The sequence below is a fragment of the Phaenicophaeus curvirostris genome, chromosome 3 (genome assembly GCF_032191515.1).
Source record: "Phaenicophaeus curvirostris isolate KB17595 chromosome 3, BPBGC_Pcur_1.0, whole genome shotgun sequence".
NCBI lineage: Eukaryota > Metazoa > Chordata > Aves > Cuculiformes > Cuculidae > Phaenicophaeus > Phaenicophaeus curvirostris.
In genome coordinates this window covers 49,190,551-49,455,021 of record NC_091394.1, presented here as the reverse complement: position 1 = coordinate 49,455,021, position 264,471 = coordinate 49,190,551, and the positions used below count along the sequence as shown (strand labels likewise).

General features: G+C 40.9%; 3 protein-coding genes across 6 annotated transcripts; 2 read left to right on the top strand and 1 right to left on the bottom strand.

Annotated features, from left to right (window-relative positions):
- Positions 1 to 98,443: 98,443 nt before the first annotated feature.
- On the top strand, positions 98,444 to 194,694 carry ROCK1 (Rho associated coiled-coil containing protein kinase 1). Of its 3 annotated transcripts, XM_069853953.1 has the most exons (34): positions 98,464 to 99,315; positions 132,023 to 132,104; positions 135,867 to 135,967; positions 136,777 to 136,914; positions 138,116 to 138,291; positions 140,617 to 140,701; positions 142,452 to 142,596; positions 142,889 to 143,027; positions 143,903 to 143,994; positions 144,224 to 144,383; positions 146,898 to 146,964; positions 150,961 to 151,049; positions 152,636 to 152,684; positions 153,250 to 153,385; positions 153,743 to 153,834; positions 153,957 to 154,203; positions 156,235 to 156,341; positions 157,482 to 157,632; positions 158,537 to 158,697; positions 159,506 to 159,690; positions 160,342 to 160,411; positions 161,745 to 161,839; positions 162,258 to 162,423; positions 164,360 to 164,453; positions 165,935 to 166,023; positions 166,345 to 166,533; positions 167,066 to 167,231; positions 175,072 to 175,142; positions 181,346 to 181,434; positions 182,845 to 182,923; positions 183,043 to 183,304; positions 184,472 to 184,679; positions 190,754 to 194,117; positions 194,372 to 194,694. In XM_069853953.1, exons 1-33 carry the CDS (start codon positions 99,223 to 99,225, stop codon positions 190,755 to 190,757), a joined length of 4,077 nt encoding a protein of 1,358 aa, XP_069710054.1. In that variant the 5' UTR covers positions 98,464 to 99,222; the 3' UTR covers positions 190,758 to 194,117; positions 194,372 to 194,694. The 3 variants fall into 3 exon arrangements, with proteins under 3 accessions (XP_069710055.1, XP_069710056.1, XP_069710054.1); XM_069853955.1 differs by lacking the exons at positions 190,754 to 194,117; positions 194,372 to 194,694 and adding an exon at positions 188,846 to 189,071 and having other exon boundaries at positions 98,460 to 99,315; XM_069853954.1 differs by lacking the exons at positions 182,845 to 182,923; positions 183,043 to 183,304; positions 184,472 to 184,679; positions 190,754 to 194,117; positions 194,372 to 194,694 and adding an exon at positions 174,512 to 174,560 and having other exon boundaries at positions 98,444 to 99,315.
- Positions 194,695 to 198,847: 4,153 nt separating this feature from the next.
- On the top strand, positions 198,848 to 220,416 carry USP14 (ubiquitin specific peptidase 14). The gene is made up of 16 exons (XM_069853942.1): positions 198,848 to 198,987; positions 202,066 to 202,211; positions 202,868 to 202,900; positions 204,710 to 204,814; positions 206,476 to 206,579; positions 210,153 to 210,211; positions 212,123 to 212,253; positions 212,535 to 212,615; positions 213,366 to 213,445; positions 215,362 to 215,476; positions 216,782 to 216,847; positions 217,148 to 217,240; positions 218,202 to 218,330; positions 218,595 to 218,655; positions 219,454 to 219,561; positions 219,683 to 220,416. Exons 1-16 carry the CDS (start codon positions 198,972 to 198,974, stop codon positions 219,832 to 219,834), a joined length of 1,479 nt encoding a protein of 492 aa, XP_069710043.1. The 5' UTR covers positions 198,848 to 198,971; the 3' UTR covers positions 219,835 to 220,416.
- Positions 220,417 to 222,016: 1,600 nt separating this feature from the next.
- THOC1 (THO complex subunit 1) lies at positions 222,017 to 244,360 on the bottom strand. Of its 2 annotated transcripts, XM_069853940.1 has the most exons (22): positions 244,270 to 244,360; positions 242,873 to 242,946; positions 242,705 to 242,765; positions 241,916 to 241,982; positions 240,745 to 240,863; positions 239,432 to 239,480; positions 238,836 to 238,931; positions 238,471 to 238,553; positions 237,563 to 237,636; positions 236,870 to 236,978; positions 235,561 to 235,692; positions 234,094 to 234,194; positions 232,200 to 232,266; positions 231,977 to 232,027; positions 230,931 to 231,001; positions 230,055 to 230,078; positions 229,571 to 229,666; positions 228,615 to 228,680; positions 225,201 to 225,284; positions 224,829 to 224,976; positions 223,306 to 223,384; positions 222,017 to 222,454 (listed from the first exon to the last, which is right to left on the bottom strand). In XM_069853940.1, exons 1-22 carry the CDS (start codon positions 244,315 to 244,317, stop codon positions 222,159 to 222,161), a joined length of 1,995 nt encoding a protein of 664 aa, XP_069710041.1. In that variant the 5' UTR covers positions 244,318 to 244,360; the 3' UTR covers positions 222,017 to 222,158. The 2 variants fall into 2 exon arrangements, with proteins under 2 accessions (XP_069710041.1, XP_069710042.1); XM_069853941.1 differs by lacking the exon at positions 230,055 to 230,078.
- Positions 244,361 to 264,471: the final 20,111 nt, after the last annotated feature.

Genomic DNA, 264,471 nt, shown 5'->3' with positions numbered 1-264,471 from the left:
TGATGAGTGTAACCAGAGTAAGATTAGTTTAATGTTGTGGCTGCTTGATAAATCTGTAATTTGCAAGTAACAGCCCCCAAGTGCTTTGACACTTGAGCACACATCATTTAAAAAAATATATTACATTAGAATTAGAGATTTTTCAGCCAACGCCCACACACCCATCTACAGGATGATGTCTCTAAACAAAGATTTGCACTCTATGCCTAATAAGACTGAAGCAAAAACTGCTGACTTGAAATATCCAAAAATTCTCTATCCAGTCAGTGGAGCAGGACTTGTTGAAGAGAGAGGAGCCTTAGGTGGTGCCAGAAATCTCTTCCTTAACAAAGGAAAATTCATATTAGCATCTCCCAGTGACACACTTGCAAAAGCGATGCCACAGATGCTGGGGAATCCTTTCCTGCAGTGAGATGCAAAGAATTCCCTTCTCTAGCAGTAAAGCTTTAAACAGCATCTCATGTTCAGTTTTCAATCTCTACAGGAAATAACCATCATTATAGTACAGTGATTGGCAACATCTAAGTTTAATGAACATAAAAGCTAGAGTTGTAAAACGAAGACCAAGATAAGGGGGGAAGCTGTTAACCAAATGTCTTCTGCTCAGTGTAAAGTCAGGGAAAAATCACAATACCTACTTCTTTAGCCTTATTTATTAATTTGTGATAAGTTATAATTTTAGGTCCTTATCCTGATCTGGAATCTTTCTGTTGTGCTCTCATATCACGGTCAACATTAAACCACCAGACTGTAAAACCTTGGTAAGGTATAAATACAGCATTTTTTAATATAGGTGATTTTCCAATAGTATGCCATGTAGTAGCATTCTGAACACATAGTATACGGGAATTATACTAACAACCAGTCAAGTTTGGTCCTTACTAAAGGGACCCACAACTCTGGACCCCACACCACCTCTAGAGTACTTCTACCATTCTAAGCCACCAAGTGATCTGGCAGTAAATTTTTTTTTTAAAACACCACGCAGCTGGGGAAAACAGACACATAGGAAACTCTACAAAGGGTGATTATTGGTACATGATTGAAAGAGTCGTGTGCGAGACTCTGCTTTTCACCTCAGATCCCAGCCCACTCAGCCCACGTCGCTCTGGATCCCCAGTCCCTGGCAAGAGGCAGGGCTCAAAGCATGCCATGACTACCAGGAAGAAAAGCAATGAGAAAACTGAGTTTGGGAGATTTACATGCACATTCTGGCATGGTATCTGAATACAGTTTTTGCCACTGACTCTATTGTATCTTGAGTGTCACCATGTCTGGGACAACTTTTGGAAACTCCTTGCAACCCAATCAAATCTAAGAAGCAAATAACAAGGTGTGCAGTTCACATCCTCACAAGAAAAATCTTGAAAACATGTATTGTTTTCATGTGAAATACTTAGAGATCCTGGCATCAGATACAGACCAAAAAGTAGTAAATTGTATCTTGGTTTATAAAAACCCATACTCTGCGCTCAAATGGGCATCTTATCATACAGACAACCCTTACATGTTGTATCTCCAAATATTTATCACAGTAGAGAGGAGTGTTTATAGTTAATATGCAATCCATCTTCTTCACCCTGCTGCTTTTAAACAAGACAAAGTGTGAGGCAAAAGGTCAGAACTACTAGGAAGAGCCCTACATAAAAAAGTCCGACATTACAACCATTTTTCTACAAGAGACAAGGTGTAAAAAACGGTTTCTGGAGACAAACTCCCTATGCAATGGGGCAGGCCCAGAGTACTGATCCAAACAGTCGTGAATAATAACACAACTGTTGGTGTTAATGTGTTTAGTAACACGAGACTGCTTTGAAAACCTCTCGGTAAATGAAAGCAACATTTTCTTCTGTTGAAACTGAACATTTTTATATGCACATATGTAAAATTAGTTCAATTTTAACATGGAAAAAATGAAATATTGACACTAAATTCACAGGTAACTTCTGTCATTACCATTAAGTTATTGACACTGAAACATGACCTTGAAATGACAGCTCCATTAATGCAAGTCTTACCAGGGATGGTTTCAAAAAGACCCGATTAAATTAAGTACTTTTAAACACAATAGGATCAATATGTATGCAGACAATGTACACCCCCATGGCAAGTTCTGCTTGCTTGATTGATCAAAAACAAAAAAATCCTGTGGCCTTCCAGATCTCAGCTGGTGCCAGAAATCCACATAGAGAAAAAAAAAATCCATCTAAATGAAACTCTGAAAAGGTTTACCCTTCACCAGTCTATTTGCACTTCAAAAACTCCTTAAGTCCTTCAGCTAAACCCCAGGGTTGAACCATTTCAAAAATGAGAGGGGGATGCCCATGATTTATCTTCCTTCTGTGCTCTGGACAGAGCTGTAAAATCTGCCTGCTGGTGTGTGTATGTGTTACAGGCTTGTTTTCAGGAACCTTGCTTATTTACCATTTTTAGAAATAATTCCACCCAATTCCTCACCACCATTTATCTCCTTTGATCAGATGCAAGTACCATTTATAAGGCAAATTTTTTATTCTTGCTCACTGGCATCCAGGCTGATGAAGCTCAATCAACAAAACAGCCAAGCATCTGAAATCAGCATTTTAAAAGAAAAATATAGCAGATCTTATTCGTATCTGTAAGTATCAGCTGTTGCCTTAGTCAATCTGTGCTGAGGGAACATGTGTTTAAGAATATAATTTAAGCCTGTCTCTTATATTTACCAGTATCAAACACATTTCTAGCAACAACCCCCAAATAATTTTCCATTTGTAGATAATCAATGAGTTAGGTCACCCAGGATGCATTTTTCAGTCCTCTGTAATTCAAGATACATTACCAACAGAAGGAAAAGGGAGATTTCATGGGTCACAAACTTCTGGGTCACAAGGACCTTCAGTGCTGCTGTCAGCCTAGTAAAACTCAATCAATATACTCTTGCTTTATATGTCCCCTGTTAAAAACCTTGCACCTGAATTTCTACATGATTTTTCCTGAAGTAGAAACAGCAACCCAACAACTTTACCAACATTCCTTGAACAGAAATTAATGCTCTGATATCTAGTTAACATATTAAAAGTATAAACACATGCATATATAAATGAAACATACACGTCCTCCAGATATCACAAATAAATCCTACAGGGTCAACATCACAGAACGGCAAAGTGAGGACACTGAAACATGTCTATGCACTTCAGATTTTATTCAGCTTCCTCCTTACTCTTCAGACCCAACCCTATAAACCACATATTGGTGACACAAATCTTATCAGTCTAAATTCTTCAGTCTTGGATAAACAGATAGACTTGCTCGCAAGGTAAATAACAATAAGAATAGACACAATATTATCTTTTTTTGCATGGAAAGGGCCCATTTATTTCCAAATTCCTTTTCAGATTTTGATTTTATCACAGGTTTGGTATCTTCCATTCTAAAACAACAGAAATGGATGAAAAATATTTTATGATAAGACAAAAACATGCAGATCCTGCCACTGTAGGTCAAATCTTAATTAGACTAGTGGGAAGCTTTAAGAACACTGACATTGTGCTTGTTTTTGTGCAAGACAAATACATGCCCTAACAAAACTGAAGGGCTAATCTGGAAAAAAAACCCTAATCACTCTATTAGTCCCCACTCAAATCCACAAGAACACTTAAGTAAGAGGTTGTGGATATAAGAAGGAATGGCATCTTACTCAACATCTGACATTCTACTCAACTCAACTCGTCAGAGTCTGAAACTCTTTCAGAAAAAGAGTACAAGACATTTTGAGCACATATTCTCTTTTGAGGATATTCTTTTCATATTAAAAACACCAAACCCAGTATAACTACAGATCTGTGTGCTCTCACAAAAGCTGTAATAGAATATTTACTTGATTATGTCCTTCACTGGCTCAAAATTACAAGCCTCTGCTGAGGGTCCTTCTAAACTTGCATTTGCTTCTGGTGTGCTTGTAAAATTTTAATAATTTAGGCTTTAATAATTTAATAATGAGGCTGCAGCCTCATTAGAAAAACACATTTCCCTACATCTACCAACATTTGCGATTTTAATAGAAAGAATATTCACAAAGGTGTGAGTTTGGCTCTCTCTACTTCATCCAGTAGTACCAGGAACAACTTTTGTATACTATTTATTGTAGTAAAGAGGTTTTGAGTATTTGTGTAGGCATCCATTTTCTGTGTTTACTTACTAAACCTGAGAAAATGCCAAATGCACATTCTGATCAATGTGATTTGGTACTTCTATTTAAAGCAAAATGAGTGTCACCACAGCCAGGTAAACCAATTTTAGGAACCAAAGTCCAAGCAGAGTGGAGAAAAGTTCTATAAAACTGCAAACAGATCATGGTCTGCTTGCTTAAAAAAAAAAAAAAAAGAAAAAGCTGGAAAAACAAAACAGAAACAAGAAATACCCTGTTGATTCATTAGCAACTAGGGTGGCAGGCCTTCCTCTAATTCCCTTATAAAAGCTCATGACTACCTGCAGAGCCTGGGAGTGCAAATCACATTAGTGGAGCCACCAGATGACCAAAGAAAGCATTGGAGGCCTGGTGAAACCAGTAAACAAAAGGCAGCATTCCAGCTGAATGCCACTGCTAGAGTCAGCATTGTAAGATGCTTGGATCTGATAACCCAAAAAGCAGATTAGCTGCAGGCAACAAAGGGGTAAAATGAGAAACAAAGGGGTCATTTTGACACATGAAGAAATAATTTCCATTAAGCTATCTTGCGTTTACTGTGCAGTTATAAAAACTGCTCCTTCTGCAAGTGACATTTGAAGCAATGAAGCTGTGATGGTGCAGCGACTTGGAAAAGCTCCTGAAATAACACATTCCTAAATGCAATATAATTTAGAGAGGTGAGCTGGCTTCTTTGCTGTTGAATCATTGAGACATCTTAAAGGCCTAATGATTTTTAAATCTGCTGTACAAATTTCACTTAGAAGACTTAATAGGCACTGCTAGGCCTGACAAACAGAAGATTCATTAGTTTTATCTGTATTTAAAAGTCTCCTGCAGAGAACGCGCATACCACAAATATTCTCATGCAATTCCATGAGAAGGTTGCTTTCTTTCCCCAGTCCCCATCTCCTCCCATGCATGTGTCCCTCCCTCCCTCTCAACACAGCAAAGAGTGATGTTGTATTCCTTACCAGAAGCTTAACAAAGGATTTTTATCCTGAAACAGGTCTGGTCATACTTTAATTATGAGGACCAAACTGTAAAATTGAGGCACAGAAGTCTTAAGAATATGCAGATACTAGAGAGAGAGAGAAGTCAAAACTTTCCAGGTTAAAATTGGAAACTTTGCCATGATTTTGTCTTACATAATAAAGAATTCATTATATTCTAAGCCCAAATGGGTCTTTTTCTCTATTTCAGCTTGCCAGCTGTGCTGTGTGCATCTCCCATTGGTAGCGCGAAGTACAGAAACCTGACATACAATAAGGAAACAGGCTTTCCTTTAACACAACATCCCTTACCACGTTTTTGCACATATATAGCAACTAAACTGGTTAATTACAGTAGGGATAGGATTTGACAAGCATATGTCTCCACAGCTAACCGATTCTTCTCAGTGACAAGGCAGTGAAAATATATCCAAAAATACAGCTCAGTCAAGACTAAGAGGGACAGCATAAAAGCCCAACTGATGACTGTGTCCAGATACAAATACATAGTACGCATCAACACGGAGATGCTGCTATCAAGGCTCAGTGAAAGACTTGTAATAGTAAGTTCCGTGAACGCATTCTACTAGCTGATGACTTGCAAAAATACAAAGCTATTAAGCATATCTGAAAGGGGGGAGACATAATGCAGACATCTAGTTATCCAACATAGACAACCTCCAAGGACATCTGGACCAACACACTGACACCAGGACAAACCGAAAAGCAAAAGGGGTCCAATGGTATAGAGTAGATGATGTGCACATGTGTGTTTTCCGCTGGTTCCAAAGTGTTCTGTGCTCTGGAGTATCACCATGGTATCCCTGCTGCTCCTAGTATTTTTGCTGTATACATGACCTGGGAAACAAAGAAGGTGGATTGGCAGAAGGTTGACAGAGTGGAAGTTCCTCTTCTGTTGTTGTGCTTTTAAAGATATTTTCTTATCCAAAATAGCACACAAGCATAAGCATACACTCATAATTTCACGGAAGAGAAATGCAGTGAAAGGTGTAAGGAACATAATCATGAAGGAAGTAGATTTTAAAAAGACAAATTACTTGTGACCATACTGTGCACATTTATGTGCTGTCCACATGTACATGGAGGGGAAGCATGAGGTACTGTCATACATGAAGCCCATCCTGAACCTTTACACTGAGCTGAAGGAAAAACAAAATTGAAGTTCACAGATTCAACCTGTTGCAATTCAGAGAAACACTTAAGTGTTTCAGCTGGATACACCTAAGTCCATGAGGCCCAATGGCATTCATCCCAGGGTACTGAAAAGGGATGGCCAATGTCATCGTGGGGCCTCTGTCCACCATTTTCCAATGATCTGGGGAGTCTGGAGAAGTCCCAGTCAACTGGAAATATCCCAGTATTCAAGAAGGTTAAGAAGGAAGACCCTGGTAATTACAAACCTGTCAGTCTCACTTCAGTGCCAGCAAAATGATGGGGAAGGTCATTCTGGGAGTTATTAAAAAACACTTGAAAGACAACTCAGCCATTGGTCATAGCCAGCGCAGGTTCATGAAGGCCTTAACTAACTTAATTTCCTTTCATGACAAGGTCACCCTTCTAGATGACCAAAGGAAGCCAGTAGATGTGGTGTTTTATGGATTTTAGCAAAGCTTTTGCTGTGTCTCACAGTATCCTTCTGGACAAAATGTTCAGCACACAGCTAGACAAGTCCATAATACATCTGATGCACAATGGACTGGTGAGTCAGCCTCAAAAAGTTACAGTAAACGGGATTACATCAGGCTGGCAGCCAGTCACCAGTGGGATTCCCTAGGACTGAATTTTAGGACCAGTGCTCTTCAACGTTTTTATAAATGATTTGGATGCAGGAATCAAACGTACACTATGTAAGGTCACCAAGTATATGAAATTATGAGGAGCTTTGGACTTCCTTGAGGGCAGAGGCCTCACAGAGAGACCTGGATAGACTAGATAACTGAGTAGTCACAAACTGTATGAAATTTAACAAGAGCAAGTGCCAGATTCTCCACCCGAGATGAGGTTATCCTGGTTATACAAACAAATTGGAGGATGAGAGGCTGGAGAGGAGCCTCATGCAAAGGTATCTGGATTGATAGCAAGTTCAGTACAAGCCAGCAGTGTGCCCTGGCAGCCAAAAGGTCCAACCATGTCCTGAGGTGCATCAAGCACAGCATAACTCCCCAGTGGAGAGAGGTGACTCTTCCACTCTATACTGCACTGGTGTGGCCCCATCCAGAGCGCTGTGTGCTGTTTTGGGCACCTCAGTGTAAGAAAGACATCGAACTATTGGAGTGAGTCCAGAGAAGGATGACCAAGATGGTGAAAGGCCTCAAGAATAAGCCATATAAGAAGCAGCTGAAGTCACTTGGTTTGTTCAGCTTGGAGAAGGCTGAGGGGTGATCTCATCACAGTCTACAACTTTCTCAAGGGGGGCAGTGCAGAAAGAAGTGCTGATCTCCCCTCTCTGGTGACATGCAATGGGACACAAGGAAATGGAATGAAACTGCATCAGGAAGAAGTTCTTATTGGGCATTAGGAAAAGGGTTTCCACTGAAAAAGTCAGTCACCAGAACAGGCTCCCCAGGGGAGTGGTCATGGTACCAAGACTGTCAAGAATTCAAGGAGCACTGGAAAACAGGCATATGGTTTAATTTCAGGTAGTCGTGAGAAGAGCATGAGTTGGGACTCAATGATCCTTACGGGTCCCTTCTAACTTGAGATATTCAGCGTTTGCATTTATAGCCATTGACTAGTCTGAATATGAAGACTAGTAATCACATAAAACAATCCAGTTCATTGCAGCTGGCCTTTTTACTGCAAAGAGCAAACATGATCTTTGCTTGGTAGTCACAGAGAGTAAATCACCATTAGTGGTTTTTTCACACCATCTTCTAATAAAGATGTCAGAACACTTTAGATGAAAGGGTAAGTGATCAGATCAGAATATTAAAAAAAACCTTTAGTTGTTCATCCAAACTGACCTCATATTTCATTTACAAAGGGCTCTTCCAAGCCAGGCTATTCCGATTTCTGTTGCCCTGAGTTCCCTCATCACTAAGATATTCCAGCAAAACAGAAACCCTGTCAGGACTTGCAGTTTAACCATTCTTGCTTGTGCAGAAAGACACAGCGGGGCCAGACCTTCCTAAAAATGCTAATGTTAAAAGCCTTTATCTGCTTGAGGAATTCTAGTTATTTTTACATAGAGGCAAGTTTTCCCTCAGCTGGGAATGCCATGGACCCAGTTCTGGGCAACTGAACACACGGGAGGTAGAGGAAACTGGTTTCTTGTTCCTAAGGTAACTCAGCAGAGCTGGCAGAAGGTCCCTGGAGTGAACAATTCCCTCATACACTGAAAAATCAACAGGTTCGTTGTAGACCTGACAGGAAAACCACAAACAGATCAAGGCATCTTCACTACTCATGCTGACCTACATCCTCTATGACTGTGGTTTGGGTCTACACACTCTCTCACATTTTTTTGTTGAAAAGCCTCCCCCAAATAAAAGAGTTCCACAATGTCCACAGAACTCCCTAAAGTAATAGACTTCAGCAAAATTTGGGCCACAAATACCAGACATTAAAATAGTTATCCCAGTAAAGTAGAAACCATCCATACAGAAATGACGCCTAATCCTAGCACTACTTGACACACTAAAAGTCCAGGAGCATTTCTGAGAGTGAATATTGAAGCATTTTACTTTAAGGTTAGCGGAGAGACCAAAGTGCTCTTCGAACAACTGAAAAGAAATGTAGCATAGACAAAGGGCCAGGTAAAAGACACAGGACTGGGAAAACAGAACATTGAGGTTTCACAAGGACCAGAGAGTTGTTACTGCTTTTTATCAGTTCTCCCAAATATGGCATGGAGAGAAAAAAAAAATCAGCCAAGGAAAGAAAAAGTCTTTCAGAAATAAGAATTGGTTAAGAAAAGCCAATATGAAGAGAACACCTTGTTCTCTTTCGCATACACTGAAATATAGAACAGATCTCATGAAGACTCAAGAATAGGGAAACGATTGTTCTACTCCTGAAGTACAGGAGGGGGCAACAGATGTAAACACTGATAAGGAGCATTTTCTGTTTGTGAGTACAGTCCTGAGAGAGTCTGAAAAAACCATGCAGAGAGATACTAGAAAACAAAAGGCATTCATATTCCCAGCTGTTAATTAGAATGTAAGAGTCAGGAGTGTATACAAAGCCAGATATGAAAATAACCTCATCCCTTCTACATGTCTTAAGTCTGACTTGGTCTGAAATGGAAGTCCTCCATTCACCGTCCCCTCCCTCCCAGGGAAAAGTCTCTGTTGCTGGTAAATGTATCATCTTTCAAGGCCATACCTCTACACTGCTCTATAAAGAAAACAACGCACCCTGAAGGAGCGGGAACCTTCCCACAGAATTCAAAAGGAAGACAATTTTTTGTTCTCCACTTCAGTCTATTCTTACTGTAACGGCAGTTTCAGAGGAGGGGTTGTGTAAAAGCTAAATAGGGAAAAAGAAATACTGGCTTCACCGCCTGTCACCCTTGAAATCCCTAGCGTGACAATAAGCAGCGCTTCCCCGCCATATGCCACATGCTTCTGGTGCCTTCCAGAAAGCCCTTTTATCTGATGATAGGAACAGACTCCTGCTGCAGATCTGAATGCAGAGGACCGAAAGTACTGCACAAAGGAGAGATGGAGTAGGGGAAAAATGAGTGGTTGAGTATAGAAAGAAACAGGAAATCAGTTCTCAGAGATGTTATCTTTGCTTCTTCTGCCTATCTCCTCCCCTCCTCCCATGCTGGCTCTCTGCTCCCCGCTTCCTACTGTACCTGCTCTTTTCCTAGCTACCTGCTAGCAAAGGAAGGAAACTTTACCAAGATCACCTTTCCTCTGCTGGTGCAGTATGTCTCTGTCTTAAGGATAGTATCTTCTTTACCCTCGCCTATTTTTGGCTGTGATCTAAAAAAGCAGCAACACTCTTTCTTCCAGCCTTTTCTGCTTCTCCAAGTATCAATCCAGATCCCACCTAATGACACAATTTGAGATCAACAGAAAGATAATTCTTCATACAGTGTAATTTTCAACAGCTTTTTTTTTTTTTTTTGAAAAGCAGGGGCCAGCAGGATAACAATTCCAGATAAGATTTAAATAAACATATGTGGGAGGTAGCAGGAAAGGCAGTTGGTTCCTCACGCTCAGACGCACACAGGTAATGACCTCTGTCTCTTGCTCTCCCAAAGCTAACAATGCTGGTTATTGCACTCCTCCAGTGTGATCTGGAAAGGATCCAGCACTACTGATTACATTTCATCCACAGTTAGTTTAACCTTTGAAACATGACAGTCAGAGGCAGGGAACAGGCCAGCACATAAGGTCAGCTCAACCTTGTTGGTCCCAGCATTCTCCCAGTGTTTGCACAGAAAACAACCCTCAGCTCAGGGATTTCTCCCCCCTGTAAACGCAAAAGACCCAACAGGCACAGCACCAAAATGCTGATTCAATTGCAAGGCAACATTTGCAGCTGCTCATTGGCCAAAACAGAAAAATACTGCTTCTCCTTTTTCCAAAAACTGTAAGAAATATCATTATAAGGAAATAGTCTCATTTAAGAAGGCGGAGATGTGGCTGCTTGATCCAATGTCAGGTATCAGGCAAATGTTGAGCATTATTCCTTCTCCCAGAAAACAGGAAGAAATAGTCAAAGAGAAAGTTAAGTAACTGCAGTAGCAGTGAAGCAATTGGGTCAGCAAGTGTAACAGGAATGCCTTGTGTTAAAAGGACGGCAAAAAAAATTTCCTGTTAAGTTGCCCATTTTTCTCCAAGTTCACTCCCTTTCCAGAACAGCCTCATTTGAAGCTCACATTTTATCTGTTGCACATGCAATCTTAAAGTGAAAGACCAGTATCTTCAATTACCTTGTATTTCTGCAGAAAAGTAGAAGGATATAGCAAGATGAGATACTTTATCTCTTCCTAAATATTATTTTTAAGTTTCAAAAAATCCATAGTCATAGAAAAGCATATGCAAAAGGAGAGCAACAGAGATGTTCCTTGCTTCAAAAAGTTTCTGGTTTGTTATTTGGGACTTATCAAATTTCCTTTCTGGATAGATTGACAGCATTTTGAAGTTACTAAAATGGAAAAAAGAAATATCCATTTTCCTTAGGAACCACTGCCTTTTAACATAATAGCAGCAATGAGAACTTTTTTAGTGATGCTTAACTATCCCTTGGCGCATGTGCACTTGGATTTTTCATTATTTGGGTGAGTGTTTGTGTGGATGGCTCAGGGAACACAGGCTTTTCAAGAGCAAGTAAGAAGTGAAAAAGAGGTCACTTCAGCAGAAGTAATTTTCTCTGAAATTCTCAGAGGAATGCTGCTAAAAAGTGGCAACAACAAATCTTTCATCTTTTCCTCTTGCTATTAACATTTCCTAAGGTTCCTTCAGTTATAACACAATAATATCTTTGGTTATAACCCATTGGCTTTTTTTCTTCCTTCTCTAACACAAATTTTAACACGAATGCTGGCAAGTCAGAGCAGGAGCCAGACTAGACCTCCTGGGGCCCCTTAAACCAACACTTCAGCTCTGCCATGATCAATCCACTCACCCACGAGCCGCATCTGCTGCTGCTCCAGAGGGAAGGCTCCCCTCTCTTCAACTCACTCCACTGCAAATCCCCACGATTAGGCACCAGCTGGAAACCTTGCCTCTAGACTTCCCTGGAAGCAAACCCAGGGTCTTTTGAAGCAGGCTGAAAGCAATGTGGGCTCGCATGAAAAAACAACTGTGCTTCAAGATTTACTGTGCTGAAGTAATATTAAGTCTTGCAGTTAGAGCAGGAAGAAGATGCTGCTTTAAAAACTCACAAGCACACGACCAAACAAAACAAAGCCTTTGGGAAATCCAGAGACTTCTCACTCTGAAGTTGCTCACTCCCAACTCTTCACAATTCCCTGCTTCCCTAAGGCTCAAACATGGTTAAATGTCAGTACCAAAGTATGTATGTAAAGCACAATATACTTTTTTAATGCTTTGTATTACCTTGGGTCTGGCAGTATATATACTAAGAAAGATGCTACCCCGACTTACAGAATGTCCCCTTCCCAAAGCATCAACACAAGACAACACGACACCCAGAGAAGTGGATGCTGGAATATACCACATAGCAGAAAAAACCAACTCTGGAGAGCAAGTCTACAGAGCAGAGACATTTAAGCAGCTCCTTCTGAAAGCAGCAAAGCCAGGGTGAAAAAAAAAGACCACCCAGAGCAGGGCTGGTGGCTGCAGAGGCACTGGCTGCCTCTTACTATGGGAAGGCTCACACACCCTGGCTCAGCAGCGGGCTGGGATGGCTCCTTGCTGTCACACCCTGCAGCCAAAATGCCTGGTCAGGAGCAAGAGATCTGGGACCAGTCAGAGCTCACTGGTGTTGTTGGCCTGACCCTCCATCAAAGTCCAGCCACCTCTGCCCCATGAGGCATCGCTGAGTGAATGGGTCCTGGGGCTGACATCTCAATAACAAGGAGAAACAGGGGGCAGATAATGGAGAGAAAAAACCCTCAGGGATTTGAGGGCCTTGAAAGAGATGATCAAGAGCTTAGGTCTGATGCTATAAAGATAAGAAAACTCTGACAGAGGAATGCAAGAAGAAAGGTGACACGATCAAGGTGACAGGCACTGAAACAGTTTTCACATAGACAAGGCACAAGGCTATGCTTTTCCAGACCAGCAAACAGGGTCTTGATGTAGCAAATATGGAAGGTGAAAGCCCAGCAGTGATTTTTCCCACTACGAATAAAAGCACAAACCCACCAGGTCAAGGATGTGACACAGGAAGGACCCACAAGGCACAGCTCTGGCTCAGGCAGGAGAGGCAAGAAGGGATGCAGGAGGGAGGACGAGGAGCTAAGCATCCCAGGAGGAGACGTCAGGGAGGCAGGCTGAGGTTTCAACTCCAGCCCAGGGAGATGGATGATTCACTTTATGGCCTGCAAGCACTTCCCACCAAAGTTCACACAGGAAGATCATGCCCCCTTCAAATGAATTTATGCAGACGGTGGTTCATTTGCCAGAGGACAAAAAGACACGCTTTCATTTTAAAATGAAAACACTCGAGGTCCTCAGTGGACAAGGAGAAGAAAAAGCCAGTATCTGTCTATAAGCAGCTTCCACACATGCCTCTTGTCTGATTTCAGTGGGAGTTTACACCACCAGATGATTTACTTCGGCCCACCAACCCATGTAAAGGCACACGATCATGTCCTGCTAAATGCCATTAGATATCCATACTTCTCAAAAGAAGTAGTGAAAAAAACCCAAACCCATGGATTGCACAGACAGATGCTCCTGCAGTGTGACTTCTGGATTTAAAACCAACACAAAACAGTACTGAGCGTGCTCCAAAATGGGCAACTGCTAAAATAATATGAAACTGGATGCTTCAAGGAAAAAGTATTCATGAGGCAAACAACATTTTTTCTCTTAATTCAGATGAAAACTCCATCTTTGCTGATGCTAATCCTCAATGAGATTTTAAAAGAAAATAACTCCTTCAGAAAGCTATTCCTTGTCCAGTCTGTTAACCAGTTTCCTTTGCCTTTCTCACATGAACTTGTAATCCTTGACAAGGTTTACACGTGAGAAAATAAAGTTTCAAGCTGAAAAATCAGCATTACCTCTACGCTAAAACACTTTAATATCAAGCATTAGATACAGCAGGCAAAATGCAGTGGCAGAGCAAGAGAAAACATTTCATTACCTCACTCAATACATTGAAACCTGTCCATTGATTTTCCTTCATTAAAAAATAACTGATTGTAAAAGAAGTGTTGCTTAGTAGGATCAAAGCCTATCCTGCAGGAAATGCACACACAAAGCATTTGGAAATGCGGGTTAATTTGGCATGCAATTTAACAGCATTAGCTTTTATCAGTAGCGTTTCAAGGTCAGGCACATCCACATTTAAAATGTTTGGATTTGTTAGGAGTTCAACTATCGTGTGTTAGGGTTCAACAAATCTTGAAGTAATAATAATGTGAAGAAAGGCTGTACAGAATGCCCTCCCACCCTCCGAAAAAAAAAAACCCAAAACCAAACCAACTAAAAAAGGGACGTGACTCTTTAAGTCTCCAATTTCCTTTTATTAATTCAACACTTCACCTTCCCAAGAAAAAAAAAATGTATGAAATCAACAGATTGCAAAAAAATGCTCTCCTTCATCCTCTCCCTTACTAAGTCACAGATCAAGCCAGAAGGAAAGAGAATTTAACTGACAAAAGCTTGTGAAAGATTTAAAGACCTTTTGAAGAGACTCACTTCATATCTCAAATAACACAGTCAAAATGTTAAGAAACATATTTGTCTCCAGATTTTGAATATTTTTTTTTTTAATTAAAGCTATTATGCTCAGAATTCAAGTTAGCTCGTTTTATTTATTTCTCACAAGATGAAGTCAAAATGTAAGAGCATTCATTTTTTATTATACTTTACACATAGTTTATTCAGAAAACATATAAAAGAACAATGGATAAAACAAAATATTAAGCAGAGTTGTTCAACTCCAGTAAAAAAAATACTCCACAAACACTTACTGGAGATTTTCCCTTTTACTGATTCAAACTTAAAAGACTAATGCATAGTTACATGTTTTCATGTTCACGGTTATGCTACACAAAGGTTTTCTGCATCTCTTTTCATTGAAAGCTTGATCTTTGCATACTCCAGAAACCCACAGTGCTGACAGACTTGGACAGCAGTTGCCACCAAACATTTCACAGGATCAAGTCCACATGCACTTGAAAGAAATACTTTGATTAATCAACTACTGTCAGAACCTCACAGTATCATGGATGTATGCCTAGGACCTTTACAAACACTTACAGGACAGTGATGTTAGGGGACTGAAATCTCTTAAGCCTCTTTCTTTGCAATTCTCTGCCACAGTTCAGAAGAATGCCACCCTATTACACCAAAACCAGGGGGGGAACAGTTGTTCTTGCCTCTTGTGTGAGCATAATTAATCTTCTGACACCTTGACAAAGCGGCTTGTTGATAGGCAAAGAAAGGATTTTTCTGATTTCCTCTCAAGACAGGAGATGGTCTTTATCCATCATCCCTTCTTCCTGATCTCTTCTTCCAGAGTCCCCACATCAGCAGAACTGTCTATCAGAGCAGCCAGCAGGAGGCAAAGGTCTGACTGATTGATAGGGCACCAGTGCACAACAGCGCTATTTAAGTGTAGGAACCTATTGTTAGAAACTTACTTTACAGCAGTTAAACAAATATAATGGCAACCATTTCAACCATTGTACCACTAGAGTCAGCTCAAGCTAATAAGTAAAGTTAGCTAATTACGCTGATCTGATTCAAAATCCAGACAAATTGTAGAGACTGTTAACGTTACTGTGCACTGAAAGAGTAGAAATTTTAAAGGAAAAATTTTTGCACATACTATGCTTTCTGAACTCAATCATGATTGCTTCAATTTTCACCCTCCTTTTTCAGCAGGATCAGACACTCAGGTCTCCTTTTCTTCTCTCCCAATCATGGGCCTCCTAGGTATTCCTAATTAATCAAAATAAAATTAATTTTCTTATAATGAAGCTGAGATTTCCCCCTCTTACCCTACCATCACCAAGTTTTAACATATTTAGTTGTGAAGACTGTAAGGAATTTCAGTTGTTAAGGGGAAAACATTACGGAATGCTTTCTAAAAGGAAAATACTATCTGCTACAAACCAAACCAAACTTCACTCTAGTAACATATATTTGAGGATACTGATTTCGTGTAAGCCAGGATAGACATCCTGATGTAAACAAGAAGATTCTGTACACTTCTCAGGAACAGGCATTTAATACACAAAATGCTGTTTTCCTATACAGATACATATTTTTATTATATACGCATTATATATTTTTATTTGTATCTTGTGGCTCCTCCCATTCACCTCAGTTGCCTTTTCAAAAAAAAAAAAAGGAAAAATATTTGGGCATAATTATATGTCTATTTAATTGTTTTCTGCACTCACAGAAAGAGGTAGAAATTGTTAAGCGCTTCTTTTAAAGCTGTAATTCTTTTATAGCTGCTGGACACAGAGGAAAGCAGACCAGGTCAGAGAGGACCAGGGCACGGCGCTCTGGGAACTGCTCTCACCCAGGACAAGTCTGGCTCATTTTGTGGTGGCTTATTTCAAATATAAATCAGTCCACAATCTGTACAGACCTCTGTCTCATCAATGAAACAACCGAAGCAAAAGCACACAAGAGTCTGTGTGTTTTCTTACTGAAGTTGCCAAGAAAGGCAGCTCCATCCAAGTCACGGGCACTCCATTAACTCCTGGGTTTGGCTACACCACTCTGATCTTGACTGTTTCGTTCAGGACTTAGCCCTCCCTAAAAACAACTGCCCATGCTATCTGGCCCAGACCAGTTCTCCAAGCAGCCTTCTTTCATTCAGTTACACCAGAAAATCTAGCAGTACTTACTTCTATGATGTATAAAATCAATTCAGTAAAAGCAACCATTCAAAAAGTGAGCACTGTTCTTTCCATAAATTGCGTGAAATTTCAAGGGATACCAATGAGGTTGGAGTAGTCAAAGTTAAATACTGTTTATGTGAGAGCAAAAGCAAAAAACCACATGTTCTTTCTGCAAAGCAAACTGCAGGCCACAGCCTGGAGAAAGATCTCCCCGTCTCTTTACTGGCATTTGATGCTTGCAGATGTCAAGGCAGCAATAGGAACAGCCACCTGCAGATTCCAACTTTTCCTCAAGCAGTTTACCAAGCTAGCTAAGGGGACAGGCTGCAGGAACTAATAGGGGAAGAGGCCAACAGGCAGGACGGGGAACACTGGCACAGGTGAATACAGCATCCAAATGCAATGACCTGCAGCTAAGAGCAGAGAGGCTGCCGGTCGGGAGGTGAAAGGGGCACACAGGTGGGATAAGAGAGGGGGGCTCTGCTGGATGTTGCTAAAGAGGAAAGGAGACTTTCTAAGCTGGGAGGGACCAGAACAGGTTGATGGGACACAGGACAGTAAGGTCTGGAGGAAAGGTGAGCATGAAAAAAGGGCTCTGGAACACAAGGATATGGGAAAAGGAAGGAATATAGGGACCTCAGGGTGTAAAATTTGAGGTTATTTTCCAATCTCAATATCAAGCACCCCTAATGCAGATCTTGGTTTAAGGGATGAGAAAATAAATGAAAGACAGCCACATCCTTCCTTCACCTTTCCCCCAGTATGGGATATCAAAAATGCTGCCTTCCTTCACACCCAAGCCATCTCATTTGCTGTCAGAAATAATGGCACTTTTTTCTGGATTGCAATCCCACACTGTTGGGATGACGTTTGCTTGAAACTGGGAATGCAGAGTCAAAACTAGGGGGAAAAAAAAGCAGATCAATAAATGGTAAGCAGTAACCTTACAAATGCCCAGGCCAGCTAAAGGTGAGTTCCCCAGAGTAGAAAAGATCACAGAGCTTTCTGTCCATTAAAGCTCTCTACTCCTCAGTTGAGCACTCCCTTTCTCTGTGGTCAAGTCAGTGGCAAGCATTTATCAAGTGCTTACCGCCACAATACAGAGTATTACTGGAGCACAGGGACAGGACAAACGCTTTAAAGATCACTGGAAAACAGTAAAGGATTATTTCCAGTTAGCCTTCAACCATGCAAGAATCACTAGCACTGTTAACCTGAAAGGTCTGTATTCCCCTTCCTGTTTGAGAAGGCCAAAAGCAAGCTAGAGGTCTTTCAGCCAGAGGTGAATCTTAACAACAAACAAGACAATTTCAGTATGCAACTGCTGAATTCTCTATTACACCCCTGAAGGCAAAGGAGCACTTCCCTGCCCTCGGTAGAATGGAAGAGCATTGGGACCTGCAGCAGCTCGTGCAAAGATAAGACGTGCCCTTGAAACTGTTTCTGTTGTTAACTTCGCATGCAGCTGACATGCAGCTGATGTGCAGCTGGAAGTAGGTTATATCTTACCAGCACAGGCAGACCAAAGCTATCTGAGGTACGAGGCAGCTGGAGAACCAGAAAGAGCCCCCCCACGCACAGCTGCAGGCAGCATATTCTTGGCAGTGGGCTGGAGAGTTCACATGGAGCTTCTTACTGTCTCCAGTCAGTGTCTTTCAAAGTCCAACCTTTCTCTAAACAGTCAGACTTGGGTACCTTTGCACCACACTGCAGAAGAGACATAAGAAATACCATAGTGGTGCTCTTTCTAGTTGATGATAGGATGGGTCAGTACATTAAATTTGTTACAGTAAACTGCTACTTTAAAAGAAGGCAGTACATTTTGTTACCAGCGGTTTTCCCCTGTATATATTATACAGAGGACTGTTAGTCTAAGCACATTCATCCAGAGCAAATTCATGGAGTACAGAACTATGGATGTTTTTTTGCTGGCAATAATTGTCACAACAACAAGTACAAAACATTTTCATCTCCACGCTAAGTACCTCTTGGGCACATACTCATCAGCTAGCAGAGTTTGGGTGCAAGGTGTTCTTCACGAAGAATCTCTTTGGGAAGATGAAGCGCACTTAGCTCGTAAACAAATGCAATGGTACTTGATATAATAATAATTTCAGGGCCGTGCCAGGCATGCATGCAGAGTAGCTCACCTCTGCGACTCACAGAAAAGTATTCCATAGTGAATAGAATATAATTTGCTAATCTGATCCTTGTGCTAGAAAACATGTAACACGGCTAACACCAATGATCCCAGTCTACGCTGGCTCAGCAGCAGTCAGACTTCCTTAGAAGGGGCTCATCCAAGGTACAATACAATAATTTTTAATCAGCAGAAGCACTTAGATACAGCATGAGGTGTGCCTATACACCTGCTAAATGAATGATAGCTGCTACCAACTGAAGAAATCTACACTGAACATGAGAAGAACAGACTTCGGGCTGCTGGAGGAACTAGTTCATAAACTACTATTGAAGGTATTAGGGTCTATGAATGCTGGTCACTTTTTAAGAGCCAGTGCTTAAGAGGGCAGGAGCAGGCATTTCCAAAGTGTGGCAAGTGAGGCAAGCAGGGCAGAAGGCCAGCTTGGCTGAGCAGGACCTTCTACAACTTAGGTGCAAGTGTACAGACGTTGGACGCAAGGAAAGGCAACAGGGGAGGACAAGAGAGACACCGTTTGCCACAGCAGAGAGAAAATTCATGCAGCCAAGGCTCAATTAGAGTTCAAGCTTGCCAATATTGTGAAGGGCAACATAAAAGGCTTTTTAAAATATGTTAAGAGCAAAAGGAGGGTCAGGGATAACATCAATCCCTTGCTTGATGAGGTTGGTCACCTCACAAATAGGGGTGTAGACAAAGCAGATACAGTTAATGACGTCTTTAATGCCGATGACGGGCCCTGGGACCCCAGAATGCTGTGTCGGAAGATCACGACTCAGGGGGGTGATAAACTTCCAGCTGACTCTGAACTTGTTCGAGACTTGTTGCTCCAGCTGAATATACCCATATCTATGGGTGGCAGGAGGAGCGAGCGCCAGGAAAGGGACCTTCCACTGCTGCGACCCACCTCCTTCTCCACATCATGTGAGGCGCCTCATACGGATCGCAGAATCCTTCCTTTGAAAGTAACTGCAGCAGGATGGGAGAAAGCACATGGAATAAAGTACGATACACTTGATAATTCTAATTTCAGAAAGGACAGCAGGAAGTGATGGTTTTACAGAAGGGTGCTTTTTCATTTAGAAAGAATTTATGCTTTTTATGAAGCCCATTTCAAAGCAAATACAAGCAGAGAGATATGATAGTATTTGCTTTTTTTCACATGACAACCAGGATGTTTACACTAGAGGTATGTGAAGACCAATTCTATAATGCTTAGCAATGGAAGTGGACAATATGAATTTTTTTTTTCCAGTCTATATGCAGCCTGACAGATTCTTCATAGATTTATTCAAAATCGTTTTCAGAAAAAGAGAAAGAAAACTGCACAGACTTGAAAGTCTGCTGACTTTACTCTTCACTTGCATTATTTGCACCATGGCTTCAAACTAAAAAAAAAAATTATCTGTAAGAACATGCCAATAAGAGGGAAAAGCAGTAAAGCTATAATCACAAATCACACAAAGCAATAAACAACAGAAGAAAACGATTGTAAGCTATGCTGTTACAAAGTGAAAATTATTACTACAAGTTCTCTAGAATAGGCATCTTTCACCTCAATAGTTTCACTTAGTGCATTTTTTCAAAGATCAGTTTGTGTCCATGTGAAAGCAGACGTAATTGCAGTACTAGCCAGTGATTCTTGAAACGCCACACTTTTTCTAACCTACATAGCCTCATTTTTGCTTGCAATTTAGCTAATATTGAATCTGTGTGAAAAGGAAGAATGCAAACAAGTTTGAACACTAACATTTAAAGATGATCAAGCGATTTTATTTATTGCAGAACTACAACTGTTTGGAACAGTTAAAGACTGTCAAGTTAATGAAAGTTAAGCCAATCTTTTAAGAACAGCAAAACTGCATTGTCCTTCTAAACTGAAAGAAGCTAAGCTGTTTTTTTAAGGGAATGCTTCAATTTTCTGCTCAAGTCAATTTTAAAACAACTAAATTTTGAGGGATTATTTGTGCCCCTTATCTACCTTGCTTATATGTGGTCATGCCCAGTAATCCACATGTCAACACAGGGATAAAAAGACCCTATGGACACTGCAGAAACTAAAGGGACAGTTTCCATTTTATAGTCAATCCAAGCCTAACCAGAGAAATTGAGCAGGTTTAGAGGGATTCTTCTAATTCTTCATCTACTGCCATGTAGCCAAATAAAGCAACACCACAGAAATACGATTATTTCACAGTCACTTGCTAAATATCATATGGAATTTACATGCATACAGATTTTTTTTCTGTGAATGAAATGTAAATATCCCAAAAACTTGATAACATAGACCAAGTTACTAACAACAGATAAAGTTGTTCCAAATGACGTGATGAAAATCCTACACAGAGTAAGCCCTTCACTCTCCCTACCAAAGAACAGGAGAGCAAGCTAATAGAGCGCAACAAAAAGTGGGTTTAGAGATACTTAATTCAAACAGCAATTTAAAGAACTGACTTCATATCTTTTGCTTCCCTCCTACAGCAAATGCTATATTGACATGAATTCACACTGTAGTGAAAAGATGCCATCCTCAAAATCAACTTCATGTTTAAATGCTGTTCTTCCTGCTCTGTCGTTTCTAGTGATAAATAGTAGGAAATCAATGAGGAAACATCATTTGAAGTGAGCCATTCATCATGTACCAAAAAGGGTAAGTACCCCATAAATTGCAGTGATCCGTTTCCTATTAGAATCACACAACAGAAGGCAACAGCATTTGCATTAGCAATTTTTATGACCTCCGTATGTAGAGGATAAGGTTAGGAAATGGCTTATTTTTGTCAGCTATAAAGCAGTTGCTGGGTGGGGGAGGAAGAAAATTGTCAAGAGAATCAAGAGTTACTGGTAAACCAAAGTGGAAGGGGAGGAGGGGAGAAAACAGTCCTGCAATTGCATGTCTTCATACTTAAATTTGTGGATTGACAGTTCTCCTAAGTAATGTTGAATATTTCAGTAAATTTTACAGTCGGTGGAACCTTATCATACTTTGGCATGGGTGGAAGTTCAAAAACCCAGCACTTTTCTACAATCTAGAAAACAGAACAACACTCAAGAAAAAGGAGAAACCAAATCCTATGTTATACAAAACATGAAGTAAAAATTCAGGCTTTGAAATGAAAAAGCAAATTTTTAAAGTCAGGTGCTGCATTTTCCCTTGGCCACATTTCCCTCCCCCATCCCCATCCTGCACAACACCCTGTGCTCTCTCCACCAAAAATCAGGCAGGATGAACACAGTGGATAGAACAATGATAAATAAAACCAGTAATTTTTTCATATGTCCTTTCACAGCTTGCCAACATCATACACAAGCATATGACTAAACACCAGTCCCGAAAGGAGAATTACGCTTTATATATGAATAAGCTACTCCTAGCTTGTTGGAGGCGGGGTGAAGGTAGGAGAAGAGAAAGGAAGAAACATTTTTTTTTTCAAAACTTTAAAATCCATGCACCAAAACATCATCTAGTCTCATGACTAGGTGATTGTAGGAAAGTACCTCATATGTGTCTCAAAAGAAAACAGGCAAACACGCACTCAGTGGCAGTAATTAAGTTTAAAGGATGGAAACCTAAATTAAATCACATGAAATTATTATGCATCCCCTGTGACCCAAGCTCTAGTGTGGAAACCACTGGGAAAATCCTCTGACCTCTGTTATACATTAGGACAGCCTAAAGGAATGTTGAGTCACTTCTGTTCCTGCTTCATCCCCTTCCATACACCCACCACAAATTAACATTGAATATTTCAACAGAATCCACCACAGCTCAAAAACTGTAAATCAGTACTTATTTATACAAGTCGTTGAGCTTACTTTTTCCTGTGTTTCCTCCTTACACAAGACAGCACAAGTCACTTCACTTGTTGGAACTAAAGTCCATGTAAATCCAGGTTCAAAATCCTACGCTCATTCCATCACGGCTAAACTGGAGCCACAAGTGCATCTACAAGCCAAGACTCTGTCCCACTGACTGTGCCCGCAGTGGCAAAAATATGACAGCCTAGATACCCAGATATGAATTTTCCCTTCCATGATACCTGGTATCACCTTACATGCCACCCACAGATGAGCCCATCCCACACAAATTAAGCTACTTTCTGATGCCAGCAGCTAGAATCACAAATGAATGTTACTACAGTCATGAAAGTGAGGGGCTAGTTAACACTCATAAGTAAGACTGGTTTCACCTACATGAAAGCTTACTAATTACATTTTTTTTTAACATTTCAGACCAGCTTTCACACACACTTTCTTCTTTTCTCACTTAAAAGTTAAAAATTCTCATTTCGTGAAATAGTTGAGTGCATCATGGTAATCTTTTAGGACCTTAGCTGTCTCCCAGAGAACTGATTTTACTCTCACAATAGTGCTAGCAGGACCTTCTTCATTAAACTTTGCAAAATCACAGCTCAGAATAAAAACATTTTCCTTCCCTCTGTGCCAGCATATCTGCCATATCCAGGACAACACAAGGGTGCTATCACACAGTATGAACACATTTGGAGCACCCTCCCCTTACAAAGCGAAACCTAGGCAGCAGCAATAAATTAGGAAAAAAACACTAACAGTTATCTCCACTGATGTGACTATGCTTTGATTCAAACTTTTTTCCCACTAGACTGAGTCTCCCACTCTGCTGCCCAACCAGGCAGCCCCAAATTCAGCCATACAAACAGAAAGTCGTACGTACATCTTTATGTAAAAAGATGTATGGTTTTCTGAAGGCTTGCCAGTTTTCCTAAACCCTTGTGTTATGCCACAAGTTCTAGCTTTAATCCCTGATCCTGTTTTCTGACACCTGGGGATTCATTCCCACCATCCCACTTCACCAGGCTCCTTTCCCGTCACTCCTGCTTTCTCTGCCTCAGCCCAGACTATGGGCCTTGATGCTTAACCTAGCATGCCGACACTTCCCATGGTCTGTATCACAGCCTGGCATGCACACCCCCTCGTTGCCCTCAAAATTAATGCATTTGTACTTCTTAGGTCCCTGACCTTGGGTTTTCCTGACCCTGACCCTGACCTGCCTCTATCCCAGCAGCAGCCTGACCCAGCCACTAAGCCAAACAGTGGTTACAGAGTACCTGTGGGGATATTTAAGCCCCAAACAGGGGAAGAGGGGGAGCTGGTTGATGTGGTTTTTTTCATGAAGACAAGCAGCACTGCCAGTGAAAGCTCTGTCGATGTTCAGTTCTTCGCAAATGGAAGTGGCAAAGGTCTTTGGAGTTCCCTCCCTCAGGTCATGGTGCTCCACGCGGACCACTAGCAACGAACTAGACACTATCAATCAGTAGATTTAAGAGATTTACTGACAGTAGAAGTCCAACGAGGTTAAAAACCCTTCCGATTCTGTTTTAGGCATTACAATGGATGGACTGCCGTGGAAACGTATTATTCTGATCTAACACTCTTGCCTCCTCCCCCAGCTTGTTTGTCCAACTCCGGTCCAGTTTCTTCGATTGGCCTGTCCCAGCCATCGTGTAGGAACCTCACCCCAGTCCTAAGTTTTATCCCAGCCCAACAGGTCTCTCCCATCATCCAAAGGCTCTTTACAAACCAGTCAGCACGTTTGTATTCGAGTTTGTCAGAAGCACTTGGTTTCATCACATCTTTTCTCCCCTCACCTCAGCAGCACTCAGGCTCCTTGCCAACATATTCGCAGTGTCATTGTCCAGCTTTGCCTTCAACAACTCATTTACTTCCATATCTTATTTTAATTCCCATACCCTTCCTCCCCATAAAGCCAATTTTGATTTCTTCTAGCATGTGCTTCCCCTTTAGTTTCCAAGCCCTCACATCCCTGGATGACCAGCCCATCTCCTTTCTCTAGTGTTTTCAACAGCCTTCACTTAAAGCTCTCCCATCTTCCTTAGCTTCCTTGTTTACTCTCCCGTGATTATCTCCATTTCCTCACCATCTAAGCCAAGTAGCTTCCACCTTCACATTGCTTAAATTCAACCAGTAAAGTCACACAGCCATGTAAATACAAACCCAACCCTACAGACCTCAGTTTCAGTGCCCGACTTTCGGACAGCTTCTAAGGGCCAGGGGTACAATTAAAGATTGTCCAGCTGTGGGCTGTGATGGAGTCCCAGGGGAGGCAGAATTTCAGCAGCATAGCACTAGCAAGTTTCTGAGCATGCATAAACGAGAAATTTTTTTTTTACCTTTAACTCACATAACTCTGGCTGACTTCTGAAGGGCCAGTAAAGATGTACACTCAAGATTAAATCTACTCCTGCCAAGCAAAAAGCAATTACAGCACAAGGATGTTAAAAAAAAAATAAAGCAGGCAAGCAAGAACAGTGTTTTTCTAATATTTTCCCTTCTGCAAACAAAGCAATTGCTTCATCTGTATGCCTGACGCCAAAAACTGCCAACGACTTTGACTGAAATAGGAAGACAGAGAAGTCTGCAGCAGCTGTTCAGCAAGCCCAAGTTTCACACAAATGACCAAAGTCTGGTAAAGCACTGGACCACTAAATTGTACCTGCAAATCTCAGCAGATTACATTACCAGTTTATTCTATAATTACTTTAAAAAAATAATAAATCTTCGTCCAAAGCATTTGCTGATCCTCTCCTTCATTTCTCACAGTCATTCGTCCTTCATTGCCAATTTAAACCTCAGTAAGATTTTAACCTTCATCTTGCCACCACTCCCCCAAGCTCCCAAGGCGACTCAAAGAAGAACTTTTAAGAACACTTGTACAACTGGCTTTAGACTGACTCCTTTAACTTAAGATAAAGTTCACATTAATTTGCTATTACCAAACAAAGTAATTTACTACATAATTTCCAGTCCCTTTTGAAATAAAGATTCTCATCATAAAGAAAGTTCATCTTTTCAGTAATAAACAGACAGTTCGGACAGCTGATAAATTTTAATTCTATCTGCCATACCTGCACGAGAAGACCATAGGCTCAGGCAGCTTCAAACTAACCAGTTCTACACCGATGAAGCTTTCCTGCATGAAAGAAAATAAAAAGATGGCCTCCACACTTAGCCTCAGCAACTAGGAAAACAAAGTCACAAGAGCAAAAATTAGGTCATCTAATGCCTCTCGTCTTCTCAGGCTATTAAGAAAGATATTTCCTAGTGCTGTATCCACTCCAACTGTGACTCAGCTTCCTGATATGAGACCTGCACTCCCTCTCTCAAAGTACTAGTCTAATATTTTACTACTCCGGAAAACACACAATGCACTAATTGGATACTAATATTTCTAAAGAGCCGAATAATGGCTTTCTCTTCTCCATTTCTAATTTTTAGTTTTATATGGGGATGGCTAAAACACATCCCATTCTGATCAGCACAAACACTTATAAACAGTTGTAAGATAACTGTACCACAGAGAAGCTGGTCCAGAATCAATTCAAGGTTCACGGATGTGCAATTCTGAACACCAGAGTTAAGAAAGAGAAGCCACAGGCTGTGGCCACGCTTCCTACAGCTGCAGTAACCTCCAAACACATTATGCCTGAATGAAAACCAAAACATACATTCACATATTGTCAGCCAAAGGTAAATAAAGACCTTTGTTTGAATGGCCTAGGCTTAACTCAAGAGATCTTTATTCAAATTTGATTAAAAATTTATTTTTCAAAAATATGCTACTGGCACCATTCACACCTATGGTCTGGAAAACAATCAGGTTTTTTTTCCACTAAATTTTAAACTACAAGCTAGAAAAAGGAGTAGGAAAGAAGTAGGAAAAGCAAGCTATCCCGAAAGCACAAAATGTGTTTAAAAGAAGCTGGCTTTCTTTTCTCTTTTAAAGACCGTAATAATATTGCTAACTGAATAGCACCACACAGAAAAACAAAGTTTGTGAACCAGGTGCTCCGATTTTTCTAAGAAATATGAAGGAAAACGATCCGAGGCCAAACTCACTTAAACTGGCAGAACACAGAAGTCAGATGGTTGCATTGACTCTATCACCATTCACAAAGCAGGGAAGGCAAGTCAATAAACTGACCCTTGAAGATCTGTCTAGTTCAGTAATTGTCATCGGTATCCAGTTGGCATTAAAAAAAGCAGTCATGATCATGACCTTTGCATTTCTACAAACATTAGCCATTGTCATGAGGAAGACCTCCTTGGCCTCATAATTCACATGCTGTTAACAACCAGCAAGAACACAGCATGTGTGTGAGTTACTAAATAATGTAAGAAAAATTGGATGTCACACTCATACCCCACTGTTCCTGTGCACAGCCATAAGCATTGAAGCTAAGCTGTATAACACTTAAAACTTTAGAAAGATCAAAATAAAACTTTATTTTTAATATTCATGGGACTTTCTTTCGACTGTATTATTACTACTTTTGGGCAAGACAAAGGACGGTTTCATTTATTTGCGTTTATTTCATACTACATCTTTTTGCCTGGTTTCCAAGGGAAATGTGGCTCATGTTACCATGTTTTCTGTCAAGCACCTCTTAGACCCATAATTTCATACAAATGGAACAGAGGCAGAGAGGTCTGAAAGGTATTTCATCCCCCTCAGTATTCATGAGGAAACCTAGACAGTCAGGCAGGACGGTTGCCTGTGTCTAGGCTGATCCTAACTACATCCTAAATACAGAAAACATTTTATATCAGAGTTTATCAAACAAGAAACCCAAATCTTTAGGAAACCAGGCTTCTTTCTGATACTCCCAGAATTGTTTGCAATGCTTAGGTTTATTACCTGTAAAACCAACATGGTGTGGAAAAGAAAATTGTATGCCGCTCTCATCTGGCTCACCGCCTGCAGAAAACACACTGCAAGCAGAGAAGAGACCTGGAACATTTTCTGCAGCCCACCTCGCCTCAGCCAGTGACCCACACGGTCAAGGAAAAATGATAGGTGGTTGGAACAATCTAAAACCAGACATGGCATATCAGACCACAAGCCTCCTTCCCTAAGTCACACAGTAGCCAACAGCAGATACTCAGAGAAGAACACAAACCCCGTCACATTCTTGTAGAAGTAATTATCCAAAATATTCTCCCAGCCTCCACTGATCCACAGCTCAAGGCTCATTTAACAGCAACCATAAATTTATCCAGCTGCTTTAGAAACCACCTAAGCTTTCAGTGTGCCTGGTCCTGAGAAAGGAGTGCCACAACCGACCTCACACTCGCAGTTATCACCTTTTGTTTGCATTCAGCATGGCCTCTGCTAATTTCATTTAATGCTCCTCGGTCCCTTTTCCACAGAAGACGTGAGCAGCTATAACCTTCTGCTCCATGGTATTTTATGGACCTCAGCTGTCTTACTCCCAGGCTGAAGTCTTGTCAGTTGCTCCTTATTTAACAGTAGTTGTTCTACACCTTTGGTCAACCTTATTGCTTCCTCTGAGTTTTTTCCAATTTTAATATCTATTACTGCAGGAAAGAAAGGAAGGAGACAAACTGCACATGACCTTCAAGATGTAGATACACTAAAGGTCCATACACATAGCAGAATCATGGTTTTTTGTTTTGGTTTCCTTTTATTCCCCCTAATGGCTCTTGAACATTTGCTTTTTTTGGTCTTTTTACCCCACCGTTACGGACCATTAAGCTAGCATGTTAATAGCACTCCCCATTATGACCTTAAGACATTGTTTCTGAGCAATAGCCCATGTTCAGAGCATCTGTACAAAACTGGCACACATGCACGTGCCTTCCAAGATATATACTGAGGAATTTCTGAAAGAGAATATTGTATATTCCCTGTACTGCTATCCCAGTCCCTCATCAGGATGGAAAAGAAGTAGGACAATCAGAATTCAGCTCTATCCTTCCTCTACTGTTATTATGGTATGTGAGTAATTCTATTCCAGTGCTTTGTAATGATAAGGAAGATACTGCATATGAGAGAGTGATAATAAATCATAGATCAACTAAAGCTGACTAGAAATTCTGTATATGGTAGTCAAACAGCCCCAGAATGCTGAGAAACCTTCTTGTGAACCCAGCCTAAGATTTATTACAAGCCAATGTTATACTACAATGTTTTATGTATACACATACACACACACACACACAGAGTACATAATGTCTTCATTCCATACTAGTAAATGTATACTAGGTAGTAGGTTTCATCAGAGAAATTTCAGTACAAAATAGAGTTAGGTCATCAAAATATAAACACAGATTTAGATAGAGATTATCTGCGTAAAGAATTAAGTAACTGAGTGCTAACCCTTTTTCAGGAAGAACAAATTACAAGCAATTACAAAGATGATGTGAATATAATTTATCTGCCTGCAAAGCCCGTGAGATCCTCAGCAGCAAGAAACTGAGGTAAAAAACAAGATCTGGTCTAATGAGTTGTGAGCAATCTGAAAGTAAACAACACTTTTTGTATGCAGATAATCACATTGGCACATGTTGCTCCATACTGACCAGTCATAAAAGATCACAGAAGCAGCAGAGCACACACCGTGTGAAAACCAGAAGATAAGGTGGATTTTTCCTCTCTCTCCTCCTGAAGGCGGGCAAAGATCAGTGAAATTAAACACTGCCCAAGGCAATTGTTAAAAGCAGTTTGGCCATTAAAGTCATGTCATCTGGTGACCCAACTGACCTACATTAAACCCAGGCTAAAGGGCAATGTCATCTTTCCTTCCCTCCAGATAGCATGACTTTGCATCTTCAGCACAGATGGAAGACAACCCCTTTGGCCTTCTGGTTTCCACTGTATCCCTCACTACAAACCAAAGTGAGCTGCTGCAACCAATCCTTCATACTTGTTTGGTCTTTGTTCAACACTGCTCCAGTACTCTTGAAAAACAGCCAATTTTCACCCTCAACCAATACTATCTAACCAGATATAGTACTCCATGTACTTTATGACAAGAAGGAACCATAGCCTAACAGAAACATTACAAAACTTGCCTACTTAATTAGCATTTGATACACATTGTCTGGATAGTTTCAATAAATGAGACGTTATAACCACTTTTCTATTAAAGCACTAAATGTGAAAGAGGAGGAATAATCCTTTGATCTGCTGCACGTCCTACAGTTTCTCCACCCAGATTTGAGAGCTGCCATGTCAATAACAGACATCCTTTAAGAATTTCTCTAAAACTCTAATACTTCACAAAGATCATTCAGAATCCACAGAAATGCTCTTCCATAGGCTGGGTCATTCCAACTCTCTACTCCACTTCAACATTACTGTGCTGAAAATCCAAGGCTACTGCTTGCAAAACTGCAACAGAAGCTACATCCTCCAAGCATAATTTACCTTGCAGCTCTCATATACATTTTATAGATAAATCAAGAGCATAAGTGGCTCAAATAGGAGCACATACACTAATTGTTCCATTGAAGACAAATACAACGGAACATGATTTTGCTCTTGTTGAACCCATATGGAAAATTACCCTCTATATGGAATTAGGTCAAACAGATTTAACTGCTTATTCTTGGAATTACAGGATAATTCAGGTAGAGAGGAGAGCTGGACGGTCTCTATTCCAAACTCCTACTAGTGGCAGGGTCAGCCATGAGAGCGAATCTGGCTGCTCAAGGCTTTTGTCCAGTCAAGCCTTGAAAACCTCCAAGAGGCAGACTGCACAGCCACCCTGGGCAACCCACACCTCTACTTGATTGTCCTCCAGGTAAAAAGGAAAGCTGCACACCATCTCATTGCAGGGGCTGTGTGTGGAAATTCCAGAAGTCAGTTTATAGGAAGGAAAAAGGAAAGGAAACAAAAGAACAGGTTTATACCATTTATTATCAATCCTTCATTTATGTACTATTATTAAGGAGAAAACACCATCTTATTCAATCCCTGTCTCCAAGAGCAAATGGTCTTCAGCACAGGCTGCTTTAAAAAGACATCAAGCGGATAAAATCTTGCATCCTCAAAAGTGTTTTCGAATAATTTCTGCATTTCGATCTCCCAGAGAATACGACTTCATCAAAACCAAAGAATATTCTTATTCTCATTCCGTCTTTGTTCAATGTGCCCTGCAAGACACAACACTTCTTTACATTGCAAGAACTTTCTTGTTTGTCAACAAATAACCCTTTGAAGAGATGCAAGTGTGTCAGGGATGCAGGCTGATCCTGCAATGTCTCTGCCTCTTCATTAACCATCTTCGTCAATGAGAATAAATTGCTAGACTGCCTAGTGGCTCAGGCAAGCAGCTTTTTCTCATGTGAGTAGTTCTTTTGAACAATCACAAACAGGAACTTACTAGAATTTACATCTTCAGTTTCAGATTATGCAAATTTAAGAATTACGTATCTTTCATGGTGTGCTGCTTCTCTAGAAATTATACAACTACTAAAGCATTAGGTTGTTTTTACTCACAAAGAATTTAAGTAATTCCCTTGTTAGGAGCATGCTAAACATTCCAGCAATTAAATTATATGGTTGGTTTTACCCATCCTTTCAGCCTTCAAAATCTTTAAGAACTGCAGAAATGTACGCAGTGTGTAAGAATGCAAACAGCTAAGACAAATCAAAGTTTAACTTCAATTTGTTTTTAACAGCCAAACTATGTGGGGGATAAAAGAAAAAGGTCATAAACAATTCAAGAGCACTGGTATTTGAACTACAACTGTTTTCTATGGTGCTCAACCACACCAGGATATTACTGGGTAAATACCCTGTGCCCCACTGAAGGTTAGTATCTTACTGCTGAAAGATCTGGAAAGGTATGTAATAACTAATCCTTCTGACTGCTAATTAAAAGTAAGGGCATTCAAACATCTTCCATTTAAGAAATAATCCATACTAACGTTTAACAGCAACAAAAAATTAAAAGTTGTAAAATTCTGTTTTCAAATTGACTGTCAAGGTTACGCACTACTTGTGTAGTTCTAGGTAGATAAATACAGAAACATAAACACACATGAAGCAAGTAGATATCCTACAATCTAATCATTGGGGATGAAGGGAAGAACATGTTCTTAATGCCTGGTGAAAGTTTAACTTTCTTATGATTGCATTTACATATTTCAGTTTGTCCTTAACACTTATTTTTAAGAGAGAGGTTTCCATTAGATAGACTCCTTTCTTAAAGAGAATCATGAAAGAGAAGTTTTCAGAAGGAATTTAAAACAGAATCTAGATTGACAGAAAAGCAGTATTCCATGTGGGCTGGTCAAGTAATTCACTTATGGAAAGAAGAACAGAACAAGCTCTTCAGCTAGCATGCTTAGACTCTGTGTTAGATATGCTGGTATACGGTTTATTGCAACTTTCGTAAATATAAATGGACATGGTGTCTTTTAAGTGCCATGTCTGGAATACTTGGGGGCACTACCCAGCCCATTAATCTAAAATGGAATGAAATCAAAAGCTGGAGCTTAGCAAAGCAAAATCTCAAACAGAAATAAGTAGCTTTTTGTTTATTTGTTATTTAAACAGCCATTTTCAGCATAACTGTCCTTTCTCATTCTTTTTCCAAAGGCAACTGGCTGAAGCGCCAGTTATTGTGTGTAATTGCTTAGAAACTAGGCGTGAGAATCTTAACAGAAGGTACTGGCACCATTTTAAAACATGAGAGAGATGCAGCCTGAGTACAGAACAGGGCAGCGTGGAGAATTCTGTCATCAGGATATCTCAGTCCAAAATACTTCATGTCAAATTCAGTGTCAAGTCCTGATGAAGCATCTATTTCTGCAGCTTATCTGATACCTACTATTAAAAGCTGCTTACCATGTATGTAATATTTGCCTTTTGTAACACACAGATTCTCCTTGCATCTTGTTGAGATTAAATACCGTATTTGTTAGGATGGCAAGGTCACGCTTGCTTTAAACACCAGCCACAGATTACTAGACAAAGGAACACTCTTCTGTTTAACCACATATAACATTTGCTGTCAATTTATGCTAAGCCAAATAGGGTTTTAATTATTGTTTGGGTTTTTTTATTCGGACTGTTTATTCTATGATTCCATGATTCCACATAATGAATGAACGTTTTTTGTCCTGTGTTTGAGAAGTGTTTGCTTACAAGGCCCAAGGCAACACTGCCAACTACCCTAAGAAAATGTGTAGGTTCTGGCTCTGGACAAACAGATTTTCTCCAAAAAGCAAAGCCATGCACTTTTCATAGAAACTAGCAAAACCTTCTCAGTCAACTCTTTAATTTATGTATTTGGCAGAATCAAGTGAAATCCTTAGTCTAGACCTAGCTCCCTATCCCAAACAGAAGAGTAGGGACAGCAAGGGAAGATCCTACCTCGCCCAGAGGCTCCCTGGCTGCCGGCACAGTACGACAGCAGTAAAAGTGTGCTGGGCACCCTCAAACAGGGGCCAGCAGCAGCGTATCCATCTGCTGCAGGGAGGTCTGGTTTAACTCAGCCTCGGCCATGGGATTCTCCTCTACCTTCCACCTACCAACCTCTTAGAACAGCTCAAAACAGGGTAATACATACAAAAACAAAAATTCAGAGTGATGGAGTAAGGAATAAGGACTTTCAACTGCTCAGACTCTCTTTACATATTTTCAAGAAGTATTTTATTAATAAATCATCTTCTTTTTCCCTAATCCTTGTTATTATTTTTTCCCAGAAATTAACCAAGCATTTTTGACAGCCTAGTTTAAATTGCACACACTACTCTTACTTGCTTAAACACGGGTTCTCTATAATCACTGATTTTATGAAGATCAGTTTCTCTCTCTTAATAGACATTTTCTCTTTTTTATTCCTATTACAAACCGTCAGGTAAGCTTGTATTTCCCCATTGTGCGACTAACAATATCTGTCTCCACCGGACACATTGATCTAAGCCTGTGAGCCTGAAGTACCCCCTAAGGTACAGCAAAAACCAGCTCCTGATTCTGATTCTATTACAGTTTAGCGGTTCCACTTCTGCAGTTCTCATTTATTTACTCTGCCTGATAAGCAATTACAATGTAGCTTAATTAGAACATAAAGTTACTGTTAAACAAACAAAAAAGGTAAATTAAGCCTACTGTTAAATACAATAAACATGCCCCAGAAGAAAAAAAATGGATTTAAAAAAAATCCATTTAAAAATCCATTTAAATCTAGTTTTGCTTAAGACGTGCTCTTGTCTTTTGGATGGGGGAGCATTAGAGAGAAGAAGGAAGGTTGTTTTTTATTCACAAAGCACAAGGATCCCTTGAGGGTGCCTACAAATGCTTTTATATTATATTTGGTTATATCTGGAACACCAGAGCATACAAAAAGCACCCAGACGTGCTCCTCCCTCCCTGTGGTGGAGGCCCCCTCCAGTCTCCCCTGAGGGGCTCTCTAGACTGGAGATGGGGTGAATGTTCATCCCTCCTCCAGCAGGTAAGGAAGGTACTTCCTGCAGAATGGAAAAAATCTGCCGGGGGTTTTATTATCACCTCCTGACACATTAACTTTCAATGGTTATTACAAGTTTGTAAAACTGCAAAATGAATTTTCTATTATGATAAAAAAAAAGCAAGTTCTTGTAGACCCTTCTGCATTCAAGTCCATCCTTACAACCACAACACTTCGGTGAGTTGGGGGTTTTTTTGTTTAAACTAAGGAATTTACGGGCTCTCCTAGTAAGCTGACAACTGCAACATATTGAATACCAGTAGCACTGGATCTCAAAAGCTGCACAAGGTATACAGAAATCTTCTTCCCCTCTCTTTGTCTCTCCTCTTTTTATAAAAAAAAAAAATCAGGGAATTTAAATAAAAGAAGCTCTACAAATGTGACAATAGGTTTAAACAAATTAAGATATCACGAACACAAAAATTTAAATTTTAATAAACACTTCTAATTGTGTGGTACATAAAGTATATTATCTTTTAAGATGCATACCTTATTTCTGTTATGCACTATACACACCTTTAAGTGAGACGGAAAAAAAAATTGCTGTTCCTTCTGGAATTGCACAGAAGCATATGTATTTTCCATATTCACATTCCTACAATCAGCTTTTTGTTATTTACCAAAAAGATTTAATTCTTGTTATCAATAGCTTATAAGAAAGCTAAACATTCACAGACATTTTGATGTCAAATCATAATTTTGCCCACAGCAATGTACCAACCACACATGTAGAACTATTAAGGAAATTACCTAATCAAATTAAAGGCTTCCCTACCAACATGTCAAAATGATAATTTGTGAGAGATGCTTGCCAAGCACCTTCTGTCCTTCGTCACAGGGAATAATTCAGTTTGCATTTGGCTTCACCCTTCTGGTGCCAGCCACCCCCATCTGTCACCAGCCTTCTTCTGGTATAATCTGCTCTGTACTTAAGAGCATCCGCACACCAGCCTCCTAATCTCACCTACCTCAAGAAAGTTACCTCTTGCTGATACTGGGGCTACAGCAGGAACTACTTGAGGAGCTGCTTGCCTAGCTAAGCACAAACCACCGTCAGCAGCATCTGCAAAACTGTAATAATATAGCACTCAACAAGGTCTCTTCAGCTGATGCTTCCGAAGAAACTATATTTAGCCGCAAATAGGCAGGAAGAATGCTGTTTTATATAACCCACCCTTATAAAAAGTGTTATCTAACAGCATACTCTCAGAGTGAGAGCCTTGCCTAGGTGAAGACAGTGGGCGAGGGGGCTGTGATTTATTTCAGCAGCGCAGGAGTATCACCTGCAGTTAGTGCCACTGGATGGTTTTGTCCAATGAAGGGCTCTGGAACGTACAGCAAAGGACTCAAGTCAAGGAAACACAGAGGAAACAACACCTGTACCTTTCCCAGTCCGGAAGGACTCTTCTCAACTAGAAACATTTCATTTCTGCCAGGTAAAAAGAACTCATTATATACCGTACCTTGGCAGCACACGTTCTGCTCCAGACCACGGACAACAGTCAGCATTGAAACAGCTGCGACGTCTGAGACTGTATCTCAAACTGGATCCTAAGCCCCCTTCCCACATTCAGTCTCACAGAAACTCTAATCTTTAAGGTGATTACTCTGACACAGCTTTATTACAAAGGCACAAGAGACACAAATGAAAAACACTCTGTTCAATCACAGGAAAAAAGTTGCTTGTTCCTGGAAAATTACTTTGTAAGATTACTTATTCTGAAACCCTGAAAGGTGGAACATAGAGATTAAAAGGAGATTTTGTTTTAATGAAACATAGTTTAAACAAGGGCTTTTATGCAGAGTCAGAAATGCTACTCCTAGCCGCAGAATTAGAGATGAGCACAGGTTGCACACGTGAATACATAGTAAGCAGTTTCAACAAATTCAGTGACCAGCAATGAGGAAAAGCAGAAATGTGAATGATTTAACATGCATGAAGCCATACTTTTTAATCTGAAAGAGCTTTAACAACAGTTTTAGAGTTTCCTCTGCCTCTTCCAACTCTGTTCACACTATCTTTCTTGCAACATCAACCATGGGCAGCTCTTTGTGTTAACAAACTCTGCTGCTTTGCAGCTTTTAAAATGCAGCAGGCAAAAAGCAAAAAAAAAAGTTTAGGAGGCAAAGGGAGTGGATGGTTGTAAAAAAGAAATCACATTGAAAAACACTGGTGAAACAAGATTTAAACGTCATTATTTCTACAAAAATAGCCATTATTTAAACTATGTTATGAATATACAATCATAGCACTAGTTAGCTACATGAGTGCAATAAATGATGAGTTTTTCAAATTCAAATGCATACATAATTAAAATTATTTTAAAATTATTATTAAAGTATTAAATCATATAATTAACTGCACCTTAACTAAAACATGAGGAAATTACTCATAGGAAGAGTTCCAACCTTACATTTTGCATGCCACGATTTGAGCATGTAATCTTATTTATACAGCATCAAAATGTCCCATAGCACTTTCTATGCAACATACTAAGATCTACAGTCTTCCTTCCAAACTCATGTGGTCATTATCTGTATTTCACAGAAGAAAAACTATGACCCAACAAGTCTAAAACACTCAGTCAGTCCATAAATCAGCTTAATGTAAATTCCTCACTAGTTTTGAGTCAACATTTGCACCATAAAATAAAGCTTTCCTACCACAGATGCAGAAGCCTGCTGCAGCAAAGCAAGCAGAAACTAAATCAATTGAAGAAGTTGTCATCTTGGTCAGATTTGTAAACGTATCTCTGTCTCCTCTGCAATCCAGTTTTCCAGAGAAGATGTGAACAAGTGTATTTCTGCTTGAGCTAAGTGGACACAGAGGAGCATCAATAATACATGTTTGCCTACAGAGTTCTGCACATAGTTATGGGGTTTTTTTAGAAAAAGTATTTTCCTGTTTCTTCCTGGTTGCTTGATTCATAAAGTATGATCTTACAGATGCATGAATGCAAAATTAACACAGATTGCAAGATTCAGGTAACTGTCTGAGATGTATTATAAGTGGGGAAGCAAAACCCTGATGCAAATACAAACTTAAAGTTTCATCACAACAATTCTGTTGGTTGGAAAAGGCACCAAGTCACATGTGGTACTCTTCACATCTGTGTTCAAAGAGTCCTGTAATGAACACAGCTTAAAAAAAACCAAAACAACAAAACATTTCTCCATACCCCAAATCCCTATACTAAAACGGTGTGACATTTTGTACGTAGCTTCTGAGAAGCAGCACTGAAAATTTAAACAAGAGAGGGTAATTGATTCATTACATCTATTTCTACTATATTTCTTTTTGTATTTTTTGGTCCCCATTTCAAAAGGCATTGTTTAAATTGCCCTAATCTGCAAACAGCAACAATAAGTGTAGCAAATACTTGACAATGAAGATGTAAAGCCTCTAAAAACCTGTTACCGTAGTAACCATGGGAATGCAGGAGAATAAGAATACATGGAGTGTAAGGACATCATTTTGGATTCCACAGGGTTTGGGTTGAAATACAGTCAGCTTTCATTAGCTTTTTGTTTTTCCCAGTAGGTCCTTGGACTTTGAAACAAAACCTGAATGACAGCTATGAGCAATTCCAGCCTCACTCCTGATTAGCCACACCAAACAAAACAGCTCTCTTCACTGAGTCCCCCCCTGCAACCAACAAGCCTCGAAACAAACATTATTTATGTGCTGACCCCTCTGTACATCACTAATAAACCACATTCCAAAAAGAAGAGTAAGACCAAGGGACTTAATAGATAATTCACTTTAAACAAACGCACTGCAAGAAAACTAAAAAGTCAGCATCCCCACCCAGGACATTTCTGCAACCCCACAGTTAATTTACAGGCTTTATGGGGTATGCTAATCCAACACCAAGAAGAATTTAGTTGCTTATTTAAATAACACTGTATTCCCATTTTACTCATGGAGGGGGGGAAAAGAAAAAAAAGAAGATAAAGAATTGAGATCCGTACCCCCACCCCCACGGAGGTCTGTTGGGAAGCTTGTGGTCAAGACAGAACAGAACAAAGATCTCCCAACTGCTGGCTTTAGCCGGCTTAATTCCAGGTCCATCCCCTTTCTCTGCTGCTATCTAGTCACTTGGGAAAACACTCTTGAAAAAAAGCTTCAGGCAAAACCATTGGAAAAACGAGCAGAAACTCAACTATCTGGATTATGTTACACCCAGCCCCTAGAACACCTAAATGCTCCTTGAACTTTACACACACAGCTTTATGTCCACAGCATCCTCCCCCTGAGTACCAACCTGGCCTGTTCAGAAAGCCAGAGAAAGTCTGCTGCTCTCCTCACCTGTGAATTTCACAGTCAACTACAAATTACAAATACACAGCAATAGAGCCAATCAAAATATCTACTCATAAATCCAAACTAAGTTTTCTCTACTTGATCAGCTTTCTAAATACACAGCGGCGTTAGAGAGTGAGAAAAAAGAGAGGGGAAAGGAAGAAAGATATTTTTGCTTAGTGAGAGGAAAAAAATCCTGGGAATAATGGCCTACTTGGTCATCATATGATGACAAAACTCTTTGCATTAAAAAGTCTGGAAGGTAACAGTAGTTCATAGACACTGGTCTTACCTTGCCTTACATGCACTAACTTCTCTTCCAACTGATAAGATATTTCTTTTCCATTCACAGAAACTGCCATTTCAGGACAGCCTTGACAAGAGCTACTGCCTCCATTTATTTGTGGCCTTTAGCAGTCATTTACACACATATATAATGCAGTACCACGCAGTGGAAACACCCATTTTACACACAATAGTCCAGATTCCTCTTTATTCCACTCTGTATTAATGTCTGAGTCACATTAAACATCATCAATAAACACCAAAATCATACCCTCAAAGCACTGCTCACAGGGCAAACCAGCACTGTATTTCCAGGCAACTGCCAAATTAAATAAAAGATAATACCTAGATTAAATCAAATTAGACATTCTGTACGAAAGAACACTTCTCACATGATCCATTCACATGTTTTTGTAGATATAGATAGAAAGGAGTTGCTATTTCCCACTCTTGAGGGCAATCAGGTATCTAGAAACAGGCTCCTCTCTACAATGGTTAAAGACATCCACAAACAGAAATGAGCCAGTAGGTGAGAAAAGAGCACTTTTTATCCAGTCATATGCAGGAGGAAGGCAGCCTCAGGTTTTGAGGTTTAGGTTTTAGTTTAGGTCTAGGTTTTCAAGTCTGTCAGTCCCTTCTTTTTTTGATCACTCAAGCTCTCTGAGGCAATGAGAAAAAATAAGCACAATGGCAAAATATTTTTTTAGGAGAAAAGGATGTCAGAGGAAACTACAAGTTTTAAGAAATCAAAAAAAGCTTCCAGGAAGATTTATTTAAACTAATTTCTTTAGCATACAAACCATCCTCAGAATCATATTATTAAAACCAGGTATGAGTTTGCATAAATCACCAGAAATTCTATTTCTTTACAAGCTTCAGTCTAATCTAATCACATGTTGCTTCCTATCTTTAGACTGGTTTCACTCAAGAGTTTTTGCATGGTCTGGCACAGCCTTGACTCCCACTCTGAGCGGAGTGGGCATGCTTGCCACTGCTTGGCCAGCTCTTGAAAAGGTTCCTCCAGCAAGGAAAAAGGCAGATGCTGCCCCAGCAGTATGTAGACTCAGAGTGACTTTACTGTGAAGAAGCAGAAGTGCAACCAAAGTTAAATACGTTGACTTTATCTAACCCCTATGAAGCTTCTCCATGGATCTCCATCACTTTAAAAGGTGAGAAACCACCTAAAGGAGCAGTTACAAACAGCACCTGAAATTTCATTCTCTTAATAGAGACTGCTGCCAACTACTAAGCAGTCCCACCACCCACAGCTACCACCCAAGCAGCATGTTAGATGACCAGAAGACTATAGGGCAAAACTTCTCATAATGACTGTTCTCCTGCAATGCACTTTTGGACAGCTAAAAAAAAACTCAGATAAAGCTGCCAGAAGTAGTCTAAATGGAGCAGCTCAGTTAGCAGCCAAGCCAACACAAAGCAGAGAGGTTAAGCTCAGTCCAGTATGCCCAAATCCTCGTGCTCTCCCCCCAAAAAAAAGCATTTATTTGGGGAATAGCTTCTAAAATAGACGAGGACTGTGATGGATGACTATGAAGTGGTTGGCCACATATCTCCATTGAGAACGTGGTTTTTTCTGTAAAGAAAAGAGTTAGGCTTCAACTTAAGGTTTCAGAAAGCCACTTGTTGGAAACAAAAGGCTCCCGAAAGACTTTTGGTTTGTTGCTTCCTCTCTGGAAAGCCTGTCAGCGGGTACCGATGGCCACACTGATGGCCAGACGTTCCTAGAAGGGAAGCTTAGCACTTTCACCTTTAATGCATATGGGTTTGGAGTTGGGGATGTGGACTGGGGAGGAAAGGACAGCATCATTCTTCCTACAGAAGAAAGTAATTGACCATACTCTCTCCTGCGAACCACAAACAGGCCTTTTTATCACAGGAGAGGAAGATTTCTTAAACTTGTATTAAGGACCACACCACTATCAGCTCTGTAAACTGGGGCTGAGTCAGGGCTGCAATAGGAGCATTTTAACAACAATATGCGTGAGGAGCGCACATGAACTCACCCAGTATGGAAAAGCAGCTGATCACGACCCTACCTCTGCACTCCCCCTCCCAAAAGAAAAGCCCTGCAGAACACCCTGGCACTGAATAACATTGCTTAGACTATGGATGACTGCATTCAGGAGAAGGCAAAAATATACATAAATAATTCCATCCTTGCAACAGCAACATGAGAAGGTGAACGCGAGCAGAAGCTAGTCCTCTACCTACTTCTCTTTCTAGAACTACTGCCCTCCTGCATGTAAGGTAAACCACAGGTGCTGTGCCTTCTGACTGGCAGATCTGTAGCTGCTTTTATCTGAGAACAAAGGACACATCAGATCGGTTTTAATGGGAGAAGTGCAGTACAACCTGACCTGAGAAAGCATGAAGATAAGTGCAGGCCTGTATTCTAACTGCTCTGTCATCTGCACAGCCTGTGGACTCAACCGCTCACCCCAGATGCTGGGAGAACTGGACTTGGGAGGTACTCAGAGAATGATTTTTCTGACAATTAAGCAAGAACAATAGCAAATATTCCATTTGCAATGAAGAATCTAGGGTTTTGTTTTCTCAGAAACAGTGGGGATTTCTTTAACAGTGACTTCAATTAACTTCTGTCCCATTCCCCCCACGAAAAAGCTTAACCTGCCCAAAGCCAGGGCTGCTTTTTCCCAATGATTTCAGACTAAAAAAAAAGGACATTACTACATCATCTTTAAATAATGTTTCAGGTCCATTTATTATCCTTGCCTACTGTACTGATCGGCACTGCCCAAGTGGGGAAAAAAAAACCCAAACAAAACCACAACACAGATAAATAAACCCCAGCAAACCCACAGTTAGTGACCTGGGAAGAAACAAAATCCCTTAAACACTAAGAATATACATATTTAAATTAATAGGTCTGTTTCATGGTTGCCACAAGCCAACTTGCTGATTCAGGGCAATGTCACCAACAGTATTCTTATCTGTAAAGGGTAACAATCAATTGTTTGACAGAAACAAAGGAGAGCTCAACAGGAAATCAACCAGCTCGGGACAGATGGTCACTGAATCAAGTTTCACCCCTCCCCTCTCCAAAAATAGGCTTAAGAGGCATTTTCTGTTACCAAGCAACAGCCGAAAGGAAGGCATAAATCTTTTCCTACGTGTTATTCCCCTCCTCCCTGACATACACACATTTCAATCTACTAGGGCGGTATGTTTGTGGGTTTGTTTATTTTTTAAATAACAGGTACAAGGGTTTATTACGTGCGACAATGCATTTCTGTGTGTCCACTACCCACTTTTCCTTTTTTTTTAGGTAAGAAGGTGGCTCAGGCTATGACAGCCACCATGAAGGTGGGTTACAAGTAGAGGTTCAATGCTTAGTTAGTAACCCCTTCCTGCTTGGCCAAGGTTCACTGGAGACCTGAGAAATTACCACGCCAAGGAGGACTATTCCTGATGATTGTTTTGGGGGCTGGAACTAGATGATCTTTGAAGTCCCTTCCAAGCCCAACTATTCTATGATTCTACATAAAATGAATGTGATCACACCCTGACAAGAGAGGTGACCCTTTAAAAAACTCATTATAAAACAGCGTATCTGCTTTAACATGTAAAAATCCATAAAATTGAATCCCCCGAAAGCACCACAGTGTCTTCGATGCAATGTACAGACCAGCACACTTAGAAATCAGAGCTTTAATTCAGAATATTCAGAGCTTTAATTGTCCACTACATCAACCACGCTAAGTGAGAACCAGCTATTCAGGGTATGGGATGAGCAGGAAAAGATAATCGGCATTTACTTTTCTGCTGAGGAAAGAAGGAGAAGGGGGTGGAGAAGAGAAAGAGACCTGATGTGGAGAGGAAGGCGGAGGGGGAGGGGAGCAGGGAACCAGGGGGTAAAGGACAGTGGCTCTGAAATTCAGATTAGCACCCATGGTACAAACCAGTTTGTTTGACCCCCACCTCCATCATACTGACTGGTAACAGGCCAGCAGGCCACAAAAAGAGATGTAGTTAAATTTAGTCATATAGAGAATAACCTGCAATAAAATTAATTTTTTTTTTTTACAAAAAAAGGTTTATAATCATGACCCTCACAAAAATTAAATGATGAAGAGGAAGTCCCACTTCGGCAACAAACTGGGTAATCATCCTTTAAAAGCACAGAGCCTGGATTACCACTGACACATACTTAGACTGTGAAAACATATGGCCAAATGAAAAAAAAAAAAAAAGAAAAAAAAAAGGGGTATGGGAGGAGGGAAAAAGTTGTGACAGCATGTGGCCAGAGCCAGGGCTTTATTTACTCCCTCCTCAACTACTGCAGCTGAACACCTGTGAGACACAGCCCAGCCTGTTTTCACGGGGTATTTCATGCAGCCCTTCATCACCAACACAGATACCGGTGAGAACCTCTACCGGGTAAACAAATCCCTGGCTGTGGGCTGCTTCGCAGACGAGGGACCTTGGACTTTCGAATCCATCTCACTGCAAAGCCGGCTCGGTGGAGACACTGCCCTGGCTCTCCGCACATGGCAACCAGATCTCACAGGGAAACTGGAAACCGAGATATTTAAATTCAATTAATTAAAGTTGATTGAAATTAAACAGAAGGTTTGAACACAAGAGTCAAATTAATAACTGTTTCTACGTATGCCAAGAACACAATTTGGTCTACTATGTCTAAAGCTTCCTGACAGAAGCATGATGCTCCGCAGGCCAAGGTCCTGACAGAAGACTTGAGCTAAGTCTCCAGGCTCACAGGAGACTATAAAGGCTAATCGTTACTGTAATACAGTGTCTAAAAAACTCCCAGGACTACTATCGTTATTGTTTTAGAGATAGGGAAAGTGAGGTGAGGAGAAGCTATGCGTCTTCTCTCGGTGGCAGGATTTGGAAGTAAAACGAGTCTTCCACAGAGCCAAGTCCACATTGTAATATCACCCCAAGCATTCAAAGGAAAGCAAGTTGTAATTTATGCAAATTCATGGCCAACTTCAACATTTTTACAGCTGTTTTTCCTTGCCTCCTACACAGCTTAGCGTGATCCCTGTAGCTGAGATCCACCTCTTTACTAAGGCTCCCTGATTGGGCAGGCAATGATAGCTATCCCAGAGTAATTAATGAATAATTATTTCTCTTAACACATTCAGAATTTGGCAAAATATGACATAAAACCCCTACAATTTTTCTGTAATGCATGTTATTAATTTGGCTATAGCATATTAAATTAAATATTAAGTGCGGTGCTTTTGTTTCCTTGGAACATCAGTGTAAATGTTGTGAAACATACACTGGCAACAGATGCCCCGTATTCTTCACATACTAGTGCATAATCCATCATATGTGAAAAAAACCTATATTGTTGTTTTGCATAAGCATTTTTCATACATGTAGAAGAGGGGTTTTGTCTTACATTCACAAATATTTGTACTTCACATCACTCTGCCATGACAAGACAGCAATAACCACATAAGAGGGGAAAGAAAGATTATTTCCTTTTCCCCTCTTAAGTATGCTATTGTGGTTTTCCTCAGTGACCGAAGAAACTTCTGTATTCCTTGACCAAGGTGGAATCCCTAGTGACACTGCCTGGTTTTTTTTGGTCGAAATGTAAAAGGACGCAAGTTTACCTCAAATCTCCCTCAGTAATTCCATAATTCTGTGAAGTGAGGTCTGAGGTGCCTGCTTTCCACTATCTTATTGTTAAAAAAATTAAAACAGATTTTCTTTGGATTCTCTAGCTCTCAAACTGGTAGTTTAGAACTCTAGGTCTTCCAACTCAAACTATTAAGTTTAACTTGACTTTCTATCTCAAACTAAGCCATTGTCCAGTAATAAAGTTTCTATCTGGAAATGATCCAAACCAATCCCCCATCTTTTTTTGCTATGAAACAAAATAGCAATCGGCTATGTTTGGAACACAACAACAGCCCTCAGTTACCTCTGACCTGCTCCAATCAGATGTAATAAGCTTAAGCTAAAACTACAAAATCATGTTTTCTCAATAGCAAGTAATTCAGTAGTACCAGAAGTGGAACCCAAAGATCAACTGAACACAAAAACCTACTTAAAATCTTAATAGTGCTTCCCTCCAATAAAGGATGGGAAGAGGAATATAATGTTAAGTAACAGTGACCATCAGTTAAAACCTCTGTTAAGTAGGTCTAGCAGTAGAAACAGAAAAGGAATTACAAAACACCAGGGATAGGTAAGCCAGTAATGACTGAGACTGATCACTGCCTCATTTCCAAACCAACGAGAATCATAACCAGAATATTATCCTTCATACAGCTATATGGTGACACTGCTTTTAACTGTTTACTCACCAGTTTGACATTAGCCCATTTCAAAAAGAGGTTGCTACTCTTAAACTACCTTATCCTTATGTATTCACAGTTCGGGGATATTTTTCCTGGCACACACAATGACAGTAAGACACAAGAAGATTGATGAGCATATTCTCTGATGTCTGCAAGCTGGCTGCAAGAAACAGTTTATGTGATTTATTCCAGACAAGAAAGGCACTGTGACAACTCACAGAACAGACCTAATTTTCAACAAGCATTTTTTAATGAGAAGTGTATCAGTCCCTCTCAGCATGAACTGCACTTGGGAACAGGGAGGACAGAATTGTTTTAATGCATTCATCCTGAGGCCAGCCTCCTTCCAGGCACTGGCCTTGAATACACTCATTTTCTGTCCTTGGGGCAAAGGATTAGTTATGAATAACAAAACAGTTCTGGTCTCTGGACCTTGTTAACTTGCCAGTCACCTTCTTCCTAAAACATAGCACATCTGGTCTCAAGTTGCCAATTTCTAGTTCTTCTTTCCCTCTTGCTGTGTTTTTTTTTATGTAATAAAACTCATCTTCCCATGGTTTATTCAGATAATCATTTGGACCAGGAAAAAGGATGTTGCTGTCTGGCCTCCACCCCTCCTTTTGTAACTGGAATTAAAAAGCACAACCCTTTTATTTCTACACTTGGCTTTTTTCCCCCTACATACGGAGAATGTTCAGTTAGAATATAGCAGCTAGGGAGACTCTGTAACCCACGTACTGAATCATCACGTAACCATCAATATACCCATCAAAATAAAACAGGCAGACACACATGCAACTCAGTTATCAGAAAGACACACAAGGACACGTAACTGAGAACAGGAGTTCCCAAATCTCACCAATTAACAAGTTGGTAAGTAGAAGTGATCGATTGAAATAGCACAATATCTCCTTTTTATGCATGTTTTTTTTTAGTCCTGAAAAGGTTTAAAATTAACAGTACTGGGCTTATTTTAAGTTTCCTTAGAGGCAAATGTTTGATTATGACCATTAATCTGGAATGACTGATTTTAGACAACACATCGAAGTCAGGTATCATTATTACCCTTTAATGATCAGACCTCCATCCTGCACATGGCAAACAACCTCTTATGGAGTCACTTATGCTTTGCAGCCTTCCTATTAACATACACCCAGTGATGCCTCAATCACCAGAGCATTTCTGTGTTGCCAGCTGGTAACAGGACAAGACCTGCAGGCAGCTGCCAGTAACAGAACTCGCTGTGCCTCTCCGTTGATCTCTGTGACTGGATGCGCCATCGGCACATAATTCTGATGAGGTACAGAAAGCACATCTAGCACACAGCAGAAAAACAGCCAGAAAGAAGTCAGAGTAAAGCAGGTTACCAGAACAGTTCCTGCTGCCAGTAGCCTATTCTTTTCCTTTGCAAAACCCTCAGGCTAGATGAATTGTTCAAGGAAGCTGTATCGACAGGTAATACTGCCTACTTTTACGGGGTTCGTAGTACCCTATTTTACAGCACACAATAGAATCACAGAATAATTTGAGTTGGAAGAGACCTCTGAAGGTCAACCAGTTCAACCTCACACTCAAGGCAGGGCCACATTGGAAATCCCATGAAAGTAAAATGCTTCTTTGGTTCATGGTTGACCCTCATCAATAGTTTTGACTTATTAACTTGTCAAGTTTAAATGCGAGGTTCTCTGTTGTTTTCTACCTGGAGGGCAATGAAACAAGAACTGGAGGTCTGTTTCTTAAAAAGTCTGAGGCACAAAATATGTATTTTCTCAACAAAATGAAATGCAAATACTTTATCTGTTTCCCCAATCCGTTTCCAGTTTTTGCAATTTGGACAAACTACTAATGAACTCAAAACAAAGATCCAGTCATGTGTCAAGGTTATACATTGAGGTTCATGGTGTACTTGTTTATACAGTGAATCAGAGTAAAGAACACAAGCTTAGAGGTATCAGTACCATCAGACATTGGAAGTATCAAAACTATGCAGCATCTGTTGCATTCCTCTCTCTTTTTCAGCCTCAAGACCCAGAACTGCATGTTACTGAATTCAAAGTTGAGACCATTTCCACAGGGCAACTCAATTAAAAAAGCATCTGGAGGGATACTGTCTTTTACTAAAACTAAGTCTGAAATCCAATTCTTATTTATTACACTGCTGGCACAGCATCCTTTAAACACGGTGATCAAAAGCAAACCTTTTTTTTTTCCCTTTAAGCAGACATCAAAGCAACAATGTTAGGATGAATTTTCAACTGTTATGAACCTACAGATCACACAGATCTGCCTTTTTCAGCAGGAGGAACTCTGGCAGCACACACACATGTAACTTCACAAGTTCAACTCAGCAGTTAATCTGTCTGGCCTTAGCACATAATCAGAAATGGATTTACTACAGTGACAGAAAATGTAGCTGAAAACCTACACTGCACTGCGGAGGGAGTGTTTAACCCCTGTTACAAGCACAGCCTCCCTCTTTCTACAGCAAATATGAATCACAACTGCAATCACCCCAAAGCCAGGCCTGACAGAAAGCCGGCCAGATGTGATGCAGATGAAAATTGAGCATCCATCTGCACAGCCATCAGGCACAAGGCATTTCTCCATAAAACCACCAGGCTGGACAGTCAACAGCCAACACTGTTTCATTATGAGAGCTCAGAGCAGTCAGGAGAATGCTCTTTTTTTTTCCTCAGGCTTTTCTGCCACAAGGTCACATCTGCTGTTCAAAATTAAAGTGGATTTTGGTGGTGGGTTTTGTTTAAGAGCTTTCGAGGCATACTGTTTTGAATAACATTACTTGTGGCACATCAACTACACGCTCAGAACTCCTGGTCTAGTCATATACACATAGAAAGGCAAACTGTGAACACAGTGTTAGAGTTCAGACTAGCATAAGCCATCTCAACAATCATTAAAGAATCCTATGATCCATTAAGACAATGGACCACTATGACAGTAGACTCCAGAATTTCTAATCCCCGTCCTTCCTCTTTCATTCATTCATATATATATATATGTACTTGTACATACATATATAAATTAACTTAGAGGACTTCCGGAGGAGGCAAATACCTACGTATTTTCCATGCAGCAGCCCAAACACTCTCAAGCACGCAGTAAGCGAGAATTACTAAAGAGAATTACACTATAGAATAACAAAATCTACATTTAGACATACTGCTTTTTCATTACGAAAGATCCCATAGCTCTCGACACAAAAGCTTGCAATAGTTAATGCTTTTATCTCGGTGCCCTTGAAACCCAGCTTGTCTCCCACATCTGCCAAAATCATGATTGTAGACGTAGAGGAAGAACGGGAAATAAGTCTGGCAGGCAGGTCATCTTTCCTGTCTTTAGAGGCTTGGAAACTGAGAGCTGACTCTCTTAATAAAAAAAAATCAGCCAAAGCTAATATTTAAAATTTGCTGAAACTGCTGCAATTGGGACTGTGAGGATATGCGTATTTTTTACTCTTAATTTCTGGTTTTAAATACGTCCTAGGTAGTTCTGAGTGCCTCTATCCAAGGCATTAAAGTCTTCTTAGATGCCTCTGCCATTGCCCTTCTCTCCCTTTAGATTTTCTTCAAAATTGTTCCTCTATGAGCCGGTACTTATCACTGGTTTCTCATTGTTTACACAGCCAGAATTTTCCCTCTAAAAGATTAAGATTAGAAAGACTAACAACAATGTCTTAAATGTTTCAGCTATACAAATAAATTTTTGAAACCATTTTTTACAAGACTAGGAAACGACCATGCTCTTAAAGGCCACATATAACATGACTGGCAGGAAGCTGTTTCCCTTTTCTTGATGCAGTGAAGAGCACTGTAGTTGTAAAAATCACGACCCAATGCCCACCCTTCTCAAAGGAATCACCTAGTTTCAATAAGAACTTGATTCTATATAAGTGGTTTAAATAAATTACAAGATTAAGCTTCCTTTATGAAATAGCTGCTCTCAAAATGGACTGCAAGTGTGAAAGGACAGCAGAATAAAGGCACCTAAAGCTCTAAAGGACCACTGAATTTGGGGCCTTTCTGACAAGCCATAGGGAGATGGTCAGTAAGGCAGGAACAAAAGGAGTAAAGGTAGATGGCATGATCTCCTGAACCGCAAGACTGAGATGCAACTGTACTCTGTGAAATAACATTTTAAAACAAACACCTTATCGCTAAGGAGAAAGTAAGCTGAGAACTAATAGCAATGAAGAAAAATGGGCAGTGGAGGGCACAAGGCTTAAGACTGGGAACTGAACACTTGGCTCTCTGCATATCCCAAACCACCAGCTCCTGACGCAAGGTTTTGCCACATATGCTTTCCATCCTGAGACATCAGTGACGTGGGTAGGCAACAGTAATGCTTAGAAAACTCTGCTGTGTACACCCTTATTTCACCAGTGACTCCAGCGTGAAGAGGCAGTTGCCCTGATTCCCTACAATATTGGAAGCAGTTGGACTCAGCTCCTGGCAGCTGCTCTTCCTTACCACTGCAACACCTCTCTGAAGCGGGTACGATGGAAGAAGCTCTGAAGAGCTCAGATCTCACTAAGCCAAGGTTGCTGTGCCACATTACAGTTTTTAAAAAGCAATCATTTCCTCTTTACTACCAAGACTGTGGAGGATTTGGCATGCAATAATTTCCAAACACTCCACTAATGACACTCAACTGATAACACAACGAGAAAGAGACCATATAACTCCGAATATACATAGTCTCACTAAACATTGGCATTAAAACTACATATGAACCATCTCTATCTTTTAAAAAAACAGCCAGAATTAAGGGGAGAACACCACCAAATTAAAAGCATAATTTAACTATCAAATTCCTGTCAAAGGTCTCCTTAGGTTTCCTCATGTCTAGAAATCAAAGTCTACAAGAAAGCAAGTTTCATAGCTGGAAGTAGAACTACGAAAGAAAAAGAAGTGGAGGCCTAGTATCTCTCAAGTATGTAGAACATTAGCAGGAAAACGTTTCATATGCAGATTCATACTTCTTTATGAAGACAAACTTAAATGCTGTATAGTTTTAGCAAAAACTGGCTGCCTCTTCTTCACTTGGCTCAATGTGCTCTGCTTAGATCACATCAACGGTATCGACAAAAGCTAATTACAGACTATAATGGAGATAGGAGAAAGAACAGGAGGATCTCTGCACAGCATTTTATAAAGCAGTTGCTCTAGGCTTGTTCATGGAACCGCTAGAACAGAAGTCCGGTAATCTCTTAAGTAACAGTACCTTAAGTCTGCCCACACTGTTTTGCTGTTCATAGACCCATCAGTTTTAAAAACTACCTCAAAATAACCTCTCTAAAATCTTACATAGGAAATATTGTTTCTATCAGATCTTGCCATACTGACTCAGGCTGCTCCCTGCCATCTTACTCTTTTGGTCATTTTATGTCACAACATACAGTTCTTGTGGCAGATAGGAATGGTTGGACTCGATGATGTAAGAGGTCTTTTCCAACCTAGTGATTCTATGATTCTTTCCACCTTTTACATTTTCTGAATATTTTATTAGTTAACTGCAGCATAACTGCAATTAAAAAAAAATTAAGTATTGATTAACTGCAAATTAACCAAAGCATTTGACAGTATGTGCTGTAAAATCTTCAGATTAGGTATATGGGGGGGGATGGGTTTATTAAACCTTTGACGTGCTATGGGACTTAAAGTGTTAGACCAATGAGAATTACATGAAATACACTTCCATGAAAGTAGTCACTTCTATAACTCTCTCTAGCCTCTCATGTCGCAGAAGAATTTCACAGAAGCGGTGTCATTACTCTGTAAGACAATAGAAATCAGCTGACGTGGCTTCAGGAGTCACTCAAACTAAAAATCATTACGTTTTAGCAACCTTTCTATGAAGGACTCCATACTTGTATTTGATACTATCAAATCAACCAGGACAGTACAGAATTTGGCTACACCATTGTGAATGAACACTATTCCAAATTTCTGTCATCCACAAGCTCTTCCAGCAGATATTCTGAGGTTTATTTGCATTATAAAAAATTCTAATTATTCTATTAAAACATTAAGAGCCTAATGCTACCAAATAGCTCACCACTAGAAGCACCATCACGGCACAGCTTCTTTTTTTTGGGCCATTTTCACTACCTGCCTGCAAGCTGGACTCCATTAACAGGGGCTTTACTAGCCAAACTCAAGAGTTGCAAATGAGCTTCTGTAATGACTCACTCAGAATTCATTTACTAGTTCTCATTATATGAGGATATTTCCAAGAACTCTGAAAATAAGATGCGTGTGGGATATTAAAGATATAAAATTGGTCCATGAATATATCTCCAGATAGAATACGCCATGAAAGAAAATGATCGGGTTTGGAATTTTTAAAAAATGAAACAATTTAAGCAAGAGTTGTCTAAACAAATGTTCTTGCAGGCAACACTTTTCGCAACACTTTAAGGAACATCATGACAAGACAGGACTTGAGTGATGCTTAAAGAAAACAAAAACAACATGTTAATTATAAAAATTTTGTGTTCTTTTATGACTACCACCATAATATTAGAGATATCTTAATCACTTACAATATCTAATGAACTCTAGTTCGCGGGACTAATTCTTTAAAAAACACCATTGTCAAAATGTCAAGGCTTATTACTCCTTCATTTGTCAGTCTTCTCAACAGTCCTCCTTTGCACGATCCCGTTTCAGGAGCAAAGGAAAATGTGTCTTCTGCATTATGTGCAAGAAATGATTATGCAAGAGCAGGGTAAACACATATATCTCAAAGAGGTAATCCATCTGAGGTATAAAACCAAATATCTAACATGTTTGTTACATTAATTACTTTTCCAGCCATTTTACATGAGTAAAGATGTGATGCCTTAATATCACGTCCAAGCTCCAGGTTTTGTTAATTACATCCTACCTACCTAAGTGCCCCCTGTAGTTTCAATTAGACATGGTATTCTTCTTCACTTCCCGTCTTGATTATTGTGCACTGTTGCTAAGCGCTAGTTAACAGTTGCCACATTCACCCCAAGTTGGCTGCACTTCAGTGGTCATTCAAAGAATTAAACACAAAACATATGGTACAGCACCAGACAAAGCATAAAAGCACTTTTAAAAAACACTCTAAAATGCTTAATATGAAAGATACTACAAGAGGTTACACTGCTGAAAGTATAATCCTTACAGTTCTAAGCCTACTTAAAATTTCCTAGAAACATTGAGAATTATAAAGAAATGCATTCAATCCTCTTTTTTTCAGCTACAGGACTACCTAGAGTATATTTTTTAACATTACACTGAGTCTAATTTTTCAATGAATGAACAGCCTAGCATTCATAACATGATAACCTTCACAGTACGGACACTTTTTTTCCAGATTTCCCTTAAAAATAGTTTAATTCCTTATATCCCATAGTGTAATTTAGGAGATTCAAATTAATCACTTTCTTCTTCCTCATATCTGCAAGATACTTTGGACATGACTTGCTGAACATCCAAATATCAATGCCAATAGTTGTGTGTTTAAGAAGACCTTGAACCAAACTTGCTTTCTGAATTCTAGACAAACTTTTCACACAGTCAGATCACCCCTCCTTTCATCTGTGATGTGCTCATGAGATGTTAAAGAGACTTCAGATATTTTAATTATCCCAGTAAAAGCTGAGTAATCAGGGTGCCTAATACTGCTTGTTTCCTTTAGTATTACATCCTGGGCTTCAAAACTGCCTTACCAAAAAATCATCATTATTTCTTACTGTTACATTATCTACAGCCAAACTCAACCAATAAAAATTCATGGTATGCATGTGTTGGTTTTTAAAACTAAATTCTTTTCCTGTTTAACGTCTTAGCCAAAGATTTGTTTTGCACAAACACTACCAATTACAAACAGAAACACACACTGTATTTGTTATCTGTATTATCAGTTGTTTAATTAAACCTTCAGGGTCCAGAGCCCAACTCTTTAAACAAGTAAGCACATATTAAACATTACTCATTGACTTTCTGGAGCATTTTTTTGTTGGAAATACTTGAGAATCCACAAGAAAAAGTATGCAAGCATTTGAAATCCACAAGTGTTAAAACAAGGAATAAATAAACACTTCTCAGCAGCTCTGAGTATTGCCACACAATCCTTACTTCTTTGCGAAAAGGTATTTAAAAAGTTAATCCACCAGCTGTGTAAGTGCTTTCGTCCTACTCACAAGCAAATTCTTTGGGATAATGTTTAATGTTTTTGAAGAATCTTTTTTTTAACACCACTAGTGGTTACGTTATAAGCTTTGCAAACAACAGAAGACTTGCCGTTGTTTTAACTTAGAGGGCATATCCCAAACCCTTCAACAAAACCCAAAGTTAAGTGTGCATTACAGTATTTAGCAGAGCAGAAAGCTTTTACCCGTCCTCTCAGGGGTTATATAATATAGAACTGTACCTACAACTGCAATATGCACCTACTCGCTTCGCTCTGAGCTCTAAACAACAGCAAGAACTGTAATAAAACGTTACGCCTCAGTTATTCCTAAATTCAGGAAATAAAAGGCAGCACTTTCCTCTTCAGCAGCCTTTCATTTCTGTCTTTCACAAAGCTCTTTGTAACGAGGTTATCGATGAAGGATGAAGAACGTGAAATGTTATTTAGATAATACTTAGAATATCACTCAGTGGAAAAGTCTTAAGAATCACCAAATTGAAAAAAAGCCAAATGAAGTTATGGAAAATAAGGCCACATCTTCACCGTATTTAAAGCAAAGGGATGGACAAGCAGTGCACACACACAAACCATTTTTCCATCAGGGGACTTAAAGCACTTTAAGCACATCTGACCATTGATAAATTTCAGAACACGGACAAATCTTTGCAGGTTTGGGGACTAAACCAACAGCAACGGGGCTGGCCAAAACCCTACCGTTTAAAGGAAGTTTAGGTGTTTTGGAGACGCCGGGGGAGCCCAGGAAGGAGACCCCAAAGAATCGGTGACACGAGGGGACCCACAGCAACCGCGGAGCCCAGCTCCTGCCCGTGCACGGGTCACCCCAGCGCTCACGCTGGCCGTCCGGCTGCTTCAATTTTGGTGACCAAGCGCCCTGCCTTCCCTCCTGAAAACCAGCCTGCGCACCCCCAGACCCCCCAGCACCACGCCCCTCCCCTCCGCCGGCGATGCCACCCCCTCCTCAGGACTGTGCTACCCCTCCCAGGGTGATGACACCCCCTCCTAGGGCAATGTCACCCCCCAAAGCAATGTCACCCCCCAAAGCAATGTCAACCTCCCAGGGCGATGCGCCCCGCCAAAACGATACCCCCCCCCCCGGGACTCGGTTACTGCCCCCCAGGGCGATGCCAAACTCAAAGCGATGTGTGTGTCCCGTCCCCTCCCGCACAAGCGCTGCCCCCGCCACGGCGAGGCCGCCGAGCCCCCTGCCGGCGGCGCGGGGACAGCGGGGATAACGGGGGTAATAGGGGGGATGTTGGGGGGATGCCGGGGGACATAAGGGGGGAAAAAGGGGAGGGATAATGGGGGGGGGGGAAGGGGAGGGATGCTGGGGGGTTGCTGGGGGTTAAGGGGGGGATAAGGGAGTGATGATGGGGGGGGATAATAGGGGGAATAATAGGGGGGATAACAGGGGGGATAAGGGGGGGATGTTAGGGTGATGTTGGGGGATGCTGGGGGATAGAGGGGGGATAGAGGGGGTTGCTGGGGGGGATGTAGGGGGGATGCGGGGGGAGTTAAGGGGGGATGTTGGGGGAATGCGGGGGGATGCGGAGGGGATAACAGGGCGGGATAATAGGGGGGATAAGGGGGGTTGCTGGGGGGATAAGAAGGGGGATGCGGGGGGATATGGGAGGGATGCTGGGGGGATGCGGGGGGTCTGGAGGGATAAGGGGGGATGCTGGGGGTGCGGGGGGGCATGCCGAAAGGGTGCTGGGGGGATAAGGGGGGGATGCTGAGGGGGGATGCGGGGGGGACGTTGGGGGGGTGCGGGAGGGATGCGGGGGAATATGCCAGGGATGGGATGCTCGCCGCCCGCTTCCCCGCTCGGCCACCTGCGCCCGGGGGCTGTGCCGCGAGTCCCCCCGCCCCGCTCCGCCGCGGCGCTGTCATGTCCCCCCGGACCGCGGCGACAAAGGGGGCCGGAGCCCGGCCGAGGTCGGGCAGGGCAGCCGGGACCCCCGGGCGCGACCCCCGGCGGCTCCGAGCGCCCGGGAGCGGCGAGCCCCGCGCTGCCTTACCTTGCGGGCGGGGAGAGGAGAGGAGGAGGAGAAGTTGAGGCGCTCTCCTTGCGCCCCCCTCCCCTCGCTTTTTGTTTTGATGGAAATGTGGGTTTGCTTTTTTTTTTTTTTAATTATTATGATTAATCATCCGTTGGACTGGCAGCGAGTGGCCGGCAGCCCCGCCCGGTGCCGGTGCCTCCTCTGCCCCTCAGCCCCCCGGGCGGGGGAGGGACCCGGGGCGGGGACGGGGCGGGACCCTCGGCGGGGAGCGGGGCGGGAACGAGAGGGGCCAGCGGCACGGGGAGGGGAACCCACCCCTTCCCCCGGGAGATCACAGAACCCTGGAATGGGTTGGGTTGGAAGGGACCTTAAAGACCATCCAGTTCTGACCCCCCTGCCGTGGGCAGGGGCATGTCCCACCAGCCCAGGCTGCGCAAAGCCCCAGCCAACCTGGCCTCGGGCACTTTTCATGCAGCAGGCACCCCCAACTTCCCTGTGCCAGTGCCTCGCCCCTCTCATCGTGAATAATTTCTTCCTAATGTCTAGTCTAAGTCTTCCCCCTTCCAATTTAAACCCATTCCCCTCATCCTATCACTCCATGCCCTTTTAAATAAAAGTCCCTCCCCAGCTTTCCTGTAGCCCCTTCAGGTACTGGAAGCTGCTCTGAGGTCTCCCCAGAGCCTTCTCCAGGCTGAACAACCCCAACTCTCTCAACCTGTCCTCACAGCAGAGGTGCTCCAGCCCTCTGATCGTCTTTGTGGCCTCCTCTGGACCCATTCTAACAATTCCATGTCCTTCTTATGTTGCAGATTCCAGAACTGCTCATAATATTCCAATAGAGGTGTCATGAGAGCAGAGCAGAGGCACAGAATCCCCTCCCTCACCCTGCTGGCCACGCTTCTTTTGATGCAGCCCAGGACAAAGTTGCCCTGGGCTGCAAGCACACGTTGCCAGCTCATGCCAAGCTTCTCATCAACCAGCACCCCCATGTCCTTCTCCATTCTCAATCACATCATCCCCCATCCTGTACTGAAATAGTGGATAACAGATAGCCAAAAATTTAGCTGAAGGGGAAGTTCAGAGACTTTCCCAAGTCAGATCAGGCTTTACGGTCAAGACCTAAAGCTTTTCCACTTTGTCTGTTCTAAGTTAAACACTTCATTTTTTCTGGAAACTTGGAAGTAGGTAGCTGCAAAAGAGTTTAAACTGCCATTCTAATATGTCAGCTTGTGCGCTGTATGTATCAACTGTGCTGTTGACACTCTGCAAAATATAATGGAATTAAGCAGTATCAGTGTCAGTCCCGTGAGATAATGTTGCCACGTAACCCTGGACAGATTTAGACAGGGGCTTTATTATGACTATTAAAAGGTTGTGAGAGCTTTGAAAGCGTATCAAGGTGCCTGTAGAATTCCTGCTATAGTGTGTGATCATTCTAACTTAGATTACTTAATTATAACTAAACTGATCCCAGTAATTGCAGTCCACATTTCCCTTGACATTTCAAACTGTCTAATTTTACTTAGAGGTATCAACTGAATGCGTCAGAATTATTCTTTAATGCAGTAACTCTTTTCTTCTTTCGACTTAATTTGTTTTGCTTTTTTTGAAAAGGAAGAAACATTCATTATATGTTTTGTTCTAACTTTCTATTTTGACTATCAACATTTACAGCTTGAGAGGGGGTTTCATCTGTGCCATCTGTGGGCCATATTGCACATCAGATGGTAGGATAAAATCTATAACAAGAATGTTTGGGGCCAGAAAAATATTTCAGAGTTTGAAGCCATGATACTCACAACACAAATGTGCAGAGCCACTTGTGTATCTGAAACAGAAGATGCAGAATGCCAAAGCAGCTGCTGGAGGGAAATAAAGGAGAGACCACACAGTTTGGGGAGCATACAGGCATCGAGAACAAAAGGATGTTTGAGGGAACAACAAAGTGCAGTTTCAAGCAGTAAGAAATTGGAGTCAATCTGTAGGAATTATTGACAGCAGACATGTAGTCACACAACAATTAGAGGCTCGCTTTGGGAAGCAAGGTCAATTGATACTGAGGTAAAGAGGCAGCAGCAAATGAAGCACCTGGTTTAGCAAGCAGCATTTTCTGATCCCTGACTAGGCAAAATAGAAGAAAATTGTCATTCATGGGTTAGGGTTTGGCCATTTTCATATTCACAAGGCAAGATACCATCATCTATAGTACCTCTTGTTACAAAGGACTGTGTAAGAACATAATGTGACACTACAGTTTGTGCCCAGATTGGTGGGCTCTCAGTGGAACTACAGAGATGAGGGGTATCCTTCAGTCCTGAGCTTTCATAATGGACTGAAGTTCCCTCTGCCTTTAGATATCTTCACTTTCTTCATATTTTCTGGTTTTGAGGGGAGCAGGAATAAGATTTTGGATATTGTGTTCTAAATACTGTGGATAGTAGGAATGGTCAATTCCCTCCTTCCTAGTCATGAGAGTAAACTTTCCAACAGACTTCAACCATTTTTTTTCTGAAGGTCATCAGTTCATCTTAGCTCATTCTCTGATCTAGAGCTTGTATTTCTATATCATGCCTGTTATATTTAAATATTCATTGATAATTTGGTGTATCCAACCTCAGAAATTAGGTGTCAGGAAACATGAACAAATAAATAAATAAATAAACAGACACACAAAAGAACACTCTAATTTCTTGTTACTCATGAACCATCAATTTTGTACATGCTAAACCCAGTATTTTCTGCCCTAGAAACATTAGAATGAATGTTTGATTTGATCCAACCTACCAAACATTAAATTTTGCCTAACTGAAGTGTCTGAATTGCACACGGCTTTGCCATGGCTAAAAGCTGATTGCAAACTCTGCTTTGACTTCCTTTGTCAAGGCTAAAGTGAATCCCACTGTGCTGATGGGTGTTTCCGTTATGAGCCTTCTAAATAACTTTTGTATTTCTGCATGAATCAGTAATGGTCTTTTATGATTCATTATACCTTTATCCCTTTGTCATTATGATGTGAACTATTATTTCCCTACTTTGTTGTACTACAAAGTTGTATTGGGTCTGTTTAACATCGAGGTATCTGTGAAATGCACACTAGCCAAATACTTAAGAGCTATTCTCTAAAACAACATTTATTCCAAATATATGAAACAGGTGGATAGGATGAAACAGGATGCAGTGCTGGAGATGGGGAGCTGAAGTATGTAAAATTATATGTTTTTCATGCAAACACTCTGAGGGCAGAGCTAGGAACTGAGTTCAGATCTTATGATACTCAGACACTGCTGTAATTACAATGTCATCATACCTAAACTTTCTTATCTCTGTTCTTTTACTGAAATGTCCTTAAAGTGCATATTTTGGCATCAATGCTTTTAGCATTAATATTTAGTATACCTCTTCCAAAAAAATTGGTAGTGCGCAGTAAGATGAAAGAGACAGAGTGTTTCTTAGGAATAATAAGAACACACTTTCTTTATCTTTCTATTATCCACTCTGTGGAAATTGAGTGACTAGTTAGCAGGCTTTCCTGGAAGTTCAGCAGTAGCACATAGTGGCACACATATATTTTCTATTCCTTCTTGATTTTGATTGGATTTTGCAGAATGACCACTGTTATGAGTTAATCATTTCACAAAAAGAAACAGACAATTGTATAAAAGTCCTGGAGCTAATTACTAAAATCTTAGTCTGATTGCTTTAAATGATTCAAAAAGGGTCTTCTGATTACAGTTGGATTTGTTCTCTTTAACTAGATTATAAAGAATTCCATGTATCTTTGAAAGGATGGGTAGAACAATCGTGATGTCCACAGATCTGAGGACTTGCCCCCTCAAATCTCAGGGTATCTAGATATGGGTTAGTCTTTTGTTCATTAGGAGATACTATAAAAAAAAAAAGAGTTTTGCCATGGCTGCTCAGATAATTGTGTGCAGTTAAAAGCAATACTGCCTTCTGTTTAAATGTTTTCAAAATGCAAGACCACATGAAAAGACATCTCAACAAAATGGAAAAGTATGCATAATACTGACTATGCTGTAAAATAGCTCAGCTCTACTCTGGCTCTTTCACCATCCCCTGGGTTGCATCCTCAGAGACATCACTGAAACTTAGATCCAATACCCCTAAATAATATGTCTCCATTGTCAAACACATAATGTAATCAAACCATTTTATAGCCTAGAGTGAAATAGAGCTTACTTACAGAGGATGTAGTCTTGCCTAGCATTAAGCTGTCTAAAACATGAGCTCTAATCTATCTTTATTTATAGACAGTGACAATAACCTGGCAGTTCCAATAGGCGGTTTCATCCTGTCGTTAAATGAACACCTCCAAAAGGCAACTTTTGAAAGAGCTTAGAGACCTGGATTAGAGTGCACACCTAGACACAACCAATACTGTGTGAATGCAATCCCTCTCCTTGTGATCAACTGATCATTTATCATAGGGTTGTAAAAGAATTCCCCCTACTATTCCCCATTTGACAAGCGCAATAGAACCATTCACGGGGATTTTAAGTCCCCTGGAAAAGGACAAGTGCCAGTTTCATATAAGTAATTAAATGTAGAGCTTACAAAAGCATTTTTTGTTTGTTTGTTTGTTTTTTTCATGGCACTGACATGGTTTGACGAATGAAGCTCAACAGTAAAGGATTTATTTAAATTCCAAATTTGCGACATTTCCTGTAGCTGCTGTCAGTGAGAGCACAGAATCTCATCAAAGTCAACATGTCAGTGCTGGCTGATGTTTGTTAGGATATTTATTCTGCACTCAGCTGGGGAATGGCAGCAAGCTCACATGCTACTTTATATTTGCTGCCTTTTTATTCAATAGTTATTTGCTCTTCGTTAGAGGTTTTGCTCATGAACTAATAAGAATGTTCACAATAGCTGATAAAATGGCCCTGAATCCGTACTGGAGTCAAACCATGGAAGCTGAGCATTTTAAAGGTGAAAAACAGACATCTCAGAATTACAGTACCCATTGCCTTAGTGTAGTGTTTGTAGTGCAAGGAGTTTTCAGTGTTTCAAATACTTCAAATATTACATTTTTCACTACCTAGAATCAATGGAGGTTTATCTATCTAGGGTATCAAACTTCCATCTTGATTTGTGATTTTGTTTTGCCAGAAAGTCATAGATGTGTTTGAGCTTTTGGGGTTTTTACAGACGGAAAACATTTTTGAGGCGAGGTGAATAAGACTGCACAAGCCCTAAGCATTCTTGGTTTTGTCACCGTTTCCTGTACACAGACAAAATGCCTACTTATAGCAGCTTGCAGTAAATTCCCCAGGTGTGTTTAGCTGCTGGAACTAACAGTCACTCCCCTCCCAGTTTTTCTATCAGGTTCTTACACATCACAGTAGACCAGACTTTATTCTTAAGAAAGTCTTAGCTGCTAAGTGAAGTTAGTCCAGCATTCATTATATCTTAACAGGCTCAAGTACTGTCAGCAGCAGATCTTTCTCTTAGTCTTACAGAGGCAAATCCCTGAGCCTACAGAGCTGTCTGCTCCCATGGTTATAAATTTCCCATCTTCTCCAAGGGGATTTACCGACGTATGTGAATGCAGAGATGGCTTGGCTCAGTTCTCTCGAAGCATAGAGAGGAAGGTAGGAGTGTGCTGTGGGGTGTGACCTGCCAGCTGGCTGTTCCACGATGGAGGTTTCCCACACAGCTTCAGGAACATGTCTAACAGCTGCCACACCTCTCTCAGGCAGCTTCTAGGGTCTTTGCATTGAGCTGTCTTAACCTGTACTCCACAGGTGTGTAGACACAGTATTTCAGCTACTCATCTCCCAGCTGTTTCTCTTGTTTCTCAAAGAAAAGGGGGGAAAAAAGAACCCAACAAGTTAAGTGTTGCAGTATCTATATGCTTACAAACCTTCTTGCAAAAGTAAATTTGTCTATGAATTATAATGTATTAATTACAAGCACCTTTGTCTAACTACCCCTGTTCTTTTTCTTTCTCTATGTGTAACTTTCCTGGGAGATTAATTTAGGTTAATGTCTTGTAAACCTACTGGTTTTAATACAGAGTTACATTCATCAGAGGGTCAGGGAGGTTGGTTGTTTTGTCCAGATTAGTATCATCTGCTGTCTTTCACTATATTACTGTCTCTCAATCATATGGCACTACCAAACGCACAGTGAGTTATGTTTGCTAGCACCTTGCTAAACAGCTTTTGCGCTTCTAAGGGTCTTCTGGTGGCATCAATGACATGGAATCAGTGGAAGGTCCCTACTTGCATTTTGAAAGCAATCTGGGCTGGGATTTGGACTAGGGTTGGTCAGCAGGGAAGGCTGCTGCTGCACAAACTCCCTGCATTGCTTCATCTTGGAACCCACAACAGCCAATATGTAGCCCCCAAGTCCCAGCTCAGACAGGATTAAATCCTCAGGACTGCAAGATGGGATTGCAGGTCATGTTTTATTTACATATTGTTTTTCTCATACAGGTTTCTCAATACCTCCTGCCAGTTAAACAGACAGGATCACGATAGCTGCCAGGAGTGAAGGAAACCTGCCTGCTTCACTGCTGGTTAGAAACAGTTCCAAAACCAGATGCTGTCCAGTCAGCCAGAAGAGGAAGAAAAATCCCAAGGGCTACAAAAACTGGACTTATTAATGCTGTGGGTTATTTTTAACATAAAACCAGTTAATCTCTGTTCATTTCCATTATTATGTGTTTATTGTCTAGAATGGTCCATGTGCCAGCAGCTCCACAGAAAGACTAAGTCCAGGTTATGCAAAACAAATCCCTCTGGGGATTTATTTACAATGGGTTTTGTTCATCCAAAGAGACAAAAAGACAGCTAAGTCTGTTACTGTGTTCACTCATGACACTTAGCAATCTATGAACTTGACTTAAAATATTAGACCACATAAGATGGACTTCTGCTTCCAGAGCTGTAGATTTTTCAGATCAGCAATGTATGGTATGCATGGTATCTCTGCCCTCCTTTGCTTTCTTTTTTGTTTGTTTTGTTTTCCTTTAGCCCTCAGGGAATGATTTTCATTATAGGTAAATTCAGTCTCACATAACATTTTGTAGTTGAAAATCAGAAGATTGCTCTTGGGTTTAGGCACCTCAAATTAAGATAAGGCAGCTGTCTACCTCAGCAGGAACCTCTTCAAGAGACCACCCGTGAGTAACGCTTTTCCTAATGTACCAAATGTGCTGTGTGGTGTCTCACAGATGGTGGCTCCAGCTGTCATGGGAACTTTTAGTATTGCCAGACATCTGTATTCTTGGTGTTTGGGTCCTGTCTACATCTGCTGTGATCATCAGCACCAGGAACTTGAACATTATGCAAAAGTAAACTTGAAAATCACAAGCCTTTGACCTTTTCCATTCCAAGTGAAGTTGAGGGTAGGAGGAAAAGTGTATCACTTGTGAGTGGAAGACTTGAGGAAGGAGTCCAGTGCTATCAGCAAGTCAGAGCTGAAAGCAGACAGATATTAGGAATGGTTTATAAAATCCTTCAAGATTAGAGGGATACTACTAGAGGGGGTACCAGAAATTGCTAAAACTGGCATGAGAAGATGGACATGAAATGGAGACAGGTGAAAACAATGGTCGTTAAAGTACTGGTTGAAACAGAGTCAACTTTGCCTTCATCAAACACTTTGGTCATCTACCTGGTCACTTAACTGCCCGCTGACTGGGAGAACAATGTTGATACTCAAATCTTATCTGGTTTCACTGGAGACGAGTTGCTGAGCAACCAGTTAGACCAAGAGTGTGTTGAAGAATGTAAATGCCACCTCCCTGCAAAGAAGGTTGTCCTTCATCACATCGCCATCAAGCATACTGCCTTCGCCTGTAAACACCAGTTGACACTTTCCTATCAGGGAATAAGAAGGGAAATTCCACCATGAAATTAGGGGGGAAAAAAAGCCTTTCAAGCACTGGTTGCCCAGAGGGACCAAGGAATTTCCATCCTTGGACATATTTACAACTTGACTGGAAAAGACCCTGAGCAGCATGTGCTAACTTGGTCCCATTCTGAGCAGGGGGCTGGAGAAGATTCTCTCCAGTGGCCCTTTTTTTCTGTCATCAGCAAGCAACTGTGTTCTGGCTCAGTAAAACAGAATGGTCATTTTTAGGTACTTTTAACCCTCCAGTAATGTAGGCTGTGCTGCTGTAGCTCAAATGAAAATGAAATGATACAGTGGTGAGGTGTTAAGATGCTTGTAGCTTGTATACACGTAAACCCACACACAGGGACACATGCAGGCATTGATGTTCACTGCTCCGCAGGAAAGCAATCCAACAGCAAAACATGAGCCTGGAGGGAGAGGTACTTGAGATTGAAGAAACTCTTGGAAAAAAACATGATTTCTCGTTCTTGCCAGATTTTGTTTCCAAGAATTTTGAATTGAGCCCTTGTAGCAAACTGAGTAAGAGCTCTGAATTAATGGAAGGTAATGTAACCGGCACTGAGAGCTGGTTGCACAACTCATGTACATCCTAAACCCTTTCTTTCTGCACCTCCTTTCCAAGAAGTGCCAGAGGGATGAAATAAATTCTCTCTCCTGAAGGGGGAAATGCCATCAAGTCATTTAATCTGGTATTTTTGTAAGTCCGGTGAAAGAAAAGGTTTCACATTTATCCTCAGAAACTATGATAATTATTTAGATAATTGTAACATAGTAGATAACTACGCTAGGGGACATAATTTTGTCCTCATTCACAGGGCAGAAATGCACAAACCTTGACCTCAAGTTACTTACTTCCATCTATGAGAAAAATTCAGTTATATTGAATGGTTTCAGTTCCAGGAAAGCAATCCCTCGGAACTATCAGAGATCAATCTTTAGATACAGAAAGCTCTGCTTTCACTAATTTTAGCATTCTGGTTGCTGTGTTGCACCATTTTCTTGTTTGTAAGTGAAGTCTTGGGAGAATTATGAGCTCCTTCTCAAGTGCTCTCAGTCTAACACAGCTAAATGGCACCGACCTTTCCCATCGCTGATGTGGCAACAATCTCCTGGGCCCGAGCCTAAGAGAACAAGACCCAGCATTTCAGCATCATGGCAAGGTTCCTGCCAAATCCCAGAATACTGTAACTTTGTCAGCCCGACTCAAGACCTCCCTGCCTGTTCATCCGAAGATTACATTGCCCCTTTAGGTCTTCTTCCTGTTCAACTGCTGTAACCCTCTTTTCTGAGTCTTTTTCAGAAGCACTGCTTCAAAGTCTAGTCTTCCATCTTACTACGGTGGTCTTCATTCTCTGCTCTTAGATATATGCCTTCATGCTGTAATAAAGTAATACATTATATGCTTGCTTTCTGTTTACCACCTGATTACATCAATGACCTATTTTCATATCTGTTTCTCTGGTCTGTTGCAATACGAGTTTATGTTTTCTTCTGTATCACAAATCGAAATGGAAAATGGCCTGGAGACAATCCAGGTGGGGCTCCACTAGTTAACACCCCTGAACAATGCATGATACTGAGCAATGATTCATTGCTTAGTGTTGGGATCAACAATTGAGTTAACCACTGGATTTTGAACTGTTTGGTATATTAATTTGCTGTAACATCTCTGTCAAAGAACAGTACAAAACTAAAGTCTCGTGCTTTGTGGTAGTTTTATATGAAAATAACTCTCTTTATTAAATCAGGTTTTACTCTTGAGAAAGGTAAAATATTATCTCAGGAAAATCTCCCTTCTGTGATTCCGTATCTGTTGGCACAAAGAACTTACTTCCTTTTATTCTGGTATTTATTAACATTGTCATTTTGGGCAGCATGCACTTCAGACTGATCAAAGTCCATCAGACCCATAGCCAGAAGAACCCAGGTGATTTCAGGCTAGGAGATGGACAGAAATTCACAGCCTGAATTGACCAGGCTATTCTGCATATCTTTTAAAACACTGTTCTAGCGTGAACTTCTTTCCTGCCCTGTGGAGATCCCTTGGACTTAAGAGTTCTTCTGAAAGTAAGTTTTAGTGACTCCAAGCATTTGTCTGTCAGCTCTTCAAAAGTTCTGTGATGCTAACGATACACATTTTCTGATTTTAAGCTGTCAGCAGCTGTTGTTCAGAACCTTTTGAAGCACCTACTGTTTCCTCCACAGCAGTGACACCATGTGTAGTTTTTCCCCAAATGCAGAACTGGGGTATTTATTGAAATTCCCGAAGTCCACTGCCAACCTTTGTCCACCTTATGGTTTATACTGTGCATTGGCAAGAATCCCATGCAACCTCAGTCAAAGGTCAGAGAGTCTTAAATCCCTTTGAAGTGTTTCCTACTAAAAGCACCCTTACGTTCGTTGAAGCTTTTCACCTGCCTACATCACTGACGGCATTTCTGCCATTCCTATAGAATCATAGAATCACTAGGTTGGAAAAGACCTACTGGATCATCGAGTCCAACCATTCCTATCAAACACTAAACCATGCCCCTCAGCATCTCATCCACCCGTCTTTTAAACACCTCCAGGGATGGTGACTCAACCACCTCCCTGGGCAGCCTGTTCCAGTGACCAATGACCCTTTCTGTAAAACTTTTTTCCTGATGTCCAGCCTAAACCTCCCCTGGCAGAGCTTGAGGCCATTCCCTCTTGCCCTGTCCCCTGTCACTTGAGAGAAGAGGCCAGCTCCCTCCTCTCTACAACCTCCTTTCAGGTAGTTGTAGAGAGCAATAAGGTCTCCCCTCAGCCAACTAATAAATTATTAAAAACTCTTTGTTCCTATAATTTTAGAACTGCATTCTTCTGAAACATTTATTATCCATATTTCTGCTGTTCTTCATCTCTGCAGTGTCCTTACACTGAAGATCATAGAATAAAATGGAAAAAACCTCTAAGATCATCCAGGCCAACCAGTAGGCCAACACCACTGTGCCTACCGAATCACGTCCCAAAGCGCCCCACCTACATGTTTTCTGAATGCCTCCAGGGATGGAGACTCCACCACTTCCCTGCGCAGCCCATTCCAGTGCTTTACCACTCTTTCAGTAAAGAAATTTTTCCTGATATGCAAACTAAACCTTCCCTGGCACAACTTGAGGCCATTTCCCCTTCTCCTATCACTTCTTACTTGGGAGAAGAGACCAGCACCCACCTCGCTACAGCCTCCTTTCAGGTAATTGTGGAGGGTGATAAGGTCTCCAGCTTTCTCTTCTCCAGACTGAACAGCCCCAGTTCCCTCAGCTGCTCCTTGTAAGAATTGTGCTCCAGTGCCTTCACCCTCCTCTGGACACCCTCCAGCACCTCAGTGTCCTTCTTACACTGAGGGGCCCAAAACTGAACACACTATTCGAGGTTCTACGTCCCAGCACCTCCTGGCTGCCTGCAAGCCAGCCCTTCTCCCACGCAGTGCCCGTCCTTCTCTCCTTTGGGATTCGATCGGCGCTGTGTCGGTGCGGAGAGGCACAAAAGTGCCATTTAATATCTCTTTAATACCTTCAAGGCCTGGAGCCGGGGGAGGGGGGGGGGCGGGGTGTCACCATCCCCGCTGCCCGTGGCCCAGGGGAGAGGGGCAGCATCATCCTCCCACCGAACCTTTCCTCTGCGAATAAAAAAGCGGGGTGGTTTTTATTTGGCTTGGTTTGTTTTTGGTTTTGTTTTTGGTTTGGTTTGGTTTGGTTTTAAATAGATCCTGCTCGTTCTCAGAGCGTCGCGGCCTCCGCAGCCCCCACGGGAGGGGACGCCGGGACCTGCGCGGCCCCAGCGCCGCCTAGCGGTGACCGCGGGGGACACACGGGACTCAGGGCAGAGAGTCCCCCCCGGCCCCGGTCCCCAAGCCGTGCCCCGTGGTCCTCGCATCCCAGAACGCCTTGGGCTGGAAGGGACCCTAAAGATCATCCAGTTCTACACCCCCAGAACACCCCCCCACCGCCATGGGTCATCGAATCATAGAATCGTGGATCCTACAACGGTTTGGGTTGGAAGGGACCTTAAAGATCACCCATTTCCAACCCCTCCGCCGTGGATCGTCGGATCGTAGGTGCCTCTGGGTCATGAAATCATAGAATCATAGAACGGTTTGAGTTGGAAGGGTCCATAAAGCCCCGTAAGCCCCTTGAAGGGACACGATAACTTTGGCGTTAGGACTTAAAGGATCAGATCAGCAGTTCCACATTGTAAAACATTTTGGTAAAAATATATATTACTTTAGCTGAATTCTGTTTGAAGCAATGTTGACTTTGTGCAGGTGGGTCTTGGGCTTGTTCTGATGCTGTCAGAACAAGTTTCATCAGCCAGTTCTCGACTTCATAGACTCATAGATGCATAGAATGGGTTGGGTTGGAAGGACCTTGAAGATCATCCAGTTCCAATCCCCCTGCCATGGGCAGGGACACCTCCCACCAGACCAGGCTGCTCAAAGTCCCATCCAACCTGGCCTTGAACACCTCCAGGGATGGGGCAGCCACAGCTTCCCTGGGCAACCTGTGCCAGTGCCTCACCACCCTCACAGGAAAAATATTCTTCTGAATGCCTGTGCCGCATTGGAGCTCTCACTGGGCTGCTGCCTGGCACAGAAGGTATCCCTTTTGCTGGGGATGAGGAGACCCATGGCGTTAATGGGATGGAGTTCCCTTCCCCTAAATAACTTGGCTGCGCTTAGCTCCCTGGGGTGCAGGAGCGACCTGGCCACTACTTATGGCCATCCTGGCACAGACCTTTGCTCTGGGGAGCACCCATGCACTGCGTTGAGTCCTCCCTTTTGCCCCAGCTGCCTTTTCCTTCTCCCTGGCTCTCACTTTTGCGAGTCTATGATCATTCCTCTGAATTATACATCCCTGTCCTCGGGCACTGTCGTAAAATTTAAGCACTTCTTATTTTCTCCTCTACTACATAGGTTAAGTAACCCTTTTTCTTTTCATTTAGACCCTTACATCACAAGTTCATTGAATCATAGAATCATAGAGTGGTTCGAGTCAGATGGGACCTCAAAGATCAACCAGTTCCACCCCCCCTGCCATGAGCAGGGACACCTCCTACTAGGTCAAGTTGCTCAAAGCCTCGTCTAACCTGGTCTTGAATACCTCCAGGGATGGGATGTTGTTTCCTTCCTCATCCAGCCCAGCCCTGGTGACAGTAAATGCCTGTCCATGGGTGAAATCCCTGCCTTGCTGGGGAACGTGACAGCGATCCACGTCATTTCAAACTTGTGGAACTGCCTTGTCATTCAAGTCAAGTCCACCACAACACAGCATCAGCAAATGATGCCTGAGGAGATACTGTGAACCTGACCATGGAAAGAGCCTGTGCACATTATGAGGAGCATCTGTTCTTCTGGGATCTCTCCAAAGGTTATAACGCTGCTATGTCAACCTACAGTTCATTTTTATAGTTGCCGATATGCTAAGATCAGTTCATGGGAGAAACGCAGGTCTCACCTAACTTCACATCTCTCCGTCCAAAATAAAGTGTGCTTGACAGTACATGCATATGTGTAAGCACGCCCCGTTCAGGATAGGGTGGAACCAGGATGTTGGCTGCCCAAGAATGCAAGGCTGCCACTTGGCAAAGCACACAGCCCCTGGCAGTGTGCCCAGAAAACCAGAGCACCCCACAAAAGAAGTCAAACAAACAAACAAACAAAAAATGCAAGCAGAAAAGCCCTCTCAGACAAGCTTCCTTACTTGGGCTTGAGGCAGGTTATTTAATTTATTTTTACCTTGAAGTCCTCCAGTAAGCAACACCCAGGGACAGAGAAGGCATTGCCTGCCTACCCTGCTTCTCTGTGGCTGCGTCTCCTAGGACAGGCCACTCACTGCCCATGAATCCTCCTTTTTTTCATGAGAGATTGTTTGGGCTCAAATGAAGAGAAGTCCATCCTCAGGTTGCCAGTGTGTACCTGCTTTGGATAAGCCTGTCTCTTCAGGAACAAGCAGCACACTATTGCATCAGGCCATTCATTCCAGTCACTAGGCTTCTTGCAGTCACACTTCAAAGCTTTGTCCCTGCACTGCTCCAGTCTCTTTGGTGTCCACCTTGCGATATCCACGTGGAAATGGCATTGTAAACTCCATTATGATGTACGCTGCCAACAGGAGTCCAGCTCCTCAGCTGGGTCCAGGCTGGATTTTGCCAGACAGGGTGAGGGAAATACAAAGGGTGCATGACTTGTAGCTTGTGTGTTTATTGATGGAAACCCGCCTCTGGCTCTGTGATCATCTCATATTGCTCATAGTGCTCATATTGCCCCTATCTTCAGCATATGAGGATGGAGGCAAAAGGGTGGATGCAACAAAGAGGTTGACAGCAGAGTGTGTGAGATAATCTGAGGCAAAGTGAGGTAGGTAGATGGGAATGGCTGCCATACAGAGATTAGAGAGGTTCTGACTTCAATCCCTAGTTAAGGACAGTAGCAACTGGCAAGAGCAACCTAGAGAAGAAAACGTGACAAGCAGGGACATGAAGATGATCAGAGGGCTGGAGCACCTCCTGTTTGAGGACAGCTGGGGTTGTTCAGCCTGGAGAAGAGAAGGCTCTGGGGAGACCTTATAGCAGCCTTCCAGTACTTGAAGGGGGCCTACAGGAAAGCTAGGGAGGGGCTCTTTATCAGGGAGGGCAGTGACAGGAGGAGGGGTAATGGTTTCAGGCTGAAAGAGTGGAGATTTAGATTAAATATTAGGGAGAAATCTTTCCTGTGAGGGTGGTGAGGCACTGGAACAGGTTGCCCAGAGAAGTTGTGGATGCCCCCTCGCTGGAGGTGCTCAAGGCCAGTTTGGATGGGGCTTTGAGCAGCCTGATCCAGTGAGAGGTGTCCCTGCCCATGGCAGGGGGGTTGGAACTAGATGATCTTTAAGGTCCCTTCCAACCCGAATCATTCTATGCATCTATGAGTCTATGGAGTCAAGAACTGGCTCATGAAACTTGTTCTGACAGTATCGGACACGGGCTGACCCACCTGCACAGAATTAACCCACCTGCACAAAGTCAACATTGCTTCAAACAGAATTCAGCTAAAGTAATGATTTTTTTAACCAAAATGTTATACAATTTGGAACAGCAAAGTTCTGATCTGATCCTTTAAGTCCTAAAGCCAAAGTTACTGTGTCCCCAAACTACAGCTCCTTAAAATATCTTCTTTTTTTTCCTCTGCATATTTGTCATCTGACTGATGGTCTGGTTCTATTTAGGTTATAAAATTTAAAAGAGCCATTGCCTGAGATGACTTGATTTTAGAGAGTTTCATATAGGATATAGGTCTAGTCTTTGAACATGACAATTTGCATTGAGCTACCTGATCATACCAGTTAGGGTCACTCACAAGTGTAATTATGGCAGAATATTTAAGCTGTTTTTTTAGAAACAAATGAAAAAACCAAAAATTTATAAATACTTGAAAAGTTAAAAAGGACGAAAAAAGACTGAAGGTGAAAAAAATGCTCTCTATGCACTTTAGATCCTAGTAGGGGTCAGAACATATTACTGCATTAATCAAACAGCACTGCATAAATCAAATGCACTGTTCTTTTTTAAAAGTTATCATCTTTAGCATATTTAAACCATGCATTACATTTATATTTGACTTAGCCTTGAAAAAATACTCTTTATAATCGTTTATATGCTGCAGACATTTGTTTATAAAGTAAAAGAAGAGATTTTTGCGTAAAGGGTCTGCATGTCCCAGTCAATTTGTGGAAATCTTGGGAACACTGGACAAGGCTCGCTTTGGTTTTGTCAAAGCCAGCATGAGAGGCTACTCTAAGTTGCAGCTACAAGATACTCTGTCCTGGTATACGATTCTGAACCACCAAGGTTTCTTTACTCCCAATCATTACATTTATGCTTTTTCCTAGGAAAAAAAAAATGTGTACCTACTGCTGTGTAAGTTAAAATACCATTACATGTTTATGGGATTTAGTAAGACGACACATTTCCTGACAGCTGAGGACCCATGGATGTTTCAGAGGGCACTGTTGGACTATTTGGAAGGCCTGAGACTAACAATTTATTGGTGCCCAGTCTTTCCATTGATTGTACTTTGCAATTATGGCATTAAGAAACTAATTTCTCAAGAAAGATTCCGCACCGTGATTGCTGTGTACTAAAGTAAATTCTATTCCATGATCAATGGGACAAAACTGCTCTAACTAGGAAATGTTTGCAACATTTCACAGCGTCTAATCCAAATAGCAAGTCTCTGAAGTGTCAAGCTGGCTTAGTTGGAAGACATTTAAGCCTCAGGACTCGGTCTTCAGTCCGCTGTTGATACTAGCAAATGCTTTGAAGGTAGGGAAAGGAGTGCCTTATTGTTATAATTGCTGTCCTTTGGCTGAAATACTTAAATGAATTGCATTTTCTTCTGCTGAGAGCTGTTTATCCAAACGTAAATGTAGATACAAACAAACAGTAGATAGCTGATGTTTTCAAAGCCTGAATGTCTATCCCACCTTCCCCAGTATGGCTCTCAGACTACAGAGGCTAAGCCTTTCCAGTCCCAAACTATCATTACTTCACCCAGTTGGAAGACACTTGGGATTTGTTTGTAGTTTTTTAATGCCATTCCCATACTCAAAAAGTAATGAAAAAAATTCATCTACCCTATGACTTACCAGGCGGATGGACAATAACTTTTAGATAAATGCGAGATGAATCCCTGTTGAAACCAGCAAACTTGAGCTGCACCTGATAAGTCAAGTAAGGACAGAGTTTCATGCCAAGGGACTTTATCTGTAGGATGGCAAATGTTCAAAGGAGTGACTTCAGGCTGGGAGTCCATCCTTCAGCTAAACACATCCTTATGGCCTACCTACCTATGCTTTGGGGTTTCAGTGTTTTGGGGTTATTTGAACATTGACATAAAATGTATGATCTAAAAATCACCTAACACACTAGCTCATAAAATGTTTGCTATATGAAGCATGTTTAGCAGTCCAATACAGAGCAGTCATGAAACAAAGATCTTTCTATTCCTTTAAGTATTCAAGGGGATCATGCTACTGGAATGTGATTTTCCCACGAATCTGAAGGCTTTCAGCTATATGTTATTAGGGAAAGGCTTTGGAGTTCTCAGCATTGATGCTAATGTAAGGAAAACCTCCATATACTGTGTGGCTCATAGCCTCTTGCCACTGAAAGGTGTTTGTAGCTCGTGGCAGTCTCTTTTTGATACCAGCTATCTACTGACAGTCATTATTTAGCAAAACTTCGTCCTGCACTGTTGATAGGTACCAAGCAAATGCAGAGCTGAATTTCCCTTTGTGATTCTCTTCCCTCAATAATGTTCTCCTGCACCTCTGAGACTGCTACTGCTACGTATTTTTATCCTGGGCTGCATCAAAAGAAGTGTGGCCAGTGTGGCAAGAGAGGAAATTCTGCCCCTCTGCTCTGCTCTCAGGACACCTCACCTGATGTGCTGAGTCCATTTCTGGGGCCCTCAGCTCAGGAAGGACATGGAGGAGTTGGAATGGGTCCAGAGGAGGCCACAAAAATGATCCAACGGCTGGAGCACCTCACTGACAAGGACAGGCTGAGAGAGTTGGAATTATTCAGCCTGGAGAAGAGAAGGCTGTGGGGAGACCTTATAGCGACCTTACAGCTACAGGAAAGCTGGGGAGGGACTTTTTAGCAAGGCTTGTTGTGACAGGACAAGGGGTAATGGTTTTAAACTAGAAGAAGGTAGATTTAGACTGAATATCAGGCAGAAATTTTTTACAGTGAGGGTGGTGAAACACAGCAACAGGTTGTCCAGGGAGATAGTGGAGGCCTTATCCCTGGAAATATTCAAGGTCAGGTTGGACGGGGCTCTGAGCAACTTGATCTCGTTAAAGACATTCCTGCTTCTGCAGGGAGGTTGGACTAGATTCCCTGTAAAGGTCTATTCCAACCCAAAGTATTCTATCATTCTATGATTCTATGAAAAGTTTACCTTTTCATTTATAACCCAACTCTTTTCAACAATGATAACAAGAGGAAAGCTTTTACTGGAAAAGAACAAAGAGTTATTTTTTTTGCTGGCTGGCCCCAAGTGACCCCTTGTTCCCACTGCCTTTGAAATTACTGGAGTTTGCTTAGCCTGAAAAATTACAGCTATAGGAAAAATTATGCTTCAGTGTTCTATTTTAAAAAGGAACAGCAGAATTTTAAAAATAGTATCCCCATTTTTTTTTTCTGACTGTGGCATCTCCAACCCAAGTATGTTGATGCAATTTCCAAAGCACTAAGAAATGTCTTAGGTCACATTTAAATCAGGTCAGCCAAATCCAGGATCAGTGAAAAAATGAATTGTTCATCTGGTCTGGAATGAGGTCTTTCTTCCCATCATTCTTAGTTATAAAGATATCTTTTGTGTGGTTGAAGCTAAATTTAAGCCCTGGCTGAATTTATTTGTGTACTATCTATGTGTGTTTTATGCATCAGCAGCACACTGCATTACTAGTGGGCTGCATACACAATTAGGGTTTTATGATCTTTGAAGTCAGTTAATACAAAGATTTATATATTTGCAGCAATAAAAGTCTGGGAAGTTATGGGGATAGATGTTTCTTAGAGCTATAGTTTGATTCTCCATTGGCTTGTGTTGGTTTGGCTCCATTGTTTTCAGTGGAGTTAATCCTCATCCTGATTTGAGCACCAGAAGAGCAGAAGAAGAAACTCCATCCCTTACCGTATGCCTAGGGAGGTTTGCTTTTATAGAGATTACTTCTCTTTCAGACTGCGCAGGGGAAAGCACTGAAAGAGATTATGCAGCAAGAATTAAGCCATGCAGTGTGTTTCTTCTACTGAACACTTCACAGCAGCACCTTCAAAACTGGGAGTGAGCCTGGCTCCAGTGACCAATGCCAAAGGGGCGAGCCTGGTCCTGATGTGCACCTCCCAAAGGGGCCCGTTTGCTCAGTGTCTGCACACTGGTGATGCTTCACTAGCAAGCAGCTGAGAGGTCACGACTGGGTGCAGAAGTGAATGCCATGGTCAGAGAAGTGTGAACTGAATGAAGGAAACGGTAAGGTGAAAACACGCTCATTTAATATGTGCATTACTATTTTGTAAAGAACTGTCTTATAGGCAGTTTCTGTCTTTGCCAAAGCATTCAGCTACTGCAACAGGATTTAAAAGTAAAATGAGTTGAACTTTAACAGATCATAGTAGCAGTTAACTAGCAAAGGAAAGTCCATGTCCAGCTATTTCCTGGTGCTATAATGTTTTGATAACAATGGTACACAAAGACTTGTTTTGTTTAGCATGCTCCATATTATTGCATTTCAGACAAAGTCTCGATTCTTTAAGTCCAAGACAAAGTCTCCATTCTCTCCATTTAAGACAAAGCCACAAGGATGAAAAATATGGATTTGAAATGTCCCAAACTACAGAGGAGTAAGGAATCAGCTTAGCATCAATTTCTGCTTCTAGCTACAATGAAAACAAAGATAAGGCAAATATCTATTTTCTAATTGGAGGGACAAATTTAGGAAAGACTTTGTTCCTTGTCATGCCCTGTCTAAAGTATGAAATTAGAAAAATGAAAATATTCTTCCCATTCTCATCCCACACACCCTACCCCAGGCAGACCTGTCCTTTCTGGGCTGAGTTTTGCTTTCACACAGCAGCAGAGCCTCCCTTCAAGAGCTCACAGGCATGGAGAGCAGCTTTGTTTACCACCCCCAGGTGCAAACCTCATTAAATAATGTTTACTTCTTTTGTGTTTTCAGCTTTCAGTAATGAGCTGGGTTAATGGATAGTGAAGATGGTGGTGAGAACAGCAGGGAAATTTCAGGAGTTGGTTTTACATCTTTCAGTTTTAAGGTATTATAGGCAAAATGTCTATCAGCCATTTAGTCATACCTCCCCCTAAAAAACCCTGGACCTTGGAGATGATGAACCTTCAACATAGGTTTTAAGTTGTTTGTTTTTTTCAGGATGGTGGGAAACAAAGCACAGCCAAACTCCTGACTTCTTTGCAAGTTATAAATACTGTACAAAATTCTACTTCAGACACCGGAAAATGCTTTCTCCTGTTGTTCAAAGTGCCTCCAGATGCTGATGTCCTTAGTATACCACACAAATAACCCAACTGTAATGAAAAGGCAAGGTAATTGAGTTTACATTCATCTGTCAGTATTCCTAAGGGAAAGGCTGTTCAACCTGCCAAGTTTGCTGCTCTTATGCATGCACAAATAGAGTGTGAACTTAAACCGGCTGGAGATTCCCATAGTAAATTCTCCCTGGTGAACAGGGGATCTCTGCTGCTGTAATCTGGAGGAGGCCATATGATCACTCCTACCCTAGTCATTCCCCCATGTCCCACAATATCAGGACTTGGGCTGAAAGTTTGGCAGGAAAAGAAAGAAAAGGTTGTGGTAGAACTGAGTTTTTCTGCATCAGATTTTCCCCTGACCCAAGCCCTATTTTCAGAGTATAAAGTATTAGCTTCTTCCTAGGCTTTTCTATGCCTCTATTATAATAGCTGGGAGCATCTAGATTTAGACTAGACATAAGAAGGAATTTCTTCACAATGAGAGTGGTGAGGCACTGGCACAGGTTGCCCAGGGAAGATGCCCCATCCCTGGAAGTGCCCAAGGAGAGGTGGGATGGGGCCTTGGGCAACCTGATCTAATGGGAGGTGTCCCTGCCCATGGCAGGGGGGTCAAAACTAGGTGATCTTTAAGGTACTTTCCAACCCAAGCCGTTCTATGATTTTATGATTCTGTGATCACATACACATATATTTTTCTTTCTAATATACTGAAGGATTGTCATCCCTATATATAAAGTAGAACAGGGGGATCAAAGTAAGACATTTCTTTCAACTTTGCATGAGCAGTCTTGGACAGTTAGGTGCTGACTTCTTCAAAGTACTTGGGTATTTTATACTTTAAACAGTTGCATATTCGACTAACCGCCTTCCCTCGTTTAAGATAGTTCCATGAAAGGGGACCTCTGTGTAGCTAGACTATGCAATCAGTAGCAATCTCCATCCCAAACAGAGGAGCAAGTCAGTGTCCATAGCAGAAGAGACATACATGACAAGTGTGAAAGAAGAAGCAGCTGCGGCCAATGTTCAAGCATATGTTGGAAATACATGAAAGGAAAGAAAAAAAGATGGGATAATCTGCGAGATTAAGCAACAAGGGAATATTTGATCCTGTGCTCTGGGAGAAAACCAGGGAATGTGCTCTGAGAAAAACTGAAAGAAAGGGCCCCTTCAGGTGAGCTCTGTGTGACAGAAGCTGGTGGGGACGAGAGAAGGAACTGCCCCCTGCTGCTTCGCTTCTGCTGCGTCTGAGGAAAGAGTTGTAACGAACTCGGGGGAACAGTGGCTCCACCACAAATTTCTTCTTGCAATATAAACAACCCTCAGCACACCAGCTCCGGTGCCACAAGTCCTTGGACATTGGCATCCAGCTCCTAGGTGGAAAGGCAAGCCCCAACAGCAGCTGCCAGTGCACAACAGGTCTGATTGCTAGGTGGGTTGGATCCGCTGGGTATAGGCTGTGAAGCTGGCATAGACAGGTCCAGCAAATCTTATACATCAGATTTAAACCTGGGACATCTCAGAAACATGAGCATGGGGAATTGAAATCCTTTGTGCACACAGGTCAGAGTCACCTCCACTCACTGCCCATGGGTGCTTATGTGGGCTTCCCTTCCTGAGCTCTCCTGCTCTTGCTGGCATTGAGCATCTCACTGAGGAATCTGGCCTAGCTGGTGGCAAGTTGTAGTTTCCCTCATGGTCCACTGTGAAGAGCTGGGGTTTCACCATCAGGGGTGGTGTCTGTGATGAGTAAGGAACCTTGCAGATACACAGAAACCAGTCCTGATGAACCAAGCCCAAGCCACTTCACCCAGTGTAAGCAGGACTAGTTGGCCCATGCCTCCTGGTCTCCCCTGCAAAGAAGACAGGCAAGACTGAAAAAGACCTGTGGGCAAGCAAGAGGCAGCCAGAGAAAAGCAGGTCTCAGTGCCAACAGTTGAGGCCCTGAGACTTTCGGGGTAGAGGTAGCTACAGGTCTAGTTGCTGAGCTTCTTCCTTCTCTGCTTCCCAAGAATGAAAGACATTTGTGCAGACCCCAGCACAGCTACAATCAGAAACCGCAACCAGAGACCTCCATCTGCAGGTGTCCATGTGCTCCTGTCTCAAAGCAATGACACAGCGGTTGTAAGAAGGGGGTCAGCTCTGGCTTTGCATAAGCGTGCGATGCATCAGCACCTAAAAAGTAGATGGCAGAGTGCCCTAGTCAGAGCAGGATTTGTGTATGAAGGTCAGACCACGTAGCGGCACCTCCGTGTGTGTGAGGGGCTCTGGGTAGGAGTACTTTGGGCATAGGAACAGGACCATGTAGCAAAGAGAGCAGATTTCTGAGGGTCCTGGGGTGTGTGGTGGCTGCTCTGTAGGGCTCGGTGTGCCCTTCCCAGTCCAACAGCCCTGGCAGCTGCAGGATCTGCTGATACTCCCATGCCTCAGGCAGCCATTGCCTCCAGTGAGATACAGGGAAATGGGAGAGGTGAGCGAGTGAGAAAGGGGTAAACAGTATTTTGCTCAAACTTAAGTGGTGATTGTTCTTGCTCAGCATTTGTTTTCATCTGGCCCTGTGTACCAGATAAGCTCCCTCCAGGAAAAGCTTATATACACAGAAACTGGCCCAAGCCAAGATCTTATGTGAGTGAGAGCAAAGAGGCAACCAGGATGGGAGAGCAGGCAAATTCGCCCCTTTTCAGGCTGTTTTCCTCAGATTTTATTGCTCAACCTTAGTTCAGTCCAAGGGACTAATCACCAATGACCTTCTCCTCGCTTTGTACAGCGCAGGAGGACAGTATCTGAGTCTCAAGCCTTTGGTGATACCTCTGAGTGTAGATATATACTTTCCCAAAATAAGGATTTTTCCTCCCTAGGAAAACAAAGCCAGCAGTAGAAATGGGAGTTAGAGAATAAAATATATTCACATAAAGTACATAACACTTTATAATAACAAAATAAATAAGGAATACCGTTTATGATTGGGTAAATTATAATAATAAAATACAAACTATTTATGCAAAACAAAATTCTTCAGCTCTCAGAGGCAAGTATTCAGAGCATGGAGAAACTCTTTCGAGGTGCACGGCGTGGCTGCCAGCAAGCAGCGGCTCCACACCTTTACCCAGGAGGGTGTAAGAGGAGGACAGGCCAGCAAACCTGGAAGCACATCAAATAGTTTTTCCAGCTGCTAGTGCAGGTTACCATGCCCTGGCTATTATCCCTGGCTCCTGGTGGAGTTGCTGGTCGCCGTGCCCCACTATGCAAGTTATTGTTTCCAGTTTCTGTTAAGCGCTGCCATGCTTTGGTGCTGCAGTTACTTCTTCCCCGTCCCACATGAATTGCTGCAGAGTAAGGAGAAAGGCAGCAGCCCAGAAGTGGGCAAAATAAAAGGTAGCAAGGAGCCTTGTGGCCTACCTGCTTTTTTTTCCTCTCTCCAACGTAGAATGTTCCTCAGCATGAGCAAGCCAAAATGTAACTTGGCACCAGTACCAAAGATAAATGTCAGTATTTTCCCTGTCAGTTAGTAATAAAATGCTTCCGAGTGTCCAAGATGATTTTTCTCTTAGAGGATGACCTCCTCCCTGTGTAAGTTCCTCACCGATCATCCTTTCTGCCAGCCCTAGGGGTGTGGATGAGTGGGGGTTTCCTCCCTTGCCTTTGCAGCAGGGGAGCCCTAAGAGCTGTCCTGGTGCTGGGGGCAAAGCTGCTGCCTGGTCTGTGCTCGCCAAGGGCTGCTACAAACAGGACTGTGTGTGCATGTGGGGAAGGGCAAATGCAGCAACGTTGCCTGCCCACTAAAGCCACTCCAAGCTCCTTGGTCACTATGGGGGACTCTTACATAAAATATAGCCGGCGAACACGATTCAGAGAAGACAATTTACGGTCCTGCCTCTTTGGAATGCTACAGAAAGAAAGAAAAGCCTTATGGCAAGTTGGAGCAGCCTGGGAAGTGTAGCAGGATAAATACCTCCTTGCAAGCAGCAGTCGAAACAAAACCAGGATCAGACGCTGCTCTCCCCACCTCACAACTAATCACGCCGACTCCAGGTAGAGCTCGAGGCTGCTGCCAGGTTCTCTTGCTTTGGAGGAAAGTGCTTAATCGTTTGATCGACTGAGAGCACTAGACATCATCCTTTGGAGATACCCAAGGATTTCAGGAACTGGTAGCAATTATGGAAGGGCCATGCCATTACTGTTACTGCTCATCATCTATACATCATCTATACACAGAGAGCTATGAAGCACACTCTATTTTTAGACGTCTGGATGTATTCCTGATGAAGTTTCAGCTTTCAACTGCTTTAGTTCAGTAATTCTTCTGTTTTGATATCTTTATTTTCTCTCATCATTATTTATTGTTATTTGATTTTATATTTGTTTCCAAGAACTCTGTCTAGGAATATCACAGCCAAGGGAACAGTGTCTTCAGCAAAGAAAGTAATGCATGTATCTCATCCTGGATCATTTTTTTCCATGTAGATTTATACAGAGAGGAAACTGAAACAAACAGATATAGGCTGTGGATGGACATTAGCTACCAGGTTTTCACAGGAAAAGGACTTGACTTTGTACTGGTGTCTGTAGGAAATGCTGATCACATATATGCTTCAGTAATCTAGTGTATGTGTGATAACTATTGGATAATTCTGAGTGTTCCCTCTGCTGTCTAACCTTCTTCACCCAAAAGCCCATGTGTACCATTTCCACAATAACATTTACAACAAATCAGATATTTTATCGTATGTTTCTTGGTCTGGTGGAAAGGAGACATGTCAGAGAGAAAGGCCGTATCATTGACCAACTGGACAATATTTCTTTGGCTAATATGAGGGTATTGCTCCCTCCATGAGCAGCGGACAGCACTTAGTGTGGTCAGTTTTCTTAATATCTGGGATGAATTACTAGCTATCAAAGTGAGGAATTTTTCTGTCCTACATGGACAAATACTTATTCTCTTCATGTATGCTGCGTATCACTGGGGTGATGAATAGCAGGCTTGCTTAGCACAAGTCAGATTAGAAGAGTCTTCTGTGCTTAGGAATATTTCATTCACCATAAGTCTTTTCAATGGGCTGTTGACTAACCTCTTTCTTTGCTTCAGAAAACATTTGTTGCCTGTTATGTCTGGAGATCACAGAATCACTAGGTTGGAAAAGACCCACTGGATCATCAAGGCCAACCATTGCCATCAATCACTAAACCATGCCCCTCAGCACCTCGTCCACCCATCCTTTAAACACCACCAGGGAAGGAGACTCAACCACCTCCCTGGGCAGCCTGTTCCAGCGCCCGATGACCCTTTCTGTGTAAAATTTTTTCCTGACGTCTAGCCTGAACCTCCCCTGGTGGAGCTTGAGGTCATTCCCTCTTGTCCTGTCCCCTGTCACCTGGGAGAAGAGGCCAGCATCCTCCTCTCCACAACCTCCTTTCAGGTAGTTGTAGAGAGCAATAAGGTCTCCCCTCAGCCTCCTCTTCTCCAGGCTAAACAACCCCAGCTCTCTCAGCCGCTCCTCATAAGGCCTGTTCTCCAGCCCCTTCACCAGCTTTGTTGCTCTTCTCTGGACTCGCTCCAGAGCCTCAACATCCTTCTTGTGGTGAGGGGCCCAGAACCGAACACAGTATTCGAGATGGGGTCTCACCAGTAACAATGAGAGGTGATAAATGGCATCTTGCAGCTTGCAAGATGTAAAGTTTGCAACTTGCAGAATTCCAGTGCAAAGACTGTGAAATGCAGCTTTGAGTGGTTTAACATAGCAAGAACATCACTGTGCTATGTGAGGCTGTCTCTAAGATACAACCTGGCATTATCAAAGGTGGAAAGAGCTATGGACATTTACATGCTCCTCTAGAGTCTGAGTTAATTTGAAGCCACAGAGTTAACCCTGGAGCCTCATACTGACTCCACATACTGAAGCTATGGAGTTACACTTCCTGTCTCTGCAGTAACCCTGCAGAAACCCACCAGAAGCTACTATTTGCAAACACAGATTTTCATTTAAGATCAGGTTTTCTCTCAACGTTACTCACTATTGCACATTCAACCAAGGCAAGCAGTCTTTGCAGCTGTCATAACTTTCATTCTGCCACGAAACTGAGGAGATGTTTGTTAGGCATTGAACTTGAGTCCTTGGGATAATTAACATCTTGGCCAGTCTCCTACTGCGGTATCTGGTGGACAGTCATTAGTACATCAAATTATGCATGCTTGCAATTTGATCTCAACCAACGCAATTTCCTTCCCTTCTTTAGGAATTCTTTTACTGCCTTTATCCCCAAGGGACAGATGGAGAAGATAGCTGTACATGAACTGCTTCAGCTGTGGAGCTAATACTGAAAAGATATTCTACTTCTGTTTATAGCAATATCCTGCTCTACAAAGCCTATTGCAACAAACTGTAAAATTAAGCATAAAAAAGCCCAAAGGAATATATATTTCTATTTATCCAAAGTGGCCCTCTTTATAATTTATTAAGGACACAGGTTTGGCCTATATGAGAGACAATAGATTATCTACAGCAGAGAGGCAAAATGACACGCAGAGAGCTGGTTTTTTGGTAGGACTTGCATCTTATAAATTAGTACTATTTCAGCATTTAAGAAAGCAGATTTGAATTAGCTGGCTGTGGAAATAATCTTAACTGTGTACTCAGTGTCCAAGGGCACGAGAACATATGGACAGGTTTGCCTCTGCCCCAAGTTAACAGAGCACTTCACAGTTCACATCATACAGGACAGGGTGATTTTATTAAATCAAAAAAGGAAACTTGTAAGGAAGCAAAGAGAGTTCTATGTTCAATAAAAACATTCTGGTTTAGGTCACTATTTATTCTCATATGATATCTAAAGACTTCTTTTAAGTATTTGGGAAGTTTAATATCTTCTGGGAAGCGTAACATTTTTATTGCTTTCGGCAGGCCTTTGGAAGTCAAACTCATTCATCTCAGAGACAAAAATTTTCCTGTGTTCTCTGAATTTCTATGTGAGATTCATTGAAGTGGCAACTGTTGGGAACTATCACTGCTTTTCTCTTGTTGATTTCCCCAGGAAAGGTCAAGGCAGTCTGCCAGTAGAGTAACTGGACAACATCATGGTTTCAAAGACCTGAGTCCTCACTGACACTAAAACAGCAAGAGGCAGTGAAGCATTAGGAGGAACTGTATTGCAAAAGCAAGATGAAATTTCTGGACTGGATTGAATAGTGAAGAGGGTTAGGAAGGTTTAGTTAGGTAGAGGAAACAAAACTTGAAGTCTACTAACTGGTCTTTCAGCTCCAGGATCTGGACCAAATGACTCCTGCTTCCAAAGCAGACAAAATAAATGCCTGCAATGACAGCTTGTGTTACTGATAAGTGGCAAAAATTCATATTTCTCCATCTATGTTGCAAGGGGCTGCCCTCCTCTAGCATTTTTCTCCCTGGAAACCAAGCTAGGACATCCAATTCCCTATGCCCCAGTCATTAAATAGTTTAAGCCATTAATAATTTAAGCTACAGCATCAGTTCCTTATACATTAGAAAATGGCAGATTTAAGGCTCCCTGTAATTTTTCTGTCCCTCTTCATGTGCATATGTTTTCTTATAAACCCTTCCATGACACAGTCATATTTTAGACTTTCCCACAGGATGCATGCCTCATTCTGTACAACACAGGATAATCACACCCAGTGGCAGAAATAAATTAGCATAGCAATCTTAATCTGGTATTTCCTAATTTTCCTAATTTCCTTAGCCATCAATGTTCAGCTGCACTAATCTAAACAATATTCTTTTAACATAATTTGTTAATGTTATCATTTAAATGTATGTATGCACGTTTGTGTATCTCTCCATCTATCTGGATCTGTTAATGTATTGGTAAACACAAAAGAAAAAGATAAAAGCTGTTTGTTTTTAATTCTTTCAGAACCGTTTGATCTCTCCTCGCTTGTTTTAGCAGCTGCCTGACTGTTTTTCCTCATATGTAAACTTCAAAGTCAATTGGAGGTCAAAACTCCGGACGAAGACAGAATAATGAAAACAACGGTGACTGGCGTATGTGATGGGAAGAAGCAGAGGAGCTGGGTTGTAGAATGTTGCTTGTCTCTCAGCACAGCAGGGGGGGGAATTATCTACCTCTTGGACATAACCTTTCTTGCTCTGCGCATCTGATAGAGTTGATGAGGACTGTATACTTGCCTAGAAATGTATCTCACAGAGCAAGGAAGGGTGCAGCCACGTACTAGAGGACTTGACATTCTCTGGCTATTCTTGGTTCGAGCAATCTAGAAATAGCCTAACAGGCTAGCGTAAAAATGCTGGAGAAAAACAGCCTTTTACTGCTGTTTGTTGGATGCAGAGGGCTTCAGGGGTGGGTACAGGTTTTGTTTCCCAATTTGCTATTTGCTTTGTCTGGTTTTAGGAAAATCAAAGGAAAAGCAAGCCCCAGAGAGGCAGCTTCTGTAGCAGAGTAACATGGAACATTTTCTGTAGGCATGTGTGGTCATGGTACAGGATGTGTCTCCAGTTCGCACTTCGTTTTTTTTTTTCCTTTGGGAGAACATCTGCCTTTCTCTCCTTCATCCCTCTGAGGAATCAGGCCCCTGCTTGTGCAGAGCCCAGCAGAGGGCCACAAGCAAGAGCAAGTCCCCGAGGCAGGTGGAAAGCAGCAGAGCAACTCGCCCGCCAGCTGGTAAAACAGCCTGCAGAACCTGGGAACACCTTAGTGATTCACAAGTCCCTGCAGCAGCTCCTGCCAGCGGAGCCGCGGGAGGAGCCCCAGCAGAGCCTGGGGTGGATTCCACCCTGCATATATACAAAATAGCATATATAAAATATAATATATAATAATAACATAACAAAATATAACTATTTTATCTATTTTTGTATATATGTAGGGCCACATCAACTCTTCAGATTTTGTGCAGAGACTGTGGGAATTTGTGTAACTTACATATGAGCATAATCTGTTCTGAAAAATATAGTCTTTTTCCAATCTAACAAGCAGGGAGGATGGAAATAGGACCAGTGCCTGTGGAGCGCATCTGCTCCTATCTTCCTCGCTTTCCTAAGCTGTAGGGTCCAGAACCAGGGATCCCACGAGCCACAAATTTAGGAGGCCCTCTGCCAGTGTAAAATTGTGAGCAATATTACAGGGGCTCAGAAAATGCCACAGCAAAAGTGATGATCTTCTGCAGGGTACTGGTGGAAAAAACATCAGTTACAATAAAATTTAAATTATCTCAAGTATTTCCCTCATGTTAGCTTGTTTTGTTGCTTCTTCCACTTCCACAAGAAATTTTAAAAAAGAAAAAAATGCCCAGGTTCTAGTTAAGCTAAAAGCCAGGCTGTGAATATTTGGGCTGAAAGCAGTGCCGAGAAACATTGCTCTAGAAGACACAAGAAAGACACTTTTTTTTCCTCAGGGAAGCAGGCAAACTTTCCCCAGCTGCAGGAATAGCAGGGAGAACTGTAACCCACTGCTGGGTGTGAAGGAAGCTGTGATGGGGCTTTCTTGCAACTCATGGGATGGTAAATGACGAAGAAAGTAAGAGGAGGAAATGTCACGGGCCTGGCTGGCCAGTGCGATAGGAAGAACACACCTTTCTTCTACTGTTGGCCTCCTTGCTAGGGTTAAGAGGAATGTCAAACCTGAAACTGCTCCTATTTTCAGGAATATATTTAATGTGTGGCTTACTGTCCCTTGTTAACATGACCAGAACTGACATCATTCACTGTAGCTTCTTATTCAGTGACCTTTTTCTGCACAGGTCAAGGCCAATGAAAATCATGCTTTCCTCTTAACTGGCTTTCTCCCAGTTTTTCTTTTAGCTGAGTGTTCATTTTCAAATGAGATTCTATGAGTTTTGCAAGAATTAAAATTTCACTCACTTTTTCTGTAGTGCCTATTCATCACAAATCCACCTCCTCTCTGCTGTTAACAAGTAAAAAAAAAAAAACAGCAGTAAGTCAGTCTCAGAAAAGAAAGAAAAAGTGTGAAGTACCTCTGTGAACAGTCACGCAGGAAAGGGATATAAGTGGTGTAAAGAGAGCTAACGGGATGCAGGAGAGGGCAGCTGGGAAACAAAAGCAGAGAGGTTGCTGGAGGAAAGGAGGCTGTGGGCAGCCCTGCTGGGAGGAAGGGGAAGTGGGAGCAGAAATTGGAGCAGGAAGATTATGTTTGGTCTTTAAGCAGAGGGTAAGAAGCCTGAAGTGAGGAGTTCAGAGACAGGAAGAAAGCCAGTGAAGGCAAATAAGAGCGGAGGGTGACATAGTTTATGTAGTGAGGAAAAGATTACTTGAGCAGTAGGATTGGGCATCATGTGCTGGTGGACTGCATAATGTATAACTAACTTGAAGCTGGGGGTCTTGATTCTTCAGGAGGTGACCTCGAAGAGAATACTGTGGCTTAATTTGAATTCTTTTTTAAGCCAGAGTCTCTCCATATAAAGGATGAGCATTGTGTTGTGCAGAGCTAAGTGGAGTGTGTTGTGTTTTGTGCATTGTCATTGGTTCTAACTGCCTTTTGTGTTTCAGGGCTCTGAAAACAAAGGTCAAGTACTAGCAAATTCTGTTTTCTGTGAGAGATTTAATTAAATCCTAAGGACAAAGGCAGAGTACTAGAAACAGATACTGAATGTGAAAGATGTGTAAATTTGCATTACCATTTCTCCATATCAGTTTGTACATAGTTTTGTACAAAGTTATTATGAGCAATGACAGGAGAATAAACATTTTTAAAAATCAAGGTAAGTATTACAGATGTTATTTTCTCCATGCAAGGTAGTTATCCAGTACAGGCTTGGAAAGAGATGCTAGGAAACAGAATGAGGAAGCATAGGGAGTAGAATGCAACAGTTTCTGAGTGTAGATTTGCTCCTAGCAATTTAGTGAGTGTAAATTGTAGGGCTTGAAGTGGACTTAGATGCCCAGGGTTTCTTTTATCCTTTATGGACAACATCAGCAAACCAGAGGTTTGCAGGTTTTAGCAATTAATGCCACACTGCTAATCACAACTTTCTCATGAATAACTTGTGTTAACTGCCCAGTTAACTGTGCTGTGGAAGGCTCTGGAGTCATTGAGTGGAAAACATTTTTCACTTGTTTGGTATTGAGACACTCCTGTATTAGCCTGCGATGCTTTAGAGGGCTTGAATTTTGATACCACCAACCCCCCTCTTTTTCTTTCCCACTTATTTCAAAAACAAGAAGTGAAATAACATATTAAAGAAAAGCCTAGTTATTGAAACTGAATGCAGTTACTTTACTGACAGGTAGAAACCAAGAGATCCCACACAGCTGCTCCACTTCAACACACACTGATCCTTCCACTTAGCAGGTGATAAGGAAAGAATTCTTGTTCAGCTGGTGATAAGGCAGCCTTTGAAGCAAAGAGGATCATCTTATAAACCTAGCCATGCTAGCTCATGAAGTTGGGAAGATAGAAAGGATGAAGTCATACGTCTGTGGGGGCAAGGAACCATCCAGTTTTGAAAACCCACAGTCTTGAAACTATGTATGAGTAATGCAGCTCCTTCTTCCACTGTAGGATTTGATATACAAGAAAAGTCTTACAGACTTTACAGCAGGTCAAAAACCAGACAAATCAGAATATGAAAGTTGGGGATGTGGAAGTGTGGAGCAGATCACATTCCAGCACCCCAAGTCCCTCTAGGGGATCACCATTCCAGTGCACAGCTTCAAGCTCTTTGCAGATGCAAGAGTGGATGTATTTCATATGGCACAGGTACTCCTGGCAGGCAAGCTGGCACATAAGGCTTTGGGGGTCACAATGAACTCCCAAACATTTTACCTGGCAGCTAATCGACAGCTGGTGCAGACCTGCTAGCTCCTCTCTGTTCCACTAAGGCATTCTCTCTAACAAATAAGCTGTTGTGATCTGCCAGAGTGGTCTTATCCCACACTTCCCACACAGTTCTGCATCTCTATGCAGAGAGAGGTGGCTTGCAGACATCCACCCCGTCAGACATGACTCATTTTTGAGAAGCCTGCATACAGGCTTTTGCAGTAGTCTGATCAGGACATGACAAAGACAGAAGCAAAGCGTGTGCTTAGGAGTACAAGGCACCCCACCATGTTCACACAGATGCTATAAAGATATCTGCTGTGAAGTGATCTGCCAGCTGCCAGGCGTGGAGGGATTAAAACCTCCACCCAGCTGAGAAGAACAGTGGGTCATAACCGATCATCTCCCCCTCTGCACAAGGCTGATATTTCTTCCCTTGTTTTCCCGTGGTGTGGCATTACCTCCAGTGCAGATGGCTCTCCTCAGGATGGGTCCAATCCCTGAATGAAAGGCTGGACTGCATGGCTCACATCAAAAGAAGGGGGGCAATTGCAAGTTGACAAGACGCAAAGCGCAGACCCTTCTGGTAGGAGATGCTCTGTATGCGAGTTTGCAAAACTGATACAAAAATGGTTGCAGTAACTGCTGTCTGAGTGATAAGACTATGATGTTTCAGTGTCTTTAGGAATGAGTCAAGAAGGAAATAGTAACGGCTAACCAAAAATAATCATGTGGTCATCAAATAGTAGAAATATTGGCCACAAGACATTCTTGTCATATTTACCCACAGTGCAGATAAAATCAATGACCACTGACTGTTATAACTGCATGACTTTTTTATAAGTGGGTGGATTTCTATTTGCAACTCCTACGTTCAAAGTACTGAAACTGCAAGTACCGTATCCAAAATCTTACGGAGTCCGGATGTCTTTCAGCGAAGGAAGTCTTGTGTTTATCCAATCTGAAGTAGTTCCCAGCACTCCTTTGCAGTGGCTGTGCCATCATTTGTTACAAATACAAAAGTAGCAGCATTACGCTGCCTGCACCCTAAAACGCCCACAGCAATTCAGACAACGTCCACGCCGAGCTCAGCAGATGTGATGGTGTAATCCAGCTGGCTAAAGAACAGCTGCAAGAAGCTGCAGCAACACGGGCTTCGGGGCCTGGGCAAGCAACATACAAACACGATGGTTTGTGCAGGTCAGTTTGGCCACTGTGGGTACCTGAGCTGGCTGGCTAGAAACAAGTTCAGGTAAGTCTGGAGGTGCAGAGTGGTATGTCCCTTTTCTGCAGGCGCATTTGCAGGCAAAAGGACAAACTTCTGGTCTTAGAGCCTGGGGCTAGCAGGCAACTTAAGCTTGGAGTAAGAGGATGCAACCCCTGCAACTTCAGCAGCAACATAAAATCAGGTAAACAAAAGACATTTTAATTAATACAAAGCCCAAATCCATAATAATGGAGATAACACTTGTAGTTTCAGTAACTTGTTTAAAAACACTTTCATTCTGAACTATTCTTCCTCCACCTTCTCACCAAAGTTTGGCACATGAAGAGGGGTGATTCCAGAGGTATGATAACGTAACTCTTTACAAGCACTCTTTTGCATATACATTTTCACTGCTATATTTTCATTTTATTGAACTCTTGAGGGACAGCTTTACTTCCTATTTTACTTTTGTTTCTACGATAAAGGTGCTGAAACATCATCCAGAAGCAACTTTGCAAACATTCATAGAGTCACAGGCCCTGAATGAGTCAATCGCCTTGTATTTTTTCTAATCCAGTGCTTTACAGAGCAGCCTCATTTATTCTTATGGCACACTATGATATGTTAGGAGTGTCATTATAAATCCATTGTGAAGAAAAAGGCAAAAAGGAATTTTCAGGAGATTGCAACGCAGGGTTTGGATTTTAACCATAATCTGCTCTTTAAAAAAAAAATTCTCTCTGCCACAGAGAGTCCAGAAAGGAGAAGAGATTACAGATTAAATGTAAGACACAAAAGAACAAGCTTGTATAGATATTTCAGAGGGTTTCTAAGCAATTTTTTTTCTTTCTACTTGTTTCCTTCATATTTCCAAGCTCATAATAATGCCTTCTACCCACACACTCATCCACCTCACGTGCTCGACTCACATTTAGAGGGAAATACCACAATTCATCATCAGGTCTAGTAACAACCCTAGCAGAGTTTGTAGAGGATTTTGCATTATGTGCAGACTGTTCTGGCTTTGCAGGGCTGGATTCTCGGCTGGGCTGAAATCCTTCTTGATGCCGTAGAAAGAGTTTCTGACATTGTCAGCTAGGCTGGAAGCTCTCCTAATCTGAGCCAGGCACCAGTGCTTGCTCAGAGCCAGTTTAGAATGATTCTGCCGTTCTCCAGTCCTCGTGGATGGGCTACATTTGACTCATTAGGTCAGTAGACCGAGTTGGCTCTTTATTCCCTTCTGTCTAAAAGCTTATATTCAAGAAGGTATAACTTTGGGTCTAGCACACTTTTGAAATGGATCTCAGCAAAAGGCCTGCTCCCGGCCTTTAATTTGTCCCTTTGTCAGGTTATTTTTGCTCCCATCAAATTAAGAGTCTATGGGCCCGCTTCTCCATTTCAAACCAGCACCATTGACTTGAACTAATCAGCAGAATAGCAAAGCAGATATAAAATTGCCACCTTCTGAGTATTAAGAGTTGAATTACCCAACAGACCCACACGGCATTTTGCAATAAGGAGTAGGAAGTTTGGTGGCTTTTATCTTTGAGGAGGGCAGAGAAAAAGAAAGAGATTAACCCTTTGATTCTAGACCTGAGAAGGAGCTTGCTCACACTTTCTTTCTGTGATCACACCTGTAAAACCTCCATTTGTCAGTTTTGGGTTGTTGTGGCTCAATGAAAACAGAACTATAATAGAAATCAAATTTAAATCCTCTCTGTCCTCTAAAAACAGATTCTCCCAAAGCATACAGGTATGCTCTAAGCATGGTAGAGTTCTACAAACATAACAACAGTGATAGCATTAGTGTAAAATAACTGTTAGTCGATTGTCTACTGGCATGGGATTAATAGAAGAATTCGAAAATGTCCCAAGTGTGAACAAAATCAATAATTCAGCTTCTGTGATTTGGTTATTAAAAGCCACCAAATATTACTTAGTTGAGTCGCTTATAAATCCTGCAGTTGCAATGAACTTGAATTTTTTGTTGCTGACCAAACTTTTTAAAATATTTTTTCTTAATTTCTGGAAGATAGTCATATGAAACACATGGGTTTTTAAAAACTGCATATTTAGTGCCACTTGAGTGCCTTAAATTTAAGACACAAGTCATATAGCTTCATGAAGTGTCATGGTATAAAAAAATTTGTCTATTAACTTGTATTGCAAAACTTTACACTGTGTCAAGAACTGCAACTTCCACTGTTCTGCCCAAAGAAGAATCATATGGAGCCCACTCCATTTGTTCCAGGAAAGGTATGAAATGTGTCATTTAAAAGTTAATTATCCGTTAAAGTCTGAAACTGTTAAATATTTCCCAGGCTCAAGATAAAAACATAGCTTTTATGGATTTGACATAGTCTTCAGCAGAGCAAAGCATTTACAAGAAGTGTAGACATTTAGGACAATGTACATAAAACCAAATCGAGGAGAATCAAAACTGATTTATTTTTAAACTCAGACCAGTTTGTTTTCAGAAGAACAACTGTTTAAGTAAGGACTGCAAAACTGATCCAACCATAGGAAATGTGATAGATGTACGTAGGGAAGTAGGAGCAAGGTGGGGTGGGAGAAATTTGTTCTGGGAGAGAGTGCTCCAGGTTAAGAACCGGCAAAATAAGAGAAAATCTGACCCTTGTAGGTGATTCACAGCTAACAAATTAATAGCAGAGCAGAAAGTCAGATTCATAGCAGCTTAATCTGCGAAGAGGTCTATAATGATGATAATCACTCTACTTAGAATAGAAGTAAAATGATACAAAGGATATATTTTAAATGTTTTATACCCTGACAGATGACACCACCAGGAGATTAATTTTTAGCCCCTGTTTTAATATACTCCTAATTTTCTGAAACCTTAATTTTTCAGGCTAATTTTTTCCACAGGTTTTCTTTGACTTACAAGTTGGGTTTGTTTGGGTTTTTGAAGATTTCGAGCAAGAAGTACTACACTAATTTTTAATCGCTGGGATAGTGAAAATAAAAAGCTTTTTCCCAGGGTAAAAGAAGAATTTCTGGCATCTTAACGTTTTCTGTATCGACTGAGTGGCTTCAGTGGGAAAATACTATTTGCCACAGAAATTGTCCTTACTGAGGTATGAAGCTTTCAGCATTCAAGTGGAATTTTGTTTTGATTTGATTTAAGATGACTTTGTGAGCTTTTGCCGTACATTGGTCACAGGCTTTTTTTCTGCACTTTTAAAGCATTAAAGCAAAGACAGCCTGCACTGTGCATCCAATCGTGGTTGATACTGGCCTAAGCCATATGGTGACTGTGGACTGCTATCTACCTCTGGGCTCACAGCTCCCCTCCTTTGCAGATGCAGCAAAAATTTCATTGCAAATGCCTATACTGCCTTGTTTGTATAACTATGCCCTTCTCTGCTGTCAGCAAATGCATCTGTGTTTGCATTGAAGCAGACAATGCCATCTCATTTACTCACTTGCAACAGTTTGTTTCCAGACCTGACCCTCTCCATCAAATTGGGCCACTGCAAAAGTTCAAAAAGATGATTATTTTGCCTATTTCTAGCTCTTTCAAGAAAATGAAGCAAAGATCCGAGTGTCCCATTTCTTATTCATCATTTACCTTATGCAGGCGGTAGGAAGAGTTTCTCCCCAGAGTTCCATCACTAGATGCAAAAAAGTACTACAGTGCCTGAAACTGCACTGCTCTGTAAGAGGCAACAGCAACTGCCCTTTGCCAAGAAGATGGGATACACTGGAATATGCAAGGTCACGTGCCAGGAGCCTCACAACTTCATTAAAGCTAGCGACAAGCAGGAGAACCAGACATATTTGTACATATAAATGTATACGTTGCACTGTTTCATCATCTACAGATGTTTGAAAGATACTTTTGTGGAGTATATCCATGCCAAATGTTCTTTTGATCTATTATATCCAAATTTATCTTCTCATGCTAGCAATTATTTATTGCCTAGGTAATTCCTGTTCTGTCCTTGTTCCTACATTTTGACTCATCCTGGAAGAACCAACATGCCTTTTCTTGGTGTACTAAATGTATCTGTCACGTTTCTCTGCTTCCTCTTTCCTGTTGGTAGAGGAATTTAATGCGTTCACTACTCAAGCACCTTGCACCTCGAGCTTACAGTCTGTAATACCTTGGGGAGTTTTGTCAGTGAGCAGCTGAGCCTTCAAGGGAGGTGAGGGGGCTGCACTACAGTCAACACTGTAACTGCAGCTTTAAATCAGCTACTTCCAGCCACCACCTAATGCAGCCTTTTTTTTCAGATTTCAAAAGCACACCGAGATCGATGTTGGTGTGACTTTATCATTACCTAAAGTCAAGTCAGAAATGTCTGCGTGAGCAGACATCACTCCTTGCCTAAAGAAGGGAGCTCCTGCAAAAGGCCCTTCTGCGGCACAGATGAGCTTTAGCAACGGTAAAGTGTTCTGCCCACGGACTGGATTTGTTGACCACAGCTCTTCATCTGGAAGCTTTAAGAATTACTGTCCTGCGCTATTAAGTGTTTGGAGGACTAGAACTGAGGCATACCTGAGCCAGTTTTGTACAGAAAACAAGAGGGTGGTGGACCAAAGGCAGGCTTAGCGTAATGTAATTTGACTGCTGCAAGTTTCATGTTGACTAAATAGGAAGTTGAATATGAAGGTAGATCATGCATTACTAACTTGGCCTAATATGGTGAGCAGGATATAGTCTCATTTCTGTCTTGTGTAACTCTTCTGAAGTCAGTAGTTACATCAGAAACTCCTGTGTCATAGCCTTTTTACTCTGAGGATACATGCCTTCCAAAGACACACACGGAGTGACCAAAAAAATCTAGATGGTCCTTGACTTTATTATAAGCTCTTACACTTAATCTTTCTTAGCTTTTCCATGAGAAGATGGGGGCAACAGCACCTGCTCAGAGAGGGCCCAGCTCCCCCTTGCCAAGTATGCCACTGCTCCTGTCTTCTTGCTGTTTCCTCATTTCCTGAGACAGGCACTACTGAAACCCCTTAAAATGCATGGTCTTATTACTTTAATTTGCAAGGATGTTATTTCCATGATAAACACACTACATGTAGTTTTTATAGGTATGGTACAATATTTAAGGGGAAACCAGTATAGTAATTCACTGATTTTCTGTATTTAATAGGGAATCACAATCTGCCAACAGTCAGCTTTTAAGTCAGTGCCCATTTGTCATATTTGCATCACACTAAAAAGCAAGAGCATTTAAATATTTTATACAACAGGTAAGACAATATGAAGGCGAGGATTAACAGTTTGCTTGCTTACTAAGAATGGACACAAGCTTACATAGAGATACTGTCAAGAACTAGAGACTGCATGCTTTTGAAAAGAGAAAAAAATAACTTTCAGGCTTGCATGCTTCATCAGTTCAGTGTTACCCAGGTCATACATATGCTGAGTAATTCCCATTTCACTCAACAAAAGCTAGCTCGGTTCCAAAACATGTCAGAACAAACGCAGGAAGAAGTTACTTATTTTTAGTTTGTTTGCTATCAGGAAAACAAACCAAACTAAAACAGTGTGTTCAATGCACTATAATTGGTTAGATAGGATGGAATCTACTTAAGGTATGACTTCTAAGTGGCCAATGCTAGAAACATGCAGGGTCCTATTAATATAGATAGAAATAGTCTGACTGAAGTTCATGGAAATGTTCTTCAAGATCCAAGCACGTGAATGAGCATTCACTGGATTGGAAACTATTACATTACACTCTCAAGTTACAACATGAGCACTCTTTCACACCAGACATTTAACTCATACCTGCTTTTAAAGTTAGAATTTATTTTCCTTTTTGCTCTTTGTAGCCAAAGCCTCCCTTTTACATTTTCAAAGCAGTGCTCAGAGTTTCCTAGAGAGATGCCGGGTGAAATACCTCCCACACAAATTCTACTCAATTTGAGACAGACAGACAAGCACTTTTACTCCACTGTAATCGTGAGAAAAGCCTGGACTGATAGAAGTGTTTGAAACACACAGAGTTTGCACGCAGCTGAACACAAACATGGGAGCTTCCCTCACCACACATCGTGGAAGTGGTACTTGGTTGAACTGTTTCAGTGGTAAAATCTTTCACTAGCAAATAAATGTGTGAATCTGGGCCTGCCCAATGCCCAGCTTTTGTATCTCTATGAATTCTCCAAGCTGCCAAGCTTAAAGGATGCCATTTCTCTCCACTTACTTGTGTTGAAGTTGGGCCACTGTCAAAAAAAGAGTAATGCAAAGATGCAAAAGGCAAGTGAAAGTAAGCTTTGTTGCAGGGAGGCCCACAGAAGATGGAAGAAGTTTTCCATTTTGAAGGCTACCTATATGTTTTCCTATAGTTGTTGGTTATAAAACATAAGTAGCATCTGGTGTATGGATGGCTCAGGATGGTGTCACTTCAGGCTTCCTTCCTTCCTCTATTACAGGCCTCATGAATTTTGCATTCTTTACTGCTAGGTGTTTCATATCACCCTGCTGAGGCCTGGCATCATCCCTGTACGTGTTTTAATGCCTAAAAGTGCTGCAAATTAGGCTCCGCATCTCTAATGATGATTTTCATCTTGTTTAATATGAGGACTGTAAGAAATATTTTCTTTGTATTCTAAGAATTACTTGCTGCATCACATATGAAATGATCCCAGGCCTACACCCTGTAGCTGGCGGAGTACATGAGATGTTCTCTTTGGACTGTGGTTGTTGAAATGGAACATCTGCATTTCCAAGAGCGATCAAACCCTCCAAATCAAAGGGCTGTGGTAATAGCCAGCACAAAACAAGTGAAAGTAAACATGAGCACAACATTGTTGTAGCATGTATTTTTGCTTTAACCATGCATAGTTCTCATCAAAAAAAAAAACCAAAAAAACAAAACCCCAAACAAAAACAAAGATGCAGGCAGCTGTGGACGAGAAAAAGCAAAATGTAAAATACTGGGTTTTTTTCTCTGAATAAAGCAAGATAGCAGGTAGTGAACATCCAAGGCTGAGCAGCTCAAATTGCCCTAGCACTTGGCTACAGATTGTTTTTAACCATGACTTTGAAAATTACTCATAGCCTCAGTGATTCAGGTTTGCTACTGGCAACTGTTCAATGCCAAGATATTAATAATATCTTGGCATTCCCTACATAATTTTTAGTGATCACTGTAAAAATGCCATTACCATTTCTGGAACTGCAGTGGAAGTCAAAGAACTAAACCAGTACAGTGACCTCTATCCGATATTGTTTGAAATCCTTAACTTTCCTGGAGTTTCCTTATTTGAAGAAACAGTCCCTGCTGGAGTCTGAGATTAGCTTCAAGCTGGAAACACTAAGACATTCTGCAGGGGTTACATGTTTAATGCCCTGTCTCTCTACTCTTTCCAAGGTAGGTGTGCTACCTTCCACACAGCTCTTGTCAGGACATAAACTGGAATGCTTTGGACTTCTGGTGTTGGAGAAGGTGGCCTCTCCTTGTCCAGGCACATAGGACTGCAGGGCTGCTGTGGCTGGAAGGGACTGCAGTTCAACTTCTCCAGCCCTTCCTGGTCAAGCAGAGCCACCTGTAGCCAGCTTCCCGGGGCCGTGTCCAGATGGCTTTTGAAGATTCTAGAATCATAGAATAGGTTGGGTTGGAAGGGACATTAAAGATCATATAGCTGCTGCCACAGGCATGGACACCTCACACCAGACCAGGCTGCTCAAGGCCCCATCCCACCTGGCCTTGAACACTTTCATGGAGGGGTCATCCACAACCCCCCAGGGCAACCTGTGCCAGCACCTCACCACCCTCATTGTGAAGAATTTCTTCCTAATGTCTGATCTAAATCTTCTCCCTTCCAATTTAAAGCCATTCCTCCTTGCCCTATCACTCCATGCCCTTGTCAAAAGTCTCTCCCCAGCTTTCCTGTAGACCCTTCAGGTACTGGAAGGTCACCAGAAGGTCTCCTTGGAGCCTTCTCCAGGCTGAACAACCCCAACTCTCCCAGCCTGTCCTCATTGCAGAGGCGCTCCAGCCCTGGGATTAACTTCATGGCCCTCCTCTGGATCTGTTCCAACAGCTCCATGTCCTTTTATGCTGGGGATTCCAGAGCTGGATGCAATACTCCAGGTGGTGTCTCTTCAAGGTCGGAGACGCCAGAAGCACCCTGGACACCCTGAGCTGAGTGACCCTCACTGGCACCTCCCCCCTCCCAGCAGCCAGCAGGGGCCACGTTCATAGAATCACAGAATGTCCCGAGCAGGAAGGGACCCACAAGGATCATTGAGTCCATCTCCTGTCCTTGTAGAGGACAATCACAATGCTTGTTACCATGTGCTGCTTGGCTCCCTGGCAGCAGGAGCCCAGAACAACTGTGCACAGTGAGGACAACTCTAGAAACATTTGGCCAATGCCTTTAGCCACATGGTGTGAATGTTGTGGTTGTCCTGTGCAGGGACAGGAGCTGGACTTAACGATCGCTGTGGCTCCCTTCCAACTCAGGACATTCCAGGATGCTACGATTCTACCTCTAAGCTTCACCCGAGCCCTGACCCTAAGCCTGAGCGTGGATGGCACACAGAGGGACAAGAGGGATGAGGGCATAGCTGGTCCCCAGGCTGTCAAACCTGCCGCTGTCCCTCGCAGCGGCAGGAGGAGGAGGAGGGCTGTGCACCCCTTGTGAGCATTGAATCATAGACTTGTCAGGTTGGAAAAGACCTCTTGGTCCAACCATTCTTGGTCTTGGTCCAACCTATCTGCCACTAAACCATGTCCCTGAGCACTTCATCTACCTGTATTTTAAATACCTCCAGGGGTGGTGACTCAACCACCTCCCTGGGCAGCCTGTTCCAGCGCCCGATGACCCTTTCTGTGAGAATTTTTTTCCTATGTCCAATCTGAACCTCCCCTGGCCTTTGACACAGTTTCTCACAGCATTCTGCTTGAGAAACTGTCAGCCTCTGGCCTGGACAGGCGCACACTCTCCTGGGTGGAAAACTGGTTGGATGGCCGGGCCCAGAGAGTGGTGGGAAACGGTGTGAAATCCAGCTGGAGGCCAGTGACAAGTGGGGTTCCCCAGGGCTCAGTGCTGGGTCCAGCCCTGTTCAATGTCTTCATCAATGACCTGGATGAAGGCATTGAGTGCACCCTTAGCAAGTTTGCGGATGACACTAAGCTGGGTGGAAGTGTTGATCTTCTGGAGGGTCGGGAGGCTCTGCAAAGGGATCTGAACAGGCTGGACTGCTGGGCTGAGTCCAATGGCATGAGGTTTAACAAGGCCAAATGCCGGGTCCTGCACTTGGGGCACAACAACCCTGTGCAGTGCTACAGACTAGGAGAAGTCTGTCTAGAAAGCTACTCAGAGAAGAACCTGGGGGTGTTGGTTGACAGCAACTGAACATGAGTCAGCAGCGTGCTCAGGTGGCCAAGAAGGCCAGTGGCATCTTGGCTTGTATCAGAAACGGCGTGACCAGCAGGTCTAGGGAGGTTATTCTCCCTCTGTACTCGGCAGAGGTGAGACGGCTCCTCGAATCCTGTGTTCAGTTCTGGGCCCCTCACCACAAGAAGGATGTTGAGGCTCTGGAGGGAGTCCAGAGAAGAGCAATGAAGCTGCTGAAAGGTCTGGAGAACAGGCCTTATGAGGAGTTGGGCTTGTTTAGCTTTGAGGAGGCTGAGGGGAGACCTCATTGTTCTCTACAACTACCTGAAAGGAGGTTGTGGAGAGGAGGGAGCTGGCCTCTTCTCCCAAGTGACAGGGGACAGGACAAGAGGGAATGGCCTCAAGCTCCACCAGGGGAGATTCAAGCTGGACATTAGGAAATTTTTTTTCATGGAAAGGGTCATTGGGCACTGTTAGAGGCTGCCCAGGGAGGTGGTTGATTCACCTTCCCTGGGGGTGTTTAAGGCACGGGTGGATGAGGTGCTGAGGGGCATGGTTTAGTGTTTGATAGGAAGGGTTGGACTCGATGATCCCATGGGCCTTTTTCAACCTGGTGACTCTGTGATTTTCTGTGCGATTCTGGCGCGCGCCCGCAGTGACCGTTGAAGCGGGGGGGAGGCCGTGACGCGGGGGCGCGCGCCCCGCGCGGCGGGCTCGCGTCACAGCTCCCCGCCCCCGCGCGCCCTTCCCCGCCGCGCACGCGCCGTTCGCGCCTGCGTCCCGGCCGCCTCCCCCCGCCGAGCTGTTCAAACAGGAAGGCGGACATGTTGGTGCCTCTCGCAGGTTCCCTCACAGCCGGACCGTGCGCTTTCCCCTCCCCTTGAGCCGCTCCCCCTCCCGCCGCCGCGGCCTCGGGCCGGTCCCATCCCGAAGCGCGTTCCGGGCTGCCGGGTCTCCAGCCGGGGGAGGGGACAGGGAAGGGAGAAGCGGAGCCGGCGGCGGGGAGGAGGGAGGAAGAAAGGATGATGCTGCGGCCGTCGCTCGGCCGGTGAAGCCGCTTTCAGCCCGGATCCTTCGGCAGAAGCGCAGCCTCTCCCTCGGGGATCCCTCGTCCAGAGGAGCCGCCGCTGCCCCGGGATCTTGTTTTCCAGAGGAGCTGCTGCCCCGGATCCCTCTCGCGTCAGAAGCGCAGCCTCTCCCGGGATCCCTTCGCCAGAGCTGCAGCCGCTCCCCCAAGGATCCCTCGCCCTCTGCTCATGGAAGCACCGACCCCGCGGCGCTGAGACACGAGTTTCCTACGTTTTTGGGGTTTTTTTTCCCTTATATTTTTTGGTGTGCCTGCAGACTGGGTGGTTTGTTTTTATTTTCTGTTGGTTTCTCTTTTCTCTCCCGGTTTCCCCTTCGGAACCCGGCACCGACCCGCTCCGTGCGGGGCGAGGACGAACCGCTACTCTGGCTCACAGGGCGGCTTCCCCGGCTGGGAAAATGAGGTTGCTGAGACGCCGGGGCCCGAGCCGAGGAGGGAGGGAGAGGAAACCTGCAGCTGCGGCGCTGTGAGAGCCCGGGAGGTGCCTGCGTGGAGCAGGGGGAGAAGCGGCAGCCTCCGTCCCCGGCGGGGGGAGCCTCCGCCGCCCGGGATCGCAGGGATTTCGCAGGAAGCGCTTCCCCAGCCCGGTGCGGGCTCTGCGGTTTCTCTTTTGTGCTCGCTCGTTCCTGTTTGTTTGGGGTTCCCACCTCACCCCACCCCGTTATTTTTAACCTTGCTTTGCTCTGGAATAAGGGAAACTCTCTTGAATTTCCTGGAAACATGTCGACAGGAGAAAGTTTTGAGTCTCGGTTTGAAAAAATCGACGTGACTTTAAAGGACCCCAAATCCGAAGTGAACGTGGACTGTTTGCTGGTGAGTAGGGAGCCCGGTCCCGTCTCCCGAATTCCTTACCCTGTGGGACCGAATCTCGCACTCCCGGCTGAGTCACCCCGCACGCTTCTCCGCGCTGGCATTTGTTTACTCGGCGCCTGTGAGCGAGGAGAGCGGCTCGGGCCGAGCCCGCCCGGTCCTGCCCTGGGCTCGGCAGCGTCGTTCCCTGCCTGCGCCGACTGTCACAGGGGCGAGTTCCTCAGTGCCAGCCCCGGCTATGAATAGCTGGGATGTGCCGCTGCCGTCTTCAGCAGCCATGGGGGTTCTGAAGAGTGAAGTCCTCTTATGTTGTGGTTGAGCGCCGCAGCGCTGACTTCAGCCAGTGCAGAGGTTTGCAAATTGTAGAATCCTAGCATAGTTTGAGTTGGAAGGGACCTTAGAGATCACACAGTTTCAACCCACTGCCATGGGTAGGGACACGTCCCACCAGACCAGGCTGCTCAAGGCCCATCCCACCTGGCCTCAAACACCTCCAGGGATGGGGCAACTTCCCTGGGCAACCTGTTCCAGTGCCTCACCACCCTCATTGTAAAGAATTTGTTCCTAGTATGTGATCTAAATCTTGCCCCTTCCAATTTAAAGCCATTCCCCCTCCTCCTATCACTCCATACTCTTGTCAAAAGTACCTCCCCAGCTTTCCTGTAGCCCCTTCAGGTACTGGAAGGCTGCCCTAAGGTCTCCCCGGAGCCTTCTCCTCTCTCCCAGCCTGTCCTCAGCAGAGGTGCCCCAGCCGTCTGATCATCTTCGTGGTCTTTCTCTGGGCCCGTTCCAAGAGTTCCGTATTCTTATGTTGGGGATTGATATGTAAAACACAGCTTTAAGATTAATACGCCCTTACCAGTGGGGAAGGGGCCATGGTAGAGGCTTAAATGCATTTTCAAGTGATCAGTGTGCCAGGCCTGGGATAGAGGGCTGCTTGCTTATTGTTCCCTATTTGATCGTACCTGGCAGTTCAGTGGGTCTCTCCAGTGCTGTCAGTGTTACAAACGCGTCATAAGAAAGCAAACCATAACACTTCCTGACACAAACCTAACCTCATTTGGTAGTTGCTTGGCAAAGTGGATGATATTTCAGTTCTGATTGTAAAAGGTACCCCAACAAAGTGTATGCCAAATCCAGCCGGTTTGTTTGGGATGTAGCTGAGTGCTTAGATATGCTGAGAAATGCCCTTCAGTAGCAGCAAATTGTAATCTGTGCTTTTATGCTGATGTAGAGAGCTGCTTTTCTTTGTGGCAAGAGATAAAAGTTCTTTAGTGTAATTTTTGTCTGGCTTTCTGTTGTTGGAGGAGAACACAAGTAAATTGAATTCGTTCCTAGTATGAACTCTGACATTTGGGTTTGGGGGAGGGGGGAAGGGAGGCGTGGGTGTGGAGATAGCTCTTAGTAGTCATTCTTCATCTTCTGCTGCATGGCTTTTAGAAGAGAGTTTGTTTGAGCATAAGCCAGCGGAGAGGTGAAAAGAATCTAATGAAAGAATCTGTAAGAGTTCATGATATTGTGCTCTCTGTTTAGCTTATTACTGATCTGTGAGTTTCTGAAGTGTTGACAGGTCGCAGCTCCATCCCTGGGTAAAAGCTGGGCCCTGTAGATGTTGCTGCCACAAGGGAAAATAGCACTGTATCTTCCAGTTAACTTGCTTCTTTTGATTTAGTTTATGTATCTGTCATCTTGGAAACACAGCTAGTAAGAGCTCTGATGCTTAGGATATACTGTGTCAGTTTTGATAACTCAAGACTGCTGTCAAATCTGACACTTCACCTAGCTTCTGTTGCTAGATGTCAAGATTATAGATTGAAGTAGAAGTCCAGACTTTTACGTTAACCATGACTCAATTTGCTGGCATGTGCTTTAATGCTGGGCGTACAGTAGGAATCTTCTTACAGTGATATTGAGGAGGTTACATGTTTTCCTTCACCTTTTAATCAGTTTAAAGATTTGTCGCTTGTCAGTTGTCTTGACTGCAATTTGGAGCTAAGCTGTAGTCAGTTTGGGATTCTTCCTGTCATGCTTGTATGCAGTTTCAGAACGCGTGTTTGCATCTTGTATCTTAAAAGTGCCCTTTAAAGTGACAGTCTTATGAGATTTTTTGAGCAGACTTGTGCATATTCTTTTAAAGGTGGCTTCTTGAGCTATATTCATGAAAATTATGTTGGGTTTTTCTTGTTAGTTTTTTTGGGGGTTGTTTATTTTTTTCTTTCTACTCCTAGTTTCAGATGCTGTTCTAACACTAATTAAAAAAGAAAGTGTTGTTTCTGAAGAAATCAGCTGGCAGTATAACTTTTTATGGTCACTATTTTATGGTCACTATTTTATGGTCATTATTATCAGTCTGTCTGCTGGCTGGGCTTTCGCTTTTTTTCATATCTCACTCTGAGTTGGTTCCTGGAGTCTTTTCTGTATCATTTAAGTATCCTAACACTTTCTCAAGAGTTCAGATTTTATATACCAGTTCTTAGTGTGATGGTTCACACTGCAAGCATAATTCTTGGCCCAAGGTACTCTTATGTATCAAATCCTTTGTAATCTATATGGATATGTTTTTAAGGAAGAGATGCTTTGGAGTATGTGTGATTGATCTGTACTTTAAATATTTTCTAAGGTGAATGCTGCATTCCCCTCCCTTCAGGCCCTGGTTGAAGAGGGAGAGTAGTCAGGCTCTAGTCTGGGAACACTTAAATAGTGTTTTTATGATCGGACTACATTTGAAAAAATCCTTTTTTTGTAAAACCTTTAAATCTAAATACCTTTTTCCATTTGGTTGAAGTTGTGAATTGATGTTATTTATAATTACTTTTGCTGTTCTTAGTAAAGTTGCTAACTAACTTTGTATCTGAGTGGTAATATATAAGTAACTGACGCACAGATGCTTTGAATTTCAGCATCTGATATTCTGTGCATCTAGGCTTAAAATGCTGGAGTTCCTTTAGATTGAGGAAACACACTTTATTTGGTTGCATGAAGAGAGGTCTCAGCAATGTCCTTAGCTTATTTTAGGATTGTTTTATCCTCTTTAGCTTTACTTTGTTTTGCTTTTATTCTTGATTTCCTTCCCCATCGGTTTTTATAGGCCCTGTAGACTAAAAGGCAGTATGGGGTATCCTTTAAATTAGTTTTGTGACCATTTTGGTTTTTGTAAATGTCATAAGGTTCTGTATGGTTCTAAATGCATGAGAAGTATTATGAGAACACTAAAGAAAGAAGATGGTGGGGGGGAGGGCTGTTACAAAGGAAGGCGTGTTACCATTTCAGGAAGGTGTGGGAGAAGAGTGCTGACAACAGAGCAGGCGGAAAAGTTACAATGAGGACTATGTAATTTTGATTTACATGCTGCAGGAAGGAAATTCATGAAGCTGAGGTGCAGGAGAGAGATGTGTTTATTTTTCCTGTTTTCTCTAATGCAGCTATAATAAAATCAGACTAAGAAAACAGACAAAGTTGCAAATGTCTATAAATTTGTTTTTCTTTGGTGCTTCCATACATTTGATTTAGTACTAGTCTGGGAGATCATAAATGGGTTGTCTTGATTGGTGAACCATGAGGAGGCCAAAGCCATGGCATCATGTACTGCTTTCCCTCCCCCCCCATAATATTGGGTAGTAGGAATCCTACAGTTCTAAAAAGGTCTAGTAGCCCTGTGAAGGCTGCGGTAGTTGGATTGTCACGCTCTAGGGTGTGCAGTGATCAAATATTGGTGAATACCATAGGTGTGCTAAGTAGAGCCAAAGGCAATGTAAGTGACTAGCTATTAACTTGGGCTTAGTGTCTCATTAATGATATTAAGGACTGGAATGAGCATACTTCTGCAAGAGTTTTGGAATAAAAACAGATTTGTCATTCCTCTATGTTTCTTACGAAATCTTTGAAGTTTGCGAAGCTTCGGATTTTGGTGAGTGTGGAAAGAGGGGTGTAACAAGTGAATGGATAGAGGACATCTTGACCTGAAGCTGCCTATGCTTTTGATTCAAAAATAATTAGTAAATTTTCATGAAAATACTTTTCAATGTTCTCTCTGCTCGGAGACAAAGACAAAGAGTCTTTTTGTGTTTTATGTAGATGCTTGAGTGACTCTGTTATTCAAGAACTTAGTAAATTACTCGAGTAGTTGATTTTGAAACTTCAGACTTTTGATGGCCTTTATCTTGAAAGATGTGAAATGTTTCACTTGTTCAGCAGTTTGGCTTCAAATTAACTGACAACAGTAAACACCGCATATGACAAACTTGTTTTATCTAGTCTCAAGAGGTTTCCATTTTTGTTGCACCAAAAATATACAGGTACAGTGTGTGATTCACCTGTTTTTCCCAGGTGTGTTTCATGTTCATCTGTCTTGCACTGGAAAAGGCAAGATGATCTCATCATCTTTGGGATTGAGTTCTAAATCTGTATTTTCACCGGACCCTTTTTTCCCCCTTGTGCTTAACTTATTGGAAAGCACTTTTGAAGATATTATAGTTAGGAATTTGGTAAATAGATAAATAAAGAGTTAAGAATGTAATTTTGAAATACCTTTACTTCAGAAGTTCCTATTTATCAAAATAACTGTTGAAAATTGTCGTCACTGAAACCACAGTAACTGTGCTGTTAGAATCTGAGTGATAAAATGCTAGAGAAACTTGGTATCTGAGAAGATTACTCATTTGCTAATGAGGCTCATGCATAGAAAAAGCAGAATCTGAACATTTGTGGATTGTCAGCTTCAGAATGCTGCAAGTTGTCTGGAGGTAGTTCAAAGTAAGGGGAAATGTCATGATTGACCTAAATCTCCTTGGACTCAGTTCTGTCATTCTTTTGAACCAAGTGCAAGATCCTGCGCTTTGGGTTGGGGGAGTCACCAGCATCAGTACAGACCTGGTATTGAATGGATTGAGAGCAGGCCTACAGAGAAGGAGGATCCTCTACTTGAGGATCTTTGGAGGCAATATCTGACTGTCTCTCTCACAGAGAAAGACTTTTTACTAGGCCCTGTAGAGACAGGACAAGGACCAGTGGTTTTAAATTGAAAGAGGATAGATCTAGGTTGGACATAAGGAGGAGGTTTTTTTTGCTATGAAGGTGATGAGACACTGTAGCAGGTCGCCCAGAGGAGTTTGAATGCCCCATCCTTGTGGGTGTTCAAGGTCAGGTTGGATGGGGCTTTGAGCAACCTGGTCGATGAAAGATGCCCTTGCCTGTAGCCACAGGGGTTGGAACTAGATTATCTTTGGAGGTCCCTTCTGATGAGAATGATCCTGTGGTTAGATCTAAAATAAGACTTCTCAGTGACCTGGAAATACAGTTCTTTGTCTTTCAGGTGACCATATCTGAGCTTTATATGCAAAAATACTATTGCAGGTTACTATTACCTGTACATTACTAATAGTTATGAAGTGTATAGGTTGATAAAATATTTAATGTGCTATGTTAATCAAAGGTAAAATGCAGCTGTAAGGTGGCATTGGCAGTGCAGTGACTTGGTGGTCTCTTGGGTTGCATCTCTTGGAAGACTTTTTTTAATATGTAAGCCTTTAGAAAGTTAAAAGTAGAGATGGTGGGACTGTGAAAATATTAGTATTTGATTCACAGTGTGTGGTAGGTTTTATACAGGAAAAACAATTCACTTAGCCAATTCTGCTGCTCATTAAACTAGAGGCTGTAGGAATGTAGTTATTTTTCCTATAAAAAGTTTTAATCAAGAACAGTAATAGAAAGTTCATGTTAAGATGTGTTTCAGCAAGAGGAATAAAAAACCCCAACCAAAACCCTGTAGTAGATTATAAATGCTCTTATCAAGTAAAAATATTAGTAAACAATGGCCTTGTCCGTAGCAACCGTGGAATGTTTTAGTTTCCTGATGGTGGTGGGAAGGAAGTGGGAAACACCTGGAATTTGTTCGTTGGACAAATTGAAAATCAACCTGTTCATCTGTAGATCTTTGAGGACAATGACAGCTTCAGGAGCCCCTTATTGAGAACTTTATAAATACTTAAAATCTCTCTGAGCAAATGATATTGGTAGCCTCACAGTTGCTGTTAGCAAAATTCCCTGGGATGTATTTTAATACCTAAAAATAAAAAGCTTTTGTAGGTCTCTTACTGAGGAATATTGAGAAATTTGTCTCCATACAGGATGTTTATCTTTAATTTGAGAGGTCTCAAAACATGTAATTTTCTTTTTTTTTTTGGTGGATGCTGCTTGATGCTATTTATTGAAACTCCTTTGTCATCAAGAAATGGCAGTTAAGAGATACTGAAAAACTGAACTACCTTCTTTGAGAACAAAATTAGAGAATGTTTGAAAACTATTCTGCCTCTGCCTTAATTTTTCCAGTCATTCAAGAAGCAATAAAGCCAGGATGATGAGACAGTGTTGGTAAAACAGTAAATGTTATGCAGACAACACCCATTTATAGCTCATTTAAAAGAAATGCAAATAATACCATCTTTTAGCTTTCTCGGTAGCCTGCCAGAATAAACCCCCTGATTAACAGTCGTTGAAGAAGAGCTGAAACTTGATGTTTGTGAAGAAGAAAAGTGGTTTGGAGCACTTTTGTGTCCATCGTGGTTTTCTCTGCTGAGATGATTGGATCTCCTGTAGTGTAATCTCTAGTCAGGTTTCTTCTTGCACTTTTCAGTATTGATGGATATCCAGACAACATCAGCAGAGTATAACATGCTGTGGTGCATCTTTCGTTACAGCAGCCTAGAGACTGTCTAGACAAGCAGTGGTTGCTTGGTGCGGTCAGCTACCCGTGTTGCTAGGAGAGAACCAGCACAGGGTCAGTACCAGTTTCTAACTGGAGCACAGGTCAAAGTCTGTTCTGATACTCAAAATCTTGTGAAGGATTGGCTTTAACTAACTGAAAGATTGCCACTCCCTGTCAATATTTATACAATACAGACTATCATGGGGACAGTACTAATTTAAATTCAACTGCTGATTTCTTTATTTCAGCTTTCTATCTTAAATTTCTAATATGCATTCATGTTTCTGTTTCTTTTATAGAGTTGAGAATTATGTGAATGTTTTCTTGGGCTTTTTTTTTTCAGTTGCATGGTCTGAGATCATGCAAAGACCTGATGCTTGGAAACCCCTGTAGAAAATACTATACAAACTCAGGCTTTCTTTAGGCTGTAGGTTGGAACTACATAAATGTGTTTCTAGCTTGGATGTATGTGAGCTACAGAACTTATAACTGATCTGGAAACACAAGAGAAATATGTACCTGTTTTTTTCTTACATGAGTCACAATATTCACTTCAAAAAATATTGTTACAAGATCTCTGAGTTCTGATAGTTATGCAAATATTGAGTAATTATGCCTTTATCCTCTTTCTCTTAAGAGCTGCATAGTATTCAGATGGTGCCGCATTAAAATTCGGGTGTATTAAGGAGTATATTTGGAGGAAAACTGATACTTCTTGATAAAGTCTATTGATGTTAGATATCCACATATAAATCCATTAATACAAGATGGCTGTTTTCCTGTGTAGACCCTGAGTACTATGAAAATACTGTTTCTATGGAGACTGGACTTCTTTTTTAGCAAATAAATAATGGCCAAAAAAAATGCCCTAACTACACAAAACTAGCTATGTCATCTGGAATGTACTTTCCAAAGAAGAGGCCAGAAGTATTTTCTAACATAAGGAGATTTCAACTAGGAAATTTGCCCTTTTTGTGGTTTGGCAAGTTATATTTTTCAGAAGGCATTTAGTAGGATTTGTATCATAGCTGTAATGGTTATTTCAAATGGGGAGATGTGAAAAAAGGATGGTCAGAGCATTCATCTCATCCTGGCCACTAATAGATAATACTGTGCTTACTATTACAAGAAAATGGAGATCTTGAGATAAAAACCAAGTTATTTATTTTATGTTCATATTTTGGTTAGAAGCTTCTAAAGAAAAGTCAAGTCTTTTCTGTCTAAATAAAATAGTTTGGAAGATGATTTGAGAGTCTCATGCCTTAATATTTAATACCATGTGCACAGTGAAAGTAGTATCTTGTTGAGTACAAGTGTTCATCATTTCACAGCATGATTGAGGCTGGAAGTGACCTCTGTATGTCGTCTTGTCTACCCTGCTGTGCTCTGGCAAGGCCACCTAGAGCAATTAGCCTAGGATGGCTTTTGGATATTTCAGAGGAGGTAGACTCCCCAGCCTCTTTGGGCTACACATAGTTTTCACTTCTCAGCAGTACATTTACTTGGTTGATGCTTCATAGAGGAGAATACAATTCACCAAAACTAAGCAGAAGTTGCCAGTGCTCATTTTGCATTTATTTGCAGAGTTTGCTAAATGTTTTGGCCTTCTTAACTTGGTCAGTAAACCATTTTTGTAGCTCAAATAATTTTCTTCTGAAAGGCATCTGCCACAGAAGACCAGAAGGAACTTTCTGCGTGGAGGCAGTCACAGATTTGTAGATCTGAAGCATAAGGGTTCATCTCTGAGGGAAAAGTTGCTGTGAACTGGTAAACTCATTAAATGTAATTTGTGACTGCAGTTGAAACTGATTAGACGTAGAATTTTTCTGTTGGAGGGAAAGAGTTAAATATGCCTTCCTCTGTCCAGTTTACACTCCTGTGGTGCCACTTCAATTTTTTATGATTCTGAATCTTGGTAGCATTGTGTTTTCTGTATCTGTGTGTGTACTTCACTCTCCTTCTGGAAAGCAGTGAGGAAGGCTGGGTAGGAATTACTTATTGGCATGGGAATGTAGAAGACTTAGATACTGACAGGACAGGAACCTGTCCCTGGGGAACAGCAGGAGAAGAGAGAGGAGAGGATGCCTGTGATAGAAGCTGGGGCGCAAGCTGTCAGTACAACAAGCAGCATCTTCCTAGAGTGTGGATGACAGTCCAGCATGTTACTTCCACCATTGAGATCCACAAGCCCCTTTGACTACACATGTGGAGTGACTCTGTGTTAGGTACTTAGGAGAGAAGAAAGCCTTTCCAGCCAGGAGGTGGTAGAGTAGGAGCATGTGTGTAAAAACCTTTAGGGAGGAGTGAGACTGAAGGTAGGACAATAAGTTTGTGCAGGTTATACTTGCACCATGCTCTTTTGCAGATGCCAGGTTGTGCAGAACAATACCAGACACAACATACACTGTAATTGAAAAAAAGAGGTAATACTGATGCTTTACATCTTTGAATTGATGTTATACACTGCTTTCTTATAGAGGTGGAATCGCAGAATTTCCTCATGAGCCCTTTTATGTTATGAAGCCTTATATGACAATGTATAATAATCTCCTCTTATAAAGTAGCCCAATTGTAGGTGTGGAAAGAATCCTGCAAGTATTAAGCTGAGAGAATTTATTCTCCCCTTATGAAGGGGAAAGGTTCTTCTGCCTCTTCAGTCTACCAAACAATTCGTTTATTGCTCTAATACATCTTCTGTGAGCTGCTGTCCTCCTTCTTAAACTGTATTTACTACCAAGTTTACTGGCAAACCAACAATTGCCGACATACCAATGATATGGTTTGTGGTGGTCTTGGAATCATTCAAACCTGCTATTAGGTGCTATATATCCTCTTTTGTAGGAGTATAAGGCTAAAAATTATGCCAGCCAAATGGTGGGCTTATTAGAACTTGGAAGTTTTTACTGTGCTCACATTGGCAACAACTGTCATGACTTTTGAAATAGAATTATAGAATCGTTTAGCTTGGAATGGACCTTAAAGATCATCTAGTTCTAACCCCGCTGCCATGGACAGGGACATCTCACTAGATCAGGCTGCCCAAGGCCCCATCTCATTTGGCCTCGAACACCTCCAGGGATGGGGCATCCACAGCTTCCCCCGGGCAACCTGTGCCAGTGTCTCACCACTCCCACAGTGAAGAAATTCTTCCTTACATCAAGCCTAAATCTGCCTCTCTCCAGTTTATACCCATTCCCCCTCATCCTATCGCCACAAGCCTTTATGAATAATCCCTCTCAAGCTTTTCTATAGCCCCCTTTAAGTACTGGAAGGTCACTATAAGCTCTCCTTGGAGTCTTCTCCAGGCTGTACAAGCCCAACTCTCTCAGCCTGTCCTTGTATCAAAAGTGATCCAGCCCTCTGATCATCCTTGTAGCCCTCCTCTGGACTCGTTCCAACAGTTCCATGGCCTTCATGTGTTGAGGATTCCAGAACTGGGCACAGTACTCCAGATGGGGTCTCACAAGAGAGGAATAGAAGGGCAGAATCGCCTCCCTTGCCCTGCTGGTCACGCTTCTTTTGAAGCAGCCCAGGACACGGTTGGCCTTCTGGGCTGTGAGTGCACGTTGCCAGCTTGTGTTGAGCTTCTCATCGACTAGCATGCCAAGTCCTTCTCTGCAGGGCAGCTCTCAATCGCGTCATCCCCCATCGTGTACTGAAATCAGGAATTGCCCCAACCCAGGTGTAGGACACCTTGCACTTGGCCTTACTGAACCTCATGAGGTTCTCACAGGCCCACTTCTCCAGCCTGTCAAGGTCCCTCTGGATGACATCCTGTCCTTCTGATATGGCGACTACGCTCAATCTCGCTGTCGGTATCATTGATGAAGATATTAAACAGCACTGGTCCCAGTATAGACCCCTGAGGGACACCACTAGTCACGGATCTTCATCTGGACTTTGAGCCGTTGACCACTACTCTTTGAATGTGACCATCCAACTACTTTCTTATGCACCAAATAGTCCCCCCATCAGATCCATATCTCTCCAATTTAGAGAGAAGGATGTTGTGAGGGACTGTGTCAAAGGCTTTACAGAAGTCCAGATAGATCACATCCGTCAGTTTACCCACGTCCACTGCTGCAGTTACCCCATCACAGAAAGCCATTAAGTTGGTCATACAGGATTTGCCCCTGGTGAAGCTGTGCTGGCTGCCTTCCATTAATCACCTCCAAGTCCTCTACGTGCTTTAGCATAGCTTCTGAGAGGGCCTGTTCCATGATCTTCCCAGGCACAGAGGTGAGGCTGACAGGTCGGTAGTTCCCAGGATCGTCTTTTCTGCCCTTTTTAAAAATGGGCACAACATTACCCTTCTTCCAGTCACCAGGGACTTCTGATTGCTATGACTTTTCAAATACCATGGAGAGTGACTTGGCAACCACATCTGCCAGTTCCCTCAGGACTCTGGGATGTATCTCATCAGGTCCCATAGACTTATAAATGTTCAGGTTCCTCAGGTGTTCACGAACCTGATCCTTGTCTACTGTGGGAGGGGGCTTACCCCCCTGGTCACCATCTTGCTGTCCCATGATCCAGGAGGGGTGAGGAGAGTGGTTATCAGTGAAGACTGAGGCAAAAAATGTGTTAAGTACCTCAGCCTCCTCCACCACTCCCAGCCATCAGTGGGGGTACATTTTCTTTGGCCTTCCTCTTCTGACTGACGTACCTGTAGAAGCCTTTCTGGTTAGTCTTTACTTCCCTTCGCCTGAATATAAAGAATAGTTTCTATCATAATTCTTTCTACATTCATGTGGAAGAGAGTCTGAGAACCACAGATTCGAGGGGAAAGAAAAAAGGAATTTTTTGGTATACCTTTTTTCATTGCAGTTTGACAAATTCATAGGCATAGAATCAAAGTCAGATCTTAACGCATAATTTTAAAAGAAATTGTCTTACAGAGTGATAGGTTATCAGAAGTGAGGAAAAAATGGAATATGACTATGATTTTTTTAAGAATTACTTTCAGAAGTAAACTGATGATTTCACAAAATATATTTATTTTCTCAGAGGAGTAGGAATCAACGTAACTTTTTCAGAACAGTGGGAAAAGACAGCCTTTAGTTAGCTTGCAACTTGAAGCTAAAGCTCATACTTAAGATTAGACAATCTCTTGTAGGTCTTGCTTACTTTGGAGTTGCATAATGATGAACAAATGGTTTTCAGGTATAATGAAGTGCAGCTTATCCATCCTAGAGCTGTAGAAATGAGCTGATTTGTTGATAAAGCCTCCTTTCCTCATCTGGAAGGGAGTGGAAGCAGTGTTAACCAAAAGAGCTGATGCTTAAGCTGGGTGAGATACCTGTATCTTCAGCTCTACAACACAAGAATCACTTAATTTTGTTTTAATACGGAAGGGGAATGCCTGTTACTAAGATTGCATGTTCTTCACTGTTTAGATCAGTTAATTTCTGTTTCGCTTATATCATGGAAGAAGTAATCAAGTTGCAATGTGAAAACGAAGAGCAACTAATTAGGTAGATGACAAAAAAAAGTAATTTTCTCAGTATTGCCAGTCTTGTCTAATTGTAGGCTCTTGTGTTAATTCTTAAACTCATGCAGTGGGTATTTGCCTTCCAGAAATCACATCATTCTTAATAGCTTTTTAAAAAAGCCCTGTTTGTCCATTTGACTTTGAGATTGTTGAAAGTAAATAATTCCATTTAAATACTTTCTCTTGTTTAAGCAGTTGAAATCAAAGTTTGTGTGCCCTGTTATCTTCTTTTCTCCTAAATGAAATATCAACAAATAGGAAGCATCAGTGCGGTATCAGACAGTTATGTTGTCCTTTGGTACTTCTAAATATTCCTAACTGCAGAACACAAAACATATTTTGCTTACAGGGTGGTAGTAGGGTGCAAGAACCAAAAAAAAAGCTTTTTGTGTAGAAGGGAGTCTTGTCTGTCTGTAAGATGTAAATACAAATATGAGCCTTGGAAAAGTTAGGAAGATGATAATTAAAGATGATTTTGGGATTGAAATTGTTTGTTTGGCCTATGGTGGCTTAAGTCAGGGCTTCCTGATTTCTTCAGGCGGTTTGTGAGAGTGTTTTGAATTTCTATTTCCTGCATCTAGAATAAGGAAGTGCTGTCCTCCTGCCCCTCCTTACTTGTGGGTTTGATGGTGTGGAGGCAAGCTACTGTTGGTACTCAAATTTTAAGAGGTAGGGAAATTTCGCTGGTAGTACCATAATGTATTTGAAAAACAGACATCTGGCTTCAAGCCACACAAATTCAATGACCAAAAAAATCTCCGTAAGAAGACTTTTTAAACTAAGTTTAAAGGAAGGTGTTGAGTCTGTTTGTAAACATGCCAACAAAGATGCTGTGTTAAACTGCTGTTATAATATAAGCCATTGCTTTCAGATTCTCAAGTATTTTGAGCTAGAGTTTTATTTTCTTTATTTACAGATGTTCCCACAGATAAATAGGGGAAACTAATTTATCTGAACATAAATTTAGGATTGCAAGATACTGTGTTTAAGTGTAGAAGATTAGTTTGTATGTTAGTGTATACTGGTACGTGATCCTAAAAATTCCTTTGCTTTCAATATAGTAAGCAAATTTTTACAATGCCTTAACCTTTTTAGTAGCATGAAAACTTTAATGTTCATGGTGTTCGTTGACTTTGCATAGACTGTGTGGTAGAGATTTATTTTATTTTCTATAGAGGAAAATTTGAGACAAGAAGAGCTGAATGAAATTTGATGCTTTTTAAGGAGAATTTCAGTACTGCTTGACTGAGCTCTGATGTACCTATATATGAAGGTGTTAAAATAAAGATCATGTATTTTAATCTGCAGCTAAACTTATGAGCTACAGCATTCAGTGCTGTGCAGATAATATGCAGTAGTGTAACAGAAGGCTGTTTCTGTTTGCCATAGTTTCCAGTAGTGCAGTCACTAGAGTAAAGAGGGAAAGATCACCAAAATGTTTCATTGACCTAAATAGTTTGAAAGCTGTTATGGATAAATTTCATTAGTTCTCTGAAACAATTCTCCTTGTTAGCCCACATAATGAGTAGGTAGGTTTTTTTTCTGTCTTAACAAATTCATGTGCAACTGTTGCTTGCCTTTTACTTCTGAAGGTGTGCTTCATAGGTGTCCCAGAAAGCCTGCCTGTGAAAAGCCTCATTAATCACTTGAGATCATCATGCAATGAGTTGGTTAGAAATAAGATTTCTGTTTGGTACGTTCGTGATAATTTTGTACACACACACACGTGTGTGTGTATATATATATGATGAAAACCATGAACTCCTGCCATGCATTTTCCTTTAAAATAAAAGCACATCAAATTCAATTTAAACTTCAGAATTATTGATAGGAGTTTTTGTTTTCAATACTGTGAAATTACAGTTTCCTACTTGAGATTTTGTTAGAAGGAACTACGAGTATATTTCTGTATCCTGTGTGATGACATGAAAATGGCACAAGGAATTATCTGTATAAAGTTTGCTAATATGTAGTTGAATTAAAGTTAACTTTGAGACATTAGAGATATTTTTAAAACAGTATATTTAAAGATCACTTGGTAGTCAGTGGTTTTTATTCACATAATCTGAATAGGCTTCCTCTCCCATTGATCGTTGGACCAAGGCAGTCTTTCAAGATCCCTTCCAATCTGGGCTGTTCTATTGTTCATTGATTCTCAAGCTTTTGAGAAAATAACTGTACAGTGTATCATTGGTTGTTTTTCCATTTGTCTTTTTCTAGCTTTGGTTTCAAAACATCAGTGAAGTTCTTGAATCAGTACAACAGATATGTTTGCAGCAGAGCTTGTTAAGCACTTAATTACCTATACATACAACATGTACAAATTGCTTTCTCAGCCATTGTACCAAGGCCCCATTTTCTGAGGTGACTCTACAGAATATGGGGTCTGTGCTGAGGAGCACAATGTTCATGTCATTTGTCTTGTAACATCGGATCTGATCGGAATAAAACCAAAAAGACCTCAGGAGAAAAATCTTTAAGTTTAGTCACTTGAAGAGATGAAAGAAATTCAATCACAGAATGCATACTCAATAAATCTAGTTTCTAAATGGACAAGAAGAAAAACTACTGTTAGATATTTTGTTAAATATGTTTCATCTTAAATGGCAACTATAAATTGCAATTGTATCTGAATTTAAAATTCGGAGAATGGATTGAGAGTAGCCCTGATGAGAAGAATGTGGGTTTCTGATGAATGAGAAGCCCAACATAAGCCACCAACGTGAGTTTGTAGCCCAGAAGGCAAACTGTATGTTGGGCTGCAACCTGTGGCCTACAGGTTGAGAGAGGTAATTCTCCCCCTCTACTCCATTCTCATGAATCATAGAATCATAGAATAACCAGACTGGAAGAGACCCACTGGATCATCGAGTCCAACCATTCCCATCAAACACTAAACCATGCCCCTTAGCACCTCGTCCACCCGTGCCTTAAACACCTCCAGGGAAGGTGAATCAACCACCTCCCTGGGCAGCCTGTTCCAGTGCCCAATGACCCTTGCTGTGAAGAATTTTTTCCTAATGTTCAGCCTAAATCTCCCCTGGCGGAGCTTGAAGCTATTCCCTCTTGTCCTGTCCCGTGTCACTTTGGAGAAGAGGCCTTTCAGGTAGTTGTAGAGAACAATGAGGTCTCCCCTCAGCCTTCTCTTCTCCAGGCTTAACAACCCCAGCTCTCTCACCCGTTCCTCATAAGGCCTGTTCTCCAGCCCCTTCACCAGCTTTGTTGCTCTTCTCTGGACTCGCTCCAGAGCCTCAACATCCTTCTTGTGGTGAGGGGCCCAGAACTGAACACAGGATTCAAGGAGTGGTCTCACCAGTGCCGAGTACAGAGGGAGAATAACCTCCCTGGACCTGCTGGTCAAACCGTTTCTGATACAATTCAAGATGCCATTGGCCTTCTTGGCCACCTGGGCACACTGCTGGCTCATATTCAGTCGCTGTCAACCAACACCCCCAGGTTCCTCTCCTCCAGGCAGCTTTCTAGACAGACTTCTCCTAGTCTGTAGCACTGCACAGGGTTGTTGTGCCCCAAGTGCAGGACCCGGCATTTGGCCTTGATAAACCTCATGCCACTGGTCTCAGCCCAGTGGTCCAGCCTGTTCATATCCCTTTCCAGAGCCTCCCGACCCTCCAGCAGATTGACACTTCCACCCCGCTTAGTGTCGTCTGCAAACTTGCTAAGGGTGCACTCAATGCCTTCATCCAGGTCATTGATGAAGACATTGAACAGGGCTGGACCCAGCACTGAGCCCTGGGGAACCCCACTTGTCACTGGCCTCCAGCTGGATTTCACACCATTTCCCACCACTCTCTGGGCCCGGCCATCCAACCAGTTTTCCACCCAGGAGAGTGTCCGCCTGTCCAGGCCAGAGGCTGACAGTTTCCGAAGCAGAATGCTGTGAGAAACTGTGTCAAAGGCTTCACTGAAGTCCAGGAAGACCACATCCACAGCCTTTCCCTCATCCAGCAGCCGAGTCACTTTGTGATAGAAGGCGATCAGGTTAGTTTGGCAAGACCTGCCTTTTGTGAACCTGTGTTGACTGGTCCAGATCACCTGGTTCTCTTGCATGTGCTTCATGATAGCACTCAAGATCACCTGCTCCATTACTTTCCCATGAGACCCCTGCATTCAGTTCTGGAGTCCTCAGCATAGGAAGGACATGGAACAGTTGGAGCACCTCCCAAAGGAGGACAGGCTGAGAGAGCTGGGGTTGGTCAGGCTGGAGAAAAGGCTCCAGGGAGACCTTACAGCAGCCTTATAGTCTCCAGTACTTAAAGGGGACCTACAGGAAAGCTGGGGAGGGGCTCTTGATCAGAGAGTGCAGGGATAGGACAAGAGGTAATGGTTTTAAGATGAAAGGGTGGAGATTTACATGTGGCTTTTTATTGTGAGGATGATGAGGCATTGGAAGCAGTTGCTCAGGGAAGCTGTAGCTGCCCCATCCCTGGAGATGTTCAAGGCCAGATTGGATGGGGCTTTGAGCAACTTGATCTAGTGGGAGGTGTCCCTGCCTGTGGCAGGGGTGTTAGAACGGGACAATCTTTTAGTTCCCTTCCCACCCAAACCAGTCTAGGAGTCTGTGATTGTCCCTTAAATCCAAATTGGAAGGAGCAAGAAAGAAAGCTCTAAACATTTGCATGTGATATGATCCTAAAGTTGGTCTACAGTGATTCTAAACCGAGACAAAATTCAGGTTTTTTTTATTCACTCTGTCTCAAACAGTGCGATATCTTGACTGAAGCAAATAAGGAGTTGTTTTGAGTGTGTTTTATGTGACACTATGAGATGAAATGCTGCATTGCTTGTCTTTTCTGAAGACTTAAAGTATAGAGCTTTGCATCACACATTGCTTGTAGTTTTTCAAGTGCAAAGTGTGTTGCTGGGTTTGGTCCTTCTTATCTCTCCTGCCAAGCAAACAATTTTTAAATTGTCTATCAAAATGGAAGTAATAGATCAGGGTTTTTTGATTATTTTTATGGGTTGGTTGTTTGGGATGTGTACACGCACACATTCTTCTGCTTTTCGATCTTTTCTAATGCCAAATGGTTGGGTTTTTCTTATTCTAAATCAAGTTGCCTCTGAGTAACTCAGATTCCAGTTACAGAGTTTACTTCAATGGCAGTGTGTTTTTCTTGAATACCAGAAAATATGTAACCGTTTTCTTAATTTCCTCTTTATTTCTGAGGATAGATAAGTATGTTCAGTTTTAAAATGACCATGGGTGGTAACAAGCATCTGTTTCCAAAATGACTGTTTACATATGTGTACTTACGTAGTTCTTTAGAAATTGGCTCTGCTGTCCAGTAGGGACTTCTGGTAGGTGAAGTGAAGGACGAAAGTCTAACTCTGAATTGGAGGTGCTTCAGCTACTCTTTAATTACGTTCTGGAAGATCCCTTATTAATTTTTTTGTAGTATTTAGAAGTTGGGAGCCTGCTTTACTAAGTGTCTACAGGTATACAGTTTGTATGAACGGGAAGCAGCAGATGCTACCTGACCTGACTGACTATGGGTTTTGAACTACTGGTTACATATATGTATTTGTACATACATACTAGGTATCACTAGTCCCTTAGTTCATGTAGAATTCCAAGAAAACACTGCTGCTTTTTTTTTTGTTTTTTAATCGGGTGCTCGAAAAATGCTTTCGTAAAAGCTGGGAAAAACACATAGAAGTTGGATGCAAGCCAAACAGCCGTTCGTTAGCTTTTGTGTATTTTTTAGGAAACATGTTTTCATCTGTTTTGCTCTCTGCTTAATGAGAAACTAAATGACAGCTACTCAAAATGGTCTGCGGGACAGAGGAACAGAAAATGTCATGTCAGTGTGCTCTGATTTGTTTCATGGCAGGCTTTTATGCTGTGACAAAAATCTTGCTCACCCTCATCTCCTGTAGAGATTAAGTTAATCAGCCCAAGCTCAGCCTTGCTCCCTTGTAAGGACAGGCAGGAGAGACTTTGACAAGTTTCCATGGTAGTGGCAATCGTCCAGACATCCCTGGCGCTCTTTCCTCTTGGGCTAAGATTTGTTTTCTCCCCTCTTCTAAATCCAAAAGAAAATCATGCCTTTGGAGGACATATGTCAATCTACCGTATCCTATTTGGGCAGGGGGTGGGAGTGAGCGGATTGTTTTTCCCCAGTTCTGAAGTGTCATGTAGGAAGAATATTGTTAGGAAAGAGTTGGCTTACTCTCTCATATCAGTGTAGCCGTAAAAGTTGCTGCAAGAGTTGTTTTTCAGCTGTTTCTTAGCATTTTAGTATTTTTTGTCCCTACAGTAGCAGTACATACACGTGGTGAAAATACCTGGTGTTCTGAAAGTTGAAACCACTTTTTTACGAAGCTCTGTTGTCTGTCTCATGCTTGAGCAATTTTATTGGAAACGTTGGAACATATTTGTTTCTTGGTGTATGAAGTTAATGGCTTTAGTTTTTCTCAAGCATGAGGCTCAAAGCATGAAAGGAACATAGAAAAACTTTTTTGCATTTCCCTAAACAAACTTGCAAACCTAATAAATTACATAATCTCTAGGCTTTTTTTGAAATTCAAAATGTTGTATCCTACTAATGAATTCATCATACTCCATCTCTTCCTCTGGTCTTGAAACGCTGTACTTGAAAATCCCAGGTAAGCTGGCTTGCATTGTTGCAGTGTTAGATATAATTAAATCCTTACTGGTTATCATGTGAGAAACTTGCAATTGGAAAAAGCCACCCTGAGTTTCCATGGACAGCTATGCAGCTATGGTTCTGTTCTGTCATTGCAATACTTGAACATGGGAACATGTTTTCATGTAGGTTTTTGATTGGGTAGTTACAAGTCTCATTTTTCGCCTGCAGTCTAACGTATTCAGGATTTTAGTCATGACTGTACTGCGGTGTCAGAAAGGGGAAAAGAAGAACCTAGAAGATAATTGCTTTAAATACTGTCAAAGTATTTCTTGACCTGAAAGTGGTCACTATTAGTGCCTTGAAAATATACTTAAATATCCAGTATTAATTAAAAATTGTGTTACGGGTGGCATTGTTTGTAGGCATTATCATTTTGTCTTCCGGTGTATTTTGAAAAAGAGAGTGTGTCTGTCTATCACACCTTTTGAAAATTGCTTAAATGTAGTGGGTAAAAGCATTTTGTTTTAAGTCAGTTTATAAATCTAGTGCATAGGATTCTGGAATCTGGAAACAATTTGTTAGCAGAAGTGCTTTGTTCCATATTAGCAGTGCAAATCTCTGAAAAATGTGAAAAAATTGCTCATTTTTTACTGTTAGTAAGAATATTTTGTCAGTTCTGAAGAATCTTAGTACTTGGCGGTAGAAGTAACTTGTCTGTATCTAAAATTCTCATGGAATCTTTATTTCCTTTTAAAAAGTCCCATTACTTTAAAATCGTTTTTGTGGCTGTATTCATCATGGAAAAAAAATATAGAAAAATGTAGTTTTTATGTGTACATAAATCTTCTGTTGTATTGAAAGTGACATTTTTCATTTAGTCAATGTGGGAAAAAGTCCATGGGCTTTGCTAGGGTTTGCGTTTTGAAACTGCACAAGTTCTTAGTAGTTTTACGTTCTTGTTTAGTGGAATATTTCAAATATCTGTTTGACGTGTGATTGCTTGTGATGGAATGTTTATTGCAGAAATGTAGCTAGGGCTCTGACAGGAGATTGCACAATCCAAGAAGTTTCTCAGAGTTGATAATCTGCTTGGGTTGTGCTCAACTTCCCATATTTTTTTTCAGGGTGGGTTGCATGTGACACTAAAGAAAGGCATGTAGCTTTACAAATTTCTATTTCAGTTTTAGTATGATTATTTCATAACCTTCATTTTTGGGCTTCTGTCACAGCTATTCACCTGTAATTGAAAAAGTGTTTTGACTTGTTCTGGAGTTTTAGGGAAGAATTTCCCTTTTGGGGTAGGGGGTGGTAGGGGAGATTTTTCTGCAGTTTTTCTATGCTTCTGTAGAAATTAAGCTGTTCTCACTTTTTCTTGGACCATTATTCAAATAATTGTCTGCCCTCTGTTTAAAAAATTAAGTACTTTTTTTGTCTTTCTCTCAGTTTGTCTAGCTTCTGTTTCCAGTCACTGTGGCATTACTAAAAAGACAGGTTTTTTTTTATTTGATGTAACTTTTTGGGGAGTCTTTTCTAAAGCGTAGTTATTGAACTAACATAATCTCCAGAAACCGAGTTGTCAAGGTGAAAGATAGAATTTGCCTTTTTATTGTTTTATAGCTTATTGTTTATATCTGTAGTTACCACACATTTTTGTGTGCTGCAAACATAATCCAGGTGACAGCAGATACTGTATGGCTGATGAGGTATTGCTACTTGATAGAGATATTAGTTACCTTTCCACTGACGACTTATATTGCAAACTTTGCTGGAAATGTTTAATTTTTGTTGTTTGGGTTTTGGGGTTTTTTTTCCAAAGCAGAAGTAACAATTTTCAGACAAAGGTGTAGTGGGGCAGCTAGAAGCAGCAATTTAAGCTCCTGGTGGCAGAACTTACTCTACTTTTACCATAACATGTTAAGCTAAGAGACCTAAATTTGCTTTGCGTATTAAACAGCTTTTACAAGAACTAGTGCACTTCTATGTTTTTGCAATAATATGTTATGTTTCTTCTTACGAACGTGTTGGTATCTTGCTAATTCCCATCTTGTCCAGCCGACTGAAGCTGACTTCCTGAAGTCTGGTTTCATGGATACCTGCCTGGAAAAAAATCTGAGAGGCAGACAGCAATTTTGTGCGCAACAGATGTGGAGGGAGTTCTTTTTCCTTTGCCTAAATACCATGTTTCTTAATGGAGTTGTGCAGGTCCTTCCCTTTCATTGAAGGCTTTACTTGATTTCTTACAGGCTATGGCTCAAAGAAGCCTAAGATTTTTGAATGGGAACAGTTTGCCTTCATTCTTATGTATCTCTGGTCTTCTATACCATTTTATTGAAGGGAAGGAAGTATTTGCACCTGTAATGTTAATTTGTATCCACCTTCTGCTTTATTGGGAATGTTCCTTATAGCGTTGGCTCCTGTTGATCTAAATTGGTAGTTATAAGTATGTCTTTAAGATGTTAGTGCTTCCAAATGAGAAGCAGTGGATCTATATGTGCTGCCTGTGGAAGATCGCAGGGTAACCAAGAAAGCTGGGGGGACCTCAGAGGACTTTTACAGATGTAATTTGCAAGTGAGATTTGACTTTCATTTGTTTTGGGTGAGGATTTTTTATTTGTGATTTTTTTTTTTTTTAAATTTTTTCTCAAGTAGGTACTTGACATTTTGGGGGAGTAGGGCTTGCCTTGTATTTTTGGTAAATATGAGAAGTTTGAGAAGTCTAATGATGTGAGGTCGCTTCCCCCATGAGGTATTTCTTGGGGTAGGGTTATCCTGCTGCTTGTCAGGTTGGCTGCTCATCTCCACTTGCAGTTGTTACAGTAGCTGGGAACTCTAGACCTGTGAGGCACTTTCTAATGCCAAGTGCTGCAGTCGCTGTGGAATGCTGCTTCCATGGTGATAAACATCAGTCAGTTCTTTAACTATATGCTTTAAGTGTACTTGCATTCAACACATTTAATGCAGTTTTATTGAAAATGATGGTTTTAGGAAACTGTACTTAAGCTTTATTTAATCCTAGTGTGAGACACAATTGCTTGATTAATCCTTTAAACCTAAAGTATGCCATCTATTTTCTTATTTTCTACACATGAAAATATCAAGAATCTTCGTAACTCTTCAGATAGTTATACAATTTTTTAGTCTTTTTATGTAGGGTGTTCTGTTGTTGGCAGAATATGCCACTTGATATAGAAGCTTTGTAGTTCATAAAACTTGCCTACAGAGCATATTTTGCCCATTCATGCAGACGAACTTTTTTAATGAAAATAAGCTGCAAATATCCAGAGATCTCACTTGCTGTGAAATTAAATTATTTAATTTGACTTAGTAGCAGTTAACTCTTGCTACTGTTAAACATCTCTCTGGACTATTGTCAAATAGTACCTGTTTATGTGTAAATTTTATGGAAATACATTGTTGGTGATATTTTGGTCTATATTCTTCATCTTCCTTGAAGATGCTGCTCTCTAGTCTGATAGCTGTTCTTAAAGATCTAATATTAAATGGATACTAAATTGAAATAATAAACCCTTAATGTAATAAATTGAATATTGGATGTAAAGACTATTAACTGCAATAAATATCCTAGTGTAGTGAAATTAGTGTTGCAGTACGATGTTAGAAGTTTCAGTTTGGAGGAGAAGAAGGACCTCACTGAAACACGTGGTCTGGAAGGCATCTTCAATGTGAACTTTACATAATTTTAGGCATAAAATAGTGCCTTGAACAGATGTAATCCAGAACAGATCTGTGGATCCAACGCTCCTGCATCTAGTCAGTGGACAGAGAGGAGCTCTGATGTGAAGCTATGACTTGCCCTCAGTTTTAGGGAAGCCTGAGACTTGTAGATTCTTTGAATTACATGTGTACTGGATACTGACACTGCTCCTGCATGCTTATTGTCTATGAGTTGATTCCACAGATTTGCACTGCATTTTATTTTAGTTCAGTTTAGGAGATGTTTGAGGTGGTAAGGTTCGTTGCTGCAGTGGAAAAACAACACCTGGAAAAACTACTTGCCTGTGAAAACCCATTACTACTGTAATGCTACAGATTTGCACCTGGGGCTTCCTTCAGTGCTTATATAGATTTTAACAATATTGAGATGTCTGTGGGCTCTTGTATTGGTCATAGTGTGTTTTGAGATACATATATATATATATATATATATATATAAATGTGTGTATCAATATATATTGAGATACCAATAGTAAGTCAATTCAGTGACGTAAGTGCTTACTCTAGAAATTTGTCAGTAACAATGTTGAACAGCTGATGTTTGGAAAGAATGCAAGTATATGTACTTAACATCTGTAACCACACAGAATGTGATATGGGTGAAGTTTGCAGCTATATGTGAAATAACTCTTAAAAAGTCTGAAATGAAAGCAATAATCTGTAATGCCTTCAATAATCTGCCTTGAAGTTTCAAGATTTCCTTATTGAGATTTAAAATCTTTACTGAGCTAACTCAGTAGAAAGCTAAGAGTTTAAAAACATTTACTTTGTGAAAGACTGTGTACTTAACCTAAATTTGCAAAAGCTTTTTTGAGTATTGCAAGATACTGTGAAATAACGAGCTCTGTAGAATTGTATCATGCTGGCAGCAAGAACGCGTGATGAATAAAATGCTTTGTACTCAGGCTCATATGTCAGTTTGTATACTTTTCCTAGTCTAACAGTGTAATGAAAGTTCTTAAGTGAAGTGTCTTAATTCTGTCTACATTGACTTCTCTGCTTTAAACTTGAAGTACTGAACTGCAGTTTTCTGTTCTCTGGACTGCAAAACAAATGAACGTGATTAACTTAAAACTAGGTAGAGGGATCTTTTGTATACTTAAATTAAGAGCTAGATAAGTGTAGCACTATTGGCATTGGCCTGAAAGTTAGTTGTCAGTGTTCTTGCCTGAAACTAGTGAGTCGTATAGATCTGTTTGGCACTTCTTTCTCAGGTAAGCTTACAATTGTTCACCTACTTCTAAAAAAAAATTAATGTTGGGCCACAGGGGAAGGTCCTGTGTGTGTGTTTTTCCTTACTAATGAAGTGTGTTCTTGTCACAAAGCAGTAAAGGCTGCTGTGGGCCTACTTGGAGGGCTGAAAGGTGTGAATCATGCAAAGATAAGCCTTGTAATGAAGTTCTCTTGTTTATCACTTGCCTCGCTGGTACGGAGTTAAAGGCTATTTTTGATAGGATAATTCATTCCAGGAGCTAGCTTTATGCAAACCAAAAGCATAACTTTGTGGCTTCTACAAAAATGTTTACATTGGAAGGGAGCTGTTAAGATCATCTATTCTAACACCTTTGCTCAAGCAGAGTCACCTAGAGCAGGTCGCCCAGGACCATGTTCAGTCAGATTCTGAATATCTCCACAGATGGAGACTCTGCAACCTTTCTAAGCAACCTGTATTAGACCACCTTCACAGTAAAAACAGTGTTTTCTTGCATTCAGATGGAATCTCATGTTTTTAATTTCTGCCCATTGCCTCTTGTCCTGTCAGTAAACACCTTTGAGAAATGTCTGGCTCAATTTTCTTCGTTCCCTCTCATTTTATACATATGGCTAAGATTCTCCCCTCCAGCCTTCTCTTCCCCAGCCTGAACAATTCCAGCTTCCTCATCCTCATAGTATGAGATGCTTCAGTCTCTTAATCATTTTTATGGCCCTTTTCTGAATGCATTCCAGTACGCCCATGTTCATCTTGTCCTGGGGAGGCCAGAACTGGACACAGTACTGCAGGTGTGGACTCAGCAATAGAAGTAGAAGAGAACAATCACCTCCCTTGACCTGTCAGCAATCCTCTGCCTAACACAGCCCAAGATGCTGTTCACTGCCTTTGCTGTGAGGGCACGTTGCTGGCTCATGGTCAGTTGTTGTCTACCAGGACCCAAGTTTCTTCTTGGCAGAGCTGCTTTCCAGCTGGTGACACCCCTCTGCCTCGCCCCAGGTATATTTGTGCTTGGGTTGTTCCTCCCCATGTGCAATCTCCATGAGATTCTTCCCTGCCATTTTTTCCAGCCGCTTTAGGTCCCTCTGACAATTCAAAGATCTGATAATTTGAAAAGGAATTTCTAATTTTTTTTAATTGATGAGTGAGTTGATCTATTTCTTTTTATGCATGTTTGAAAATGGAAGATAAAAGGTAGCTTCTCCCTTGTGGCACTTAAATAGGCTCTCTCAATATTGATTGTTCACCACAGAGATCACTTACGTATGACAGAGCATTATGACAAATTACGATGAAAAGCAAGAGCAATGAGGTTTGTTGATTTAAAGTATGGAGGGGAGCTTTAGCACTGTAGAAACAATTAGGGAAATGGCTACAATGCAAGGAACTAAAATATGGATAGGTAGAGTTATAGATCTTAAGACCCGCTTTGGTCTCTCCAAAAAAGGAGAAGTAGCAACGACTAAACTTGGAAAACTGCCAGCTGGTCCAAGGAATGCAAATTTTGTATTCTGGTAATACCCATTAAGTTCTATTTTAGTTCTTTGAGAGCTAGTTAAATGGTAAAATAAACAAGTGTCTCAATAACAAAGTGTCAGGTTCATTTATTACATGTTATATATAATATACTTCTAGTAGGTGATACTATGTCATAATGTAATATACATGAAGTAAAAAAATCAAAATATAAAGATGCTGTAACTGTACCCTGACAACGTAGATCATAAATGAAGTAAAAAAATACAGTATCACTTATAAATATTGAGAGAATGTTTGTTTTACTCAATTGAATTTGCTTGTTGAGATTGTATTTTGAAATATTCTACCAGTCAAACTTTCTATAAAGTTGCATTAATATAAACTCATACATCTGAATAAAACCAGCATTATGTAATTATAGTGAGGTTAGAGATTAAGTAATGTAGTTAGAGTGAAGCAGTCCAGTACAGTCATGATAGGACTGACAGTTTGATGCACCAGAACTTAGAAATTGGTATAGACAGAAATACGGGAAAAAAAAATTAATGCGTGACTGCTTATGTCAAACTGAAGAAAACCAGAGCATTTTAGAGGAATCTAATGAAAAAAAGATAGCATAACAGCCTGAGAAATAGGGTGTGAATGGGTTGTGTAGTGAATGTGTATGTTAGTGATAAATTTTATGTTACCCCATTCTATATTTTTTTAAAAACTGAAGGGAAGGTAAAGGAAGAGGGTGTTGCAAAAATCTTTCAGTACATTGTTCATTAAGAAACTTAAAGGATTTTCAATACTGAAATCCTTCTTTGCAGCGCTCATGCTGAAGGTTTCTCTCAAGCTAAAGTGGTATTAGAAAAGTTTTTTGGACAGAATTACTCAGTAAGATTCCTGAGACTGCTTGATAATTTATACATCTGTTTTGTACCTGACTGTGTCTCATTAAGGCATGTAAGACTGTCTCTAAGCTTAGTTAACTACATTAGTGCTTAAAACTGTTTTGATCACAGTAGTAAGGAAGATGGTAAATATATAGCTGTATGCTGGACTTGCTCATATCGTCTTTCCTGAACACCCTTATTGTCATCTATGGAGGCAGTTTATGAGTCCAGACTGACCTCTGATTTCACTCCATGTATCTATTCTTTCGAAAATGTGGTGTAGAAGTGAATGAAACCAAACCAATGGATTATGTGGAAATGTTGATTTCATGTGGAAGAACTCCCTGCGCATTGCAATGGCTCCCTAGTATGCCTCTTCTTAATTTCAGGATAAAATGAGGTATTATAAATAGATTATGAAACTATTTATGATTTCATTGAAAGGACGTGATATAGAAAAAACTATATCAGATCATCAAACTGTGTGAAGGATGTTAGAATGGAAGTTTTTTTCCCTGTTTTTTTTAATCACTTTTGAAATACAGTTAGCATATAAGATGCAAGTGGAAGTCATATGTTTGCATTTATAACCAAATTTATTTTAGTGATCTAATTTAACTAATAACATAAAAGGAAAATATCTGTGTAGCCCTCAAAGCTAAGCAGAAAAATTGTTTTGTGGTGACAGAATATGGTAGAACTTAGCATTTGCTGAAAATACCTCTAAGCTACAATACGTGTTTCTAAGGAGTACAGGATGTGCTGTATTTAAAGAAGGTACAGAATAAAAATGTATGGAACCCATCCAAGTGGGGGAAAAAATCAATCACTGATTCATAGAAATGTTTAGGTTGGAAAAAGTCCTTTAAGATCATCAAGTCCAACCCGTAACCTGACACTGCCAAGTCCATCACTAAACCATGTCCCTAAGCACCCCATCTACATGTCTTTCTAGATCTCCAGGGATGGTGACTCAACCACTTCTCTGGGCAGCCTGTTCCAGTGCTTGACAACCCTTTGGGTGAAGTAGTATTTCCTGATGTCCAGCCTAAACCTCCTCTGGTGTAAGTTGAGGCCATTTCCTCTCATCCTATCACTTGTTACTTGGGAAAAGAGACCAATACCCACCTTGCTACAACCTCTTTTCAGGTGGTTGCAGGGGGTGATAAGGTCTCCCCTCAGCCTCCTTTTCTCCAGACTAAGCAGCCCTAGTTCCCTCAGCTGCCTGTCACGAGTCTCTGGACTTGTGCTCCAGACCATTCACCTTGATGTCTTTCTTGTAGGGAATGGCTCAAAACAGCATAGTATTCAAGGTGCAGCCTCACTAGTGCTGAGTACAGGGGGACAATCGCTTCCCTACTCCTGCTGGTCACGCTACTTCTTATACAAACTGGGATGATATTGGCCTCCATGGCCATGCTTGCTCATATTCAGCCAGCTATCGACCACCACCCTGAGGTCCTTATTTGCTAGGAAGCTTTCCAGCAACACTTCCCTAAGCCTAAACCCATGGTGACTGGACCTGATCACCTGGTTGTCTTGTATGTGCCGCATGATGACACTCAAGATGTCACACTTAGAGGCTTAATAGTTCCCCAGATCCATCTTCTGGCCCTTCTTGTAGATAGGTATCACATTTTCTGACTTCCAGTTGGTTGACACCTCCCCAGTTAGCCAGGACTGCTGATAAATGATCAAAAGTGGCTTGGTGACCACTTCCACCAGCTCCCTCAGTGCCCTTGAGTGGATTTCATCCAGCCCTACATACTTACCTGTGTCTTGGTGGTGTAGCAGGTTGCTAACCATTTCCCCTTGAATTATGGCGGCTTCATTCCACTCCCCATCCCTGTAAGGTGACTGTGTACCCAGAGAACAACTGGTTTTCCTGTTAAAGACTGAGGCAAGAAGACACTGGGTACCTCACACTTTTACTCGTTCTTTGTCACCGTGTTTCCCCCCACGTCCAATATCACAGAATCACCAGGGTGGAAAAGACCCACCGGATCATCGAGTCCAACCATTCCCATCAAACACTAAACCATGCCCCTCAGCACCTCCTCCACCCGTCCCTTAAACAACCCCAGGGAAGGTGACTCCACCACCTCCCTGGGCAGCCTGTTCCAGTGCCCAGTGACCCTTTTGGTGAAAAATTTTTTCCTAATGTCTAGCCTGAACCTGCCCTGGCGGAGCTTGAGGCCATTCCCTCTTGTCCTGTCCCCTGTCACTTTGGAGAAGAGGCCAGCACCCTCCTCTCCACAACTTCTTTTTAGGTAGTTCTAGAGAGCAATAAGGTCTCCCCTCAGCCTCTTCTCCTCCAGGCTAAACAACCCCAGCTCTCTCAGCCATTCCTCATAAGGCCTGTTCTCCAGCCCCCTAACCAGCTTCATTGCTCTTCTCTGGACTTGCTCCAGAGCCTCAACATCCTTCTTGTGGTGAGGGGCCCAGAACTGAACACAGTATTCAAGGAGCGGTCTCACCAGTGCCGAGTACAGAGGGAGGATAACCTCCCTGGACCTGCTGGTTGCACCGTTTCTGATATAGGATGGAGATTCTCCTTATCCCTCCTTTTGCTGCTAATATATTTGTAGAAACATTATTTTTTTTCTTTTATAGCAGTAGCCAGATTAAGTTCTAGTTGGCCTTCTAATTTTCTCCCTGCGTGACCTCACAACGTCTTTGTAGTCCTCCTGAGTTACCTATCCTTTCTTCCAAAGGTCATAAACTCTGCGCTTTTTTTCCTGAGTTCCAACCAAAGCTCTCTGTTCGGCCAAGTCAGACTTCTTGCCAGCTGCTTCATCTTCCATCACATGGGGACAGCCTGCTCTTGTGCCTTGAAGACTTCCTCCTCGAAGAATGCCCAGCCTTCTTGGACTCCTTTGCCCTTCAGGGCTGGTCCACTGGGACTCTGTCAATAAGTCTCCTAAATGGGCCAAAGTCTGCCCTCTGGAAGTCCCAGGTGGCAGTTCTGACCCCTCTCCTCATTTCTCCAAGAATCAAAAACTCTTGTCGTTTCATGACTGCTATACCCAAGATGACCTCCAACCATCATGTCATCCACAAGTCCTCTGTTCGTGAACAAAAGGTCCAGTGATTCTCTTTCTGTTGTTGGCTCACTTACTGGGTGTGTCAGAAAATTGTAATATCTGCCACACCCTCCAGGAATCTCCTAGATATAAAAATGAGGCCTTATTTTAACAAAGCATATTAAACTATTGGATGTATGGTTGCCTGTTATAATGATGTCTTATTGTCCTTTTACTTTAAGAGGAGGAGGGTGTGGCTACTGTAGGTCTTGAAGGGAAGGTGTTCTTTCCTTCTGTGTTAGGAAAAATGATGGCATATTGAAAGATTGAGTAAGATGGAAACAAGAAAGCTGAAGCAGGAGTTTTCTCTGCAGCTGTCAACAATAACAATCATGTCTCCTTTTATTCAGCCTTCACTCTTTTTTCTCCATGTCGTGATTGCTAAAACTCTGTAGTGTATTTCCATCTCTGTGACCCGTACCACTTTCCACTGGCATTGCCTCTCACTCTTGAGCTTGTGTGCCCTTCGTCTGTATTTGTTCACCAGTGATACCACTTAAAATAGCTGTGCTTCTGTGTTTCCTCTTTTACTGGGACATCTTGTAGTCTTCCCAAGTTCCTCTGGTTTAGCTAATGTAAGTGAAATAAAAAGATTATTTTGTGGTTTATGTTATACAGTAGATATCCCAAATATTTTATTTCCATTATTCACAGTTCTCTAAAATTACATTAAGCTTAGTCTTGTGTTTGCAGTTCATCATAAAGTAGTACCATGCTATTATTTTTCTCCAGAGACATACTTCAGCTGAAGTAATTAATGATTTTTAGAGTCAAGTATTTAGAAGTCTCTTACTTATTATTGGGCTGCCACTCAACCCCTACCTTTTTTTCAAATGAAAGTTTTGAACCAGGGTAGTTTCTTCTCTGGATACTGTAGCAAAGGCAAGCTGATTTTTTAAGAGCCTTTTAAATAAGCAACTCTTGGCATGCAGCTTCCTTAGATGTTGTTTGTGTGATTTTGCAGTGTGATTAGAATTGAACGTGAGACCAGTAGCTTGAATCTGTATTTCAAAGGGTTTTTTTGTTAAGTGTTTTGCTTGAAAGAATTTATATCTAAGATCTGAAAGGCAATATTTTCTTGATTAACTCTGAATGAAACTACAGAAATTTACTTTTGCCTGTTAAAAGTGAATTTGTGTAGTATTTTTCATCTTTATTTTAGGGCTTTTAAAAAGAAACACAACAAAATACCCAATGTGCCTGACAGACCAGTGAAACTGATGCTTTCTATACTACTTGTTTTTCTCGGTGTAGGCTTATATTTTAATATTTTGAAATAAAAGGTATGATACAAAAGGGAGATCAATGTTAAAATTTTGTAAATATTCCTATTTGTCGTACGTTGTTGTTTTCAGTATTTAGAATCTCCCCTTCTGTAAGGAGAAAGACTGCATTTTAGCCCTGAAATGGAGCAGGTAGTTGCACTGCCGCAGAGCAAACCAGAACTTTGAGAATTTTGTTAGGCTTCTGCTTAATATGTGGAAAAGTTTTCTGTGTTAGCTGTGACCCTGAACAGACTGATCAACTCAGCAGACCTGAAGGTTTCAGGGCAGAGTGGAGCCCAGACTTTGGCAATTCATCACCATCATTCATCTGTGGTTATAGATCCCTGGATGTGAAGTAGAAAGCTGGTAGATGTTCTTTGCCTGCTGCTTCTCACAGCATGGGGCTCAAGGCATAGAGCTACTGGCACACTTTTTACTGCTGTACGAACAGTTATTGGTGTTTCTGCATTGAGTTTACCAAAGAATTGAAATTCTACGTGTCTTGAGTCCAAATTTTTGGCCTCTTACTCCCTCATTTATTTTACTGACCCGTTAAACGTTTTTTCACTGCCACTTCCTTTCCTTTTTCATCATCAGTTTAAATCCAAAAATATGATACTTCTTCACTTAAGATGTGAAACCTGACTTTATTTAAATTGGTGTGAGATTACTGTGAAACATTTCTTCAGTCTTATAATTTTCATTGTAATATTTCTTAGTTCAAACTAAGCTATGCTATGGAGAGATAACTTAAAATTGGAATGTTTTTATGAAATTAACAAATTTAACAACATCCATCCTTTAATTCTGATTATCCTTGTAGTTTTACTTCTTTACCCCTTTTTTTCAAATTCTAGTATGATTTTACTGCTTATTCTCATGATAGCTGAAGTATTTTCTATCCTACATATTTTAAAATTGAGGACTGCAAGCCTATAAATAATTTTGATTTTGACAGCATTTGAATTTTTTATAGATTAAAATCTCCTATTGACTAAAAAAAATAGATTTGCATTTGAAGTGAGGGATCAAAGACTATTTTTTTAAATCTAGATCAAGTGTATTCTCTAATACATATTTCTGGGAAACCAGCTTTTAAATAGCCTAAACTCTAGCTTTTCTTCAAGCGTAGTTACTTGATGGATGTAGCAGTCAAAGACTGATGGATGAGCTTTCAGTCCTGTATCACATATTTTTGTAAAAGCCGAAAAGAGTCAAATTGGGTCTAATCAGATCTGTACTGATCAGATCAAAGATCTGTCTTGCCTAATATGTCACTCCCAGCAGGTCAATAACAGATAGCACAGACATGTAGGTAGGAATTGGACAAGTAAATAGCAGTACTTCCCTAGCATAGTTTGGTAACACCCATCAATTTGTATTTTATGACCTTCCTCTCTATGGTTGCAGTTGTCACTTAAACATTGTCTATTTGATAAACAGACTCCCTAGTGCTATTTGAGTCTTTGTGATATAATTCCCTAGAATACTTGATCATTTGATACCATATCTGTGGCTTTCAACTAAAGTATCTTGTTTAGTTTTTCTCTGAACAGATGAAATCCAGTAAAGAATCACGTATACATGTTGTAAAATTTAGACTTAAAGTCAGGAAATGGCACTTAGCAAGACCTTAAAACTCTCTTCTTCTTTGTTGTTCTTGTATTTTTCTAGGAATTTTTTGGGTGGATTTTGTTTTGTTTTTTCATAGGATGTATTCCATGGTAGTAATGCTGGATGGGCTTGTATCTATTTGTTCCAAGAATTAAGTTAGAATGCATAAAGCCAATATCTTGTTCATGAAAATTCCCTCTGGATTCAATGAATAAAAAGCAGAGGTGACACTTAGAATTAAATTACCATCATTGTCCTGTTTTCCGGCTGCCTCTTTATTTTCAAATGCCTTCTGTATGATATGTTGTGACTTTTTAACATTGATGAACTTCATTAGAACTGCTATTTGTTGTTTTCATATTTGGAAAAAAAAGATTTTTTTCATGTAAATGTGAAACTACTTACGGTAATGATTCATAGAAGTATATTTGTTTTGAGATGGATAGAAATTGAGTTTTGAAGAGTCCAATGGAAGTGGATGAGTAATGGCTGTTTCATGTAACTGCTAACTGAATCATTAAATAAATGTGAATTATTTCATCAGTATGGAAAATTGGTAGGGACAACTGGTTTGTCTCTTGTATCAGCATGTGTAATTATTTAATTTTCCAAACACTTAATTTTTTTTTTTCTTCTTTCCCAAGGATGGATTAGATGCTTTGGTATATGACTTGGATTTTCCTGCCTTAAGAAAAAACAAAAACATTGATAACTTCTTAAACAGGTGTAAGTATTTAATGTTCCAGTTACTAAATAACAGAAGACTACAACTATCAGCAGAAATGAAAAATAAAAGTGGTTCTAGCTTTTTGAAAGGCAGCTAGAAATTTGGGGGGCATTAATTTTTGGCTGTGAGTTGTTTTAACAGTCTGATTATTTATTTATTTTTCAATGACAACTGACAGCTGCTTATACAAACTAATCCCCAGCAACTGAATGTCGAAGCTTGTTGCCGCTGTAAATGGCATTGTTTTCAGTGACACAAAGCCTGTTAAGAGAAAGACCTGTTATCTTTGCTTTTGGCAACCCTCTGGATTCCCATAACTTGCTTTGTTATTTGGTCTACTAATATAGCATAAGCAATTACAATAAAATGACATAATGTGTAAACAGTGTCCAGAAACCTTATTAAAAATTTGTTCAATGACATACTGGAGCATGTGATTTGTAGACTTTTTTTTAGTATAAAAGCTCTCTTCATTTTCCTATGAAAATCTTATACTGTGTAGCTGCTGTATTTAGTTGTGCATGCAGCTGATGTGTCTGCAGGATTCTTCTCTGTATTTACTCTATTTTTCCACTACCATATTACCTACATATTCTACTCTGTAATAACATTTTAAATGAATGAAGTTCATTTTTTTGATAGAAGTCATAGTTCCATAATCTTCATAATTAAAAACAAACACACCAACACCAAACCAAAAAGACATGTAAGAGTTAACTCTTTTCTACAGGCTGCCAAACTGACAAATTTGGGGTATCATGGCAGAGGTGTTTGCTGATTCAGTATTTGCTTCCGTCTGTGAACTGAATGGGCAAGCCTTGAAATTAAGCTAATGTTACTAGATTTTTGCAGGCTTAAGCATCTCAATTAAGTGTTGTAATTAATGGCTTTTGTGGCACGCTTAAAGTAATCTGACTGAAATAATGTTTGTCTTTTCTTCATTGAAATGCATGTTTTTGTTTCTTTTTCCAAGGTGTTTTCAAATAGTTTACTTGGTACAACTGTAAGCAATGCTAGTGAATTTTATATTATTCCCCATTTGTGGGACTGTATGAGGCCACTAGATCTCGTTGATAGCTCACTTGCGTGTAAGCTAGGTACTGAAAGGCCTAAGTTCAAACGTTCTGTTTAACTTTTCACAGTTCAAACTATATTTGATATTGTACAGTGTGTTACATGCACACTTTGTATACTCAGTTACTTGCAGAGAAGGTGTGGTGAAACTCATGGAGAACAGAGAAGTTGTATTAGACAAAGGAAATACTCATTGCAACAGATAGCTTGAGCGTAGTTTTTATGAATAGTGAAATCATTGGTGAGTCTTGAAGAGCTTCCCTTTTGCATTTGGGGGTGAGTGAAGGAAAAAAAACCCTTATTTTTACTGTCTGATAATGAATATCTTGTAGGTATGGATTATATGTTGTGTGAGATGTGACCCGAAGTGATACCAAGGTGGAGAAAAGACCATATTATTTCACTTCAGATTGCCTTTAGAACACAAATATTGCTGTGTTTGCTGAGATATGGAAGCAAGCTGTGGATGTGGGAGTTGTGGCCTTAGAGGGAGCTGTGAAGTCTACTTTGTCTTGAATCTCTGATTTAAAAAAAAATAATGAATAGACACATAGGAATATTTTTATCTATTTTACTTATAATAGAAAACTGTTTAAAATATCTTTTTGTAGTATTAGCTGTCTGAACGGTTGGCACCATTGTTCTATAACTTTGAAATGAGTTTCTAGATTGCAAATAAAATGGGAGTTTGCTTCTTTTATTTTATGGACCAATTGCCCGATGAATCACTCCTTATTTCCTCTTACTTTTCTTTGGTTTACATTGGGTATTTGTGGAGCCTGCAAAATCTGCTTCAACTGCCTAAGCTTGCAGGGATTATTTTTGCTGATATAGAACCTCATTATTTTTTTGCCATACAGAATTAGAAGAAAAAAGAAATAGTGTTAAAGATGGTTGAGAGACCTGTTTTGTAGCAGGGACTCGGTTTACTTCAAGGCAGCATCTAAGCTTATACTCAAACTTCAGAGCAAGGTGGAGAATGCAGTCATTTTCCATGGGTGTTGCCCCTCCTTTTCATGCAGTGTAAGCTGGCTGGCTCCTGCGCTGTCAGTGGGAGATAAGGAGCTGCCTATTTAAATATGTTGTAGCCTGATAAACCTTGTTTAACAGATCTTAGTATATGGAGGTCAAATTTCCAACACTGTTCTTGATGTAACGCATTGTTGCATAAGATAATTAAGTGTTAATATGTCTCTCAAGCAACAAATTGTGATTTACAACTCCTCAAAAGCTTGATTTACATTGTTTAAAAATCTGTAGCTTAGATTGCTCTGCAGATATATTTTTCTTAATCCTGTTTTGGCCATAGGTGAGGCTTGTGATTGAAAACTATTTAAAGCCTTCACATTGTGCCTAGCTGTCTTTTGCACCAATGTCAATATTTTTCATTCAGAAGCAGAGGACCTACTGTTGTGGGATTACTAGGCAGTAAGTTAACAACAACTAGAAAATTGCTGTCATGAGAATTGCTGCATGTTAGTTTCGCGCTCCACTATCCACTTTCTCATGCTCCCTTATCAGTCAGTTTTCATCAGGGCCATAAGGCAGTGCTTACTTTTTTAAAGTTACTTATCCTTATGTGAAATAGCTTGTCGGCGTTTACAATTTTAATGTAATTTTCTGAAATCAGCTAGTGGGATGCTGCATTTTAAAGGCATGGCTTTGTCTTAGACAATAATGCCAAGGAGTATTCATTCAAACAAAGCTATGTTTGTTCCTTTTGTGGTAGTAAAATCTTAGTGAATTTTAATTGTACATATGCTGCTTTTGTCCTAGATAGTGGCCAATGTAGGTAGAAATCTAATGGTAGTTTTCTATTGTCTGACTAATTATTTTATTAAAATATAACTTAAAAGATTACATTTCTTCTCCTTACTCTTCCCCCACCCTTACTTCTTTCCAAACTTGGCTTTTAGGCCTAGAATAATATTTTTGAAAATAAAATATCATCACATAATTTATTTTATTAGGAGCGTATCTGTTTTAGTAGATGTTCCTTACTTTTGGAAATACTGAAGCATGAAGCTTTTCCATGTAATCTCAGGCCAATGTTGACCCACAGGGATTAAAATAGACTGTTTTAATCTTTGACCAAGTTTGGAATTAGAATATCTGCCCACTGGGAGTTTGTAAATTGCTGTAGTTTATAGATTGACAGGTTTATATAAATAATGGCAATGATTCCCACTGCATGTTTTAAATAAAAATCTACTTTTTTGAGTATTAGCAATAATGAAGGTACAGAAAAGTGGAAGCTTATTTTTTTAAGTAGTCGTTTTATGTGTCTCATATGTATACTTCATGATATTTTCTCAGATGTGTTGCGTATTTATGCAGAAATAATCTTTTTATACTGATAAGCTTGAAAGCAAGATGATGTTCTCTGTAGAATTTTTTCATAGCTTTTTTCTGCAGATAATAATTTTAAAATAAATTCCTAAATTAAGATCTCTAGTATTTAGATTGTACAGTAGAGTCATTGCATTATGCTTATGTCATGTTTTGGTTACTGTCGTAATGAGGATGAGGTTATACATTCTGCAGAGAAGCTTCCATTAGGAAGGTGGGTTCAAAAGGAGGTCCCCTCTTTAAGCAGTATGTCTTCTAATAGCTATGAGAAAATGAAATGAGATTAATGGGTTTGATTAAATTGATTATATATGAAATGTGAATTTTCTTTTGTTTAGATAAAGACACAGTAAATAAAATAAGAGATCTGCGCATGAAAGCTGAAGATTATGAAGTGGTGAAGGTGATTGGTAGAGGGGCATTTGGGGAGGTTCAGTTGGTAAGTTACTTTTCTATTTGTACATTTGAACGTATTCTGTAGTATTTGCACTTGCGTATTTCTGAATACAGTGTTGAGAAGATGCAGTCTTATAGCTCAGTGAAATTTTATTTCTTTTTATCCCATGGAAATGTTCTTGAAAATCTCATATTTTCATACTCTCTAAGTGCACAAATACTTGTTTTGCATTGTAGTCATGCTTCTTTATTAAAATAAAATGGAATTTATATTCCTTCTTGTCAAGAAAATTAGCTTTTGCCACCTTATGCATGGACATTTGAACAAATTTTCAGGACTACATTTTCTGTGAGTTTGAGGCCTACATCAGATTTTTGTGGACATAGTTCTCATAGATGAAAGATGTTGTCGGTTGTTTGTGATATATTAGTAACCAGATTTGTTCATCCTGCTTTGTTGAATTGAGAACTGGTGGGAGAAACTGGAAATGTGGCAGGAGGTCCACATTTCTGCTGATGAACTCTGGAAAATGCTTATAGTTTTATCTTTCTGTGTTTAACAAATGCCAATGTTTATCCTTCTAGAGACACATAGCTACAAATCACAAAGCAACTGTTATGCCTGTGGACTCCTGTGTTGAATAGTTCTGCTAAGTATTTTAAGAACAATGTATATATGGTCAGATAATGGAATGTGATGTAGACCCATGGTACATAATTCCTTATAAAAATGTGAAGAGTTTTGTAAAACTGGTTAAATAGCGAAGCAGGAAAAGTGATGTGTTGAGTGGTTTTCTTAATATGTTAATGTGGTAGACTAATGTGTATTGTACGTCATATTTGTCCTCATAGGTAAGGCATAAATCCTCAAGGAGAGTGTATGCTATGAAACTTTTAAGCAAATTTGAGATGATAAAAAGATCAGATTCTGCATTCTTCTGGGAAGAAAGGGATATTATGGCTTTTGCTAACAGTCCCTGGGTTGTTCAGGTATAGTGATATTATTTTTTAAATACTGTCATTATAGAATAGTTTTGTTACAACACTGCATGACTTGGAATTACATGTTTTCATTTTTAGCTTTTCAAAGTCCCTTTTTTGGTTGTATAGGTCTCTTAGGGAAATACATTCTTAATGAATTAGGATAGCAGATACTGCACTTGCTTTGAAGCTTTATTTTGTCATAACATTTATAAGATAGGATATTCTATTTATTATTAAAACTCCTTGCCAGATATATACTGGTGAGCCTGCTCTGTAGTAGTTCTTTGAGGCACCCAACATACCAGAAAGATATGCTTAAGACACAGCTTCTGTAAATTCTAATTTCTGTGCATATATTTCACTGAAAATTTCGCCCTCTCTGGTTATTTTTTTCTCGTTTCAGTGTTATCACTGACCATTTTTTTTTTGAGGGGCATTGCTACCTTTGAAGTTTATATGGAGAGTGTGCTGTGTGTGTGCAGGTTAACTTATTCACTTAAACTCTTCTTACCCTTAAGCATCTAAATTCTTCTTTTAGGTTAGAATTAAGTAATATCATTCAAAATTTACCTAGATTGAATAGGTAACTGTATTACTGTCTGTCTAAGAGTGCTTGTCCAGAATAGTACTTTAATGATTTTCAAAATGTTTTAAGTTAGAAAACTTAAATCTACTTGCACTGCTCATGTTGAACAGAGCATTGGCAACTGCAATGGAAATATTTTTAGTTAGTTGTTTAAAATTTAAGCTCACTTTCTAAACAATAAATACATTGACAATAGAATAATAAATATTTAGTTGTAGCACAAAGCGAATTGGGCAGATGTTTGCAATACAGTGGTTTCATGTTTATGTATTTGTCAACTAGCATCCTGGTGAATAAGGAAGCATTTTATCCTCTTATGCAATGAGTATTTGAAATTATCTCAAAATTTATTACACCCCTTCCACTAATCTTAATTTATAACCGAGACTCTACTCCTTCCATTGTGATTTAAAGGGGCGGAAGATCTGGCTGAAGTTTACTCTAGAGATTAATTCCTTTTTAGGAGGTCTGCTGGATGATGCAAAGTTGTTGCAGTAGTTGAAGCAATTCTTTTAGTCTGTAAATCAGTTTGTACGTAATTTCCTTTGATTTGCAGTATGCAAAAGATTAAAGATTACTGGAACATTCTGTGACTTGGTTTTTGTTTATTTCTTTTTACAGTTATTTTATGCATTCCAAGATGACCGTTACCTTTACATGGTGATGGAATACATGCCTGGTGGGGACCTTGTGAATTTAATGAGCAACTATGATGTTCCAGAGAAATGGGCAAGATTTTATACTGCTGAAGTTGTACTTGCATTAGATGCAATTCACTCAATGGGTTTCATACACAGGTGAAAAAGAAGTGTTGTTACATAGTGTTGTTTTGTTCCTGATGCTGCTGGAATGACTTCGGTTTTCTTTTTTTATACTTCAACTTTTATCTGTTGTCTGCTTTCAGCTGTGTTATATAGGAGCAGAAGAACAATTTTTTCAATAGAAAATACAGTAAGAGTTTGCAGAAGACATAGTATATGAATGCTTAATTTGCAATTTAGCCAGAAGATCAGTGTTAACATAGGCTTCTGAAAAAAACCGAAAGCAAATTAAAACAAACTATAAATCCATTGCTTGAGTAGGATCCAGGCCATCATAAATTATGTAACTATACTGCATCTAATGGATAAATTGTCTGGCTGAATCATCCATTTGTACATGTGTATTGCAAGCTTTAGACAGCAGGCTTTAGAATTTGCCAGTGTCAAGTTTTTTTTTCCTGAAAATGTAGATTATTTTGTCACCAGCAGATTTTTTTTTTTAATTTGTGTTCCACTGGAGTTAGTCTGTTCAAATCTGAGGAATGAAAGGAAACTGATGAAAACGTGGGCCTACTCCTTAGTGGATCAGGGACCTAGTGAGAAAAGGTGTGAAAAAGGACATGGAAATGACTGAAACTGCTGCCTTTCCCTCAGCTTTTGTTGATAAGTGCAGCTCTCAGCCCTCCCAGGGTCCTGTGCGGAGTGGTGGAGCTTGGGGAAGTGAAGCATTGCTGTGGCAGAGGAAGATCAAGCTGAGTCCCAGTTATGCAGACTGGAAATACACATGTCTAAGGTGCTAGGTGGGTCATGAATGATCTGGCCATCATCCTCATGGTACTGCTCTCTGTCACCTTTGAAAGTTTGTGGCAGTTGGGAGATTCCCTATGATTGCAAAGAATCAAATGGCACACTGTCTTGCCACAAGGAGGGGAGGATGAGAGGAGCTGCAGGCTGGTCCTGATCAGCCTAAGGGCATTCTTTGGGAATCTTATGGAGCAAATTCTCAGGAAACTATTTCCAAGCACCTGGATTGGAAAGTGGTTTGGAGCAGTCTGCATGGATTTACTAAGGGCAAAGAATGCCTTAGCAAACAATGACTTCAATGAGATGACAGTCTCCACTGATGAGAGAAATGTGTGTTGTTTGTTTGTAATTTAGCAAGGCATTTTGTGTAGTCATATTAGAATGGTTGTGCTCAGTAGTACAACATCCAGCCAACAGTCAGCCACCAGTGATCTTCACAGCACTGATACTGAGGTCAGCTCTGTGTTTTCATTCACAGCATGAACAGTGATCAGGTGAGACAGAAAGCTTCAGTCATCAGCTGCCCAATGGGACTTTATAGAAAAGGTGGAGCCAGACTTGGAGGTTGCACACCAAAAAGATGAAAGACAATGGATGACACAAGTTGCAGCAAGGGAATATCTAACTCTTCATTAGGAATTATTTTTTCACTGTGAGGGTGGTCAAATAGCAGAAGAGAATCCTAGAGAGGTTGGGGAATCTCTGTCTTTGAAAAAAAATTAAAAATTTGACTGGATTTGACCCTGAGAAACCTAATATAGCTTTGAAGTTGAATCTAAGTTTGTTAGCTGTACTTTGATCAAGCAGTTGAACCAAGGGTGTTAACAAAAAAAACCCTCCCAACTAATATTATTCTATTTCTACGGCATTTCTTTTCACAGGTATGGCCAGAATTTTCCTTAGATGTCCCAGAAATAAACTTTCTTCAGAAATCCATGTTCCACTTTCTTAATAGTTGTTTCAAGCTACAATATTAATTTGCGTCAGTATATGTAATAATATTAGATGTGCTGAACTTTATCAGTTGCTTCATGAAAACTTCTTTCCTATAACAGAAGTAATTTGTGGAAAAGGACATAAGGCAATAGTTTTGAGCCACGGAAAAATATTTGTTCACGTTAATATAATTTTGAAAATGACGTCCATTTGTTCCCTTAAAATAGAAGTGGTACAGAGAAGAAGTTATGTTTTCAAGGCAAACTCAGAACCAGAATGGATTTTTTTTTTCTGTAGCTGGATCCTAGCAGAGAGATACTTCAGCGAGCGAGTGTGTTTTAGAAAGTTGAAGTTCAAGATTAATCTCTACAGATGTGTTAAATTTGGTGACCTAAGACTGTTTTCCCACATCCATTATCATTTTTTTAAATGTTGTGTTTCAGCTGTCTGTGTTGGATGTGACATGTGGACAAAGCAGAAAAAATTGAGTAAATAGTGATGCTTTCATGTTGGTGCTTTTCCTTGCAATGCTGCATCTGAAAAATAGTTTACTTTTGACTATTCTCGTAAACTGAATTAATTTATGTGCTTTTAAACAGATATTTTTTTTTCTCCTTTCAGAGATGTGAAGCCTGATAATATGCTGCTAGATAAAGCTGGTCATTTAAAACTAGCAGATTTTGGTACTTGTATGAAGATGAACAAGGTAAACACGTTTTTAATTTTGCTTTTCTGTTTGTGAAAGGAAAACATGCTTAAAAGTGAAAAAAAAATATACTGAGAGCATTTTAGCTAGATGAGAAGAGTCGAAAGTTCCACTCTATTCCCATTATTGTTCTTTATGCATCTTATTCAATGCCAATGCAGAATGCAGAAATGGTTCTTGAAGTGGGGACTGCATCAACTTCTTTTACATAGTGCGTCAGTAATGAAAGAATCAAACTGATGTGTATGTCACTGAATCCCAACTGTATTTATTAGCCATATGCTGATGTAGCGAAATGGCAAGTCTGGAGGAAACAGGTTAAAGAATGTAATAGAATTTATTTTAAAAAATATGTCCCGAGGTCACTAAAAAAAAATGTTTACAACCGTGAAGCACTCTTATTCCCTACACTAAACTCTGATTGGTTTGTGTCAGCGTGGACACCTATATGAGGAAAACACTATGAAATATGTGGTACCTAACAGAGCATGTGCAATATGTATATTGTGTTCTCAACATATTCTAGTAGCTTTCAATAAATCACTGTGTTTTGCTGCTTTGCCATAAACAAAAGGCACCAATGAAAAACAAGTACTGTTACGCATACAAATTGAAGGAGTTGCCTCAAGTCATTAGCAATCCTCTTCAGTGGAACAGCTGACACAAAATTTGCCTTTATTTTGACTTAATACAGATTTATCCTTGCCTGGCTTGTGGTTTTAACGGCGAGGAATTTGGAAACATAAAGAAACATTACCCTAGCGTTTCAGCTGTGATAGCCAGAAATTAAAAGAAAAAAAAATTGCAACGCTTTGCTGTATATTAGCATTACAGAAATAAACTTGCATCAACAACGCTTTATATTTTGTGCTGTTTTGAACAAAGCTGACTGGATAGTCTTGAGCCTAGTCATGGGTACCACTAGTTTTTTGAAAGAGAAAGGTTATTCTGTGGGAGAGAAAGCTGTTCAGCATGGGACGTTAATTTAGGTGCATTCTGGATGTTCTCCATATGCAACACAGGATTTATGTTTGTTATATTTACTTAGTTGTGTATTTTTATGCAAGGTTTTCTACTGATCCGTTTCTAGGAATGGCTTAGGATTATTTCAGAAATGCCTGAATGGCACTGGAAAGTGGCGTGTGGCTGCAGCTTCAGCATTCTAGATGCCAGCTCCAGTGTGACTGATCTGTTCTGCAGGCCCTTTCTCAGGGACATGAGAAGTATCAAAAGTTTTCGTCATCTGTTACCTGTTTTGAAGCCTGTCTACTTAAGAGTTTCAAGGCCTCATCTACATTTAGACTTCCTGGCATTAAGTATATTGGGTCAGAGGTGAAAAACTTGCACTTTATCTGATCCTGTCATCAAAATTCCTGATGTCGACCCATTTATGCTAACAGAGGAACTTCCCCTATTTATGGTATATTTTGGCAGTATATGACATATACTGGCAGAATTGGGAGAGGCCGTGCAGTGTTTACAGTACTGAGATGCAATTCTGATTACTTTTTGGACCTTAAGCTGGGATTTTTAAACTAACTTTTGCTGTGTTAGACAAATCTAATGCTTTGTCCTGGACTTGGTAGCTTAGAATTTAAAAATGTTAAAATGTCCATTCAAAAAAGGACATCTGTTCATCAACGAAACTTGGTGTTTATCTATTGATATTGCTTAGGCTGCATAAACTCTTGGAAATCTTTGCAATTTTGGGTCTTATATTTGGGCCTGGCTGTTTTCATCCTGTTTTTAGGAAGGCATGGTACGATGTGATACAGCTGTGGGAACACCAGACTATATTTCTCCTGAAGTATTGAAGTCCCAGGGTGGTGATGGTTATTATGGGCGAGAATGCGACTGGTGGTCAGTTGGAGTCTTTTTGTACGAGATGCTTGTAGGTGAGTTGTAGGATGATCAGAATTGACTGTATTGCTTAACTGGACTCTTATTTTAAAATCGCTGTTGTTTTTAACTGCTCAGTTTATTACTCTTCTGCCATAAGCTGTGGTTTACTGATCATGTTTTTTACAGAATATGTTTTAGAAATACGCTGGCAGAGTTCTCAAACATTTGTCCTTGCCACTTGTTCACTTAGTTGCTTGTATTGTTGTGTATGTAGTTCAAATATTGTAAATCAGTTCTACTGTACTTTTCATCTATTTTTTAATTTTTGCATTGCTGCTTTTTCAGGTGATACACCATTTTATGCAGATTCTTTGGTTGGAACGTACAGTAAGATCATGAACCATAAGAATTCCCTTACTTTCCCTGATGACAATGATATATCTAAAGAGGCAAAAAACCTTATTTGTGCCTTTTTAACTGATAGGTAAGATTTAAATTCTACTGAAAGTGAAAGTAAGCCTCATTAAGAGTATTTCTTCTCATGTTGAAGAACATCTATATATAGGTGTAGATATATATGTAGCGTAGACTTCTAAATTGCTCAACAGAAGTGAGTATTTGGGAGAGGAGTCACCAATGGTTGCTGCCGCTGTTTATGGTGGTAGCGTGTATATCAGGGGAAGGGAAGTACTCCTATTATAAGTACATCTGCCTTATAAATTTAGTTTCAATGTGAAGTGTTACTCCATAGTAACAGCTACTGCTAACTCGGTCTGTGTTGCACAGTGTTGCGGGGCATGCAAAACAGATTCCTTTTGGATGAAGGTAAAGCAAAAGGTGCATTTCAGGAGTGCCCCTAACTCATTCCCAGCTCTTAGTGGGCATTCAACATCAGGGCAGAGTCAGCCCAAGGGAAGCTCGTCTGCAATGTGGATGTTAGGTCTGTTTTACTTTGTGACTGCATTCCTGTTATACCCACGCTACTTATTAATGTAGGCATAACCTTTGCTTGAGAACTAGCACTAACAAAGGAGGAGGGATCTGCTGCACTTGGGCTGCCTGGGATTCAAATGATAGCAGGAACTCCTAGAAAAAGTGGAACTTAGCTGCTGCTTGGCAGCTGCCTAGCCAATCTGCGATGGAGCAAACAGTAGCAGCAGGATTTCTTACGGACCAGATTAAAACCGGGCTGTGTTCTGAAATATAGATATCTTCATATGAAAACTTAGAGATATGACTATTTCTTAGCTTAGTTTGAGAGGTAATTTATCTTCATTGTACAATTGTGCCTTAGAAAGAATCTTTGCTTCAGAATAATTTGTGTCATCTTCCATGCTTAACCTGAACACTCTTTAACAGGGAAGTGAGACTAGGACGAAATGGTGTAGAAGAAATTAAACGGCACCTTTTCTTCAAAAATGATCAATGGGCTTGGGAAACTCTGAGAGACAGTAAGTATAATGATTTTCTTAGACACCATAATCTGACTTAATTATTTATTATGTTAGCCAAAGGACCGACATATTTCATTTTAATGGAATTTGAGTTTTTATTTAATTTGTACCAAGGAAAGCTATTGCTTAGACACCGAAGAGAAATTCCCCCTCCCCACCCAAATTCTTGATTACATCACTTGAATAATACAGTGATCATTTTTGTACTATTCTGCTTTTTTTTTAGCTGTAGCACCAGTTGTGCCTGACTTAAGCAGTGACATTGACACTAGTAATTTTGATGATCTGGAAGAAGACAAAGGAGAGGAAGAAACATTTCCTATACCAAAAGCATTTGTGGGCAACCAGCTTCCTTTTGTAGGATTTACTTACTACAGCAACCGTCGGTATGTATGCAGAAAGCAAGCTAATGGGATGTTCTTTCGTTGACACTGTTTGTGACTCTTACCAACCAGTATTTTGATAAAAGCCTTTTCAGAGTCTTAGTAATGATTCAGAATCCTAATAAATTGTACTTTTACGATGCTTCAGTAATGATAACCAGTACTGCTAGCCATCAGTACCTCAAAACATCACACTAAATTTGTGAATGTCTTATTCTTCACTAAGAACATCATATAGTGGTACTGCAGAAGCTAAACAAGAAAAATGCACTGTTGCCACTCCCAAGCAGAGTTGCCTGCAGAGCACTGAATTATATATGTAGAGTCATGAGTCGGGGATACGAACGTCACTTTGTTTTACTGCAAATACTGTTCCTATGCTTTATATGGAGATTCCATGCTTTACATCAGTGGTTTAGTATTTGATAAATTAAATTTTGGGTTACTAGAAATAAAATATTTTCTACTTGCCTGTTACCTGCTTCGTAATTTTTCTTTTTTTCTGAAGTACTTATCTGCAGCAGAGTGAAATTGTGATGCTTTAAAGTTTTCACTGTTGCTTAGAAGTCTTTAAATGATACTGATTGAAATTATATTAATTCATGCTTTTAACAGTTATTTTATTTCTGGTGGGTGTCAGTCAGGCTTAAAGTGGGCTAAAACTTCTAGCAGACCATGTTGGATAGAAACTATTACTTTTAGCAGCATTTCTAGAAGGGAAAGCCTTACAGGAAACAAATCTGGTTTTTGTCCTTGAATAGAAGGGGAGCCACTTTTCCGAGCCTGTGGTGAAATTCTTTCCATCTCTGCGAAGAGATGGAGTTTTTGTTGCTTTCTGGATAGTGAGGCATGGAAGGACTTGCAAGCTTTGCATACAGTTTGTGTGAATTCAGTTCAGTGATTTCATCTACTGTTCTGATTTTAGTCTAATTTTAAAAAGTCTTAATTTTTGCATTGCAGGAAGATTTTGGACTGTATTAAAGTAGCATATACAAGCTTTTTTATAACTGAATTTCTTCTGTCTGCCTCTTCCTTCTTGGGGACCAGTATGAGGAATTTAGAAAACTAAGTGGCTGTGTTGTGCTGTCATTGAAGAACTCTGCTACTAAATGCTATCATAACTTTGTAGGCTTACTATAACTAATAAGTTATCACAGAATTGGATTCTGTCCCATAATACTCTGCTGGTGTGATAGTCTTGAAAGTCTGAAGTGACCATTCATATTTGATAAACCTGTAAACCTAACTTTTACTCCCTTTCTTATTGAAAATAGTTCAAGCATTTAATAAAATCACATATTTAGAAAAAAATTGCACGTTTATTTCTCCCCCTCCTTCAGTTTCATCTTATTCATGTGTGCTGGATAGTTTAAGGAAACGGAAATCTAGGAAAATTATGTGACTTCTGCCTTTAAAGGAAGTAGTACAATCTTTCAGTATAGAATACTGTGATCTTGTTGTTTACAAACTTGGAAATATGGTTGTTTATTGTTGTACTTCACCTATAACACAGATTTCAGAATAGCAGCTGAGAACTTTGCAGCCCTGTCTGGCTTGTGTGTTCTCCTCTGGATTCTGATGGAGCTAGTACTGTGCCTGTCTAAATATCACATTCTCACTGCTCAACAGCCCTGATGTGGTGGCAGGCCCCTTCCTCGTTGTCATTTCATTGTCTGAAAGCAGTCTTGATGTTTAATTTGACCATGGCTTTGGAGATGTCTGTGATTTTACCCTCCTTGATCTTTTGGAGAGGTTTTTATATATGTGAAAATATGCATAGGAATCAAGAAAGAGGATGTGTCCATCTTCCTCATTTCACATATCGAAAAGATATTCCTCACGTGATCTGATGCAGTCAGAGACTCTTTACGTCTCTCTAGATTAGTTATCAGGCCAAGAATATCACATTGAATACCAAAAGAATTTAAAACCAGTAATTTGTATTTATTTGCTTGACTTTTTAGAATCAAGACAAATAGAAATTTGAGGTATTTTTAGAAAACACTTACGTAAAACAAGAACACTGGCTTCAGGGCAAACTTTTTGTGTGTGGAACTCTTAGTAACTTTGTTGGAAGTTACACAATCTCTACAGAGTTCACTTCATTGCTGTTACTTGCTGCATAAGTGCCTGAGTAAATATTTATGGGATGGAAGCCAATAGCAGTGTTGTAACCATGGAAAGCAAAGATTTTTTTTAATGGTTATTAAAAAAAAGAAAAGTGGTTCTATTAGTATTTGGCAGAAATCCTTTTTTCTAAAGGTCTACTGCAGCTTTCTACTTTTCCCTTTACAATAAATTATGTGAGTTTTTCAATTAAATGTGCATATATGTTAAGGTGTAATAAATACAGAAATTAGAAAATCTGATCTTGTTACTATTTGATTATCCACATTGTGGAGCAAAAAATCTGGGGGTTATGTTTTGGGATGATTGTGTTCTGTTCGGTTTGGGGGGGGTTTTATGACCTTGCTTTTAAATATCTCTTAAAATCAAACTTTTTAAATGTCGTTACAGGTATTTAGCTGTTTCTGCAGAAAATTCCAACGATAACGGAACAGGCTCCAGTGTGGATAAAAGTGTGGTAAGTCTCACTGATTTTCAGCTTTGTTGGATCCTAATAAAGAATCTGTTGCATATATGGGAATAAACTGGTTGAGTTCTAAATGTCTCAAATTATTTTAGTGCTTCAAATATGGGAAATCAATGAATAATTTTAACTGTTTAGTAAAAAGTTACTACAGTTATTGGAAAAGCAGAATTTCAGTTCTTCATGCAACATTGCTTTACCTGAAGTGGGATAAAATAGCTGAAACTGCATACTCTTTTTGTGAATGAGTTTGTGCATTATTTTTGAAATGTCTTATCAGTCCCAGGTATGTACTGGCTTTGTGACAATGATGGAATCAAGATGTGAGTGTAATGGGAAGCTTGGGCTTCCCAGCAATGTGCCAGTTTATTGCTGGGGCTGGACTTCCTTTGCACTAAGTGGGAGGTGGCAGATTATGTACCGAGCTTGGGTCGTGTGTTCCTTCCTAAGGGTGTCCCACAAGCTAATGCGAATTGAGGAACAGAGTATCTGCATTTATAGAGCAGTTCACCTAGCAAGAGATGTCCAGGAATTCTTGCAGTTACTGCTTCCCAAGCTTCTTGGCTGTCAGGTTTCCAGGAAGCTACACTGAGGTATTGGAAACAAGGCCTGTTTGGATTTAAGTTCTAGTGTAAATCAAGATGTTCTTTTAAAATGGTTTGGTATTTTAGAAATTACATTATTTCCACAAGAAAAACACTTGTCAAAAAATTGATAATTAAAATAAATCTTCTTAGGTTTGACTATGGTTTACTCTGTGAGTATTTTGTTCTGTTATGTTTTTCATCTAAAGCAGAAGAGAAGCAGGTATCGATGCATGTTCCCTTTTCTCATAAACCTGCAATATACAAATGTTAATGATATATGGTATTACTCAGCGAAAATTTGTAAAGGATAGGGGAACAGACTATTTAGTTTATTGGCCTAACTGAAGTTATTAAGCACTGAAGTGCCTTTGTTTCATTATGTATGTTGATATGTTTTGTAAATCTTGTTTTCCTCAGAAGTGTTTGGCTGTTGATATGGTAAAATTAAAACCAAAGCCAGACTTTCAAGTATTTGCAGATACTTAAAGCTCTGTACTAGCCTTTGGTTGAGTTGGAAGAGTTACTGGATAGAATTGGCATAATTACTAGGACACAGGCACCTGCACGTAGTTAAAGATGCCTCAAGAGTCCTGTCAGTATTGTCAGCTGTATTTGAATGTCTTGTGATTTTAACAATTTTGAGAGGTGAAGATCTGGATTGATGTGAGTGATACAGACAGTTTTAAATAAATGTTAAGTCTTTACTATGAAGTATTTTCACCCCACAGTTCTTTCTCAGCTGTTTTTCTTTCATTACATGCTGCAATGAAAACGGTAATGTTGATACATTGTTAGCAAATTAGTTCTGGAAATATAACACAAGATGTTACCTGGTCTGCCTGCATTTTGGCTTGGTACTGGTTTTGGGAGGGACCGAGTGCCAGAAATTTCCAAGAAATTTGTGGGAAAACAATGGAATTAAATGTTTAACTGACTTTCACACCTTGAAGATCTGATTATTTACTTTGGTTTAGTGCTGCCATAACCACCTGTAAACAGTTCAGCTATTAAGAAAGGAGAGATTAACAAAGTGTTTTGCACTAGGTCTTCAGTTTTCTTCATTGTTCAGGATGTAGAACCAGACACACTATGCCATGGTGATAAAAAAAAAGGATGGCAGTTCCAGAGGGATTTTTCGTGGCTTCTCTGTTGTAGGCAGGCTTTTCCATATTCCTTTCTTTCCCCACCTCCTACTCAAAATGGAAACTAAGAAGAAACTAAAACATAAAGGAATACTTTTATACTGAGTTGATTATAACTCAGGATTTTCTTAAAGTATTATTTAGTCTATTGGTATCAGATTGTGCAGAACTTCTCTGGAAGTCTAATATAATTATATTGCTCAGCAAGCTTAGGCCCATTGGGGTACAGCACTACAAAAGCAACCAGAGACAGAAAAAAGCAAGAAAGAGTCAGTTGAGATCCAAACTAGTAAGAGTCAGCACAGAAATACCTCAGTTTCCAGATGCCTTTTTGGACCTGTTCCTCATCTACCCTGTTTAGTTCCTCTGTGCAGCCGGTCTGGAAGGGTTGTAAAAGGAGTAACCACGAAGTGGAAGACCAGTTATATTGAACTTCTTTATAGAATCATAGAATTACTTGGTTGGGAAAGACCTTTGAGATCATCAAGTTTATCCTTTATTTTTGTGCATTAGCTGTGGTCCCTTTTTCTTAAGGTGAGAGCTAGTCTTTAAATAGTCTTCCTTCTTGCTTTGTTTCTCAGTGGTTCATACCAAGGAGATAACTGTGTTGCATGCTGGTTCTTGTTCCTTTTTCCTGAAAGTATAGATTTAGATGCCATCTCTGTGATTTTTTTGTTCCAGCCATTGTCTCACCTGCATGGTGTTATGTTGTATGTCTCACCAGTAATTGGCTTTTCCAGAGCTGTTCTGTAAGAGCTAAGAAATCTATTCTGGTATTGCCTTGATGTCTCAAAGCTTTGTGATAGTTAGATAAATAGATAAATAGAGCAGTGAATATAAAAAAACAATACATAGTTTCCGGTTCGTACCCAGTCACCATGTCTGTGTTCTTCCTCTGAAAACCTCAGAGCAGCTTAAGAACATGAAGAAAAGAAAGAAAAGGAGTAAATGAGAAAGGATGCCCAGTTCTTGAGAGCACCTGAGTTGCCCCATGCTTTAGTCCTACTACAGTGGGAAGGAGATCAGATTGAAAGTAGGAAGTAGGCAAACACCTAAAACTTTCTCATCTAATATGGATAAAGCATGCTACAATATATCTCCAAACTGAAACCTTAGTTTAGGACTGCACAGGGTGTTGAGAATACTTACGGTTGCTGTCAAGAAAGAATGGAGGCAAGCATTAATATCCCCTTTTTATGATCTTAGTGAGTAGTTCTAGTTTCTCTAAGCATGTTCTGTGGGGAAAAGGAAAAGAGGAAGAGTAGACATAGGAGGAACTGTTCTGCTGCTCCTTTTTGTGGAATGATTGTGGCAATTGTCAGTTTTTTAAGTTACAACAAGTAAGCCAAAGGTCAGAACCGCTTTGATATGTTACTTGGAAGAGCATCTAGGTTAGGATTGTAATTCTTCTCTGTGCGATTCCAAGAGAGTTGAGGGAAATGTAGGAAAGCTAAATAAGGTTGAAATCCGGACAAGGGCAGTGAACAGGTTTAAAAGGGTGAATCAGCATGGGGTTGACTTAATGAGCTTCCTCAAAGTTGACACCATCTTGTTAACTGAGGATTTTGCTGATGATGGCATGGGATTATTGTGCCCAGAGATCCAGTAGAAGATAGATATTTTAAGACTACATGAAAAGAATGAATCTCTGAATTTATCTTGCTAGCAAACAGTACGTGCTATACAGTAATGCCTTATATTAGCATCTGAAGCTGGTTACTATTTTCAAACTTTAGTACAGTGCTACCTGTAAAAACTCTTTCTGACTGAGTAGGTGCTACGAGCATTTTCCCCTCCATTGCTAGTAACTGACAGGCATGATTCTGCTTCCTGAACTTGAGAGCCTGAAGATGTGTTGCGAAATACACCTAGTGGTTCATACTAGAAGAAGAAAATTTGAGACTAATTAAAATGCTTTCTTACATCTTTGCAGTAATATCTTTAATTTGATTCTGAAGATAAGTAAAATCTTCCTTATTTTAGGTAACTTAGCCTGGTGAATTTTGACGGAACTATTCAGAACCTTAAAATTTGATGTGCTTTCAAGTGATAAAACTGAGTAAAATGAAAGTTGTTTCTTGTTATTAACTTTTTTAGGTTTTTTGGGGTGGGGAAATCACATTTTAATAAGGTAAAAATGTAGTGTTTAGATAGAAGTGAGCAAGCTGTGATATAACACAAGCAACACAATATTCTGAAATAAGGTTTTGAAGTTTTAAAAATTAATGCATGTTCTTTCTTGTACAAATATATATTTAAAGCTGGAAAATATGCAGAAGATGATCTATGAGTTGGAAGAACAACTGCATAATGAAATGCAGTTGAAAGATGAAATGGAGCAAAAGTGCAGGTGAGACTTTGAACTTTAATTGTTTACGTAATTTGAATTCATCTTACACTTCAGTTTTGTATTACTACTTCAGGAATTACCAGAATAACAGTAAGACTGGTACTGTAGTTCTCCAAGGGAGTTCCGGGCATGGGCTTAAGTAATTCTAAGACAATAGTTGAATGGTTTTTTTTTAATAGAGTATGAAGATTATTGTTTGTTTTCATTGGCACCCATATAACACATATCCTTTCTGAAAACTTGAATGCTTGAGAGTACGCAGTACTTTGAATTCAGATGTTGTATTGTCAGAGGTACTCAATGATCATGCTGATTTTTTTAAAAACATAAAATAGGGTACATATGACACATATTGGATTATTAAATTAACTGTCTGATTTCTAAATACATGAAGTTTGTTGGAAAATCACATTCCTTTTTTTTTTTTTTGTGTGACTATTAGGTAAGAGCAACTATTTCTTTCTAAAGTCATGTTTCTACCGTGTTGAAGGAGTAGCTATGTAAGAGTTTGCCCAGTTCTTACAGTTACACTTACAGATGAACATTTGGGTTTCTTTTCTGAGAAGCAGAATTTTTTACTCAGATTCATGCAAACTAAATTCCCATCAGTTGTTTTCTCCTGAATTCTTTTCCTGAACGCCTAAATAAAGTCATAAGGCAATGCTAGGTATAGGATATAGGAAGAATTTAGGCTTGTGAATGAGGACCGAAGTCAGTAGCTGTACAAATTGCTTATGTGGGAACTGGTAGCCAGAATGGTCAAATGGGAATATAGAGTGTGTGACACCGCACTGTTGCTTAAACACAGCTTCACCATTTGCATGTTCTGATTGCTTTCCACAAGAAGAATGGGCTTTACTTGGAAGATATTTGGTAACTGTCTTCTTGCAGTACTGTTGAAGTTGGCATACCACAACAGTGTGTCTCCTGATACGTCATACCATTTAGTTAGTAGATGTGATATATTGCTGTAACTGCTGCTTATTATACCTGCCAGGTAAAATTATCTGTGTCTTTTCTGTTACCTCTTTGAAGAGGGATAGCTGGCTACAAAAATGCAATGGACGTGTTGGTGTTACTGCCAGTTAATTGACATGGTGTTTAACCTCACTCTCTCTACAGTGCTGTGTTCTCATACATTGCTTCAGCAGAGAGATTTTTAAATATTATTATTCAAATATTGTTATCCACAGTAGGAAACTGTCTGCTGTTGAATTAAAGAACCATTTTGTGTATTTGGAAAGTTCACAAATAGAGGAAACTTTAGCAGTTCACCACCATGTTCTAATTTAACAATAGCCTATTGTGTACGTACACTGTTTGAACATTTGTTGATGGAGAAAATATGGCACCTAAAATTTTGTGTATATAATCTCCAGCAAAGTTGATTATTAAGTACTTACATATCTTACGATTATTTCCAATCATTGATTGTTTTCCCCAGTTTCAAAATATTTATTACAAGATAGAATTAGACAAAATATAAATATTCCCTTTAGTAAGATCCCAAAATATTTCACTGAAAAAATGCTGTATGTAGTGCATCCTTCTCAAGTATTACTTAATAGATTTTGTTTTCTTTTTAGGTCTTCAAACATAAAGCTAGACAAGATTATGAAAGAACTGGATGAAGAGGTAATTTTGTTCCTCACTGAAGTCTTCTTAGTTGGGTAAAGAATGTGGGTAGTACTTTCTTGATTTGGGATGCTTTTTCTGTAACAAAAAATTGTTTAAATTTGAGACCAAATCATCACATTTCAATGCATAGCTTTGGGAGTTATATTTTTATTTGTACACATTTTCAAGAAATTTTTTTTCTGCAAGTGATGCTGAATCCTATTTCCTCTGCTGAATGTTTTGCTTAGTCTTCCTTGTCACTATTCCTCTGGAGTTTATCAAAATCAGTTACTCTAAAAATGAAGGTATAGAATATGTTTCCATTGAGTCCTTGTAATAATATTAATTTTAATATTTACTTGTATGCAGGCATGCTAATGGTAATTATTCTAATAATTTTATAAATGTGTTGTGTAGAAGTTAAAAAAGCCATCTTTTCCGCAAACCTTTTCATGGAAGCCAGAGAGAGACTTATTCATTGGAAATAATACATAAATTTCCTTGATTGTTTACTTGCAGAGGTACTCATTTAAGAATCATTCCTTAAAATGTAAATATAAATTACTAGTGTTTTTAATTTTAGGGAAATCAAAGAAAGAACTTGGAATCAACAGTGTCTCAGATTGAGAAGGAAAAGATGGTATTGCAACATAAGATAAATGACTACCAAAGAAAATTTGAACAAGAGAATGAAAAACGACGGAATGCAGAAAATGAAGGTATGCCATGTTGTCCAGGTATTGACACCACTAAGGTTTATGGTGTGTTTTGGGGCATAATTTACTACCTTAGCATTTGAAGTGCTACACAGCTTTAAAGGGAGCCTTTCAAATAGCAAGCACAGATTTTGAGTTTATTTTTATATGAGCTTTAACGAGAAAACAATATTTTTGTCTTGTTTTCCAATTCTGTTCTCTACAGTGTGCGTTGCTGTTCTGCAAGGACAGGATTTGACCTAAAAATGTAGATAGGAAGCAAGAAGTTAACAAAAGACCTATTGTATGCCAAGAATTTATTTGAGCATGCTTGTGTAAAATAAAAAACCTAAAACCTAAGGAATGTTTTAATTTTTTTAGTGTCCACACTAAAAGATCAGATGGAAGACTTGAAAAAAATCAGCCAGCATTCACAAATCACAAATGAGAAGATAACACAGTTACAAAAACAAGTAGGTTGCTTCTGTTCATTGTCTTCATTGTTTCTTAGATTTGAGAAGCAATATTGAACATTCAAATATAACGAAGCAGTTGGTTTTTATATTTAAGACTCTTGTATGTTTTATTTTAATAGCTAGAAGAAGCAAATGATTTGCTGAGGACAGAATCGGATACAGCAGCAAGACTGAGAAAGGGTAACACAGAAATGAGCAAGTCATTAAGTCAGGTGGAATCACTGAATAGAGAACTGCAGGAAAGGTGCAGAGTTCTGGAAAGCACAAAACTGCAGGTGGAGAAAGATTATTACCAGCTGCAAGCTGCTTTGGAGTCGGAACGAAGGGACAGAAGTCACGGATCTGAAATGATTGGAGAACTACAGGGTAATTCTTCTGTATTTATGCTTTACCAAAAAAAAGTTGTGATAACCCTACTTTATTAAATAAAGTACAGCTACCTAAAAGGAGGAAAGCCAGTCTGTAAACTGGATGTGACTTAGTAGAACAATTGTTAAAGATGGGATCTTGTTTCCTAATCATGTTTGAGTGGCTCTTGGGAGGGAGACTATGAAAATCAAAGGGTGGCTATGAAAATTAAGGGATGAGGCTGCCCTGACTAGAAGTCTTAGTCCAAGTGGTACAAAAATCTGAAAGGCTGATATGGTGCTAGAGAAGACACAACACTGTCTTGATGCTTTAGTGCAGTAGCCAAGTTGACAGAGCCAACATTTTCTCTTTTCATTTGTGGAGAAAACTGTTTTGTAGTTAAATTTGATTTGTTTTCTTCTATGATGCTTCTACATTACAATGAAGAGTATGGTAAGGGATACTGATGTAGAATCCATTTTTTCAGGTTGCTTGGAACTTTTTAGCATTTGTGCATCTCTGAATCTTTAAACTGGAAACCATTCAGATACATTAGTTCACGACTGTGCCTATGCTGTAGTAGATCCTGCCTCTTGCCATTTTAAACGATCTGCAGTACTGATAATCACTTCCATGAGGCACAATCTTTTGTTGAGGACTTCTGGGTGGTTTGGGATTTGGTTTTTTTTAAGGTAAACTTCGCTAGCACAAAGAAAGAACTATCAAGTGTCAAGTTGCCTGTTGACTGAGCTTCAAATACAGTAAATCAGTTTCACTTGAATGATCCAACTTGGCAGCCTGCAAGAAATGGATGTAAGGCTAAGGTGCTTTGCTGGTGTAAACCCAAATATCTTTATGTAATTCAGAAAGACATACAGTTGTTTTTAAAAGTGCATTTTAAATGAATGAGAATGGCATAAGATTTAGGAAGACTTTCCTTCTTCAGTCTCATAGTTTCTTACCTATTGCCAGGATATCTCTTTGTACTTAAAAATTAAGTGAAGCGGACTGTACTGGAAAAAGATGTATTTGATAGGTATATTTTTCTATACTGTATTTAAGATACTAAGTGTAATATGAAGTAATCAAAAATATTTTTTATTTATTTATTTTGAAGGCAGTAATGCAAATTCTTCAGTCTAGAAATGTATACTACTACTTTGGCTTATATATAAACACTTCTGCTTTGGCGTGTGCATATATATACACACACTGCTGCTACTACTGCTGCTCTAACTACTGCAACTACTGCAGCTTTGGAGGAGACCTTATTGTGGCTTTTGAGTACTTTATTGAGGCCTATAAGAAAGATGGGGAGAGACTTTTTACCAGGGCCTTTAGTGACAGGACAAGGAGCAACAGTTTTAAACTGAAAGAGGGTATATTTAGATTAGACATTAGGAAGAAATGTTTTACAGTGAGGGTGGTGAGACACTGGAATGGGTTTCCCAAAGAAATTGTGGGTGCCCCATCCCTGGCAGTGTTCAAGGCCAGGTTAGATGGGACTTTGAGTAACCTAATCGAGTGGAGGCTGTCCCTGTCCCATGGCAGAGAGGTTGGAACTGTATGATCTTTAAAGGTCCCTTCCAAGCCAAACCATTCTGTGATTCTATTTAGTGTTTAGTTTAAACTTCAGGTGCCAGACAGGGTCTTCTAGTAGATGCTGAGGAGGATGGGGAGTAGTTACTCTGTCCATGGCAGATCTTTCTGCCTAATATGCCTTATCATATGTATTACTGGAGTTAACATCAGCAAAAGTGCTTGTTGTGTGGCACAGCAGAACTTGGATTAATGGAAGAAATTTTGCATATTAAATATTGGGAGTGGTGAAGGCAGGTAGCAAGTTCTGCATGTGATTGTTTTTTTGTGAATTGTTGCTAATGGCCTGCATGAGGAATGGCTGTAAAGATTGATTAATTTTACAGTGCACAGCCTTTGCATATCTGAAAAATTTGAAGGTGTAAATATCTTAGGGGCCCAGAAGTTTGGAAAGCCTGTTGATTTAAGTTGAGTAACTAATGTTGAATGGTATTTCGTTTCTTATGGCAGTTCGAATTACAACTCTACAAGAAGAAGTAAAAAACATTAAAAACAATCTTGAAAGAGTGGAAGCGGAAAGAAAACAGGCACAAGATATGCTTAATCATTCAGAAAAGGTATGGTAAAATTATGTTGAGGCTGACGTTCTTTGTCAGCTTTTGACTGTATTTTCAAAGAATATTTATTAATGCTGCTAAATTCTGTGTTCTTGCTCTGAATCAGGCTTGTGTTAAAATAGTTAACTATTAGCAGTGCTAATTTACAGTCTTATCAGGACGGTAAACTGCACAAGTCCTCAGGTATTTCTTACTTATAGCAATGGGCATAAAATTCATGCTTGTCATTCGCTATTGGTGGTTCAGTGATCCAGCCCTTCTGCCAGTAGCAAGTAGGTTTTGTTCTGCCCTCCTGCGTATCGCTGCAGAGACTTGCCTCCTGAAAATCTATGATTTGAACTTTATGAAAACCTGAAATTGAAATTTCTGCTTTTACTGGTTTTTAATTTGGCTGGATCAGTACCAGACCTTTTGAGCAGCTTTGGAGTTGGACTGTTTCAATTTTTTTCCTTCCTTCTATTCTTCCTTTCTAAAGAATGGTAGCAGCATGTTCCCCTTAGATCTCTGATCCCCACCCCCAGATAGAGAAACAAGTAAAGAAGAGTAAAAGGAAATCCTGCACCCATTTCCCAGGTAGGCTACATAGCCAGCTCTGTGTGTTGTGGTCAAGTAAAAAGTTGCTGTTCTGTATGGCCTGTCCAAATAAACCAGAGAGGTGAGACCACCTACGAGGGAAGGTGCAGTGACCATTCTCATTTGGTATTGCATGAAGCGGTGATCCAAAGGCAAGTCCCTGTCTCTCAGAGCTCATCTCCAGAGCTTATTTCAGAGGTTACTTTTAACAGCTTTCAATCTCAATGATGGAATAATAGAATTGCATCCAAGTAACAATAACTTAGATTTCTCTGCGTTCTATGTCCTCTGTGGCAGATTTAGTTGTATGATTCCAATTTAGGTGACTTATCGTTCTTCAAACTGAGGATTTCCATTATCTTATGAATTTATAGACGCCTGAAAATGTTAATGTAGTTTCCTTCAGAATAGAGTACAGATTTTGTCTATTACCATTCTTCACTAAGCATGGAAAACAGCGTTGATAATTTCTTCATAACCAAAAAAAAACCACAAAAAAAGGGAAGAAAGAAAAAGTGATCCCTCAGATCTTATAGAAATTTGGTAACTTTTTCTTCTTACTTTTAGGAGAAGAATAATTTAGAGATAGATTTGAACTATAAACTCAAATCTTTACAAGACCGGTTAGAACAGGAAGTAAATGAGCACAAAGTGACTAAAGCTCGGTTAACTGACAAACATCAGTCAATAGAGGAGGCAAGATCAGTTGCAATGTGTGGTAAGTGTTTCTTGCAAGCTTCAGGTAAACGCGTAATAAAAGGTATTTTGATTACAATATCTTACATCACATTGACTTATAATGTAATACTGTTCAAAAGTGTTTAACTCTTTGTATAAAGAAAGTTCATATCAAAATTTTAAAACGTGCATAATGAAAAATGCACTTTCAAAATTATTCTCTCTTAACACAATGCTTCTATACAAATTGCATTGTTTCTTAGTATTTTGACTATCTTACTGCATTTGCAATTCAAAGCCTTTCTTGACTTCTAAAATGCTGTTGAATCTTAAAATTCTGGCTAGTGCTACATGGACTTGAAAGAATGCATTATCAGGACACATCTTGAACATTCATTCCAGTGGAACTGTGTTACAAATGTCGGTGGTGTATTAGGCTTGCCTGAAGTGTCAAAGTTTCTTTATAGACACGCATCAGTAAATCAAAGATGTGTCTTGATATCCTAACTGAATACATCAGTTTGTTTTTTTTTTGTGAAGGTCATCAGTATCTGCATATGTAGTTTGTAACTTTCAGAAAGCTAACACAAGTGGTGGCATCCCATTTCTTTCCCTCCACTATCCATTTGAGGAAATGCAACCTGGCTTTTATTTGATAATGATTACTTTAAGAATCTGCTTTTTTTTTTATTTCTTCCACTATTTATCATTCTGCTATCACAATACTTTGAATGCAACTTGGAATTATATTTCTTTTTTAATATTTCCTGTAATAATGCCAGGAAGTTTTTAGTCAGCAGTCAGTCCATCTAACAGCACCAAGGCTTAGATAGCTGAACAAAAGGGTCTGAAAATATTAGGATATTTAAGAATGTCTTTAAAAAAGCATTCTTGCAGATGCTACATATACATTTCTTTACTTTGCTTTCCTTAATGTTGTTTAGAAATGGAAAAAAAAGTAAAGGAAGAAAGGGCAGCAAGAGAAAAGGCAGAAAATCGAATAGTTCAAGCTGAAAAACAGTGTTCCATGCTGGACTTTGACCTGAAGCAATCTCAGCAGAAACTGGAACACCTTCTTCAGCAAAAGGAAAGACTGGAAGATGAAGTAAGTAAAATGCTCATCACTCAAAATGTTCTATATAAATAAGAGCTTATAGTTGGGTTGACAAGTAGAAAATCAAATTCACTTACACTGAGCTCCTTGTATAATGCACTTCTCAGTAGAACTGAAGGCAGCTGTTGGCCTTAACATAGTCAGGTAATTTTCCGCTTGTTTCTTAGCTCTTGGATGCCTTACATACTTGAGTCTTTAATAAAATGCAATTTTTATGTATTTCTTTCTTTTTAAGGAAAAACTTGCTTGTGACTTCAAGAGTTATTTGATTGGCTTGCAGTTCTGGGTTTGCATTCGCCAGAAGAGCATTTGTTTAGGGAAATGCAATTGAAATATTGAGTATGAAAACTAGGTACCAAGGATAATAGTTTCGTCCTTACTTTTCCTTTACAGGGGTCACAATTTGTGTAAATTAGTTTTTAGGTGGTATGCTGCATTTTCTTTTTCCTAAGGTTTTAAGATAGGATATCTACAGAGAGGACCTTTTAGCAGACAATTTAGGTTTCCTCCACTGTTGCCTTTAAGAGAAGATAAAACACATTTGAGACTTTGAAATAAGCTACGTACAAGGAAGCTTTATCATTGTGCAGCATCATATCAGTACATCTGTAAGGGCAGCAGCTTTCTGTAAGATTATTGCACTGAAGCATTTGGAGATTTAGGAATATTTTTATGGATTGTACAACGTGTAGCATCTAGGCAATGGTATTTGGTGTAGAATAATCCATATACGACACACTTTCAGCCACATGTAATTGGTTATTCAGCAAACACTTCTAAATGGCAATGTTTCGCTTAGGTAAAGAATCTAACACTGCAACTAGAGCAAGAGACAAATAAGCGAATAATGGCACAGAATGAATTAAAGGCACAAGCTTTTGAGGCAGATAACTTGAAAGGTTCTGAGAAGCAGCTGAAACAGGAAATCAATACATTGTTGGAAGCAAAGAGATTACTGGAATTCGATTTGGCTCAACTTGCAAAGTAAGTAAAAACCTGAAGTAAAATGGAAAAAGTTGCTTAATTATACATGTACTGTTCTGCCTGTTCCTGTTAGTGAGAAATGTTCTCTGGTGCAAAGGCATTTTTTCCTAAACTAAAAGAATATTTTTAGCTGTGTGTTATGATTTCTGTATGTAGCCTTCAATGTTGGAATATTTCTGTTATGAGCTTATGATGCAGAACAACTCTTGGCTCATTGCTCTGTGTCAAGGCATACGTGACACTTTCATTTGAGTGACTTCTTTATGGATCTATGATACTACTTGCTAAATCATATGGGACTTCTAATTTTACTAGATGAGAGTCGATAGCTTTATTCTCCCCTTTAACTACCTGATGCTTTTTCGTAACAATTCTTAAGTTGACTGAAGGCATTTTTCATTAATTAGGCTTTTATCAGAACTTCCTCAAGCTGATTTAACGTTTCTCCATTTAGAATGCTGCTTGTTTTCTAAATTACATACTGAAACGATCGTCAGAGTAAAATAAAGAATTTTAGGATACGGCAAACTGGTTGGTTTTTGTGAAATAATTCATGCAGCTGTAAGATCTTCATAGGATGCTGTTCTGATTAGAAATAGTCTTTATTAGTAGCTGAGTTTTTACATGTTTTCCTTTTTTATTCCTTCAAAGAAAGTACAGAGGAAATGAAGGTCAAATGCGTGAGCTTCAGGATCAGCTTGAAGCTGAGCAGTATTTTTCGGTAAGACTTGGAAAGAATTGAGTGCTACATTTTGACGTGAAATTATTGAACAGTGAATATGTGATGTATTAAAATTTTTAAAATGTAAATAGCGTGGCATAAATCAGCAGTTGACAAAAATCCTGCTTGAAATACAAACTGAACAAAAAAATTAGAGGGCATTAGATAGTCTATCTAGTATGCTGCCTTGTAGTTGTTTGTCAGACCTTATATATTACATTGAGAAACTCTTATGTGAATTATTCATCAGATTCGTTCCTGTCTTGAGGTGGGAAAAGAGATTTTTTTCTGACCTAACTACAAACTTTCTAGAGAGTTCAAAATCCCCATACTTAGTGGAATGTATTCCAAAATATCGCTCTACAATAAATATAGTGAAGAACTATAGATCCAGTAGCATTCTGCATGTATTCCTTATTCTTCTAAAAAGATACTTTCTCTGTGCCCGAGTCCCTGAAGAACCTTATTCAGTACTCCACGTAGCCAAAATTTGCATTTCTTAGATTTAGTTTTATCTGTTTCATATCTGTGAAAAGAAAACAATAGCATGAGATGCTCTATAACAGCTGAACTTCAAATACATTTGTGATTACAGACAGTTTGAGAAGTGTTTTTTAAATTTGGTTCTTCCTTGGTGGAGCAGTAAGAATTTTGGTGTTTACTAAACTGCATATAATTGTAATTTCATTATGTGTTAGAGATTTGCGTTAGTTAGCATTTAGTTTAAATTGAGACATTCATAATTCAGTCTGAATGTTTCACAAAAGTACTTTACTATACAAGATCAAATTTTAGCTTTCAGAATGTTGGTGGCATTATAAATACAGTATTTAAGAATAGAAACCATTCACATAAATCAGACTTCTGTTGAATCAGTTAAAACAAATTCAATCTGTATACAAAAAACTTAGTCTAATAGAAATTATATGTGGATACAAAGAGAATGCAACAGGTGGAAGCACAGGACAGTGTTAGGCTTGTTTGATGAACATTTTGAGGCAGTAATGCTGCAAGAGGATGCAGTTTTGTCCTGTTGTCTCTAAGAGACCAGCTCTGCTGTGTCCTAGTGTCTTCCTTCCCTTTTGTCAGCAGGTGTGTTTGCACAATTTTGTAGGAAACCAGATTAGAAAATTGAAAACTAGGCTGGTCACATCAGTTCACTACACAGGAGAAACTGGAAAGGAGCATCTTGGGCAGGCAGGAAGGAGGAAATTCTGTTAAGAGACTATTGGCATGTGTTGGGGTTTGATAGATTCAAACCAACCAGTACCAAAACAACGAATTTCACTATGGAATTTGAATAATGATTGGTTTTTTATGTTTTCTTTTACAGACACTTTACAAAACTCAGGTTAAGGAACTGAAAGAGGAAATTGATGAAAAGAATAAAGAAACTCAAAGGAAAATGCAGGAATTGCAAAACGAGAAGTATGCCCCTTGTGTTTCTCAAATAGACGTGTTCTTCTGTATAGTGTGGTCTCACTCCTAACGATTTTGAATCAGATTTAAAATGTTTAATTCCTATAGAAAAAGGCATATGTCAAAAGTGTTCCATAAGATGTTTTTTAACCTTGTTTTTTCCAATTATTCATTTATTTACCATATATTTATTCTGATGAAGGAGATTGTAGCCCTATGCATGAAGCAAAGTTTCTCTTTTCTGAGGTCTGGGTCTCTTGTTCTATTTGTGCATCAGCATTGAAAAACAGTCTAAAGGAGGAGGTTATGTACAGCGTTTGTTACGCATTTCAGTCAGCTAAGAAAGGGTATAATTTGGGTTTGTTAGTCTTCCTGAAAATTGGAATGTTTTGCATAGGAGAACAAAATCTTAATATCCATTTTACAGAGAAACGCTCACGACCCAGTTGGATTTAGCTGAAACCAAAGCTGAGTCAGAACGGTTGGCGCGAGCACTCCTTGAAGAACAGTATTTTGAACTGAGTCAGGAAAGCAAAAAAGCAGCATCAAGACACAGGCAAGAAATGACTGATAAGGACAGCATCATAAGACGGGTAAGTTATTCCACTGTAATTAATGCAGAAGTTTAGAATTGTAGAATGATTTGGGTTGGAAGGGACCTTAAAGATCATCCAGTTCCAACTGCCCTGCCATGGGCTGGGACACATCCCACCAGACCAGGCTGCCCAAGGCCCCATCCAGCCTGGCCTTTGGACACTTCCAGGGAGGGTACGTGCACAACTTCCCTGAGCAACCTGTTCCTATGCCTCACCACTCTCATATTTCTTCCTTCGATCTAATCGAAATCTACCTTCTTTCAGTATAAAGCCATTCCCCCTTGTCCTATCACTACATGCCCTTGGAAAAAGTCCCTCTCCAGCTTTCTTGTAGGCTTGTCCTTCCAACAGGTATTGGGATGTTTGAAGTCCTCCAGAAGGACTAGGGCTTGTGGACGCGAGGCTGCTCCTATCTGCCTATAGAGGCCCTCACCCTGTCAGTCTTCCTTGTCAGATGCCCTGTAGCAGACCCCCATCATCATGTCACCTAACCCCAGCATCCCTTAAATCCTGACCCGTAAGCACTCAGTCAGCTACTCATCCATCCCTGGGTGGAGCTTCATCTGGTCCTTGACACAGAGAGCAACACCCCTTCCTCACCTTCTCTGCTGGTCCTTCCTGAAGAGCCTGTATCCTTCCATTCTGACATTCCAGTTACAGGAGCCATCTCACTATGTCTCCATGATGCCAATATGATCATAGCCCTGTAGGCATGTACATCTCTCTAACTCCTCTTGTTTATTCTCCGTGCTATGTGCCTTTGCATAGAGGCACTTAAGTTGGGCCCCTGATGAAGCTGGCTGCAGTGGCTGGAAGTCCTTCGTGCTGCTCTTCACATGGCCTCCTGCTGACCCATGATCCTTTATCTTTTTATTTTAAGTTTTAAGGTGTTGTTATGATCATAACTGATAATTATTTAAGTATCTGAGTTTTGGATTCTGTTAGAATCTTAAACATCTAAATCCCATCATGAGCTCTCAAAGAAACATAGACTCGATGAATCTGAGGAGAAGCCAGAATGAAAATCCAGAAAATGTCTATAGTTCAGTTATTAAGCCTTTTTTAATTACTTCTTGTCCTTGCCCAATGTATTTTTTAAATCTTGTAAATTTGTGGAGATTAGAGATTCTTATTGCAAAATTACTTAGTCTTTAAAAAAAAATCTTGGAAGTCTTGAGTTCTTCCCACTGGTAAACTTACTTAAAAAAAATCAACCCCAAAGCCAAACTGTAATTTTTGAAGATAATTTGCAGCATAGATCTTGAGTATTAATATCGGGACAATAAATGTCTTTTAACTGAGGAGTTTCAAATAGCAAGCCTTACATAGCATAGTTACCTCATCATTATTGTTTTTTCCAATTTAGCATCAGCTGTGCGGATTTTCTTAAGAATCCTGGGACTATAAAACTTCACTGAAACTTTGGGCATTACTGAACTTGAATCAGTTGCTCAAGGCTTTCTGTTAGAGCTGCTATGGATATTACATCTCTATGCAACTATAACGGAAGTAGTGTTGGTTACATGTGTTTCCATTTATAAGCTTGAAATATCCAGAGTGCCACAATTTCTTAAGAACCATTTAGAAGACTGTTGCTCTGTGGCATGGGAGGAATATCTTCTTGCCAGTGTGTTTGTTGGTTTCAAATATGCTACAGTGTATAATGCAAAGATCATTTAAAAAAAAAGAAAAAGAATTCTGTCTGGACAGGTGGTTTTTGAGCCTTCTGATGGATCAAGACAGATTAGAAAAAAGTGCCATTTTAAAAAAAATACAAATTTGAAAGGTAATCAGATTTTTTTTTATAGTCTGAGGAATGCAATCCTAGTAAATAGCTGTTACAGGGTTACCTGTATTTAAAATCATAGTATTATAAATATTTTCAGAATTTATGGCAAATTCTTTATCTTAAAATGTGTTTGTTCTCATTTAGCTGGAAGAAACTAATAACACATTAACCAAAGATGTTGATTTAATAACAAAGGAAAACTCGGAGATCAGTGAAAAAATTAAGAAACAGGAGGAAGGTATGTCATGTTTGGAGTTTTAATTAATTTGTTATGAAACAATTAAATTTTAAGCATATGTGGAAATGGGAGGTAGGAAAAGACATTGCTTTTAATCTTCTGTGTTATTTTTTGGGTTGATAAAAATATAAGTCCTTGTTTTAACCTTGAAAATGTATCTTCCATGTAAACTGCCACTCTTTCTACTGTATTGCTTCCTGTTGTGTGCACTGCCTTTATTGTTGAAAATTAATAGAACCTCAGCCTGTACCAGGGAAGAAAAAGGGGGTTTCTGCTCACAGTCCTTCCTCATGTTTTAAAACAAGTTAGCACTGAGTTCTTGCAGGCATAATCAGGAGTGCCTGTCTGGTACAGCTCATCCATATATTGTCTGTCTAACCCCTTCTGCCAGCCATGTCATTGTGTGCATGAAAGTTATTAAGGAAAAGTATTTTATTCATTTCATATTGCACACAATGTATTTATTAACATTTTTGGCTTTATCTCCAGTATCTACAATAAAGCAGCTTACAACTTCCTTAAGATCTCACTTAGATTCAGAATTTAAGTTGTGATATCACAGGTATCAGTGGAGTGACTTTCTGTTTACATGTATTCTGACTATATGAGAAGTGAATTTATTATTCTGTTTACTTCCATGGTTTTGCATTTGAGCAAGCATTATAAAATCAGAATCCATGCTTTAATATCTGTTGACTATTAGAGTAAAGGCCTTACTGGTTGTGTTGCCACTGTTATTGCAAACACTATGTAGGCAGGAAGACATTAAAAAAATATTTTCCCTTAGTTCTGCATTTCCATAATAGGAGGGATTGGGTGATCAAGTGGTTTTCAGCATTTTCTATTTTTATGTAGTTTATTACTTTTAATTGCTTGTAAATTATTCTTTAACTGTTTGTAGTTTTGGTGGAGAAATTCTTATCAATGAAATGCATATTTGTAGTAACTTTGGGAACAAATCGGCAGACTGGAAGTGTGATAGAGAGATTGGTAGAGTTGAGTAACTGGTATGGGAGGAGGGCAGGAGGGCGGGAATATAACAGAGTCAGTCTTTGTTTAAAGAAAGGGTTTTCCCTCATGTTCTCTTTGTCTGAAGAATCTGTACTGAATATGAATCCAGTCACATCAGTCTTACTCTATGTGGATACTGACTTAATTATTTTTGGTACTACAGTAATGGTTGTGGTAGTGCAGACACAAAGGAAGTGGGACAACAGACTTAGTCATCACCAGGGAACAAAAATACATATGTTGGCTTTAGTATTTCATCTTAGTTCCTTTCTGATATATCCTTCTGGTAATTTTCTGTCATTACAGTAGCATTAAGCTGGTAACCTTTACTGTTGCAAAGTGTATTTTGCGCATAAGGTGACACACGGGAAAATGGAGAGGAAAAAAAAAGATGGAATTGTAGACATGATTAAGCTTAGAAATATTTACCTTGTCCTAAAATATCTCAAAGTTGGATGTTATTTTAACAGAATACAAAATGAAAAAGGAGGAGGAGATCAATAATATTAGAATGCACTATGAGAAGAGCATTAACAATGAAAGAACTCTGAAGACACAGGTATAACTCTTTATGCAATTTAATAGCAATAATTATTTTGCAAATCAAATGTATTTTTAGTTTATTGGGTTTTGTGCAACTAATTCTTAGTTCCTTTGAGATTAAGTTTATATTAACCATCATGTATAATATGCATTGTTGATATTTGCACAGTTGAAAAAATGTTTTGATGCTGTGTACTTTCCACTATTACTTAGGTTGTAAGAGCTGTTTATATTGATGAAGATTATTTTTGATCAAATTTCTATAGCTGGAGGAACTTAAAAGTTTTGTATGAAACCTGCTTGCATATGTGATTTTTCTTACTGGTTTTCTTAACAGGCTGTCAACAAACTGGCTGAGATAATGAATCGGAAAGATTTTAAAATAGACAGGAAGAAAGCTAACATGCAAGATTTGAGGAAGAAAGAGAAGGAAAACCGAAAGCTTCAGTTAGAGCTTAATCAAGAAAAAGAGAAATTCAATCAAATGGTAGTGAAATACCAAAAGGAGCTCAATGAAATGCAAGCGGTAAAATAATCTTTTTTTTTTTGTCACGTTATGGAATTCTCTCCAAGGCAAATATGTGTAGCTCCTAGTCTGCTTCAAAAAACAAGTCCTGTTTCAGATGTTCTAGGCCACAGAATTTTAGTGAAGCAGAGAACCTGATAAGTGCATAGCTGTGCGTGTTCTCATTCATTTCCCCTTTCTAAATTCTTAACTGAAAGTAACTGATGTATTATGAAGACTGAAAAACTGAATACTGTGTACGATACTATTTATGCAGTTTATTTCACTGGTAGGTGGTCTCCTTTTCAAAACAACTGATAATTTAATAGATTAATGAGACTTTTGTACTTGAATGCATTGCTGGAGCTTTGATATTTAACTGTTTTCGAAGCCTGAACCGACACTTCTGCTATAATAATATATAGTAATGCTATCAGAAGTATCTAGAGATATTAAAAAAAACCCCAAACAACAGTAATGAGTTTTGTTTCCACAATACTTTGGTGCCATATTTTTGGTATCACGGTAACTATGCATGTGTGTATAAATGCAGCAACTAGCAGAAGAATCTACGTACAGGAATGAGCTCCAGATGCAGCTCGATAGTAAAGAGAGTGACATAGAACAGCTACGAAGGAAAATTTTGGACCTCCAGCAAGGAATGGATTCTACCAGTGTTGCTAGTCTCCAGCCCGATGAGACAGATGGAAATCTTTCAGGTAAGAGGAAAGCATATTTGAACTACTTGGGTTTGGGCATACACATAGTTTTTGGATGTATCGTTTCAAACAAGTTACTACCTTTTAAAATCTTGTGGCTGTCTCTTTCTGTACCACATCTCCACTTCCTTTTTTGTTTGTATTTTATGGTAGCTTAGGTGCTTATATTTAAGTCTTAATTTCTTCTCACATCACTTCTCCCACTCTGTGGCTTGGCTTTAAGCGTAATTTTTATCCACTTTTGTGGGAAAAGTATCTTTACGTCTGCTGCTGCTTGAATGTAATGAATACAATATGCATTGTCCAGTGAATAGAATACAGGGCCTGCACTTCCACATCATCATGATTATGTTTTGTCTTGAATGCAAAATTATCTTGATCTTGTCATGTAGTACCTTTGTGACAAGTGCCAGTAATTGCTGAAGTGAAAAGTAATTATAGGAGTATCCATAATGCATTTATGGTTGTATGACAGTCTGATTTAGCAGATTAGAATAAGAACAGTTCTTATTAGGCGTAGTTAGCCATTTCCACGTCATGTCAGTTCCAGACACTATACTTTGAGACCCACCGTTACACTGCTTAGTGATTACCCTCTCCCTAATACTTGCAAAGTGTAATCAATTAGTACTGTGGTGCAATCCACTTCTGTATCTCTAGATCCAGGATGAAACATATAGTGGTAATAAGCTGTGTTTAACCATTTCCGCGTGCTGGTGCTAGGTTTGTTTTTTTACATATGAAATAGAGTACTGTTTTGGGAATTTTGGTATAGTGGATGAGTAATCAGATAAAAGTAAACAGAATAATTTTAGGTGTCTCTTTTTCTGTTAATGCACTTCATGCTGCTCAAATTGCCATATTCTAGAGTTTTTTCAGGGGTCTTAGAGTGACTGAAATTTCAGGTAGGTCACAAGACCTAATATGTGGTTTTATGTAGTTATTCCTTTCTGTGTCTGTTTTTGTGTCCTGTCTTCCCCTAGTATGTTTTTATATTTTTATTTTTAGTTACTAATTAAATTAATTCTGTTTTAGAATAGATTTTCATTCTGATAATGATACGGTCTTTTCTTCACAGCTTGCATTCTGTCCAAGAAGCCTTTTGTACTGTGAAGTTTGGTCTGTAAAACCCTTAGGCAATTGCCATCTTGAAAATTAGATGTTTTGCTTCTTTTGAAAACATCATCTGGGCCACACTCCCGTTGAAATTCAGGATTAGAAATTCTTAGAGCTGTGAGGCTGGTGAAGAAACACTTTTTTTTTCTTTGCTGTCACCTGCTAGGAACTCAGATTCTTATTTCTGAGCTGTCAGTACTCCTCAGGAGTTTTTCTCTTAAATACAAATTGTGGGTGTATTTCATTTAACTGGGTAAAAAAGAAATCGGGGATTTAGAACAACTCCCTGTGGGACTCCTTTACACGGCCCACTTTCCACAGGAACAGGTCTACATGATGGCGAGGACAGCTGGTTCCCTAGTGCTGAGGAGGATGCTGAGGTGGTGGGACACCATGCTTCTAAGTCCCTCAATTTAAAATACAACAACAACACCCCCCAGGAAAACCCAAACAAACAAAAAAAACCCCCCCAACTTAATGCACAGGGCTCTCCACGGAGAGTTGTCCCCATGGAGATTCGGCCGATTTATTCTACATAAAAAGGTAGTTTTGAACTTTCCTTCTCAGCCATTTTCGTCATAATGACTGTTGTGTATTAAACGGAAAACACCCAATGCTTTCATCTGGGCGTAGGTACCTTCCCTGTCTTTTTCTTCAGGGCAATAGTATGTCAATATGACCCTGTTGTCTTTTAGATCTTGGAAAGACTGTAGGAGTAAGCTCTTTCATTTTCTGCCCCAATGAGGTGCATTATTTTCAGTTTTACCTCTGGAGACACGTGTAGATGGGCTTCTGGCTGTATGATGGGCCTCTTCAGTTTTGGGGCAGAAATTTCAGTATGTGCAGGATCTTTGCAAGTCAGCTGTAGCTTTTCCATTGTCAATTCGAACAGCACAATTAATGGAAGTCCTTGTGATCTTCCACTTCATCTTCTGTACTCATGACTCCTGTATTTCTTTGTTAGTGGTCTTTCATTTCTCCTGTCTGCTTCTTTGCCCTTTTCTCTATACATGCCTCACAGGTCCAAGTGGAGACCCGTAATGAGTGGTGTTCCACAGGGGTCGGTATTGGGTCCGGTGTTTTTTAACATCGTTGTTGCAGACACGGACAGTGGGATTGAGTGCACCCTCAGCAAATTTGCCAGTGACACCAAACTGTGTGGCACGATCAGCACACTGCAGGGAAAGGATGCCATCCAGAGGGACCTTGACAGACTTGAGATGTGAGCCTGTACAAGCCTCTTGAAGTTCTACAGGGCCAAGTGCAAGGTCCTGCACCTGGGTTAGGACAATCCCAAGCACAAATACAGGCTGAGTGGAGAATGGATTGAAAGCAGCCCTGAAGAGAAGGGCATGGGGATGCTGGTGGATGAGGAGCTGGCAACGTGCACTTGCAGCCCAGAAAGCCAACCTGTATACTGGCCTGCATCAGAAGTGTAACCAGTAAGGCAAGGGAGGGGATTCTGCCCCTCTGCTCTGCTCTCATCAAACCCCACCTGGAGGGCTGCATTCAGTTCTGGATTCTTCAGCACAGGAAGGATATTGATCTGTTAGAGACAGTCCAAAGGAGGGCCACAAAAGTGATCAGAGGGATGGGAACACCTTCCATATGAGGACAGGCTGGGAAAGTTGGGCTTCTTTAGCCTAGAGAAGAAAAGGCTCCAGGGAGACCTTATAGCAGCCTTCCAGTATTTATAGGGGGCAACAGGAAATGGGACGAGCTCTTTATCAGGAGGTGCAGGGATAGGACAAGGGGTAATTGTTTTAAGCTTGAAGTGGAGAGATGTTGGTTAGGTATTAGGAAGAATTTTTTTCCTGTGAGGGTGGTGAGGCTCTGGAACAAGTTGCCCAGGGAAGTTGTGGACGCCCTGTCCCTGGAGGTGTTCAAGGCCTGGTTGGATGAGGCTTTGAGCAACTTGATTCAGTGGGAGGTGTCCCTGCCTGTGGCAGAGAGGTTGGAATCAGGTGATCGTTAAAGTCCCTTCCACCCCAAACCTTTCTATGATTCTATTTTATGATTCTATGATTTTTACTGCAGTTGTGCTGCTGGTGTTATTGTGTCTTACAGGTAGGACCTGCACTACGTGTTATTATGACTTCTCTAGATTTAGATCATGTCCCTACATACTGATTTTATTTTTCTGAGTGAGGCGCTGATTTGATCAGCATCTGAATGAGAAGCAGTTTAGGAAATTAAAAGAGATTAAGTGGCATTAATATAATAAGATTTCATGCATTTGTCAAAGAGCCAAGCAGAGAGCAGAGGCAGAGTGCATTAACATTATAAAGAGGAAAAAGGAAGCCAGTCCAGAGTAGAAATACCCCATGCCAAGGAAAGAGAAAATTATCTGGAGAATAGTTATTTTTCTGCAAGCCAAGTAATTAGTCTTCAAAGAGAAGGTGATACAGCACAGCAGTGCATTTGCTACCGTTTAGTTGCATGAAGTTGCCTTCAGCTCTGCGTAAATTCCCGTCACTTCTATAACCTAAACTTACACATTCCTTAATAGCATCTTAAAAGGTTGATCTGATGAGTAGTCAATAGCAGATGCATCTGTTCTTAAGGCAAAGATATTTCTTAAAAAATTCCTTAGAATTACTAAAGAAATAATTACAGTATGAGTTCAGTTTCCTGTCACAGTAAAAACATCACCAAGGAAAAAATGAAAACACAGAATAATGTAAGCATGTATAAAACAGTCATTCCATGATCTCAGTTCTGGTGATGGGCAGTCTGTGGCTTAACTGAGAAAATTTTTGTGTGGAACGGTGTGATAGCAATGCTGGCAGAATTCCAGAGAGACGTCTGGGTCTCAGGCCTTTTCCACTGTCCTCCTGCGTGGCAGGGAGGTTCAGGGCTGTGGGTAGTGTCTTGTCTGATCAGGGAGCTTAGGTTACCAGCCACCAGAGAGGCTACAAGAGCAGAGTTCATAATTTACAGGAAGAGCATCTTGTAAAACATTAGGGTCAGGAGGCTTTGCACTCTTTGAATAAACTCAAGATAATACTAAAATGGATTCCTAATGCTCAAAAAATAAAAAATTAAGGAAAAATTTTCTGTTTGGAGGTAGATACAGAGAAATCACATGGTAATGCACCTTGCAGCTGCATCTTACTTGGAGGTGGTTTCTCTCTGTTGTTGAGCTAAATACCCTCTCAAGCTCTGGTCACTCCCAGGGCAACTTATGCTGCTCCCAAGGTGGCGATTGGCTCATTTAGACAATTCAGGCTGCTCCCAGGCTTTTGCTTCACCAAATGGAAAAGATTGTGACTTGGAGGAAGAGTTTCCTTTATTCAGTTCTAGGCATTTTTTGTAACTTTTTGTAACTCCTGATGATTGATTCAGATAGCAGCTCATGTCTCAGTTGATGTTTCTAATGTTAGTAGAGTCCTTGCTGAAACGGCTGAAATATTTACTTTTTATTGATGGCTTTCAAATGCCTTTTTCTCCTGGCTGGATGTAGGAAGTCGTAATACCTACATGACTGTAAATGGAATTCTTTGTCAATCAGCATAATCAGGAAATCAAGGCTTTCTTCCCCAATATTATAGGGAACAATAACACTTAACCTGTTGCAAATTAATTATTTTCAGCTGGTTGGCAGGATAGTTTAAGTGATTGAGTTGTTCTGCAGCTTTAACTGCAGTATGTAATATTTTATGGCATATGTTATGAGTCATGCTTTACATAAAAGTAGGATGGAATGATAAATGTGGACCATTTAAGCCAACAGTTTTTTTAATATGGGACACAAATACGACTTTCTGAAATACTTGCAAGTAGCCATCACCTGAATATACCTCAACGCAAGGTTCAGCCAACAATCCTTGGTGAGATCCATGTGCAATTATAATAAGAAAGTCTGAGGAAGGAAAGAATCAAATGGGAAGGGTGAGCTGGAAAGAATTAGGAAGATAATACCTCCAGTTTTTTGGTTACTATAGAAGAGTCTGAGAAGTAGGAATTCTTGAACATTGGAAAGAGATGCTTTACTGCTCGTAAAGGCACACATGTTACATAGCTCCAAAACAACAAAACGTCTCATCAATTAGTACAGTCATGGTTGTTCTGTGTGATTTTATTGAAGGATTACTGTTAGAACTTGTGTTTATTGTAGTGAATCACAATGAATCACAATGAATATTAATCATGCAGATGTTTAAAATGCAAATCCACATTTTAATATATACTCGGAATTAACTATAAGATCTGTAGCCATCATGGAATTCTTTCTTCATATTCAATTCAGGTCCAGCTAGCCATCAGATATTTTTGAGGCCTATCATGAGTTTTCTGGTTTGGAAATATGAAGTATGAATTCTGGGATTCTCTCCAAAATACAGGGCAGTTGTCAGGCAATAGTTTTGAGCCTATTTTTAAAGACAGGAATGGAAGATTCTTTTTCATAGCCTAGATAGCCCATATTTTCTTAATTACTTAATCAGAACACTCATAAATATTCTTCTGGACCAAATATTTGTGAAGTGGCCAGATGAGCATTTGCAGTTGTGCACTATAAATATTACTTGAGGCAAACCTTTGTGGCAAGGTTGGAATGAAAGGGCTCATCTACCCTTTCAAGAGAACATTTGGTTCCAGGCGAATGTTAGATTTGTTGAAAAGGAGTGTGTTCATAAACTGTTATTTTCAACTGCAAGACGTTATTCACAGCTCAGAAATCATCTCTCATGCAAACAGAATTTGCTCACTAAAATAGACTTGTAGTAGACAGAAAAGAATGAATGTCAACTGATTAATTTGTAATAGCTCATCCACTTTCCACTTCCTTTGAAATTTCTTTCAGAACATGCTGAAATAGAAGTGAACTTAGAAAAATTCCGACTCACTGTGCCTCTAAGCAGCACAGTGCATGTCTTAAAATTTAGCATTATTGGATCTTTCCAGATTTGCCACAATTTCCAGAGACATGTACTTATTCCTTCCTAATCACATTCATCCATACTGTATTGCTTTTGAATCACAGTCATCCATACTGTGTTGTTTTTTAGCAATTAATCATTTTATTTTGACATGGAGGACTTGAGGTTTAGGATATTTCTAAAATTCCTAAAAAGGGAAGAATCTTCTGTTGATGTAAAAATTAATCAAAGTATTCAAAATAGAATAAGCATTACCTGTGATGCCTGCAGACAGGAAGGAAATAGGTTTCCCTGTCCAAAGTTACTGAATATCAAGAATTGAGTAGCAGTCTTGGGGGGCAGCCCCCACACCCTGCAATTCTCATGCAGATATGAGAGGCAGGGAAATGCAAATTTCCATCATTTTTCCATTGAGGTTTCTTACTGGAATGAGTTCTGCAAACATGCTGTTTTCCAACTGGAATTTCAATAGCTTAGTGGTCCCCCAGTATTTTGAAGTTATTCTGTGTTAAGAAATCTGAGGAAATTATTCTATATTTTCTAGTGTAGTTCACTTCTAAATATTGTACGCAACAAGGCTAGTGTGGGAGGGGGGTTTATGCATAATTTTAATGCCTTATAGGAGGCCAGGCCACCAGTCGTCTTGTAATTTTACATAACAAAGTTTATGAACATTGTGTTTCATATACGTGGATGTGTTTTCAGAGCTTGCTGGGCTACCCTCCCAGAGAGTTATCCCTGAAGGATAAAAAGGACCAGTAGCTCCTTCCTAACATAAATATTTGCAGCAAACGTTTCAGCAAATTTTATCTTAATGTTTTTGAAGTTTTCGGTGCTGCCAGTTAAGTTTATTTTAAAGAATGCACGCATCAGCTGTCGGCTCTATTTTTGTACTTTGACACTTGTTTCACAAATCACATTTTTACAATAATTTTTTAAAAATTTACAACCTTTTCCTCAATTGTGAAACAAATTTGTGACTATGGAGTGAAATTTAGATTACTTCAATCAAAATTTTGAGACTTTTTACCATGTCATTTCAGATTAATGAAATCATGATAGCTTCTCACTGCTATTACCTGGCTTCAGTGTCAGCCAGCTGGAGGGGTTGTTTAAATCTGATTCAAATTGGGCAGGATGCTGATTTTCTTGTGATGCTTTTTTATATCATTGTTAAACTATTTCAGTAGTTTAGTGCTAGGAAGATATGTTATTACACTACTTTCTGAAAACTGTTCACTGAAAATGTGAATAAAATGCTTATTTCTTATTCTTTGTATCTAGTTGATTCTTCCTGCATTCCTTATTTATTTATCTCCTATTCTTATCTTCTGTGAGTAATGGGACACCTGTGTAGCTTTGCTTGCTCTTTTGTGCGCTCCTTTTTTTTTGTTCCCCTTGGAAAATGTGGATCTGGTTTGTTTAACTTGCTGCATCTTCCTGCTGAGTATTTTCATATCGCCTTTCTGAATGTTAAATTATATTTATATAGAAAATCTCTTAATCATCCTCCTTTTAAGCCGTAACACATTTTCAAAGCAAAGTTTTTTCTGCCTGGCTCTTTGCAAACTACATACAGTGTTAGATGTTGGCGTCAAGGTATACAGCTTCACTTTATTTTGCAGTAACTGTAGCATCAACTGTTAGCTTGTGATGAAGCATGAAGGAAATGCTTATATCTCCATTTTATTTAGCTGTGCTTTATATTCTGCTTTGCTGAATAGGTAGTTGCCTATTACTGCATGTAGTACATCTTCCTTTCTAGTAACAGTTTGCTTTTGTGCTCTTCTGCTTTAGTGTTATAAATATCTAAAATTGTTTAATATGCATTTTTTTTAAACCAGAATCAAGACTTGAAGGTTGGCTTTCAGTACCAAACAAAGGAAATATAAAGCGGCATGGCTGGAAGAAACAGGTACAAGTGGATATTTTTTTCTTCCTCAGTTCCTTTGGGAAGATTTTTAGGCATACGGTGAATGGGTTTTGCAGCTCACATTTAAGACACAAATGAAATAATTAAAGTAATTTAGTGTGTATACATTATGTTATTGAAGAGAAGAAAACGCATAAGAAAATTTAACTTCAGTATAGAATCTGTAGTAATAACATCATGCAAATTTACAAGAGGTGGATGAGAAAATGCTTTACAGTGGGCATTTTGGATCCATTAAAAATCCCCTTTCACCTTTGACTAAGTGTCTTTATAATCCTGTTACAGAAAAGTAAGCTCTTTCTGCAACTTAACAGCAGAGAGCAGAGAGTACCACACATGTTCTGAAGGCCATGGCTTGATATACATGATTCTCAAGGGCATTTCTGTCTCCATTACTTCTAAAATGGTCGATTTCTCTCCAGAAGAATTGGTTTATTCTCAGACCTCTGTGGACCTCTCTACTGGAATTCCCACTTTAAACAAAGCAGAATTGGTTTGTCTCTGCAGAAGTTGTGATCTGGTTCTTTGAAACTTCAAATTTTCAACTTGAGATGCCTAGAAGCTTAGAACCAGTCACTGGTTATGTTTGCTGGCTTTCCAGTTCTCCTCTTTGAAGACCTTTCAGTATAATGGGTGAACCATTCAGTGGATAAGAAACTGGCTGTATGGTCTTAGTCAAGGTGTAGTGGTCAATGGCTCAAAGTCCAGATGGAGATCTATGACCAGTGGTGTCCCTCAGGGGTCCATACTGGGAGAGTGCTGTTTAATATCTTCATCAGTGGTGTTGACAGCGAGATTGAGTGCACCCTCAGCTAGTTTGCAGATGACACCAAGCTGAGTGGTGTAGTTGCCACACCGGAAGGACGGGATGTCATCCAGAGCAAGCTGGACAGGCTGGAGAAGTGGGGCTGCGTGAATCTCTTGAGGTTCAACAAGGCCAAGTGCAAGGTCCTACACCTGGGTCAGGGCAATCCCTGATTTCAGTACAGGATGGGGGATAATGTGTTTTTGAGAGCTGCCCTGCAGAGAAGGACTTAGGGGTGCGGGTTGATGAGGAGCTCGACATGAGCCAGCAACATGCGCTCACAGCCCAGAAGGCCAACCGTGTCCTGGGCTGCATCAAAAGAAGTGTGACCAGCAGGGCAAGAGAGGTGATTCTGCACCTCTATTCCTCGCTTGTGAGACCCTGTCTGGAGTATTGTGTCCAGTTCTGGAATCCTTAACATAGGAAGGATATGGAACTGTTGGAACAGGTCCAGAGAGCTACAAAGATGATCAGAGGGCTGGAGCACCTCCCATATGAGGACAGGCTGAGAGAGTTGGGGTTGTTCAGCCTGGAGAAGAGAAGGCTCTGAGGAGAACTTATAGCAACCTTCCAGTACCTGAAGGGGCCTACAAGAAAGCTGGGGTGGGACTATTCATAAAGGCTTGTGGCGATAGGATGAGGGGGAATGGGTATAAATTGGAGAGGGGCAGATTTAGGCTTGATATAAGGAAGAATTTCTTCACCATGAGAGTGGTGAGACACTGGCACAGGTTGCCCAGGGAAGCTGTGGCTGCCCCGTCCCTGGAGGTGTTTGAGGCCAAGTGGGATGGGGCCTTGGGCAGCCTGATCTAGTGAGATGTCCCTGCCCATGGCAGCGGGGTTGGAACTAGATGATCTTTAAGGTCCCTTCCAATCCAAATGATTCTATGATAACAGATTGCAAAACTGAGCATGATCACTAGAATTCTGTAAATTTTGCAAGGGAGTTGTATGAAATAGTTTTATTTCCCTACATCTTCCTTACCTATATTTCAAGACCAGAATTGGAAATTATTCACAGAATCACAGAATAACCAGGTTGGAAGAGACCCACCGGATCATCGAGTCCAACCATTCCTATCAAACACTAAACCATATCCCTCAGCACCTCGTCCACCCGTGCCTTAAACACCTCCAGGGAAGGTGAATCAACCACCTCCCTGGGCAGCCTGTTCTAGTGCCCAATGACCCTTTCTGTAAAGAATTTTTTCCTAACGTCCAGCCTAAACCTCCCCTGGTGGAGCTTGAGGCCATTCCCTCTTGTCCTGTCCCCTGTCACTTGGAAGAAGAGGCCAGCACCCTCCTCTCTACAACCTCCTTTCAGGTAGTTGTAGAGAGCAATGAGGTCTCCCCTCAGCCTCCTCTTCTCCAGGCTAAACAACCCCAGCTCTCTTAGCCGCTCCTCATAAGGCCTGTTCTCCAGCCCCCTCACCAGCTTTGTTGCTCTTCTCTGGACTCGCTCCAGAGCCTCAATATCCTTCTTGTGGTGAGGGGCCCAGAACTGAACACAGGATTCGAGGAGCGGTCTCACCAGTGCCGAGTACAGAGGGAGGATAACCTCCCTGGACCTGCTGGTCACACTGTTTCTGATACAAGCCAAGATGCCATTGGCCTTCTTGGCCACCTGGGCACACTGCTGGCTCATGTTCAGTCGCTGTCAACCAACACCCCCAGGTCCCTCTCCTCCAGGCAGCTTTCTAGACAGACTTCTCCTAGTCTGTAGCACTGCACAGGGTTGTTGTGCCCCAAGTGCAGGACCCGGCATTTGGCCTTGTTAAACCTCATGCCATTGGACTCTGCCCAGTGGTCCAGCCTGTCCAGATCCAGTTTATTGATGACACTTTCAACATAACTTTCTGATTCCTGCTGAAGGATCTTTCTCAGATGCTCCTGTTTACATTCAGTCTGTAAGTGTTAGAAGTGTTTCCTACAAGAAAGGAAAAGGATTTAATTCCTGTCAGAGAGGCGCTGAAGTGTTTGTCTTGGGCCTTTAGGTGCTGAACTCCTTCGCCAAAGTATTCTCTTTTCCAGTTGGCTAATAAGACTTCTTTATAGAATCGAAGCATTTTGAGTTCCAGACCTGCTTATTTTCAGATCAATATCAGTCCTTCTTGGTTACATGTCTGTAAATTAAGATGGACAGCTATTGTAGCTTGCAGAGAGCATATGCTAAGCTCTCCCTTATCGCAACTAGTGGCTGCTTAGAGACCTTCAGATGAGAGACAGTACAAACAAGTGCCATATTACTGCAGTTCAGAACATGGGATTTGCCACAGATACCTCAAAGGCTTTTCAGTTGGTTTCTGGTCTGTTTGCATTTCACTTTGTCTCCCTATATTGTGGTTTTGAGCCCCACAGCTAGCAAAAAACCATGCAACCACTAGCCCCAGTGAGCAACAGAGAACAATGTAGTTGCTCACTCACACCCCCCTTTTCTGGGTCCTGTTAGGAAGGAGTATTAAAAGAAACAAAGGCAGAACTCATGGATCAAGATTAGGACGGGGAGAGTTTATTCATCAGTTTCTGTCACAGGCAAACCAGACTCAACTTCAGGAGTGAAAACCAGTCTAATTTATTAGCCATCAGATCAGAACAAGATTCTAAGAAACTCCACCAAATCCCCAAAAGAACACCTTTCTCCCACCCCTCCCTTTTTTGCGCACTTGACTCCACCTCCACCCCTCCAGCAGCACAGGGAGGGTGGGGATTGGGAGTTTCGGTCAATTCATAGCACATTGTCTCTGTCACTCCTTCCTTGTCAGGGGAAGACTCCTCACCCTCTTCCCCTGCTCCAGTGTGGGTCACTCCCATGGGAGACAGCGCTCCACAAACTTCTCCAATGTGAGTTCTTCCTGCAGGCTGCAGTCCTTCACAACCTCCTCCAGCATGGATTTCCATGGAGTCCCAGCCTTCTTTGGGTGCCTCTGCCTGCTCCAGCATGGGGTCCTCTGTGGGCTGCAGGTGGACATCCACCGGGACTCCTCATGGGCTGCAGGGGGCAGCCTCCTTAACCATAGTTTCTTCCATGGGCTGCAGCGGAATCACTGCTTGGGCATCTTGAGCACCTCCCCTGTCTCCTTCTCCAGTGACTCTGGTGTTTTCTACTGCATCATTTTACCTTTATCTGCATAGTTGTTTCTCATCTCTCTCTCTCTCTCTCTCTCTCTCCCCCCACTGCTGCAAACCCCCTCGCCACTTTTCTCCCTCCAAGTCTTTTAGCTGAAGTTAAAAAGGAGTGAGCATGGAAAACTCATTTGAGAAGAAACAGTTGGGTTATACCTCAAGCTAACACTAAAATGGGTTAGCAATATTCTTATCTGGAACTTCATTTCATCCCAATTAGAGATGATAAAAATATCCTTCAGAAACGAGTGCAGAACAGAACTATTGTCAGAAGTTGGGGTTTTTTTATATCTTCGCAACAGGATATTGAGGCTGTTGCCTGCAACTTTTCATTTGTGAGGTTAAATTGTTCTTTCACCAAGATTTGTGCACATTATGATAACTGGATTCCATTGCAGACAGAATTTGCATTTGTGATAGTAGTCATCTTGAGGCCATGCCCTTGTCTATGAAAGGCAGAGGTGTGGACTTCAAAGACAAAGAAGACATTAGCCTTCTGTTGAAGTAGCTCAAAGGAGTTTTCTTTAGTGGCGAAAAATCACAAGAGGTTCACACCATTACATCTTGGTACCTATTCAAGTTGATCAGGCTTCCTATTAAAGGATCCTGACTGAGAGGCTGAAAGCCCTTTTAGTCAGGGTGGTAAAAACTCCCTTTGTGGCTTTTTTAGGTGCGTTTCAGTAATTGAGATGTACATCTGTTGCATGCAGCTTGCTCAACATGTTTTTAAAACACTATTCTGTAAACTTGTTAAGGTAACGTACCTATTCAGGTTTCAACATCAGACTTGGTCCTTTGTAATGAGGAGGTTTGACCTCCTCTTTTACAGGAGTAAACACCATTTACTTGAATTGTCTGTATCTACATCATGCAGAAACCCATTCAGTTACCCACCATCTATTGGAATTGAAGATGAACTGTTCATGTATTCACTCTATCACTTTACTCTCCTTTCCCCTGCTTCTGGGTCATATTATATGTGAATCTGTAGCTCAATATAGATGGAGCAGTCAGCCAGCCTCTTTTTAAACCTCCTTAGTACCACATACCTTTTAATAAATTTTTCTCTGGAATGTTTGAAACTGCAGGGGAGGGACTGCCACACCTGTCAGAACGTTGTTCTTACAGACAGTTTTAGCAAAGACATTGGACCAGCAGCTCGCAGTGAAGAGCAGCTGGCGGTGAATTCTAGTCTTGAACTCAATGGGAAGTGCTTTGATTCAAGGTGTTTGATCTTAACTGGCTTGTGGGTTACAAAACTTGTTTTCTTTTTCCTTTCATACAAACAAACATTTATGAGTCTGTGTGACTGTGAGCAGCACTGGAAAGGTGTCTGTGTACTTCAGGTTGAGGACAACACCCTTGGGCTTTTAGGGGCGGGCATGGGGGTGGACACTGCAGGCATCCTCAGCATTTGGGAACTGTCTTGGAAATCGGGCCTGCATTCCACTCCTGCTCTAAAAGTTGAGTGTCATCCCAGTAGGTCTTGCTTATTCCCAGAATCTCATGCATTCTGGAGGATTCCACTTTTTCACTGGCATGAGATAGGTATAATGTATTAATACACATATTTTAGCAAGAACTTAAAAACCACTGAGCTAAAAACCTAATCAACACATGACCAAATGTTTCTGTTCTTTAACATCTTTACCACTCTGGCAAAAAATGTGTGGTTTGACCTTTAAAGTGACACGTAGCAAAAGAATGTCCATTTCCTTTCTCCTCTTCTGCAAACCTTTCCTTGACTGTCTCTCTGTAGTCCTAGACATGGAATCTATAGGAGACTTCTATTTCTGCTGATTCATTTTGGCTCTTTATTTGCCTTAAACTGAAAGTGTAAGAAATAGCTGGAACAGTGAGAATCTCGTTAGCCTACCAGCAGTTTGGTGTGGCAGGGAGTCCTGCAGTCTCTAGAGCTAGAGAAGTTGCTTACAACTTTCTGATTCACTCCAGGAGTTTCTCAGGGAAATAATTTCATAGTAACACCCCAGTAGCAACTGAAATTTGTGAGTATGTGTACAGATAGACTTCCAGAATAATCACAGGCATTTTAAGGTGCTCCAGTGACAATGCAGAGCTTCTCTGTCTGTCAGTAGTATGGCTGCCTGCTTGACCGTTTAAATATCCCTTAGTATTAGTTTAAAAACCTTAGTTTATTCAGGCTTTTTATGTGCCTATACTCCTATGGGAGTATAGGAGGACAAGTGTTGCTTTTTAAAATGCAATTTTAACATGGTTTTACCCTTTCTTTCCCCAGTATGTTGTGGTGAGCAGTAAAAAGATACTGTTCTACAATGATGAAAAGGACAAGGACCAGTCTAATCCATCCATGGTACTAGATATAGAGTAAGTAAAGTTACTTTTAGTTTTGGATGCAAATTGGCAAAGGAGTATTGTGTGTGAGATTACTGATATCAAATCTAGAAGCCCAGAATCAAAATTCCATTAACAGTATTTAATTCTCAATACTAGTTGGAAAACGTCTGTTTGTATTTTAGGGTGCTATTAACAGAACTTTTTCTTTGTACTACAATTGCTAGAAGTTGGAGAAAAAATGAAATACACAATAGTGTGGTACTGTCTGTCATCACTGGTCTGAATTTACTGAAACAGAGCCTCATCTTGTTATGGCAAAGAAGGGTCAGAGACAGTGGAACCTATTTAACGTGCTCTCTCTTTTTATGATTCAGTGTAATGACTGTTTTTTCCAGTTGCTTCGAAGCTGCTTCCTAAAGCCAGGCAAGATAGTTGTGAGATACATAGGACACTGGCTATCTGGTTTTAGGTCTCCTCCTCTTGCTTCACACCTTTTTCTTGCTGTCTGAGAAAGGATGGGTGTTGATCAAGCCTGAAGCATTTCTAATTTTTCCAGATGGTTTCTGTTTAGAGTGACAAAATAAATGAATTGTGGTCCCTTTACATTGGTTATACATGAGGAAAACTGTGTCAAATATCACTGCAGCCCATCGCTGATACATGACTGTGTAGTTTGGACAGCTGATCGACATTATGGGACCTTAGAGAATAGTAATTGAAAAAAGGTTTTAAAATTCATGACTCGGTCTATCAGTGACTGACAAATACAGTGGTCTGGAAGGAATCTTACACTCAGGAAGTGCTTAAGCTGCCAATTGCTTGTAACCAGGAAAAGAGTTATTTTCTCTTTGAGCGGTTTCTTATTCTCTTTTCATAAGCATCTTTTACAGCAACTGCTGAAAACAGAATGTTGGGATAGATGGCCTTGTAGTCTTGACCCACTATAAGATGATGTTTGTTTCAATTTTAATAGCATTTTCAACAGCTGCTGTCCCACATTGTCTTTTGTGATGTTCTGGCATTGATTGTTTATCAAGTCATAGCATGATTTAGTGAAAAAATTAGTGAGTAGTACTGTGCTTTATATGGCTACTTCTGTCCAGGTTTATCAATCAACTTCTTTTAGTGATACTCAGTTAGACTTCCCAGTGTTCTCAGGAGGAATTTGAAAGCCTTTTTCCCAGGTAAATTTACCATGATGGATCCTGAAAGCGTTGTAAGATCACCCTCTTTCCATGGTATGAAATGTTTTTGTTTTATTGCTTTAGAAAAGATCTATAGGAGTTATGAATTAATTCTTAAAACTCATATTGTAGCCTTGAATTATATTGTATTGCTTGTATAAACAAGGTTTACAGGAACTTCAAAGCACTTTGATAATACTTTTAAAAGCACACATAGCCTTTTAGCATTTCCTGATTCATGTTTCTTCTAATCTAGTAAGCTGTTCCATGTCCGGCCTGTAACTCAAGGAGATGTATATAGAGCTGAAACTGAAGAAATTCCTAAAATATTCCAGGTAAAAAGAAGTGTATTCTCATTTCTATTAAACTGTCTTAAAAAAAGTGTGGTGGCTTCTTTGGAAAGTATACGAAATATGTAGTGCTTCCGCAGTAACACAGCAGTATTCTTTTCCAGATTCTCTATGCTAATGAGGGAGAATGCAGGAAGGATTTGGAGGTGGAACCAGCACAGCCGGCAGAGAAGACGAATTTTCTAAATCACAAAGGCCACGAATTTATTCCAACGTTATACCACTTCCCAGCCAACTGTGAGGCGTGTGCCAAACCTCTTTGGCATGTCTTTAAACCCCCTGCTGCCCTAGAATGTCGAAGATGCCATGTGAAGTGCCATAGAGACCACTTGGATAAAAAGGAGGAATTAATTGCACCGTGCAAAGGTACTCCTGGCTTTTTGCTTTCTGCGCTCTCTGCGTGTGTAGCCAGACCTGCTAAACTATCAAAGGCAAATAAAAGCACTGTAGTTTAAAAGCTTTCTACTCTTCAATTTTATGATTTTAGATATAAAAGGTGCTATTACAATAACAGACTGTTAGCACTGCTTGTGGGCAGGCAGCTGCAGCAAGCCTCTGCAGGGAGGCCTTCGGTGCTGTAGCTGCAGTGGCTCTGCTGAGAGCCACCAGAGGGACCCCAGAGTTTTGTGCCCAAGTACTGGGCAGCCCCACAGTTCCCAGATCATCAGGGACCCAAAAGCAAATACTGTGTTCAGTTTTGGGCCCCTTGCTGTAAGAAAGACACTGAGGTCCCAGAGTGTGTATAGAGAAGAGCAGTGAAGCTGGTGAAGGGACTGGAGAACAAGTCTTAGGAGGAGCGGCTGAGGGAGCTGGGGTTGTTTGGCCTGGAGAAGAGGAGACTGAGGGGGGAGACCTTATTACTCTCCACAACCAGGGAGGCTGTAGTCGGTCTCTTCTCCCAAGTGACAGGTGTGATAGGAAAAGAGGGAATACCCTCAGGCTCTGCCAGGGGAAATTTAGATTGGACATTTGGAAAAATTTCTTCACAGAAAGCAGCATCAGGCACTGGCAGAGGCTGCCCGGGGGGTGACTGAGTCACCATCCCTGGAGGTGTTTAAATAGCGGGTAGATGAGGTGCTTGGGGGTATGATTTAGTAGTGGGCACATACAGTTGTAGTTGATGATCTCAATGATCTTTTCCAACCTAATGATTCTATGATTTCTCTTATACGTGGCCTATATTAAGGGGACAATGTGGTGGCCACATCACCAAGCTGTGCTAAGACCTTGAAGAGTGGTTTTTCAGCCATTTCATGGATTGGAGTAAAAGTTCTCTCCGTGATCCTGTGGATTATCTGTGGGATGGCACCCCCACCACTTCCCAGCATATTAAGACTCCAATCAGTGTAAATTTTGTCATTCCTTGAATGTTAGCCAAGAATCTCAATGCAGAGCAACAAATATCAAAAGAAACTATCATAATTTCCTCTGCTGTTTGTTGTCTTCCAAAAATATATAAACAATTCCAATACAAGTATGTATGTAGGTGCCATTGTAGTTTTCACTGAATCATCTTCCTCCTTTTACTCACAGTGAGTTACGATGTAACTTCAGCAAGAGATATGTTGTTATTGGCGTCCTGTCAAGATGAACAGAAGAAGTGGGTGACTCATTTAGTAAAGAAGATCCCTAAGACACCACCATCTACTTTTGTTCGTGCTTCTCCTAGAACTATGTCTACAAGATCCTCAGCAAATCAGTCGTTCCGAAAAGCTGTTAAAAATACTTCTGGAAAAACAAGGTGAGAAACTGCAGAAGCTGTGGATCTTTTTAACTGAAAAAAAATTCTCTGTTTACAAATGTTATTTAGCATGAAATTGTGAAATAATTCCACAGTTATGACTGTTGAACTGCTGATCTAGTATCTTTGCTCAGATCCTGAGGGAAGGAGCAGACAGAATTGTCCTGCTGTTGCAGTAAATCTGTCGGTTCTTTGGATTTGGGAAGGTGCTGTGGAGGTGGCAGTGCCTGGCCTGATGGAGTGTGTGAGGGAGCTGGCTGCACTTTTTCCTTTTTAAAGACAAGGCTGAGTACAGTTTCTCAGCCTGCTGTTAGGCCATTTCTTTTGGTGTGAGGCAGCTTCAGTGTTAAATCCATTCTTTCTCCCTGCTTGCTTATTCCCTGTTTCCTCCTGTCCCAGCAGTTGGTTATGTAAGCTGTTTGTGACCTTGTGCATTAACCCAGGCAAGATTTAAAATACACTTTTTTAATGCTAGGTTACCGTAAGCTGATTTTAACCTGTATTAGCTTCTGCATAGAACACGTGCATTCCTTTCCCCCAAAATAACCGACGGGGTCGACAGTATGAAGTGGAAACTGATGTCTCAGTAGGGAAAGTGTCCTCCCAGATTGGCAGTGCTTTTGAAATGAATGTCCTGGAAACATTTTTTTGCATGAAGTGCAATAAAAGCACTAGACATAAGGAAGAATTTCTTCACCATGAGAGTGGTGAGGCGCTGGTGCAGGTTGCACAGGGAAGCTGTGGCTGCCCCATCCCTGGAGGTGTTCAAGGCCTTGGGCAGCCTGGTCTGGTGGGAGGTGTCCCTGCGCATGGCAGGGGGGTTGGAGCTGGGTGATGTTTAAGGTCCCTTCCAACCCATACTATTCTATGATTCTATGAAAAGCAGACTTCTGCATGTAAAGAAGTACTGGGCATGTTGTGAAATATCCTCCTGCAGGGGAGAGTAGAGAAAAAATCTGAAAGATACAAAGGATGCTGATTTTGTTGTGCCTATAATTAACACTAAAATGTGAGTGATCAAGATTTTGAGATACAAAAAACCAGTGAAGGCCCTCAAGTAAATTTCATCCAGCAAAACCACTGCAGGCTTCAAATACAAAGCTGTCAGTGTAAAGCACAGTGATGTTGCACACAGTATTGTTTTAGAGCTGGCAATACAACAGCATGAGGAGAAGGACATAAAGAGATCTGTGACCAGCAGCCAAGTGAGAGTGTGTAGCTGTGCGGCATATTTGGGGAAGGAGCCATATTCACAAACACCAAACAGAGTCTTGGCTTGCCAGGTGCTGTTCAAATGGCAGGAACATAACCGAGTCATGATGAGATTTAACATTTTTCAACACTGGCGCTTAAGCAAGCTGAAGTTGTGAAACACAGCGACACTAATGATTTGTGGGGAAATTTCCTGGGAAGCAGGAGGTTTTCCTTATGGTCTTCACTGTAAAAATATGTTGAAAACACAGGTAAGTGCAGTGGAAAAGCACACAGAGATAACATGATTTAAGAAGAACAACTGCCCACTAAATAGTAGCATCCTCAGTATTGTACTAAATAAAGGCAAATGGGTAATTGCTAATTTCAGGGGCGTTCGGTCATGTTTGTTACGTACTTAGGCAGTGCAGACTTGTATAGCAGAATCTTAAACTGTTTGTCTTATCTACAAAATGTCCATTTCTCCCACTATGCAAAAGCTTTACAGCTTAGCGGTGTGTCCAAACTTATTTTTCCTTCAGTCCTCAATTTTCCAAGGTTTACTGAAAAATGTTAGCCCCCTCCACAGGCTTTAGCCAGATCTTGTAATGCTTTTGGATATAAATTACACCTGCTGCACTAATAGCTGTTGTTTAACATCACCTTTATTTACAGCGGGGCCATTGAAGATGTACTCTTGTTCTATGGTTGAGAAGTAACCCAAGTGCTTTTATGATGATACATTTTTTTTATATGATACATTTATTCAAACAATGATCAGGATTCTAAAAACGAGTTACTAAAGGCAGACCTTTTAAATGGGCGGATAAAGAGAGCGGAAGTTCTTAGAACTGGTTAAAGAGCTCTGTTAAAGATTAGTAAGATTTTTCATCGAGTCTTGGACCACCTAGGACTGAAAGAAAAAGCAGAACATGTTGATACTTGAAAGGATTAGATGGAAAGATTTGGATACTGAATGGCCCTCCCTCCGTACATTCTGGGGAAAGAACAACCCAGAACTGATAAAGTAAAATTAATTAATATTGTTTAAAAGGTTTTTTTTTAAATGTGACGCTGAAATAATGCCAGCCAACTTTGCTCACTGAAAAAGAGGTCAAATTAACTGAGAATATTTTGAGGAGATAATATTCTTGGGCAGTAAGAAAACCCCAAACCAACCAACTCCCCCAAACCAAACAGCCAGCCAGTGGGATTGGAAAGAATTATTTTTATACCCTGTTTACTCGGATCTTTAAGCTGTATTAATTGGAATAATCTAAAACAACACTTGGAAGATCATAGTCCTGATTGTACATTTTAGAAATCGTCCTGTGCTATTGAGTTATTCACAGATTGTTCCCTTCCCCCCCGCCACCTCCACCCAGTCTTATCTGTGGTAGAGTTCAGTCTGTAAAGACAGTGCCTCCATCTTTGTATTTCACATATTTTCCGAAAGACTGTTTGAGCTGTATTCCGAGTATGCTTTCCTGTCCATTGTCCTTGCAAAGTCCTCTGGTAACTGCGATAACCTGATTTTTTTTTTAAGTTCTGTTGCAATGTTTGTTTCCAGTTTTTGGGAGGTTCCTCAGCTGCTGCAGTCACTGCAGTTGCCTCTTGCCAGGGCGTGAAGGGGGAATTTGCATGTGCACACACACCGGAAATTTAAAAAAAGGGGGAGGAAGGTTAAAAACCTACTCTGGGCAAACCAGCTCTGGTGTTCAGATGTCTCAGAGCTGTCGGCTTTTCTGTAGTTTGGGTTTTTGGGGTTTATTTTAACACAACCATGTGATTTCTCAGATTTTTTGTGTCAGGATCTTATCTTTTTACCCAGGCGTTTTCGAGCTAATTGGAAAAGCAGAGAAGCTTTCATCCATACTCTTATGGGAGCAAATCCATTTTCATAAATCAATTCATTGATTCTTTTTCACTCTGTCTTGATAGAAATGCTGGTTTGATGATTGACTTGGATGATCTTAGACGTCTTTTGCAACCTTTATGATTCTGTGATTCTATGAAGAACAAGTTTGTAGCTGATCTCCTGTAGATGAACAGATTTACAAATCTGAACATTTACAGTAACTTTTTAAGGAATGGGTCTGTTTGGGGAGATCAGGGACTGACAATTCCTGTTACTAATCCTGTTGGCATTTGTCATGTGAGTGTTAGAGAATCAGAGAAATATGCAAGTCATGAATGGGAACTTCTTTTAAAAATAAGAAACACCATCTTTAAAGCTCTTGTTTTAAGATCGTAGAGATACGATGAGCCCGGTATCTCACCAGCACTAGGAGAAGAGTTGCACATTCCTGCACTTCATCTTGTGTCAGCTCATGCTTCACAGATTACTACAGAAAACTGATCTATTTTCCAGCAGAGAATTAATCCGGGAATGTTTTTACTAAAGAAAATCCAAAAACCCCAAAGCATAACAATAAAAAACCCTCAACCCTAACCCCACGAAAGAAAAGCATGTGGTTTTCTGTTGGGTTAGGAAGTTGCAGTGGTTCGTGGAAGAGTCCAGAAGGCACCAGATCTGTTTCAAGAATGGCAGGAGGATGGGGGAAGATGGTTTTCTTGCGCTAGTGAAGTGCCAGGTCAATTGAGCTGTTCACAATATCGCAGCTTCACCTTCTCTCTGTTCGCCGTAGCGTATGGCCTCTGTTCACACCTTTCTCCATCTTCTTGGGAAGAAGTAAAGCTCTTAAGTTTTCTGGCAATTGAGAAGTTAATACATGTGTGGTATCTTATCTCTTTAACTTCTGAAATTTTGTAACAGTCAATTCCTGTGTGGTGTGAATCAAACAGTTAACATTTATATTACTCTTCTAGACTGAGCCCAAACGCACCAGTGAGTTTGATGACGTAATTGCTATTTGATCTTAGAAATCTTGTTTCTTAATGTTTAATACTGACATAGCTTCTTTAAACGTACAATTAATTTACAGCCATCTCGGTTTTAATGCTGTGCGCTGTAGGCAGTGGCTATGGAGGAAGCATATTGAGCATAAGAAGTTTAGAAATGCAAAGTACTTGACCAGCAAGAACGCTAGGTATGTGTGTGATGCCGGCCTTTCACGCTGCATGGAAACATGTGCAGGAGGCAGGTGGGGAGCCCCTGCACCTTGCTGATGCTTGAGGAGCTGCTTGGGCTGCTTCATGGCATGCTGTTCCCCATCAGACAGCTGCCACTGGGGTTGGCTGGAATGTAGTGGGGGGTTGTGTGGCACCTGCAGAGCAACGCGAGCAAATAGTGAAGACTGAGTTGCACTGAGCAAATAAGCATTATAAAAAAAGTTCAGATAGGAACTTCTCTTTCAAGCTGTTCTACTGTGGGCGTTCTTGTGACTTTCCCAGGCAAATGTGATGTTTGCTGTGTCTGTGAACATCCCTGTTGTGATGCAGTATGGCCAACCTGTGCTCTGCTATTGCTGCATATTCCATCTTGTATACTGAGAAGGAGAAGCATTTGGATTTATTTTAGGAAAATTCACTTATGATGTACTAGGTGTTTAAATTCAGATTATTAAATAAATTTACAATGGATCTTTTATACTGAACTCTTAACTGCTGATTGCATAGTAGCTGAGCTAATCTGATAGCCTGCTGCTATTTAAGGGGGAGGATTTTCCCTCTGTCTTCTTCCCCTGCTTTTCTGCCATTGGATCCTGGGTAAGTGCTTGAAATAATCCGTTTTGGACCCTTCCTTGCAGATCCACGGTTCAGTTTCCTGAGTGTCAAATAAATGTAGATTTCTTTTGCCGAGGTAGTGAGTGATATCAGCCCGCTAGAGGTGTGGTGCCAGAGGTGAGAACAGGTGGGAACGAACGTGCCTCCCTGGGGTCAGGAAGGTGATAAAGTGGAGGGGCAGCGGGCCCTTTTCCTGTTGGGAGGCAGCGAGTTGTTAGATCAGCTTAACTCAAGACACTGCACCTTCAGTGCTCATTCCAACCTTTTTACCTCAGTGTGGGAGTAAGAGAAGCAGTGAGGAGTTTTATGGGAAGTACATGTTCAGCTTTTACAGAGTATCTGAAAATTGCTCTCTTGTCAGAGAGTTTGGCAGAATGTGATCTCGGTGGTGGAGTCCTACTACGTAAGCAGACATTAACTATTCTCTTGGATAGATCCAGGCTTTAACACATGCTTTGAGATCATAGAACAGTTCGGGTTGGAAGGGACCTCAGAAGCTTGGTGTCATGTTTCATTACATTTCATTTAGGGTCTGATCCACCTTTCTTTGCAGTTGGCAGGCAGCACTGCGTTTGGCTTCATGGGGAGAAGCATCAGACCCCTTAAAAGGAGCTGCACTTATAAGTTCATCTTAAGTTCTATTCATTTGATAACTTATCCCTAGTAAATACAAATCAGACCTTCATTATGAACTTGCTAGCATTTGCAGCACTGCTTCTGGGTCTGAAACATCGTCGTTTATAGCTTGCTAATTTATATGCTTTGGACTTGGGCACCTGATCAAGTTAGTACATTTTTACAAACCCAGACAACCAAAACTCCTGTGCATCAGACGAGCTCTGGCAATTGCATGTGCCTGCTCTTCGCCCTGTAGAGCTTCTCGTCCTGTGAGTGAGAGCGGGTCACCTTGCATTTGCAATGAATGCACCCAAGATTGTTTACTCTTTATGGCTTAATGTAAAGCTGTGGGAACACTATCGTCTGTCTGATGTCTGTGTTCCTTTAGTGTGGTTTGAAATTAGGAACAGTTTGGAAGATCATGTAGGTAAGATTGTACCGTTGCACCATGGCAATTGAAAAAATACTGTGTTAACATAAAGCATTTTCTTCACCGAGGCTCCTGGCAAACATGCACCAGCGTTATGAAGCTAATTTTTATATTTGTTATTAATTGTCTGTTTTCTTCTTTGTTCCAGCTAACCACACGTACGGTGCTTAATGGAATCTCATGGGATGCGGTCTGAGAAACAGGGCTTTTTTTAACCACACAGAGCAGTGCAGACGGGCTGTTGTTCCTTTCAACATAACTATCACAGGCTTCAGGGTTAAGATTGCTATTACTGTCTCCTCCTTGCTTTGGCACAAAAGCACACTGAGGGTGTTTAATTGCGGGTTTGCCTAAAGGTAGATTAGATTAATTATTACTATGTAATGCAAGTTAAAGCAAATAAAGCTTAGCTAGGTGTATAAAAAAAGGTGCTGCCTTTTGGATTTTTTAAAAAAAAAAAAGCCTGTCAATCGTAACGAAATGCAGCCAACTTTCTTTGTACCAGTGAAAGAAAAGGACTGTTTACCCTGTGAAGGGGATATTTATGTCAAGATGAGCGTGCGAAACGGCGTAGAGGAGGAAGGTTTCTCAATGAGAAGGACTGCAATTGCTTTCAAGACTCAAAGTTGTGCTCTTGAAGACTGCAGAACTCGCTTACAAATGAAGCCTTATCACTTGAACTTCAGTGCCTTCACTGCAGAGTTCCTAACAGCCTTAATGCTAACCACCCACCACAGAACAGATCAAAGTGTTAAACATTTTGCATTATGCTTTACAAAATACTGATTCAGCAGGTTTGTAAAGGAGGGAAAACAAGTAATTGCCTTTAATCTATGCATTTTTGCCAAGCCATACTGAATTATTTTACTATTAGAGGCATTAGAAACTAACAGTAAACAGAGCCACCATGTTTGGAAGCATATCGGGGTACGTCATTTCTGTAACTGTATAACATATTGCCTTACAATTTTAAGTGATAACGTACCTTAAGTTAACAAACATTTAAGAAATATATGCACTGTTTGAAATGTAAATTATTCTTAGAACACTTTTACTGGGTTTTACAGTGTCCTTTTAGTGCCTTAATTTGAGATAATTTTATTATTGCCATGTCAATAAATGTAGAAATCTAAAACTAAACAAAGGAAACCTCTAAAAAACTATTACATATCTGTGGTTGTTGCTGAATTTTAATTGGTTGAAGTACTGTAGATGCTAGATGCGTTTTCTAAATTAAGTACAATCTTTGAATGAGAATTCCTCTTACAAAGAAAGACTGATTCAGTCTCATCAGCCCAGGGATGTGTAGGCAATGCAACCAACCAAACAAAGCAAGCTCGTAACACAAAAGCTCCAGGTAATTCAGGAATTTCAGTAAATGCTGTCAGGCTCTTGCTTTGTAGCAGGAATGCATTCATAGTATGGGCAGTATGGTTTTATTTTAATTTCTTAACCAAATACCTCCTCAGTAATTTATAATGGCTTTGCAGTTGTGTATTAAATAAGAAGCACTGGAAAACTGATTCGTCCATAGGACGATTTGCATGTTTCAAGTGGTATTGAAAGCCGCACTGATGGATATGTAATAATAAACATATCTGTTATTAATATGGTGATGAGTCTGTGCTCATTTAATGAGAAATAAAGTAATTTATGGAAAGACCCTTTTGAAAACGACTGGCATGGTGTTTTCTCCCGACGGCAGTTTGTACATCTTAGTAAGCATTCAGACAGTGCAGCGGCTTCCAGTACAAGGTGCGTTTGCAACAAAACACCTAAGGGGTTCTGAAACATCTTTTTACTGTTCTATGTGAATAAGTACAGACCGTATTGAGTACCTTTTTGATTCCTTTATTCTCCTGGCCTGCTGTACTGGCCTAATTTATATGTATTATTCAGCCATCACCGTGAGCTTGCCTTCTGACAGCTTCATCCTTCCTGGTGCGGCTTTGGAGGTGCAAAAATCCCGTGTATTTGAGGGGAGGAAACCCTGAGCTGTGGAGTGGGGTTTGTTGTAGGGATTGTTGAAATTGGGTTGGTTTTCCTGAACAGCCTGTGCCTCCCACAAAGCTGTCCATAAATCTGCCGGTGTGATCCACCAAGGCCTGTACGCCAATGGGGTAAATGGGGACAAACTATATGTGAATGATTGTGCGTCCTTTGGAGGTCACAGAGCTGGGAAAAGCAGATAAATACAAGGAGGTGATGTGGTAATTTCAGAAAGTTCCTCTGTGTTGAGCTCGCTGTATCAGAAATGTCAGCAATTTTCAAAGCTGGAGATGGAGCAAACTGAAGACCCCTTCCAGATGGGCAATCACAGTGGCTGTGAGCTTGCAAATCAATACAAGGAATAGCTATGACCTACTTTAATCTATTGCATACCCAGAGAGGAAATAATACAGTGAGGTTATTAAATGTATCTTGCTTCAATACAGATACTATACTAGGAAATTCAGAGCAATAGGAAAGACTCCTGCTCAGGACATTCTCCAGACTTGGATTAGGTTTTGGATTGCTCTTCTGCTTTCCTTTACATGTAATTGGCTACTCTGTGGGTTCAGAAACCTCTTCGCTTGAATAAGTTCTTCATTAAAGAGTCCCATCTTGTAGTTCCGTATTTTATGAATCTTAAAAACAGTGTAAAAACTGCTGTGAATAGATAATTAGTAGGAAGAGGGAAGGATCGTGGAAAAATGGGTTTGCTCTATGGATTGGCACGCACTATCGTTTCCAGGGCTTTTTAGCAATGCTGAAATTCTGCTGTTCTTTAAATGCTGATTTTGCTTGAGAAAGAAGCAGCAGACAGAAAGAAGTGTAAAATTACACTGGCTTGTGCGTCTGGGATACATTGCAACTAAAATGCCGTCATAATGAAGTCTAGACATGCAAATTACAGTTTGTGTGTCCTGATACGCTGATGTTGGCACTTGTTTACGGTAAGCAAGGTGCCTGCCCACAGGAATAGCTACAATTTGCATAAGAAATTCAGGCAAGAGTTTCTGCTGTTAGGAAGAGTAATGCCTGCGACTTCAGCTGTGCAAACAGACATTTCAGGGACAAAAATAATTGTTACTGAATTTACAGCAAGCATCAGCTTCACCATCCGGCAAAAAAACATTGGTGTGCTCCCGTGTTCACTACAGCCCTGTTTTCTCCAGCTCTTTCTGCCTTATTTTGCTCACCTTTTACCCCTGCCATTAACAATTCCTCTTACAGGAACATTTTGCCTATGCTCATCTAATACAGTGCCAGGGAGTCATCAGCTTACCCATTCCCATAGATCAAGCTGGCTTCGTTTGTGTCGGTGAAGCTGTAGTTTTATGAACTGTTGGAGAAATTGAGAGGACTAGATTCTTATGTCATTGGTTTTTGTTCATGTGCCTCCACCTTTTTTCCGCTTTCTGTTGCTGTATTAGGTTGAAACTTCATCAGTGTCGGTGGAATGCCAAAATCTGCGCTTTGTCATTCCCTCTTCAAGCCTCCCCTGCTGAAGGAAACAGGAAAAGAAAATGGTAAGAGATGGTAAGAGTAGCTACCTGTAGCCAACAGCCTGAGTAATAAGGAAAGGATGCAGCCTCTCCCACCTGCGGGACTTGCCAGCAGCCACAGAGGCTGTAGCTGGGAGCAAGTCAGGAATCATGAAGTGAGAGGAGAGGCAGCAGGTGCTGGGCTTCCCTCTGAGCTGGTGAACTCTGCTGGCATGTTTTATATATTAGTGACAACATAAAAAATGCAAATACAGTTCTGTTCATTTTCCTTCCCCCAGACATACATCCATAGCGACTCAGAAGGCAAAAAGTTTGAAAACTGCTGAAATGCGACTGGTAATGCTGAAATGGGGGATACCACGTACGTCATTCAAATATGGAATCCCAGAATCATTAAGTTTGGAAAAGACTTCTAAGATCATCCAGTCCAGCCGTCAGCCCCACACCACTGTGCCTACCAAACCCTGTCCCAAAGTGCCATGTCTACACGCTTTTTGAACGCCTCCAGGGCTTTCTGAACACCTCCAGAGACTCCACCACTTTCCTGGGCAGCCTGTTCCAGTGCTTCACCACTCTTTCAGTAAAGAAATTTTTCATAACATCCAATCTAAACCTTCCGTGGTGCAACTTGAGGCCATTCCTCTTGTCCTATCTCTTTTACTTGGGAGAAGACACCAAGGCCCACCTCACCACAACCTCCTTTCAGGCAGTGGTAGAGGGCGATTAGGTCTCCTGGACTGCTATGTTTTTCTTCACCCTGCCATTGCATGTTCCGTATTGTCTATTATTACATGTTCTATATTGTCTATTAGTAGTCATCATACCTCATTGACACTGCATTTCTGTATGTAGCTGCTGTGAGATAGCGATCAAATGTAGCAGTGGCTTTCACTTTCATGCTGGGAGCGCCTCGGCCAGGCCGTAACGCTGACCCCTAAGTTAGCTCCAGGGCAGCCATGGAGATCTCTGGGGATCGCTTGGCCCTGTGCAGTGCCAGGGAGATCGTGCACACCGCTTCTATTCAAACGTCTTGTTTCTGTTCCTCATTTCCTGGGTACTCAGTTGGAGATAGTCAAGGTTTGCCATGCAGGGAAGTGGGCTGCTTACCTTTAACACGAAAAAGAACTTTTCTTTAAATGTGTAAAGTACTGTTAATGTATCAGGATGCTGGAAAATCAGACCTAAAGCACATAAAACCTGGATTATTTTAATACAGAATCATAGAATCATAGAATAGCTTGGGTTGAAAGGGACTGTAAAGATCATCTAGTTCCAACCCCCCTGCCATGGGCAGTTATTAAGACAGGAGTTAAAAATGTGGTTTGACTCTACCTGTGCTGTGAATACAAGCTCACTAGAATGTTTAAAGCCTGAAGATAGAAAGGTACCAAAGAACATTATGCTCTCCACAGAAAATAAAATGTACGTTAATAAAGGTCAATGTACTGGATCACTCCTCTTCCCCTTTAAAGAAACATGAGATCTAAATGCAGTATTTTAATTCCCAATACTGATTATTTAAAACCAAGACTACATTCTCTGTTCTGTTGCAGACATCACAAAGAAGCCTGAAGCACCCCTTGCAGATGGGTTTCCCTTGCTTCCCCACACCTTCTGCCCTATTGCAGCCCCTGTTTGTTCCGTCCGCGGGTGCACTGACCCCACATGCTCCTCGCAGCTGAGCCACGGGAGACTTGTAAACAGACCTGGACTTGCTCTGATCCACCTTCCAGCACTAATGAATCCTGCCAGCCCACACACTGCACCGTGCTAAACAATCCCAGCTTTGGGGTCCAAGCCCGCTTACAGCCAGCACGCTCGGGGTGGAAGAGCTGCCGTGCCCAGGTGGCCCAGCAAAAGCCCAGAGAGACACAAGCAGGGCAGGCAGCTCTGGCCTCACGCCCCGACAGCCCAGGCCAAGGTTCCCTCAGGGTTTGTCCTCACTAAGAAAAAAGATGAATTTACTATTATTCAACTATTCTTTTACAGATTTCATGTCTCCAAGGTAATCTGTATTTCATGTTTATATATTGATTGCACTCCCTGCCTCTCTGCTCACACAGCCTGTGTGAGATGCAAGGAAACCAGCATCTACTGATGTTCCCTTTAAAGACGGCACAAAGCTGCTATAGCAGGAAGAGGCCTACACGATCTGGGAGGAACGAAGAGGGAGGCAGCGGTTCTTCACCTTGCAAAGGTCGGGAAGATTTTTCCGGCAGATCCCAAACCCCGATTCTTCTCTTTCAGCGCAGCACCCTCTAGCGCCTTTGCCAAATCCCGGCCGCGAAGAGTCTGTGATTGTCCAAGCCCTGGTCAGGAAGGATGATAAATTCATTCCGTGCAGCTTCAGGCTGCAGAGCATTCCATGTTCATTTAGGAGGGACGGACCAATGGCCTCTGTCCAGGTCACTGCTGGTACCAAGAACAGGGGGCGAGACTGGAGATATCCTGCACTCAGACCCATGGGGAGAGGGCTGGGATCTGCTCTCCCTTGAATAAATGGTCTGCAGGACCTCACCCAGATTAAAGCTTTTCTAGAAAGCTCCTTTAAGCAAGTTAAAGTAACAAAAGATTAATCAGGTGTGCTGGTAAATCTTAACAATGCTTAAATTGCCTTACTAATTGGAAACTCCGTCTTCATTCAAGATCCAGCTTAATCTTACCATACCACGCGCTGGAGCTTCCCTGTGAAAAGTAATCCTTGTTCCCGAAAATTTCCTTTTCACATCTAGGAGCCTACACTGGACAATAAAATCAATTTTTGTTCTTCTCTGTGACAAGCTGAAAAGACTGACATTTCTAAGCCTTCCACACTTTTTATGTTTAAGGCCTGCTTTAGTTTCTCCTGGTTTTAGTATGTTTAAAACCATTTTTTTTGTTTTCCTGAAGGCTCCTGGCCATTGCCTCCACGACAATCATCCTTCAGTGCTCCTTATCTGTTACCCATCTCCGAGTCTTAAAATGATTGCTGGTACATTTCCCATCCCCTCTGCCCTTTAATCATAGAACGGTTTGGAAGGGACTTAGAGATTATCCAGTTCCAACCCCACTGCCATGGGCAGGGGCACTTTCCACTGGATCAGGTTGCACAAAGCCCCATCCAAACTGGCCTTGAACACTTCCAGGGATGGGGCAGCCACGACTTCTTTGGGCAACCTGTGCCAGTGCCTCACCACTCTAGCAAGAAAAAAATATTCTTCCTAATATCTAACCAAAATCTCCCCTCTTTCTGCTTAAAACCATTCACCCTCCTCCTGTCACTGCCCTCCCCGATAAAGAGCCCTCTCCAGCTTTCCTACAGCCCCTTCTGGGACAGGAAGGCCACTATAAGGTCTCCCCAGAGCCTTCTCTTCTCCAGGCTGAACAAGCCCAACTCTGCCAGTCTGTCCTCATAGGGGATGTGGGCCAGCCCTCTGATCACCTTCATGGCCTCCTCTGGACTCGCTCCAACAGGTCCATGTCTTTCCTGTGCTGATAAAAAGTTTTCTCGTTAACAATTTTCTCTGTCACTCCACACATCTTCCACCTTCAACCTCCTTTTCCTTCCCTGCATTTCCCTCCCATCACGGCTTCTGGATAAAACCACCAGACCACCTGCAAGCCAAGCCCGGCTCCTCAGCTCCTCCAAGAACTGCTTGGTTGGAAGAGACCTTTGAGACCAATGGGCTGAGACCAATGGCATGAGGTTTAACATGGCCAAATGCCGGGTCCTGCACTTGGGGCACAACAACCCTGTGCAGTGCTACAGACTAGGAGAAGGCTGTCTAGAAAGCTGCCTGGAGGAGAGGGACCTGGGGGTGTTGGTTGACAACCGACTGAATATGAGCCAGCAGTGTGCCCAGGTGGCCAAGAAGGCCAATGGCATCTTGGCTTGTATCAGAAACGGCGTGACCAGCAGGTCCAGGGAGGTTATTCTCTCTCTGTACTCGGCACTGGTGAGACCACTCCTCGAATCCTGTGTTCAGTTCTGGGCCCCTCACCACAAGAAGGATGTTGAGGCTCTGGAGTGAGTCCAGAGAAGAGCGACGAAGCTGGTGAAGGGGCTGGAGAGCAGGCCTTATGAGGAGCGGCTAAGAGAGCTGGGGTTGTTTAGCCTGGAGAAGAGGAGGCTGAGGGGAGACCTCATTGCTCTCTACAACTACCTGAAAGGAGGTTGTGGAGAGGAGGGAGCTGGCCTCTTCTCCCAAGTGACAGGGGACAGGACAAGAGGGAATGGCCTCAAGCTCCGCCAGGGGAGGTTCAGGCTTGATATCAGAAAATAATTTTTCACAGAAAGGGTCACAGGCTGCCCAGGGAGGTGGTTGATTCACCTTCCCTGTAGGTGTTTAAAGGACGAGTGGACGAGGTGCTGAGGGCCGTAGTTTAGGGGTTGATAGGAAGGGTTGGACTCGATGATCCAGTGGGTCTTTTCCAACCTAGTGATTCTGTGAGATCACCCAACAACTCAATCGCACCCCTGAGCACCTTCACCCGCCCACCTTTTAGACACCTCCAGGGCCGGGGCCCGCACCGCCTCCCCGGGGCAGCCGAGCCCGCGGCCCCACAGACCTTTCGGGGAGGGGAATTCCCTCAGACGCGCCTCCTCTCCTCCCCTCCCCCCCCCCAACCTCCCTCCCGTTTCCCCGGGCACTCGCGCGCGCGCGCGGAAGGGCGGGGCGGGGCGGGGCGGGGGGGGAAGGAGTCCTCCTTCCCCCCCCGCCCCGCCCCGCCCCGCCCTTCCGCGCGCGCGCGCGCGCACCCCGCCCCGCCCCGCTTCCGGCGCGAGGCCCCCGCTTGCAGCGTCATCCCGCGGGGCCGGGGTTTTGAATGAGCGACCCCGCGCCGGGCACGCGCTGACCCGCCGGCCCCGGCCCCATCGCCGCCCTCCTCGCCGCCGCCATGCCGCTCTTCTCAGGTGAGACACACACCCCCCCCACCCCCTCCCCCGCCGTCCCCGGCAGTGGCCGCGGGGTGAGGCGCCGCCGTCTCTGCTTCTGCCGAGAAAGGGCTCGGGAGCCGGCGGGCCGTGTGGCCCCGGGATCCCCCGGCGTGGAGCTGTTGGAGCGGGCCCGGAGGAGGCCGCGGGGGTGACGCGGGGGCTGGAGAAACTCTGCGGGGAGGGCGGGCTGGGAGAGCTGCGGGGTGCGGCCTGGGCGAGGGCAGGCTCCGGGGAGACCTCAGAGCGGCCTCCCGGGACCTGGGGCATCGCAGGGAAGCTGGGGAGGGGCTTTTGACAAGGGTGTGGAGTGATAGGACGAGGAGGAGCGGCTTTGAATTGGAAGAAGGAACATTTAGATTAGACATTAGGAAGAATTTCTTCACCATGAGAGTGGTGAGGCCCTGGCACAGGTTGCCCAGGGAAGCTGTGGCTGCCCCATCCCTGGAGGTGTTCAAGGCCAGGCAGGATGGGCCTTGGGCAGCCTGACCTAGTGCGGAATCCCTGCCCGTGGCAGAGGGCTTGGAACTGGATGATCTTTACGGTGCCTTCCAACCCAACCCATTCCATGATTCTGTTATTTTGATTTAAGCTAAAGGAGAGTTAAATTCATCCAAGTAGTTGTATTTTTTTAAAGTTAGACAGAATGTCCCTCTGATAACATGGTTTTCTTTTTATAGCTTTTTTTTTTTTTCAAATAGTGTTTTTCTAGAGACTGTTACATCTTGTGTTAAATATGGTCTGTGCACAACAGATGTGTCTTTTTCTATAATCGCCTCTCCATCTCAAATGCAAAGTCAGACAGAGACATGGAGCCAGCTCCAAACTAGCAAGAGATTTGACTGTTGTGAAGTTTGATAACATTAAAATTAGTCCTTGGAAAGTAACAGAATATCCGTAAGACTTCTGGGAAGATTTATCCATACCCATGTAAGAGGGAAATACGTTCTGTACCCAGCTTTTGTCTCTGCACATGACTGATGGAGATCACTCCCTCATGTTGCCCAGGCCTGATAAAAAGGTGCTTGCTTTCTAAAACTCCAAAAGAAGTCTTAAGACAGTTTATTTGCCAGCATTTTTGGTACCAGTGCGGTATGTGCAATTGTGCCTCAGCAAAGCCCTTCCCTGGCTTGTCTCTGTCTTGTGCCAAGGTGGGCGCTGGTTGACAAACTGAGATCCTGTTGTCACTATAGCAGGACTTCTCCTGAACTGCAGCACATCTGTGTAAGCTGGAGTTTTCATATACACAAACCTTTTCTTCTTGCTTCCCTCCATCTCTCTCCCATCACTGCTTCAGGAGAAACCACCAGAATGCCATACGCCCAGCCTGGCTTCTCAGCACCTCTGGCCCCTCTTCAGTGGGACAAATACATCCTTTTTTTTTTTCTTAGTTGCCATTCTTTTCAAGTGAAAAAAATTCCTCCTTTAGTTTGGCAACTTCTGGTGGGAATTCCAATATCTGTCTCTAAAGAAAAGTCACTCATGCTCTTCAGTTTCCTCCTCTTGAGCGCTGAGTTGTCAAAACCAGACACTACAGATTAGTAATTGCTAACTCTGCTGCGTATTTAGCAGCCATGACTGTTCAAAAATTCAAAACTTAAAGACTGCGTACAGCTCACTTCTTCAGTGACTGAGTGGGTTGTCTTCCTGGGAAACGGGAGAAGACTTGTGCTGAAATATGCAAAATTCTGGTTGTGTTTTTAAAAAAAATCAGAAGGTTGGAGAAATCAAAAGGTACTTTCTGATAGAAATACTGAAAAGCCAGTCATTTGAGTTGCTTTGTAGATTAATTTAGACTACATTCTTATTGTTCATCCTTGTAACTTATCAGAAGCACTGCATACACTTGAAATCTTAGCCTTCTTGAAAGGCTTTTTTAAATCACAATTTTTAAGAGATTTGTGTCAAAAAATAATACAGTTGCTGTAATGTATTTGCTTAGAACTGAAGCACAAGTAGAAGAAAGGATGTAGCTTTCTTAAAGAATGGCATTTCAGCCACTTACTGTGCATGTAGGATATTGCTTTCTGCTGTTCTGCAGATTTTCAGCAAAACTGCAGCTTGCCACAGTAGCCTCATGTACCGATGATAGTGATTGGAAATGACCAAAGATGGGCATCCACTTTTTAAAAAAACACTTTATTCCGAGCATTTCTGTCCTCTCTTGGTTAGTTCTAGCTTCACCCAAGTGAGTTTTGTGCCGTTCTGTCTGATGTTCCTGCTGGTGATCCCATTCCCAGCACTGAGACCTACACTTTGTGCGACCAAATTTCACATCGTTTGATTCCAGTCTTACACCTTTACTGGGGTCGGGGCTTCTGGAGCTGCAACCTGTGCATGGACTGCTGTCCGTGTTTGCGCACAGGTGCATTGCTTATGTCCATGCTGTCAAAACTGAGGAGGGTAGCAGTGATGGTGTTGTCCATGGCAATGTGAGGTTAACCTTCTGTTGAAAGGAAGCAGAAGGTGTGCTCTTTTATGGGCATTATCTTTACGCACGCTTATGCCTTCACGTAGCTCTCTGTGAACAATACTGGTAGGCAAAACTGTGGCTGTTGAACAGGAGCTATGGGGCTTTCATGTCACTACTCTGTGATTACATTACAGTGCTTGACACATGTAAAGAAACGGTATTGTTTACCGTTAAAGGAGAATAGAAATGCTGTGGAAAACTAAACTGGAATCGTGCGTCTGAACTACCATCAGAAATTTGTTTCCAGTGAACAGTGCTGAAAGATTGGATGAATTACTTTAAAACTGCTTTTGTGAAGACTTGCCCAAAGAGTTTCTGATGCTGTTCTACACATCTATTGCTTGCAAAGTTTTTCAGTATATAAGTTGCTTACAGTTGTTTCTTAGGATGTCTTTATGCTTGTTGGAAATGGTATGTTCTGGTGGCTGAGACATCTTGTAGGAAGTGTCCCTTCATTTGGTTATTGGCAAGATTTAGAGGTTTGAGATGGTATAAAGTCTGCCATTAGAAATATTGAGTTAATCTTGATAATTACATTCTTATATATTAGGAAATAATCTAGTTTTAAACCTTTTTGCTTACAGTTAATGTGAAATGGGGAAAAGAGAAATTCTATGGCGTGGAGCTTAACACTGATGAACCTCCAATGGTCTTCAAAGCCCAGTTGTTTGCACTGACTGGAGTTCAACCGGCCAGACAGAAGGTTATGGTTAAAGGAGGAACTCTGAAGGTAGAAATCTGTGTGGTTTTCATATTATTTCTAACATTGTTATGTTATAAGAAAATAACAAACATATTTCTGAGTATTCCTCCAGAAGATTTTTCATTGTATGTATTAAACTGACTGCACCTTTCAGAAATAATTCTGTATGATTCTTTCACTACTACTAGAAAATACAGGCAAAATTGTGTTACTAAATGGCTGGGAGGTACACTGCTGGTTTAAAACACTTATATACCTTACTTTATATATTACTCACTCTTTCATACCAAGCACTACTCTGCTTGGTGGATTTCTTTCTGTTCCTTTCTGATGTTCAGAATCCAAATACACCCTTTGGCTTTTTAGCTTGTTGAAGAGAAGCTTCTCTAGCACTTCGTCGCTGGAGACTTATTATTGTAATGCAATGCAGACAGCTTTCCTACAAAAAGTTACATATATCTAAGCCATGTTAAAGGACAGATGAAGAACCATATTGAAAAGACGACTCAGGTGCTTTTTCTTTTAGTCACACAACACTTGGTGATGTGTAAACAATTAATATTGCACAATCTTGGATGAAACACCACTGTATATTTAGAAATGGGTGATTAATATTAATGAAAAAACTTGCTTGTCTTTTGCTGCAAGATAATTAACTCGTCTTTTATTTCATTCGTATACAGGATGATGACTGGGGGAACTTGAAAATAAAGAATGTAAGTTCTGAGGAATAACTAAATTTTACTAGTTGGATTTTTAATTTGACTTTTCAAGAAAGATTCCAAGTTCTTGCTGTTTCTGTTTGAATGTGTAGTTCTTTCTTATTTTTCTTCAAGGCTTGATTTTTAATTTTACAGGTGTTACACCTAACTGTTCTTAGAAAGTCCTTACCATTGATTTGTAAAAAGCCCTTTTCTACCATAAGTAGGGAATTTACACCATTTTTTTTTCTTTCTTTCTCACAAGAAGTGTTCAGACCAGTAGTCCTTCTGTATTGTCTGTCTTTGACCACAGTAATAAATGATGTTATTTAGAGAGAACTTGTGAACCTGAGTGCTCTGTTGCACTTCTGCTTCCCCAGCGTGGAAGAACATTGCATTACAAATGGTGAAGTTACAGCTCTGCCAATTTCTTTTTTTATCAGCCTGCTGAAGTTTGTTCTCCCATGCTAAATAGCTGCTATTCAAAACCAAAGCCATTAATAATGATTATTTATACTTTTGACTAGTTGAAAAAAACCAAAACCAAAAGAAAACAAAAAATGAGTGTATTTGTGTTTCTTGCTGATGTAATGGGGAATACCAAAGATTTTTGTTTGGGGATTTTTTGTCATTGTAATTTCTGTAGGTATTTTGTAATGATTGTTTGGTACAGATTTCACTCCATTTCTTCACTGAGCAGACTGAATTATTCTTACCCTTGTAATTGGTTTGCAAGCATCTGTTAGCAGCAGTTGTTGTAGCAAAGTCATTCAGCAGCCCCCCTCCAATACGTAATATTCTTGTCCTTTTCTGCATACTGTTACTCTACCATCTGTCTTTATTAATTTTATATGAAAGTTACAGGGATTTATTTACACTGTCAAGGCAGTTACTTCCTATTCTGTGATCCATCCTTTTCCTTAATGCTGTATTTTCAAGGCTTCAGATGCTCATCTTCTCCCCGTTTGATAGATCTTACTGTTTAGATGTACTCCTGTTGAATGCTGAAAAACTCCTCTTACTTACACTAGTACAGCAAGCATGGTAACTTGATTGCCTCTTCCCAGCCTTGGATGTTAGTCCTCATGCTTATATTGATGAGGCCATTGTGGTTACTTTCCACTTTTCAATTAATGTCTTAGTTTAAAGGATGGCACTTCCCTTCCGTACTTGCTTTTCAGGTGAAAAAAACCCCCATTTCAAACCTTAGAGATGTGGTCCTCATTGTTACCCAATGTCTTTCTGAAGTGTTTCCCCACATTCCAGTGATGAGGGGTCTCATTGTTTAGAGAATTCCGAATTTGAGAACTTGAGACTGTTGATTGAGAACCTCAAACTTTGCAGCTTCTTTCAACTTGGAACTTAGCTGCTCAGTTATGCTTGGTTCCAAGGTATTTCCCTAGACTTAAGGGAAGGAGAGGTACTTGCAGTGAATTGTTGAAGATGCTTAATCTCTAGTGGTCCATCAGGAAGGCAGGTTTTCTGAACGCTTCACAGTGGGATATTCCATGGATGTTAAATTTCATCCTGATTGGAGTCTTGTGTTGTCAGCTGCTGACAAGCTCACCAGGCTCAGTGGAAGAGTCTAGCATGGATAAAGCTGTGGAATTTTTCTCAAAAGTACTTTCTAGATAGTGAGGAAGTTAAGATATACCCTTCAGAAAGAACAGAGCAAGAACTTTCTCTTAGTAATCAAAGAGAAAGGTTGTGTTTATCTTTGGGAAACAGCTGAAATATGTCAGGAGCTTAAAGTTTTGTTTATTTCTTTTTCAGTGGAAATAACTACTCTTAAATATTTATTAATATTTTTTTCTGTGTTTCAAGGGGATGACCTTATTAATGATGGGTTCTGCAGATGCGCTTCCAGAAGAACCAGTTGCTCGTCCCATCTTTGTAGAAGACATGACAGAGGAGCAGTTAGCTTCAGCTGTAAGTGTGTTTCAAACTTTGGTTTCTTGTGAACCTTTGAATAATGGCAAGGTTTTAAAAATACATGAGGTTGATTAAAAGTGGATTTTGGAATTGTAATGCCTGCTTAACATATAAAACTTCTCAAAAAACAGACATCTATGTTGATGACCCAACTGACAGCAGTTATGGGAAGTCTGGAATGTAATTTAAAAGTCATATAACTAGTGCTATTTTTCCTTTAAGCAGTCAGCTTAGTGAATTTTCTAAAACTAGTGTTGCTGATGGTTTTAAAGAAAAAGTTGTATTGCCCTTGCTGTGTGTTACTGTCCTGAACTTTGCTGAGCAAGGCTCTTAGATGTGCAAAATTGTTCCTTGCCCCCTTCCTGTCTGCAAAGGAAAACTGGGATTTGTTTGTCCTTGTTAGTAGCATTAGGCAAACTTTTCTTTCTGAAAAACAAAAGTAGTTTGACATTAGTGGATTAGGTGATATGGTTTCCTTTTTAGGAGTGAAGTCTGGAAGGGCATAATTAGTCTATTTTTCAAATGAAGTACCTTCTATTTGAGTTTTTTCCATTTTACAATTTTAAAGGCTTAATTTTCTTATCGGTTATTTGAACTAGGAGCAATTTCATGATACTTGCAACAGTTGTATGACTGTTGTCAACTGTGCGTGAAGAACACGTTTGATGCGTGTCTGTTTGAAAATGGGTCTGTAGTTCAGGACAAGTTTTGTGCTTCAGTATTTAATGCTTTCCATGACAGCTGCAGATGAAGGATATTTATGTATTTTTGAGATTGGCCTTGTACACAGACTTTGACAAAACTGAGAGGCAAACAAGGAGAGGATTTCTGTGTCAGATAACATTTTGAAAAAGCTGGTTGCTTTGCATTTCTCTGGTTCAGATTCTGTTACACATCAAAATTCAGTTGTCTGTACGCACATATTCATTAAAAATGCAATACATGGCTAAATGAGTTCTCTCTTCCGAAAATAATTAAGGGATATTGGTAAGCAGTACAGCTTCAGTTTCATCAAGCTACGTGCTTTTCCCTGACAACTACTCAAGTATGCAGGATTAAAAAAGAAAAATGCTATTATGTTGTGATTTATAGTTGTTTCTGAAGCTGGTTTCATTATTAGTTGGCCTTTGCATTTGTCAAAACTTTAGAAATTCACAAGTTGTCTAAAAGGGTCAAATTATATGATCTGTTGCAGACTTCTGGAGAGGAGTTTAAATAATGCTTTTGTTTCTAACTGTGAACTTCATCATGTTCAGAGTTTTACTCAAGACTGATTTTAATTAAAACATCAGGGTTTCATGCAGAAATATTTTGTGGAAATGCCACGGAAATAGAATTTTAAGGTCAAAACTTGAATACGATTATCATTGAACTTTCTGAATGACTGCCTGCTTGAAGAATATGTTCATTGCACTAAACATGCACAGAAAAAAAACCCCCAAAACATTCCCGAATGTCCTCTAAAAGCACCGAATGGTGAAATGATTAATATAATCAGAAAATGGATCTGGAAAACTTCATAAAGTTTGATGGAATATCCAGGTTTTACTTATCTCTCACCATTCCTTTTCTTAGAAATTGATGTCAAATGATAGTGTTATACAAAAACAGTTGCACATCTCTCTGACCTTCAAGCACCCTTGTAAAATTTTTGGTAGATGGAATTACCCTGTGGATTGACCAACCTTGGCAACACTTGCTACATGAACGCTACGGTTCAGTGTATCCGCTCAGTGCCAGAAGTGAAAGAGGCCCTTAAAAGGTAGGATTCAGTGCAAACCCACCATGACTAAAATGTTTTCTTTAGCTTATCAGATAGCTGTTTTCTGGAACGGTCGTCTTAATACTGATATGGATTGATCACAACTATCTGTTCTTCTTTAAATCTGTTCAAGGTTAACATAATGATTGGTTAAAGTTTATCCTATGGCTGTGTTAGTCTGAACTTCTGAAAACCTTGAGACTATATATTTGTTGTAACTGGCTTTTAGTGGAGAGAGAATGTGTTTTGCCTCGCTGAAAAATAGTTCCTGTCAAGACTCGTTTAAAATGCTTAATGAAGCTTCTAATCCTGTTTTCTGGCCATAATTTGTATGGTCTTGTTCTGTATAAAAGAATCCTGTGGAAATCGTGTTCCTTTGGGGAATATTTTTTTCAATGGCTTTATTGCACGATGTGTTTTCAGCTATGAAATTCTGATGTTACCAACATTTAGTACTTGGAGGTGCAGCAAGAAGCTCTGAGATAGGACTACAGGTGTCCCTGTGGCAGCACCCTGGAGTTGCTGTCATGTGGATGTGTAGGGAATAGCAGGCATGCCCTTACAGAAGGTTTCATTTATTCTGGCTGTAGAACAAGTTTTCTGAATTATTTCCTTTTTTTTTCTTTTGTTATTCTGGACCAAAATGTGAAAGTAGCCATTTTTTTTTGTGTGAGGAATCTATAAGAAACTTGAAAATTTTGAAGATTGGAGGAAAAAAAAAAACAAACGAAGGCAATGCCAGCTGGAGTCTTTCCTCCAGGTGAATTATAATGAGAAAGCCATCAGTATTTCAAAAATGTGAGGATTGGGTAGGGCATTATCCCCACCATGAGAAGGATGAGAACGGCGTGACCAGCAGGTCCAGAGAGGTTATTCTCCCTCTGTACTCGGGACTGGTGAGACCGCTCCTTGAATCCTGTGTTCAGTTCTGGGCCCCTGACCACAAGAAGGATGTTGAGGCTCTGGAGCGAGTCCAGAGAAGAGCAATGAAGCTGGTTAGGGGGCTGGAGAACAGGCCTTATGAGGAGTGGCTGAGAGAGCTGGGGTTGTTTAGCCTGGAGAAGAGGAGGCTGAGGGGAGACCTCATTGCTCTGTACAACTACCTGAAAGGAGGTTGTAGAGAGGAGGGAGCTGGCCTCTTCTCCCAAGTGACAGGGGACAGGACAAGAGGGAATGGCCTCAAGCTCTGCCAGGGGAGGTTTAGGCTGGACATTAGGAAACAATTTTTCACAGAAAGGGTCATTGGGCGCTGGAACAGGCTGCCCAGGGAGGTGGTTGATTCACCTTCCCTGGAGGTGTTTAAGGCACGGGTGGACAAGGTGCTGAGGGGCATGGTTCAGTGTTTGATAGGAATGGTTGGACTCAATGATCTGGTGGGTCTTTTCCAACCTGGTGATTCTATGATATGGAGTTGTTGGAACAGGCCCAGAGGAGGCCACAAAGATGATCAGAAGGCTGGAGCACCTCTGCTATGAGGACAGACTGAGAGAGTTGGGGCTTTTCAGCTTGGAGCAGGGGAAGCTCCAAGGAGACCTTATATAGCAGCCTACAAGAAAGCTGGGGACGGTGTTTTTACAAGGGTATGGAGTGATGGGTGAGGGGGAATGGCTTTAAAATGGAAGGGGGAAGATTTAGCTCAGACATTAGGAAGAAATTATTCACGCTGAGGATGGTGAGGCACTGGCACAGATTGCCCAGGGAAGCTGTGGATGCCTCATTCCTGGAGGTGTCCAAGGCCAGGTTGGATGGGGCTTTGAGCATCCTGGTCTGGTGGGGGTTGTCCCTATCTATTCTGTGAGCTGTAATTATTTAGCACTGAGAGCTATTTGTAAAGCACAGAAATTCTGTTTTTAAGGTTTTTCTCTTTTTTTTCAGTGTTATCGTTTTAGGAAAGCCTGTTTATTTCTGTGTAAAGAATTCTGAGTTTCTGTACTGAATTGGAGTGTTTAACAATGTTACCGTACCAAATATCAAAACGTACCCTGCAAAACTGCCGGGCTGCAATACAAGATGTGGCCTTGCTGTCTGTTGGGAGTCAGATTCACAGGCAGCCGCTCTGTTTTCCTCCAGAGACTTAGCCTTTATTTGGTCTTCCTGCTTGAGGACAGCGTGGCAGGGTACATGACAGTGGGAGAGAAGTGAAGGGACTCGCCTGGAAAAGCTTACTATTGGGGCTTCATTTCTCACCAGCTGTTCTGTTAATCTCTGCAAGGGTATTCCCGGTCTTGTAGTGTATCTGGGGGGAACATTTCCTGCTCATCACCTAGCAATGGACAAAACTTTTACAGTTGAGTCTGAGATTAAAGAGTACATGAGACTGTCCTTTTGCTCGAAGTCTTAATTGTTTTGAAGAGTCCCTCTGTTCTTCATGCAGCTGGTAAATTAAGAAATCATAGAACCATAAAATCATAGAGTAGGTTGGGTTGGAAGGGACCTTAAAGATGTCTAGTTTCAACCCCACTGCCATGGGCAGGGACATCCCACTAGATCAGGCTGCCCATCCAACCTGGCCTTGAACACCTCTAGGGATGGGGCATCCACAGCTTCCCTGGGCAAATCATTCAAAGAAAAATGTGAAATTCTAATAATTCAAGTGGACCTCCATACTTTTTCAATGTCAGAAAATATCTTCCCCTAGAAAAATGTCCTGCCTCTCACTGCTTTCCTTCTGCTGTGGAGGGAGGGAGAAAGCAAGCCTGCCTTCCACCTCTGCATTTTGTCTGCCACCTCTACTTGAAGGTGTTTTTTGCCACATATCTGAATCATGGAATCATAGAGTCATAGAATGGTTTGGGTTGGAAGGGACCTTAAAGGTCACCCAGTTCCAACCCCACCTTGCCATGGGCAGGGACACGTCCCACTAGGTTGTGTTACTCAAAGCCCCATCCAACCTGGCCTTGAACACCTCCAGGGATGGGGCATCCACAACTTCCCTGGGCAGCCTGTGCCAGTGCCTCACCACCCTCACAGTAAAAGATTTCTTCCTAATATCTCATCTAAATCTCTGCTTGTTTAGCTTAAAACTATTATCCCTCATCCTATTACTGCATTCCCTAATAAAGAGCTCCTCCCCAGCTTTCCTGTAGGGCCTCTTTTAGGCACTGGAAGGCTGCTATAAGATCTCCCTGCCACCTTCTCTTCTCCAGGCTGAACAACCCCAGCTTTCTCAGCCTGCTTTCATATGGGAGGTGCTCCAGGCTTCTGATCATCACCTTTGAAGAAGCTGTGGCAGATTTTTCAGAAATGGGGTAGCTTCTATTCAGGCTTTTTCTCAGTTTCTTTAAAAACAGATTGGGTCTTTGAGGCAGATGGATTGGGGAAGCAGCAGTGATGTGTCCAGACCTCGCAATTTGCATTTATTTATTGTCTCAAGGATGCCAGTTTTCCTTTGCATCCATGCAGCGCTTGCAAAATAGCTGAGGCTTTGAGGTCAATATGGGTAAATCTTCGGTTAGTTCTGTTTTGGTAATTGATTTCTTTTGATATATGTAAATAAATCTAGCTGCTCCAAAGCTTTATTGCTGCTCTTGATTCTGTTTAATTGTGTACAAATTATTTTTTCTTCTCTTTTAGGTATGGTGGTGCCTTAAGAGCTTCAGGAGAAATGGCTTCTGCTCAGTACATTACTGCAGGTTGGTGTTTAGAGTAGAACACAGTGCTTTAGGTTAGTGTGTGGTTTCCTGCTAACTGCAGATGAAAATTGCAGTTGGAACTCTTTCTATTTTTCTTTAGCTCATTTGCCTTAGGAATTTCAGATCTGCTAGCACTGGCGGATTCATTTTGCTCTGTCCTTAATATCTTTAAAGGTTATTCTGATTGTGGCTGCAAAGTGTACATCTCTGCATATTACCTAGCTGTGTGCTGGGAAAAATGTACTAAAGGGTGATCTAGGCTTAGATAGAAATAATTCATATCTCTTAACTGTTTGGCACATAGGCATAAAGTAATTGGAACTTCCTAAAGCAAACTCCATCCATCCCTTTGATCATTTTGTGTAGAGATAATGTAGTGCACAGCACCTTGTTTCACTTAACGGTAGGCTGACACCGTATTCCTAGAATATGTATTTCATTGATATTTTTTAATATGATTTATTGGCTGAACATCATTGTTAACGGGGTAGCTGATGATTTATCCAGTGGCCTGAACCTTCACCCTAAAGATCCAGATTTCATAATAGAAAGTAGTGTCTTCAAAAGGGAAGTTACTCTTTGTTGTGGTGATCTGGGTGCCCACAATGTGGGAGCTCACGATAGCCTTGTATCTCCCAAGTTCTAACTAGAATTCTAGTTAGACTCACCCCTTACACTTGAACAAGGGTACTACTTGTCCGCTTTTTCTTTTTTTTACTCTATTTCATTGCCCCACTAAGATGCTGGGCCAGGACATTGGGATTTCTACCAGTCCATTTAAGGAAAAACAAAACAATATAAGGAAGGAAAGGTCCAGTTTGTGGGTATGCCTGCTGATCGAATTTTGGGGTGGTAAGTTCAATGGTTACTCTATACAACCATGCCTGCCCCTCCCCTTTTCACTGCCTTTACTTCGTGTCCCTTGTTTTCTTTTTAAGGTGACAGCTCTGCTTTTTAGGAATCTTAGTAGTTTTAACTAATTTGTAGTTAACTCTTCAATGCTGAGCTAGTCAAGAACTCCTGCATGACACTTATGGCATTTTTTGTTTTTAACTGCTGTGTCATATCAGTTGTCCCTCTTACCAAAGTCATTGAAGATATTGCTTAAAGAGAGGAAGCAAGTGTCCTTAGTTCCCTGTAATCTTGCCTATATTCACTTATTCAAGAGTATCGATTCATTAGTCTCTCCATTGGTAAATTAGTGACCATGCAGACTGTTGCCTACCTCACAAGGTTGTTGTGAGGATTAACAGGTATTTCTGAAGTAATTTGTGGATTAAAATTGCTGTAACCCGAGTGGAGAAGACATGTATAATAACGTGTCTTGAGCTAAAAAGAAAGCTATGTGTATTGTCATGCAATTGGTAGCGTTCATTGAATTGCACATAGTTATGAGCGGTCTGCATGTATGCATACACGTACTTGTTTTCCTGGGTCTTAAGTTAAGCATGAGTTATTTTCTAGTTATTCTAGTCGGAAAAAATGAAAATTTTTTTCCCAGTAGTTGGTGAAACATAAGCTGCTCTAGACAATAGATTGCGAATGCCTTCTGGTTTCTCTAGGACTAATCTTCTTGTGAGAACATTGTTCCTCAGATGTGTTTCAAATGAAATCTTAACTGGTCAAAAATGTTCGTTTTTTTTCTGCTAGCAGCCGACAAAGATGGGGCATTATGTGCCAAACTTTCAGAATTGTCGTCTTTACACTTTCCAAGTTATATTCACAAATGAGATCTTAGGTGCACTTGTTATGCCTGGAAAATTCAGTCCTGCTTTGGAAGAATCAAATTGGATGCTGTTAAATGATCTGTCTTAAAGGATTGCTGCTGTTTTACTGTTCTTTTTAAACTCCCTGCCCTATTTCAATTGTTTTTTTCCACTTCTCAAAGAATTCACTTACTTTTTCTTCAAGCTCTTAGAGACTTGTTTGATTCCATGGATAAAACTTCCTCCAGTATCCCACCTATCATTCTCCTGCAGTTTTTACATATGGCCTTCCCACAGTTTGCAGAGAAAGGCGATCAAGGCCAGTACCTTCAGCAGGTAAAGAATGATTCTTAGCTTATTGTTTGAAAATTCTGTAGCATGTTGGAAATAGAGAAAAAGGATATTTTAAAACTTTCCTTCTCCTGTGGAAATAATTTACCCCAGCAAAGAGTTTGCTTTTGTATTGTGTAGGAAAGTTGAATGTAATATTAAGTGCTAGTTCTGAAAATGTGTGGGAGGAATCCTTATGTTTGGTTTTACAGTGTAAAGATCGATGGGGTTGATACTACGAAATGATAATGCCACTAGTTAGATTTAATGTTCTGTTCCCTTCCTAGGATGCTAATGAGTGCTGGGTGCAGATGATGAGGGTACTGCAGCAGAAACTGGAAGGCATAGAAGGTGACACAGTTATGGAGGTAAATGTAGGCTTACTGTAATCAGTGTTAGGATTTATAATATTGTGCTTGTGATTCACATTTTTTTTGCTAAGGATTATCTGTTTTGTGAGTTCTTTAATATGTGTATATAGTCCAGTAAGTGCAATTGCTTTCTGATGTGTCTGGTCAGCATAATGCTACCCATGTCATGTCAAGTATGCTGTGCAGTGCACTGTTGGGATACTTGGGGCTTTGTAAGGCATGTGTTGGACCAGGGTGGCGCGGCTGTGATTGTGCCACAGCTGGCCCTGGTAACCTGTGAATTTAACACGTAGGCACTCTTTATTTTTTTCTGGATGATGTGCTACGTTCTTGTATCCAAGAACGCTGTTTCAAACAGACAACTAGCTTCATCAGCCTGGTAAGAAGTTGGTTAGAGTTTTTCCCAAGACTTTACCAGACGGACTCTTCTGTAAACTGTTTTCAGGAGAGCCTTGGCAGGGGCAAAAAATGTGATAGTCTACTTTTAAGACAGATTTAAGTTGCAGGACAGGAAGGTGATTGAATCTTGCTTGCTAATACGCTTTGAGGTGACTTTAACATCATGCTATAAATGCATTTGTTTGAATCTTATACTGTGTGAGGAGATTGAATGATAAGAAAATGCACCTATAGAAAGGTGGAGGAGTAGACTTTAAAGAAGTGAGATAAATGGGGTTATTTTGTCTGTAAAGAAGACTGTCTTTACATGCTATTTAAAGGTATGTCACAAGAGAATTTGTTTTACAGACAGAACCCGGAGCTACAGCAGGATCTTCTAAAAAGAAGAGTTTAATTGATCAGTTCTTCAGCATTGAATTTGAAACTGCGTATCCTAAAGACTAAGGCAAGACATAAAGTCATAATATCACACTTCAGCAGCTGAGTTCTGGGAGGGTGAAAAGCAGCGTTCAGAATAGTATAGAAAATAAAAGTGTGCAATGGGGAAGAGAGGGAATGATGTATTGTAGGAATACGCAGAAGTTAAGACTGAATCACAGAATCACTAGGTTGGAAAAGACCCACAGGATCATAGAGTCCAACCATTCCTATCAAACACTGAACCATGCCCCTCAGCACCTCGTCCACCTGTCTTCTAAACACCTCCAGGGATGGTGACTCAACCACCTCCCTGGGCAGCCTCTGCCAGTGTCCAGTGACCCTTTCTGTGAAAATTTTTTTTCTGATGTTCAGCCTGAACCTCCCCTGGCAGAGCTTGAGGCCATTCCCTCTTGTTCTGTTCCCTGTCACTTCGGAGAAGAGGCCAGCTCCCTGCTCTCCGCAACCTCCTTTCAGGTAGTTATAGAGGGCAATAAGGTCTCCCCTCAGCCTCCTCTTCTCCAGGCTAAACAACCCCAGTTCCCTCAGCCACTCCTCGTAAGACTGGATATACTTTGAAAGAGGGTGATGTGGGGTGGAAGAATGGTAATGAAAACTTGCAGAAAAAAGCCACTAGATTTAAATACCACACTTCCTTCCCAGCTCTCTGCCTCAAGGATGCTGACATGTTCTATCCCAGTGAAAGTAATTATTGTCTTAAATAGCCTGGTTTTGGCTTATTAAGGGAGCATTGCCCTTATACTTGGCATACTGAACATGCACAAAAGCTAGCTTGATTGATCTCTTAAGAAATAAATTAGATGCTCGCTGTTAGATGACTGAGAAATTAATGCAGCTGACAACTTTCTAGTAGCTTTTATGTAGCAAGAACAAAGAGCATGTGACCACATGGGGGCATACATCTCATGCCAAGTATTACTCTTTCCACTTCTCCACCCCAAAGCCTTGGCCATCATGAAGCTGACTGCCACTTTTAGTAAGAATTATGTGCATTTTGCACATCCCCTTAGATGGAATCAGAGAATTATAGAATGTCCTGAGTTGGAAGGGACCCTTAAGAATCAGAGTCCCTCAACATGAGTTACTGTATCTCAGATCTTAGTAGTAATGGAGAGTAAAGGCCATTTTTAAGGTAAGAATCATGAATATCTCTCCCTGGATGTGGTGGTTGCTATTCCTGAAATAGTTGGGAGGAGTAGAATGAGCATGACGCATAGGCTAGTGGTAGGAGGAAGAGACTTGGTTGAAAAGTTGTGTTGTGAGCCTTCAAAGTGTGATTATGCTAGGATTTGTAGAACAGGTTCATTCAGAGCGGTCGAAAAATTCTCTAGGTAGAAGAAAGTGGATGAGAGAAAAAGACTGGGGTAGAAGGATGAAAAAGAAGAGGTTGGACAGAACAATTAGAAGAATGTGTAGAAAATAATGAAAAACTGAACTTCATTCCTGTAAAGAGGACAGATCCAGGCAGGCCGTGCATGTTGAAAGAAGCAGGAAGTCTGGTCAGCGGGAGTAGAAGAACTTTACTAGTTGTCAGCAACAATGGAGCTTAATGTTGCAGGAGGGCTTCATGATTTTGGTATTGGCAGCCAGTTAGTATGATCTGTGTCCTGGTGGTTGGGTGGTGGGAGGGAGAAGAAGGAACAAAGCAGGCCTAACAAGCTTAAATCTGATTAAAAACTTTTTTTTGGTGTGCTGTCTGCCTCACCTGCTGCTTGTCATTACACAAAGGAGTAGACTTGTTAAAAGGAAGGGCTGTTTCCAATCTTTTTTGTACTGAAAGAAGAAAAAGTGCTATTGATGGAGGAGCACAGGATCTTCTTAAATTACTGTGCTGTTCAGCATGTTGTGTTCACTAGCACAATAGTTCAGCTCTTTGAGCGTGGTGGTTTTCCTTAATTTTGTGAAGCATGAAATGTACAGAAGCTGAAGAAGAGGAAGTAACTAAAGGAAAAGAGAATCTGCTTCAGCTTAGTTGCTTTATCAATCAAGAAGTGAAATATCTGTTTACAGGACTAAAACTGGTAAGCCATTAAGATTTTTATTTAATTGATGTTCTAAACAGCCTGTGTTTTTAATGTGTGGGTTGGAATTGACATCTGCTGTCCAAGCTTTACAGAGTTCCAAGATTTTTGTTGGGGAGGGAGTTCAATGAGAAGATGACAGTGAAAATGAATTGCATGTTAATAAAAAAAGAGACTTCACCAGAGCATTTTCTTAACCCTGACATGGTCTTGCCCTTGTGAGTGATGAAGTGCGAGCCGATTTGCTGCTTGTCTGTTCAGCTGGGTTTCACTTCAGACTGAGTACTATTGTGATTCAAGTGTGCTGTAGACAGTGTCCTAAAGTCAATTTTTAAACAGGGTGGCATTTTGTTTGCTAAGAAAAAATCACCCCAGATGATGGAACTATTAAATTTAATTTTGCAGATGTTGAAGGAGGTGTTATTTTTCAGGACACAATATAATCTTTATTTAAGTAGAATTTCTCTGTACTTTGTGTTTCTATATATGTATGTATTTTTAAGTTATCAGGGTCTTTTGGAGATTCTGAAGGAGCAAGGAGAGGAGCCTACTACAAAGCCTTTGTAGTAACTGCACTTGTAGAGTATTTGTATAAGAGCAGGGATAGAAGCAGTGATTTGGTTTGTACAGAACTGGACCGAGTTGCGTGGTTCTCAGATAATCTTTGTATCTGCTTTTTCATTTTTGGCAGATTTAGAAGGAAAAGTAGGATGAAATAGTTAATGCTCACAAACAAAAAGATGATTATGAAAAAAGAAAACTCACTTTCAGGACAAAAAAAATTCTTCTAGAATTGTTACCTTGGATTGCCTGTAGCAAGAGAGTCTCAGCACTAACAACCAGGCCAGTCTGAATTTCCTGAATTTGGAAAGGTCCCTGGATGCAGAGTGTCACCACCTGGCTCCTTATGCAGCTCTGCTTTAGACTGAGAGTTGAGAAATGCGTAGATATTCCCATCACAAGAAAATTCAGATTTTCTTTGGTTGTGTTCCAAGTATGATGTGACACATCTGTAACCAAATCCAAATACAATTTGTCACCAAATCCAGTAGCAAGTTGTGCACCTGTAGCTTGAAATTTTCTGCAGAGAGAAACTTAGTGTTCTTAGGGCTTAGAGGTGAGCCCAAAACTGAAGAAATGAATGGACGTGGTCTCTCTGCCAAGGAATTTCAGAATTCTGTGAGTCATTCTGATAGCAGCAGAAAAGATTGACAGCAAGATTTCATTTATGATTTGTTTATCTGTGCTGTGCTTTTCCTTAAGTGGTGTTTTACGATGAATATATGTATTATTATGTTTTAACAGCGTCTTCAAGAGGAAATCACCAAACTCTCTCCAACGCTGCAGAGAAACGCACTCTATATCAAATCTGTGAGTGGTACCTCTGTTGCTCTTTATGGTTCTTCTAACACTTGTCAATTTTCTGTCCCAAACCACAAAATTATTGCTGTAACTGCACGTGATTTATGCTTATAAAGCATAAATTTAAAACCAGTTGAAAATTGAGTAGGCTACTATACAGAGCTTCAAAATAAGGAGGCCTTGTTATATTCCTGTGTGTTTGTGTACAAATGTGTTCCCAGATAGTCTCTAATTTATAATGGGCAGTGTTTAAGGTAGAAAACATCTGTGAAAATCTCATAACTTTCTGTGTGTGTGGTTTTTTTATAGTCTAAAATTAGTCGCTTGCCAGCATACCTGACTATTGAGATGGTTAGATTTTTTTACAAAGAGAAAGAATCTGTGAATGCCAAAATTCTCAAGGTGAGTAAATTTTCTGCATATTGAAGTTTAATTCCTCTTTATGCTTTTCTGTTAGTTTTATTGTAGGTAGACAACTAACACTTGAAAGCTATTTACTAACTTTTTTTGCTTTTAAATTGCACTTAGAAATGTTAACAGTGCAGTTTCTTTGCTTAAGTACAAAGTGGCTTTGTTGCAGTTGTGATGATGTGTGCAAACTACTACCAAAATAGGCTCGGGGAGAGGTAAGAGACAGAAGTGAATTTGCTCTGGTACCATTAGGATGGTTTTTGGTCTCTCTTCACTAGTGGTTCGGATGAGGATGTTTAAGGAGAGCCAGCCTTTCAGTCACTGGGCAGCGTAATAGAGCTGTCAAGAAATGTTTATGCTAACAAACACTTCCTGTATTAGTTATTTTAATGGTTTGCCTTTCTGATTGACCAATGCAGAACCAGCTGCAAACAGCCGAATGTTCCAGTTCTGCTTCCTGTTGACCTTGGCTGATAGACTTCCAGGGGAGGTCTATGCCCAGGGAGCATCATGATAGGGGATTCCTGTTCCTTACCAGACAAATGAGATTGAAGGCACATGTTAGCTATTTCAGAACACTCTTTGGATGAAATGAGTTGACATTTTTGCAAGTGTACAGTTTGTGCTGCGCGTGTTGTTTTGCCTTAGGCCTGCATAGGTATTTCCATAATAGAAAAGTATGAGATAATACAGAATCTAATATATCTATGAGATAATAAAGAATCTAAATATTTAGATTGAATGTTGTACGATAGGTTGCTTATACTGAACGAGACATTATGCTGTTGAAGTATTGTAGCCCTTTAGGTAAGTACTGTCAGCAGTATTTCAGTAGATCAAGTTGTCATAAATGTGATGAGAGTTGCATTGAATTGGACTAGGTGTTGTCTTCCTGTGGGAGAAGGTGCAGTACCAAGTTATACTAATAATCTTTATGCTGTTTACTTCCTAGGATGTTAAATTTCCACTTATGTTGGATGTGTATGAGCTGTGTACGCCAGACCTTCAGGAAAAAATGGTTTCTTATCGATCAAAATTCAAAGATCTAGAAGACAAAAAAGTAAATCAACAGCCAAAGAATGTAAGTCTCCTGGTGATATCATGGGTGTTTTGATTAAATAAGTCATAATATCTGGTTATATATTTGTTTTTAAAAATGGTCTTATTTACATTAGGCTTTTGGATGTCAGGCTAGAAATACAGTGATGGAGCTTGTTTCAGGTTGAACAAAGAATGTTTAGGCTTAGAAGTATCTTTAAATGAATGGAGAGTTGGTATTTGATGTGATTGTGCCAAAGCTTTTGCAAAACTGTTCTACGTTAATTCAGCTTATTCTGTTCTTTAGTCTAGCAAAAGTGATGGTGCACAGAAAGAAGTTAAATATGAGCCATTTTCATTTCCCGATGGTGAGTACGGAGAAGTAAATTTGCTTTAAGGGAATTTTCTATTTACTCATGTTTAAGAGGATATGATGGTAGGGATATATTGAGAACTCTGGTTATTTTTAATGCCTTTGAAAATTAATCTTTGGAAACTGACAGAAACTTAAAGAGCAGAGAGATTAGGCAAGTCAAAATGCTGGTGAGTAGTTAAAGACTTAATTGTCATCTGTCTGACAAGCTGGTGATATGCAGGAGACATGCAGGTCAAAAGACGTTTGCAGTGAAAACAGACTGCTCTGAAGTGCTGAGAAATGCAGATGTTTGGCATTAGCCAGTTTTTTCCATTGAAAAACTGAACAGCTGATTGAACTTGCTGTGGAGGGTGATCTGCTGCACCTCAGCGTGCTCAGCAGGGTCGCTGCACAGCCCAGCCTCAGCACACCCCTCCCTGCAGTTCTGTGCTTTGCCCTGAATGCGGACAGCAGCCGGCAGTCAAAGGAAGCAGTGACTGAACCTGTCCAGAGGGTTTACTGACTCCATACATCATCCTTTTAATGCTTTAAGCTTACTGCATTTGCTTTACATGCAGGATACATGTATTTATGTCATGAAAACAGACCACAGTCCCTGTTTCCCAAGAGGCTGTTGAGGCTGAAAGCTGCTGCTTTTAGTTCACAGTGATTTAGAGCTGTGCTATAACAGGGGTTTTACGCAGCTATGGTGCTGCAGTGCAGCTAATGTGTCTGTGATCTGTGTGCTGTTAAAAATGCTGAAGCTGTTCATGTGAGACTCGTGTAACTCTTTCTTTCCCTCTTCCTTCAGACATTGGCTCTAATAACTGCGGGTATTATGACCTGCAGGCAGTGCTGACACATCAAGGCAGATCAAGTTCCTCTGGGCATTACGTGTCTTGGGTTAAAAGGAAACAAGGTAAAAAAATAATTACAGCAGTGTTAACTACCCTTCACAACTTCTTTCTTTGAAGGGGCTGTTGGGCACACTTAGATTTTACATACCTGACTTACAAATAATCCTCTTGTTTTTCTTGCAGATGAATGGATTAAATTTGATGATGACAAAGTCAGCATCGTTACACCTGAAGATATTTTGAGGTTATCTGGGGGTGGAGACTGGCATATAGCTTATGTTCTACTCTACGGGCCTCGCAGAATTGAAGTGATTGAAGATGAAGCTGAACAATAGTCTTCAGTTCTAGTCATTCTGCCTAGGTGTGAAATAAATGTTGATTACTGATCACTTCTTTTAAACCCCAGAGCTCTAGCAAAATGGATAAATAATTTGTTCAAACCTTTTCATGTGAAGAGGGATGTTGTTTCCAAACTGATCCAAGTACCAGTTTAGCCACTGCTGGACTGGGCTGTCCACCACGGCTGGTGGTGACAATTCTTAAAATAGCTTTAATCTCTTGCAGAAGGTAATTTTTTTTTAAATGAGCCTCTTGCCCTTCCCTTCCCCCTTCTTCTCTAATGTCATCAAGTATTTATTACACACCTATTCTCACATTTGTTACTCTTGCATGGTTTATATTACAGTTCAGTAGCTGCCCATCCTTTGCCTTACCTGGCGGTTCTGTTAGGGAGGTAGAGAAAATGTTGCCTTGTTGTGTAACTCAGTGCTGCTGCCCATAGCCCAACACCTGTGGCTGCAATCAAGTCTTTGTCCAGCCTGACCTGATTCAGTCTGTTCTGTCGCTGGCATCTCATGACTTCAAAATAAATTGTGATCAACAACGTGTCTCCATTAAAAAAATTTCATCTCCTGGTAGCGTAGCCAGTATGTGTTTGTTTTCTCTTTGTGGGCCTCTACTGATGAACGTCCTAGAGCAGCCAGGTACTAAAGCCACATATTTTTTAGATGTGGGACACTGGCACAGGCTGCCCAGGGAAGCTGTGGCTGCCCCATCCCTGGAGGTGTTCAAGGCCAGGTTGGATGGGGCCTTGGGCAGCCTGGTTGGGTGGCATGTGTCCCTGCTCGTGGCAGGGGGGCTGGGACTGGATGATCTTTAACATTTGCTTCCACTCCAAACCCTTCTGTGATTTGTTTCCTGTTCCTCTTTACTCAGAGCTAACTACTGGCATGGTGGCTGCCAAACTGGGCTTTGCCTACCTGCAGGAACACAGCAGCCAGAGGGCAGGGGAGGCTGCAAAAAGCATTTCAGTGTTGGTGACAGCCAGAAAAGCCCTGTGCCCTCGACAGAGCTCACCCGCGCTAGAGGATCTGACAGAGTTCATGCTTGAAGCATCAAGAACAGAACCCTGGACATGGCTTGCTTCAGTCACCTTCCCTGGGGCTGTCCCCACCCCCAGCTTCCAGGTGGCATGAAGGCCGTGTCTGAGACCTGTTGGTCAGCCCTTCAGCCCTGAGCACGCAAGGGGCTCCACTCCCTTGATCAAATGAACATCTCGGGCTTTCTCAGCATGGGGCTGGCAGGAAGGCTGTGCCCAAGAGCTACTGGTTGCCCCCACACCACCTTAGCTTACAAGGGGCTCAAGTCCCTTCATAATTTAAATAATTACATTTAATACCTTCTACCAAACTGCACTTCCAGCAGGAGGGAAGGCTTCACCTGTGCAATTTCTAGCTGAAGCCCCCAGGAATCAACTTTCTAACGCAGTTAAGTCCAAAAGGAGGGAAGCTGACACAGAGCGCTCACCAATAGCTCTGAGCTGGTTGCTGACTGCCCTGGAAACTCACAGAGAGGATTTAATAACTGGAGCAACACGCTGTGGAGACGAGTCCTCTGAAAGGTAGTTTTTTCTCAGCCATTAGATGTCACTGGATGACAAATTCTGCAAGAAATAGCCACAAAAGAAGTTGTAGCCAACTACAACTCAAGGCCAAAAAAGTCTCTGTCCCCAGCTACATGGAACAGCTGGTGCCTTCCTTCAAATGAAACTGGGACAAACTATATTACCTCATTTATCATGACTCGAGGTTGTTCCTACACGGCCAGACACAAGCAGCAAACGGTTGGACTCGATGATCCGGTGGGTCTCTTCCAACCTGGTTATTCTATGATTCTATGATTCAATAAAACCAAGCACAGAACACCCCTGATTAGTGAGTGTTGAGGTCCAGAGACAGTTCTTGAGCCAAAGAGCAGACTGATCACAGTGTCCGTCCAAAGACTCTGCTTCTCTGCTGACAATGGTCACTATGACTTGGACCTCCGCCACAACTCTCTAATCTTCTCAGAGTTGACCCGCTTGCAAACAGGAACCTTTTGGTGCCAAACCCTCCTCCTGCCATCTGCACAGCGAGCTGCCTTGACTCTCCACTCTCTCCCTGCCCTTCCAAGATGAAGCTTTGTGTTTCTGGATCAAGATGACTAAATCTTTTTTTGGAAAATCTGCACAACCAACTATTATTAAAAAGTTTTACTCTTTATTGAACGTAAAATACCTATCAAAAATCTACTGCCTAGCAACAACAACAACAACAGCAAACCAGTCACAATCAACAGCCACCATCCCTGAAACCAAACAACAAACTGTGCCTGATGCGAGTTAGCTGCTGCCTTCGGTGTCGGCACTGAGGCTTTCTGCGATGTCATTTAACCCGGCTTTGTTCAGCGCAGCGATCAGATTGTCAGGGGTTGCGTGTGCGCCCTCCTGATCCTGCCAGGCAACCAGCAGCTGCTTCGCTCTCATCTTCATGTCCTCGCTGTCTGACTCGATCTGCCTTATATCAGACTCCTTCATTTCCAAGTAGGGGGCCAAGACCTTCCACTGCTCCCCGAGCCTGTGAGCAAATGACTCGATTTGTTCGCCTGTCATGGGTTTGTCCCGTTGTGCCTCCGGACCTGGGAAAAATCAAAGGAAAAATAACAGTGAGATATAGGAAACGTCTCCAAGTACTGCAAATTAATCTTCCCTGATCTGCCCCATTCCAAACCTCCTAATTATTTCCTAACAGACCTATGCTGTTCCTTCAGTTGTTAAAATCTATTCAAGAGCTCTGAGAACAGAAAGATTTTTACAGATGCATTACCTCCTTTTTTCCAACAACCCTTGTTGCCCAGGATAAAGAAAAAATCTTATTTTTTATATTATCTCCTGTTTAACTGAGAAAATTGCTAAAGCCTCAAGTAAATCAGAACTGCCTCCACCAAACGAACGCAAGGATTTTGGCAGGCAGCCTGCAATTTTCAATATGCGAGTCAACTATAATATTAAAATACAGAGTAATCTTTAACATTCAGTTGTCTTTTTGACTTAATTTAGTCACTTTACTCAGAGTTAACTCAGGCAAAATACACTTTGCTTCCCTTTTACTGAGTGACCGAAGCCTCACATTCCCATTACAAGCAGGCTTGGGAGTAGGACAGGAACTTTAACACATAGTCAGCGCTTTAAGGAATTTTTTTGTCCTTCTGGTATCAAGACAAAACCATGGAATGCTGTGCTCTGCTGGGAAGGCAAGAGCTGCAGGGAGTACACAGGTGGGTTTGCACACATAGCTTATCATGGTCTACAATCCATGGCTCACCACTTGTGTTTAGTTTGCTCTTTTTAAAGAAAAAGCCCTGATGACTGAATTACTTACACTCAGAAATTAACAGCATTCTTAATCTTTAATAACTATCTCACCCTCATGCTGCCTGACGAGCCAGCTGGCAGGGAGTGGAAAACACTAAGAACATGCAGATCTTACTTTCATTGTTTTCCTTTAATAAAGCATCATTATCTTCCTCATCTTCATCTTCGCCTGTTTTTATTTCTTCAGAAGGAGGCTGCAACGAGAGAACTAGACATTACTGAATTAATTTTGTGACTAAAGAGAAATTTTACAACTCTGTGATTGTCTCTGGAATGTGAGTTAGAATGGGAAACCTACCATGATCCCACACGAGAAATAAAATTCCCCTGATCTCTTGTATCCAAAATAGCAGTAACGAGTGTTCTAATAAAACACACTATTAACTAAAAAATGAATGAAAGAATTCACTGCCTTCACAGGATTGTCTCCTTTTCACAGCAAGTACAACTAAGCATTACACGCCTTGCCCTATTACTTAAAAAAACCAAACAGCTTTCTATGAGATCACTACTGATGAACACTTTTTTGCATTCTTTACTAATTTCATTCCTCACTTGGGAATTCCTCAAGGTTACCTGTCCTTTCAAACTTCTTCAATGTGGCAAACAAATATGCGAACAACAAACTTTTCACTCTCTGAATTAGCTGAGACAAACAAAAGGCTTCTTTTCCCATGTTTCAATCACAGGCCTTACCTACGTATTTCTTTCTTGCCACAACATTTAGTATGTGACAGCAGTACCGTCAAGAACACTGCATAAAGCGATATCTTAAGATATGAAACAGCCTTCCCCCCAGTATTCTTCTAAAGTGGCTATTAGTATCCAGTTATGTCTGATGGCTGAACAAATAAATAAGCTAGATATCACAAATCCAACCTTCACACCTCAGTAATTTCACACTGCAGGCAAGGAAGGTCTCAAATATGGAAGCATGGGTTCAAATCCAGAAGTAACTGCGGGGCTGTGTGCTAACTCAAAGGTTTAGAAAACGCTCCCTTCCCCAACTGTTAGTCTCTCTTATCATTGCGCATATAGTGACGCGGAAGACCCCTGTCTGGCCTCAAATTGGTACTGCTGGACATGCAAAGTGTTAATGCCTTAGATTTACAGTTCCAGAAGGTCTGTTTTTCTTTACGTATTTTAAAAATCAGGGGGCTGACAGAATCGCTCCGGTAAGTCTTGCTATAAAGCTCCAGTAAAACTTGTCACAGCATCTTCAGCTGCACACCCTGCCCCCTCTGCTGCCCTCCCAGCAGCCACAGCTACTGATACTCACGAGCCCTAATGCCAGCTTAAGACTTCAATATGTGACTTGCACTACAACACAGATCCCAGGACACTGCGTACAAATATATTCCTGTCTACCAGCCCCGCAGGGAAACTCAGGATTACCACAGCTGTTTGTTCACAGCATACAAGGCAGAGCCCCGCAGTTACTTGGTTAGTCTGTGGTATTCATAGTTTATTGTTACTGTGATCTCCACTGATCGGACCAATTTTACTTGCAATTTCTATTTTAACTTCCATTCCGTGGTCTTTTTTCCCCTCTTCCCTCCCCATGTACCGAATGGATTGCAGGAACACAAGCAGGATGTCAAATGAATTCAGCATTTATTATTATAGGATATTACTTACAGGCAGCTCCTTGGCTAATTTGATTACCATGTTTTCTAGATATTCAGGCAAGCTCTTGAATTGCTGGTTCGTTGGCTGGAAGAAGTGGGGACTTCTGCGTGCGAGAAGTCTCAATGCTCTCCAGCCATAGTTAGAATTGTTCACGGCCCTATAATAAAACACGAGGTTGGATTGTGAGCTTGTCATCTATAAAAACACAGGAAAAAGATCTGAGGCATTTACTAATTAATATAATTCTGTCCAAACATTTACATTTTTTGGACATTACTAGTGTCCAGCACAGATATTGGTAACACAGATAACAGTCCGTTTCCTTTAGCATTCCAAGCATGCAAGAGATCAAAATAAAGCAAAACTCAAAGATTAACGTACTTATACTTATTTTCAACCATGTTTTCAGGGTCTGCTTGTTCAATAGCTTCTTCAAAAAACTCCTCCAACGTTGGCATATACTCTCTAAAAAAAATAAAACAAAGTGCTCAATACTCCTCACAATCTACTCTCAAACTGCTGCTTTTCTGTTCCTTCAAACACATCAAGCTTATCCACTGAACAAAAAACCCAAAACACCTACTCAAATATAACAATTGCAAGGAAGCAAAGAATCTGACACACGTAGCTATAGAACTATTCACTGCATAATCCCTGAAGCGTACCAGTAGTTGCTAGCACTGCCTATTAGATGTATTTAGCCCTTCTGCCACACCAAAAGGTGACATGAAGATCTGTCAACAGCTTTTGGTGCAAAAAGACTATGGGACCTAAGGTGAATTCTGGCAATAAGGAACAAAAACTTCCATAAACACTGGCCGTGTTACAAAACCGCTGCCACTCGCACAGCTCACAAGTACTCAGGAGTCTAAAATAGTTGTTAGTTTTGTGCAATTTGACAGGATAGGGTAAGTAGAACATGGCCTGTTTACTCCCCAACTCTCCCGTTTCAGTTTCATCATTTACCAGGGAAACCTAGACTACCATTACTCCCCAATTTCAATTATTCACAATCATTAATTTAGAGGAGGGGAAAATACTATTTGTGCTTAATGATCCAATCTTAGCGGCTCTCCGGCTTGCTCAAACATGTTCATCTCATCCCCCACGGTGATCCCTGTACCTTCTGCTGAAAGGACTTCAGTCAAAGTACATTCAATACACGTCCAAAGTCTACAGGAATCAGGAGAAACTGATCCACTTGAAACAGACTGAACAGCACCAGAAATCTTGGGCTCAAAGAGATGGGATCAGTGGCATGATGTTGTCCGACTGGAGGCCTGTCACTTGCATATGCAGGGGCTCAATACTGAGGCCAGTGCTATTTAGCACCTTCGTTATTGACCTCCTGATGATGGGACATAGCACAGCCTCAGCAAGTTTGCAGACCAGAAGGTTGTGCTGCCACACAGTGAGACCTCAACAGATGGAAGGAATTGGCTGGCAAGAACCTTATTAAGTTCAGGAAAAGGAAATGCTAAGTCTGGCCCCCAGGGAGCAACAACCCCAGGCACCAGTAAAGGCTGGGGACCAACTGGCTGGAGAACAGCTTTGCAGAAACGGTTTTGGTGGACAGCACCACGACCAGGAGCCAGCAATGCACCTTTCTGGCAAAGGAGGCCAGCAGCATCCTAGGCTGCATTAGGAAGAGGGTTGCCAATGGGTCAAGGGATGTGATCCATCCTTGCTTCTATTCAGCACCAGCGAGGTACAGTTGGAGTGCTGGGTCAGGTCTGGGCTCCCCAGCACAAGAGACAGGGGTCCAAGCAAAAGGCTGTGCAGGGACAGGAACATCTGACATCTCAGGAGAGGCTGAGGGAGCTAGAATTGTCTACCCTGGAGAAGAGAAGGCTTGGGGACAATAAATACTTGATGGGGGCAGTAAGGAAGGAAGAGTCAGACCCGACCCTACTCGGTGAAAAGCACAATCTGTTATACAGGAATTTCCACCTAAGCATCAGAGAAAACACCCCAGACTTTCCTGGGAGAGTGGTCAAACACTGGGACAGGTGGCCCAGGAAGGCTGTGAAGCTTCTGCTCTTGGAGAGACGTTCAAAATCCAACTACGAAGATCTCAGGCAACTTGCTCTGGTTAACTCTGCACTGGTTGAGCAAAGGGATGGACTAAGGACCCATCTCCAGAGGTCCCTTCCAACCTCAGCTCTTCTGTGATTTAAAAGACAATATCTGTGGTTCACACAGGACATATTAAAAAGGTGAATGATGTTTCTGTTCTTAGAACAGCTAGTGGTTGCTCCTCAGATATTCAAACCAGTACACAAGGAACCATGACCTAAAAAAATAACAGAAGTAATATTCACACTGACCAGGACGAGACTGCTGCTTTGAGGACTACAAGCAAGAAATACAGATTACCGAAGAGCTGTAAGACAAGATTATCAGTGATGCGAAGCAAGTTCATCGATCTGCAGTTTTCCTTCCTAACATGTTACGAGAGACACATCTGGTTCTACAAGGGAACCCAGTGATCAGTTGGGGTGAGGGGAAATTGCACTGGTCTATAAATTCACTTTTGTTTTGAAAAACATTTTGCTCAGGAAAGGAGTGCTCTATGCATGTTCACATGTAGAAACATCACCAATTATTGGAACCAAGGCCAGCATCTGGAACACCCATCTGATTTGAATCTTGCTATACTTGGCACTATGCAAAAACTTTAAGTTTTTAAAAGCCAGATTTTATCCCAAGAACAGCTACCTAAGAAGATGACAGGTAAGGAAGTATTACCCCATTTGAATGGAGACATGAGAATCCAATGCAAAAAGCTACAGTCAAAGACTACAATAAAACTTGCAGCTGAATCCAGATCCCCCAGGATCTTTTCCTTCCCCTTTACCACGTCATGCATTTTCTTGGTTTAGATCCTTTTTTTTTTTTTTTTTAATTTAACAAAGTTGCAGCACAATACAATCACGCACAGGTCATCAACAGCTTTGGTTCTGAACACAGTTCCACCTTTAATCCTTGGCCTAGTACAGGCAAGTATCCTGTTAGAGGCCTTCCGGCACATACCAGACTCAAGGAATGAAGGCACTTCCTCTGCAGAGCCCTCAACCTCTGGAAAAGCAACGCCATCACTCGGGACATCTGCACAGCTAGCACCTCTCCCCAGGCATCCAGCATTCACAGACACTATTAGCAAAGTTCTCTTTGGGAACTGTCTCATTTCTTCTCCAGATTTTCATACTAGGTACCATGTCTGCACAGAAAATGAATATGCTCTCTTTAACAAATAAGAGAGCCATGCAGCAAAGTACATTGTCAGTATTTCCTACAATTGTGCAAGCAGAAGCAGAGGGACAACCAATAATGCATTTTTCTACATCTGCACCACTAGCAGATCCAGTACACACTGAAACAATGACTGCAAGCCATTTCCCTCTTATCTGGTATAGTTCAAAGCACACGGCTCCTTGAAAATAATAGCCAAATAACATGCTAACTTCATTAGAGCCCGACTTGGCAATCTTCCTTTATTATATAAAGGTACTTAATCTTACAATCACGCTCTACAAAATTGGAATTTCCATCTGTTTTTTCGCTTAGATTTTACTTTACTAAGCAATGGAAGTTACTGACAGTATAAACACCAGTGTAGAAAACCATAACAGATTTTAAGGCAAAGATTCTTACAACCAGCCTCACTCAAAACACACAGTGAAATGGCAAACCTTGCAAGATCATCATATATACTTATGCCAATTTTGCAATAGCTGTTATTTTGTGTGCAATTAGAGCATTGAAAGAGTCAGTGAGATACCATCTTTTACCTACCTACTCTCAGATTTACAAGCTTCCATGTTATCAGGACATAAATTCCAAAGGCGGGTCAGTTCCTCACTGAAAAGAGAGGCATAAACACATATTAAACTCCACATTCGTCATTCTATCATTCCATGCTCCATCATTCACCTAAGACAGGCACAGAAAACAACGCTACCGGAATTCTTACCCCAGAGCCTTTATAATAAAGCACATACAAACTTTGTGATACATATACATTAGGAATTACCAGAAGTGAAAGAAGTCTGACACTGCAAATTAAGAAAATTGTTACATTTTTATTGTACTCTCTTGCTTATCTATGTTCAAGAAGAGTAACAAACTCTCTTTCGAAACTAGCTAAGGGCAGGCCATTTTATTTTGATAAATGAAATAATTTATCACTTTCTTTTTCAGGAGGGATATTTTACTAAACACTCAGTACAAGGTTTTGAAGCTCAAGACAAGGTCAAAATTTCCACACCTAGGTTGGGTGAACTGCTACAACAAAAAGACAAGCCTTTCTCCTGAAAAATGAAGCGGAAAAACATTGCACTTAGTGTCATGCAGACTATGGCACTTCTGTTGGAGAGGACGTATCAAGAATAATCCTTTGCCCCAAGTATAAAATACCAGTGGGTGTTATTTTAAAACCCTTGGCACAGACAGATTTTAAAAACATAAAGACAGGAGTATAAAAACTGACCCAAAAAGTACAAACAACTGATTTTCAACCAGTAACTTACAGAATATTTAAAAGGGATCTACGAGAGATGACTATAAGGAAAGGAAGCCTACTGAAAGTTTTAAAAGGCTGTTCTTTCCTGGCAGTTCCAACGTGAGGAAGTTTGAAAATTACTGGCTAGGAAGGAAAAAAAAGTCAGCGGCAAAAAATCCCCATAGAAACCCCACAACCAACTAAACTAACTAAACCCCAGAAACCCTGTCATGAAAAAATTCCAACATACTTCCCCATCAGGATTTTTTTGTTTGGTCCTTTTCCTAAGAAGTCTTCTGGAGCTGGTCTCTTTCTCACAGGCCTCATTGGCTTTGAATCAGGTGGCCTAAAGAAAAAAAAGTACTCTTTAGTATCAAATCACTAATATTTAGAGAACAAAATCAATGCATTTCACTTCAGCTGGTGCCAAGTTAAATCATAATGAAAGTATTCAGAAGTACTGTGATTCTACGAGTGGAAGGAGGGCAGAGAGGGAAGAGGAGAGAGAAAGCAGAGTAAGGAAAGGGATTTGCCAGACACCAAAGTTAGTTCATTCACAAATTTAAATGGTTTATCTGAGTCCCAATACAGAAAAAGCAGCAAATCACATTTATGACAGCAGGACATACTAAGCTTGATCTACATGATTGCAAGTGTGCTTTCCCCAGGTGCACCTGATTTCATTGGATCTGAGATCAGGGATCCCAAACCACTGAGGTTAAGGTAAGACCTACCCAAGCTGAAACTCTGGCTGAGATCTAAAGGAGACAGAACATTTATAAGAAGTCAAATTTCATAATTTTACTTCTCTCCCTGCAATAATAATTTCTCTCTTCTCACAGCTCCCCTCCCTGTTTTGCAAACAGCTGAAGTCACAAAGAGGAGTCTCTACCCACTCTCTCTCCATAAAAGAACTATCTTTGGGAAGAGGTAACAACCCAGCTGCTCCTTACTTCAAGAGGATACAGTCATGTCTAGAATGAAGAAGGATGGAAATGGAATGTTTGATCACCACCTCATGATAGTCAAGTAGACGCAGGGAGTCAAAGTTCAAGTTTTGCCATTAGTCAGTAACTAATTACACAGGAAACCTTTCAATGGTGACAGCCACCTAATCATAATGCCCTTTCAGGTAAGTGGTGACCACCAAGTGGCAGACCTAATAAGTAAGGTGTGCCAGAGGAGAACTACTACACAAAACTCTAGGTATGCTGTTCCATCAAAGCCATAACACTAAGGGCTTCATTAGAGGCAACTCAAAGCGGTTTATGGGAGAGTCAGGCACTTCTTCAGTCTCGGGTCTGCTGAGGGTAGGAGAGGAGACAACATGCTTCAGTCAATGCATTCTTGGTATTAAGAGAACAAAATGTTGCCTTGAGACAGTGAGGAATGCTCTCCTGAGATCCCACACATGCCTAACCACTGCTCCACTAGCATAATAAAACCCTAAGACTCCTGACAGAAACATAGGAGCCTTCTCCACACAAAGAAGGGACATTCAACCATGCAAATCTCAAAGCTGCACAAATTGTTGATGTTCATATAGACCATGGCTACATATTCTGAAGTTGAAGCAGCAACAGCAAGCTTCTACTTCATAACAACGTTACCTTTCTTTCACAAAACTTGGGCAACCTTCATTTTTCCACGAGTTCCAGTTTTCTTCCGTATTTAGTATATGCTACAGAAACATAATATTCCACACTGTTAGAATCAAACACCGTTAAAGTAGACCCTAAAATTCTTAATTGAGCTATTACAATTAAGGAGAAAACTATTACTCTGTATTTCAGCCACTATTTTAGAAGTCTTCAGTAAAGTCTTGGCAACTGGTTCAGTTTATTAAAAAATAGTTTAATCTCCACTCCTCAATAATTGTGGGAAAGGCTTAATTCCTCCTTCTCTAAATAAGAAAATGGATGCAGCCAAAGTAAAGGAAAAAACGAAAACAAGATGACAGCTTCTTTTTTTTAATTCTACTTGCATCTTATTCCTAACCCTTTGGCCACAGCACTCCTTTCTGAAAAGATTTTCCTAAAAAATGTGTTTCGTTTTGTTTACTTTTTCCCTCAACAACCAATGTCGTCTGTATGTACTTATGCTTGATGGCAGGAATTCACATTTGCATTTCTTCCCAGGAGACAGAAAAGTACATTAACGAAAACAGTGGAAAAATATGACTATAGAATAAGACGATATGAGACCTGTTTTACTAAGATCATAGAATCATCAAGTGGTTTGTGTTGGAAAGATTCTTAAAGATCATCCAGTGCCAACCCCACTACCATAGGTAAGGACACCTCCCACTAGGTCAGTCTGCTCAAAGCCTCATCCAGCCTGGCCTTGAACACCTCCAGGGATGGTGCATCCACAACTTCCCTGGGCAACCTGTGCCAGTGCTTCACCACCCTCACAGTAAAATATTTCTTCCTAACATCTAATCTAAATCTCCCCTCTTTCAGCCTGAAACTATTCCCCCTCATCCTATCCCTGCACTCCCTGATAAAGAGCCCCTCACCAGGTTTCCTTGCAGGCCCACTTGATGAGAGAAAAATTCCCTCAGATGTTATGCCCATGTTCCAAAAGCCAGTTTAAACCAATACTGCTTTTTTATGCTCTGTACAAACTTTGTTCAGACAGGCATCAAAGTACTTACCTCTACCATTTTCGAGAATCTTTCCCCATCTGGAGGATTTTCTGAAAGAAGCTATGATCGGGAGGGAGAAAAGTTATTTTTTTGCATTATATTTGTGGCAAAAGATGCAGGAAAAACCCCCCAAAGAAAATGCTGGTTACTGCTTCAAAGGCAGTCAATACAATATTACATAACAAATATTTTTCCACGTAATTTTTATAGAAGAAGTATTTACTGTACCAACCTGGTAAACTGCTTTTGTAGTGTCTTCAATCCAAAGAGACTGTTCATCTGTTAGAACATAGTTTGAACTGGAATTGCAGAAAAAAAAACAAACCAAAGAAGTATCCTTAAATCAGCTCACTTCCGTTTTTAAAATGTGAAGTTTACTACACATCAAAATAGCACTGAGGACACATCATTTATACTACATACTCTGAGAGGATCTTAAGAAAGCACTTTGTGCTCTGGTCCTGTTCCAACGACTGGCTGCTTAGTAGTTTGTGGAGTTAATTAGATGTGATCATGGAATATACTTTCAGGTTTAGCTTCATCCAAAAGGTCTAATTTGTGATTTGAGATCACACCTTGATGTTGGACTCAAAGCACAGCAAGTGTGCATGATAAAAAGATTTCCTTCAAGAAAACCCTCTCCTAACCCCAGCTATAGCACTGCTGTAGACAAGCCCTAGTAAAAGAAACAGTTTACCAACTGTATACAGACTACAAATTGTAGGCTATAAAATACAGCATAACCTGAAGGCATTAAACAAAGTTGCTTTGTTCATCTAGAATTATAATGCAATAAGTGAAAAAGAACACAGAAAAAGATATAATATGGCTCACTTCATTCCCAAGCAGAGACCAGAACTTTTTTAAACTTTAAAAATCAGACGAGAATCTAATTTTTGTTTTCACTGGTTCAAGAAGAGTCCATTTGAAGCATAAGCATTAACATTCCATTTTCAGAGTTCAAAAGCAATATAACACAAACCATTTTTTTATGAAGGAGTAGGTACCTTAAGTAGCAAGTATAAACAAGACTACAGCTAAGTCAATAGTATGAGAAAGGCTTTAAGAACTGATTTCTCTTACTGAAGAGGATATTTCCTTAAAGATAAGATGTTTTATAGTTAGCATTATTTTGCAATAACTACACGAAGTATTCTCTTACAGCTTTTTTATGCCATACTATCCTTGATGATTGATAAACGGAGTGCTTTTAATGAATACTTTAGTGAATTGTCATTGAAATGACTGCCTATCACCTCTACAGAGTTGAACAGCAATCCAGAAGACGTGAATTCTACTCCTTCTCGACCACCACATTGCCTTAGTAAATACTCTATAGCATGAGGGCAAAGATCCTAATCTAGCTTGCAAAGTTCTTTCAGATTTCTTTATAAAAAGCAGTGATAGCAGCTTTCCATATTAATCATTATGCGCACATGTGGTCAAACAGCCCAGGAAATGAACCGAGAGGTAGTTTTTTTCAGCACATCATTAGAGTACAGAGTAGGAAAAAACAGTACTGTTCCATCCCATTAATGGATGCTTTTTTATAAAAAGTAATAATTGCCACTGTTATTTCTGGCTGTTTTAGACTGAATGCTGTAGCACACCAGGAAAAAACAAATTGGCAACCAATGCCACATTGTGGAGTTGGTACAGATTCAAAATGATGCCACATCATTTTGTGGCAGCTCATGTTGTTCTGACAGTGTGCTGCTGCCGAAGAGAGACTCCTTCCCTCTCATGGCCGGTACTCACTTTGAGCAAGCTTTAATGGCATCTGCTTTTCTGAGATCACACTCAGCTCACAAATGTGGCAGAAAACCAGCTCTGCAGAGAGGAGCAGATTGGTTTTTTTCGGTTTAGTAAACACAGATTCAAGTAAGTCTAATTAACACTAGAGCCACTGTAAGGAAGGGCAGACAATCACGCAGAGAAAGGCAAGAATGAGACTCCCCCTTTCCTGCTGTAAAATTACTTCAGCCACACCTTGCATTTACCAATCCAAGGCTCTGCAAGTTTCAAAGGAATCTTAGAATAAGTAGATATGAGCTCTTTCAAAATATTTTGGTTTGCGTCCAAGCTCTTAGCTCCCCCATCCCCAAAACAAACCATTACCACATTACCTTTTAAATTTGACCTGTCCCTTCAGATACTGAAACAGTATTAGGTACTGCAGCAAGATGTGACGGCGAAAATTGCTGTCACTCAGCTGTAAATCCATCAGCTAAAAAACCAAACAAACAGGAACAACAAAAAGAATTACACATCTTAAAGACACTAAACAGTAAAAAGATCCAACAAATGTTTTCAGATAAGCTCCACAGAGAGTGTTCTCACAACAAAATGATGGCAAGTCATTACAGAATCTCTACTCAGTATCACCTATACTTTCAGGGCAGCATTTTGTAAGGCATTAAGATTGGCAAACTATCACCTAGCACAACTTAGGAAAAAGTATCAAAATTTCTAATGAAATCAATTTACTAAAAGCACAAAGAACTGCTTGTAGAAGTATCTCAAGGCATTAGTTTAACTAGTTTTATAAAGCTGGATTTAACAACATTCACTTTGAAGCAAACAAGAATTCTGAAAAACAAATACTCCAATATTTCAGTAACTGAAGGACAGTTGGTTCTCTTTTCCTTTTGAGTTACTGGCTACAACATAAGGATTCAGCTACCACAGAAGCATTCGCTCTCATCAACGCTTACATAGTGATAACACTCTTGGTTTCCACCCCATACACTGTACAGCATGATAAGTTATACAAAGGGAACATCTTAAGATTCTTGGAAGAAAAAAGCCTTTGACTAGCGGGTATTAGTTAAGCAACTGGTTCTACATCTCTGATACTACATTATTTTAAAATTGTCAATACACAGGTCAAAGGCTTATGAGGAATTTACCTACTCATGAGAGAGTAGGATGAGAGAAAACTCATCTTGCACTGAGACTTGTCTTCTGTCATCTACTAATACATGCATTTAAAAGTTACTGCTACATATTATTCCAAGGTGAAGACAACAATTTTAGGATTAAATTCAACCTAACGTTGTATTTCTGACTTAATAATAAACAGAATTAAAAAAATCTTAAGATCTTTTTCAAAGCAATTTTAAACAAGACTATGATGATGCAGAAAATATACATAGCATATCACCAGCCAAGCTTTGAAAACCTAATTCTAAAAGCACTAAGAAAAAGCAACAGATATTTAAATATTTACTCTTGACTTCCCTTTCTAAACTTAACAATACAAATCAAATGCAATAAATAAATGTCAGCTTTACTGCAGACTCTTATTCAGATATAGCAATCCCTGAATCATCAAGTAACAGAGGAAATCCACAAAGAAAGAATAAAATTAAAAAATAACAGAATAAAATGATCTAAACAAAATGATAAAACAATGTAATGGGACACCCAGAGAAGCTGTGGAGCCCATCTGTGGAGCCAATCAAAACCCAACAGACACAGCACTGATCAACCTGCTCTGGCTGAGAACTATGAGCAGGGAGGTTGCACTACACAGGCTCCTTCCAATCTTGACTAGTTTGTGATTCTGAGGAAAAAAAAAAAAAATCACATACCTTTTCACTAGTCAGGAATTTTGCAAAATACACATGTTCTCCTCCTGTTTTCAGTTCTTCCAGCTTTTTTCGGGAAGCCTGAGTATCATCTAATTTGTAACTTTTGAAAACAGCCAAAACTTCTTCTGAGTACTGTAGAAAGAGAGTTATTTACCACATAAAAGTAATATAAAAACTTCGTCTTTAATTACAGAACAGCACTAGATAAATTGCTTGTAAACCTGCTATCAGCCAGTCAAAACAAGACCTATGTGCCACCAACATGTGGGAGTTCTCTAAACAACACAAAATACAGTAAAACTGCCATTTATCATTTGAGAACATCAAATCATCTGGAGCATTAAAAATGCACTAAGAAAATAAATGGGTTGTGAACAGTGCACAATTGTTTTGTTGTTTAGACGTTATGAAGAAAAAAGTGATGATAGTGCTATATTTAAACTTAAGTTGTTCAACATATACAAAGGAAGGCACATAAGTGAGAGTTAAATTTGCACTGCTGCTCTTGTAAACAATTCAGAGCCTTAAAGCTGCAATGAGGAAAAACTCAAAAATTTCATCTGAAAGGCTTAACTCTGGCCTTATTCAGTTTCTCTGAAGCACACAAGGGTTTTTTTTGCAGGTTTTTCTTTTTTTTTTTTGAAAGCTGAGAATGTTGATCTAAACAACTAGATTTGTATTATGATGTCTGAGCAGATATTACCTCTTTTTACAAGAACACACAGAACGAAGATTATAAAAAACCCCAAACAAGCCACACTTCTTGCTATTAAATAAACACTGAATGGCAAATTGTAAAGAAACAGCTTAGCAATAACCATCAACATTCATACTAAGCAGAACTGAAGTGAACATTCAAGTAATGGCTTCTATGAAGAGATTTGTTTCTTTAGAAATCTATCATCCTTAGGGTCCCACTAGGATCACTGTAACTACTCAAAAGTAAGGTCTAGGACTAGGTAAAACTATCTTTCTTGTCGGGAAAAAAACCCAACCCACCCAAGCCCACAAGTTCTGCTTTTTGCAGCTGATGAATCAGAAAAATGATACTTCTGACATTTTTCAACATATGAAGTCTTTCTGCTAGTGACTCATACAAGTTTTATTAGGGGATTTACTGTACACATTAATATTCTGTTTACTGTCAAAGTTCCACTTCAGAAAACAGCAAAATCCGTTTCTTCATGCACTTTTATTTTCAAGTGGCATTAGCTTTTCAACAGTTCTATTTGTATGCACTCAATCTTCTACTCATATAAATGGTTATTTTTACTTAGGCTGAATGCATGAAAGCACAAACTGAGATTACCTTAAGAAAAGTTTTCCATGAGACCTTCTCATAGCACTGCACAGGATTTCTAAAATAATCTTGAAGTGACCAGAATTTTCTATACAGGTTATAATCTATTGGAATGGAACTAGGGGGAAAAAATATTCAAAGGGTTAAGAAAATCCACATTGAAAGCAATCTATTAAATTCAAGTCTACTCAGGAATGTGCAATCACAGAAATTAATTTTATAAGTGAATTAAGTCAATAGTGAGACCTTCCAGAGAAATCTATAATTCAGAATTTATATGTAATAGAGTTTGCGGTCCAATCTACTGTTGCTTTCCCACCAGAAGAGCAAGAATCGCGTTAAAATTCTTAAGATCCCTTTTTCTTATTAACTGGAGAACGAAGAGGAACACATCTTACATAGCATGTAATCAGAATCCCTGAATATATCTTGCCAGAACAAATTTTGTCAAGATAATTAAATTGTGAAAAAGAGAGAGCAACAGTAGTTCCGAGCCAGTGTGCAAGTTTTTCAAATCATCTGTAGATTTCTTTCCTCCTCCAGGCATCTCCACTTAGACTAAGACACTGCCAGGTCACAGCTAATCCTGAGAGGACAGGAAGTAAATAGAATTCCAAGTATGTTTAAGGGTATTTCCCAAACAGCTCTCCCCCTTCACTTTATAAAATTTTGTTTCAACTTCTAGAATTGCTATAAGCTCACCAGCTTGTTGGTGCTTCATCATCTCCCATTTCACCTTCTTCTACATCCATACCTTCTTCTCTCTCCTCAGTGTGCTAATAGGAGAAAATAATTAAAACCAAATGCCACTACGATTTACAAACAGTCTTCATTGCATTCTTTATTTTAAACATTCAATTATACTTTAGATCAGAAGCTGAAGCTAGTAATTCAAAAGATCTCAAAATAGGAGAAGGCTCTGAGGAGACCTTATAGCAACCTTCCAGTACCTGAAAGGGGCCTATAAGAAAGCTGGAGAGGGACTGTTCACAAAGGCTGGCAGTGATAGGACTGGGGGCAATGGATATAAACTGGAGAGGGAGAAGATTTAGACTACTATAAGGAGGAATTTCTTCACTATGAGGGTGGTGAGGCACTAGCACAGGTTGCCCAGGGAAGCTGTGGCTGCTCCAGCCCTGGAGGTATTCAAGGCCAGGTTGGATGGGGCCTTGGGCAGCCTGATCCAGTGGGAGGTGTCCCTGTCCATGGCAGTGGGGGGTTGGAATTAGATGATCTTTAAGGTCACTTCCAAACCAAACTATTCTATGACTCTGTGATTCCAGTAAAATATGCAACAAATTCCTGTCTACCCTTTGCAATGGTAGCTGTACTTCTCTTGAAAAAAAGTTGAAGGGACAGCCCTACCCTCCATACACTGTGGGGAAAACTTAGTGACATGATAGTGCTAATTCCTCACAGTAAAATGGATTTTATTCCCCTCAAAGTTTAATGTACGAGTTAACATGCCTACTTTCCGAATTAGCAGTTTGATCTGGAAGAGGGATAACTGAACTACAAACATACAGTTTGAACATTGTGCACAGCAGTGCATTTCTGCATAGTCTTGCACGTTTCTTGCAGAATGAGTGAAGAAAAACAGGAATTTTCACCTTCTGTCCTAGAGTGCTCTCATGTTCATTGGTGTTGAAAACAGTGACATTTTCCAAGTTAAACTGACTCTGCAAGTTAAGTCCTGTGAAAAATAAAGGGTCAGTCTTAGAAGCTGTGAAGTTCCCAAGCCTGTTCAGAGTTGTTTATGAAATGCTGATATTAAGTTCTCAGAAACAGCATTCAAAACTGGTGTTTGAAACCACAGCAAATGGAAGTCACAATATCAAGGAACAAGAACTGTGATACAAGTACAAAGTGATTTTCTACAACTGAATTTGGTCTACATACATCATAAACTTAAAAGATTCAGCATACTGAATCTTCATTAGATGTTAAGTGTAATGAAATGCAAAACATAGCTCACCTGACTTTTCTGAAAGTGGAAATAACCTTGCCAAAAACAGTTGAATTCTTCCACAGAAGACAGTGTTCTGTGACTTAGATAATCTTCTTAGGAGGTCTAAATATTGTAAAAAGTACAGAATATTAGTGTTGATCCCTCTTTCAATTTCTCATGCCTTAGAATTCAAAACATGAGCTACGCAGCTAACAAAAGAAAGCTAACACTTGTAAATGTAAATGCTAGTAACTTCCTCAGATCACCCATATTTTTTCCAAAGGCACTCTACTAATTATCCTAATACCTTCAACAGCAATAAAAAATGAGCTGAAATGAATCCTACTCAAATACAGACTCCAATATAGGTCTTGTCATTGCTGAGGAATAAATATTGCTCTGATGATCTGCAATAACAACCTTCACTGATGAAGAGATTTTCCGTAAGGACTTTTACATTAACCAGAAGGCTCAAATATCTGCCAAGATGAGTGATCTGCCTCCTAACTTTATTAATTATTGAACACATCTGAATGTGAATCAAATTATTAAACTCACTTTAATTCGCTGAGACAGGGAGTTCTCTAATTCCCCACCCACCCCTCTGAAAAAACACAACTCACCATTGCACATCCGTAGCAAGTAATTTTTTCCTGCAGAGTAAAACGTATTCTGAAATGAAACAAATGTATTTAGATCATTAAGAAGATCCAGAATCTTCTTGAGCAGAACTTGATTCAATCACAAGCAACGAGTAATTTAAAGTCATTCCTTCTGTTAACAATAAATTTCATTTTTCTCTTAAGAGGCAGGTTTCACAAAAAGGCAACATAAAAAGTCCAAGAAAGCATAAACCACAACATTTAAATCCAGCTTCCATATAGAAAAAACACAAGTGACAATGAACGGTAAGAGCAGTTTAATTTAAATTTAAATTAAGTTAATTTAAAAAGTTTAGTTTAAAATTTAACTTCTTCTCCTGAGACACACCAACTCTTACATTTGTTACTTTTATTATTACATATGTTATTCATACACATATGGAAAGAGCAATACACAGACGATTTAGAGCACTCACAGTACTATTTATTTGGCAGCAGGAGAAAAATTGATGGGTTCTTGAATTAACTATAAAGAACAGTTTGTGAACATAATGGAAGGGGGCCTGTTACCTGAAACAGAACAGCCTGAATGCCTATGGAAGGTAGCCTTGGTTAAGAAATCCAGGTTAGGAAAACACAGAGAAGCTGGAATGCTTTCCAGCACCTATGTAGTTGCTGACACCTGCAGTCCCAGCAGTACTGCCAAAGGGTAAACAAAGAATACTGAGATCCAGGATTTCTTATGATCTTGCAATAAAATTCAGGCAGCTTAGGACTTCTGCCTGAGAGCCTGAATTCCCTCTTTAATTAACAGTGCCCGCAACACAAGCAACTCAGCAGCTTGTTGCAGCAGCTCTTCTCCCGCTATAGCACCACGGCACAGCAAGACTGGAAAACACTCACACAGGCCTCAAAACACTGATAAACATATTCACCATCGTTATAGTTCACAGTAATGGAAAGCTCATTAAGCAAGTGACCAAGATGATGACCTGCCCTGCAATAATGAGAGATACAGGAACCTCCTGCAGCTCCGAAGAAGAGGCGGAATCAATCAAGAAAGAAGCTACTAATACAAATTGTGCATCAGAAGTAAAATTTCCAGTTTCTAGATGTGACAAACACGGTATGATGTAGAAAAAGGAGCTGAAAAATTATGGCTTGTTTTATTATTAATCTTCTGCCCTCTGCTGCCCAGATATTATTAAGCCTCAAAATGAAGTGTGCTATTTTAACAGAAAGGAATACAAAGACAGTTAAAATCCGTTTGTAAAAATGGTTCAGGAAAACAGGATCTTTGGCACAACTATATCACATTTTGGAAAAATACCTACCGACTTCCATGTAGCAACATTCTTCTCCACAAAAGTGAAAATTTTGTCACACTGATCCAAAGGCAGGCAATCCAGAACATCCCCCAGAAGAACAAAAGGGGTTGATGCAGTGCAGATACCTATGAGGAACAGGGAATATTTTATTTGGCCAATTTGAACTGAAATGCAATAAGGATGCATGGCAGCTCAGGGACAACATGCCAAAAAAGAAGAAAATGTCCCCTCAGTTCCTAGAAATCCTAACAAAATGCTTGGTGTAAAGCATGACCTTTCATTAAAGCTATTTCTATATGAACACACATGCAGATGGACTTTACAAATAATAAAGAATTAATGTTCTAAAAACCTTGAAGGCTGAAACAATCCCACATCAGTTTGCAGGCTGCAAGAGAACTCTTTCAGACTTATAAGCACACGGTCAGTTACACTACACACACTTAAGAAGTCTGAGACTTTTCCTCAAGCAAAGCACCACTAAAGCAGTGCTCTAAGTTTGTCTAACCATGCTCGGTAGTTTGGAAGCAGCCACATTCCTCAATCACAGGTCTCCTTACACTACAGTTCATAAAACGTATCTGTAGCTGAGTTATGCTTACTAAGACAAACAAGTATTTGATGCATAATATGAACAAATAAAGGAAAGAAAGCTCTTCAAAAGAGATTAGTACAATGATTACTGACACAACAGACAGTTCTAGAAAAAGATTCAGGTATCTAACAAACAGCCCCATGCTGACAGGGCAGTACTGGGAGACAAGCACCGTTAATCAAGAGAGATGATTTCTGGCTCTGCCAGCAACTGACAGAAAGCCCTACAAGTCATTTAACCTCACTGCCTCAGCAGTCGCGTTTCTGAAATTATGATGGGATACTTCTAAGCTTTTTACAGTGGTGGACAAAGATAGAAAATGCTAATTAAGCTGCAATAAAACCCATGCCTCTTCCTTTGCTATAAAAAAGAAAAGGAAAAAAATTTCAACACAAACATCACAGATATAACTGACTTTAATCATACTTCACTCTTCTCATGAGACAGAATTAATAACCACTAGCATAAAGATCACATATTATCAAATCTAATGCTGCAGATGATGTACCAAAATCAAGATTTTAAAATCCCCCTAAACAGCCCCTAAAACTGCCAAGAGACTTGAAAAAAAAAGATGCTTACCTTCTGTGACTCCATTAATAGCAAGTGAAATAATTGCCAGGAGATTTTCACATGGGGCTTTGTTTATCTAAACAAAGAGAATAGTGTCAAACTTTTCTATTCCGACCTAGATACATGTAGCAAAACTACAATTCTTGTTTCCAAGTAAGTGTATTTAAAACACACATTAACATTCAACTAAACACAATTTCAAACAATCTATTAAACTAGACCCATTAATTACTATATAAAGACCCATTAATTGCTATATAAAGCTTTTATTGAATGAGTAACATTTCTTTACTACTTCTGGCCATTAAAGACCCTACAATATTTACTGCATAGAGAGTGTTAGTTACCTCTGAAAACACTCACATTCAGCCTTCAATACCAACAAAAACGTTCTTTGATTCCTCTTCTCACCATTCTTTTCAGCTGACAGGAAGCTTTGTTAAATGTTAGAAACAGTTAACCTGCTCCACCTCACTCTCATTTAAGTACAGTTGTAGAACAATGCATATTTATGAACGAGCATTTTAAGACATAGCAGACTTTCATAAACACTACAAAGAAGTGCTGGAAACCGGCTCTTGCTATACTGTGGTATCTGGAAAATACTGCTATTCTGTCCTACCTATCACTCTCCTTTAATCATCTATATTCAATCTTAATTTTGTAATTTTTACACAATTAATGTTTTTAATAAACAGTATTTCCTTATACTAACATAGGTTGCAGTTAATACATTAACTTGCAAACAGAAATTTGAGTTTTATAAAGAGATAAGCTGTAGCAGTTTAAAGTACTTACTATTTCTTCTTCTACAATAACTCTAAAAGCTTGATCCAAGGTGCACTTCTTTTCATTTTCACTGCAAATGCAAACATTCCACATCAGATAAAAAACAACTATTAGAGACAAGACTACTACAAATTATCTGAATTGGCACCTTTTAAAAACAAAACAGCATTTGCTTACCTGCCAGGAATCTGGTTAAATGCATTCAACAAGGGCTTGATACTTTTGTTATGCAGAGCCTCTCTGGTGGAAGTCTACCAAAATGTAAAGAAAGAAAAGTTACAAAACTAGTAGGATTACAAGGGGTAATGGGTATAAGCTGCTCCTCAGGAGATTCCAATTGGATTCCGGAAAAAAAAATTTTCACCATGAGAACAGTTTAACATTGGAGTAATCATAGAAAGATCTGGGTTGGAAGGGACCTTAAAGGTCATCCAGTTCCAAACCCCCCGCCATGGGTGGGGACATCCCACCAAACCACGTTGCTCAAGGCCCCATCCAACCTGGCCCTGAACACCTCCAGGGATGGGGCCATGCACAGTTTCCCATGGCAACCTGTGCCAGGGCCTCACCACCCTCATCATGAAGAATTCCTTCGTAATGTCTGATCTACATCTTCCCCCTTCCAATTTAAAGCCGTTCTTCCTCATGCTATCACTCTACACCCTTGTAAAAAGTCCTTCCCCAGCTCTCCTGCAGCCCCTTTTAAACAGCTTCCTGTTTAACCTGGAGAAGAGGAGGCTGAGGGGAGACCTTATTGCTCTCTAAAACTACCTGAAAGGAGGTTGTAGAAAGGAGGGTGCTGGCCTCTTCTCCCAAGTGACAGGGGACAGGACAAGGGGGAATGGCCTCAAGCTCTGCCAGGGGAGGTTCAGGCTTGAAATCAGGAAAAAATATTTCACGGAAATGGTCACTGGGCACTGGAGCAGGCTGCCCAGGGAGGTGGTTGAGTCCCCTTCCTTGGAGGTGTTTAAGGGACGGTCGGACAAGGTACTGAGAGGCGTGGTTTAGTGATTGATGGGAATGGTTGGACATGATGATCCAGTGGGTCCCTTCCAACCTAGCGATTCTATGATTCTCTTCAGGTACTGGAAGGCTGCTCAGAGGTCTCCCCAGAGCCTTCTCTTCTCCAGGCTGAACAACCCCAATAATCTCCCAAGCGATATGGCAAACTCCTCTACACTTAACACTTTTATGGCTCAGCTCGACGGGGTTCTGGGCCACCTCATTTAAGCTACGTATCATCTACATCAGCATGGCGGGGGTGGTGGTGGGTGGAACTGGATGATCATTAAGGTCCCTTGCCACACAAACCACCGTATCTTGTCCCGTCACACCCCATCCCGTCCTGGTGGGACCAGATGACTCCCAGGGTCCCTCCCTGGCACCCTACGATCTGCTCTACTTCACGCAGATTTCCTCTCCCTGACCGGTAAACGCTCCCCTGGGCCCCCGCCCCCAGCCTCCCCCGCTGGACCTTGGGCCCCTCCCTGCTCGGCGGGACACACGGGGCAGCGAGGGGAGCGGGGGAAAGCGGGGCAGGGAGGGAGGAAAGGAAGCCTCTCCCCCGGGCTCACCGTGAAGCGGAGCCGAGCCTCCGGGAGGCTGAACAGCGGCGGGGACATCGCTCAGGACGGGCGCGCGGCCGTGACGTCACGCGCTGCGCCGGCACGTACGGCCCGGGGCGCCCCGCCCCCGCAGTAGCCACGCCCACCCAGTAGTCACGCCCCCATCCACAATAGCCCCGCCCCCCACTCGCCACAGCCCGCCTTAAGCCACGCCCCATCAAGGCCTGTTCAATGTCTTCATCAATGACCTGGATGAAGGCATTGAGTGCACCCTTAGCAAGTTTGCAGACGACACTAAGCTGGGAGGAAGCGTGGATCTGCTGGAGGGTCGAGAGGGTCTGCAAAGGGATCTGAACAGGCTGGACCGCTGGGCTGAGTCCAATGGCATGAGGTTTAACAAGGCCAAATGCCGGGTCCTGCACTTGGGGCACAACAACCCTGTGCAGTGCTACAGACTAGGAGAAGTCTGGCTGGAAAGCTGCCTGGAGGAGAGGGACCCTGGGGGTGTTGGTTGACAGGTGACTGAATATGAGCCAGCAGCATGCCCAGGTGGCCAAGAAGGCCAATGGCATCTTGGCTTGTATCAGAAACGGCGTGACCAGCAGGTCCAGGGAGGTTATTCTCTCTCTGTACTCGGCACTGGTGAGACCGCTCCTCGAATCCTGTGTTCAGTTCTGGGCCCCTCACCACAAGAAGGATGTTGAGGCTCTGGAGCAAGTCCAGAGAAGAGCAACCAAGCTGGAGAAGGGGCTGGAGAACAGGCCTTATGAGGAATGGCTGAGAGAGCTGGGGTTGTTTAGCCTGGAGAAGAGGAGGCTGAGGGGAGACCTCATTGCTCTCTATAACTACCTGAAAGGAGGTTGTAGAGAGGAGGGTGCTGGCCTCTTCTCCCAAGTGACAGGGGACAGGACAAGAGGGAATGGCCTCAAGCTGCACCAGGGGAGGTTCAGGCTGGACATTAGGAAAAAATTGTTCACAGAAAGGGTCATTGGGCGCTGGAACAGGCTGCCCAGGGAGGTGGTTGAGTCACCTTCCCTGGAGGTGTTTAAGGCACGGGTGGATGAGGTGCTAAGGAGAATGGTTTAGTGTTTGATAGGAATGGTTGGACTCGATGATCCGGTGGGTCTCTTCCAACCTGGTTATTCTATAATTCTATGATTCTATGATTAACACGCGCACATTTATAGCCCCCGCCCACCGCCCGACCCAGCCCTCCTTAGCCCCTTAGCCCCACCCCCTCAAACCCCACGCCCCTCACGTAGCCCCGCCCCTCACGACACGGCCACTTTAGCCCCGCCCCCTCCTCAGCGCTGCACCTCCTTCTCCCGAGCCCTTTCCCTCGCCGCGCCCCTTCATTCAACGCAGCCCCCTTAGCACCGCCCCTTTCTGCTCATTCTGCCTCCTCATTGGCAGCAGCCCCATTAGCCCCGCCCCTCACTAGTCACGCGCATCATTAGCCCCGCCCCTTTCACGGTATCCTGCCTCCTCATTCGCCACAGCCCCTCCTTATCCCCGCCCCTTCCCTTTGGGCACGCACCCTCCTCCCCGCGGGGTTTTGAGGCATGGGGGATGCAAGTCAATGCTGCGTGTCTGTAGCGTTTTGTCCTACTGAAAATGGCTGTGAGGGGTTAGCAACACAGTCCCTGGCCCCAGCCAGCACGAGTTGATGAGGGGAAGGCCCTGCTTGACAAACTTAATTGCTTTCTGTGACGAGCTCACCCACCGAGTTGACCAAGGGATGGCAGCTGGTGAAATCCTCATGGATTTCAGTAAAGCCCTCGATACAGTCCCTTGCAGTAACCTCGTGAACAAAATCTCCAGCACGCGGCTGGATAAACACATAGTGCACTGGGTGAGCAATTGGCTGACAAATTGGGCTCAACCGATGGTAGGAAAATGTCTGTGCTTGAACACACATCCATGTGAGAATTAATTGATAAGTTTTGCTGCAGCTGGTTTGTATGTTTAATTATCTTGTTATATAAATCTGTCTTCATATAAATCTGTGTTGCATCGAGAGATAATACGCAGACAATCTCCAGACATGATGTTTAGCTGTCTAGCAAGATGTAGTTGTCTTAGGTCAAATGATAACCTGAAGGGAGTCTCCAGACATGGTTGAATACTCCAAAAATATAATAAGCAACCTTGGAGATATTTATATGTTTTTTTGTCTAAAACTAGTATATATACCCACTGCTTTTGTAACATGGCATGCCTTTTTAAGAAGGGCATCCAGTTCAGTGCTGAATTGTGAAATAAAAATATTATTACCTTTGCTTTGAAGACTTTGTCCTTTTTAATGTTTTACCAGTGTATGAGTGTTTCTCACATCTACTCGAGTGAAGCGATCGAGCTGAGCTTTGTCTTGTGTGGCAGGTTAGAACATGTTCTATAACCATCTCTGTGTCTCTCCCTTCCCACTCTTGGTTCTTCAGCTATAGGGTTAGTCTGGGGTGGTTTTGTGTTAGACCTTGTATGTTCCTTGGTGGCTTCTTGCTAGGACTACCAAGGGCACCTCAGAACTGATTGGTTTCTCCCACTGCTTCTTTACCCTGCTTTCCCTTTTGCTATCAGCGCAGAAGCATTTGATTCACCTTCCTTTCCTGCTGTAAAGAAACACCTCAAAGCAAACAAAAAACCCCACCCTATCTTTTCTATTGCCAGTGCAGAAAGTCCTTAAGCAATTGCTGTTATGTTAAGCCCAGCTGCTTGGCTGAGCCTGCCAGCCCATCCTGGTGATAAGTGGCCCTCAAGATGTGTGACTCGCACTAAGCAAACCAGTCTAAGTCTGTCTAGACTGTCATTGTGCTCCTGAGTGTGTGGCTGCCCTTAAATTGATATCCCTCAACACAGCAAATCTTGCATTGCAACACTGAGTGGACTTATTTCACCCCTGGAAGACAAAGTGATGTTCTTTCATGAAGGTAGGCTGCTCCCTCTTGTTTGTGGAGACCTGCTGGTCCCAACTCAGTGGGCAAGGAGCACTGTTCTGCCAGAAACCCTGGGGGCTCTGTGAGGGGAAGATCTCTCAATGCACGTGGCATTCTTTCTTGACACCCTTTGATCATCCACTTCTAGTTGCTTTGGGCTGCAGTTCCCCAAGCGGCTGAATCTCTGGTTTCTTACCATCAAAGGGAGAAGTGTCCTTAGGTCCTGTTCCACTGGAGACAACACAGACTCTGACCCTGTGGGAACTGCTGTGAGTCCCCACTCAGATCCCAGATTGTTTCTATCTGAAGAGGTTACTATCACTCAAGCCAAAAATATGTAATTGCTATTAGAAAATATGGAACATAATGAAAAGTGTAATTTGCTGGAAATATTTCTGTATTGCCTTTTAAAAACTAAGAAAATAAAGCACAATTTTATGATGATTTAAATCTGAAAACTTCTGCTATTTTTGGCTTTTTTTTACCTTTTATTTTTTAAACAAAACCACCTCTCTCCTCCTTCTTGCTTTTCAATTCCCTCCATTCCTCCCCACTGGATAATTTTAAATAAGAAAGGCATGGTCTCATCTAGTTGGAACCTCCTTTCTCCCTTTCACCCGAAATATATAATAGAGCAAAGGTTTGTCATGAATTATTCAGCTGTCATAATGAAAACAGACTTTTAAGCCCCAGTCTGTTCTGGTTTACAGTTAGTTATACAGGGAGTAATTCAGGTACCTGAACTAAAATGCCTGGTGCCACACTAAACATCTCAGGGTACTGGAGGCACCTACACAAAGCTGGCACATGAGAGTGGGAGCCATAGGACCTGCATCCTCCTGAAGCAACAACTGGAGGTCAGGCGGGATGCCTTTCCATGTCTAAATTGGCGCTAGAGATCTGCATTGCATCCATAGAAAGTAATGGTGGATTATAATTCTCTGTCGTGTAGATGTCTATGCTGGGCACGGCCTTTGTACTTCATGGGAAGGGAGTCTTAGAATCATCTCTCAAGCATGTGTTATCTCAGCTTTAAGCAACTGGGATAAGACAGGAGGAATATGACCCTATAAATACCTGCTTCTCTGGATTCACCACAATAATCTGAATTAGACAGCCAAGGTTAAGTGAGATCAATCCTACCCCAGATGACATGTTTTTCACTTTTTAGATTGATACAAGCATGTAAAGACAGCATAGAGTTGACATTACGCAGAACACCTAGGAAGTATGCATAGAATATTGTTTTGCTGAATAGCATGGAAGATATTTTCATTTTCTTACATCCCTTCCTACTTCTACTCACAGGAGAGCTGAGCCTGTCCTGATTCAACACAAATGAGCTCATCCCATGCCTTTTTCTTAGCTAAAACCCATGATAAGCACAGTGCTCATCTGTCTTTGTCACACAGTTATGATGATCTAGAAAGCTGGAGGAGATGTTTCTTATTTTTGTTGACTTTGCCACCCTCACCAGTGCATGTACAACTTGCACAGGACAGAGTACCCATAACCAATATATTTGCCACCTAGTTATGGTACCAGGCTGAAAACAGGAACAACATGTTAGCCTAACAATACTGAGAAAACTCCCAGTGGAGTAGGAATATTGCTTCAGAGTTTCTGAGTTGCAAATGGCCACATTTTGTGCAGGAACATTGCTTTCAAAGGAGCTACAAATGTCTGTTTTTTTGAGCAGGAACATTGCTTTCAGTTCAGTTACAAGTAGTCATTTTTTTGTCTCAGGAAAGAGAAATATTGACCATTTTCATAACTCATTCAAATTGCTGAATTAGTCTGCACTGCAGATACCTGACTAGCCAGTTGTTCTTTTCTCCTCTCAAGTCTCTTTCCTTAGAATCATAGAATCACTAGTTTGGAAAGGACCCACTGGATCATCGAGTCCAACCATTCCCATGAACCGCTAAACCATGCCCCTCAGCACCTCATCCACACATCTTTTAAACACCTCCAGGGAATGTGAATCAACCACCTCCCTGGGCAGCCTGTTCCAGTGCCCAATGACCCTTTCTGTAAAGAATTTTTTCCTAACGTCTAGCCTGAACCTCCCCTGGCAGAGCTTGAGGCCATTCCCCCTTGTCCTGTCCCCTGTCACTTGGGAGAAGAGGCCACCTCCTTGCTCTCCACAACCTCCTTTCAGGTAGTTGTAGAGAGCAATAAGGTCTCCCCTCAGCCTCCTCTTCTCTAGGCTAAACAACCCCAGCTCTCTCAGCCATTCCTCATAAGACTTGTTCTCCAGACCCTTCACCAGCTTCATTGCTCTTCTCTGGACTCGCTCCAGAGCCTCAACATCCTTCTTGTGGTGAGGGGCCCAGAACTGAACACAATATTCGAGGTGCGGTCTCACCAGTGCAGTAGTAGTCATTTATCTTCTAAATCACTAGGAGAGTGCAAGGAATTCAGCTCATCACTAAAGCACTCCATTTCGTGGTTGTTGTTCTTTTTTGCAGTACTGTAACCTCAGGCTTTTGGTCATTTATGTTGCCTGAAGCATGGCACGTGTAGGCAGCCCTCCTGCCTGCCTCTGGCTCTTCATAGTAGTTCAGCAGTTGTCTTCTGCCGTTGTGTCCGAATCCTTGAAAGAAACCTGTGTGGCTGGAGTGTTCCTTAGTTATGGCATACAGTGTTCCAGTATATGCTTTGATTTCTATTAACAGCCTAAGAGCAGAACTCCTCTTCTGGACCTGAAATCCTTCCGTGCATCCAGCTTTGTGGGCTAGAGGCTCTGACTTTTTTCCACCGTGCACCAGCAGGCTGGGACAAGTCCTTACAGCAAGGTAGGGGAAATCACACACGTACTTTGCGTTGAGCTGTCTGGGTCAGAGGGTTAGCTCACCCACGCCTGCCCAGGATCCTTTCCAGTGGCAGAGCTGCCTGGCCCAAAACAGTAATGTGCTTTTTGCAGGGTAGATGTAGGAGGCAGTAGCAAACCGTTCAATCTGCAAAGTTTCTTGCAAGGAAAGGACCTGACCAGAATTATTGGAAGCATTACAAAATGTCCAACATTGCTTCAGCCTGTGTTTTAATGCAGAGAACCAAGAGAAAGCCAAGCCCCAACGTGGTTTCCTAGGTTTCCTAAACATGCTGTTTGATGCCAAAAAGCTCAGGTACCGACAAACTCTTGTTGCACAGGCAGAAAAAAGCTCAGGCAACCAATATCCTGTTCATATTGGAAGAGGCAGACAATATTAACATTAAATTTATTGTTATTAATAAAAGCAAGTATTTAGAATAACACATGAAAGGTTAGATGGGAGTATGCTTTTCCGCATGATGTGGCTGTACTTAGTTTTTGTACCGGGAGAGGGAAGTGTTCGCCCAGAAAACGAAGGCGCAGGGTGAGGGACCGCTTGTGGGATGCTTCTCAGCTAATGGGGAGCTGGGTGGATGCAGCCAGCCCAGAGTTTGTCACTTCATCTGTAAATAAAACCGGTGCTTAACACTGCCAAAAAATGCAGGATATGTCAGACCCGTGCCAATTCATTTCAAATTACGGGGAAAAGGTCTTCATAACACTGAAAATAGGCTTAATGTAATTTATCATTTTGAATGAGTCACCTGCATATGCTATGAGACACACTGTATATTATTCATTCAGTCTTGGAAGAAAGTTTATTTGGTTTGGGTTTTTTTTTGTTTTTTGCTTTTATTTTTTTTAACAAGGCTTATTACTATTTCTCATCTCTTTTTAAAAAATTTTTGATAAATTGAACCATATTATCAGCTGAATAAAGGGCCATTCTAAATAATTTGAGGTTATTCTAGTCCCTACCTCTCTCTGGATGAAAGAAAAACAGAGAAGAGCTCTCTGAGTAGTTTGGGTTTTTTTTAAAGGTTTTATACTTTTGCAAAGATAGTGGAAACCCAATTACAAGTGTCCTGAGGAGATACCGCCAAAGTAAATGGAGTCTTTTTTAGAATACAAATATTCCTTAATCCAAGACTGATGTTGTAAGTGAACAGCGAGTAGGACTACCAGTATGCTGGAAAGCTGTGCAATATAATTGTTAGTGAGTACAGCATAGACAAACACTCTTTTTTTCCTGGGGTAGGAACAGATAAAGAGGAAGAACATTGTTGCCACTGCGATTTAATAGCATTTTATAGCCACCTCTGGTTTGGTGCTGATTTTTTCCTCTGTTTAGAACAGTGTTTGTTACTTTCTCATAGATGTCGTGCAGAGGGGGGATCAACGCTGAGCTGTTAGCGCTCCTGTTGGGATATCAACAAATGAATCTAACAAGCAGGCTACAGTGACTGGAGATGTTAGCACCCCAGCTGTTGCTCTGCACCGTTGGCAGAGTTTGCTGTTCCCACACTAGTGTCAGCAGCATGTCACTTCTGCTTGCCACTTGTTGCTGCCACAGTGCAAAAGGGCTTAAAGCCATCTTCACTACTGTTTGAACAGAGATGTCAAACTACGCACTGGACTGGTGGACAAAAGTTTGCTCTCTTTTTAAGGGATCAGAAAGTCAGTAAGAGGAGTATGCTGTCTGTCTGTAAGGCAGTAATACATTAAAATGCCAAGGCTGTTCTTGATGTGAAGAGGAGTCAGTGTCCTAATTAAGCTAGCAATATGTTAGGAAAGTACAGCGTCGATCAGGCTATATTTTCTCGTATGTGCTAAGTGGGAACAAATGAGTTAATATTACTTTCTTTGCAAGTATTGCATGCATAATCATTTTTCAGCCCAGATTTAAACATTATCACCAGGTGAAAGCCCAGATGGATTAAAGCAATTAACAAAACCAGTGTCTCAGAACATCTCTGTGGCAGTTGATAGAACAGAGATCGTATTACCTTATGTCAGTAAGTTGTGTAGTTTGAATTACAAAAACCTACACCTAAACCAGATGCTATCTTTTCAAACAAAAGGCTTGTCCAAGAAGAAATTGAGTTTCCATTTTAACTTCTGCTGTCATTCCTACATAAGAGTGTAATTGGAACCACTGAAGCATCCCATCTCTGATGGTACTAGTGCTTGGTGCTTCGTTCTCCCTCCTTTGTTGTCTCTCAAGAGCTCTTCTTTTCAATCCTCTTTCTCCATGGACAAAGCTGCGCAACATTTACTGTAGAAGGACTGGCATGAAAGGTGGATAAATTGCCTTATTAGCCTAGTTTAAGTAGCTTACCTGTTATTTCCGAGCAAGTCATGGGAAGTTGCACAAAGCACTTTCATCTTTCAAACAATTATGAATAAAAGCTGTACTGCCTTTGGTACTTAATTTTCAGGTGGCATCCTGCCAGCCACTATAGTCTGTTACTGACTGTGAGATATGCCTAATAATGTGTGGACTGATGAGGGGGAAATTTGATGAACACAAAAAATAGTCCCTCAGGAAAAATTTAAATTTAATTTGAAAAAAGTTTGTAACACTACTTTTTAGTAGAATGTTACACTTCAACAAAGCATGCATATAACTTTTGTGTTTGTTTCATAATGATGTTCTGCTGCATTTAATGCTTCCTGGGTTTCTTCTTGATTTCACAAATGAATTGCTGGGGAATATGTACCATATGATCCCATCCTGTCATGCCAGTTACAGCAGAGATGTTTCACCAATATATTTTGGTGGCATTTTTCAAATAACTTGGTAAGGGTACCTAGAAAGGGTTCGTTTACCTGGACTCACCTAGAAGACTATTTCACATGTGAATCTGAGAATGATGGACTTCTCTACTCCTCATCTCTCATGTGGGACATAGGACTTACAAGCCCAGTTGTCCTAGAATACTGTCACTCTGCATATAGGTGGAAATACAGTCACAGATGGCAATAGCTCTCACCCACTACTGACTTTAATGATCAAGACTAGGGTTTTGACCTTAGAGTAGAATAACAATGGGAGTCAGTAGTAGCTGAGAGCATGGAGTATGTTCTTGCAGCATGCTAAAGATGCTTGTAGGTGATTCTACCCAAACTACAGTGCATCATCTCCATCTACATTGAGCCAAATAAACTGTAATATTCTAACAAGAGATGATGATCAGACAAGACTCTGCAGCTAGATACTTGCAATGGCCCAAAACCCAGGAGCTGAATGATTCCCTTTTTTTGTCCCTTGATTCTATGTGGCAAGCTAGGAAGAAGGGCATTTTTTTGGTGTGTATATAAAATTTTGTACTATTTGTATACGTTTTATTGTTGTGATCATAATTATGAAGAAACACAAATTTTAATGCAAATTTAATGTACTACAGAAATAAAAGACCTTGAAATGTTTTCAGATCATTTTATTTGCTACCTTTAAATGTCTCTGTTATATTCAGCTAATTTATCATCAAAATCTGAGTGTCTTGACCATCGGTTTACAAAAGTGGTTATCATATACTGTATATTTTATCCCACTGGAGAGAACATGTGCCATTTTTGTTGCCAAAAGAATTTACTAAAATTCATATCTTCATGCCACTAATACTACAGAAACTTGGTTGGTTTTTTTTTCCAAAAGCAGGGTGTCACACATCTGGCTGCTATTCACAGTAATCATGCTATCAACAGCTCCTTCCCTCAGTCAGTAATATTTTTTTGGATTATAACCTCATAAAACTACTGTGAGTTCAGCAGAGAACTTGGATTAGCTTGACATTTTTTAGCTAGAATTTCCTTGCAACATACCTCTCATTTTGAACATACTCTGATGTGAACCCCTTTACTTTTATTCACAAGTGCCTTATGATGTCAGGCTTGGTTATTAAAAAATGCAGGAAGGCATTTTCTGGGCCACATACCTATGTTTCTATAGAACAAGTGCCTGGGGTTACTTCTGTACTTTTGCATCTGCCATTGGTATGAATTCTGGAGTATGCTGGTTTTTTGTGATCATGCTGCTGAATATTGATACCATTTTTGAAAATTCAGTTTATGTAGATTGCACTACTGAACCGCATTCCTTCCTCCTCGTCATTCTCCTTTTGACATTCCTTGTCAATATTTAGATAAAATGCAGCTCTGCTTCAAAGGACTTGAAGTCTAGTTCATACATACACATAAAAAAATACAAAAGCCAGTGGCAGAGTTTTGCTAACGAGCTTTTCTTTGAGGATGAATTCAAAGTGAGAGAACAAAGCTGCTCAGAACGCCAGGCTTGGGGTGGGATGGAAGAAGACAGGAAAGTGAGGATTCCATAAAGACGTTGGCAAAGAGAGTAGGAATTGATAAGATGTTAGAAGGAGGCAGAGTCAGAACCATGAAGACCTACCTGGAGGATGAACTAAGTCTCAATGGAGAGGGAGAGGAGAAACTCTTGGAGGAATGAAAGAGAAAATAAAGGCAGGGAGACAGCCTACCTTAAGTCAAACATTCAGCCTGCTTTGCCCTGAAATGGAATGAGTCTGCCATGCTGCAAATGTTTATCCTTTGGCTGTCCAGTAGTTCTGTGTGTGGGGCATGATTAATGAGGAAATGATCCCTAACCAGTGTTTAGTCCAGTTCAAATAACATCTTACTGTCACAAACATCGACAAGAGGAAAAGAAGGGATCAACTCTTGTAGTTCAAGCTACAGAAAGGTAGCCTAAAAAAGCCTCGCTGAGGTTTTGTAGCAGGAATTAATAGAAAAATCTCCCTAAACAAAGGGAAAGTCTCTGGGCAAAATCAGTCTTTAGATCAGAAGTTGTTGCTCTGTCAACTGCTTCTTGTCTTCTGTGCTTCAGCACAGGACACCATATAGGAGAAGGGGTCCTCTAGCTTAGGTGCTGCATCATTTCTGCATGCTGCTATCATGTGTTAGTTTTCCCTAGCAAAGAATGAAGAAAAGAAAGAATGGGAAAAGAGTTATTTTAAAAATTGTGGTGGAATTCAGTTAAATGTGTTGAAATAGGTATGGTTTACAGCTAACCAGTTTATTGAGGTGCACAAAAAAACACCATAGGGAGGGCCAGGAAAGGAATTACCAAACTGTGTGTGTCACATCTCCTGCCTCACTTCACTAGTATGTCCCTTTCTCCTTTATCTGGTTCTTTATGTTATAATAAACATAAGATTTCCATGCCCAAATGGATGTTTGTAAATCACCTTGCACTTTGCGGATCTGTGTTTCACCTCAGCCTGTCGCTCTCCAAATGTCCTTCTAGATCATCTGTGCATGGAGGGCTCATGTCACCCTTTCAGAGAGGTTGTGGTTGGAAGCTGCCAGCTTCTGGAAAGCGATGATGTTCTTTAAGAACCAGCTGAAGACAAAGCGGAAAATCCAGCTGTGTCCATGTGTAAATTCTGACTAAGGCATGTGTCATTGATAAACTTTGCTATCGGGTCTCTCTGTTATACTTTATTTATGTCAACTTAAAGTCTGAAAGAATGTTGCTTTGGCTGCCTTTCAAAACATGAAAGCTGAGCATATGTGGGTTCTTTGAAAGGGAAACTAGTCACTCTTATTGTTCTAGAGAATCCAATCACTTTAAAGTCCTTGCAACATCAATATTCATCTTCATTAAATTGATGCCCCAGAAGATTACTTGTTTTGAACATTGTCTTAATGCAACTGTCTATCTAACTGTTAAAGCTAACCTCGAATACTGTGTTCAGTTCTGGGCTCCTCACCACAAGAAGGATGTTGAAGCTCTGGAGCGAGTCCAGAGAAGAGCAACAAAGCTGGTGAAGGGGCTGGAGAACAGGCCTTATGAGGAATGGCTGAGAGAGCTGGGGTTGTTTAGCCTAGAGAAGAGGAGGCTGAGGGGAGACCTTATTGCTTTCTATAACTACCTGAAAGGAGGTTGTAGAGAGGAGGGTGCTGGCCTCTTCTCCCAAGTGACAGGGGACAGGACAAGAGGGAATGGCCTCAAGCTGCGCCAGGGGAGATTTAGGCTGGACATTAGGAAAAAATTTTTCACTGAAAGGGTCATTGGGCACTGGAATAGGCTGCCCAGGGAGGTGGTTGAGTCCCCTTCCCTGGAGGTGTTTAAGGCACGGGTGGACGAGGTGCTAAGGGGCATGGTTTAGTGTTTGATAGGAATGGTTGGACTCGATGATCCGGTGGGTCTCTTCCAACCTGGTTATTCTATGATTCTATGATTCTAAGTGCAGTTCACCTAATGAAGTATGGAAAAGTGTTTGGAAGTATAGCTTGTTCAACCAAAACATCTGAACAGACATGGAATCAGCACAGTGTTTACATTTTTGTCAATTATCTCCAAGTGCTCGTTGCTAGTAGTTGTCTTTTTCCAGGCAGCCTCATGTGTCACACAGTAATGGGAAAACCTCATGAAGAGACCCACTGTCCTTTAACACTGCAAACAGTAACAAACCTAAAGCTGTTTGCTCTGTCTCTCACTCTTGCATGCATGTGCATCCACACATTGTTTTTTCAGCTTCATCACGTCAAACTTTCTCTAAGTGTAAGATGATGGTACAGGCCCAGAAGGTCAAGTGTTATTGCCATGGTGCAACCCACTATGGTGATGCAACCCAACTCCTTTCCAAGGACTCTTCATACTCCATATGACCATGACATGTGACGAGCAGGTTACTGCGACTGTGTTATTCAATTCCCCAGTCTCTTGGCAGGTGAATCAGACTAAGCAACAATAAATGACCAAAGAGAATGCTAGTACCCACAGTGACAAAATGGTTTTGGTTAACAGCAGAGGTCTCTCTGGCTCCAAGACTGCTCGAAATATCTCCCTAGTTATCACTGGGAAGAGTGGCAAACAGGCTGTTTTCCTCTGGGGCCCCTCCTAGATTAAGAGCCTTGAAGTTAGGCTCCTACAAAAGATGTGTGAATGACAGGCTTAGACACAGAGGAGAGAGGTGAGGAATAAGACCTACTAATTTGTACTCACTTCTATAGTTCGTAGCTAGCTTTGTTAGAATCACAGAATCACAGAATGTTTTGGGTTGAAAGGGACCTTAAGGATCATCTGGTTCCAACCTCCCTGCCCTAGGGAGGGACAACTTCTACTAGATCAGGTTGCTGAAAGCTTCATCCAACCTGGGCTCGAATACCTCCAGGGATGGGGCATCCACAACCTCTCTGGGCAACCCGTACCAGTGCCTCACCACCCTCACAGTAAATTCCTTCAGTAAGGCTCAGATCCCTGTTGTCTGTGGAGCCTAGCCTTCCTGAGCACCTCTTCTGGTAAAACCAAGGGTGGTTCAGGATTTAGATAAGAGGAGTGATGCTGTTGTGGTGTGTTGTCCTTATAGAGAGCCTAAGGCAGGTAGGCTTCTCTCTTAGGCACTCAGTTAAGTACCATAAATAAGGTGAGAATGGATCTGAGTGACAGAAGTAAGTTAATGATCTTCTCTGTTTCTCTTGTACCACATTTTGAAGTAGCAGGTGGAGCAGACTGGCTGGATGATTTTCATTCATTGCCCACACCCACTCTTCCCTCAGGCTGCAGCCTGGAAATAAAGACTAAATGAACTTACTCAAAATAATCTCAGATCTACTGCTTTTCCAGATGGTTGCTTGCTTTAGATGCTTTTTACAAAACTAAAGAAAAATATGATCAGCCTGCTTATTTTTTCTGGGACTCTGTCATGGTCTCGAGACAGAAATTTTCTCATAGAATCATAGAATAACCAGGTTGGAAGAGACCCACCGGATCATCGAGTCCAACCATTCCTATCAAACACTAAACCATGCCCCTTAGCACCTCGTCCACCCGTGCCTTAAACACCTCCAGGGAAGGGGACTCAACCACCTCCCTGGGCAGCCTGTTCCAGTGCCCAATGACCCTTTCAGTGAAAAATTTTTTCCTAATGTCCAGCCTAAATCTCCCCTGGCGCAGCTTGAGGCCATTCCCTCTTGTCCTGTCCCCTGTCACTTGGGAGAAGAGGCCAGCACCCTCCTCTCTACAACCTCCTTTCAGGTAGTTGTAGAGAGCAATGAGGTCTCCCCTCAGCCTCCTCTTCTCCAGGCTAAACAACCCCAGCTCTCTCAGCCGCTCCTCATAAGGCCTGTTCTCCAGCCCCTTCACCAGCTTTGTTGCTCTTCTCTGGACTCGCTCCAGAGCCTCAACATCCTTCTTATGGTGAGGGGCCCAGAACTGAACACAGGATTCGAGGAGTGGTCTCACCAGTGCCGAGTACAGAGGGAGAATAACCTCCCTGGACCTGCTGGTCACCCCGTTTCTGATACAAGCCAAGATGCCATTGGCCTTCTTGGCCACCTGGGCACACTGCTGACTCATGTTCAGTCGCTGTCAACCAACACCCCCAGGTCCCTCTCCTCCCGGCAGCTTTCTAGACAGGCTTCTCCTAGTCTGTAGCACTGCATAGGGTTGTCATGAAAGCTGATAGCACGTATTGAGAGATGTATCTAGTACTGTAGTACTGGAGTGTCACTGTGATTCCTCTCCATGTTTAGGTGGTTCCCCAGACTGTCTCATAAATCCGGATTCTTTCTGTAGTTATGATCATATTATTCACAATTTCAGTTTCATCACATTTGATATTGGCTTTGATTTTTCTCCATAATGAGACTTAAATTCTCCAACTATTCTAATATTTTGGCATAGTTACTGACCACTGAATTTTTTTATTGTTGAAGAGTTTCACAACATGTAATTAAAATGGGAGTGTTTGCATGGCTGCATAATAAACTGAGCCACTGAGCTATGGTTCTGGATTTGAAACCACTCGTTTGAGCTTGTGCTTAGGGCTCTGACAGCAACAGATTTGTAAAAAGAATTCAGGAACAAAGTTTCATCAGGTCACTGTTAGTGATACAATGTCTGCTAAGGTTTTTGCTTTGCTCAGTAATAGGTTAAGAAAGCTCAAGAGATGAAGCCTGCAAGTAAGGGTCTGAGGCAGGCCCTCAAACATATAAGTACCACCTGAAGCATGCAGGTAAATCCAAAATAAAGTTCCTGTGCTTTGCTGGACCTGAGAGATGGGTAAGCAGGCAAAGGAGAGTGTTCACTAACACATGAAATAGTTCCCCTGGCTCTTGGGTGAAGAAGTAGTTTGGGGAGAGACTGGAAGTAAATTCACCTTCTTTACTTGCTTGTGGCTCTAACTGCCAATTTAAAGGACTTTGTGGCATATTTTGTCCTTGTTTTCAAGTTGTTTTTCTCTCATAACAGCAGCTAGGAGGCGAAACTTGTTACAAGGAGAAAACCATGCAAAGAGCTGCCAGATACACAACGTCAGTCCGCTGTAAAAAAGTGAAAATTATATTTCCCCCTTATTTCTTTAAAGTAGGATTAGTAATCTGAGGTGCTCCTGTGCTTCACAGCAGCAGAGATGCTCAGAAAATAGCGTGATTTCTGACCTGGAGATAAAATATGCAATGACAAATAAATAAATAAATAAACAAATCTGGCTACAGGTTTCTAACAATCACATCTTTTTTTGTTATATATATCTTACCTACTTAGATTTCACATACAAATTACTTCTCTGGTGTACCCAGGGGAACAGTAATAACTTACCAGAGTATTCACATGAAGGTTCCTAAGATTAGTCAGCTATCTGTTAGGCTTGGGATAGACTAAGTATAGCCACAAGGGGCCTTTATTTAAAATCCAGCACTGGAAGAGTAATTTCTGTTTCGGCAGCAATCGTCAGTGGGGCCACACTCTTGCTGCAGCTCTGGATCTAAAAATGTTTTAAAAACCTCTCTCTCCTTCACACAAGGAAAGTGTAAAATAGGAAGAAAGGAGTTGCAAGAAAGGCCACCAGATGCAGAGCAAACAATACACACAAGTCTTATCCCATCTTTTTGAGCAGGACGCATTTGGCACAGCGGAACCCAAGAGATGCTGGTGAGGAGATCATTCTTCCTGGAGCAGCAGAGATGCTGTTTGCAGCAAGTCAGTGTTGCCACGTCTTACTGCTCATGTGCCCCTTTTTTCACAGGCAGAGGCTGGTAGATCCTGCCTTAGTTCTACAGTATGCAGTACCTGGAGTATTGTGTCCAGTTCTGGAATCCCCAACATAAGAAGGACACTGACCTGTTAGAATGGGTCCAGAGGAGGTTCTACAAACATGATCCGAGGGCTGGAGCACCTCTGTTGTTAGGACGGACTGAGAGAATTGGGGTTGTTCAGCCTGGAGAAGAGTATTCCTGCGGGAATGCTCACAAAACCTTTCTTTGGTTGGCAAATTTTATCACCGTCTGTAGTGAATAGTGAGAGAAACTGGAGTGAAGAGTCATTTAGACATTGATCAATGGGACCAGTGATCTGTTTAAAGCCAAGCACAAATTTAAGTGATTTACCACACCGGGCTTTTAAATCTTTGCCAAATGTAATCCAGAAAATTGATGGTAGTATCCATATTTCCTACAACTCTGCCAGGATAAGGCTTTAATTATTACAGCAAGCTACTGTTTAATTGAGTAAAAAAAAAAACCCCGACAAGCTGGGAAGGAAAATGATCTTTTGTGATAGACTGCTGCACATGGAAATCTTGTGTGACTGTGGTACAAGATGGGGCTCAGTCTGGTTGACTACCCCGGAGAAAGGACCTCAGAGACTGAGTGTGTTTGCAGATAATCTGTGAAGCAGAAGAATGGATGTCTTCTGTGTAAATCCTCTGTTGTCAATCTGTAATGTTTTTTAAACTAAGAGGCAAATTTCACCTGATTTCCTGGAAGGTGAAAAACATGACGATATCTCTAGTTTCTGTTGCTTATGCCCTATTAGGCATGGTATAGTTTATTTTAAAATCAATACTTTATTGTATTAAAGCATGTATTTCAATGCAGGATTGTTTTACACTAGTTTGGAAGAAAGCAAAAGTCAATGAGCAGGACAAAAGAAGCTGATATTCTTCACAAGTTCTGTTTCTTGTGGCAGGCAGGGTTGTCTGCCCTACAAAGTGCAATGTGAACCTCAGCATAGCCATGCTGCTTTCAGCTAGCTCGATCTGAATTAGCCCTAATGATGCCCTTAAATACCACAGTGCCTTTAGCTTTCTAAATGTGACTCTTGCCGGTTCAGGAAGCCCAATCTTTTCTGTCAGGTTGGTTCATCAAGAAACAATGGCCTAGGAATCGGTCTGTTTTGTGTAAGTCTGCATGCCTTTCCTTCCACATACATCCCTCTAGTTGCAAGGGTAACCCTGTCTCTCAATTTGCTAGGGGAATTAAGATAATTCTAAATTCTTCCTTTTTTATTCCTCCACAAAAGAAGAAAGGAGCTTTCCCTGCTCACCCCGTAACACCTTTTGGGAGTCTGGAGCACATTTTACTACTGCCATTTATCCTGTACCACTGCATGGTGACACTCAAGACTCACTTAAAACCACAATATAAGTACTAGTAAAACTAACTGCTTCTCCATTAAATTCAAGAGCTGATGTTAAGCGTTACAGTCATCGCAATGCTCTTCTCTATTATTTTTTTTTCTTCTTTCTGTGGTTGGCATGTAAATGACATAGTTTGTCCTGCTATATTAATTGCAGGGTTAGAAGCCAACTTGAAATTGTTTTAGCTCATGTTTTAATTAATATTTTTTCAAGTGTACTGTCTCAGTGCTCTAGAATTCAATCTATTCAAGCCATTATATTCTTATTATTTTATGAACCAAACTAAACCAGACCAAGGTTGTCTGTGGCACTGTGTGGCATTAATGGTGTGTTTACTGTACAGGTACTGGATGCTGTGGGATAGCTGAGATGTTCACACAATAGTTGCATAGATGACACAGCCTGAAACTATACCCCTGGGAGCAGGAGAAGCACTAAACACCTGTGAGTAAGTGCCTGAATAAATCCTTGCTCTTTGGGTTTGTTTTCTCAGGCAGTGATCTCTTTTGGCCAGAAGCAATGGGTTTGATTCTACCCTCCCACAGGTGTCACGCTTTGTGACCCCTCGGATGTGTCACCTTGTGTGGAGGAGAAGTGCATGTTGTGAACTCCTTTCTGATGTCTGTACAGCCCTGATCACACTAGCGATAAGTAACAACAAATATTTTCCTTATGTTCTACTTGTCACGTATTTTGGTTGATGATCAAAGAATTAACCTGCTCTAGGATTTGGGTTGGGTTTTTTTTTTTGAAGCAGAAGTTCATAACCTTCGTCTGGTTTCTTCATTTTCATTTTAATATGTTCAAAAATTAGGGCTGAACCTTGCAAGCTGCTGCATATGCATTGGGAAATGGCATCTCTGGGCTCAGAAACACCTCTGGTTGCGACATCAGCCATAGCAGGGGAGCTCCCCACAACAGCTGTGGTGCAAGAGCCGTGCACTTCTCAGATGGCAGTAAAATTAACAAAACAAGCTTGTTCTTGGCTCTTCCCTGTCATCCCTTATCCCTTATCCGTGGTGTGAGGAGCAACAGGGCCCACAGCGTGGTCAAAGAGCTGTGGGAGTTGGCTCCAGATGGGATTGTGCAGCCTGTTATGTGGTATAGGTTCTTTTTCGCCCTCTTTCTGTACTTGGGAAGAGAGCAATGTTCCTGGCTTTTTTTTTGCCTGGTTTCACAGCCATATGTTCAGACAGGGTTTTTGCTCTGGCTGGTGTGATTACAGAGGAAATAGTGCAGTAGCCCCCTCAAATTGAGGGAAAAGAGCAAATCAAAACACACATCAGTCTCCTTAGCCACAGTGCCAACTACCACACAGTTGGGGAAAATGCTGTGCATGTTGATTTTGCTGCATGTGAAAATGAAGGGAAGGGAAATGAAAAAATATTCCACCATGTAATTTAAAAATACGTACCTACAGAGTTGAAGCAACCACGAGTGATGCTGTACAGATGGTTTTTCTCTTGCCAGGGAGAAGTGTAGTGGGGTCAGAGTCTTTTGATCTGTCATATATATAACCTGCGATTTACAGTTGGAATCAGACTTGAAAATGTAAATGGATTTTCAATTGCAGAGTCTGCTCCATCATAATGACTTTCATTCAAAGATTTGTCTGGGTAGAACAACAGTTGTTTTGCCTGTGTATTTTTCTTGTTTTGTTTTATTTTTAGACTTTTCTCATATGTAGAATGCCAGGAGACGGATGCAGACTGGGAGATCTCGTGGTGATGTCTGCTAAATAAATTAAGTTCTCCCAGTGATACCCGAGTGAAAGCATGTTTTAAAAAGTGGCATTCCTTATCTAACATTGCAAAACACACAGAAGGAGAGCATTGATTTCATCTAGTGAAGAGCCCTGACCCAGGCTTTTGATCACCTTCCCACTTTCTGTGGCTAATCTGGATAAAACAGGGTGCAGAGATTTCCCTTTGAAATTAGCTTTTTGCTTGAAATCTCCAGCTGGTGACTGTGGAGAGATCCCCTGGAGGCTCTAAGTTTTGCCCCTAAAGTTAAAAATTGGGGAAAGCTGGTGGTCACTCAATTTAAAATGCCACCTTTAAAATCCTGACGCTCCCCCCTGAACGAAACACTTGGGTATTTGAACTTCAACTCTCTTTGTTGTTCAAACTAAAAAATGGTCTGGTTTTTTTGTTTAAACCAAACTATCTCCTTTTTGTTTCAGTCAGTCTTCTTTTTCAACATCTGTACATTTCTGCTGCTGTTTACCATTATTATTAAAGATGCATGTTTGACTGTTCATAGAGTGCACCTGTTCAAGTGTGGACATCAATGAGAGTTTAGTACGGAAATAGGAGTTAGGAGTCCAAATGCTGTTGTGGTCCTATTTCCCATGGCACACATTGTTTTGTTGCTTGGAGACCTGCTGTATGTTCTTGCTTTAAACTTTCTTCCAAAGTCAAGTTCTGCACTTCTAATACAGCTGGAAAACTAGAAAATATTCTGTGTTTCAAAACTTGTGTAGGAGGAAAAGGTTGTGTAGGAAAAAACAGCCAAGCACCAAAACAAAAGTCCCAACCCAGATCCCTGCAGACCTGGAGTCACCAGGAATTTTTGTTTGTGCTGGGAAAGCAGTACATGACTTCAGGCACCACTGAATGACATGCTTCTCTTGCAAGACAAGGACGCATTCTTTTCACAACCAAGAATGGGAATTATGAAAACCACGACTGTTATAGTGTTTCTGAGAAGAGTTCTCCTCTGTGGTTGATCTTACTAGAAACCACAATGAGAACATCAGCGTTCATTTTCCTCCTCAGTCATTCTCCATCTCTTTCCCTTCTCCTCCCTATCTGTCCCTTTCTCTTTTTATCTGTTCCTTTTCTGTCCTCAGCTCTTCTCTCTTTACTTTTTTTTTTTCTTTTATTTCCCATGGTTTCTTTGAAGCACCGCAGGCATGCGGGGTTGTCAGAAGATGGACAAGCGACAAAGCTGTACCTGCAGTTAAGTTTGCTTCTACAAGCAGATAGCACTAAGCAGTGTGCTGTTCAAACATCAGTTTGTGCTGTTCTCACAGGCATTAATCCACAAACCTTATTTCCTGCTA

Bases quoted from the DNA above. Each gene is read 5' to 3' on its own strand.
- ROCK1 (XM_069853955.1), top strand. From the start codon at position 99,223: ATGTCGACAGGAGAAAGTTTTGAGTCTCGGTTTGAAAAAATCGACGTG. The intron at 136,915-138,115 runs GTATAGTGATAT...TTCTTTTTACAG, and splicing joins ACAGTCCCTGGGTTGTTCAG to TTATTTTATGCATTCCAAGA. The intron at 140,702-142,451 runs GTAAACACGTTT...TCCTGTTTTTAG, and splicing joins CTTGTATGAAGATGAACAAG to GAAGGCATGGTACGATGTGA.
- USP14 (XM_069853942.1), top strand. The intron at 202,212-202,867 runs GTAGAAATCTGT...ATTCGTATACAG, and splicing joins TTAAAGGAGGAACTCTGAAG to GATGATGACTGGGGGAACTT. The intron at 212,616-213,365 runs GTAAATGTAGGC...TTTGTTTTACAG, and splicing joins AAGGTGACACAGTTATGGAG to ACAGAACCCGGAGCTACAGC.
- THOC1 (XM_069853940.1), bottom strand. From the start codon at position 244,317: ATGTCCCCGCCGCTGTTCAGCCTCCCGGAGGCTCGGCTCCGCTTCACG. The intron at 239,481-240,744 runs GTAGGTATTTTT...GTTTCATTTCAG, and splicing joins ATGTTGCTACATGGAAGTCG to AATACGTTTTACTCTGCAGG. The intron at 224,977-225,200 runs GTACGTTAATCT...GTTTTATTATAG, and splicing joins ATGGTTGAAAATAAGTATAA to GGCCGTGAACAATTCTAACT.